The 220,202-nt window shown below is 39.7% G+C and overlaps 34 protein-coding genes and 1 long non-coding RNA gene across 56 annotated transcripts in view; 20 read left to right on the top strand and 15 right to left on the bottom strand.

Moving 5' to 3' along the window:
* The window catches only part of LOC6632478 (tetratricopeptide repeat protein 12), a 1,045-nt gene extending 335 nt beyond the window's left edge, over positions 1-710 (bottom strand). Inside the window, exons 1-3 of the mRNA XM_002056255.4 lie at positions 466-710; positions 167-406; positions 1-105 (exon numbers count right to left, since the gene is read on the bottom strand). The exon at positions 1-105 is cut by the window's left edge and continues 18 nt beyond it. Coding sequence (XP_002056291.1) covers positions 1-105; positions 167-406; positions 466-575 — 455 coding nt within the window. The 5' untranslated portion in view covers positions 576-710. The remainder of the gene's footprint in view (positions 106-166; positions 407-465) is intronic.
* Positions 711-1,880: 1,170 nt separating this feature from the next.
* LOC6632479 (tetratricopeptide repeat protein 12) lies at positions 1,881-2,849 on the bottom strand. The gene is made up of 4 exons (XM_002056256.4): positions 2,675-2,849; positions 2,384-2,620; positions 2,203-2,325; positions 1,881-2,143 (listed from the first exon to the last, which is right to left on the bottom strand). Exons 1-4 carry the CDS (start codon positions 2,782-2,784, stop codon positions 1,927-1,929), a joined length of 687 nt encoding a protein of 228 aa, XP_002056292.1. The 5' UTR covers positions 2,785-2,849; the 3' UTR covers positions 1,881-1,926.
* Positions 2,850-22,259: 19,410 nt separating this feature from the next.
* LOC6632480 (tetratricopeptide repeat protein 12) lies at positions 22,260-23,383 on the top strand. The gene is made up of 4 exons (XM_002056257.4): positions 22,260-22,510; positions 22,568-22,816; positions 22,878-23,000; positions 23,064-23,383. The coding sequence occupies exons 1-4, from the start codon at positions 22,398-22,400 to the stop codon at positions 23,275-23,277; spliced, it is 699 nt and encodes a 232-aa protein (XP_002056293.1). The 5' UTR covers positions 22,260-22,397; the 3' UTR covers positions 23,278-23,383.
* Positions 23,384-39,912: 16,529 nt separating this feature from the next.
* Positions 39,913-41,185, top strand: LOC6632481 (tabinhibitin 6). Its single transcript, XM_002056258.4, has 3 exons — positions 39,913-40,065; positions 40,127-40,527; positions 40,625-41,185. Exons 1-3 carry the CDS (start codon positions 39,931-39,933, stop codon positions 40,908-40,910), a joined length of 822 nt encoding a protein of 273 aa, XP_002056294.3. The 5' UTR covers positions 39,913-39,930; the 3' UTR covers positions 40,911-41,185.
* Positions 41,186-42,027: 842 nt separating this feature from the next.
* LOC6632482 (mitochondrial import receptor subunit TOM40 homolog) lies at positions 42,028-43,435 on the top strand. Its single transcript, XM_002056259.4, has 4 exons — positions 42,028-42,454; positions 42,519-42,844; positions 42,928-43,152; positions 43,220-43,435. Exons 1-4 carry the CDS (start codon positions 42,173-42,175, stop codon positions 43,338-43,340), a joined length of 954 nt encoding a protein of 317 aa, XP_002056295.1. The 5' UTR covers positions 42,028-42,172; the 3' UTR covers positions 43,341-43,435.
* A 27,881-nt stretch (positions 43,436-71,316) lies between these two features.
* On the top strand, positions 71,317-72,652 carry LOC116650334 (uncharacterized). The gene is made up of 3 exons (XR_004303309.2): positions 71,317-71,454; positions 71,515-71,604; positions 71,671-72,652. It is a non-coding gene; the product is annotated as an uncharacterized lncRNA (long non-coding RNA).
* Positions 72,653-72,699: 47 nt separating this feature from the next.
* Positions 72,700-74,094, bottom strand: LOC6632483 (uncharacterized). The gene is made up of 2 exons (XM_002056260.4): positions 73,907-74,094; positions 72,700-73,839 (listed from the first exon to the last, which is right to left on the bottom strand). Exons 1-2 carry the CDS (start codon positions 73,982-73,984, stop codon positions 73,099-73,101), a joined length of 819 nt encoding a protein of 272 aa, XP_002056296.1. The 5' UTR covers positions 73,985-74,094; the 3' UTR covers positions 72,700-73,098.
* Positions 74,095-83,705: 9,611 nt separating this feature from the next.
* Positions 83,706-86,596, top strand: Ttc26 (tetratricopeptide repeat domain 26). The gene is made up of 5 exons (XM_002056261.4): positions 83,706-83,784; positions 83,863-84,015; positions 84,078-84,953; positions 85,148-85,608; positions 85,663-86,596. Exons 1-5 carry the CDS (start codon positions 83,782-83,784, stop codon positions 85,859-85,861), a joined length of 1,692 nt encoding a protein of 563 aa, XP_002056297.3. The 5' UTR covers positions 83,706-83,781; the 3' UTR covers positions 85,862-86,596.
* A 2,047-nt stretch (positions 86,597-88,643) lies between these two features.
* On the top strand, positions 88,644-90,087 carry LOC26530512 (uncharacterized). The gene is made up of 2 exons (XM_015170762.3): positions 88,644-89,637; positions 89,716-90,087. Exons 1-2 carry the CDS (start codon positions 88,740-88,742, stop codon positions 89,877-89,879), a joined length of 1,062 nt encoding a protein of 353 aa, XP_015026248.1. The 5' UTR covers positions 88,644-88,739; the 3' UTR covers positions 89,880-90,087.
* A 655-nt stretch (positions 90,088-90,742) lies between these two features.
* Positions 90,743-91,960, top strand: LOC6632485 (uncharacterized). The gene has a single exon (XM_002056262.2). The coding sequence runs from the start codon at positions 90,743-90,745 to the stop codon at positions 91,958-91,960; it is 1,218 nt and encodes a 405-aa protein (XP_002056298.2).
* An 11,646-nt stretch (positions 91,961-103,606) lies between these two features.
* On the top strand, positions 103,607-105,402 carry LOC6632486 (protein FAM114A2). The gene is made up of 3 exons (XM_002056263.4): positions 103,607-104,520; positions 104,593-104,741; positions 104,853-105,402. The coding sequence occupies exons 1-3, from the start codon at positions 103,654-103,656 to the stop codon at positions 105,256-105,258; spliced, it is 1,422 nt and encodes a 473-aa protein (XP_002056299.1). The 5' UTR covers positions 103,607-103,653; the 3' UTR covers positions 105,259-105,402.
* A 911-nt stretch (positions 105,403-106,313) lies between these two features.
* On the bottom strand, positions 106,314-108,931 carry hyx (cell division cycle 73 hyrax). 2 transcript variants are annotated; one of them, XM_002056264.4, is made up of 6 exons: positions 108,791-108,931; positions 108,501-108,690; positions 107,279-108,428; positions 107,057-107,219; positions 106,664-106,805; positions 106,314-106,601 (listed from the first exon to the last, which is right to left on the bottom strand). In XM_002056264.4, exons 2-6 carry the CDS (start codon positions 108,629-108,631, stop codon positions 106,565-106,567), a joined length of 1,623 nt encoding a protein of 540 aa, XP_002056300.1. In that variant the 5' UTR covers positions 108,632-108,690; positions 108,791-108,931; the 3' UTR covers positions 106,314-106,564. The 2 variants fall into 2 exon arrangements, with proteins under 2 accessions (XP_002056300.1, XP_070062819.1); XM_070206718.1 differs by having other exon boundaries at positions 108,501-108,717; positions 108,791-108,859.
* Positions 108,932-108,971: 40 nt separating this feature from the next.
* neur (E3 ubiquitin-protein ligase neur) lies at positions 108,972-130,263 on the top strand. Of its 2 annotated transcripts, none has more exons than XM_015170605.3 (3): positions 108,972-109,234; positions 126,258-128,011; positions 128,553-130,263. In XM_015170605.3, the coding sequence occupies exons 1-3, from the start codon at positions 109,210-109,212 to the stop codon at positions 128,802-128,804; spliced, it is 2,031 nt and encodes a 676-aa protein (XP_015026091.1). In that variant the 5' UTR covers positions 108,972-109,209; the 3' UTR covers positions 128,805-130,263. The 2 variants fall into 2 exon arrangements, with proteins under 2 accessions (XP_015026091.1, XP_002056301.2); XM_002056265.4 differs by lacking the exon at positions 108,972-109,234 and adding an exon at positions 116,129-116,646.
* A 470-nt stretch (positions 130,264-130,733) lies between these two features.
* tgo (Aryl hydrocarbon receptor nuclear translocator homolog tgo) lies at positions 130,734-134,491 on the top strand. Its single transcript, XM_002056266.4, has one exon. It carries the CDS (start codon positions 131,194-131,196, stop codon positions 133,141-133,143), a length of 1,950 nt encoding a protein of 649 aa, XP_002056302.1. The 5' UTR covers positions 130,734-131,193; the 3' UTR covers positions 133,144-134,491.
* Positions 134,492-134,862: 371 nt separating this feature from the next.
* LOC6632457 (probable cytochrome P450 9f2) lies at positions 134,863-138,054 on the top strand. Its single transcript, XM_002056267.4, has 4 exons — positions 134,863-135,149; positions 136,501-137,017; positions 137,103-137,760; positions 137,828-138,054. The coding sequence occupies exons 1-4, from the start codon at positions 134,947-134,949 to the stop codon at positions 137,992-137,994; spliced, it is 1,545 nt and encodes a 514-aa protein (XP_002056303.1). The 5' UTR covers positions 134,863-134,946; the 3' UTR covers positions 137,995-138,054.
* On the bottom strand, positions 136,924-139,787 carry LOC6632458 (abasic site processing protein HMCES). Of its 2 annotated transcripts, none has more exons than XM_032433766.2 (5): positions 139,663-139,787; positions 139,422-139,598; positions 138,865-139,357; positions 138,408-138,796; positions 136,924-137,774 (listed from the first exon to the last, which is right to left on the bottom strand). In XM_032433766.2, exons 1-5 carry the CDS (start codon positions 139,680-139,682, stop codon positions 137,768-137,770), a joined length of 1,086 nt encoding a protein of 361 aa, XP_032289657.2. In that variant the 5' UTR covers positions 139,683-139,787; the 3' UTR covers positions 136,924-137,767. The 2 variants fall into 2 exon arrangements, with proteins under 2 accessions (XP_032289657.2, XP_070063507.1); XM_070207406.1 differs by having other exon boundaries at positions 139,681-139,770.
* A 55-nt stretch (positions 139,788-139,842) lies between these two features.
* On the top strand, positions 139,843-140,127 carry Sf3b5 (splicing factor 3b subunit 5). Its single transcript, XM_032433767.2, has one exon. It carries the CDS (start codon positions 139,843-139,845, stop codon positions 140,098-140,100), a length of 258 nt encoding a protein of 85 aa, XP_032289658.1. The 3' UTR covers positions 140,101-140,127.
* Positions 140,128-140,236: 109 nt separating this feature from the next.
* On the top strand, positions 140,237-145,348 carry Kcmf1 (Potassium channel modulatory factor 1). Of its 3 annotated transcripts, none has more exons than XM_032433762.2 (7): positions 140,237-140,378; positions 142,028-142,301; positions 142,388-142,812; positions 143,318-143,578; positions 143,681-143,950; positions 144,023-144,264; positions 144,333-145,348. In XM_032433762.2, exons 2-7 carry the CDS (start codon positions 142,286-142,288, stop codon positions 144,952-144,954), a joined length of 1,836 nt encoding a protein of 611 aa, XP_032289653.1. In that variant the 5' UTR covers positions 140,237-140,378; positions 142,028-142,285; the 3' UTR covers positions 144,955-145,348. The 3 variants fall into 3 exon arrangements, with proteins under 3 accessions (XP_032289653.1, XP_032289654.1, XP_002056306.2); XM_032433763.2 differs by lacking the exon at positions 140,237-140,378 and adding an exon at positions 141,540-141,682; XM_002056270.4 differs by lacking the exon at positions 140,237-140,378 and adding an exon at positions 141,568-141,760.
* Positions 145,349-145,430: 82 nt separating this feature from the next.
* On the bottom strand, positions 145,431-147,421 carry LOC6632461 (uncharacterized). Its single transcript, XM_002056271.4, has 3 exons — positions 147,215-147,421; positions 146,951-147,142; positions 145,431-146,893 (listed from the first exon to the last, which is right to left on the bottom strand). The coding sequence occupies exons 1-3, from the start codon at positions 147,260-147,262 to the stop codon at positions 145,886-145,888; spliced, it is 1,248 nt and encodes a 415-aa protein (XP_002056307.1). The 5' UTR covers positions 147,263-147,421; the 3' UTR covers positions 145,431-145,885.
* Positions 147,422-147,859: 438 nt separating this feature from the next.
* Positions 147,860-149,533, bottom strand: Iru (E3 ubiquitin-protein ligase Iruka). Of its 3 annotated transcripts, none has more exons than XM_070207405.1 (2): positions 149,327-149,533; positions 147,860-149,261 (listed from the first exon to the last, which is right to left on the bottom strand). In XM_070207405.1, the coding sequence occupies exon 2, from the start codon at positions 149,212-149,214 to the stop codon at positions 148,066-148,068; it is 1,149 nt and encodes a 382-aa protein (XP_070063506.1). In that variant the 5' UTR covers positions 149,215-149,261; positions 149,327-149,533; the 3' UTR covers positions 147,860-148,065. The 3 variants fall into 3 exon arrangements, with proteins under 3 accessions (XP_070063506.1, XP_070063505.1, XP_002056308.1); XM_070207404.1 differs by having other exon boundaries at positions 147,860-149,269; XM_002056272.4 differs by having other exon boundaries at positions 147,860-149,233; positions 149,327-149,532.
* Positions 149,534-149,991: 458 nt separating this feature from the next.
* Prosbeta3 (proteasome subunit beta type-3) lies at positions 149,992-150,776 on the top strand. The gene has a single exon (XM_002056273.4). The coding sequence runs from the start codon at positions 150,106-150,108 to the stop codon at positions 150,721-150,723; it is 618 nt and encodes a 205-aa protein (XP_002056309.1). The 5' UTR covers positions 149,992-150,105; the 3' UTR covers positions 150,724-150,776.
* On the bottom strand, positions 150,757-152,019 carry LOC6632610 (MYG1 protein C27H6.8). The gene is made up of 2 exons (XM_002056274.4): positions 151,603-152,019; positions 150,757-151,545 (listed from the first exon to the last, which is right to left on the bottom strand). Exons 1-2 carry the CDS (start codon positions 151,992-151,994, stop codon positions 150,798-150,800), a joined length of 1,140 nt encoding a protein of 379 aa, XP_002056310.2. The 5' UTR covers positions 151,995-152,019; the 3' UTR covers positions 150,757-150,797.
* Positions 152,020-152,522: 503 nt separating this feature from the next.
* On the top strand, positions 152,523-160,762 carry LOC6632611 (facilitated trehalose transporter Tret1). Of its 7 annotated transcripts, none has more exons than XM_015170608.3 (8): positions 154,760-154,843; positions 156,505-156,649; positions 156,782-156,930; positions 157,295-157,414; positions 157,468-157,553; positions 157,757-157,873; positions 158,911-160,302; positions 160,368-160,760. In XM_015170608.3, the coding sequence occupies exons 2-8, from the start codon at positions 156,609-156,611 to the stop codon at positions 160,656-160,658; spliced, it is 2,196 nt and encodes a 731-aa protein (XP_015026094.1). In that variant the 5' UTR covers positions 154,760-154,843; positions 156,505-156,608; the 3' UTR covers positions 160,659-160,760. The 7 variants fall into 7 exon arrangements, with proteins under 7 accessions (XP_070063503.1, XP_015026094.1, XP_070063504.1 ...); XM_070207403.1 differs by having other exon boundaries at positions 154,764-154,899; XM_015170607.3 differs by having other exon boundaries at positions 154,765-154,925.
* A 1,540-nt stretch (positions 160,763-162,302) lies between these two features.
* LOC6632612 (WD repeat domain phosphoinositide-interacting protein 3) lies at positions 162,303-164,434 on the bottom strand. The gene is made up of 4 exons (XM_002056276.4): positions 163,971-164,434; positions 163,768-163,854; positions 162,623-163,384; positions 162,303-162,561 (listed from the first exon to the last, which is right to left on the bottom strand). The coding sequence occupies exons 1-4, from the start codon at positions 164,035-164,037 to the stop codon at positions 162,455-162,457; spliced, it is 1,023 nt and encodes a 340-aa protein (XP_002056312.1). The 5' UTR covers positions 164,038-164,434; the 3' UTR covers positions 162,303-162,454.
* A 41-nt stretch (positions 164,435-164,475) lies between these two features.
* On the top strand, positions 164,476-166,623 carry E(var)3-9 (Enhancer of variegation 3-9). Its single transcript, XM_002056277.4, has 4 exons — positions 164,476-164,772; positions 164,826-165,657; positions 165,723-165,770; positions 165,827-166,623. The coding sequence occupies exons 1-4, from the start codon at positions 164,590-164,592 to the stop codon at positions 166,264-166,266; spliced, it is 1,503 nt and encodes a 500-aa protein (XP_002056313.1). The 5' UTR covers positions 164,476-164,589; the 3' UTR covers positions 166,267-166,623.
* LOC6632614 (nuclear factor related to kappa-B-binding protein) lies at positions 166,500-173,040 on the bottom strand. 2 transcript variants are annotated; one of them, XM_015170370.3, is made up of 5 exons: positions 172,662-173,040; positions 171,479-172,601; positions 168,301-170,815; positions 167,429-168,075; positions 166,500-167,369 (listed from the first exon to the last, which is right to left on the bottom strand). In XM_015170370.3, exons 2-5 carry the CDS (start codon positions 172,592-172,594, stop codon positions 166,818-166,820), a joined length of 4,830 nt encoding a protein of 1,609 aa, XP_015025856.1. In that variant the 5' UTR covers positions 172,595-172,601; positions 172,662-173,040; the 3' UTR covers positions 166,500-166,817. The 2 variants fall into 2 exon arrangements, with proteins under 2 accessions (XP_015025856.1, XP_002056314.1); XM_002056278.4 differs by having other exon boundaries at positions 171,479-173,040.
* A 278-nt stretch (positions 173,041-173,318) lies between these two features.
* On the top strand, positions 173,319-178,751 carry XNP (ATRX chromatin remodeler XNP). 2 transcript variants are annotated; one of them, XM_015170611.3, is made up of 4 exons: positions 173,319-173,537; positions 173,940-175,972; positions 176,209-177,096; positions 177,207-178,751. In XM_015170611.3, the coding sequence occupies exons 2-4, from the start codon at positions 173,992-173,994 to the stop codon at positions 178,283-178,285; spliced, it is 3,948 nt and encodes a 1,315-aa protein (XP_015026097.1). In that variant the 5' UTR covers positions 173,319-173,537; positions 173,940-173,991; the 3' UTR covers positions 178,286-178,751. The 2 variants fall into 2 exon arrangements, with proteins under 2 accessions (XP_015026097.1, XP_070063502.1); XM_070207401.1 differs by lacking the exon at positions 173,319-173,537 and adding an exon at positions 173,610-173,688.
* Positions 178,752-178,988: 237 nt separating this feature from the next.
* MED28 (mediator complex subunit 28) lies at positions 178,989-179,722 on the bottom strand. The gene has a single exon (XM_002056280.4). It carries the CDS (start codon positions 179,624-179,626, stop codon positions 179,063-179,065), a length of 564 nt encoding a protein of 187 aa, XP_002056316.1. The 5' UTR covers positions 179,627-179,722; the 3' UTR covers positions 178,989-179,062.
* Positions 179,723-179,810: 88 nt separating this feature from the next.
* Positions 179,811-180,964, top strand: LOC6632617 (neugrin). The gene has a single exon (XM_002056281.4). The coding sequence runs from the start codon at positions 179,888-179,890 to the stop codon at positions 180,953-180,955; it is 1,068 nt and encodes a 355-aa protein (XP_002056317.1). The 5' UTR covers positions 179,811-179,887; the 3' UTR covers positions 180,956-180,964.
* A 315-nt stretch (positions 180,965-181,279) lies between these two features.
* Positions 181,280-183,602, bottom strand: Vps33B (vacuolar protein sorting 33B). Of its 2 annotated transcripts, XM_002056282.4 has the most exons (4): positions 183,452-183,602; positions 183,292-183,392; positions 182,907-183,234; positions 181,280-182,787 (listed from the first exon to the last, which is right to left on the bottom strand). In XM_002056282.4, the coding sequence occupies exons 1-4, from the start codon at positions 183,506-183,508 to the stop codon at positions 181,348-181,350; spliced, it is 1,926 nt and encodes a 641-aa protein (XP_002056318.1). In that variant the 5' UTR covers positions 183,509-183,602; the 3' UTR covers positions 181,280-181,347. The 2 variants fall into 2 exon arrangements, with proteins under 2 accessions (XP_002056318.1, XP_032289652.1); XM_032433761.2 differs by lacking the exon at positions 183,292-183,392 and having other exon boundaries at positions 183,452-183,499.
* A 454-nt stretch (positions 183,603-184,056) lies between these two features.
* On the top strand, positions 184,057-185,280 carry Tctp (translationally controlled tumor protein). Its single transcript, XM_002056283.4, has one exon. It carries the CDS (start codon positions 184,168-184,170, stop codon positions 184,684-184,686), a length of 519 nt encoding a protein of 172 aa, XP_002056319.1. The 5' UTR covers positions 184,057-184,167; the 3' UTR covers positions 184,687-185,280.
* ZnT86D (zinc transporter 86D) lies at positions 184,901-188,368 on the bottom strand. Of its 4 annotated transcripts, none has more exons than XM_002056284.4 (4): positions 188,066-188,368; positions 187,757-187,969; positions 187,246-187,677; positions 184,901-187,191 (listed from the first exon to the last, which is right to left on the bottom strand). In XM_002056284.4, exons 2-4 carry the CDS (start codon positions 187,935-187,937, stop codon positions 186,692-186,694), a joined length of 1,113 nt encoding a protein of 370 aa, XP_002056320.1. In that variant the 5' UTR covers positions 187,938-187,969; positions 188,066-188,368; the 3' UTR covers positions 184,901-186,691. The 4 variants fall into 4 exon arrangements, with proteins under 4 accessions (XP_002056320.1, XP_032289655.1, XP_015025855.1 ...); XM_032433764.2 differs by having other exon boundaries at positions 188,032-188,368; XM_015170369.3 differs by having other exon boundaries at positions 188,028-188,368.
* Positions 188,369-188,712: 344 nt separating this feature from the next.
* On the bottom strand, positions 188,713-189,690 carry RpS25 (ribosomal protein S25). Its single transcript, XM_002056285.3, has 3 exons — positions 189,552-189,690; positions 188,985-189,261; positions 188,713-188,917 (listed from the first exon to the last, which is right to left on the bottom strand). The coding sequence occupies exons 1-3, from the start codon at positions 189,552-189,554 to the stop codon at positions 188,844-188,846; spliced, it is 354 nt and encodes a 117-aa protein (XP_002056321.1). The 5' UTR covers positions 189,555-189,690; the 3' UTR covers positions 188,713-188,843.
* LOC6632563 (ice-structuring glycoprotein) lies at positions 189,621-194,503 on the top strand. Of its 3 annotated transcripts, none has more exons than XM_032433757.2 (5): positions 189,621-189,732; positions 189,803-189,937; positions 189,994-190,188; positions 190,249-190,654; positions 190,727-194,503. In XM_032433757.2, exons 2-5 carry the CDS (start codon positions 189,855-189,857, stop codon positions 194,144-194,146), a joined length of 4,104 nt encoding a protein of 1,367 aa, XP_032289648.1. In that variant the 5' UTR covers positions 189,621-189,732; positions 189,803-189,854; the 3' UTR covers positions 194,147-194,503. The 3 variants fall into 3 exon arrangements, with proteins under 3 accessions (XP_032289648.1, XP_032289647.1, XP_032289649.1); XM_032433756.1 differs by having other exon boundaries at positions 189,650-189,732; positions 189,800-189,937; XM_032433758.1 differs by having other exon boundaries at positions 189,650-189,732; positions 189,800-189,937; positions 189,997-190,188.
* Positions 194,504-197,140: 2,637 nt separating this feature from the next.
* Positions 197,141-209,894, bottom strand: Csk (C-terminal Src kinase). Its single transcript, XM_002056287.4, has 9 exons — positions 208,989-209,894; positions 200,705-201,384; positions 199,093-199,832; positions 198,692-198,911; positions 198,354-198,622; positions 198,124-198,285; positions 197,865-198,060; positions 197,403-197,489; positions 197,141-197,338 (listed from the first exon to the last, which is right to left on the bottom strand). The coding sequence occupies exons 1-9, from the start codon at positions 209,845-209,847 to the stop codon at positions 197,162-197,164; spliced, it is 3,390 nt and encodes a 1,129-aa protein (XP_002056323.2). The 5' UTR covers positions 209,848-209,894; the 3' UTR covers positions 197,141-197,161.
* Positions 209,895-220,202: the final 10,308 nt, after the last annotated feature.

Genomic DNA, 220,202 nt, shown 5'->3' on the forward strand with positions numbered 1-220,202 from the left:
CGATTTACAAAGAGCACTGGCGAATCAGGTATATATTCCAAGCCCTTGGAATAGTGCTCAATCGCTTTCTCAAAGTTTATCTTACGATACTCCACATTGCCAAGCCTATGCTCGAAATAATACCGTCTTAGCGGATGCGCGAGATTTAAGAATTTAATAAAGCTACCTGCGATAGTTGGATGCAACGCGTATACGCTCCTCACGTGCTTTAATCCGGTCCTCACGGCTGACATCGATCTGGCGCATGAAGCTCAATTGATTCAATTGAATTGATCCTATAGAACTCTTTCTGATCGATAGCTTGTTTTTTTTAGCAAAGCGCGAGTTACGCGACAAAACCATAAAATTATCATCTGTGATAGCCGCACTATGGTTAATTTCCACTTCAGGATCGTCCTTTGCGGCGCTAGGTAGCAAGAATCAAGGTATGTACTCTATAAAATTGTCACAATCTCTAGAACTTACTCCGCTCTTTTAGCTTTGCCTATGTCGATTAAGAACTTCATGATATCGTCCACTTTTGAGGGTGTTCTTAAGAAGTTCTCCTCTAACTCTCGGTGTGTCGTGGTCGGCATTGTGTTAACGTTATTAAGTATTTTTGTTTTGGTGTTTAAGTATGTATGTTTAAGTATTTGTGATTATGTATCAGTATGATGTTGTTATTGTTACTGTATGTTTTTGTTGTTGTTTGTTTAATTCTGTTTCTAATACTAAAAGTTTACACGACTTGTTAACTACCCCACAGCCAACTTGGCTTATACAGCCATCAGCAAAAATAACAAGTAAGAGGTTCTAGCGTTTGAAGTAATAAAGATAAATTAAAACAAGTAAGAGGTTATAGTCGGTAGCTCTCGACTAGGTAAAATCCTGAACCATCTTAATCCAAAACCAAATAAATTTAAAAAAAAGTTCCCTTGGGAGGGTGCGAGCTCGCAACTGACCGCATTACTTGCTGACGACTCTACTTAACGAGGGTGTTACGAGCCAAAAAAAAAAAGATAAAACAGCTTCCCCGGTAGGGCTCGAACTTGCGACATACCGCACCACTTGCTATGCCTCTACTCAACAGCCAGACCAATATTTGAGTATTTAAAAAAAAAAAAACGAATTGAAATAGCAGCAGAAAAACAACCGCAATTGCAATGCTGTTGATAGAATGCGAAACAGGACGCGCATGAATGTGTGTGCACATGCATACATAAGTTCTTGATATTTGCGTCCCATCTAATCCAAATTAAAACACAACTTTGTTTTACATTGGTATATCTTTTTCTACCATAGAATATTTGTGTATCTTCAAAAAGTCAATTGCAATAAAATTGTGGCGTAAATTGGTGGGTTATCAACTTGATTTATAGCCCTGTGGTGGTAGCGGGGAGGTGGCGATAGGTATTACATGAAGGATATTTGATATATATATATAAAATTCTAAAATTTCAATTTACCAAAACTGCCCAAAAACAGGATATCGATTTCGATTTTTATCGATTGCTTGGAAACGGAGTAAGTTATCGATTATCGGAAACAAACTCGATCTGCGCAGGCACTAGGAGTACCTACATCTAAATTTCAAGTCTCTACCTCTTATAAGTCTGAGATCCTTGCGTTCATACATACGGACGGACGGACGGACGGACAGACGGACAGACAGACGGACATGGCTAGATCGACTCGGCTATTGATGCTGATCAAGAATATATATACTTTATGGGGTCGGAGATACTTCCTTCTGCTTGTTACATACATTTGGATTTTGCACAAAAACAATATACCCTTATACGCATTTTTAATGGGTTTAAGGTATAAAAGCTAATAAAAGTAATTAAACGTAAGTTTACAGTTGACAAGCAAAACACCAAAAACTGTAGAACATTTTTGGTTAACAGATTCCATTTATACATTTTTTCGTCATTAAATCTTGTACAATCAGAACCCGGATTTCATTTTTTCTATAAAATATTCAATATATTTGACCTGTGCTATATTCAACCGGCGCGCGTTGTCAAGGCACCTCTGATAGTCATCCTCATTGTTCATGCGCTTTAGAGCCCCGGCCCTATAGAGCCAGGCACGCAAACAGCGTCCATCCAAATGCAGTAAGACATAGTCTAGATCAATTAGGGCCCGTTGGTAATCACGTTTTCTATAAATAGTTGCGACACTTTACAATTTCTTTTAACTTGGGATTTGCCAAGAACTCACTTAATGTGGCACAAACTGCGATTGACAAAGAGAACTTTCGAATCGTCTATATATTCTAGTCCCTTGGTGTAAAAGTCAATAGCATTATCAAAGTTGGATTTCCGAAACTCGGCATTTCCAAGCCTGTGAGAGAGTAAAGGGTTAAATCGATGCGTGAGCTATGTGAGAATTACACGGCTACCTGCGATAATTAAATGCCACACGAATACGCTCCCTACGAGCCCTATCCCGTTCCGCCTGGGTGACATCTATCTGGCGCATAAATGTCATTTGATCGAGATTCGGTGCCATATCAATATCAAGGAAGCTGCGCTTACTCCTCTTTTTAACGTGCAACTGGCCGCGTTGCATAACAATAAAATTGGTGTCCGAAATGTCCGGAATGATATCAGCCGCGGACTTATCAACATTGTCTTTCCTGTAATACGCATAGATAATTAATTCTATGAATCTATCTGACTCTAGAGCTCACGCCATCTTTCCCCCCTTTGATATTTCGTTCAAGAAGTTGATAACTTCATCAACAATTGAGGGCCTGCGCAAGAAATCCTCCTCCAATTCACGGTGTCTCGTGGTATTCATTTTGAATAGTTGTGATATGTGAATGTCGAAGTTGTTCGTTTGTCTCAATTTGTAGCATTGAATTTTATGGCTGCTCCAACTTGTACCTCATCAAATGCCGCACAGCCAACTTAGCTAATCTAGCGAACAGCAATAATCATTTGCTGCAGCTGCGGTGATGCGGCTGCATCTACGCTTGCAACACCATCTAAACTCAGCACCAACCGGCCCAGCTCTACCCTGGTTGGCTGCTCTGCAGCAAATTAGCCCTGGCTGGGTATCCCTGGCTAGTAGCTGGCTCGTTAGCCACCATGTGGTTTTAAGGATTAACTCAATTAAAATTTTGCGGCATTAACATTGTCTTGCAAAAAGTGCTTAATGCAGCAGAAAGCGACGTGCTGGACAGTAGGTTTTCTAAAAAAGCAAGAATGCTCTCGCTAGAAGTGACCGACTAGGAGATACCCTGAACCTAGGCACGAGCTTCTATTAAACTGACAAACAGAATGACGTTCCCTTCTGCATGTTACAAATACTTCCAACAGGGTATTGTTTTGCAATAAGCATCGATTACGTCAACTAATGTATTGCATACATACGTATTTGGTTAATTAAATTCATAAATAAATTATTATGTTCACTAATCCATACAGACATCAATACATATAAACCTACACACATGAAGGGTTCGAGCTCGACCCAAATCTACAAAATCCAGCTTTAGAGAAAAATTGCTATAATCAAGTAAGAGGCTTTAGTCAAGAGTTAGTTTTTGGTTATGGGAAATCCTTAACACCCTTCCAACTCCAAGTACTTAACGCTCATTTGATTTAGCAGTAATTAAAATAAGTTTAATAAGAAATGGTTCCCTCGGTAGGGTTCGAACTTGCAGCAAACCGCATAAGATTTGCTTAAAAATCAGGATTCCGATAGCGATTTGTATCGATTACTTGAAAACGGAGCAAGCTATCGATTATCGAAAACAAACTTATAGGTTCTGAGATCAGTGCGTTGTGATGCTGTTCAAGAATATATATACACCTAATTCTGTTTTTACACAGTAGATAGTTCCAGAAAGAACCCGGTTAAAAACCCGTGTTAAATACGACATTGATCGTATGCAATAAAAAGATGATTGGTTCCTTATCTCTAAAACCTATTTTTAATAATAATAATTTTTAGTAAAACACGAGAAAGAAAGGATATCTTCGGCACGCCGAAGATCTTATACCCTTGCAGATCCAACCTTTTCATTTTGCTCATTGTGCTTTGCCCGTATCTAAGAAGCATAGGGAAAATAGTTAATGCCGAGTTTGGTCAAGATATCTTAATAAACTAAAAGGGGTTTAAATAAACAACTAGCTTTCGATCGCTCGTTCCTATGGCAAATATATGATGAATTGGTCCGATTCAGCTGGTTTTGACATATTCACTGCGTGCAACAGATAGAGGGATTTCTGCAGTTTCATAAAAAAAGCTTTAAAACTAGTTTATAGACTATGTCGCATAGAAACTGACAGACGGACCTGGCTATATCGACTCGGTTGTTGATACTGATCAAGAATATATATACTTTTTGCGTTCGGAGATGTCTCCGTCTATGCGTTACACATTTCAGAACAAAATTATAATATGGGTATAAAAGTATATGTATGTATGTATTCCCTTGCCTGCCTTCTGGCGGGTCGTACACATCGTTAGATGTGCCTGACAATATTTAATTGAGTTTGTTTGAAAATTTCTTTTAAATTAAGAAAGTTTTTGCACGTGACTCTTTTGTCGGCGATGGTAACTTTTATTTTAGTCGGATTTAATTTTTGCGGATTTCACACGGCGTAGAACGTGCTGCAGATGCCAAAAGGTTCAAAATCAAATTTAGCAACACTGTCGGGCAATCAAAATAAATATATTTTTTAAGCTGATTATAATCAGCCAATTACGCATACGCCAAGGTGCAACATTGACAGTTAATCGGAGATAACCATATGGAATTAAATGGTAGATAAGAAATCCAAAGAACGTCGCCTCCTTAAGATAAGGTAAAATAGTTTTGGGTGTAATTCAATCGAATAGGGATTGTCTTTTGAATTAAAACCAACTATTTCCAAGCCAGATGAGCATTTGCTCATTAATATTTGAGTTGGATCTGGAAACGCGCAACGCTTGCCACGCTTTTCTGTTGGCTGGCCATTGGCACAGAAACACTGTGGCATGCAACATGTTGGGTCGTTTTGTTGTGCGTACGTAGAAGAAGCATAAAATACTTACAGGCACTGATGCCGTCAACGCCGACATTGATGACTGCATTGACAAGTTGCCCCACCAGCGGAGTCATCGGCAACTGGACGACGTGCGGCAGTCTCCAGAGCAATGTGTCACGCGTGGCAGCTTGTGCTGCATAAGCAAGCAGTCTACGCGTGCCTGCCACTCACTCGGTTACGGGTGTGGTAGCTGCTAGCCAACTACTTTTAGCTTAAGTTTATCCATCCGGCTGCCCGTTTCTGCCAAACTGCAAAAGTCGAGCGCACGCTGTTGACAGTTTTTCACTTTTTCTTTTTATACCCTGTACTATATATATACATATACAGAATAAAGGTTCTGTGCTGACATTGCCTTTCCCTCTACACGCCTCTAACAACAAATAGGAGTCCTCTAGTGGAAAATTCCTTCTAGCTTCCTTCTCTGCAAACCTATACAAAAATTCACATAAAAAGAGCCATTTATGCTCGAAACATTACAGGGTATTCGCTCGTCGGGCACTTTTGACTTGATCAAACAATATCAATCTAAAGAGCTATGCAAAAGTTAATGTTAATGCTAAAGCGTTGACCGCCATGGGCTGCCCGATGGCTTCTTTAACATGCCTTTCACCTTTTTGCTGAAATAAAAAATAACCAGCCGCAAGTGTTATAGCCAAGGCAGCGAATTTGACATGCCCTACCGAATAAGTAACAGTACACTAAGCCGGTTCAAAAATTTAGAAACAATAAGAATAAATTCTATATAATATTATATTGTATAATTTAATATATAAGTTTTATAATAGGGTTCCTTTTATGTGATAATAAGTTTTCTAGCTTACCCCTGCCTGATTGTCATAGTTGTGACTACACTTTAAAATAAGGGTAAACTAAATTTTTGGTACCTGCCGCAAGCAGAGGAAAGGGCCAGCTGCTGTTCCTGTTCCCAAAGTGAAAGACAAGCAAAAGATTATACCTGGCCCGGCCTCGGGGCATGCTTTGTAATGGGGAAAGAGACAAGGGGAAACTGAGTTCGAGATCGAGTTGTTGTTGGGCATGTAAACGTGTTTGTGGCGTGAAGAGGGGAAGGCAGAGTGGAGTTACATGCAGAAATAAATTGCATAAGCGTTGGCGCTGCCAACAAAATAAAAAGTAAACATGTTTAAAATGTTGTTATTCACACAAACGCGCTTACTTTGGCTGAGATTCAGCCTCCACCAGAGTTGCCACCTTTTGGGACGTTGCTTATGCCTCATTCCTGCTCCTTTGTTGATTGTGTGCAACATTGTTTGTGTGCGCCTTTTGTGTCCTTGGTCGCCATTCTTTTTGCGAGTTCGCCTTTCATGCTGTCACTTTTTGCGTTATTTACCTTGTTAACCTTTTCATGTTGACAAACTGTGCGCACGCTTGTATATGTGTGTGTGTGTGTATGTGTGCGTTTGTTGAGAGCACAAAATGGCGATATGAAAAGTGGAAATCTGTTGAAATTTGTTTCAGGCCAAAGGCATTTGTTCTCTTGACTTACTGTAGCTGCGCTGGTAATGCGCTTCTATAGCTTCTAAAGCCTAAAGATTTTAAGGCAAAAAAAAAAACGGTGGAACTGCGCTAGTGTGCTATGGCGACTGGGTGATACCCCGTGTAGTCACATAGTAGTCTTTTAAATTTGTGTTGCTTATTATCTTTTAGGGTACAGAATAATAATAATACATTTCAAAATATTTATTTTTTAATTTAATTTAAAATAGTTTTAATAAGAATGCATTTTCCAATCACTTTTCTGCCCAAGCCTTTTATATTCTTTAAGATCAACATGTATTTTTTCTATGTTGTTATGAATATGTATGGAAATCAAGTTTTTTTTTTTAAATAACCATAAATACAAAACCAAACAACGTAGCAAATAACTTAACAGCTAAAATTGTTGTAGCAGATAAAAAGAATAAAAATCAAATTTTAAAGCAAAGTTGAGAAAATAAAATATAACTTCAAAAATAAAAAGCATATTAACAACAAAATTTAATATGAATCTTATGATACTTTTACGGAAAACAATAACAACAAAGGCACAAATAAAAGGCGTTTGCATATTCATTTAAAACATGAACATACAAGAAAATTGCGTTGGGAGCTTGGTGCCTTTATTACGCATACGCAATGTGTTGTGCCTACAAAAAGAAAAAAAAAATATGCACTAACAAAATTATATTTAAAATGCGAAATTAAAAAAGCCAGATCAAAAGGTTTTGTGTGTTTCGCCATTTTTATTAAATTCTCAGGCGAAATATATATTTATATATGCTCATATGCGTATCTATGTGTGTATGCGCCCAGCGTGTGTGGGGGTTAAAGTTGAGCTTTTAATATAGTGCCAGAGAATTTGCATTTAATATTTGCATGGTGCGCGCAGAGCAGGCACTTTCTGATCAGACAGTACAAAACAGGATGCGACAGGATAAGCATATTAACATGCAAGTCATATTAAGGACAACTGCAGCTCCAAGCACCAAAAACCAATAATGCGCATATTAGACTTGATGATGATAGCGATGACAATGACGTACACACCGTGCTCCCCGCTCAGCCATCCCATGCCTGTGCATGCACTTTGACTGTTGCCATTTTCCGAGAAACACAAACTGATACACACAGATGCAGGCAGGCAAAAATTCGTGTTATCCTGGCTTTTGTTTCTTTCAAACTGACCGCAGTGCAAATGGTCCCGCACCCCACACTATACCCGCCCTTCCTTCCATTAGTTGGCAATGCACACACGAACTTGTAGTTATAGCTGTGCTGCATGTTGATGCCACAACTGAGTCCGCTTTCCCCGTCGCAACGTTATGAGAGGCGGGCACTTCGTCTAAGCCAAAACGTGCGCAGTCTCTGGCAATCAACTTTAATAACATCACAGAATGTCAATAAATCCACAAAATTGCTGCCCCCATTCCCCCGAATCGCTTGTTGTTGTGGCTGTGGCTGGCATCCTTTCGATGACGATGATGATGATGATAATGTTGCTGCCCCGGCTCGGCCCAACCCCGTCGCTCTTTCTGATGTTCAGCAGGAGTATCATTAACAAAAGAAACTGCGTACTGCAGCTGTCCGACTGCCGGACCGGGAAATGTTGCCTCCTTCAAATGAATGCAAGCAACTTGAGCTGCTTAGTTGCAGTCCGGGGCCATGATCCTATATTCGGCTCCTGTCTCTGCCTTCGCTTTGTGTGCCACGACAGCAATTGATGAAAATAAAACTTTAAAATTTCACACAGCCGAACTATAGTTGTAAAAAGTTAAAGTTCAGTGCAATGCTTTAAAACTTCAATAAATTTCAGCTCGAGGACAGGCTCGACCCCCACAAAATGGATTTAGGTTTTATATATAATAACATAATAACTAAATATTAAACAGATGACATGTGAGCAATTATTAAATAAATAAACTAAAATTAATCCAGCCAAAAATATTTCAAATCAAATGAAATGCCCGTTGAGAAACAAATTATTTCATACAAATAACTTATTATTCTCCATTAATTGAGAGGATTTGAACAGGAATATTGAGAAAAAATACAAAAAAAAATCAAATGAAACTAAGTCGTTTAAACAAATGAGCTACGAAGCCTATTAAATTCATATATAAATATTAATCCAGGTGCTAACCTAATTAATTGGATTGGATTAATCCGAATTTTTCAAGTGCCAAAAATATAACTTGTCTAACTAAAAGTTTAACACCTCTCCAACCATAATTCGGAAGTACAAATTTTATAAAACTCTTTTCTAGGTATTTATAAGATATAGATTTGTTTTTTTTTTTTTCAAAAAATTATGGTTTCATCCTAAAAAATAATATATCTATCGGACAGTGTATTCTGATTTTATATTTAATATTTATTCCCATTTAATCAAACTCAGTTCTTTTTTAAATCTTTGCATACATCATTTAGAATATAACTGACTTTAACCAGCAGATAGGACATAAATGCTAAATTGAATAGAATTGCATTGTGTTAAAGTTTCCAAATGCTACATGGCCAAGAATCACACACAGAAACATACACACTCAAAATCACACAGACTGGCACTCACACGTACGTGTGCTGGTCATAAATACCGTGAATCTGTTCAACATTTATTCACACAATTGACACTCAATGCGACCCTATGTCCATTCATCATCCAATGCTCGAAGATAGCGAATAAATATACATTTCATGATTATCATTTAGCGGCAATGTATACGATGAAAATTATAATCAAATAACAGGTGACCGACTAGAAGATACCCTGCTACTACTAACTTATCTGCCTGCTGCTTATTTGTCTGTAAGTATTTTTTACTGTAAATGCTAAGCAGCTTAGGAAGCAGCTGATCCTCTTCAGCACTTACAGTACAAAATACTTACAGACAAATTAATCGGTAGATTTTATAAAAATAAAAAATTCACCCACATTCCGTTTATATACATTTGTGCATTATTACCGCGTTTTTAGCTAATTGGCAGGGTATATACAAAATTTATAAATAAGAAACTTATTTTTCAAACATAAAGAATTTCTTTACTCATGTATAGGTATAGTCTCTTCACAAGGCATTGTCTTGCGGCATTGGGTAAGCCAAAGTTCGGCGCAGCTGCTTTTTGTTATTTGCTCGTCCTCAACATATCGCTGGAAATGCTTGAGATGCTTGTTAAATATTTGCGGAATGCACAAATGCAACAAAAGGCAAGTGGCATCTGCAGAGATTTCAGTGCAAGGTGTGCGCAATTTATCATATGAGTGTGTGTTTGTGTATGTGTCTGTGCGCCAGCATTCATTTCCAATGCAGAATGTCCTTTTGGCCGCGAGCAGCTGCGGGCAGCAGGCAGAAAAGGATTTCTGCTGTTTGTTGATATAAGTGCATGTTATATATATATATATATATATATATATATTAAAAATGGAGGTCTGGGGCTGGCTGCGGCATAATGCAAATTGTATAGAAATTGATAATACGCCCCGTGTGCCCAGACAAATCTCGACAAATGCGGCTGCAATTTTTATGTGTTCATTTATAATATTTAACCTGCCATCTATGTGTATGTGTGTGTGTGTGTGGGCTGGTGTGTTTCGCAGCAACGATAATAAATTTATTGCAATGGCACTAAATATTTTATTATTGCTAAATATGCAACAATGCTCCATGGGGCAGGCATAAAACAATCGCATGTAACGACTGAATGCGCAATGCGTGAATTGGTGCAACGCCTGCAAAGAGCAAAAAGGGAGGGTGTGCTGGGAGGAGGAACAGGTTGTCGGCCAATCTGCGCTTGCTGACAATGCGTATAAATTATGAATGCGATATGCACTCAATCGCACACCCCCTCCCAGCAACTGTTGGCCATGGAGTTTTATTTGGGGGTTTGCGTGCTGTTATATCCAGGATAAATTAAATTTCGCTAATTTAAAAAACAAATGGCAGAGATTTTCTGGTTGTTTTCAGTACAATTCATTAACAATTCTATATTTTTATAGCGGCACAATTCAATTTAGTTGAAGGTTTCTAAAATTACTCGCCCTGAGCTTATAAAGCTTATAAAAAAAAAACAGCTTTAAATAATTTGTATACCCTATACCCATTTAAGACAGCAAAATAGCGAATAATCACATAGTGCAAAATTTTGTAACAGATTCTAGGGCGTAGCTTCGATCATTTTTATATATACTATGTCATTTAGATCAGCTTTAACATTCGGTTGATCGAACTCAGATGTCGCTTTCATAAACGCCTATTGCTCTTTAAAGATGAAATATTTTTAATCATCGAAAATCCAAAAATATCGATTCGCAGCCGAAGTTTTTAGTAAAACTTGCAGAAATTAACTATTATACACAATTTAGTATGGAGGTTTACGTAAAGTATATACAAATAAAGTATAGTTTACAAAGTATTGTACTTTTTAAAATTGGAGAATATTTAAAAAGAAGAACGGTTGCTTAAAGTTCTCAGCTTGCGATGCGTGTGTTTGGGTTAGAGGTATTACCTATACCAATACCACTGGATTTTCTTGAGAAAAAGTACTGAAATACATAAATATTACATAAAATATATACTCGAAAACTAAAATAAAATATTTGCTCGATTGACGCCAAAATTCTATACAAATGATTTATGAAAAGCTTTGCCTCTTCAATTCGAATCATTTTTATGAACATTTCTAAAACAGATATGTGAATAACATAAGACAAAATGTTAAACACACTTAACATGCTGTTATTTACATTTATTTTATAAATAATCCCTAGAAACACACGCGCACACACACATTCACACTTATACAAATGCGTGCACAAAACTCGAAATCTGTGCGTAATTTTCATTTTCAAAATCTGCAGCATTAACTGGTATCAACTGGGATTTAAGCAACCCTTTGTGATCGCCCCAACCCAAGGGATAAAAGCAAACCAAAAGCACTGAAAATGCATTTTACAAAAATTGCATACAAAAAGCGATTTTTGTTGTTGCTGCTGCTGAAGTGCGTGCACAAAAACGATTAAAATTTTAAATGTACACGCAATTGTGCAGTCAAATAAGAGTTGGGGCTTAGCGGGAGTATGGAATGGAAACTGGAGCTGAGGCTGTGGGACCCGTTGACCAAGCGGAAGCCTCGTTTATGATTTGGAACTAATTGCAGCGCGCTGCACGACCAGTAAATACACAACAAAAAAAAAAAATACCAGCAGGACTTTGACCAGCGGAAAGGGTAGGGTTGCTGATGAAAATTCTGTATGGGGTGAAGGTAGAGTTGTGGGCTGATAGAAGCAAAGGAAGCAGTTCGGGTAATTACAATTGCATTGCGGTTAACGGGCGAGACGCACGCTAAATCACTCAACGGGTGCGGACCACGGGAGACAGCGGGGTCTGGTGGTTGCTTTGCCAAGGGTTTTGAATAATGTAACTGCAAGTGAAGAAGTGGGGACATTCAGGTGGGCGGTCTTACCCACACTGGTTGCCAAGAAGCCAAGGCGTAATTCGCGGCGCAGGCTCGAAAGCTTTTGGCCGAATGCATAAATCACAATGCACAAATAACCTGGCGGCAATGGCTACACACACAAATCCAAGTGCTCCAGCTGCGCCAGACCAAAATTTGCTAGGTGGGCGTGAGCGTGGGCGTGGGTTGGATATGGATCAAGGTGGCTGGGTTCCAGCTTATGGCATTGGCATTATGGAAATTGTGTTGACTTACACAAATGAGCAAATGCCGAAAATGCTGCCCACCGACTCGACATGTGCAATTGCGTATAAATATTTACGCGATGTGGGCGCAAATTAATTGGCTATGTCATAGGCGTATTAAAGGGGGTGGCTGGCTCTGTTTAAAGTCAGTTCATTTCTTATTTTGCTCTTAATTTCAAATTTAGAAGTGGTCACCTTATATATATACGAATAAATAAAAATATGAATTATAAATATGAAATATAACATCAAGGATAGCTAGACATCGTGTTTATTAACTCACCGCCCATGCCCTCTCTGACCCATCCGGACTTAAGTACCCGGATAAGGAGCAGAAGCCAGAACCGTATTCGACTCTAGAGCAGCTTTGTCAGATGCTTTGATCAATGGTGGTCAAATTTTGTTTTTGTCTAGAATCAAGTGCGAGTGCATGTCTTAAATATATGTTTATGATATCTACTGTAAAGTAGGTAAATTAATTTTAAATATATACTTAACAGATAAAATAGTATTTGTAAGGTTTCGATTTAAGGTGTTCAATTTTGTAGCACCATTTTTTATTGTTTAATTATCATAAAATTATGAATCGACAAAAAATTAACTCTAGTTACTGGCAATTGGACAAGCTTTAAAGAGCACACAATAGACACAATATACAATATGTATTATTAAATATGCGAATAAGCAAATGAATAATCAGCGAAAAAATTTAATAGCAAATAAAAATAAATTAAACAAAATTATCTATAAAAAATGCGCATTAATAATTAATTAAATATGTATAGCAGAATTTCTATTAATTTATGCACAACAACAAGCAAATATGGGAAAACAGGGCTAAGTGAGCTAGTCAAGTGTGCTGAGTTGAGTGATACCCCTTGTGGAATCACTATTTCAGCCAAAAGCGTTGAAGTTCTTAACAAGAAATAAACGCAAATCGATAATGATGAGGTTCACGTTCTTAACATTCATGTTCGTGCTAAAATCTTCTTACCATGGAACCAAACGCTTTATCTATATTGTCGACTACTGAGTATTTACCAGGCAGTTTAGCTGCCTGTTAAATCCTAGCTTGGCAGTATTGTCGCCTGGATATGCTTAATTCTATCAATTCTATAAGACATTTAGATAGTCTGCGGGTTACAGGGTATCAAGTACACGCACTGGCATAATTATAAAGCATCGCTGCGCAGACATTCGGCTCATTTCAAAATCGCATAAAACAAGCATCAAATTAAATAATTTAATCAGATTAAATTTGCCATCCTGCTCTCACCGGCTCTCAGCTGCCGTATGTGTGCGAGCGAGATGGCAATTGAGGTAAATCAAATTAACAAATTGCGCACTCAATCAAAGCGAACCAGTTGAGGATGCAATGCAAAATTCAATCAAAAATTGAAATTGCAAAACTTATTGAAAATTTGCACGTGGCTGATACTGCACTTCATTAAGTTCATTTGAAACGGTCCGAAACATGTGTTAATGGATCATAGAGAGGACCTATGCATCTCTTTGATGTGTTCCAACAAACTAATTCGCATCCATTTCGCGTTGGTTGTTCTGAGATAAATCCATTTAAATTAGAGTGTGCATAAATAATGCTGGCGATGGTTTAGAAATTGTTGATCATTTATAACATTTATAACAATTAATCATAAAGAACTCTATACTTTGTTTGTTTCCAAAATACATATTATATCTACTTTCACCAATAGTTTTTCAGTATTTTTAAATAAAGGGAGTTTGCTGAAAATTAATATGAAGTTGCATTTTCTGTGGGTCTGACAGAGGAAATTTATTGCATCAGCAGACAATACAAAGGACTTAACAGATTTTCCTTTTGATATTATTTGTACAGATTTTCTCTTTAAATGCATTCAACTTTTTTTCCTTTCCTTTTTGTGTTTTGCCAGACGGCAAATCCAAACACAGACAGTTAGCCACAGACGGTCGGCTCGCATAGACAAATAAACAAATCTCGTCAAGTGCTCATATGCGGAGAATCACACACAGATACAGATACAGCGACAGTTGTAGGTACATATACATATAAAATATTTGGCGGATAGTCGGGCAAATGTGTTTGCGTTTGTCACTTGTAGCGCGTTGCGGTGACGAGTGTGTGTATGTTTTTGTGTGTGCTTGTTTGTGTGTCTGTTTGGGTGTGTGTGATTTTGGCTTAGCATGCGTCAACATTTTGGCAACACTCTCGCACTCAACCAGTTGTTGCCACTCGATCCACGCAATTAATTTCTGTATCAGAGCATCAACCGAAGTGCTTCGCGGGGGTGATGTGACACCAGGTGAGGGCGATTCTGTCCGCTAGGGTTGCTCCAGACACAAACATTAAAAATGAAACCAAAACAAACAGCAAACATCAAAAGCTGCCGGGGAAAACAAAACAAATAAAAAAGATAAGATAGCAACAAAAAAAATATGTACTGACCAAACTGGTTGGCATATGGGGGATACGGCTCTGTCTGGTTTTAAGGTTGTCTGTGGTGCGGCCGCGACAAGTGGTTAACATGTATATGACATTTGCAGGGAACGTTTGTAACCATTCAGTCAAGCACCTGAAACAATGGGGCTTACGTAAGCCCCGACAATATTGGTAAAAAGAGTAGACTACTGGCATAGGCTAGGCCTAGCCTTCCATTGAAGGCTTCTCTAGTTCCGAAATTTTAAGGATCTGTATTTTTTTGAGTCCGAATTTGTAGTTTTTAAATAATTTTTGAATATAACGGATTTAAGATATTTACGACAACATTCATAAATATTATTTTATGATTTGCACAGAATGAGTTCTATAACAGTTCTACTTATTTGGAGAGCTAACATAGGATAGAATTGACAATTAAATAATATAAATTATAATATATTTATATATAATAAGAAACCCGATAAAAATAAAACTACGAAAAATATTCAGCTGCCGTCCCTTTCGGATTGTTGTTCAATGAAGTTCATTTCAGAGATAATGAAAAATGCTAAGTCAAATATGTATACCTTACTGAACTTTCATTAGAAATATCATGAAGAAGGTATTCCTTTGCAGTTATTTGAACGCCATTCAAACGAGCAGTTTTGAAATGAATACAGAAAAAACTACAGCGCATGAAATCTAATCCGAAAAACACACTGTAGCTAACGTTAATATTGTGTTTTTTATGACTAGATTTTGGTCGGGATTCAAGGGTACAACTAGGCAGCATGGGTAATACAACAGCAACGAACGACGGACAACTTGGTGCAGAGCCGAACCAGAAACAGAGCCCGGAACAACAACAATAACAAAACTGATGTTTCACCGCGCGAGATTTACGAGTGCCGTGCATTTGGAGTAAAACGTGTGTGTGTGTGTATGTGTGTGTGTGTGTGTGCGTGTGTGTGTTTATCTTGCCTGGCCGCGAACTGGCTGCTTGGTAGGCTTTTGGCATAAGAGCGTCCAACAAAAATACGGGCAGCCGCTTCAAAAACTGGGAAAATAAAATAGCGAAATGCGCTTTGTGCCCGCTGCACACAAGTGGCAAGCGGAGGGATTTTGGTGGTCAATGGAGTGTGGTGGGAGGCAGCCATACAAAAGCTGCAAAAGCTATAAGAGCGGGAGTTGATATCAACTTTAAACCATTTAAGCAACTTTTTGGTGTACTATTAAATCCATTTAATTTTACATTTGAAGAAAACAATGCTGGTCAACCGAATAGGGCAGCCACAAGGAGTCTAAAGCGAGAGCCAGTCAACTCACGGGTAATGGGCAACATTAAAAACTTCCGTTTCCTTTACACAGACACTCACATACAGACACACGCACGCACAAGAACATACAAAAGAAATGCAACGGAAATGCCACAAAGTTCAAACAAACAACAGAGAAAAACCGCGCGCCAGGCAAACACTAACAAAATTAAAGAACAGAGAGATACTGGAAACCCACCGAACCACCACCCACCACCCACTGTGCGGCCACCCTTTTTGAACTCTGCACTCTCATTACCGAAAATTGCAATAAATTTTTAGTGCACAAAATTATTTGAAGTGCCCGCCAAACACACATAAAAACGTCCATTGCGAAATTTACGAGAAAGCATCGAAAGAACCCAAAAATGAAAGAAAGAAAAGCGAGCGTTAAAATTTACTAAAGTCTGCTAAACAAAAAGTGCAGGGAGAGAGCGACTGATATAGACAAAGAGAGAGAGAGAGAGAGAGAGAGAGAGAGAGAGAGAGAGAGATAGAGAAAGAAAAAGAGAGAGAGAGGATAGCGTCAAGTGAATGAAAAACCAACCAAGAAGCATGACAACAATATGTTTTAATTGCTTTTGTGCAAACCAAGTCGTGACTTCCTTTGATGGATGAGTTATGACTAAAAAGAAGAAGAAAGAAATTGAATTTCAGAACAGAATTTAGTTTATAGGCAATAACCAGCTTGTATTTAATGTACTCAGGGATCTGCACATGGGTTACTGACTTGGCGCTTTCAAAAGACGGAGTTTTGAATGTGTTTTAATTCTTTTTTTTTAAACTAACCCTAAAAAATGAGCATACCAAAAGAACATATTCAAAAACTCTTAAATAGCCAACATACTTTGAAGCATTCTTTTGACTGAATCTTGTCAAGTTTGAACTATTTTGAGTAGAATTATAAATATAATATAAATAATAGCTAATCAGTATTAATATTGGCCCAATATATTTTTAGAATATCTTTTAGCTAGAGTACACACCGATCCAAAATAATTCTCTTTTATAATAGTTGACTTTCTTTTCCTCAAAATTTTAAAATACGCAGCTTTGAAGGCACAGTATTGGGTTTTGATGTGGTACACATATTTGTAGGATGTATGCTTTGAAAATTTCATAAAGATCGGATAATAAATATCGAACCTTTTCAAGAGAGTATGGTAAAGCGTAGAAGCGGAAGCTTACATTTTTGCCTCAGGGTATAAACATGTCGATATCGATTTGTATCGATTGCTTGGAAACGGAATAAGTTATCGATTATCGGAAACAAATTTAATCTGCGCATGGACTAGGAGGACATACAGCTAAAATTTCAAGTCTATAGCTCAAACGGACGCACAAACATGGCTAGATTCGGCTATTTATGCTGTTCAATAATATATATACTTTATGGGGTCGGAGATGCTTCCTTTTGCCAGTTACATTTTAGCAAATACATAATACTCTTTTTACGCATTTTCAATGGGTTCAGGGTATAAAGAATAGAAAAATTCCAATATGACATAAATTTCCGATCTAGCAAGAGCTTTAAAATTACGCAAAACCAACCAATAAAATGCGTCTGCAACAATTCGAAATTGTTGCAAAACACTAAGAAATAAGTTATTAATCAGTAGTAAGGTTGGCTTATTATATGATTGTCAATTGTGAATTGGCAATTGGCATATTTTCTCTGCTCTAGAAATGAATTCAATACGTGTATTCAATGGAGCTTTTTATTTGCTTGGAAATGTTAAATAAAATGGCATGCATTGAGTTTAAAAAGTTAATTGGACTGCTGAACGCCCGAGCATAATACTCAACCACACACATGCTCACCCACACAGATACACACACTCACACACACACATACATCAATAGCATACAACTGATTCTTTTATTGGAAAAAAAAATTCCACATTGATACTCTTTGTATTTAGTTCGATTCGTTACTGGCGCAACATTTTTGTGATGATTTATTAATGATGCTTATTATTATTGCTTAATTGCGGGTATTTACACACACACACACACACAGACGGACACACACACACACACACACACACACACACAGACAGACAGACGGACACACACTCACACTCCGCAATTTGTAAAATTAAAAAATTCACAATGCGCTGAAACGCGCTCCGTTATCATGAGTGGAATTTTATACCATATATGAATTACTGACTACTTCTATAATTAAATTTAAATAAATATAGAACTTAAATCACGCCCACGTAAAGACACAATATTATTATTATTATGGGCGGCAACAAATATCAGACTTTTTTATGGTTTTTTTTTTTAAGTTGCTCGTTTAATTGTTATAAAAATTTAATTAATTCGATTAAGTCGCAAAAAAGCATTCACAACTGGTATTGTTTTTTTTTTAAATAATATCAAAAAGAGCACTGCGAGAGACCGAGAGAGAGTGAGAGAGAGAGAGAGAGTAATATGTGTGTGGCCCTAACCCTTTACGACAAAACAGAATTCTGATTCGCGGACTTAAACACTTAGTACAACGTTTGCTGTGCGTTTAATTAGTGCAATGGAAATAATTTGGTATCATTTACCAATGGATGGTTTATAAAATGACATACCTTTAGTGCTTAGGTTTAGGCTTTTGCATTCAATTTTATTCAATTCCTCTTTTTGATATATTCTTAAATGTTTTAAATGACAAAGTTAGTTTTTTTTTAACGTGAACAATACTGAACTCGTCTCTCAGCTATTTTTGTGGCTGATTTAAAAAAAAAATTGTTCAATAAAGAAAATTAAAGATTTATGAAATATTAACTATGCTCATTAAGAATGGCACATATAATATTCCTTTAAATACTTAAAAACGTACACTCTAGACAATGATTGACTTATTTCATAAAATAAAAACCTCATCATTCATAAAATTTGTGAGTGATTTTTCATGGTTTGTCTGTGCTGTCTTCTGCATTGGCCACTTCAGCCGATTGATAAAATAATATTTTAAAAATTTGCAATTAATTTTTCAGCGTTTTTAAAGCTTATTTTAATGCATGCTTAAAGCGTATAACTGGTATTAAAATCAACGCTCGCGTGACGCGAATCCAAATAAATGGCAGTCGGTCCTTAGTCGAGTTGTCTTTTGGGCTCTGGCCAGCGTTAATCAACGCACCCAAACCTATTTCCACCTTCATATCGTGCGGACTATGCTGCACAGTTTATGGGGATTGTTGGCGCATTGTCTCGCTTGATTATGCCCGACAGACTTTGATGCTGGTGCCGTTTTTTATGCGCGAGCTCATGACACGCAGACACATAAATTTCACAGACTCGACTCCATGCTGAAACAGAGGGACTGCAGCCTGAATACGCAACGATTTACATACAGAACACTCGGAAAACAATGCAATAGCCCCCTGCATTGAGATTTCCCTCCCCCTACCGCAGCACACACTCCAAAATGTTTGCTTATAATCTGCGAGCCCATCCGAACATATTTTTCGAGAACACATTCGCCTTTGGCAAGAGACTAAAGTTGGAAGCCGCACCAGTTCGGCTTTATACCGATACATAATAATGTTAATTTGAATAGTTCATAAAACACAAGGAAAATTTTAATCATTTTTGTTAACATTTGTTGTTGCGTTGCTTTTCTGTTTCTGTTTCTAACTAACTAATTAATTATATATAAATATTTCAAATTGAACCGGCGGCGTTTCGCTAGTGGGTTCGACGCAGCCACACAAACGCATGGCATCACGTTATTTGACATTATTTTTGATGTTTTCATACAAGCCACAGTGTCCCTAAACTTTCAAGCCAGTTAGAGCAAACTCCTTTATACACAGGTAGAATAAACATAAATGTTTTCCTTGTATCTTATATTATTTTTAAATTTTGTAAATTCCCTCTAGTGTTCAGATTAGATCAGAAATTTGTATATACACAAAAAGTTTCGAAAATCTTGGTCAAGTTTATATATGACCGCTTTACAGGCTCAGCTATGTTCTTATTTATTGCCTTTTTCAATCAAGTCAAATCACTTAAGGTCGCGCCAAATTTGGCGCAGTGTCTTTAATTTTTGAGCTCTAGTTCGAATCTTGGCTGTGCAAGCATCGTTAAGTGGTTATTACGGTAAAGCAAATGAGCAGCAAAAGTTCAACGGAACAATAAACAAATACACGAAATAATACACGAAAAAATGCCCAAGGAGTGTGCGTGTGTGTGTGCGTATATGTAGTTAAGTGTTAACCAACCCCAATAATTTAAGCACAATTTATGGCATTAAGCTAACGCAGCACAGACCAGAGCCAGTGTCCAGCCCCTCTTCAAAAAGTGGTCAATGGCCCAGACAAAAACGGTCAGGCAAATGTTTTCTGTTGTGTATTTTTTTGTTTTTGTCTGCTTCCTAATCCTTACAGGACACACACGCCAACGAGTGAGAGAGCCAGCGATGGCGGCCATTCTGCATTCATTTGGCATAAATCAAATGTGTGTACGTTTTTGGCCTTTGCTGGTGTTGCGTAGTGTTAATTAGTATTTAATCTATGAACCATAAATAAATCCCTGCTTGGCAAGGACACTCAATTTTCTTGCCGCCATGCTTTTGTTGCTCCTTAATAAATTGCCAATTGTGTGTCATAGAAGTTAAGTCAACTAATTGCTGAATTTACTTTGCATGTCTGTGGGCCTCTGAGTATACATGTATATGTGTGTATTGACAACCCAGCAGGACCAAATCCATAAAATACACAAATAAATTAAAATTCTATAATAATTATTTTCCTGTTCTACTTCATTGATCGTGAGATTAGTTAAGAAGTTTGTTTTAAAGAACATATGTGTATTATTTATATTATACACATTTTAATTAGATCAGTTTTGAAAAATTCTGGCAATGTCACGTTTTCTGAACGCAAGTATGAACCATATAACTGATTTTAGGCTTTTACAAGCCTTTGATAACGTAATGTATTATAAGCTCATAATGATTGCTAGATTATCTTGCATGTCCAATAAAACGTCAACGTTCCGTTGGCGGTTGAAAAAGTACCAACAAAATATTCTAATTGATTGGGTGCTAAGCTGTTGTCAAACACCCAGCATTCGATCCCCAACATCAAACACACTCCAACCCCCATTTACACTTAAATATCTCCAACATGCTATTCTTTGGCATGGCCTGGCGCCATCTGTTGGCTGTTGGCGCTAAAAACTTATGCGTACATTTGCATTGCAAATTGCGCATTTTAAAGAGCGACAATTACAGGGTAGAGCTCCCCGTTTACGTCACCCCCACTTTCATTTCAGACTGTCACCCCCAATGTCACCCCCGTGTACCCCGCTGTCAACCCGTCAGCCAGCAACAAAAGCATCCGCGAACCCAAACACTGTCTTTAAAAGCAATTAGCGATTAGCGTGTAAAACTTTTAAGCATCAGGCTTCACATACGCATCCAAATAGGGGGGAAAGTGTTTGAATGTGTATTAGTGTGTGTATGCGTGTGTGTGCATTAGCACATTAGCTTGTTGCGTCACAATTTCTTTATCTGCATTTTCTGCAAATTTCCACACTGATATTGCTGTTGTTGGTTTATCTCGGCACCGCAATTCGCAATTCGCAATTTGCAATCGCTCATTGAATTCGCTCATCTGATTTTCCCGTGGATTTTAAATGCTTTCGCAATTTCCTGACTTGCTATTTTAATTGTGTGCATTAAAATCAGCGCATTGATGCATTTTTAATTCAAATTAAAAGTCGCTTGCTCCAAAAACAATTTCGCAATAAGTGTGGCAGGCAACAGCACCTGCAGCATGATTCCAAATTGAGCAGCTAAAGAGATTTTTACATTAAAAAGAAAAACAAATAAATAAACGTTAAGCGGAATAAATTAATTGCTTCGCAAATTTAAATTCAGACAGCTAAGCGGGCAGATATATGGCTGACAAATACTTTTTAAGCCAACAATCGTAACTTGAGTGTATATCCAAACGTTTAAAAATGACGCAAAGACATTGAGAGAAAGCGAGAGATCATCTATATATCAATGAGACCATATTTTTGTAAAACGTTTAAGAATGTGGCATAAAGGAGATTGCATAAATTAAATTATGTTTAGCGACGGCAAATGCTAAAGTTTGCCTTTGTGGTAAAATTATATTATATTCAATGCACTTATTATGATTTATAAATATTAAATTCAATTACCACATTTATATGCAAAGAAGGACGAAAAATTCCTAAACGGATTGAACACTTATAGAGTTGGGATAGTAACCCTGAAAACAATAAAACAAATATGAAATTAAAAACAAGTAGCCCATACACACCAACAAAACGAAACATATCACATAAAAAAAGTACACAACTTACATAAGACACAAAAAAACCGAAATAAAATACTATAAAAATAAAAAAAAACACGTAAAATAAGTAAATAACACAGTTGATAAAAAGAACAAGCAAAAGTTCTATCAACCACACTATGGAGTACATAAACCATCCGCAATACGATGAAAAATTTCTTAAGGAACCGTCAAAAGTGGTAGATGCTGTACAATTTATTGATATTATGATAAATTCTAACAAAATGGAAGAGTAAGTGAGACCCAATTAATTCTATATTGCCTGGGTGTATATCTCCATTGTGAGTAGCACACGAGATGGCAAGAAAAAACAAGAGGTGAAGCCCGTTGTGGATATCAGTGAAGGCGTTACAGATCAGAACTTTTTCATCACTCAACGTTTGCTATCCGAACGTATGTCGGCTAAGAGATCGAAGGCAAGGATGAAGTTCACTACAAATACCAATCAATTCACATTTATGCGGCAAGTCGACCAAAGTAGTGAGGAACGCGTTGAGGCGCGCCTTGAGCGGGAACGGATAGCCAACAATTTTCGTCGGTGGGTAAAGAAAAAAAGTCGCAGGATATCGAATAATGTACATCTATTATAATTATCCTAGGCTAGGCAACTGGGCATATCGCCGAGAACAGTTCAACACAGCCATCGATTTTTACAACAAGGGCTTGGAAAATATTTGCGATACGCCGGTTCTGTATATAAATCGCGCCTGTTGCTTTCTCAAGTAAATGGACTCTTACGTTTTGGTAGCAATCCTCTACACAATAATCCATCTCTTGCCTTATAGACTACGCTTCTTCAAACGCGCCATTATTGATTGTGATTATATATTGAATAAATTGGATCCAAAATATATGCGAGCCTGGCTATATCGGGCTGCCGCCTTTAAGCGACTCAACGATGAGAAAAATTATGATGAATGCGTTTACCAGGTGAAGCGTCTGAACTCAAAAGAAATTCAGTTCATCGATAGCTTTTTGGAAAAGATGCGCACCTTGTAATCGCGTTTTTCGTGTTTACATTTTAATTGTAAATTATTGGTGTTACAAAGATTTAGAAACCTAAATTATAGTTAAAATACATGCATCAGAGCAGGTTCTTTAAGAAATCTGCAAATTTTTATTTACTCAAAGAATGACCCATAACACATTACGTCTAATTAACTGAATACCTTATTAATATTCTTTTCTCTGGCTCGATTGCTCGATTTTGTATTTCTTCTTTGCGCGAAATCCCTAATCGTTTCAATAATTAACTAATTTCTTTGTGGGACAGCTTTGCTTTGTTAAAAGGTATTTACTTATTAAATGTATTCAATAGACATGTGCAAAGTCAAAATCTAGGGCCACATCTAATTTTAAAATAGAAAACATATTTTTAACAAAATTTTATTATGGCTCGCCTCAACACATGCAACGGACCAATTGAATACTTCATACAAAGGCCGTGAGTTAATTTTCACACTTTAACACTTGGTTTAATCGATTGCCTTTTTAGCGGATATGGAGTCTAGCCAACCCTTTTCCAGAACATAAAAGCCATCAGCAGTGGCAATCATTTAGGATTATCGCCCACAATGGCAGTCCCTGCGTTTGCTTCTTTTCTGCTGCTTCTTCATCTTCTTTTTTTTCTCATTTCCGCTTCAATATGGCTTGGCTGACTTATCGACGCCATCGCCAGCTACTTGATGGCCAGACAACACCTTCGCCTTGCGAGCTGAGCTCTGTGAACAACTTTCAGTTGATTAGCCGTGCACTTTCATTCTCTAATTAACTGCAAGTAACTCGCTCATAAAAGTCGAAGAAGGATGCGTTGCAGGACAGCAATAAAAACTGAAAAGCAAGAGCCAAGCAATTGATTTTTATGACCGATCAAAGAAACGCAATCGAAAAAAAATAATTGAAAATCATTTCTTTTTTTTTTTTTTAGGCGGAGGCCTTACTGAACTATGCATAAGATGCAGTGCAAAAAAATCAGATAACTGGAACCATTGCCTGCAGGTTATTAGAAGAGGACGCAAAACACAAACTGGGCAGGCCCCATAAAATTGTGTGTGTGACTGCGGCAAATGGCTAAGTTTTGTGGCAGCTGCCCGAACTTTTTGGGTGCACTTTTTGTCAATTTGATTTTATTTTTTAATTAAATTTATTGCAGCAAATGGCATAAAATTTGATGTGGCTTAGTTCATTTCTGGGTCACATTGCTAACGACTCTGGCTTAGAGTAGGATTCTGCCCAAGAAATACAATCCTATATGACTGCTCCAGTTCCTCAGAGCTTGACACTAATCTGTTGCTAATGCCTTTTGCTTCGTCTCCGGTTCGGAGCATTGAAATTTCCTCTATTTCTAGATGTTGTTGGCTGTTTATTCAATTATTTTTTATGAAAATTGTATTTTTCATCTGGCTGCCTCTTGGTTTAATGCAATATGTGCACACTGTGTGCGTCAGTGTTGTGCAATTGGTAATTTTTGCTTTTATTTTGTCATGACTTTTAGTGTTCTTACTGTTGCATTTGCCATCAAATATTTACGTTTCACTTTTATTTGCCAAAACTAAAATTAAGAGACCACCAACTACCGGAACATGTCATAATTGAGCTAATACATTTGATATTAAATATGTTTGGTATACATTTGTACAAAAGTTACATTACAATAAAAAATGAGAATTCAATTTTGAAATAATAATAGTTACAAAACTATCAAACTCAGCCGCCGACATCTTGGAATCAAGCTGAAAACCGCCTTTCAATCAATTGACAACACATCGATTGGATGAAATTAGTTGTTTTCTTAAAATGCCAAAAGCAATATCGATTATATTAAGCTGTTAGTTATTCAAGTTTATACTTCAAGCTTAAAGTTGTTGGAGAATGCTTAAGTTTTCGTGCGAATAGACTTAATGGGTTAAGGTTGGCAGTAAGTAAATTAGCCAGGTCCTAATTACTTGACAGTAATTATAAATAAATTGAAAGATTACAAACTGTAAATGGCATAAAAAATGTCCAAAGCTTTTGTTAAAAGAAGGTAGGAAAACAAGCGGATGATCGAAAGACCTACAAACGTTCAGTTAAGGTCCAACAAGAACAGAGTTAAACATTTTAATTGATTAAATGTAATATTGTCAATTAATTACTGTATTAAAGTGTAATGCATTTAATACTTGAAACAAAATTTTCGTTTTCATGTTAACAACATTCGCAAGCCACAAAATTAATTTTAACTTTACCACAAAGCAGCAAACAAAGCGCGAGAAATTCGCAAACTTATTTTACGGTTTTAATAAATTTCCAATATGTGCGGCACACCTGATCCACCAACAGTCCACGGGGGCAATGGGATAGGAAGGAAGGAGAAGTCCACCCACATCCATGCCTCAAAATGGACATAAAATAAAATGAAAATGTAATTTATTGGGAAAACAGAGCTCTATCACAATACAGGGTCACAATGTTAATACCTCGGGTTATATCTCTTAAACAGTGTAAGGAATATACGACCACGCGCCATTTACGAGTGTCGAGTTTAGCACATTGCGTATACGCAACATGTGCGGGCCGTAAACATTTTCGTGCAGCTCTGTGTTTCGCATTAACATCAAAATGTGTTTAATTGCAAAAAATGTAATTTAGATGCGTATGAGTGCGGAAAAAGTCGGCACAGTACAAGCGGGCAGGGTGCTGGAATTATTGAGGAGTGTGGCGGGGAGGGCAATTAAAGTCCAGTTGGCAGCAGAGGCGACACTCATGCTTAAGTTTTTCCTTTGTTAGTTCAATCGCATGGAATAATTTATTAATTAACTACAATTCGAATGAATGAATGAACGATTACCGAACCTGCCAGTACCATTGTGGCGTATAGATGAGACTGCTTTGTGGGCGTGGTCGGTGGGTAAGACGGTAACAGCTGTTGGCCACAAGCTAGAGACGGACGCGTATCGATATAAAACGCAATTTTATGGAATTCACGTTTAAACAGATGTAAGCATGGTTGACAAATTATATTTTTTTAAATAATGGATGATAATACTTATTATTATCTTTAAAACAACACCAGTATACTTAAGTCAGTATATTTAATTTTTTAAGTGTTATGGAAGGTGTGACCATATGAGAGTAAAAAATATGTCCAATAATAATAATACATCTTGTTTGCATTAATTGTTTATATGAAGTTTTACCGCATAAAAGGTGTGAGCATATCTTAGCTTAAGATATCCAATTAACCTATATATATGCTATATCCTTTGGATCCTTTAATTCTGGTAAGGTCGTGTTTTCAACTTTTAATCCTTCCAAAGTGTCGATGCACTCAATCAGATATTTCTTAACACAAACACAGTGTGTTCATACGCATTCGTGACACGAATCAGCGGGCGACACGTGCTCCTCTCTAACACTGACAGGAGTAAGCTGCCGCAGGACGACAATTTGCCATTGCACGTAACGGGAAAATCAATTAAAAGCGCTTTATGTGCGCGACAGTCTTTGGTTCGGGCTGCTGGAACAAGTTTAGCGCCTTGGCAAGTGGAACTTTGTTAGTTTCTAATTAATTGTAACAGTTACAGAGCGTTTGCAGCCAGCATCCAGCAGCAGCTGTGACACTCCAGAGTGGGGTTAGATGGGAGGTCGATTGGAGGAAAGTTCTGGCAATTGTGCCATCCTTGGTTATTTATGTCAAATGCTCAACATTATTTATGCTGCATATTGGGCGCTTTGTATTCGCAGTAAATTAACTAGAAATAGTCGAACTTCAATATGTCCCACCCGCAACTGGGCAGCAGCACACAGCTGCCAATTCCATTTTTACTGTTTATTGGAAATGTCACAATACGTTTCCAGTTATGACAATTTTATATGGCTGTTCATTTGGTTTGGATTGGGAGCATCATTTGGCTCAGTTGTGCCAATTAATAAAATAAGCACTTGTGGCATCTTAATTTCTTTTGTCATTATGTCTCAGCCAGTTAAGGTGCCAGAATCAGGGTGGAGTTATTATGATAGCCGGATCAGAATAATATGTATCAACCTGTCTTTCATTGATGAAATAGCACTATCCTAAATGTCAAAAGTTTACTCATATAATCAGCATGTCCACACATTCTGCTGCCCTTCAGATATTAACACTTTAATAGAGCTTCAGTTTTATATTGTTAAGCCTCACCCATTGTCATTGCTCTTTATGGCACCATTTAATTTCGTTTTTTTTTTTATCTCACCTGCACACAAAAAGCATTCAGCCACCTATCTGTAATTACCAGAAAATTGCCAAGCTGCCAGCAATAGTCAACATTGTGGCACAACGTGATAGCTCTCTAGGCCAAAAGCTACACAAAATACGCTTTGTGCACACACTCTTAAGCATGTAGGAATAAAAAATTGAATGAAATCCCATGTTCATTTCCGTTTCGGTGGCCCGAAGCAGCATTGTGTGTGTGTGTGTGTGTGTGTGTATGTGCTGTCAATGGCTATCAATAGAAGTCGACCCTCTAGGCGCCAAGTCCAAGTAAGCCGCACACACATAAAAAAGAACAACGGAAACGGAAAAGGCTTAACAGCTGCGTTTAGACGGCTGAAAGAGCTGCCAACTGGTGGAGAGCGGGCGACAGTGGGGACAGTTGTTGCTGGACACTCATGGAGTAAGCGGCATAATCATGAAAATTGTCAGTACATAATGCCTCAAAGGCCGTCATCGAAGCCGAAAAGCCGGAAAAGGTTTTTATTCGCAACTTTACTTACTTTACACGCTTGACTCCAAGAAGCCCCTGCAAAATTTGTAGAGCGGAAAGTAATTTTCTTGCGCTTTTTTATTTGCAACGTTCCCTTTTTTATGAGTCGATTTTCGCTTAGTGTTCCGCCCCCGAAGAGTTTTGCCAAAAAAAAAAAAAAAAAAAAAACAAATCAGAAAAGAAAAGCAAAAGGAAAAGTTCACATGCCGCACTTTGATTTTGTTGTCTGGCCTTTTTTTGTGTATTCCCTAACTAAGAGTAAAAGAATTTACAGATAAAATTTGTACCAAAATAAGAAGAATCTATACGATATTATATATTGTAATTCGGCTTAGCTAGCTGATTGGAATGAAAAACTATAACGTAAACCTCTCTTAGAACGACTAGTCGATATAAAAGTTTGCTTTGTAACTTGTTTCTACCGATAAATGTTTTGTGAAGGTCCGATTATTATACTTTTACAAAAATCCTTTTAGTTTTAAAGCTATATTTTTTGTATGTCTGGTTGGTTTTTATATAGTTTTCATTGTAGAGCATTCAATAGTCGGCGAATAGAGATTTCCCATTGGTGTTTTTTTTTTTGTTTCTGCTAGCGTTGGCAAAAAACAACTTTTGCACGTTTCGATTGTGTAAAGTTTTTATGGCTTTTTGATTTTTTCACTTATTGGCCCTGTCCCCGGCCCCGGCTCCGGCTCCGGCTCCGGCCATGGCTCCAGTCTTGGTCAATGATGGGTGTTGCTGGGGCAGTTACACCCACCACTGCCACCTGCTGCCCGGAAGGCACTTAAATAATTACCAAATAATGGATGGGCCAGACCCAACCTGAAGACACTTTGTCACTAGCTACTTGGTCCAAGTGAAAAGTGGAATCGAATTGTGAATCTGCTGCAATCGCTGCTTTATCGATAACCTGTTAGTAATGCAAATCGTGCCTAAGTGCCAACCGGCACTGAAAACTCTTTCACTTTGGCCAACAACGTGACGTCAGCCGGCAATTGAGGCACTGAGGCAACGGAATGCAAATATTTGTGAAAAGCGAAATTCGGTAAAAGTGCCTGGAGGCTTCGGTTTGTCAATCTGAAGTCACTTTGATTTGTCGCCCCTTTTTGTAAATATTTAATGGACCAGAAGTAAGAGCAAAATCGAGTATGAGTGCTCGCCGAGATGTGTTTACATTTCAGTTTACTATTCAAACATAAGTGTAAGTAAGTTCACAGGCTCAATAAAAATTTCCAGTTTCAAATGGCAAAAGGCAAAATGCATGGCCTAAGAGTATGCAAGGTTTTATTTGTAAATGCGAAAAAGTGGCGAAAGTGAATTGAAAATAAAATAAATTATTAAAAAGGTTAAGCAGACAAAAGTAAGCTGTTCTATGTGAAAGATTTGACATGCGGATTTGAAATGTTATTTAAAGCAAGAGCTGTCTATATGCATCCTGGGAAAATAAATTTGATATTGTGACAAAAGTGTTTTTGATAATTAGAAGCAGAAATACAGGGAAAGGCGAAAAGCCAGTTTTTAATAGTTTTCTTTACTACTTACTATTGATGTTATGAAATTCTATATATTATTTATTTTTTAAGAAATTCTCTCCTTTTGCACAGTCAGAAGTAAAAGAAGCCTTTAATACTCACTTTCTTCCCCACGAAAAAAATTCTCAAAAAATTTAATGAAACTTTTTTCAGAGCGACCATCTCATGACTGACCAATAAAAATGATATTGGATATCTCCTTAATAAGCAATAGTTATTCATAGTGATCAATTGACGTACTTGTGGCGCAATCAGCATAAGCCTGCAAATTAGGTCAACCCAACAATTATAGCCATGGAATATTTTCAAAGTGAAATTAATATACTGACAAAAATATTTTTAACTGTATTAAAGTTTTGCTTGTCATATATTATTTACACCTATAACAAATAAATGTTTTTAATATAAATGATTTACTAGATATTAAACGATAAACGCGAATAGTGTGTTTCTCTTTTAATGCTTGTATTTTTGTTCGTCCGTTTCCCCTTTGGCTGGCCACAACGAGATTACCAGACGCGCAAATAACTTTTATCGATAACGAATTTGCAAGTGTGGCAACTGCCACGCCCCTCTACAGCCGCCTCAAATGTTTGAAAAATATACAAAAAAAAATTGATCCACGCAAATGCGGGCTATGTATAAAAAAAAGGTGTCGAAAAAATTCTATGGAATATATAAAGTATATTCCGTGTTTTTTAACGAGTAATAAATAAAATTAAATTATATGGCGAATGCATAAAAAACGATGACCAATTTAAAAAATAAACACGTTTGCAGCAAGCATTTTACACAAGCGAACAAGTTGCAAATAAATAAAATAAAATATGATACAAATAAATAAATACATTTTTGTGGATTGCAATGCGATTGAATTTGTTTTCAATTCATGTTCTTTTTTTTTTTTTTGTTCCACATTTTTTCCTTCTGATATTTCCTGCATATGAGAAATGTTTTACAATTTCCACTTCCCAGAACAGTAAATATTTTAAGCATTTTTTTTATAATGTTTTGTTTGTTGCCTGCCCTATCATTTATATTTCAATTTTAATTTATATGCATTTGAACACTCGCATTTGCGTGTGGATGCTGTGTGCGGGCGCGACATTCCCTCGCCCGTTTATCAGACTGATTGAAAAAGCTAATAAGTTAAATGTCCGTGTCTTTCTTGGGGGCGTGTCTAGGGACGTTACACGACAAATGTAAATTCAAAAATTTAAATGAAAAATATTCAATTGTTCAATTTATTTATGGGCTTTCAAATAAACTTGTATACAAGTGAATGCTGTGAATGCTAGGAAGAGCTACTATATTATGAATAATAAAGGCTGACAGTCAGCAATAAAAAATTTAAGCTATATAAAAGGAATTTAAACAAGAATAGCTCTACAGGGTCATCACAAACCACTGATAGAGGCTGGCTTCAGTGGCAAAACTGTCGCTAGTTACCATAGTTAGTATTTAGGGTGCGGAAACTAAGTTTAACTAAATTTAAAATTAAATATTTTTAGCTACAAACAATGTACTAAATAATTTGTATTGACATCCCTAGATCTTTTCCCGAAAACAAGGTATTTTCTAGCGAAAAGCCACGTGTCCATTATTAAATTACATTTAAAGACTCGGAGCATTGTCTTTGAAATTTTGCGGCTTGCTGTATTTACTTATGATTATAATGCTGACTCCTTGTCACACAGTCTATCTATATATATATATAATTAAGTTTTACACGTTAGGTTACTATAAAAAAATATATTTCAATTTATTATTTTCACTTAACGGCTACTTTTGTTGAGTACATTCAGATTTGCTTCCCGAATATGAACTGATTTATCTAACTGTTGCGGTCGCTTAGCAAACTTCGCTTTGAGAGAGTTTGAGTCAAAATTGAGTGAAGTTTGAGCTGCGTCAGCAATTATGCGTGGGATAGTACTCTGATGGGAACATTGACAGTGGCGTGATATTTAGGGTGAATTGTTTATGTCTACCAAAGGGGGACAGTTTGATCTTGACCAATGTCGATGTTATCACCAGGCTCTTTGTTTACAATATTAGAAATGTTTATAATTGTGCTTATGCTTATGTGCTAAGTTATGTTAAAGGGTGGGTGCGACTATGGATATGTCACTCCCCCAACCATTAGAAAAGTGCCTGTCCTCAGGTGTTTAAGTTTGGATATAGTGTAACATTTTCTTCTTTTACAATTGGTATATCTCCTATTATTGTAGGTGTTTCTTCTACTTTGGGTTTTTTATATTTTATAATTAATTTCTTAGGTATGCTTTTGAACTTATATGTCAAATACAGTGTTAAACTTATTAATATGATTACAAATATGGTTATTGTAATTATCTGGAATACATTGTTAAATTTTGTATGTGCATTTATAATTTGTTTCGTTTGTACAAACGAAAGTGGTTCTAATTTTATAACATCATTGCTTACGTAAATGCTTTGAGTATAATCTAACATATTGTTTGAAATTGAAATTTCATTAATTTGCAATGAACAATTAAAGATTTTTATTATATTGTTTCCTTCTATTGTTATTTCGTTATTTATACAATTATGGTTTAATATAGTTTTTGGTAAATTCCAAGTTAAAATTATATTTGGTTCTATGTAGTTGATTTGAAAATTTTGCAAAATTTTAGTATAACTACATTCTGATGTTATTTGGTTTAAAATTCCTGTTAAACATTCATTATTAATTAATTTTTTTGTTTCTCTGCTATAAACTTTTTTATCTTGGGTAAAATATTTTTCATGAGCTATTTCTGTCAAAATATTATTATTTTCATCCGGGTATGGAATTATTTCGAATACCGGGCTTTTTATTATTTCTCGAGGAATATGGGATATTATCAGTATTTCGTTTGTATCTGATTTAAACCAAGTGGAAGTTTTTGTATTCAACAATTTCTCAGAATTAACATGCAACAAATAGTCATGTTTTAGTAATTTTGGGTTAAAAATTCCTAATCTTGTGAGCTGCATTCCCATCTCAATGTCTTCTATATATTCTGTAAAGTGTTGTAAGTTAAATATAAGGATATCTAATTTCTTTCCTTTTTGTTTCTCTTGATCTAGTTCGTTCATGATTTCTATTCCTTTGTTTATAGCTTCTATTATATAATTTAATTCGTTAACCTGGACGCTGTTTTCTGCTAAGTTGCTTATTTTTTGTTCAATTTCTGCTTTGTCTTCTTGATCTAATGTTCCAAATAAGTATTTATATGCTGTTCCTACTATGTTAACTAAACCTCTTTTGCTGCGTTTGGCTATTTTTAAGCCGTTTATTTCTCTGTTTAATTTTTCTACTAGGTATTCGATTTGTATAAGGTTATTGAATTCTTTACTTTGTTCAATTAAATTGTTAAAAGTTTCTTCGGTTTTTGTTATATTAACCGTTAAACAGTGGAATTCGTAATCTGTCGGAATGTCTATGGTTCCTGTTTTAAATATGAGATATCCGTTATGGGCTTTGATAGGATTAATTTCAATACTCTGTGCATTTATATAGTTTACAGTTATTGATAGTAATATTATAATAATTAATTTAAGCTGGTGCTTGTATGTTTTGATCGCTGTCTGTTGTTGACCTGTAATTGTTATATTTGCTTTGATTAGTCTTCTTTTTCTTTTTGAATTTGGTTTTGTAATGTGTTATTTTCCTGCCTCTGTTAGTTTCCTCAAAATGTTTGTCGTCGATTTGTCTTAGTTCTCCTGTTTTCTTGAACGGGGTTGTCGTCTTTGATTTAACTAACGGTGAGTGTTTGTATCTAGTGTCAATTTCATAATTTGTTCGTTTTTTGTTGAGGTTATTTATTAGTTTTTCTTTATTAGCTTGAGTGTCATACTCTGGTGTACCTGCATATATGAATATGTCCGCTGGTGTTCTGTTAGTCGTTTTGTGCTTTGTTTTATGATTGTACGTGTAGAGTATAGTTTCAAATTTTGTAAGTTTATTTTCGACGTCTGAGTCGCTGTTAATGATTCTTAGTTTTTCGTTAACTGTCTTATGAAATCGTTCTACGTCGGATATACCATTTTTACTAGTGGTTATATTAATATTTACTGCTTCTGATTTTAGCCATAATTGTAAAGCTGTGCACATAAAAGCTGAGTCTTTGTCTGCCTTTATTTCGATGGGTTTACCCATTTGGTTGAACACTTGTAATATAGCTCGTTTGGTTTCTAGCCAGTCTCTACTTTTTATTTCTATTAATGATGCAAATTTTGAATAGATATCAATGCAAGATAAAAATTGTTTATCTCCTACTATGTAAAAATCCATTACATATTTTTCTCGGATATTAGCGATTTCCGGAGTTATTTCGAAAGTTAATTTTGTATCTCTGTGTTCTGTTTTTGCGATGTTGCAAATCTCACATTCATTTATTAGATTTTGAATTAAATTTTGATAATCTGGGAAATAGTGGGTTTCTTTGAACCAATTGATAGTTTTTTCAATTCCTGGATGTAATAATTCTTTGTGCTTTTTTAATATTAATTCTTTGAATTCTGCGTATGTTTGAAGGTCTATTAATTTTGTACTAGTTTTCATTGCCTTTGTTGAATTATTTGGACTTATTATTTCTAAGTAGGCTTCTTGAAAAATTGGAAAATCTGCTTCGTTGTGGAAGTATAGCACACTTTTCTTTGTGCATAAGTATTCTTTTATTAATTCTTTGGCATGCGTATTAGTCATGTCTTTGTACGTAATTTTTATGTTGGTTTTGTGAAAGTAATTCGTAACTTTTGTTTCGTTCTCGGTTCCTTTTTCAAATTCTATTTGTCGATTATAATAATTAAGTGGTCTTTCTGTGATTTGTAAATGGTTACTGTTGTCTTCTTGAGCACTATGTATTGTTGCTCTTGTGCTAATTGTATCTTCGCCTAAGAAGTTTTCGTTTAATTGAATTCTGGACAGAGCATCTGCCACATAATTTTCTTTTCCTGGGACGTATTTAATTTGGAAATCAAACTCATTTAGCTTGATCTTCCACCTTTGTAATTTCATGTTAGGTTCTTTCATATTATTTAACCAGACGAGTGGTCTGTGATCACTAAGGATTTGAAATTGTCGACCAAAGAGATAGGACCTAAAGTATTTAGTGGCCCAAACGATTGCTAATAATTCTTTTTCAATCGTTGAATAATTTAACTCATGCTCGTTGAGAGTTCTACTTGCATAGCATATAGGCTTATGCTCTTGCGAAAGGACGGCCCCTATTGCCATATTACTCGCGTCTGTAGTTAATGAAAATGGTTTTTCGAAGTTAGGGTATATTAAAATTGGGTCGGATGTTATGAGTACTTTTAGCTTTTCAAACGCTAGTTCGTAGTCTCTGTCTTTTATATTGATTTTTGCTCCCTTTTTTAATTTAAGTGTTAATGGTTTTACTATATTAGCGAAATTTGGTATAAATTTCCTATAGAAACCACATAATCCTAGAAATGACTTAATTTCTTTTGGGGTTTTTGGAATTGGGAATTTGACAATTGCTTGTATCTTGTTGGGATTTGGTTTTATACCCTCAGTTGTGATGATGTGACCGAGAAATTCAGTTTCTTTTCTCATAAACTCGCATTTATCCAACTGTAGTTTTAAGTTAGCTTCTCTAAGCTTCTTAAATACCTTTTGTAGCGACAAAATGTGTTCCTCCAATGAAGTGGAAAAAATAATAATGTCGTCTAAGTAGACCAGACAATCTTTAAAAATTAAATCTTCTAAGAGATTGTTCATACAACGTTGGAACGTTGCAGGTGCATTCTTAAGACCAAATGGCATGCGAGTGTACTCGTAATGGCCATGTTTAGTCGAAAATGCGGTCTTGGGAATTGAACCAGGATCCATTTGGATTTGGTGGAAGCCTTTGGCTAGATCAATGGTTGTGAAATATTGACATTTTCCAAGTTTGTCTAATATTTCATCCATGATCGGGATAGGGTATTTATCATTAATAGTTAGTTCATTGAGATTGCGGTAATCTATGACTAACCGGAACTTTTGCTTTCCAGATGCATCGTTTTTCTTTGGAACGATTATTACTGGTGAGCAGTAAGGGGATTTGGATTTACGTATGATATTTTGTTTTATCATATCGCTTATTTGTTTATTTACTTCCTCATCGTATATTTGAGGATATTTGTATGGACGCTTGTAAATTGGGTCCTCATGTTTTGTTAGAATTTTGTGTTTAATTGTACTAGTGAAAGTCAAATTGTCACCTTCATGGTACTGGATATCACGAAATTCATGTAAAACTTTTTTTATTTTTTCTTTTTCTTCTGAGTTTAGGTGCTCTAGCCTAAACTCATTGTTTTCTATTAATTCATTATTAATAGCGAAGTTAAATGGTCTGTCCTCTGTTGAGGGTGGATCAAGGCACTCTTGTGCGGTCATGTCCTCTTCGACCTCTTCGTCGTTATATCTAAAACAAAAGTTAAATTCTCCTAAGGTTACGGATCCTTGTGCATAGTCTATTTTTGCTTGACATGCCTCAAGGTATTCTCTCCCAATCAGAACATCATAATGCTCTGAGAAGTCGTGAATATAGAATTTTTGTTTGCTCGGACAAATTTTGCTTGCTCCTAAGCGTATACTTTGTTTTAATTCAATAACACCATTTATGGTGTGAACCTTTAATGTTTCGTTGTAAACTGGAAAATTTAAGCGGTTTGTTTTCATTAGATTTATGGTTGAACCTGTGTCGATGACACATTTTAGAACTTCGTCATTCATAATCAATTTTATGAATGGATTTCTTCTGTTTGTTCCGAGGCTTGCTGATGAAAATTTTCGGATGTATCCATTTTCATCTGCCCACTGTTACTATCTCTTTGACGTTTAGTCGGAGGGTTTGGTGCATTCAAGCGTGAATGGGACTGATTTTGGTAGTTTAAGGGATTTTGGTATCTACCTTGACTTAATTTCTGTTGGAACTCGTGGTGAGCTTTCTGATTGTCTTCGGACTTACTGTGCTGTTTATTTTGTGCGTGATAACTCTGATTTGTGTTGGAATAACCACTTGAAATGGTGGTTGGGTTAGCATTTTGCTGATAATTTCCCATGTTCCTACGATTGTTATTTGGATTTCCCTGAACATTATTATTTTTAGGTTTTTCAGTAACGCTATTTTCATATAATCCCTCTCTTTGAGCTACTTGCTTTAGTTTTTGTGTCGACGTAATGTCGTGTCTGGCTAACATCATGAAAAGCCTATCTGGTAATTTTTTTGTAATAACATCTTTGATTGTGTTATTCATAGCATTTGTATAAAGGGTTGTATTGCTAGGTATATTTTCTAGTGCTAACTTATTTAATATAACAAAAGATTTATTCTCGAGCTCCTCGATGAACTTACGGACGTTTCCTTGGTAATTCGTGTTGTATAAGCGTCGAAGGAGTTCTTCAAATGGTGTCTGCACTTTGTATTCTTCAATCAATGCGTTTCTCAGCTCCTGCCAAGTGTTGGCTGCTGTCCTTTGTGATATTCTCTGAGCATCTCCTGTGACTTGCAATTCGATGGCTCCGTATAAGATGCTATGTTGTCTAACATCTCGGGTTGGATACAGGTGTAGGATGTAATCTATCCTTTTAACGAAGGCGTTTAGTTGATCCGTTGATCCGTCAAAGCTTGGCACCTGTCTAAGTTGTGAAAGGGCCTGGTTGAGGTGTTGTTCTGATAATTCCATTGTCATCTTGGTGTAATACACTTTTTTTTGAATAGTTTTGAGTTTGTAGGTTTGAACTTTATTGTTCTTTGATTTTGCACTTTTATTTTAGGTTAAAGTTTGTGATGGATTATTGGTTAAATGTTTTTTTTTTTTTGTGTGTGTGTCTTAAAAAGACTCAGTAATAACGTATTGCAGGGATCAAACGATATGCAAAGCCAGTCGTTATTAACTGTAGTAGCTTTATTGCCCAAAGGGTCAATATTATTAAGCTACTAGTGACCCGAAGGTTCTTGTGCGGATACGTATTCGAGAAAATTTTTATTACACTCCGACAACACTTTCGGTCGCGATTGTGCGTTAGATCTGGGAATTAATTATCCTTTAGCGATCTTTAATTTTTCCCGACGTATCCTACCGGCTGCGCCAATTAAGTTTTACACGTTAGGTTACTATAAAAAAATATATTTCAATTTATTATTTTCACTTAACGGCTACTTTTGTTGAGTACATTCAGATTTGCTTCCCGAATATGAACTGATTTATCTAACTGTTGCGGTCGCTTAGCAAACTTCGCTTTGAGAGAGTTTGAGTCAAAATTGAGTGAAGTTTGAGCTGCGTCAGCAATTATGCGTGGGATAGTACTCTGATGGGAACATTGACAGTGGCGTGATATTTAGGGTGAATTGTTTATGTCTACCAAAGGGGGACAGTTTGATCTTGACCAATGTCGATGTTATCACCAGGCTCTTTGTTTACAATATTAGAAATGTTTATAATTGTGCTTATGCTTATGTGCTAAGTTATGTTAAAGGGTGGGTGCGACTATGGATATGTCACTATATATATATATATATAGCCATTTCCATCTCCTTCTCCTTCTCCATTCCCATTACCATTTTCAACTTCATTTCCAACTCTGTCGTTCTCTTTGCTCTGCTTGGGCTTTGCGGTTGGCAAAAGTTTTGTGGTCGCTGCGCTTTGATTTAGCGATTGCGAATGCGGCTTGCAATATTTTAGCATATTAAATTAGAGCAAATGGCGGCAAATGGAAACTGAATCCTGGGAAGCGTTGTCCAAAGTCGTTGTCTGGACAGAGGAGCAACTAGCTTGTTTGAGTGACAAATTTAAGTGCGTCGTCTAAATAACTAATGTATACGCGAACCTCTTTCCACCACCTCTCTTTCTATCTCTCTCTCTCCCTTTCTCTCTCTCTGTTTCCCCAGGCTGCTCATTCTTAAACAGACAGAATAATACTTAAGTCCAAGCCGCGACTTAGCTGTTGAATAAACAAGCTTTGCATTTGCTTTCATGAACTCAACTGGAAATCAGCTAGGAGAGCAAACAGGCAGCGTCATTGTCGTGGTATTTATGCCTTAACAAAAGGCATACTCACTAATGTATTTGGTTAGGTAGCCAGCAAAAATTTCATAGCAGATACTTTTTTTATTTGTGTCTAGTATTATCCAGTATTTTTTTATTTGTATCTAGAATTATCAAATTTTTTATATTTCTAATTTGTTATAGTCTTGCAGAGATTTTAAAACATTATTGAGAAATTCGTAACTCATTGCAGAAGTCAACTCCGATAGCATTCCGCATACTACCACACAGCTGTCCACAATTGCCTTGACGCAAATTGCACGAAAGAAAACATATTTGTTTAAATCTATCAAAAAACGTGTTTTCTAATTCGAATTGAATTTGAATCAATCGAACTATTATTCAAAAATAGATTGTATGAACAGCATTTTAACTTGACAAAACAATCAAAGCATATGAAAAATGAACCCCCCACTCTGTTTTTATTACTCTGTTGTTTTCAATTTCCCATTACTGCTCTTTTTCTTTGCAAATAACCACAAATTGTATTAGCAAATATTAAAATTGACAATTGATGCTGTTGATTAACTTTTCCTTTGTTAATCCGATGATCACGTCATGTTTGCAAGGCACAATTTCTATTTATGTTTTCTTTTTTCAATTCTTTTCATACTAAAATATAATCTTGATCGAATTAGTTTGATAAAATAGAACTTTTTGCTTCTTTATAAAAATCACGTATATATATATTTATAGATACAGATCATTCAAACAAATTCTTAACGAATAATTTTTTATTTGAAAACACCGACCTAGTTTACTACAGAAATACAAACCACATCTGATATACATGTATGTCTGCTAGGGTATTAAATCTTCGGCACTTCGAAAACAGGTCAAGAAATGTCGCTTGTAATATCTTTTGTCTATTGTCCTTGTTATAATATTTTAACAATTTAAGCTAAAAAATTAATGGAAATATTTTCAATATGACAAACATCTGCCCTTTCAGTAGGGTTTAAGTTTATATATATCGGTGTACATATATAAAAATTTCTGTCTGCTTTGTGTTGCATTCGCAAACGTTTTACTGGAATCGGTGTTGACCTAGTTATACAACTGAATCGTATCGAATTTAAGCGCAAGCTATTTATAATCAGAGAAAACCTATAAGTTAAGCTTAATTATTCTGATAAGCATTCTAAAAAAACTGATAGTATTCATTGCGTATATGTGTTGTGTTTACGCAATACAAACATCTAATGGCTAACAGCTTGCCAGCTGTTCTGAACAAATCCAAGAACAAGAAAAAATTGTATACTACCTACCCAGCAATCGCCTATAAATAGCAGAAGTGCCTAGGTTTATGGCTAGATCAATTTAGTCATACGATGAAAGTTAACCAGTTGCTGTCGCCGCTGTGCATTGTGCTTTGCTTCGGATGTCTAGGCGCAAGGAATTACGATAGTCCTTACTGTGACATTCGTCCTTGTTATTCCATGAATTTGCCCTGTAATAATAGTGGCGTGAGTTTTGAATTATACTTGGTGGAAATTGAATAACGATCTACGTTTTGATGGCATGTAGACAATGTTGGAATGCCCCGACTCTAGCAAGCTATTGAAAGAACGCGACTTCAGAGAGGATCTTGAGGAAACATTTAATACGCTGCGTAATGATGTAGCCGGTGGCAAAATATATAGAAATTTGCCGCCCGCAGCGCGCATGGGAAAAATGTCCTGGAACAATGAATTGGCACAATTCGCTAGACTCGACGTCAAGCGCTGCCGAGTCGCGCCCCGGCCCTGGATATGCTCGCAGAAATTCTATGCCATTGGCCGACTAGCCGAACTTTATGGTTTTCAAACCGATAATCTAACCTCGACCACATTCGAGACCCTACAGAGCATGGCAAGTGGCTGGATGTCTCGGGTAAGCAGCATAACGCGATACCAATCATTACACTTGCCCACCAAATATGAAGAAAGGTAAGTGCTACGCTAGATGACCAAAGAAAGTACTTTAACTCTCTCTCGCTCTTACTCTCTCTCTCTCTGTCTCTCTTTTATTTTTTGTGCCCTTCAGTATAAACATTTTGCAATCTGCCCTGCTGCTGATCGAGCATAATACCCAGTTCGGATGCGCCGTACTCCACTACACGAGCAACCTGTATACGTATTTGATGCTCAGCTGCGTCTTTGGCGCCGACACTCAGGATGGGCAACGGATGTACAACTGGGGCATAAGGCCTGGCATCAAGTGCCGACATCTGGACTCAACATATCAAAATCTCTGCTCCAGTGAAGAAAAATACAGTTACGAACATTTATATAGAAAAATGGATTCAGTTAGAATGTCGAAAACGTGGTAAGCCGTAACAACCATGGTTGAGATCAGCTACAGCTTGTACCTAGATAAATACTTATATTAAGTTGCATTTGTATATCATTCGTTTATTTTAACTTATAATTTCTCTGCTAGCCTTAAGAACATTTATCCACATCAATAGATTTTATTTCTGTACCAAGTTTTGTATGATTTATAAATTCAACCAAGCTTTCAAAATCTTCTTTCGGTTGTCATCTTTTGCAATAAATTGTTCACAAGCCCAAATCAAACAACATAATCGGCAAAGAGAAAAGCAAAAAGAAAAACTATTCAAGCGCTGCATTTGCCTTACAACATTTTCCTTAAGTAGGGGCAAGTAGCTGCTGACGTTGATCTTCAGCCAACTGGAAACTAAATCAACCGGGCTCGTGGAAAGCTTTAAATATTACATGAAATACCGAATCGCCAATGAGTCGCTGGCATGGCAAAGTAAAATTCAAGAAGATGGTTATCTAATACATTGGCATTGGTATTGAGGTTTCAATACCCTTTATTAACTGCTAAACTAACTGAACTGAAAGTACTAAAATCCAACTAATCTACATTTTATTGAAATATAAATATAATATAATTATAAATTAGATAAGAGTTTCAAATAAAGCCACAAAAATGGCTGATGTGTTTCACATATTGAAAGAAAGTAACTCAATGTTACTCAAAGAAACGAATTGCCCAGGCAAATTGTATGTCTTATAAATAATGTAAAAAGTGTGAAATGCGCCTAATGGTGTGCCACAGGACGAAAAGGATGACAGTTCAGGCAGAGAGATGAGCATACACCAAGAGAAAACGAAAGAGAACGCAAGAACGAGTGAGAAATGGAGCGAGAGAGAGAGAGAGAGAGAGAGAAAGTTCCTGTTGACAGGCATTTGGTCTGGCGTTACATGAAATGGCGCATAAAATGACAATTGGCAGCTGATGTTGGGGGTTTCATACATTTTTGATGATGCACACAAACACACACAAATACACACAAACACACACACACACCCACGCACACGCCAACTCGTACATTTACACTTGTGTAGTTCGAGTTTTTGGAGTAGAGAGAAACTGAGATCGATATAACATTTCGTTTGTTGTTTATTGAGTGTGGAAAACTTTAGTAACTACTATATACATTAACAGTTTTCCACTAAACAAAACAAAGCCCAAAATTTCTCAGGCCTAAAGCTAGTTCAATTCAGATACATTTTCACGCTGTTTCCATACATATAGTTGAATAGTTGATTTTGTTCGGGTGGCATGTCCTGCAACTCTTGTCCACCATTTGGTGGATATAAGTTTCCATCCTGTTTTCAGCGATACGGCGGCGTCTCCAACAAAAAGAATCCGGGCAATGTACAGACCCTGCACAGTCTCGCACACAATGTGATGCCCAAATTCTATGACGGCGTCGAGCTCGACTATTATCATCGATTGGCTCCAAATAAATTCATATCGGCCGCTTGGGTATTGAGTCATGTGAGAGCCGCCGGCTTTCGTTTTGGGGGTCTCTACACGTTTCGTGTACTTGATGATTTCATGGTAAGTAAATGAATGAATATGCACTTAGCATATCTAACATTCGTCAATTTTTTGCGCTTTTCAGCTAACGCCAACAATTGTTGGCGACATACATCCTACCACATTGGCAGCCAATTTGAATATTCTGTATTATCCGTTCAAACCATTGCGACTGGAGGCCGTTCTGCAAAAGCCTGGCGAGGATGTGCCGGTGGAAACGCAATATACTATTGAGTGGACGCGACCCAGCGACACATGGGCAGCAAATTTTTACAATGTTCGCAATGAGAATGGACGTTGCACTTTGTCGGTAATGCGTTCCATTACCCAGCACTGGGCAATCGGTGGCGAACTACTGCTAGAGTGGAATGAGCCAAAGAACCTCATGACTGACTTGGCTTTTGCTGCGCGGTAAGTGTTAAGATATTTTCTGAATTATATAAATCGCATCGCATATTCTCTTTATTCTGTCTTATCTTCTGTTCGACTTTCAGCTACTCGCATCATCATTATTCCTTTGCGGCAACAGCCTCCCGTCAGGGTCTGGACGTCAGCTATTGGCAGCGCATTCATCCACAAATCCAGATGGCCAATCTATTAGCCTGGAATCGCAGTACACGCAAAACAATTGCCACCATATGCTATCAATGGAATTTCTGGAACTGTGCCGTTCACGGAATGATCGATTCGGATGCGCTGGTTGGTTTCATGTGGACCAAGTACGTGTTAGCTGATATAATAGCTTATAGCCGCAGCTTATAACCGTATATTGTTGATATTCCTTAGATATCTGTCTTATATACCGATACAAATGGGTTTCAGTGTGGTGATGAGTCTGCCGACTGATCGTTTTGCTTTCGGAATGCGATTTGTGCTCGATCCGAGCGGTCTGAGACGCGGCGACTGAGATGTTTATATTAATGTTTAAATTATATTTTTTACCAAATTGTCAAATAATGTCATGTACACAGTTTAAGAAATGTTTGGTGTTTAATCAGAAAATAGGCAAAATTTGCCAGGTTTTTATTGAAAAATAAGGGCAGGAATTCGGTATATCTTTAAAAAAATGATATTAACGTTGGTAGTTCTAGCTCTGATTGCCGAGTAGTATGGTTAAAGATGTTTAGACCTTTAAAGATATCTTGTTATAAAATTAGTTGAAATGTGAACACAGCCGCAGGTCAATAACACTTTCTATAGCAGAAAATATCTACAATATTCTTGAAATCTATAGAAAAACCTAAATTTTATTTAATGCTTAGCACTTGACCAAACTAATTGCCATTTCCTGTTTTTCTTTACATTTCGACTTTTAAATACATTTGCGGTGCTTCGCAAGGAAACACCAAAGCAACCAACTGAAAACTTGACTTAAAAGCATATAAATAAAATTTATAAAATACAAACACACATCCATAAATATATATGGACACGGGCAAACACAGTCTTGCGCATTTTGGCACTTTCACAGTACTCGATGCCGCACATTACGTATACGCAACGCAGACACACATACACACACACACACACACACACACACACATACACACACACACACACGCCTGCACACACAATAAGAACTACATTATGGCTACAATTTTATTTATTTTTATATTCTTATGCCCTGTAATAGAATGGATTGAAAGGGTATTCTCGATTTACTGCAAAATAAAGTTAAGCCCACCCTCAACGACTGCATAAATTTTACTTCTTTTTTTCAAATATTAAATAAAAAATGTACAGGGAATTACTAAAATCTATAGTGTTTAATAGTCAAGCATAAAATATTTTCTAAACATTCTTAACATTCGCCTAAATTTAAATATATTCAAGCAAGTGAGCTTACAGGGTATTTCTTGGACAAACATTTACAAGTAGCACACTTTTGCTTTCTGTTTTACTTGTTTTTGTGGCCGAAAAACTGCAGTAAGACTCTCTTCGGCCAATGCATTTGATTTATGCGCAGCAAAGTCTAGACATAGTAAATATTTTTTAATGCCACGCGCTGGTAACTGAGCAGAGATTTTGCTTAAGAGCAAAAATAAATTTCTAAAATAAATCAAACATATACAATACATTTGGGGAATGCGAACAGAACTCAGCTGAGCTTCAGAATAATTTACTTTATAAAGGCTGTTAATCCTCTTAAATGCATCGAGTGGGGCCCCAGATGGCTTATCAATTTAGGGGCGATGGAAAAGCCCAAGCGCCATTGACCCACAAAAAAAAAAGGGCAAAGAGTTACAAAAACACAAACTTTCAATTGATTTTGTTTTCGGGTACAAACTTTTAGCCCATTGAATTTTCTTTGTTCAAACATTTGTGGTATACGCACATGCGAAAACTTACGGATAGACCCGAAAATATAACCAAGGCAAACTTTGCATGCCAAAGTTTTCAATAATTTTACACCCACACAATCAGATGCATCGGACTGGGAGAAAAGGCAAATATTAATATTTCAATAAATGCGGAAAATCCGTTAACACTTTTCCTACCAATCGCAACAGTTTTTCTGCCTCTTCTTGTTGTTGTCGGTTGACGCCCGCCAGAGGGCGCCTCGCGCTTATCTGCGACTTTACAAATCATTAGATTTTCATATCCGATGAATTTTACAACAATTTTTAAAACATTTACCCAACAGCAAAAAGATTTTTGCACAACTTCCATATCTCTGCCTCGGCCCCTTTATGCCAACATTTTGTTTGCATTTTCGGCATCGGCGTGCCAATTTGTTTGTTTTTCATATGTTATGCGTGGGCTTGTGTGTGTGTGTGTGAAAGGGTGTCAGAGTGTGCATGGCATAAATTGTATATATATGCTGCATATGCAGACGTACGCCCTGTTGCCTTATTCATGCGCGTATCGCCATTTTATGTTTATTTAAACTTCCTTGTAGGCACACGACAACGAATAAGAGAATGAAAATCGAGGAGAAGAGCCAAAGACGAGTACAAAAAGCAACACCAACAACAATGCCCACTGAATCGAAAGCTGGCGACACACAGCACAGCAACAAAATAATAAAGAAATTCATAATAAATTATTATCAATGGCAGCAGCGAAAGGAAGGGAATACTGAAAGGCTTTCAACAGATTTTCCCCGAACAAAACTGGAAGGACACAAAGGAAGATCATAAGAGAATATATGTTTAATAATGAAATTAATAATGAAGATGGCGTCCAGCTGATAAACGAAATGAAGAGCTGAAAATTAAATATATAATGAGATATCATTTTACACAAGTAGCCCAAATGGTGATGCATCCCTTAAGCTCGGCGGCTGACAATCGAACAGGAATGAATGAAATGCTGATTGTTTTATAAAATTTCGCAAGATACTAATTATTGCGTATTGGTATTAAAGTTTAGACTGAACAATGTCATCTAATTCTCTCTTACTCTCGAACTCTTTGTCTCTCTCTCTCTCTCTCTTTCTCTCTCTCTCTCTCTCTCTCTCTCTCTCTCTCTCTCTCTCTCTCTCTCTCTTTGTCTCTCTATGTTAATCGGTCTTCCGCGATCTCTCAATATTTTATTCTTCCTATCACCTTCAATCTTCTCTCTATCTATTTTTCTTTATCTCTGTTTCTCTCTTTCTTTCTTTCTTTTTTTCTCGTTCTCTTTCTTTCTCTCTCGATTTCTCTCTGTCTCTCTGTCTCTTTTTTTCCTGCCTATGCTATGACAATCTCTTAGCGATTCACAATTTTTTTATAATTCCATCCATCTTTCACGCCTGGTTATACAGGCTCTGAACTAATCTTCCCCAGATTGATAGAAATAATCATTAGGCCCATAAATCCTTTTAAATGGCTCTTAGACATATAGTCAAATTAATTGCTTCTGCAGCTTAGCAGCTTTTAACTTAAGGCAACAAGTACAAGCATGACTAAAATAAAGCTAGCTAAACCATGTTTAAATATGGTAAGCAGAAAACACAACCCGTAACCCGTAAAGTATTTTAGTATGGAGAAACCCGAGAGAAACCGGAAAAAACTTGTTTGCTTGCACACCAACCAACTCATTTATGTTTATGTTAAACAAAAAGAAAACCAGAAAAAATAAACACACACACACACAGCTCAGCACAGCATACTTTGTTTTGTAATTCTTGTTATTGTTTTGGTTTTTTTTTCCTTTGCGTTTGGCTTTTCCAAGTGGAAAACATATTTAATTAAAGCTATCCGCATATTAAAAACTTTTTTCGTTATTTTCTTTGCATTTGCTTAAATTTTACACTCGCCAGAGGTTTTTGCTTTGCATACTTTTCAGGGTAAAATACTTAAGCTGCCACATTACGAGGCATAAACAAGAAAATTTGGCGCAGTGGGAGCCACTTTAAAGGCCAAAAGTGCCCCAAGGCAGCACGCGGGTCACTCAAGTTTTAAAAATATGCAAAATTTTAATGAATTTTTGTTTGTTGCCTACCCGCCTACCAGACCGCCCCACACTAACTTCCAACCCACCCACTTTCAACAAAACTCTATTGGCATGTCCCGAGGGTTGACGAACACTTAAGGAGCTTTAAATGCAGGTCAGCGTAGCTGTTCATTTTCTCTAAGAAGTCCAGAAATTAAATCTGTTGTTAGCAGTAGACAGAAAAATTATTAATTATATAATGTTTCTCATACAAGTATCTCTCTTATAATAAAGTATGTTTAGCAATATAATATTAAAAGTATGAAATTAAAAATGTTATATAATCGAAATGCTAGGTCTTAAAACAATTTGAGTAAATCAAGTAAACACAAAGAGAGAAAAATGTAAAAGATTTTCAAAATGTTCAAGTTCTATTCTGTAAATTAAAGGAAAAGCCTAATAAAATCTTACTAACACTTTTTTTAAACTTATTTTTACTACTCTTTATTAGCAGCAACTCATTTGGCCTTGTCGTAACTCGTCTTTAATGATTGTTCGACTTTTTCCACTTTTAATTTCACTCCTGTTTAGCACGAGTCATAAAATTGCAATAAAATTGAAAAGTTTTAATTTAATTGCAATGTTGCCTTGCAGTGAACTTTTTAATTCAATTTGCACCCAAGTGCCATTTGACTTGACAGCGTATTAAATGGGCCACAGCATTAACATAATCGGCTCACATATGGCGAAGGACGAGACAGGGGACGCAGTTGCGGCGACGGGCTTAAGCCGCGCCCTAGAAAAGGCAACAAGTGGCAAGCAGCAGCAGCTGTTGAATTAAAACCAAAACGAACTGAATTTCAAGTAAGTAGCCAAAGAAAACGCAAAGTAAATGCGCTTAAAAGGCAGCAAAGCTTTTGACCAACTGACCAGAAGAAAAGGGCAACTGCAGGGGACTGGAGGTGGGCAGAGGAGTAACAGAAAGGATGAGAATGGAACCCAGTGGTAGGGATACCTATTACCTTAAGCTAAGTGCTGGTCTAATACGCTGCTTAGCCTCGGCCTTGACCAGTGATATGTGCTCAGGCAAAAAGCTTTATGATTAAATTGAAGTGCCAATCAGGCGCAAACTGTTTTCATATAAGTCTTCAAGTTCCCTTTTGCAGAATGAGTTTTGATTTTACTTGCAATAGGACTTAATGATTAAGCATAGCGAAAGAAAATACGAACGAAGGATTTACTTAATTTATACTCTTACTAAGTGTTTTTCAGAACACGAAATTATTTGTGAGCTTTAGTCTATAAACGCTCATAAAGCGCCTGACCATCTTAGATTTTAACGTACTTTATATACTTTCAGCACACTTACAGCTTTTTAGGCGCTGTGGAAAGTTTTTAACGAGCTTTCAAAGTTTAAAAAATGAATATGAGGTAATTTCTAAGAACAATTTATCAGAGCTAGAAGTTCGGTTCTCGAGTTAGAGTATTTGATGTATAGCATACTTTGAAGGCTGCTCAACAGGCCGACCGCAATTGGCGGCCATTTTTATTGGCTCTATCACTTTTGTGCCTTCATGAGTAACAGACCGCAGCAGCTGTTCGTCTAACAACAGGAAACGGAAATTGTCTGTGGAAGCCAAAGTGCGTTTTATGTCGGCGTAACAAAAAAAAAGAAAAAAAAAAGGAAAAGTAAAGTTTGACTTTTGTTGGGTTGTGCTATCCCATGAGCCACACACAGTTGGACAGTTTAAGTGATGTCTGTATAGGCTGTTTGTCTTATTATTATTGGCGCTGGCAGAAGTCGAGGCAGAAGTAGAGGCAGCGGTAGTGACAGGGGCAGAGGAGAAGCCGGCTATAGCATAGGCCAAGTTTTATTGTTTGCTAAAGGTTAATATTTCGATTTCAGAAGAGAAAAAGTATTTATAGATATTGACATAATAATAGTATATGCTTGCCTTATTTAATACTTATATATTTATCCAAATATATTTAAAATGTATTAAAAAGTGCATCGTTACTCAAGTTTGTAAAAACATTATTTATTCTTTAATTGGATTGAAAATCAAATTGCAACCAAGTAAAAGTTAGACAGACTCAAAACCAAATGTCATATATTTGTTTAAAATTTAGCCTTCAAAAAGCAGTGTCAAATAAAGAAATGATTTCCTTTCTGCAACTTTTGTATTCAGGAGCTTAATTCCAGTTTAATTTGAATTCATGTAGCATACATGAACTAACGTCATAAAAAATAAAATAATTATTATTGTAGCTTAAGGAAAACATCTTCTGACGGGCTGTAAACGAGTTGCGCATTCATGACAGGCCAAGACAGGGTCATGACAGCAAGTAATTTACTATATTATATTATAATATTTACACTATCAACCAGATTTAAGAATTTCACAATTCAAAAAGTTGCCACTATCAACAAATTGATAACATTATTTTTCTTTCGGAAATCTATGTATTATAAAATTGCAATCCAACCTCATCCGCTATGAATACAATACAAGGCATATAAGAATTTTTCCCAGTGTAGAGAGTGAGTGTATAATTCAAATATCTCAACCTGCCTATAGCAAAAGTAGAATGCGCGAAAAGCAATCAATTCAATTTTGATATACATGCTGAAATGATATTCTATAAAATAATTAAACTGTCATGAGGCTGTCAATTACAGGCGAAAGGCGTAACAACATGCGCATACTATTCAAAAACTGCATTTCAAATGCATTCTTTTTTATTTAAGATATTTAAATTGGAAATCAAATAGTGCTGCGGCTGTCGCAGGCGTACAACTGTGCGGCAAATGCGGCTGCCGACCTGTGTCTGATTTGTATATACGTATGCATGCAAATATATATTGGAAGATTTTAGCGTTACATTTGGCGAACACATTCAATTAAATTGAATGCAGTTTTGTGGAAAATAACGTGAGGAATTTACCTCTTTTTTTTTCTACAATGTTGGCAAATGCAATTTACCTACGCGTATACGCAATGTGGGCAGGGGCACCAGCAACAGAGGGGGCGAGAGAAAACACTTTAAACATTTTGGAACTTTTCAATTGCCCAAATGAAACCGAAGCTGAACTATACGAAATTGAGCTGAGCTGAGCTCCACCCCGTCAACTTTTGAGCACTTTACCACTTGTTTATTTAACGCTCCGGTTCGTTGCGCTCAGCTCTCGGCTCTCAGCTGCTCGGCATCTCCAATTCTCGCATCCCACCCGGCGGCTCTCGTCATCAGTTGCGGTTGCAGCTCATAAACGTTTCGCACTACATTAAATTTTATTTAGCGCACTCTACTCGTCCTCGCCCACCCACCTCAGGGAGCCCTGGGCGCATGCTACGGTCGCCTGTGCCCGCATTCATATTCATTTGTGTTAAACGCAGCGTGTCGCACATAGATACACTCGCACACATCCACAAGCACAAACTCACACACACACACACACATACGGACAAACTATCTTTTTCCCTTCGTTCTGCTGTAAGCCCAGAACTTTTTTTAGAGCACTGGAAAACTTTGTTTGGGCTTAAAGCCGGAGCACTGCGCGAACTTTAAAGTAAACTATTCAAGTTGCAACAGCGACACATCAAATCTAACTTTGATTACAGTTGTCACCAAGTGGAAAGCTTTTACTTGCATCAATTGTCTATTTTTGTGCATCATAAGTTGATTGCTATGTCAACGTTTTGGTAATTTTAAAAAGTCAGCTTGTTGTTGCTCTTGCAAAGCTTTAAGCATTTTATGAGAGGTTTAATTAATTAGAGATCACATGCCTGCTAAATGTTACTTTATTTATGTGTTGAAAGGGTCTTAATAATATAATCGTCATTTATCAGTTGGAGTCCTACGTGACAATATAACGTCAATATCCTTCAAAGCGCTTAAGCCATCAGGAAGTGGATCATTTAAGATACGATTCAAACTTCGTCTGCAATAAACAAAGATAGACTGTGATGGGTTCCTTCAATAAACGGCTCATCAGTTTCGCCTCTTGAAGCATGCACATCAAATGAACATTACGTATACGCCATATGGCATTCACCCCGAGCTACAATCGGGTTCTGACTGTGCCTGGGCAACTACCAAATGAAATACAATACACACATGCAACAAAGGTTGCCATTTAAGTCAATTGCCAAAAGCTAACGATCAACACATACACGCACACACACATACACCTATTTATTGATATGCTGCATGTGTGTGTGCGTATTAGCGTGTAGGTGTGTGTGCGGTATGCCCCATGTGCGCACTCATTATATAGATATAGTCAACAACTCATGCAATTGCGTGCAAATTACCGAATTAGCCGAAACGCTCACCACCTCAACGCTTTCGCTCTGCCGTTTAGCTTTCAATTAAAGCTCTCTATCCCTCACTCACTCTCGCGCTCTCTCGCTGTCTCGCTGTCTCGCTCTCCCTCTCTGACGTGACCTGTCAATAAAAGCGGCGAATGACAGCAACGTGCGACAGGCGACACTATAGAAAATTAACTTGACCAGAACTGGTATAGCCGCCATCATTTTTCCGCACGTATTTGCTGCGAGCTGCTTTATTGCTTATTAGCTTTCGTTCTCCCAATCGTATTCGCCACAATTCCATCAAGTTGCTGGCCAAAATGCTTTATGATAAAATGCTGAAAGTTTGGCTTGATTATTTTATAAAAAAGCGTTTGCTACGAGTCCCTTTCTAAAACGATTTGACTGCATTCGAATAAAACGCTTTTCGGTGTTTTTTAAATACACAAACATATTTTTATATTTAGAGGGTTTATATTTTGTTATGAAATGTGTAAGCATAGGAGGAGACATCTCCAACCCCATAAAGTATATTCTTAAAGCTGTCGTCTCGATCAAGCCCGGCATTTATAAGTATTACTATGCTCACTAAATATGTGCAAAATCTCATTGACATCGTACCTCTTTATTATATATATATAGTTGCAATAGAAGAGGTCGGTCGAAAAATAGATTCTGGCATGGCAAAGTATTCGGTTCTCAAAGATATTCTCATCAAACCCAGAACTTAAGAGCTTCACTATTCTTACATATCTGCTAAACGGTAAGGCACATGTCAAAAGAGTATTAAATCTTCGGCATTCTGAAGATATTCTTACTTTCTTGCTTTGTTTTTGGTTAGTTTGGTATTATAGAAACAATCCTTAAGACTTGTTTGCCAGGTTGACGATATTTGAGCAAATTTGATGAATAACTTTTATAACATTACATGTTCAATTAAAATGCCTGCTAGGGCATTAAATCTGCGACAATTCGAACCTAACTTTTTCTTACTTTATTTATTTTTTGGTTTTGTAACACACGTTTCGGGTCAAATGTCATTAAAAGCCTGCTCCTGGGTCAGGTTCAGTGCGAAGGTTGGTTTAGCATTAAGTTGTCTTTCAGCTTCCTTTTGGGCAAATCAATTTTCATAAATTTTGAAATACGCCAGTTGCATATGACTGCCACGCCCCGCGCCCACCACGCCCAGCTGGCAGCTGGGTTGTTCTTCTCACCTTTGTCACGAACTTTTCAGATTTTTTTTTTATAATTTTGTTTTTTGTTGCTCTTTTTTTTTAGAAGGTAGGTTGCGGGGGCAGCTGTGGCAAAGTTCGAGCCATTGGCAAAGTTTTTGGCAAACGTGGCGCATTTTTAAATGGTCACGTTTTGCAGTTTAAGCGCCAGGCAGGCAGCAAATACATCAAAGCGGCGAAAGCGACGCGAAAGTGTAAACAGGCGCTGCAGAAAAATGAAGGCATGGCCTCGCACAAAGTTGCACCCGGTGTGAAGGAACAAAAATGAATTTGCAGTCAGAAAATAGAAAAAAAAAATGAACATCGACAAGAACAAGAAAAAAATGAAAACACATCGGAAACTTGGCAAAGTTTGTAAACTTTTTAAACGCGCATTACACGCGCCGAGCGTGTTGAAGTCTAACGGCTTAGCAGCAAAGACTCAAACCATTTGCTAAAGGGTTGCCAACGGGGGGCGGTGGCAGGGAAGGGGTGTTTCGCAAATTGTTACAGAAATTGGCAAACGAAATGCGAAGCCATTTGCTGAATATTTGATATATGGCAGGCGAGAGCTGTGCAATAAACCTTTGGTATTTTGAACCTTGGAAATCCTGGGTTTCACGTTGTACTTAAATTAAGCAGAATTTATTTCGGCAAACTATTTTGCTAATTAGACACAAAACTCTTAAGCCGAATGAAAATATATTTATAATAATTAAATGTACTTAAGGTTAAGGTAAATGTTACAATTACAGCTAAAAATACAATCACAAAATTATATCTATTAATTAATTAATTAGGTAAAAACAACAAAAAATATAACATTTAAGAGTAAAGCTTTTCATTTCATATTTTTTATTAAGATTAACAATAATACATTCATATTATAAATAATACTATAATCAATTACCACTATAATTAATTACTTTTAAAATAATTGCTTTTGTTTGACTGGTTAAGTTTTATTCTTTTATAAAGTTGTAAATCTTATCTATGTTAGAGGGTGAAACCAAGGATAGGTAGTTCGATGGAAATATCTTAGGGAAGTGGGTTCTCTTTATCTTTTCAACTGTTCTGCATGCATTTAGAATATGGCCGGTCGATAGCTTATGATCACACAGCGAACAATTAGGTTAGCAGTCTCCGGTCTACTTTTTTTTTATGATTTAATAAGAATTCAAATTCTCATGGTCTTTTGAGTTATTAAAAGTAAATCCAGAAAAAGCGGAGCGATGAGCTTGTTTTTTTGGATTATTTTCTGCGCTTTGCTGATGAGTTTTTCTACACATTTTGTTAAGTGCACATTGTATATTGATTTTAGTTTTATTTGTAGAACTGCCTTATCACTAAATAATGTTAGCTTGAACTAAGCTAAGCTAAAAGCATAATTCCAAACAATCATGTGGATTTTGCAATAAAGGATGATAACACGAATTTCGACAGAAATCTTTGTAAAATTATTTTTAGTGACATGAAAAGGAAAATATGGCAAATGCTGTATTAAACTTGGGGAAAAAACACACGTTTCCGTTCCTGAAAAATAAGTAATCTGGCTGGGCTGATCAGTAATCTTTTAGTCAGTATGGACACAGACATTTTAATTTGTAGGCTTTCTGTACAAAAATGTCTATTTGCTACTTACATCCCTTGGCATAACAAAATGTGCTACTTTTTCACAAATATCCGAGAGCTGAGATCGTTAAAAAAAAAAGACTTACAAAATATGCAGCTTCTAAAAGCCAGAAAAGTCAAGCTAGCCGCAATTTGGCCAGCCCCTGTCACCTGTACAAAATTTAACTGGGCTGAAGGGATGAAAAATGGTATATAAAAGAGGCTGATACCCTATAGCACCGACATTGCAGCCACTTAAATGGCAACAGTAATTAGCATCATGGCCGCATGGCAGCTGCTATTAAGCACTGCACACACACGTACACACACAGGATGGTGCAAAACATAAACTGCGGCGGCCAACATGGCGCATACGCAACGCGATTGCCATCGCCTGTTGTCGTAAACTCTGCTAAACTGTTTGCCACTTTGTCGCGCAAAATGGTAAACTTTGTCGACGGCGATGAACTCAAACTCGAAACTCAAATTCTGAAAACTCGGCAAAGCGGGGCATCGACCACCAGGCACGAGGCACAGTGCGTGGAGCACGGGGCACGGGGCATAGGGCACGCAACGCTTTTGAGGCAGCCATCATCAAAAGGCTTAAGCAGCCACCAAAAAAGTGGGCGCTAGCACAACGCAAACTTTACAAAATAATTTTGCATAAATTGTGGGGCCAAATTTGCTGTTGGCTTTGCTGGTTTTTCGCCAGGCTCCTGACCTGCTGCTGCTGCTGTTGCAACTTTGAGGACAGCGGCAGCTGCGGCTTATTTACAAGTTGCCATAATATTTTGCGTGTCGAGACGCGCAACAAAGTCGTACCTTGCCCATTGCCCCCTGCCATATACGAGCGTACAGCCCCCACCCCTCCTGACCGACACCCTCATCGCCCCACCAGCATTGCCCCCGCCGAACACCATCGAGCGCCTGTTGTCGACAGCATTTTCACGCTTGAACAAATCACAAGCTGCTTAGTTTCATAATTAGAAGCGTCACATTTTCGGAACGCTCCAGACATAAAACTCGTTGTGCATTACACCAAACGGCAACAACAACAACAAATACAGGAACAGCAGCAGCAGCAGCGATTCCTAGTTAAATGTTTCCTGTAGAATGCATAAAGTAAGCTACGGTAATTTACAGAGCTGTAGCCAAAAATTGAAGACTTTTATACCGGAGGGGTGCCAGACTTTTATAGATAGAATATTCAATACTCAAATTATTTTCTTTTAAGGACAAAAGTTTATAGGTTATTATCTAAATTCTACCAAAAATTTTAAAGCTCTGCCTCTCATTATTTATATATATTTTAATTCGTTTGATAAAGTTGAACTGATTATCTAAAACTCAGTTATTCGGCTTACAATATTGTTTTAAAAAATTGAACTCTTCTGAAATAACCAACCACTCGAATCTACTCATTTTGCGGACTAGACAAAACTTATTATTATTATTATTGTTATTATATATTAATTTTTTTATTATCATTATTAATATTTTTATTATTATTACTAATATTATTATTATTATTTGTATTATTATGATCGTTATTATTATGATTATTATTATTAATATTATTATTCTAATTATTATTATCATAACAATTATTACTTTTAGGATTATTTGTTTAATTGGGCAAACATATTAATAACAATAACAAAAACTAAAAGACAATATAGAAAAACTTATAAAATCGAAAAAAAAAACACCTTATATTTAGTACTATTTACTTTAGTAAATATAGCTTGGATCAGAACACTCTGTAATTAAGTTTATTCAATATCGAAATTTAGTTTTTCCAATATTCTTTGATCAAGTTTGACTTCAGCTATGTCAAACTAACATTCTTCTATTTTAACATTTTATTATTGAGAATTTTAAATAGCTTTTATAGACCCTTTTTTTCTTTATTATTTATAAATTGTTAAAAAACCTAATGCCAAAGACTATTTGGTGAAGAGAGAGCAATTTTAAAAGGGTTAAAAAAAAACATTTTAACCAGAAACCAATTTTGTTAAAAATTAATTAACCACGAATGTTCTTGCCATATTAAGGGTTCTTTACATGTTCATTTGTCTACCTTAAGCGAACCCAATAAAACTCATTTGACTTTGTCGAAAATATTCCGCATAACAACTTAGTTAAATACATTTATAAATTATTTTGTTAAAATATCTGATATCTAAAAGCAACTCCCATTTGTTCGCTAAGACTGCGCCACTGTGCTGCAACTCAATGTCAAATACAGAACCAACAACAACCAGTTTGTCAGTTTGTCAGCCGCTTGGCAGCCGCTTCCCGCCAACCTCAACATCCACCAGGCAGCCAAGCAGCCAGTGTGGCTTGTCATTATTTTAATAAAGTTATTTACCTGAAAGTAGGCAACAACATTTGTTTGCCAGCCAAAGTAAAGCATGAAATTAGGCACAATTGTAACAGAGTTGCCAACTTGCCATAAACACAACAACAGCAAGCGCATACACACACACAAACACACACACACATACTGGGACATTGACACAAAAGACAAACTTGGTCCTTGGCAAGGTCCAGAATGGGTTCTACAGAAAAAAAGGTTGCCTACCTTCAACCTAGTAACGAAGCCGAACTCTCTGGCTGAGTCTTCGAGTAACTTTTGCTTATTTATGTTGATTTTCTAGGCACAACTTGGACTTGGTCGGAAATGGCAGACATAAATTAAAAGACTTTTTTGACAACCCTTGAAATTATGATACTTATTATTTAAGAAAGCCAAAAAAAAAAACTCCTGGCTGGCTGTGCAAAAAGTTGTTCGTTTGCTGGTTGAAAGACATTTCTTCTGTTCCGAAATGACAGTGCATAAATTGCAAGCAAAGCCCAGACACAGTCAGCTCCCTCACCCCCTTCCTCTTAGGAACTATCAGCCCGCCTGCGACATTTGCATGTCAGCCACCTAATCACAAACGGATAATGTCGAAGTAAATTCTATATATTTCTTAGATTATTTTTCTTCTTCGTTTTTGTGACGCTAACAAAATGCATTTCCCTCAGCTTTGTGCCAAATATGTTGGGCACTTGGCACTCGGTAAATCTTAAAGTAAAATTAGCTCTTGGCTTTAAGGCTTAACTTTGGCAAGGCAAACGAAATCCTTTTCAGCTGTCAGCACGCCACTTGCCAAACAAGAGACCAGCGAGCCAAAGATGCTTCTCAGTTCCAGCATCCCAGACCCCAAATCTCAGCTCTCACAGCTGCAGTAAGTAAAAGTGGTTGCCGGTCGCCCCGTCCACACCCGCCACAAGCCCCCTCTCGACAGCCAACATCTAAGTCAGCATAATGCGCTAACAAACACTTGCCGCACTGAGGGTATCTGGGTGTGTATATTGGTATGGCTGTGCACTGCAAGAAATTCACAGAGCGTTGTCTGCGAAATCTTATAATAACTGAATAAAACAACTGTAGCACAAACTTGGATTAACAACTTTATGCGGTAGTAGGATTTCTGGATTAGATTTTAAGATAACTTTTCGTTGAAACTAATTACATTTTTGGCTGCCTTACAACTGAAATATTGAAAAGTTTGCGCAAAACTTACGCTTACGATCACTTAATACGCCTAATAGAGATGGAAGGAGTTATTGATAATATGAGTTTGGGTTTCGATAGTGTACCTTACGACTAAGGATGAAAGCTGACTATCAAGCGCTGGCTGATTTAAACGTGTGAAGTAAACAAGCTGGAACAATAAATTATTTTGTTAAAATTTCTCTATTTCGTGCCGGGATCATGGATAGCATTATTCACAGTAACAATGCAAGACTATCGTTATCGGTAGTTTGTAAAAATAGAGGAGATATTAAAGTTTGAAATCAGAAATGTTTAATCTTCGGTATAAATAATGAGAAAAAAAACCATCACTTGAATTCCAAACACAGCCAAGAAATCCTGCAGTTTATATTCATTATATTTATATTTCTATTTATATTCACACAAATACAAAGTATCGAGAAATTAACTGGCTAACTATCGATTATAAATAATAGCATGCATACTTTTGGTCCTTACCTATAATCTTTGGGGAAAGTTCTTTTTGTAAGTCGAAAAATTGTAGAATTACTTAAGGCAATAGTTTCCGAGGTTAATGTTTCTTTGAGAAACATATTGAAAACAACAAAATGAGACGAATTCCAAGTTGTAAACCCTTAACAAACAATTTTTGATTATATTAAAATATTCGATATACAACACGCCGAGTCTAAATTTCTATCAATGCATACAAAGAACAAATGGTAAGTAAATAATGTTCAAAAGCCATTCATATATTTAACAATAAAATTTATTTTACACCCATGTTGAAAATTGGAATCTAAAATAGTAAAATCCATAAATGTTGTCCATATTGCCGCAATATTTGTAGCTGTGTGCATTGCTATAATACAAAGCTAAGGACACCCAAAAGTGTGCAACGAAAAATGTAAAATTTCTTTCTATTTCCTTCTGGCATTGAGCCAAAGGTGTCGAGCGCGTGTATGTTAGCTGAATTGTAAAATTGCCATCAGCTTAGCGACATAATATAATTGGGTCAATTTCTTTGGAGCTGTTGCTGTCATTGTTGTTGTCAGTTCTTTCATTTAAATATTTGGCAAAATGCTGTAGCTAATACGTAGGAACTTTCTATATCTGTCTGTGTGTGTGTGTGTGTGTGCGTATGCATGTGCGTGTGTCTGACGACCGCAAGGCGTACACAATTATTTTGCCAACAATTTTGAAGCAACAGCAGCGCCAGCGCCAAAGTTGCCAAACATCCAGCCACAAACCCAAAGTCTTTGGTCTTCGGGCCAAAGTTTTTGGTACAGTTTGTATTGAAGTTAGCAGCGGTCTTTATGCAGCTGCGCCCTCTGACGGCCAAAGCCGAAAGCACACACACAGATGGGGTTAGCCCCATTCCGTACCCAAATTCAAACTCGTACTCGTATCTAAATGTAAGCAGCTCGAGATGTTGAAACTTTGCCGAAGCATTAGAAATCTATAAAGTTGACTTTCTGGCCATGCGAAAAAAAAAAAAAACATAAAACTGACTGCAAATTTTCTCAGACCAGCCACGCCCACTAACTAGACGTATAGTATATTAGGTTAGCCATAGTTTTCCGGCAGTTGGTGTCGCTGAACCCAACCAAAAAACGTCCCCGCCCGTGAGCCTCTGCTATTGAGCGGAAGACAAAGTTTGCTGCCGTTGACAGTGACAGTGTAGGAGCAAATGGGGATAATGGGGGGTAGATAGTTTGAGTTTTCCCCAAAAGGCAGTTTACTTGTTGCCCGTTGGCTGTTTCACGACTGTTTGCTGATTAGTTTAGGTTATGGCTATTTGAGCTTGGCATTTATCTTCGGGCTGCCGTCGCAACACATAAATACATATAATGAAATAATTGATTGGCGCAAGTGATTTATCAATAAATTAGCTGTCAATTGTTTGAAAATCCAGAGTATTTTTTTTATTTTCAGCAATCGCACCACGCCTGCACTTTTCGCTTGCTTTTAATAAAAGTTTTGCCAAAATGTTTAGATAATTTCTTTTTTTTTTTTTTTTTTTTTTTTTTTGCCTAGCGCTTTCTGGCCGCAAACTTACAATCTTACGCATGAATGCGCACCATCACACAGAATTCTAGTTTAATTTTAAGCTGATTTTTTTGTACCCCCATAAAAAATGCAAAGCTAGAGGCCCAAAAATGTTGCCATGGACCAATGCATAAATGAATGCTTCAAAATTTATAACTCAATGCACATAGAAAATAGAAAAGAATTGCGGCCGAAGAGAACTCAGCGCAACAAAGAGATGCGGGCAGCATAAATGGTTTCATTTGTATACTCTGTAAAAAGCAAAATATTTAGAAAAGGTATACAGCCTCAATTGTGGAATAAATAGACTGATGATATATAATATGAGAGGTATGAGATGATTTCCAAGATCAAAAAAAATGTTGGATATTAGCATCGACAATTGGCACGGCCTGAAGCAATGGAATATTTAAGTGGTATTTCTCAGTCGTGTTAAGCTTGTTAATTTTTCTTTATAGTTTTATAAATTTTTTACAGTAAAGCCGCTGCAAGAACAACAACAACAATAGGATAGGCAAATGTGTTCAAGTGAAATAAATTACTTTGCGCAAAAATGCAACACAAAGAAACAAATAAAATAAATAAAAACGAAAAAATAAAATAAAAAGGGACGAAAATAAACAAACAAACGGTGGCTGGCAAATGAAAAACGCGTAAAATAAATAAATAAAAATGCAAACTGATTATGCATGGTGGAAAACTCCGATTTTTTACCAAAAAGGCTGCACTCAACGCCACGCCCACCATGTATGCCGACGTACAGATACGCCCACAACTAAACTGCGCGGTAGCGATCCGCACACAAATCACAGCACAACAAAAAAATTATATCAAAAAGCAGCAACACCAACAACACAACAACAACAACACGCACACAAATTTGCATTTTAATGCGCTTCACTTGTTTTGGCGCTCCCAAAAGCCGTAAAGTTTTTCCACTTTTCCTTTACGCACTGAGCGAACGTTTGCCATTGCATGTGTGTCTCTATGTGTTTTTGTGTGTGAGTTTGTGTGTATATAAATACATAGACATGGGTGTTGAAATATTTCGCTTACCGCCTAAATCCACGACACCAGCAGCTGCTGCCCACAAAAGTATGCAACAGAAATACATAAAAGTGCCACATTTCTAAAAAGAAATGAAATTTGATTGAAAACTATATCATATTGATGAAGGAGCAAGGTGAAATTAAGGCTAAATGCAATACATATGCTCTCGGATAAAATATTATAATGTTCTTTTTTTTCTATACAGCCTGCAAATTATAACAAAATGTTAAGACCAACATTTCCGAACACTTCACTTTGAAAAACTGAACCGAAGAGAAATTTGCAAGCTGCACACTGTAAATAAAAATTTCTAGAATAGAACAGCCGCATTATAAGTTTGTAGCCTCATAAAAACTTCTGCCAATCACATCCAACCACCTGCTAATTAATTGCTCTTGAGCCAAATTTAACTCTACCAACAAACTTTTCAAAACAAAAAAAAAAAACTTTCTTAGCTACGCGCTATGATATCAAATTTAATTTATAAAATGTATATTTTTCACCCTATTTATAATATACAAAAAAAAATCCACCAATTTGTGTAATATTATATTGAAGTGCAAAACTTTTCTTATACTCGTTATATGCATAAAAAGTTTTCACATGTAGTATGTGGTAAAAAAAAAATAAAATAATAATGAATTAAAGTTAGAAAAAGTTGCCTTCGTTGGAATTCGAATTCGGCTTTCATGAAGAGCCCAACTCGTTGCTCTTTTCAAGCCAATTGCTTAGCATTGTGCCCAAGCGGAGACATGGGTATGGTTAGACGAGCATACAATAATCAAAAATCATGGCAACAGACACTGAAATGACACCTGTCTATCCGCCTGCAGGTTGGTTCCCTCTGCCTGCCTGTGCCGCCTCACTTGATTTGCCATGAAAAGTTTTTAGCCCTGGCCATTGAATTTACATAATTTGGATGGGCGAAGTTTATGTCTAAAATTTCTAGTTACAAAATCAGAAAGGACACAACAAAAAAAAAGGAGATGATAATAAAAGTTGACTTCGTCTGATATTGTTTACAGCTCAGGTGCAGGTTTTGAATGGAAAAGCTGTGTCACAATGTTGCATTTAGCTAGGTAAATGAATTTTTCAGACTTTTGTGAAAATTATTTTTCTACATTTCTATGCATTTATTGATTTCTCTTTAAGAATAAAATTTGACATGCATTTGAAAGGCATCACAGTTCATGCAAAATATGCTTTTATAAAACACTGCTACAAAATGAATCATCTGTTTTAGAATAGTTCACAATTATGATGACTTGTTAAGGTTGATACCATTAGGCACTCACAAAATCTTAACTGGAGTTTCTTCCGTTTCAAAGCCAGTTGATTTTTTAAGCTCATTTGTAGCCAGTGTTGGGTATTGTAATTATGTTTGCCACTTAAAAAGGCTTAAGCATACAAAGTTATCATAAGCTCTTCTTTTTTTATTTAAATATCTCTTAGCTGGTTCTGAAGTTTGTTTCTTCCAAATATAACTAATATGCGCCATTAAAGTAAGTATATATACATAAATATACTTGAGCTATAAATATCTGAATCGAACTATCGTCAGAAACCTTAAGTCAAACTTTTAAAAAAGCTCACATATTATAAGCACAATTCAAATATTATTACAGCAAAAGCTTAACTTTAGTTATTTTTTACAAGATATTAAAACTACTCTTTCTATATTTTCTATGTTAACATTTGATGTTTCAATATTTTGTATGAAATTAATTTGTTTTATTTGAATATGAAATCCAATCAAGTTGTGAAAACCTTTTTAACGTGTATATAATCCACAAAAACTAGCCTTTGCTGCCATACACATTCCAATTGTTTGACCAGATTCACATGCCACTGATAAAGTTTTGAACAGTCAAATGAAAAGCTCATTGAATAATCTCTCAGCAAAATTCAGCAACAACAGCAACAACAACTATAAAGATAAAAAGAGGAACAACAAAACATATGCAACACTGGCATGTGTATGGGCTGTCGGGGTTGCCAGAGGGTCACACGGATGCCAAGCTATTGACGTTTAACAAATGGTGCGGGGCAGAAAATATTTTCGGGAGCTCGGTGGTGGGCAGGAAAAGCTTGAAGACTGAAACAATGCGAATGCATTGCTGAAAAGTTTTACATTTCTTTTTTTGTGCTGCCTTTATCAGCAACGAACGCTGTCATAAAAGTGTGGAAAATGTTCAGGCAACGTCATCATCAGCAGCAACAACCCTGGCAACCCACACACAGCCCTCATATCTTGTCGGTTCATTCATTTTGCCGTTGTTGTTGTTGTTGTTTCCCATTGGCATGGGCAAATGTTTAGAGTCTATAATCTTCAAATAATGGAAAAACTTTTGCTGTTAAGCAAGAGGAATGCCAAAGCTTAGATTTTTTCAGAAACCACACTTTCTTTTCTTTTTTCTTTTTTTTCTTTTTTTGGTGCAGTTGACAACCCAGGCTACTGTTTCTTGTTGCTGCTCACTCGATTTTCAATTTATTTCGCTTAGAGAGGGTTTTTTTTTTTGAAAAATTTCATCAACTGTTTGCCACTCTACCTGTGGCTTAAAGTCTGCAGCCCGCTCGGCTCCCGCAGCTGCCTTTGCTAGCCACCTGCGCAATCAGCCAACAATTTTTTTCTTTTTCCCCGCCACACAAAGCGTTTTCTTTTTTTGTTGATATTTTGCTTCAAATTAAGTTTGTGTCAGAGGGAGAGCGGAAAAAAAGCAACGTTTATGCTTTTTATGACGCCTTTGTGCAAAGTTAATTTCGATTTTATTGCCATGCGATTGAGATTTGAATGGAGTTCCCCGTGTTGCCCGCCACACTTCAAATTAATTCGCACACAAAATCGAAGTGAAAAAAAATAATTTAATATAAAAATTGTGAGGCAAGTGTCGGTAATAAGCCACTGGCATTGACATAAGCTGCGGCTTATTAATTTCACCATTTTTCTTTTTTGCAACTGAAAAGCCATCCTTACAAATGACAGCATATATTTTATATTTTCTGTTTTGCAATAGAAAAACGTACAAATTAACTAAAGGGCCATAGGTATGACAGTCAGTCCTGTCACGGGGTGCACGATGGCGGTTTTTCATGTTGCAAACAAATATTTCATTAACGCATCTTATACAAATATGTATTACTTTTTAATTTTGTCAAACTGGTGCCGCTTGTGAAACATTTCAGAATATGCCAGAAAGGAGAAAAGCAAATCAAGAGTCTCTCTCGAGAAAATCAATTTAAATCCAGTGAGAGGAGCAGAACAAAATTCATTTAAAAGTAATATGTTAATATATTCAAAAATTATAAAAATTTATAAATCATTTATTATACTTATCACAATTACTTTTTTGCACAATTTTTTTCATAAACACTACTTTTATTATACAAATACACACATTCTATGTCACGCTAACATCTCTAACATACCAATCGACTTAATAACAAGAGGTTCTAGTTGGAAGCTCCCGACTAGGGGATACCCCTCTTCTTCCCTCTTCTTCCAACATCAAATGCATATATATATATATACTATTTAAGAAGCTATATGTCAAATTTGGTAACACTAGCTCTTATTATATACCAAAATTGCCCAAATAACATATTATCGATATCGATTTTTATCGATTGCCTGGAAACGGAGCAAGTTAGCGACTATCGGAAACAAACTCGATCTGCGCAGGCACTAGGAGCACCTACATCTAAAATTTCTCTAGCTCTTATAGGTTCTGAGATCCTTGTGTTTATACGTACGGACAGACGGACGGACAGACGGACGGACAGACAGACGGACATGGCTAGATCGATTCGACTGTTGATGCTGATCAAGAATATATATACTTTATGGGGTCGGAGATACTTCCTTCTGCCTGTTACATACATTTGGATTTTGCACAAATACAATATACCCTTATAACCATTTTTAATGGGTTCAGGGTATAAAATACATCTCGGACACAATTGAAAATAGACGACACAGCCACAACCACAGCAAAAACAGCAACAACAACAAGCACAGCAACAACATCAGCAAAAGCGCCACACAATCGAATGTCAGCGAACCGAAACGGCCAAAGGCCAACTACCCCTCAGCGTCAGCTCCTCCGCCTCCCTCCATCCATTACCCAACATCAGTGATATAGCTTGCAAATAAAAATAGAATTACTAAAAAACCATTCAGCAAGGCAAAATATCTTTTATGGCCCTCGCGTTTTGGGGGTCACCTGTACAATTGTAAAAGTGTATGCCCGAGGGCGAACGAGCTGAAAGGTGATGGCGCGGGAGCTTGTCACCTGAGCAGCAGTACAATATGTTTCCACTGTCGAAGGTCAACAGGAGGCCAATTGAGTGGCGCTTTTTATCACGCTACAATTTCCAGACAACACAAAAGTGTTTTTTGACATACATTTTTAATAGGTGTTTCATTTAGAATGCGACTAGCCGTAAGTGAGGGCCCCCTTTGCTTTAAGTTTCAAGTGGAGAGTTGAGCTTTTCGCTGTAAGTGTGCTTAAGTGTAGACTAACAGAACAATTCAAATGCTTTATGAATCTTTGAAAGATCTTTAAGCTATTCGATAGAGCAGAGGACTACAACTAGCTGACACTTGTCTGATTTATGAAGCCTACAAGTCGAGAGCTTTTATTCAAAGTTCCCAGATATAAACTCTTAACGCTGTGAGACTTAGTTCGATAATACTTCGAGTTATTTTCGATCCATTATCAATATTTTTCAATCAAATTTCAATTAAGACCACAAATACTTATTAAAGCTCTCAAATGAATATATTTAATTTGCTTTACCGCAAAAATTCGCTTTGCCTTTTGCGCTGGCCAAAAACCAAAACCACAACAATTACAAAAGGCCAACAAACAATTTTGGCAACTTTTCACATTTGTTCGCGCATTAATTTCCCATTGCATGTGTCAATAAGCCAACAATATAAATATATATATATATAATAATATTGCACTCGATGCCAAAATTTGAACTGTATACTCTTTCACCGGGTGTCATAACTACGCTATTAAAAAAGAAACGATAAACGATTATCTGAACTCATGTTGCCCTGCGCCCTTAATGTTATGTAGAATTGCTATTAAACGTAAGTTAAGAACTTGCTACCTTGGTATCAATATATCATATAGCTCATCAAAAAAGAATCAATAAAAGAATCAATAACAGAATTTATAGTTTTATAAGCAAACATGCTTTTAAATGCTTTAAAAACTGCCAATCGAAACAGTTTATAATTGAAATAGATATGTTGGAGAATAAATTTAATTTTTGGATACACTACAAGACTGAAAGAGTGTTAAATCATTGGCATCCCAAGCCTAACAGTACCAGTACCGTGGTTTTTTTTTTTATTTAAAATTTTTTCCTTGTGTGGCATCTGAAAAAGCAAATTAAATACACAGCCGCACGACACAGGGAGCGATAAAAACTGCAAATGCAATTTGTGTGTGGTGCGATGGTCACCAAATCGTTCCCAGCTGCAGTTGGCTGCAATTTTATTGGCCAGACCCCGGTGGATGGCATGTCCTGGCCATGGCCTAGCCACAAGCCCTGGCTAACGTTGACATGCAGCCATTGCTGTCACTGAGTCCGGTACAGATTGCACCTGCATGCATTTCCGTTGCAGCACCTCCTCGTCGTGGTCATCATCGGTGGCATCGTTGCATATTCATATGCCACGCTGCCGCATGCAGCACGTTGAACGCGTCCCATTGTTGCTGCCAATGCGGGCGAGCTGATTTTATGTGGCTGGCCATGTCAGAACGGGTCGTTTGGCCATTTACTGTGTTTGGTTTTTATGGATGTAGTTCAAGCAAAAAAATCACGAGCAGCAACTAAACAAACAGAGTTCGTAGAATATCGAATGCTCTTTCATTCTTTCTTTAACGGCATCAATATGCATTTTACTTCCAAGTACAGTTTATTTAAACACAACGCGAACATTTCAAAGCTGTCATTGTTAATGTATTATTAACAGTTTTATTAACAGAAACAACAACAGTTTTCGCTCCCAATGTGATGCATAGAATTAGCATTATTAAAAATAACCAAATTAATAATAATAATGTTAAATATCTGCAAATATATTACGGAAAATTTATAATTACGAAAAATGTAACAAACTCGCTAAATTAATGTATGCAGCGCTTTATAATCGGTTTATTTTCATAATCAATTATCTTTTGATGGAAGAATTTAGAGATTTTTAATTTGAACTTCAAATAACTTCTAGAAACTACAACGAAATTTATATTACAATTTTAAAAAATATAACAACGAATTAATTTCCATTCTTTAAAACATTTTTCAAGTTAGCTGACATATTTTCCAGATTACCGAAGTTGTCACATATTCAACATACCTTTGATATTCGTGGAAACTCTGGGTCTATGGGCCATAAAAAAGTGCCCTTCATTTTCGAGATATCATGCCTTGTCCGCTGGTTTCGGTCTGTATGTTTGAATTGTGGGTTTGTCGTGTGTCACGTTTAAAATATGCGAATTCCTGCAAATGACATTTGAGTCGCACTGCACTATCACTAATTGATATCATATGATGGAATTTATGCACAGACACCAACATCAGCCACGGTACAAGCCCCCTTAGCTGTATTGGTAAACGCTGCTTTTCAGTTTTTGAGTACCATTTTGGCCCGTCTGTTGTCGGGACCCATTTTGCGGTTTGTCAACGAGTCCGGGCCATCATGACTGTTGTCTGTCGCCTGCTGTCTGTCGACGGCCGCCGGTTGCTGGCTGTCTGAGCCTGGTCGCCTTGCGGCATACAGTTGTGCTCCGATCATTCACTTGTCAAGGCGTCTGTGCCACAGGCTTTGAACAGTTACTGGCTCGAATTTCAAGCTAGCCTTGTTAAGCATTTCAGCCCTGACTAAATTTTCATTTGTTTTATTTTAATTCAACATTTTTCAACTATTTTTTTATTATTTATGTATTTGATTTTATTCCAAGCATGAGCTTAACAGATGGCAATCATTCGGAATATCGATCACTTTCGGAATACTTAAGATTTTGGATTCAACAAGATGGCGAAAGGCCCGATGACCTAGACCGCATCTTAGCCTTTACGCTGAGCATTGCAATTACCTGCTATTTGATGGTTTTTTTGGGACGCATTGTGGTGGCAATGGCTTCGCCTTTGTTTATAGTTCTGCTGGTATTGTTATTTATCCGATTATTTAGCTGGGATGTCTGCGGTGTGACGTCTTGCTTGCTTGAGGAGATTTTGGACAACATAACAAAGTCAATCGAACAGTACAATGCCACGAGACAACTTTAGCCACGAACGATGCGATAAATGTGCAATACCTGTTTGCTGGTCCATATTTTTTATTATAACTTAAATATTTAATAAACGTTTAGTTCCACATATACAAAGCTACCTGCTAACATAAGCATAAATTACTATCCAAATTGAGGCTGACGCCTTTAAAGTGTGAGGTCAAGAGCGAAAGTCGGGCATCAAAACAGGCTAGTTTTATCTTTGAACCCTTGTGTAACGCATAGTAGGAGACGTCTCCGATCTCATTTAGTATATTGTTCTGATCAGCATCAACAGCCAAGTTGATATATCCATGTCCGTCCTGTTTCTATGCGATCTACTCTCAGTTTTAAAGCTGTCCGTCTTTTTGTTAGAGGCAGGATAAATGTGGGAAATGGGTTTCTGCTTTGTAAAATATATTCATCATCTAAGCTCTTCAGCATGCCAAATATATCGTCTCTTTCTTATACTTTTTAGTGCAGATACATAATAAGTTGTCAATATCTTCACGGCAAGAGTGTAATAAAAGTGCCAAGGCCGTCAGCTCTGAAATTTTTGCCTAGTAATAAAACTCCTCAAGGTAATTACAAAAATACTTTTTTAAAAGAACAACAAACCCCAAACCAATTCTCAAAATGTTTAGACCGTGTTACTGATATTTACTAATATTTAGCCTCAAACCAATCAACTTAAAATTTTAGTTTAAAACCTTTTCATCTTTTCATTGCTAATAATTCTGAGGTGGTTATAGCTTCCTTCCAAATCTGGAGCTCTAGGCAAAATAAGCTGACCATAGAACGGGAGGTGCTTCAAAGAGCTTTACAGAAAACGTAATCTAGTTGATGTAGAACGATTTGACCAATATTGATCACAACCCGGCTAACTTCACATGTAAATTTTTTGTTTGTAATTTTTTTTTGAAGCAAATTGTTGACTTTGCCATCTCCAATGGACACGCAACAGGAAATCACAAATCTCGCCCAACTGTTTATGAATCTGCTGTAAGCTGCATTCTATCGCATGATTTAGAATGATTATCAAATCATACGTTGACACACGCTCGTACACATAGTACACACACACACACACACATACACAAGGCTCAAATACCCGCATCAACATTTCGGGTGGATATTTAAGGCCTAAACGAGCAGCCAGACACACATTCGCGCTCATTCGCACAGCAGACGGCCATATTTATGTTCTGACAGCAACAAAAATGGCAACTGTAACCTTCGACCCCTGCCCCGCCCACCACATCATCCCATCCTGCCACGAGCAATGCTGTTGCTTGGCCGCTGACCGTGACGCAAGGCTTACTGTCGCGAATGCGAACCCTGTTGCAGGTTGAATGTTGCACGTTGCCGGCTGCCGGCTGCCGGCTACCGGCTGCAAGTTGTTGTTTGTGTTAGCCCAATGGCATTTTTGGGCTACGTGCCGCTGTCTGCCGATGTTGTTGCTGGTTATGCTGCTACCTTACGCTTGACTTTCTTTCTCTAATGAAATGCGGTTACAAATGCAATTTTACATTTTTCAAAAAAGCATTTTATCTGTCGACGACAGGCCCGAACGCAGACACAGACACAACTCCGACCAGACCAAACCAGAGCAGCAGCACGTGACATGCCATTGTGTGAATGTGTGTGTGTAAGTGTGTTGTGTCTATTTTGTGTGTGTGAGTGTGTGTGTGTTTTCCTGTTACCCATTCGCAGCTCACATCCCCAGACTCGGGAAACGTCAGCTTGTTTGCACCTTGTCGAAATTAGTGTTTGTACCAAAATGAACACGATTTGTTTGACCAGCAGGTGTTGAAAATACACTGCGCTTCCACAGGGGGCTTTACTGTACCGCAAGCGCCTCTGTTTCCGATTCTTCACTCGCACATCTGCACTCACTCTCTCCCCTTCTCGGTTTTTGGTTTTTCCGGTGTCTTGCTGCAATGTTTTGTGTGTTGCACATGGCGTATGGGTAATGTTTTTCAAATTGTTGCGGTCGCTTGTGTATTTGCCTCGTATTGTTCTTGTATTTGAACAGTGGCTTTGAATTGATTGCCAGATGTTGTTACTGTTGCTCTTTGTTGCTCTTTTTCCATTTGTTGTGAATGTTGCATGTTTTCCTGGGCCAAATGTTGTCAGTTGCGATTTGGGTTTCATATAGCACCGAGACGAGTCCAATTAGATATTTTGGCTTTTTGCAACAGTACGATTTCTATACTCTGATCAGTCAAACGTTTTGTTAAGTCAAATAGCTGGCTTTTATATTATAGTTTTATTTTTGCCAGAATAAACAATTGTTAAAAAATGTTTTTTTGGTTTTGCAAAACCAAGCGTGTACTCAAACCCTTTTACGAGCACGCTTTTATGAACATAACTCAAAACTAAGTCTGCATTTAACGGTTAAGTTTATTTTTCTTCTTGGTACTCAAAGCCTTTACTTTAAGTTAGCTTAAGTTAGGACAGGCACACTTCAATTTCGAAAGAGCCAACAGCTAACACTGCATTTAAACAACCACAGCATCAATAACAACAACAACAACAAGCATCACATACATCAACTGCTTACAACAAGAACGTCAGCCGTTGACAAGTGTCCGTTGCGGTTGTTCATGTTGTGTTGCTGTTGCATTTGTTGGCCCAGAGAGGCCGCGCGGTGTCTGGCAGTTGCCGCCGCAATATGGCTACCAAAAACTGCGGCATAGGCCACCATTTGCTCCAGTTCTGGCCACGGCGTTTCAGTACTGCAAGTCACGGACGTAACATTTTCAAAGCATTCAGCCAAAAAATAAACAAAATAAAACGTGAAAATAGAAATGAAAACAACAAATCGAACGGAAATCTGTGGCTTTGACTGAGCCGCGACATGGTCGAAAATTTTCAAGTTCGACAGCTTAATAGAATTACGGCCGCAGGCGGTCATCGTGTTTGGCAAGTGGGCGTGGCAGCGCCGCCAACGCCAGACATAAATAACAATTTATAGCCAAATGCCAGACGGCCAGGCAAACAAATAAACAGCTGCGTTAAGCTTTTTCACAGTCCACTCATAAAATATTTAATTGCAAGCGTTTTGACAAACGTTTTCGCTACGAATTCGTCCAGAATTTGTCTAGATTAGGAGAGTCTTGTATTAAAAGAAAAATACTTTAATTATTTATTACCAAGTAATACAATGAGATATGTTAAGATATAAGATCAGAAACAAAGAGATAGAATATTAATAGATTTGTATAGTAATGATTCTACTTTATACGAGATATGATCCGATCTAAGATCGGATATACAATTTGGATGAGATATTATTAGACTCTTTAGTGAACAATTTCTTAAAAACATTTTAACCTATTATTGTTTGGTATACTGTAGTCCTGCTATTAACCTTTAAAACAATACTGGAATTCAGTATTCCCATTCAGCTGAAGTGCTATGCTTTAATAATCAAACAACAGCTGAAATGAGATTTATTTCAAATATGTATAATAAAATATCAGAGTATTATAATTAATATCAGAGAATAATATAAGAAACCTCATCTGATATTCCGGCCACATGAAATTAATATATTATAGTCCCAATGGAAATTTGTGGTTTAACTGACTTAAAACTTAAAGTATATTAATATCAGATCCCATTCAATTGTTTTCTCAATCAAATCACTTACTTTATTAAGGTTAAATCCTATGCTAGTTATTAAGCTGTGTAAATATCTGATACGATTCAACTTTTCATACTAAGCTGGATGACTAAATCGTATATAAATGTAAGTATCTAAAGTGAACGTTTTTTTTACTTAAGCATAATCTGTTTTTCCACTTTAATCTTTTAGCTGGTGAAAGCGTTTTTCGAAACACTTGCAAACTTGGTTTTTACTTTTTGCTTTTTGCTTTCTGTTTTTTTTTTTTTTTGCATTTATAACCGGGAAAACTATAAAATGGCAGCAGACGCTGCTGAAGCACAGCCAAAATCTGTCAAACTCAAATCACAAATGCAGACAAAACTGACAAATGCGAATGGGCAGACAGTCATACGACAAATTGACAGACATCCAGACAGACATCCAGACAGAATTTCAGACAGACAGCTAGTTGTCAAACAGTGCAACAACATTTGCTTTTCATTGCCAAAAACTGTTGAAGGTTTGAAGATTGCAGTTGCCCTTAGGCCTGACATATAGTAGCATCTCGAAGATTGGGCTCTCTTCCGTTCTTGAAGGCAAACTCATTAACAAGTTGGCTCACAAAATGCCAAAAACTCGACGGTGGCCCAAGCTGTCGATGACTGGCGACAAGCTGCCGCATCAGCATCAGCAACAGCAACAGCAGCCGCAACTAATGGCTGGCTGCCAGTTTAATCGTTGCCTTTTGGTAGGAAGAGCTAACCAACTGCTGCAGCGAATGCTCGCACTCCGCAGCAGCGAGCCCTGTGTAGAGTTTTATTAAAAGCCAAACAGTCTGCGACATATGTATGTGTACCAGGCAGCTGAGACTGTCAAGACGGAAGGCGCAGACACGGGCTGATAAATACAGACAAATTACAGTCGTAGAGGCCAAGTACAGTGATGTCCATCAATGAAGGCCAAACTATCACTATTATATATAGTCAAAGCCAGGACAACTGTCAAAGCGGAAAGCGCAGCCACTGGCCATCAGTGAAAGCCAAATAACGAGCATTTAATATAATCAAAACAAAGAACTAAGCTTTCTAATGCAAAAGACATTTACTATCAAATAAACTTAATAAAATGTAATCAAAAAAAGTTAAGCTTTTCAAATTATCAACAGTTCAATGATAAAGAAAAATTCTATGTAAAGCGCGATTTTGCCATATTTTCTTGTATATAAATATTTTTAATAAATTCGCATTTCAATTATGTTTTATTTTCATGTGCATGTTAGTTAAATTATATTGTCCAATGTTAACTTGACAGCCGCTATATTTTCCAAAAGCCCATTCCATAAGAATGAACCGACATAATATACTTAAAATTTATTGATCACTTGATGTAACCTACAACCAAAATTCTTAAATTAACAATACTAGTTCAACGTATAGAGTCTCTACTGTAATGCCAATTGGAAGCCAACAACCGCGAAAATTATGTGGCACATGTGTTGTCAGTAAAATTGCCAGCTAGAAACTGGAAATTTCTTAAGTTCACAGTCGGATTTTTATTTTAGTTTAGGTTTTCTGACTGCCGGCTGGGTTGAAAGATGTGCGCAAATGTTCCAAAAACCCAACAACAGCTCGATACCATTCATTCACAGCAAATGCCGTGAGTGATGTTGCAAGTGCATTGACCCTGCGGACAGCAGCAGTGTCTCACAAAGGTGGTCGTATAGGGAAAGACGATTATACGCCAAATATCACCCAGTTCCAGGGTCTCATAGTGATAGCCATTCTGCAGCAGAGCGCGCGCCTGCCTCATGCCATAGAATGGCAGAATGGGCATCATGCAGACTTCGATACAGTTCACATAGAACTGAACGCAACTGACACGCGACGCGAGTGCATAAACGCTCGTGATGCTCTCATCGAATACGTGCACTGCATCAAACTGGGGCTGTTCGTGGACAAAGATATCGGCTGCTCTTCGTATGGTATCGAAACTCTTCAATGTGACAACACCTGTGGGACAGCTGCTAAAGAACAGATGCGTCACATTGTCCGTGACAATAATCGGACTGGCAATGAGCGGCGCATTTTCCTCGGGCGCAGCCACATATTTCACGCCGCCATACTCCAGTTCCTTTAGGGTACGCTCAAAGTTCGGATGCGTGGCCACGTGTGGCTTCACCTGATGGAAGCGATTCCGTACGCTCTCAATAAAATCATCGCGCACCGACTGGTGCACGGCCACACTGGCTATGGGAAAGGGCTCGAAGGGTTCGTGCATACGCTCCGCCAGGCAGTGCGCTGCCGTATTGAGATCCCCATTCTCGAACACGAACATGAAACGTGGACGCGTCCAGGTTTTCTTCAGTTGTAGCTGCGGTTTCTGCGCAAGTAATAAGAGTTGAGAGACCCCGTTTTTGATTTTTGATTCTGTACTGCTGCTTACTTACCCACTCAAATTTGGGCTTGTCGCCTCGCAAATGATGCACCAGATCGGAGGTTAAAAAGTTCGCAGGTATTTCGCACATTTTATTATCGATAGCTATCGATAATAGCAATAATTTAGAACGATAATTGGTTTAATACACAAACGTATTTTTAAATAAATAAGCTTCAATACAAAAGAGTATTGGTTGGTTGCTATGTGTATAAAATTAAAATACTCTCAATAGCTGAGTGTATTCATCTGGAGTTTTAAGCACAAAAACTATCGATTTTTCTTACTATCTAACAAGTTATCAATAGCCGTGCCCTTACTATAGGAGAGAGTATTAATTATCAAGCATTAACCAATCATTGAATCTCTTTAAAATCAACAACCCTAATCCGAACGACAATTGCTATTAGATAAGGCTAATACTATTGACTCTTTGTCAGCTATCTAACAAGCTGCTCTGTTCACACCAAAGCATCATCAGTGTTTTCTTAGACAACCACAAGTACAACAGCAAAAACAAGCAAATAACTACATGCAAGAGATATGTAATTTTCACAGCATGCTCCGAGGCGCATAAACAAGACGCAAGACAAACTCCCCGCCGCACACTTGAGGCGCACAAATCAAGCGGAGCGGCCCGCCAAGTGGCAAACCAAGGAAAACATTTCATCTACTTCGGGGCCTGTGGCCATGATAAGGAAGTATCTCAAGCTTACAAGACGGCAGCAGCAACAAGAACAACAACAAGAACGACAACAACAATAATGACAACCACCCAAGCACGGAGAGAGAAGACAATGCTAATGCCATTTGCTCAAGTGCCATCAGCTCGAGTGTTATATAAAGTCTAAACAAAGGTAATAAATAAGTTTTTTTAGGGCGCCCAAGTGATGTTGCTTCAAAATGGGCGTGGCACTGCTTAGCTCTTAAGCTGATAAAGCGGCGAGAGATGATGACCCCAGGCGTTGCCAAACTGAGACTTTGGCACTTGCCATACAAACAGTTGTAAAAAAAAGATTTTAAATAAAAATTTTTAGAATTTAAAGGATAAAGATGTGCATGCATAATAAAATTAAATCCTGACAAAAGCTATTAACATATTTTTACCTGTTTAAAATTGTTTTCAATTCAAATTCAATTTGAAAATTGTTCGCGGTTGTTTTGTGTGTGGTTGTGTGACAGGCAGACAGACAAAATAATTAAAAACCATTACAAATAATAAGCGGATAAATTTTTCAATAAATACAATATTGAGACAATTACATTTTTAAAAATGTTAAAGTGACGCTGGCAATGTTAAGGTTTAGTTGTATCTTTCAGTCTCAAAACTTGGCTCTTTAATTGGCCTTCACGCTAACCGCAATATTTTTTTTAAAATAGGTTTTCAAACAATTTACATACATGCTGGCCACTAAAGGCGAGGCAATGCACAATGAAACCGCAAACCAATAAAATATTTGTTTTGTAATTGCAGACATGTTAACAGTGTTAACAGCGTTGGCGTCTTTACAGGTATTTAACATATCATAAGCTTTTACAGCGTACATTATTTACATAATAATTATTTTCAACTCAAATTGACATAGAATTAAATTGTAATTGAAATCTATATAAAAATCTTCAAATAACACACAAATGTAACAGCAATGACATTCATGTTTTATTTTAAATATTAAGTATTTCCGCTGTTAAAATGAAAAATCACTCCATAGCTTTTTAAATATTCGATTCAATTATTTGTTTAAATAAATAATGCACTTGCATATATAAACTTAAATTCAAAATTTTGTTAAATATACATTTGTTGTAATTTGATTATTTTGACTGTCAGTTCAAATTGACCGACAACAAAACAACAAACATTTGAATTTTGTTAACAGAAGCTGACAAAAATTAAGAAAAAAAAGCATTCAAACTGGTTTCAACTAGTCGTGTTGCATTCAATTATTCATTTTGCATGCAATTTGAAATTTGAATTTGAAATTTCGCTCATGAAACATTTTAATTAAATTTCTGACCACATTCAAAACACACACAAGTACACACAAACACACACACAACTACCGCTTAAAGCCGCAAAAATTACGTATACGCTGCGTATTTGATATTAAATTAAAAAAGTTGACAGCGCGAAAAGTTAGCTTCAGCTCTTTTTCGGTCAGTTAGTTTGGCGCATGTATGCACAGAGTTTATATTTAAATGGGCTTTTTATTTTTATAAAACTCAATTTTTGAGTGTTCTAATGTCAGCTGCGTGTGTGTATGAGTGTGCAAATTAATGTTGTGGGAAACAGATCTCTGCTAAAAAATGACAAAACTCTGTAATTTTTATCACATTGCCAGCCAGTGCGCCAAATGCAATTCATATTTAATTGTTGGCCATGGGTCGACTATAATAACAGCGTGTAAGCAGTAACTGAGCAACATGCAACCTCTCTGAGCACCAACGCCGACGTCCCCGTCTCCCTCCCCCTCCATCTGCCACACACACACACACACAGCAGCCGGCAGCAGCCATAATGCACTTGAAAGATATGCAATAGCACTTATCGGAAGCGAATTGTGCGCGTATTTGACTGGCGAAAAGCAAATAAAATATGAAAATGCTTGGTGGCAAGCGTTAAATACATGCAAATGCTACCAGCCAAGGGTGCGTCTGCGTGTGCGTGTGTGTGTGTGTGTGTGTGTAGCTGTGCAGGCGCAGCGGGAGGCAATAGCATTGGATATTTGGGCGTGGCAAGCGCCGGAAGTGCAAATAACTGTTGCCAAACATTTTCGACGAAAAATGTGCGCATTGCATACGTTTCAGCAGGGAGTCAATGTAGTGGCAAGGCGCGGGTGAGGTGGGGTTAGTTATGGGGGCAACTGAGATTCTATGAGAGGGCTAAGGGGCAACGGATAGGGAGGGGGAGATACATAGTTATGTGCTCCTCCTGGCTGCTGGACCACTCGAGATCTGGCGTCGCTTGGTTCAACACGCCGCATGTTGCAATGCATGCAAACAAGATTTAACGATAAAATTTTAATTAGTGCATAAATGGGCGCTTGATTGTGTGGGCGTGTACAAGACTTGCAACCCAAACTCACTCACGCACACACACACACTTACACTCGCACTCACACTCACACACTTACTGCGGCTTTGGCGCATTTTGCTTTTATTTGTTTGCGCTTGCAGGCAACGCACATGCAGCGAGGCATATGAGTTGAACGGCAGCGGGACGACAGGAGGTTGTTAGAGGACTTGCAACAACTGGGATGTGCATGAAATTAAGCAATTTTGTGTGTTTGTGTGTGTGTGTGTGTGTGTGTGTGTGCGCATGAGATTGTGCAATATTTGGCTACAAAACCATTTGGACACGTTGCGTACTTTATTTAAGAATCCCTTGCTAATAAAAGTTGCTCGTCATTTAAGTTCTAGAAATTATTTACCAACTACTTTAGTTAATAATTCGGAAATTCGATATTAAATCAACAATTCCACAAGCTCTATGGAATTATCTAAGAAATGATGGCTCAAAAAATAAGTTGTGCGTTAATTTTTACTATTTATAACAGTAAAAGTTATTTAAGTGTTTTAAATATTTTAAAAGATTCCCTTATCGAATACTTTCTGCCAACCCACCGAGATCTTTGCAGCTGTATTTCCAAGTCCTCTTATTTTTTTTCCGTTAGTGCCAAGCCGTGAAAAGACGTGGTGAAATGTTCACAGCACAATGTTTGCATATTTGCGTTTATATTAGAAATCAGACACACACACACACACACACACACACATACCTGCACACTATTTCATGCATGATTCTATGGGTGCTTTGGGTGTGAATCCCATTGACTGCTTTGCACCGCTGGCCCTGGCAAAATACTCGCAGTAAAAATGTGAGTAAAAATACAGGTACGAGTATATATAACATGCAGCATACGATGGAACACAACAGCTCGACAGGTACTAACTTTATTCAATATTGTTGCATTTTTTCCTGCCCTTATTTTACCCTGTAGCAATTAAATGGTTAAATGGGGTATGTTGAATGATAGAAAGGCGCATGTAACCGAAAATTGTTGGGAGAGTTGTTACGAAATGTAGCAACGATTTCACAAAATGTTAGAGCTAGAGTCAGATGGTTTCTCTTGAACCTGCTACAAATCGAATTCATTTACAAGTATTATATTTCTATGCCCAAACTTTTTATGCAGAATTTTAAAAATATTATCTTAAAATTCTTTATCTTATATTCAATAATTATTATAATTATTTGTATTAAAAGTATTTTATTATATGGATAGAAATGTGAAATTAACAGGATATATTCTAGTCGATCAGTCACTCGCATTTTGACTTGTGCCTGGCCTGTTTGCTGCTGCCTCTGCTCGATGTCTACTTTTATTTATTTTAATTTTCCAGCTCGTGCTCTACGTATTTCTTCTTTACAGCTCGTCTCGATTGCTGCTCGACATGCACTTTGCATACATTTTGCTTTTACGATCTGATGCTGCGTTTAAATATTTAGAAGATAGTAAACTATGTCTGCCTGTTAGTGTGTGCGTGTGTGTTTGTGTGTGTTGCTATTGCTGTTGAAATATTTATTAGAATAACCAAAGGCCCGCCAGCATGTCAAAAAAGTCAAAAGTTGAGAGTCGAATGTGTTATAATTTGAATTTCTTTAAATATAAGCTTAAAGTCAATTTTTGACATGCACAAAACATTTTTTAATTGGAACAATTACAAAGTACTTTTCTCCTAAATAAAAAACAGCTACCTACTAAAAAAACGCATCAATTAAATACCCTGTAAAAAAGAGAGCATGCCTTTGCTCCGAACTTTCTTTTGTTAAATAGTTTTTGTGAATCAGCCTTGTAACTGATCAGCTTGCAATTTCCAGGCTTAATTGATAGGGTATGCGAAAATCGATCTGTCAAAATTTGGTTCAAACAGTTGAAGTCGCAGAACTTCAAGGTTCGATTGACTCTTTTTCCAACTTATGCCTGGTGTGTATAAAAATCTCGCTAAATACCTAAATACCTTTGACAAAGTTGTTGCACTCGTTTTGCATTAGTGCAGGGTAAACAGATACCGCACAAATCACAAAAAGCCACAGTCAGAACTGACATCCATGGATAAAATTGCACTTGAATTTGATTTAGATTTCGAACTTTGCCCTCGTCCTGGCTTAAAAGGCAAAATTTGTGTTTTAATTAAAATATGTAAATGCGCCAAATCGTACAAAATACACAAATTAGAGGGCAGAGCGCAGCCTGCAAAAACCCACAAAAATATTTCACACATTTACCAAAAACATTTTGCCAATAATGCAATCGCCACATCCACAGAGGCCACTCCACACACTTGAGTGTGTGTGTGTGTGTGTGTGTGTGCCTGCCCGTGTTGCGTTTTTGTGTGGATGTGTGTGTGTGTAAGTGTGTATGTGTGTGATTGGTTCTCACAGCTGCGTGTGTGTGTGTGTGTGTGTGTGTGTGTGTGTGTGTGTGTGTGTGTTTGTTAAACAAATTTTGGAAAATGGCTCGCATTAGGCGAAAATACCCAAACCACGAAACAATTTAGTTTATTTGCGCCTAATTGCAAACAACAGTTGCCTGATCGAAATTTAGGGCCCTCTGCCCCTCTACAGGGTCTCCGATTACCCCCACTTGCCCTTGCGCACAGTTATCAGTTGATTTTTGAAGGCTCTTTCCAATAGTGAAAGTGCTGAATCGAACATGCGCTGCTTTGAAGTATTATGTGTATTTAAGGGTAAACATTTCGCTGCTGGAATTAAAGGTCATATTGTTTGATAAGAAGTACATATGAAATAATTGAAGGTCATTTTACGAAAGGAAAATATTTCAACTCTGATACTCTAGGTCTTTAGCTTTATAACTCCGCTTTAAGTTCGTTGAAAAGCTTTGACAGATTGTTAACAAATATAAGTTCTCTCTAAGAAATAACTAATCTGCTTTGAGGTTTTATGACGTCATATTACGAAAGTATTTCAACTATAATACTCTAGGCTTTTAAACGTATGACTCAGCTCGTTGCCAAGATCTAATGTGCTTCCACAGCTATTTAAGAACCCAACAGATTGTAAAAAGTTATCGGCTTTAATATCAATATACTATATATCTCTAGGACTACCATATCTTGTCTGGTTAAAAACCCTTTATACAATTTAAAAATGAGTATTCTCTATAGAAAATAAATAATTATATAAAAAATTTTAGTTCCTAATAAATCCTATATAAATAATTATATAAGAGTCTAATTTGTGATTTGTAATGTACATTATTTGCAAAGCTTTAAATTAAACTTTATTGTGGTTGCATTGCTATTGAATAGTTTCAAGAAATGTTCAAAATTTTTGTTTTTGCATATTGCAGTTGTTTTTGTAGAGCAGTTTACTGTGCAGTTATTATGCATGCTTCAGTGGCATGCAACATTTGAGCTTCAGTAAAGGCAAAGCAATAACAACAACAGTAAGAACATCATCATGATCAAGAATAAATCGCCAAGATGTCCATTCTTATTTATTTTCGCATTTCGAGTGTTTAGTTTTCGCTTGAGAAAATCGCCATTTTCCTCAACTTTGTGTCAGAGCGAAAAGACACTATGCAAGCTGCAGGCTAGTGGGCATGGAACATGTGCCCAAGATACGAATTGAGGCAGGAAAGGCACTAAGTAAAAGGAGAAATACAAAGTGAGAGAAAAGCGGCTACAGAGACAGAGCGTGAGAGTACGCTAGAAAGAACTGAGCTCTGTCCTTGCCATTTCAATTTCCGTTTGAATTTTGCACTTCATTTCGCAAGTTCGCAATTTTCATGTGATTTTTTCTTCTACAAAAAATAAATAAAAAAAGAAAAAAGAAAAACTTAAGCAGGAGGAAAACAAGTTTGCCCAAGTGCTAGATGAGAACGGAAAGAGGCAATGCAAATACTCGAATATAAAAACAAAACAAAACAGAAATAAAACAAGCGTGAATCAAGCGAAGCCAACGAAGAGATGACAATAAATTGTCACTAGGTGCCTGCTTGAAGACCGGCTCCCGAGCCCCCCCTCCATCAACGTCCATGTCCATGTATTGAGGATTTGGTATATGGAAGCTGCTCTAAAAATGTAAACACGAACACAATGATAATGATGGAAAATCAAGGCCGAGCGAGACAATTGCACGTAGAGCAGCGCGTCGGCTGTCACGCCTTCGCAGTGAGGAATCTTCAACAGCATCCCCTCTCGAACCATCCTCCTATAGTCCGCCACGGCCCCTTGGTGCTGCTGTTTATTTGTTTGACAAATAACGAGCGCCATAATGAAGGAGGTGCAAATGATGTTGGCATTGTTTATTCGACTGCGAAATGTAATAGGCGCGCGGTGTCACGGGGCACCGACTTGCTTTTTATGGCTGATTTGACAGGAAACGGAAACGCGAAATTGCAAAAGCGCAATCAAGTGTAGCATAAACAAAGGCGCACTCTGAATACACAAAACGCACACACACACACACAAGAACTCTAGCACTGTGGGGCAGGCAACTAAAATGATTCAAGTACTCGTTACCGTTGCACAGCACTTGAAAATAAATTTGTTTCCACAATATCCCGCATTTGTATAACAAACATGGCTTTTGTTGTTGCTGCTGCTTATCATATTATTATATTGTAGGCAGAAGCAAACAGATTGCTTTCATTTTTATCTAGAGTTTTATATTCAATTCTCGTTGACATGTCGCGGTCGAAAGTAAATATGAGAATCTATTTTAGATTGTATATGAAACAAGTAAGAGGTTCTAGTCGGGAGCTCACGACTAGGGGATACCCTGAGCCCTCTTCTTCCAACACCAAATGCAAATATATACTATTCTAGAAGCTTCCTGTCTACTTTGGTCACTCTAGCTCTTATTATTTACTAAAATTTCCCAAAAACCAGGATGTCGATATCAATTCTTATCGATTACTTGGAATCGGGGCAAGTTATCGATTATCGGAAACAAACTCGATCTGCGCAGGCACTAGGAGGACCTACATTTAAAATATCAAGTCTCTAGCTCTTTGGGTTCTGATATCCTTGCATTCATACATACGGACAGACGGACGGACGCAAGAACAGACGGACGGACAGACAGACGGACATGGCTAGATCAATTCGACTGTTGATGCTGATCAAAAATATATATATACTTTATGGGGTCGGAGATGCTTCTTCTGCCTGTTATATACATTTGGATTTTCCACAAATACAATATACCCTTTTTATCCATTTTTAATGAGTTTAGTAAGGCAGTTATTATCCAAGTTTCAAACCCGCATACCTTGGGTAAAATTAAATTAATTGAGGGATGGTTTTTTGGTCTCGCTTATCCGCTGGTTTAATTTGTCAGTTGAATTCAACTCATTTATAAAACAAATATTTCGACTACTTTTTTGCACAAGTCATTTTTTCCTCATGCCTTACATATTCGTTTATTCACTTATTTTCTCAAGATTTATTTGCTTGAATGGACTTTATTTCTAAGTAGTATGACTTTATGTTTAAGCCCCTCGAAGCAGATAGTTGTAAAGTAGTTCTTCGAAGTTTGTTCGATTTTGCACATCTTTGCAATAATATGGAAAAAGCTGCCACAAAGGTGTCTATCGTTAGATGTGAAATACATTTAGCATTCTGCAATGTCAGCAGATAAAATCCAGCAGAAAAAATATAAATACAAAAAAAATGTGAACATTTTAAAAGCATTGCATGCGGCACTGCAAAGATGTGAGTGACGCACGCATTTTTCTTCAGGCTGACTGCATATTTATGAGTTTGTATGCCTTATAAATAAAGCAAGTGTGTCAACAATGCATTCCACTGACATACCTAAAGCCTTATTCTTGTTGGCTGAACTCACCTTAAGTGGAATACAAGTGAAATCTCGTAACGGAATACGAGAAATGGAATCTATTTTCCAAGTACCCATGTAATTGCATACCCTTTCAAATACCCAAAGTGTTTATGCTTTTAGCTTAAATTGAGACTAAGCAGAAGCTAAAAAACATTAACATATGTCAACTGTGGCATAACATCTGTAGATAAAAATGTTTCTGTTGGTAACATATGTTCTGTTAAAATTAACATGTGGCAAATAGTTTCGAGTAGTTAGATGTTAAATGTTAAAGAGCAGCGTAGAATCAGATATTAAATACATATACATATACATACCTATTTTTTAATTTGTTTATTTTCCATTAGCATTAACATTAACGATTAAATTAACATAAACATTAATATTTATAAAAAAAACATTTAACTATAAATAATTATATTAATAAGTTTTATATTAGCATTAAAATATATATTTTAACATTTAATATTTACTTTTATTCCATTAACACATATGATTACCTCGATTTGAATTTGTAAATTTAATAATCATCTATTAAGATTCACAGATGTCCCTGTAAAATTTGCTATTACATTAACAGTTGCAGATCATGCTGTTGATATAATAAAACTATAAAAATAAAAATAAAATTTTAAAAATTTGATTAACTATTTGGCTGCGTCGCAAACTACCTAACATAGTTAAGTGAAGTATTTGGTCATAGTGTACACGCATAACGCATTTGACGCCTCAGCAAGAAAATAACTGAAAAAGCAAAAATAAAAACAAGAAACAGGACACAGGCAAGAAATGAAAATAAGACCAAGAATTGCGTATAGCATTTGCATGGGCTGTTAGGGCAGCAACAGTTGGCTCCGGGTGCAGTCGAGCATGGGATCTGCTTTATCGACGCTATGTTGGTTGCCAAGCAACCATAAACGCAATCGTAACGGTAACCAAGCGCCCAAGCGAGGACAACAGAAAAGAAAAATAAAAACCAGAGAACGCAATAGACAACAAAGTTCGGTCTAAGAAAAAAAATGGTAAGAAATGCAGCTGCAAATAGTAAAAGATACTAGAAATGCATGAGATACTTGAGTTCCTTGAGTTACATACTTCAGATACTTTCGCGTGGCAAAACGGATTCGGCCAGCTCACGGCATGTGGCCAGTGGAGGTGGCATGCCACAGCAACAGCGAAAAACACCAGCGCCGGCAACACTGGAGGATTTCATCATCAGGCGTGACTATACGGGCGCTCGCGCCTTTCTGGAGGTAAATGGAAATACAGCTTTTCTCTAAGTATCTCAATTGGTTATATTTCCGCTCACTGCCAGTACGCCAATGATGAGCACGAGGAGGGCGAGGAAGCGGCTATGAAAAATGAACAGCAGCAGCAGCAAATCGATCAATGGATTGCCTATTGCAATTTTCATTTGGGTGATTATCAACAGGCTCTAAACCAATACCAGGCACTCAAGGATCCTCAATTGTCGCTCAATGTGGCCGTCTGCATGTTCTATTTGGGCCTCTATGAGGAGGCGCAACAGCTAATGGAGGGCACTGCGAATACGCCACTGAAGCAGCGTCTCCTCTTTCATCTCGCCCACAAGCTGGGCGATGATCAGCAGTGGGCGGAACTGTTGGATGTGCTGCTCAGCACACCCAGCGTGGAGCAGCAGCTGAGCCTGGCCTCGATGCATTACATGCGCGACCATTACCAGGAGGCCATCGATGTGTACAAGCGGGTGCTGGTCGACAACAAAAACTATTTGGCCATCAACGTTTACCTGGCCTTGTGCTTCTATAAGCTGGACTACTATGACATGTCCCAGGAGGTGCTCGATGTGTATCTCAGCCAGCACAGCGACAGCACCATTGCCATCAATCTGAAGGCCTGCAATCGCTTTCGCCTTTTCAGCGGACGTGTCGCCGAGCAAGAGATCAAAAATATTGCCGATAATGGAACATTTGGTGCGGATTTAATACGCCACAATTTGGTGGTTTTTCGCAACGGTGAGGGTGCTCTAAGGGTGCTGCCTGGTCTCCTCAATATTGTGCCCGAAGCGCGCCTCAATCTGGCCATATACTATCTGAAGCAGGGCGAAGTGCAGGAGGCGCATGCCTTAATGAAGCAACTGCAGCCAACATCGCCGCATGAGTACATACTCAAGGGTGTGGTCCATGCGGCATTGGGACAGCAATTGGGTTCGGTAAGTTCTAGTATAAAATACCCCTCTCCAAGAAGTAACTTTTTGCTAATAAGTAATATTGCCCCCATATAGTATTTTCCACTTCTTTAATTTTATTTTTCGATTATTTTCCTAGCAAAAAATATTATAGCCCACAGTAAAGTCCACTTAAGCCCCTAAAATGCAGCGCACACTAATTATACTCGTATTTGCAGAAGGAGCACATTAAGACGGCCCAGCAAAATCTACATCTTGTGGGCAGCTCAGCCACCGAATGCGATACGATACCAGGTCGTCAGAGCATGGCCTCGGCATTTTTCCTATACGAACAGTTTGAGGAAGTGCTTGTGTATATGAACTCCATACGCAGCTACTTTGTGAACGATGATGTGTTCAACTATAACTTTGCCCAGGCCAAATGTGCAACGGGCTACTACAAGGAAGCAGAGGAGCTGCTGATACAGATCAGCGATATGGATATAAAGAATCAGCACACCTATTGCATGATCCTGTCCAAGTGTCACATACACTGCGCGCAGCCAGAGCTGGCCTGGAATGTGTTCATTACACGGGACACAAATGCAGAGGCTTTTCTTTTGCTTCAGCTAATTGCGAATGAGTGCTACAGATGCGAAGAGTTTTGGGTGGCTGCCAAAGCATTCGATATGCTGGAAAAGTGAGTATTAAAACTATCTGTATTTATAAATGTAACAAAATGTTTCTCGAACAGACTTGATCCCAGTCCAGAGAACTGGGAGGGCAAACGTGGCGCTTGCGCTGGTGTCCTCTATGCAATGGCAACCAAGTCACTTCGTGGACGACCGCCAGGTGGCATTTCTGAAGTGATTGGGTTGCTGCGTGAATCATCTAATTCGCAGGCAGACTCCATGATTAAGACGATTCGAAAGCACATAGGTAGTTTTAAGTAAATGCAACAAAACAGGTAATTGTAATGAGGAGCATACTTTACTACAGATAAACTAATTTAATCAGAAAACTTGTATTTTATTTCTAATGTCTTATACAAATACAAATGTTAACAGAGCAGACCACTTATTAATGCAGCGCAGTCCACTTAACAGTTCTTTTTGAAAGACCAAAACCTACAAATGTTAAGAGCAGCACATAATTTTCTAACAGCTGTTAATTCTCTCCTTCATACGCCCATCGGTTAAACATAGCAAAGAATTGTTTTAATTCGTGCTACATTTTATTGCATATGTTGGCAAGACTATCTTACTAACAGCGCATCATATAAAAAGTGACTTTTATATTAATATAAAAATATCAATACTTGCGCGTGAATATCGCACAAACACCCACAACTACTAAGAAGAAATGCAAATGTTATTAACAGCGTGTTTTAACCTGATGGCCCCACAAGTAACATGGAACTGTCATTAACATCTCGTAGTAAATGTAAAGCTGTAAAGCTTAACAGACTAATATTATAAGCTGATACATTAAATTTGACTTTAAAAAAGAGCCCTGATTTGAATCCCAACCACTTAAAATGTATTTACTTAATAAGTATTTTCCAAGTTTCCAAAGCAATATGTCGTATGTAATTTCACACAAACACACTTCACTTGATTAAGTGCAGCTGGTAATTAATACAATAGAAATTTGTCAAAAGTTAGTTAAGGATGGACCAAAAGTTTGCATGCCCTACCACTTAATAAATCTCTCATAATTATTTTCAAAAACTAATTGATTATTAATGAAATAGAATGCCATCTTCTGTTCGTTTACGGCATTGCTGTTGCTGCGTTCAATTCCCCAGTGAGGTAATTAAGCCTAGGCTCTGTCTCCCTCTGTACTATCTATCTCCTGCACTCTTGCGTATCTACGCCTGCATTTGCCTTTGTCTAATTTGTTGGCCATTTGCCTGCAGGACGAAAGGGCCAGCAGCAACTGAAAGCAACGCATAATTAATGCGATTAGCAAATGCGAAAGTATGTCGGTAATAACAACAAGCACAATGCTCAATACGCGACAGCAAAGCCAACTTAAATGGTAAACTATTGACAATGCATGACTACCTAAATACACTTCCCATCGACTAAAGGCGATAAATTGTTATCGAAAAGAAAGCTAAATCTCGGTTCACAGCCTAAAGAATCAACGAAGAAGTTAAAAACTATGTTATTTGTTGCAAAAGCCCAGAGCAAAAATGATTATAAATGCGGCACGAAGAAGAATCAATAAAACACAAGGAAAATAAATAAATAAATAGGTAACAGTCTATTGACTGCAAGAACGCATGTTGCCAGGACTTTATGTAAAATTTCTCAACAAATATTATCGAATATTGTCTGCCTACTTATAATATAATATAGTTAATATTGGAATAATCGGAGAAACTATGTATTCAAGTATACGTGCACTGTGCGTTACAACCTTCACAGCATGTTGATATGCTCCTAGAAAGGACGCTTCTAAGGCAAACGCATGATGCTCACTGTAGAGGGCCAACCAGCGGAAATGTGTCGCAGCCATTTTGTCTAATTGGCTTTGGTACAAAGTAGAGATAAACCGGAAATGGCGCAGCATTTTCTGAGCAATAGTCGAATTTTTTTTTTTGGCAACACTTTTGCTAATTAGTTGAACAAATATTTAAAGAGCAGTTGCATTAAACTTAAAGGCAGATGTGGCTGCCATTTTTTCAGTGTTTTGTTCTTTTTTAATCCTTGCTTAAAAAACTTTGACCTAGCCATAAATCAACCAGCTGCAGCTCTTAACAATTCCATTAGAGAATTAAAAGCAAAGGGAACTATTCACACAAAAAACGAAAATAGTTATTAAATATTTCCTTGGCCCGATTGTTGAGAAAACTCGTATAGCCGCACCTACAAACCGTTTCCCCGCACACTGACACAAAGTTTTTCCAATGCTCTTTCACTGGTTTGCTTAATTTTCTTAACTTTTTTTTTACTTGTGTCCAAAAGTTTTGTATATTTTACTGTGCGATGCGTGTGAAAAAAATCAAATACTGTTTTTAGCCCTTGCGAAACTATTAATTTGCATGATTATCGCTTAAGCATAAATTCATTTAAACGGCATTGTCGTTAGCAGGCACACACACACACACACACACACACACACACACGGCGGCAAAATGGCGGGTTTTACCTTGGCTTTCAACTTGCTCCAAGTAAACAAACTTTTAAATTCCATTAAGTGCAATAAATTTTGCAACTGATACAAGGCAAAAGGCAACGGTAAAGGTAAAGGCAATGCCAACACTGGCAAAATCCAGCTCGCACAGCGCACTCTGTCGGCCATTATCGGCAACTTCTTTGGTGCCAGTCACCATCGTTGGGCGCCTTTAACCGTTGTGTGTACAAAGTTTAATTAGGCGCAGCATCTCATTAAGTTACTCCTAAATGTGCATTTTCCAGCACTGAAAAGCGGGCGCTGCGTTTCCACAATAGATTTGCTAGAGAAGCTTTGCGAAAAGTATGGCTCTTGATTATTATAAATTTACAAATATTTAAATTTTAGATAAGGCATTCACTACTACAAGTCCGAACCGATTTAGAATATGGGTACATGTATATAATATGCTCACGCATTTACCTTGACTGTCATTCATTTTTTAAATTGAATTAACAAATACAAAAATTGACAATTGCTGCGGAGTTTGAACCAGCCACCTCGCTCTAATTTTGTAATCGAGCAAGCCTTTTACCAAATATCACAAAACATTCACAAGGTTATTCCACACAAACTGAAACGCATTCACTTTCAGATCGTACTGTCTTAAATACAATTAAATTCCAAGTCATTTTACAAATTTCTAGCCTAATGGAAGAAATCTCATATTCGGAACTCATTAAGGATAGCATAAGGTTACATTTTGAGCAAAATGAAGATCTGAATAGAATGAGAAGCGGCCTGCATGTGCAGGCAATGAAGATGCTGCACGAGCTGACAAGAATGGAGAAGGATGAACCGCCATGTGCCAGCAATTTGGAACAGCGTGGAATGCTGCAGCTACTCAATTATCTGATTGTCGACTATTTTAATTGGCATGGCTTTCGGAATACTCTCGAAACATTTGCGCTGGAAACGGGCGAAAAATCGCGGCCAAAACCACGCGAAAAACTTCAGCGGGAACTAAACGGCAAATTCGACCACTTGAATCTACCCATCTTGTTACAAATGCTGCTGAAGGAAACAAATAAAGAAGATAACAGGATGCTCAACGAGAGTAAATGGGAGCATATTTCAAAGAAGGCATCTTCTATCCCAAAGAAATTAAAAAAATCACATGGACGCCGACGTGCTGTAAAAGATGTCTCGGGTCAAGCAGAACAGCCACGCAAACAGGTGGAAAAAGATGCCATATGCCCTGCTCCAGCTGAGGAAAACACTAGCAACAAGGAAATACAAAATAACGCCAGCGTCGTAAAGAGCAATAGTTCAGATATGGAAAGCCCAAGCAAAGTGAAGAACCTGAATAAGCCAGGGGACAAAGATACTCTACCCAAGGATTCTTCGGGCACAGTGGAGATCTTACAAGATTCCAGGCAAGTGGTTGAAGATATTCCAGCCAAGCAAATTTTGAGTCAATTCACCATGATAAATGTTACGCCGGCTAAGGAAATCCAAGGGGAAGCAAACAACTTACGGCAATCTAAGGAAATCCCAAAGAAAATGAAAAACTCACTTGGAATTCATCAATTGATAAAGAAAATTCATAGTAAGGACAGCCCCATAAATGTGGACAAATTGCAAAATTATAATTACAATTATGACCCTGTTATGAAATCCATTTCAGTTAAGAAGCCGTCAAAGAATATTACAAATGTGAATGTGAAAAACTTGAATGGAACTGAAACAAGTGCTTCCTTAAATGTTATCAATAAGCGAAAAAACAAATTTAATGTACGGCAAAGAATGATTGAGCCCGAGGTCCAAAGTCAATGTTTCAGGGCCCCCTAAAATCTCATTAATAATTTTTGATTAAGCACCTTTTACCATTGTCTGTACAACTAGGCATTGATACTCGGAAATTACTCTCTTTCCGAAAGTTGGAGAAGTTGGGAGAAAACTTTTTGAAACATGTTTGGAAAATATTGTTTGCATTTTATGAAGTAAAACAAAATATATATTAATCTAATGTTGCCATATTAAAAAAACCTTATTTTGAATATCCTGGCAGATCTAAATCGAAGTGGGCATTATTGTTAATCTATAGATACACTTGCTGCCTGTTGTTAAAGTTAGATTCCTACTAACTATTTTAAGCAAATAGTTGTGTTCTTATAAATCATGAAGCTTAACAGTTACATGAGAACGGTATGAGTTATCGATAACAATTTCATTTGTATATTTATGCAACATAATATCGGAGAAGCCTTTTTCCAATAAACGCTGCGTATAAAAACGGCCTCTCCATGCACTTCTCACAGCATCGGGCTAACCCTTAAAGCGGTCACTAAACTACTTCAGCCCGTCGTTTAATGCACTTTGACACCAAGACTCTTCAGACATATCCGAAAACTTGGCAGCGATGTGCAAAAGTTTAGCTAATGGCTAATGTATGCAGCCTCCAGCTCAAGGTTATCTGCATGATTAACGAGCTACAGCCTTTAGCCGTTAAACTTTGTAGACGAAAAGAACAAAAAAATTGAGAATCTAACTAACTGAGTAAACCTTTTTTCAAGATTCATAACATAATGGGCCCAAACTGGTTTCCATACGGTCAAATAGCAATTTGAGTTCAGACTGTTAGCTCGTAAAATACAAATAAATCAAATTCGTGGTCGCCATACAAATTTTCATTGGTGTATTTTATTTCAATAATGGAAAACAGCTCATATTCACAGATTATTGAGGATAGCATAAGATTGCATTTCGAACGAAATGGAATCTTGGACGAGATGCGCAGCGGACTGCATGTGAAGGTCCTTAAAATGATGCGTGGAGAAATGGATCTGGGAAGGGACGAACCGCTCTGTGGTGGCGATATGCAGCAACGGGGCTTGCTGCAGCTGCTCAACTACCTGGTGGTGGACTATTTCGCCTGGTATGGCTACAAGCATACCCTGGAGACATTCGCACTGGAAACGGGCGACAATGGCCAAGAGAAGCCGCGTGAAAAGCTGCAGCGCGAATTCGGTGACGACTTTGACAACAAGGATCTGCCCATCCTCCTGCAAATGCTGATGAAGCAGACCAACAAGACGAATGATAATAAATTGCCCAAGGACAAGGTGGAACGTATCGAAACTAAGCCACAGGCAAGCCCGACAAAGAAATTACCGGTAGCCAGAACTGTGGTAAAGGATATTCCACCTGAGGGCAATACAAGCATAATAAAGAAATTCCTTACACAAAATCAACCCGAGAATAATTCAAGTAAACAAATAAAACTCCACACGACCAGTCCACTTAAAAAGGCTATAAGAACTCCACTTGCCAAGGTGAATGTGCGGCAAAGTATGGTCGAGTCTGTGAAGCGAGCACAAAGTCCTAAATATGCGAAACGCAAGATAAATACAACGGCAGGCTCAAGAAAAACCGACTATGAATCAAGTTCTCAAGCATCCGAAGAAGAGTCTGGCTCGGATGATGGTGATACATCCTATGATAGCGATGCTTTTGCCGAAATACCCAATAGGTATTACTATCGCGAGCAAGAACCACCCGAGAAGATATATCCAGATGGCTTTGGCGAGGAGGGTCCTTACGAGGGTCCCAGTCAGTCGAAAGTGCACAATCAGCTGAATTCACGAAACATTGTGAAACGAAAGCCCTTAAGGATCTATGAAATGCAGAATGACATTGACAAGGAGAAGCCACATTGCAGCAACAGGGATAATGGCAAGCCCAAGGCCAAGTCTTCGGGTCAAAATACACCAAAGCGTAACAAATGCTTGTTTCAATCGCAAAAACATATTATTTCCTCCAACAATGACCTGCATATGCCAGTTAGTAAGCCGAAATGCCCCGAAACTATGGTTGGCAACATGCAGGAGAGCACCGACGACAGCGATGAGGATAGCGATGAGTACCTATAACTAAATTTATTGTTTGATACTACCAATTCAACAAAATCTAGCTGTTTTTCTAAGTCTTTTTAGAGAGACAAATAAATCTTTATACGAAATGACATATAATAAAAGCTCACGAGGGACTCTAGTTCATACAATTGATCCGAGTTCAAATCTTAAGTTTGTAAAAGGTCATGCGGCTTAGACCATGTCACCTACAGATATTATTTGATATAAGGAACTTGTACTAAAACTAATTGTTAGATAAACAAGAAAAAAAGACTAACTACGGCACGCCGAAGATCTAATACCCATACAGACCCAACCTTTTCATACTGCTTATAGTGCTTTGCCCGTATCTAAGAAGCAGAGGGAAAATAGTTGATGCCCAGTTTGAGCAAGATATCTTGATATCTGACAAAAAAGGTTTTTAATCAAAAACCTAGTTTACGACCGATCGTTTCTATGGCAGCTATATGATATAGTCGTCCGATCCAGCTGGTTTTATGTGGACATATGTCCTGCGTGCCACAGAAAGAGGGACTTCTGCAAAGTTTCATTACGATAGCTTCAAAACTTTGAGAGACTAGTTCGCATAGAAACAGACAGACGTGCAGACGGACTTGGCTATATCGACTCGGCTGTTGATGCTGATCAGGAATACATATACTTTATGGGGTCGGAGATGTCTCCATTCATTTCAAGACAAAATTATAATACCCTCTGCAAGGGTATGCAAATAGCTATATGATACCATTAAACTCTCTACCACGAAAAAATCTATCGAATTAAACTTGTTCTGCAAGTGCATTCAATGGCACTTATATAAATATATTTTACCCTTTTATTTAACATTGCATCGCTCAAGTAAGCAATTAGTGAATTAAATATGAAAACGCAAACGTTTTCATGTTCATTTTTGCATGCATAAACATAAATACACTTTATAGCCTTTTTACCTTTTATTGGGCCGAGATGTACATACATTTTAACGAGATGTACATACAAAATTAATGTATGTGTGCAAATTAATGTATTGTATTGATGCTGAGGAAGAATAAATATATACTTAATGGGATCGAAGATGCTTCATTCGACTTATTGAATATTAAATATATATTCGGGTTAAGGCAATAACTAAGTTTTCATTCATTCATAAGGGAATTGTATGTTAAACCCAAAAGGAGGAGGCATAGTAAAATACTGTGAATTGAACTATAGAAAATTTGTTTTTAAGATTCCTAATTTACCTTCGTGCTTGAACTTGCCACAGCTTAACGAGGCAGCACACTCTTAAGCAAAAAGAAAAATAAAACAACCATATCTGGATATGGGAATGATTGGTACAACTGCGCTTTTTGCTTTTCTTTTACGCGACCAGAGCTATTAAATATGCGCAGCACAAGCCGGACCAAAGTGACAGCAATTAGTGAATGCCTCGTGGCTAGGTAGCAGTTGGAGAAAGGGGTTGGAGATTTTGGGTTGGTTTGGTTTCCATTATAATTGAAATCAATATTCGAGTACACACAACTGTCTGAGCGGAGAGTGCAGCAAATGGCAAATGAAACGGATGCTGTGTATCAATTGAATTGCATTAATATGTCGTGCGAGTCTTGACACCATTAATTACATGACCAATGAGTCAATATTATGACAGTTTGCAACTGAGACCATTGAATACAACAATGGCGATGACGATGACGTTGCCAAAGCCGCAGCCACAAGAACAACAAGGCGAACAACGTCCTCAATCAATTAATTAGGCGCCTTGCTTGGGTCAGCTTTTGGTGGCAGAGCCTTTTGGGCCTACTTGGCTATTTGATTAATTTAATGCAAATGTGCAGCACAAGAGACACAGAACGCATATAATTGCTTATAAAGGACTAATAATTAGATAATGGTACGAAGAATGCATACAAAGATGGTACAAGTACCACACTCTCCTCTCTCCACACACCAAAGCTCACCCATCTCAATTATCTATCTGAGAGATCTGTTGGAAGATCATATGCTGAATTTCAGTGTTTATCTTTTATAACAGTTATCATCTAAATTTGCAACAAACTTGAGTAAGAGTAAGGTGTATAAAGACCCTAGTTCTCCAAACTAAATATTCAAACTCAGTCAACGAGGCCAAAAGGTGCCTCCTGTCTGCCGAAAAATATGCGTATGAGAAATCGTGGTTTTAAATCATCTATTAATTACACGTTAACAATGTGAATATTCACACAAGTAAAAGATATCAGATATCTACGGCCCAAACGAGTTCCTTCATCTTACGACAGCCTGGAAAAGCCTGCGAAAAACTGATGCACAATAACCCTTCGGCGTGTGAACGCTTCGTAATCATCATTTGGCGTATCCGAATAAGAAATCACGTTCGCTGTGCTCACATGTCAACAGCACGATGACCACCCAATGTCATTTCTGTACTTTTCACCATTTTCCATTTCCCAGTGCCACATTGCCACGCATGCCACTAATGAGGCTCGTTAGCGTGGTCGGTTTGTCCAGCGCGAGAGTTGTGGATCTGCTTCTGCCGCCTCGTAATGTATGCAATTCGCCAAATTGTACAAACGTACTGGGCAAATCGATAAAGTCATTTGGGCATTGCAAAACAAACGACTGGCAGCGGATAAACCCGAAGCTGGCAGCAGTTGTTGTTGTCCCAACGGCCCCGATCTCTCTTTCCAGCAGCAGCTGCCCGCGAAATGTGCCACCACCAAATGTTGGCCACATAATTTTGTTTGGCCGCAGCAGCACGTACCAGCAGCACATTGCATTGACTGTCGGACTGACTGACTGGCAGAGTGACTGACTGTCTGGCTTGCCAGCAGTGGAAATTGTTCGAGCTTGTCCAGTCCAGCCCATCGCCAGTTGCCTAATTGCAGCACCATCTTGCGGTTATGCGTTCTACGTGCGTTTGTCGCACGTTCGGCTAATTAAAATTGCATTTTTGCTACCCTCGGTTATTGATATAGCCGATGTACCATATGATATCATACGTGCCGAACGGGTTGCCATACTCGATGGTTTCTGGTCACAATTTGTGGCCAATTATGATCAGTAAGTGGCTAAATTAAGAGCTGGGGGTTTTTTAATTAAATATAATCCAGTTAATTGTTTAGCATGAGAATCGCAAAGAAAGGCATTCATTTAAATTGCGGACTAAGACAGATAAATTTGTAAAGAATGTATTCAGAATGTAAATGGAGTAAAAATGTTTTCCATGCATGTAACAAACGGCTTAAATTGAATTCTACTTTTAAATGATCCTTAATTAAATAATATAGAACGTATTTTAATATTCATAGTTAATAATTATAAACGTAATCCAGTTAAATGTTTAGCATGAGAATCGCAAAGAAAGGCATTCATTGAAATTGCGGGCTAAGACAGATAAATTTGTAAAGAATGAATTCAGAATGTAAATGGAGTAAAACTGTTTTCCATGCATTTAACAAACGCCTTAAATTGAATTCTACTTTTAAATGATCCTTAATTAAATAAAATAGAACGTATTTTAATATTCATAAATAATAATTATAAACGTAATCCAGTTAATTGTTTAGCATGAGAATCGCAAAGAAAGGCATTCATTGAAATTGCGGGCTAAGACTTATTATTTTCAACGATTTTGTATGTAACAGAGAAATTTGTAAAGAATTAATTCCGAATGTAAATGGAGTAAAAATGTTTTCAATGCATGTAACAAACGCCTTAAACTGAATTCTACTTTTAAATGATCCTTAATTAAATAATATAGAACGTATTTTAACATTCATAATTAATAATTATAAACGTAAACCAGTTAATTGTTTAGCATGAGAATCGCAAAGAAAGGCATTCATTGAAATTGCGGGCTAGGTCTTATTATTTTCAACGATTTTGAATGTAACAGAGAAATTTGCAAAGAATGAATTCAGAATGTAAATGGAGTAAAAATGTTTTCAATGCATGTAACAAACGCCTTAAATTGAATTCTACTTTTAAATGATCCTTAATTAAATAATATAGCACGTATTTAATCCAGTTAATTGTTTAGCATGAGAATCGCAAAGAAAGGCATTCATTTAAATTGCGGACTAAGACAGATAAATTTGTAAAGAATGAATTCAGAATGTAAATGGAGTAAAAATGTTTTCAATGCATGTAACAAACGCCTTAAACTGAATTCTACATTTAAATGCTCCTAAATTAAATAATATAGCACGTATTTTAATATTCACACATTTTTTTTCATTTTGAGCAAAAAACTTTACAATTCTTTTATTTAAACAACTACCCATGAAGCAATTATGCCACATGTCGAATTTCAACTTTTAATAAAATGCAAACAAGCAACAACTTTTTGCTTGACCCACACAAGTCCCACATGGCGTATGTGTAGTAATAATTTGTATGTGGCCCCTCTTGACCGAAACACAGAATGGGTTGAGTCAATGATTTGTGGTTTTTCTCGAGCTTACAGTCAGCTTTTAGAATTGTTTTGCTCAGTTTTCATATTGTTTACAGCAATTTTACTGTGGTCAACTTTGTTTGATGTGTTCGATGCTCATTTGTGGCTTTACTCGGATAAGAGAAGAGTGAACTTTTATCCAATCAGCTGCTTAATAAAAGTTTTTAACATAATTCGTGTGATGCAAGGCCAAAGCAAAGGGTATATACATATAGATATATAAATGCGACAAGTAGAAGCAAAGCAATGCAAGAATAATATACGAAGAAACCTGCTGCTGAACTCTTTGACTCAATATTTAATTTTAACAGGATAATCAAAATGATGAATCTACGAATAATTGAAATTAACAAAAATGACTTGCACTCCAATCCAAAAAAATTTTGGTTGGCTAAGAAATAAAACAAAAAATCTTTTTAAATTCCAAGTTAATTCGAAAAGTCTCCCAGTTATTGCCTTGAAAGTTTATGTTCTATGTTTTAAATTATATCATTTTTTTTTTAATAAGATACTTGAATCGTGATAAAAAATGTTTAATTTCAAAAAGGATATTGTAAACTCGATCATTAATCTTTTATGAAGGAACTTCGAACTTTTTAATTAAGTCAGTACTAGCTACAGGGTATTCTCATGGCGAGCATTAGACAGTATTTATTGCCATCTTAGATGTTTAATTTATGTTTTTGATATGCTTAACTTTTCGCAACAGCAAACGACGCTGATGAGTTGACAAAAGCTTAATGACACTTAACGTAAGCAAACAGGCAAAATACACTAACACACACACAGACACACACACACACACGCGCGCACACATACAAGGACGCCCGCACACATAACAACGCCATTTTGTAAGCAGCGATGCGCAAAACGTATTTTAGTGATTTTTAATGCGAAAGCAATTTGAAAAGTTTGTTTGCCAAAAGTTGAAAAGATAGAGACATGTAGAGGGTGGTGCTTGGCATGGTTTCGGGTGGCCCGTGCCGGCTCGGCAGTTCGCAGCTGTGGGTGGCAGATTAGGCAGCCACTGTACACACATTTTTGAGGCTGTCTGTGACACTCGCGACACACAGTTGATTGAAAAAATTGCGGGTGCTTACCTAGATTTTTGCGTGTTTGTGCTTGTGTGTGTGTTTGCGTATGGGCATGCTGGCAGCCTTAAAGTAGACATGTAAATTGCCAAATGTGTAAATTAGTAGAGAAAGTAATGGCTACACACAAGTTGCTGACAGCTAAAAGAACAAATAACAGCAACAAAAGCTAATTGGAGGAACTGCGGCTGTGAAAATGACACAAAAAAATTAATAAAATGAACAAGGAAACAAACAGTGCGTGTGACTGGCAAAGTACATGATAAAGCAATGCTACTCATGTTTATTTATCACGTGCTGCTACTGTTGATAGTAAACACTGTTAAATGTTAATGTTAATTGAGCTTGTGTTATTGATGAATTTACAGTGAGTAAAATCGAAGCTTGATACTGACATGGCAAAAATAAACTTCAGCTAAACCAAGTAAATGCATAAAAAATATTATTAATAGACCCGACAATCAACTTAGCTCCCTTTTGCTGCTGAACGAGAAACGCGACTTTAAGACTCATGTGCATAACAGAGTCGTCTCTTTATGGTTAACAGCTGTCAAATACATACTATTAGCTGCTGGAAGTTGACTTATGATCAAAAAAAAATGGTAAAAACAACTGAAACTGGATTGGAAATTGGTAAAAACAAAAAAAGATTTCTGCGTCACACGCGCTTATGAAAAGCAAGTTTAATTAAAGCGACTACTTCAGAGTACCCCTCAGTAACAGTGTATTAACATTATTGTATTAACAGAAAGTCGTGAACAGCTGTAGTTACCGCTAACACAGTGCTTAAGCTCAATGAGCCTCTTGCCAAGACAGGTCTAATTTTACCTTGTTTTGTGGATCGATTTCACTGTCATAGGATTAAAATATTGAATTATAGAATAGCCTACGTATATGCAATTTATTTGTGAACGATTAGAGCCAACTTTATGCGCCAGCTTATGCTTAAAGAGGCTAAAAAAGCAAGTTATCTAAAGAAGCTCGATTATTACGAAACATTTGTAGAAAATTTGATATTGGCTGCTTGTTGGGACACAGTGTTGTCTAGTCTATTAAGTTTTCCATTATAGATGATAGCGATCAATGCCTTGGTGCTAAGCTCATGAAAACTCATACACACAACACACACACGCACACACACTAAACAAATTTGAGCAAGTTGAAACGTAAATCGAATAAAAGGCCCAAAGTAAAAGCAGTTACCAATATGTATAAAGCCTGCAGATGCTGCTGCTTTAGTGTCGACAAGGACCCAGCCGCGCTAAGAGTGCCCCACTGGGTAATGGGGAGAGTGGGGAGAAGTTGGGGGCAAGTGCAAGGTCTGTGTGCGAGCGTGTGAGTATGTGTGCGAGTGTATGTGGGCGTCATGACAACAATGGCATTTTGATACTTTTGTATGAGATTTAATGAAATTTGAATCCTTTTGTTGAGTGGAATGACAGCGTGCGAGATAGAAAGAGAGGCAGAGAGAGTAAAAGTGTGTGGGAGAAAGATAGAGAATGGAAGTAAAGACAGAGTGAGATAGTGGCATAAGAGAAGGAAACAAACAGAGCTGCAGGCGACGAAGCTGTCTTCTTGTCTGCCAATGTGATGTCATGTAGTTAAGGTATTTTTCACTGCTGTGTGTGTGTGTGTGTGTGGGATGCCTGTGATGTGCGTGTGTGTGTATCACAACAATAGTAAAACAATCTTCTTAATGCACACTTTGGCCTAAAGGAATTTTTCACTTGTAAGACGAAACTTGTAAACACAGACACACAGAAATGCCGTCACTTGCCTATCAACGTCAGTTAGGCTTGCGGGTGTGTGTTTGTATGTGTGTGTGTGTGTGTGTTTATTTATATAAGATATATGTGTGTGCATATATTCACAAAGAAACATGTTAATAAACAGCTGGAAGTATGCTTTATTGCCATCAGCTCAAAAGCAAGCAGGGCTCTACGCAAAAAGGAAGTAAAAGCCAGTCTGAAGACTTTCGGGAATTGCCCCAAAAAGGGTTCCCTTGTCTGTCACAGTGTGTATGTGCGGGCGTGTCTGTGTGCTTAAAGGAAGTCTGAGGTATCAATAACAATGTACAACAAACAGGCAGGCAATATGCAACAACAATGATGAGCTCCTTTATTAGTTGCTTGTGGGTAAAAATGACAAAGATGTCCTTTGCATGTAAAAAACACACGCGCATATTTAGACCCTCGCTAGGATCTTTGTCTAAAAGTGAGCGTGGGTATGCGAATGTGTGTGTGTGTGTGTGAAGGATTTTGTGTGTTGTGTATGCTACTTTTAGTCGCCCTTGACCCCCTAAATGTCGGCTGCGGTCTTATCGTCTATTTGTGTGCACAGTTAAAACAATTTTGATTGTGCATAATCGGGAGAATCAATTCAAGAAACACTGGGTACAATAATATGCGCCCTTATGATTCCAATGCCCTTACAATGTTCACTGCTTACTTTAACGTGACGAATGTTGCCCAAGAAATTATCGATAATTTAATTAAATATCGATTAAATTAAGAGAAGTCTTAGGCACGAAAGACAATTATAAAACCTTTATCGATAGTAAAACGGTTATCGATAACGATTTATAAATCACAATGTTCATGAGCACAATCGTTACAAGTAATAGCCTCTGTCCACTGGTTTAAGAAATGTCACATTTTCAAATTTCACATATTGGTGTTCCACCGTTTGTCGGTATCGTGTGAGTGACAAAAAGTAGCGCTTCTTTAAAAAACAGCCGATCGAGTTTCTTTAATTTACATAGGCGCCGTTAAATTTTTTCTTTCAAAACTCAAAAATTGCGCTCTCGAAGTAAGGGCTCCATTTTGGGTACCCTTTTTGAAATTTCGCCATGTTTAAATTCTAAAAACTGTGGAATTATTCTATTTTTGAATTTCTTATTCAATGTTGCCGCTTGCCTTCGTTGATTTATCAGCTGTTATGGTTATGATACTTTACCATTTTTCACAAAATCGACAGAAATCTCGATTAATCATCGCAAAGAACACGAAAAGTTCAGGGCGAATTTACACATTTCTGAAAAATGTGCCTTTTTCGAAAGATTACACACATCTGTCAAAAATGTGACATTTTCTGAAATGTGTGAGAAATGTGTTCAGTGGACAGAGGCTATAACAGGACAAATACATAAGATGATCAAAAGAAAGGTAATCGATAACAGCCCATAACAGACCGTTAATTCGATTATCAATTAAAAAGCCGAGTGAGCTAAATGAGCTGCCGCTGTACTTGATACATTTAATAAATATCTGCAATAGATTTGTTCTAATTTATGACATGATATGCGTGTGTGTGAGTGTTAAAATGTCAGGCAACTAAACTTAGCAAGAAATTAACTTTGGTTTTGGTGGTGATAATGTTGCCTGAATGCTGATAATATTTAATATTTGGATTCAATATTTGGAAAGTATACAATGCAATTATTTTCGCATTCATTCTATCTCGCTCGCGTTTTCTAGGTGTACCTCTTGCTCTCTCTCTCTCTCTCTCTCTCTCTCTCTCTCTTTCTCTCTCACTCTGTGTCGCTCCAGCAATTGTCACTTGAAGGTAAATTTGCATATAAGGAAATTGCGTCAAGCGCCTGAAATTGACGTTGCCAAAATCGCTGGCATTGAATGCCAAAGTAACCATATGCCTGCACATACTCACGCAGGAGAATATTATACAGGGTGTATACTTAATAAAAATACAAGTGACTTTTTTCTCGGTTGAGGTAGACGCTAAAATGCAAAGGTTTTTGCAACGTTGAGGCTGCCACTCGATGCTATGCTTACAATTTTTAATTAAAAAATTAATCACACGGCAAAAGGAAACGCAAAAGGGGGGAGAAGAGCGACGAATGTTAAAAGCAGGCAACAACAAATGTGCGACTAGTTGCGTTTTGTTGCTTTTATTTTCTAGTCTCGAAGATAAATTTTGGTTGTGCGCATTTTATGGCAGCCTCCGTGACGAAATATAGCGTGTGGTTGTCTCGCTCCCTCCTCCCATACATGTGTCTGTTTGTGTATGTGTGTGTGTGTTGCCAAAAAGTATGCAGCAAGTTTATGAAAATTCTTCGCTTATGGCAAGTTGTGTGTGCGTTTGTGTGTGCCAGGTAAATTGTCTTGGTTTGTTAATTTTGCGTTCCTGTCAAATTTATATGCTGGTTAGCACCGAGCAAACTTTCAGCTGACAACCGAATTTTGTTTGTGTTCGTTTCTAATTTATGAGCACAATTAGATATGTGGCACACTGTGCAGGCACAGTTAAAACTTGAACGAGCGTTGTTTTTGTGTGGGCTTAAAAGCAATCGAAGGGCATTCGCTTTGAAGTGCTTATAAAAAATTAAGAGCGTATATTTACTCAAAATTTGAAAACTTAATCAACTCGCATACAATTAACATTTAGATCAAAAGCAAGTGCAAAATCAAGAGCAACAGTAGTTAAGTTTAAGAGAACTTACAGATCGAAGAGAACTTCGGATTCTGTTAACACGTTGTAACACGTGTGCATCTGCAGTGCTTAACAGTTTCTGTTAACAGACATGAATACCGGCAAGCTGCCTTGCCTTACTTTTTTGATTTGATGTAAATCATATTTTTCATGCGAAAACTTTTCCCGACAAATTTTCCAACAGAAAAAGTTAACGATCACTCAACTCTAAGCTAACAACCAACAATTTAAAATGTTGTTTAAAAAGTTTCATTCATTTTAATTCACCAGAATTATACTTGGCAACTGTGTTAGAATTAGGTAATGTTTATTATATCTATGTTATTATTCCTAACATACATACCTTCTAAGCAAAATGATAACCGAGATATATATGTATATAAATGTTTTGTGTAATCTAACTTTTCTGCAAGCGTTCACAGTACATACGTATGTCCATGTTTTTGTCTTACAATTTCTCTTAAATTTGCCCAACTGTGTATATAATATTGCCAAAGCAACTCTGTAAATCTAATGAAAAACCACAGAACAAAACAAAACTGCAAAAAAAAACTGTTTGCATTCTTTGGCAGTACAAATAAATAGAAATACATCGGCCATCTCTTTCGCACTAGCACACAGGCAAAACGAAAGATTTGCAAGATAACAGTTTTACAGAAAAAGACACCAAAGGTAACTGGGACAGCACAATACCAATGCAAACATCAACACACGCACACACACACACGCAGCTGTTTGCTATTTTAATGCCTAAATATTTTACAAACTAATATCAATTCAATTTGTATGCATTGAGTAGAAAATAGTTTGCGTGCGTGTGCGTGAATGCCAAGGCATGGATGTGGCAGCTCCACAGGGGCATTCCAACGCACACGGGTGACACGAGGTGCTCCAATAATTTATGTATTTCTAATAAGAGCAACAGTTGCCTGTTGTTATTGTTGTTGTTGCTGTAGGCTGACTACACAATTTGAGGCTTTATGTCTGTGCGCACAGCGGGCTTGGTCAGTTTTCTTTTTACACTTACCGTTCTTTATTCCCCTTTCCACTTTTTAGCAGTGAAACCATGTGCTTAATTTAACTGTAACTGTATTTCGTCTTTTGTTGTTTTTATGTTCTTAATAACAATTATAATGATAGTCTATGATAAGCGGTAGTTGGTTAACACAATTTTAAACACATTTTTAATTAAACACAATTATTATCACATGAGTTATTCGCGCCAATGTAAAAGCGATAACTTCACTGTTAACTAACAGTGGAAGTCAAATCTGCAAACTAGAGATCCACGCATATCGATTAATTCGTACGAATTACATATGTACATATGTACGCCACACATGTAGTTTACACATGTATTTAATAATTTATTCAACACAAGTTAGTTTAGCTCACATTTAGAATTAAAACAAGTATTTTAACTCTATCGTAAGACATACATAATTCCCGATATTGTCGAAAGCCCTCAGTCAGTGGGCTTGAACGAGTCAGTGCCATTATATTTTTTAAGTTGGAGTTAGTTTTTCTTAGCTTTAGAAAACATAATAAGCACATCTAAAATTACAAAAAGTTCGCGCCAAAGTTACACTGAAAATACCTCTGCTAACTAACAGGTTCGTTTTTTAGGCACACATGCAACAGTGGTATTAAATTATCGATAGATTGCCAGCTATCGATAATTGTCAGAGATTCATGAAACTACGTGGTAAACGCACGGAATAATGGCAAATAAACCAAACAAAGAGGATGAGAACTTAAATGATTGGAATCAGAGCGATGAGGACGACAACTGGGACGATTGGGGCGATGGCGATGATGGCGACGATGATGACAAATTTGTGCACGTAGAAAAGGAGCTGCAGCCGCAAAACAACAAAGCTGCAGAAGAGCAATCAAACGCCATGGGCAAAGCTTCAGCAGAGTCACCAGCAGCACCGCCTGCATCAGCCTCCTCCTCTGGCTGGGGCTTATGGGGCGGCAAGTTGAGCTCTGTGCTGAGCACCGCCACGGAGGGTCTGGGCAACATAACAACCCAGGTGAATCAAGGACTAAATCAGATAATAGGCGTGCCCGATCCCGAGGAACTGGCGCGAATCAATGCAGCCGAGGGGCCGGCCAGGCCCACACGCACAGAGCAACAGACGACAACAGAAGCTGCTGCAGCTATAGAAAAGCCCGAAGCTGGCGGCGCCCCAGCATTTAATCTGGGCATTGTGACAACGCTGGGCTCCAAGGTGCTCAACACGGGTCTGGATACGCTAGAGGGGATTGGCAAGAAGACCATGAACATACTGCAGGAAAACGATCCCAAATTAATGAACAAACGCAAATTACTGGGACTCGATGCGAACAAGCCCAACCTGAGCGCTGTGCTGCTCGAAGCCAAAAAGGATGCGGATCAAATGGAGGAATCGCTGCAGCAGCTGCAGCTCGAGAAACGAAAGGCGCAACTTCGCTTCGATGTGCTCTTCGAGAACTACTGCGGCCTGGTGCACTACGAAGCGCTGGAAATACTGTCCAAGGAGTCGCGCCTCAAGCTGGAAACGCTGCTGGACGCGGTCAGCGGACATGCTCTAACTGAACTGCAGGCAAATAAACACAACTTATTTTTATTAATAATAATAATAATAGTAATAATCATACGATATTTGCGCATGCAGGAAACCATTGGGCAGGTTCAGGAGCTGCTGGAGCTGGAGGATGTGGAATCCAACAGCGAGGGCGACTACACAGGCTCAGAGCTCAACGAGCGTTTGCTGGCCACCATTACTGATGCGGAGCTGGGCATTAAATTTGATGATGTGGCCAGGTGAGCAGGATCAATCGGAATTAAGGCTGCCTTATTAGTCAGAACCACCCGAATCTCAATTTTCCATCCATCATCACATGTAAATTTTATTAACACACTCTCACATTGCAGTCATTGGACGCAGTCTCTCAGCTGGCTAAGCTCCGAGGAGGCCACCTCGGCAGATCTGGAACAGGCCTATGCGAAGAGCATCAACGCGCTCAGTGAAGCCTGCGCCCTGGAAATGTGCAAGCTGCACAAAATCGCTGAGCTGATGCTGGTAAAGTCGCACCACAGCACCGCCAACGAGGTGGACGGCATTGTGCATCTGTGCAAGCAATTCAATGGACATCTCCAGGGTCTAAGCCAACGCTATGCGGCTGTGCTGAGCAGCAAAAGCGACGGATCAGGCGCTGTGGACCAGGAAGAGTGCAAAGCGAGAGTCAACACCTATTTTGGCGAAATGTATTCCGCTATCGAGTACATCAAAAAGGCCTATAAACTCTTTACACCCATTCTACAAATGGGCGCGGTTTAGTCTTACACCTTACGCTAGCTTTATCCTTGTGGTAATACTATATTAATCGCTTCAGTTTTCCTTTTGAGCTGGTTTTATACGAGTTAATGTTTTTTTCTATAAATATATAATAAATTCTCTTCGATATGTGATACATTATTCAAATTGTTATTGTTTTAAATTCTGAATAATTCAATTTTTTGCTGGAATTTGAATTTTGTCGCATGTTTAAATTTTAAGCTTGTATGGCGCGCTGTTACTTACAATTTTCTTTAAAATGTTAATTATATGTTTTAAGTCCTATGCTCAAGCTTTGAAAATAAGAATAGCTTTCGATTAATAAAGCTTATGAATGTTATAAATTGCGCGAAGCCAAAGTATGGCTTGCTGTTAATTTTAACAGCGAAAAAGAACTTCTGTAATATTTAACAGATTAAATGTTTTTAGGAAGAACAAATGCTTAACAGCTGTAAAGATGATCTAATATAACGCTTGTTCGCATTGTGATTGACATTTGTTACATTCAGCTATGATTGTACTGTTAAAAAGCTGTTACGACACCATCACGTATTAGTAAGTATCTGAGGTGTTTATCTATTGGGCAGGTACAAATCGTTCTTTTATATTACATTTAACAGCTTAAGTATGTTATTCTGTTACCCTTAACGGGTATGCAAGGCTGTAAAGTCAGCATCAAGAATGTCATATTTTGTTGAACAGTTATTATAAGGCCCGTCTTCCGTCTTCGCACCCGATTTCTTGAGACACTCTTCGACGTTATTTGTATTATTTTTACTCAATGTTCTGTTTATTTCCATCCGTATAGACGCCCGTGTTAACAACTACAAATATGTCTTCTGTTAGTATGGCTACTAATGGCCATAAGGATGCCACCCAGTTCTTAGAGCTTAGAGTTCTAAGTTGCCCTGTTATAATTATTAGTACAGTAATTCCTACTGTTATTACCGTTCTGTCAATAGCTTGCATGTTAACACAGTTAACAGATAATTAACATTAGGGCCATGAAACGTCGCTGTACATAATTAATATTTATATTTCTTAAAAAAAAATAATGATTCGTCTTATATATTTTTATTAAAACTAATTATACAAATTATATATTGTTTCTTAGCTCAGTTTCATAGATTACATTGTACAAGTTGAACAAACTTTTAGCATAATTAGAACCGCCCGCTGCCTACAACAAAGTGGGTAGTAAAAGTGTTAACTTTCTGGGTCATAAGCATTGGCATGTTTTTCCAATTTTTCTTTATTTCTTTGTTTCGTTGTTTAGTGTAATGCGCGCTCAACGTTAACGTCCCAGTATCTAAAACCGTAAATCTGGCTTGTACTTAAGCATGTATCTGCAAGAGAGGAGAGCATTAAGTAACTAACAAAAATTTCTTGAATGTTAATGAGTATATACTTGTCTAGCGTCTCCCAAAATTTGCTGAGCACGGCGCGATCCAAATGCCTTTTGTTTTGGGATAGACGCAACAGCGTCACAGACCAACGCTCCACATTCGCATCCAATTTCAGCTCGCTGAAGCATAAATGAAAGGCGCAAACTGAAAGAGAAGAGCAACAAATTAAGTATATAGAAAATAACATATAAAAAACTATATATATATGCCTAGCTACTGATTTCTGCGTTTCATAAAGACAGGTATTGATTGTTTCTATGGAAACTATCCGAATGCGAAAATATTTTCTGTCTTGTACTGAAAACGGGCTTAACCCACGTTTCATGTCTACAGGAGCTGTCTCCTTCGACCAGATTACAAGGTAGTTATATCTATAGCCCTTTTTGTGAACATACTTTTTGAGAAAATTTCAACAGGATTCCCATCCCAGGGCCAGCCTTTGAATTGCCATTGTGGTCCCATGACGAATACAGCGACAACGCGCTGCCAATCCTGTTGGCTGAGCTTGATGGGATTGTCAACAACGCGATACGAGACGGTCTGATTATTGCGTTTGCGCTAGAAGGAAAGTCGGGATTAAAATTATTAATTAAGAATTGTGTTAAGTGGCAGCTCACCTGCAGCAGCACCTCGCTTTCGCGCTGACAGCCCTGTAGCTTCTTGTCCGACGTGGACATGAAGCGTAAATCCTGCAGTATATCCTTAACATTCAGCATAGTTATAAGGCTCGTGTTGGCAGACGGTATTATAATTATAGGCGTGCGCGATGGCCTCTTTTGAGGCCCATTAGCGGGCAGCTGTCGCGCCTGTGCCGTGGGCAGCAGCTCCTTGGGCGCTGCACGGGAGACAGCTGTGGGCGTCGCAGCCGCTGCGCCATGTGGCATGTTTGCCTGCGCCTTGCGCTGCGCCAGAGAGCCCTCCGTCACGGACTTAAGCGACATGCCGTGATATGTACCCAACGTGTCGATTTTGAAGCCTTCGGTCTCCTCCTTTTGGCGATTGAAACGCTCCTGATCGTAACGATTGTATTGAGAGAGCTGTGGCTGTGGCTTCGTAATGCGCGCCGGCTCGGGCATCTTAATGGGATTTGGCACCTGGGGACGATTGCGTCCCTCCTCGCGTGCCTTAATACCCTGCAGCATGGCGAAAATGTTCTTGGCAAAAAGTTTGCCCGTGCTCTGAAGCACTGAGGTGCGTGTGCGCCATTGTCGTTCGCGGCTAATGATATCCTTTGTGGAGTCCACATCGTAGTCGAGTATGGCTCGTAGATCTGTGCCCATGGCCTCTTCATTATCCGTGCGCTTAATTGTGGTACGTTTGTTGGCCAAACGTTTCGCCTTGATGGCTGCAATCTTCTCCACGGACATCGTCTCCGACAGCGACTTAATGTTGTCCATATTGACGGCAGTTTCCTTTTGATTGACATCCCAGCGCGCCGCAAGCTGTTCGCGTACCTTCTGCACTTGCGTCTCCTCGAAGCGTGACTTCTTGGCGGCCGTCTCGCCGCTTGTGGCCGCATCCCCATCCGCTGTACGCTTCACTTGTGTGGGTATCTCCAGCGGCGCGCTCTTGTCGATGCTGGCACATGTGGGCGTCTCCCCATTGAGGTAGGCGAGCAGCTCCTTACGATCGGGTCGATTTACGGCGGGTATGTCCTCCGCCGCGCACTGACGCACATACACCGAATGCTGGAGCATAACATTCTTGAGCAAGTACAGCAGGCACTCCAGCGTATAATATTCACGTGGAGCGCCCTTTTTACCAGAGCTGCAAAAACAAATTACGTTGTCAAAAAAAACGAAGAGGCACTTTTAAGACGTGGCTTGGCCAGCTAGTTACCCATATTTGAGATAGTTGGTCTTGACACTTTTAGGCCAGGAGAATTCACCAAATATAATTTGATTATCACGCTCGATTATTTCCTTTTTGTTTATGTTGTATTGCCGCAAGAGACTCAGTGGATCCGCCATTTTTGCGCTGCCTTCGGTTTACGCTCCACGAGTTGTCGTCCTTGTCGTGTTGCCGCTCTCTGTTATTGTAACAATTTATTAGGCAACTGGCAAACACTTAAATACTATGGTAACACAATTGCAATTTGCTTTTATTTTAGCATATTTTTCATTTCTCACATCGCGTATTATGGTTTGCTGCTGCTTCTTCTTCAACCATCAAGCTGTCAGACGACACAACTACTCGATACCCAAACGCTTCAGCGTTGCCACACTGCAATCGGCTGCTCCAATCGATAAGCAATTCAACTATTGTGAACTGGCCATATGAGTTATATCGAATTGGCCTGCCGGCAGCCAACCAAAATAAAATAAAAATGTGGCCACTAAAAATAAAAAACCAATCAACTAATTGTTTTGCATTGCATGCATATAATATGTAACAGAACGCCTCAGTATACGGTATACTTTCTTAATATGCGTACGGCAATCTAAGTGCGTGCAAAATTTGGAATGTTAGTGAAAGCTTCAAGGAAATTTATACCAAAATAATCTAATCATTAGCTACTAATGAGTAAGCTGCATTAAATGCAGTAAGCATGGGTCAGTCGGCAGGTAAAATCGGTAAGTCAAATAAATTTCTAACGTGTTTGTATAGTGCATTATTAATACTGGGCCCACAGTGAGTTATGAGCTATGCCTGTTTTTCAACATGTAAACTGAATGTAGGCTGCTAAGTTTGCAGGTTTGCGAAGAATGGTAAAATTCCTATAATGTATTCGCTAGATACTCTATGTCACAATTGGCAATAGTTAAAAGTTGCCTGCCGCATTCCAATGGGGTTTGTGACCTTCCCTCGCCCCATGCACGCGTGCAGAAACAGCTGTTTGCCTTAGCGATGACACTACGAGGGCTCGCGATAGTTTTCAAAACTACTCGTTCGAAAGGCGTTAAAATTTAAAAATAATTGAAAAAGGTGGCAGCGCTAATGACAAACTGCAGACTCTTGTGCTCTAAGGATCTATCATATTTTGCTGAAAGGCTGTGTACTAATTTAAGTAAATGCCATGGAATTCTTTGTGCTATACAATTTAGACCAGTTGGCTTTAAGGTGCCGACGCTTTAATACCCTTTATATGTTCTTTCTCCTACGATATATTATCTTAGACAAGATCGATGCGTTTCCTCGTTTGGAAATTTTTTTTCACAATTCGTTTCTTTCCTTCTTGTCCAACTTTTGATTTTCTTTAAATAGTATCAAAAAAGATTATAAAAAGGTATAATAAATAAGCAGAAATAAAGTAAAAGTATGTATGTAATACTTCGTTAAAGGCACTTGGAAAACTTAGACAAAGGACCATGGCTTCATCAAATACGCCCTGAGAAGGGCTTGGTTAATACCTTAACCTAAATTAATGACGATTTTAAATGTGCTTACCTTACCTTTTAAAGAAACTAGAGCAAACCATGGAATATCCTTAAAAAAGGACTTGCTTTATAATAGCTATAACGCTTAGAAATGATCTGAATTAAATTGGGTACTTATGTATGTTCTTTATCGACATAGACAGCATTTTACCTAACAAAGCGCTCACAAAACACCTGTACAATGCGTACGAGTACCCCATTTATGCCTTGGCCAAGGGTAACATGTCTCTATGCAATAGGGATATCAAATCCTTAAGCAGCTTAGAGCTGAAGAAAGTCAAAAATTGTGAAGTGCTCGACGCCAAGGAGTGAGAGAAACTCTCACGCGGCTATAAAAACAGTTTAGGCACCGGGATTTCAATCAATAGATGGGCGCGAACTTTGACGTAATGCAAGTACTGCGGGCTACAGGTGCCCGTCCAGTTACCTGTCCTGTCCGTTCTACCACACAGCAAATCAGTGTATATATATATACCCGATTTCAATGATGATTTCTATGCAGCTGGTAGACAATAAATTATAGAGTTTATGGCCATGATTTCTTGCAAAGGTAAGGAAAGGACAACGAAGGATAATGGAAAACCCAATAAGTGAAAATGCAGCGCACACATTTGCCAGCACACGGGCCAGGTAGAAAAAAACACACAACATTTTGACCATGAGCGAAACAAAGGCCCAGACAATGGGTGAGAACAGCTACGCATCGGTCTATGTGACTCGCTAAATGCGCGAGTTTTCCCAATATTTAAACTTTCCGCAAACAGCTTCTAACGGACTGCACAAGGCTGCATCCATAAGATACATTTCCCGTTTATTCCCGCTCTCCACATATGTTGATTTTTGGCGGGTATTTTTCGGGGCAACGCGCAGGCGTCGCGTCCCTGATATTTGATTAGCGTATGCGGATGCGACTGCCAAAGGAAGTGACGGCGTGCAAACCCAAAAAAAAAAACGCTAGATTTTGATCAGTTTCACCCTCGCCCACGTCCCGTCTCGCCGTGCTGCACAACTGCCGCTGTCCCAGCCGCAGGTATGCGGCACCCGAGAGGTTCGTCTCTATATATATAGACTGTTTCCTATACATCAAATATACACATGTGTACACTGTAAACAATTTGGACTTGCTTACAAAAAGAAAAAAGAAAAAAAAAATGTTGGTTAATATTTCGACTTTACGATCTTCATCTATTTTCAAAATTAGTAAAGAAATTTCTTATATTTTGATTACTTTCAATAACGTATAACAAAATTGGCGGAGATATCTGTCATTTCCTGAACAGCCTTAAATTAGCAGCTCTCAAGTTTAGTTCCCGTCGTGCTTAGAGCATGAATAGATCGGCGAAAGGGCATTCTATATATATGTACGATAACATATCATATTGCAGAGTTAATCAGCAATTGTATTTAAATTTTCTTAGTTAATTTGCTGACACTTTAAGACTAACCAGGACTGCATTCAATACACATTCCTTTAGTCCAAGAAAATGATTTGAAAAGTAATCAATAATTTTTTACTGTGCATGGAGTAATGCCTGCTGCTGTCGATCTCAAGTGCTTGCGTAATTTTCTTTCTTTCTTTTTCATTTCCTTGTCTTCAGCCAGGATTAGTTTTCTATATTTATGTACAATGCACACAACTGTTGTTGTAGACTCTCTCGCTCTCCCTCATATGTGATCCTCGGGATCCTTTGCATATGTCGTTTTCTAATTAAACATGCTTTGGGCAACATTTTCCTTTGGATATTTGTTACACTTTTCGTCTCTGGGCTCTGAGCTCATTTTATTGATCCGAGTCCAAAGATATTCGAATGAGTTTTTCTATAGCCGGTTTCAGCTGCTCTGCCGAAACGTTATCCAGGTGTTTGCGATAAGAATATCAAATATTTAAATTGCTGGAATCTAAATTTGACTTCTCCGCACGCTTCTCTCTTGCCTTTTAGCCATATGCGAAAAGTGTTTATTGGAAATCAATAACAAAACTCGTTTAGCTTCTGATAATATATTCATATATTTCCTATACTCATTTCAGCATTTAGTTTTATGTAAAAAAAAATTACCTTTAACTTATCTAAAAACCACTTGAACCCTTTTTCGTAATATATTCAATTAAAAACGAACTACTTTTCCGTCCTTATATTGTCATAGGCGACAATTTAATCAAGAACTTGGTTAACATTTTTTTGTTTTTTTTTTATCTATTTCACGCTCGAGTTTAAACTTGTCTGTCAAGGTTGAGCCATTTACATTTACCTGATTATGCTGAAATTGAAAAATAATAGCGAAATTGTGATTAGAAATTATATCGAGTTATTGATGTAATATATCATATGAAGATATACTTAGACACTTCATTATTAATTTATCATTTACTTTGATATCTGAAATAATGAAAGCAACTACAAAGTTTAAGATAAAAATATTGTTGATGTGATTAAACAAAGTTATTTATTTGAAATAGATCTAGTCAATTAATTTTTTAGAAAAAATATATTTTTCGTGGTTTTTATAATATAATCAATCAATAAAATATTTATTAAAAGAAGATGTCTTAAAGCTTTTGAGCCGAGCCGAAACTCTAACTGAATGCATGCGTTTTGATCTTTCAAAGCTTTAAAGCTCAGTCCGCATAAGGGTGTGGGATAGACCAAATAACAGTTTACAGCTTTTAAGCTCTGATTAAGAAACAAAATTTGTTTAGTCGGAGAAAGCTCGAGGTGTGAATCGAACCATTTTAAAAAGCTCTAATCGAACGGTTCAATTCATTAGGTTCGATCCAGATTCAAGTCGACTAAACAAGCTTTAAAGTATTAAGAGTACAGCCATTGCAAGCTTTTAAGCTCTGTCTAGCTGCAGCTTTTTACTTTACTTTAAGGACATATGCTTTAAGAAACGCTGACCACAGGACGCGTGATCTTGTGGTTTTCTTTCTTTTCAATTTTTTGTTGTACTTTTTACTTTTTATATAAAGTATGTGGACAACTGTTGTCCGAACTGCGAGCACTCTTGATGAAGGATAATAATTGCTTTGATGGCCAGACCGATGTCTGGTGGATGCCTTTACATACGTTGACAGCAGATGCAATTTGCCAGATCGGCAAAGGATCAACAGAGGCGACGGCCAAAACGGACACACAGACCGGACAGAAAAGCATTTAAATTTTTGATATTAAAGTGGAAATGCATATTCAGCATCCTGGCTGGCAGCAGCAGGCGCGCGTACCGCGTCCTAAATGCAAGGAAATACAGCTGCTGTCGCTGAGCCTGGACAAAATACAAATAATACCAAAAATAATATGAAATAAAAAGGACATGCTGGCGAAACAGGAACCACAAAGGAGACCAATGCTAAATTTGCAAAACCTACCCCCAACAAATACGTGTAGATCAGTCGCATCTGTGGCTGCATTTCGCATTTTGAAAGGGTTTTTACAGTCTCTTGTTTTGTTTGTTTGCTGGCCAAAACCAGGTGTAAATTTTACCTCTTCCACTCTGTTTTCCCCTCGTCTGCATAGCGAAGAATTGGGTTTCCGAAGCGTTTGTTCGGCTTGGCAAACACGTGGCGGACGTGCGCCAGTTGTCTGTCTTTGATAAGACGCCTCCCTACTTTATATTTATATATTAAATCATATGCGCAAAGTATATTTTTTTTTTTTCATTCTTCAATACACTCAGCGAAATGCAGCTGCTTGAAGTTCCAGCTTAATTAAGCTGAAGTTGAGCTCGTTTTACTTTAAAACTTTTTCCAAGTAGCTAAAAATTATATTTCTAGAAACTGAAGAAACTAAGAGCAAAAAGAATAACAACTAGACTTAAAAAACAAGTTTACTTATTTTAAGAATTTGCTTAATTTAAGTATTTAAAGTCTTGTTTTTAGGCATGTCAGAAATATACGAAAAAAAAACAATTTGTCGAAGTTCTGCTTAAAGTAAGCTTAAATTTTACTGAGGTTTCACTTCTAAAAACCGAATTCTTATTCTAAGTAAAAGTTTACTTATTTTAATCATTTTCATATTTGAAATGAGGCCGTTAAGTGTCGCATTTTAAGTATTTGGAGTTTTGTTTTTTGTCCTGCCGGAAACAACAGTAAAAGTCTTTACTTAAAAGTGAATTCTCATCTTAAGAAATTTTAAACTTCTTCAAATTTAAAGCGATTTTCGCCAAGTGTAGGCCCCCATGGCTAGCAGCTCCGTCGCTCTGCCTGGCTGTCTGCCCGGGGGAGATAATTCTGCCTTTTTCGCCTGTTTTCGTGCAGTATTCAAATTATTTTTAACTTTAGAATTTTTATGGCACATGTGTGTGTGTCCCCATTTGCAGAAATATACTCTAGAGTCGCGCTCTATAGGGTCGCTCGCTCGTTCGATCTCTCCCACAAACATTTGGAAACATCTGCTGCTTGGTTTAAGGTTCCTTATCTTCCTTCTACTTCTACTTCGTCTTCTTCTTCTTCCCCTGCTGCCTCTACTTCTATGTATTTGCCATTTGTCTTTGCCTTGACAATTGTCGACGTTCGGTTCTATGGCCTTTGGGTTCAAGGCTCTATTGTACTCCGATGTCACATGGTTTTGCGTAGTTCTATAGTTATTCTAACCGTACCATGCCATGGCTATTTAAATCAATATCTGTAGAAAATTGTCTTAAGCCAGCATTTAATGCAAATGCCAAACGAAAATTTGTATGCCCTTCTATAAGATTCCCAATTTTGATGATGATCTCATGTGCCTCATGTACCCCATTTTTGCAACATTTATTCTTAGACAAATATATAAAAGATATGTTATTTGGTTTGTAATTTCATCAAGCATTCCCGTGAATCATTATTAACTAAGTTTATCAAAATCATTATCAAACTGATTTATGGCAATCGAGTGCTGTACGATACGAATTTTCCTCAATAATCGCTTTTACAACACTTCAAGGGGGGAACTTCACAAATGAAGGTACTCATAAATGCGAAAACCCCGAAGAAACCCCCTGGATTTTATTATATATATAAAATCTGGTGAAATACTTGTATATATTTTCTCAGTTGACTTGGTCAGAAACCTTATCTGGCCAAAAATAAGATTGATAATAACATATTAGAGTAAAAATGTGAATAGAAAGTAATTCTCAATTGTGGAGGAACTCGCATGATCTAAGTTTTCTCGACACGTTGCAAACCCTACTTTCCCCAGATGAACTCTCCCAAGTTCAGAAATTCGCGTATTAACACTCAACTCTCGGCAGCCAACAGACCTTATATCGCCCCGTGATGCCTAATAAAAAAGTGTTTTGAACTTTACTGAACTTTGGCCAAAAGTGCCGCAAGACAGTTAGCGGCGTCTTCGCAGCGCAAAAGAGCAACAGCAGCTTGGTCAAAATGCAGGCGGCTAACAAACCTGGCCTAGAACAGCCGCCGTCAGCAACAACAACAACTACAACAACAACAACAGGCAGCGATCAAGGTGCACAACGATCAGGCAGCAGCAACAACAACTGCGTTGAGGAAATTATAAGGGAGGTTCAATACACGCGAAAGGCAGGCACAAAAGCGAAACCATAGTAAATAAGAAACAGCTGCAAGCAGCGCTGCGTCGGTGTGTTGCCTGCTGCGCTCTCTCTCTCTTGCGCTCTCTCACATACTCTTTTTTTTTTTTTGAACATCCTCTAAGCTAGAGATGTGCGCTTGAGTTGGGGGCTCGAGTCACGCGGCTCACTACTAGAAAAAAAAACAGAAGAAACAAAACTCTTCTGATCTCTTAGTTTTCACACAGAACCGTGTGGTGCAATCAATTACGGTTTGTTTAAGAGCGCGCTGCACTTGCTTCAAATGTTTGAGAAAGTTTCCTTTCACTCAAATATGCAACGTGCGTAGATAGAAGACAGCATAGCCATCATTTAAAAGGAGCTTATGCTCAAAGCTTTTGAGTCAAGGAATCCAAGCTTTGACCCTGATGGCCGCTCGGCAAATGCAGTCAAACGACACGAAACGCACTCGTGCCTGTTTTGCGCTCACGCGCTCACCGCTGCTCAGCTGACGCTGGCGCTGACGCTGTCGCTGGCGGCGCAGCCTTTTTACTTTGCCCGTTGCTGGCGCTGCAAAGAAGTTTCAGTTATAAAATAAACGTCGAAGTGTTTGGTACGCAGCTGGCACTGACGCTCGTTCGTTTCGTTTTCGTTTCGTTTTGTCCGTGTTTGGTTCTCGTTCGCGTTTGTTTGTACCGTTGCAAACAATAAATATATATGCAAATACCAAAATGTTTTAAATGTATAACAAACTCTATTTATGCCAAAAAAAAAAAAGATTTGCCAAACAGCAAAGTTTTTTAGTTTTTGCCAAGCGCTTTTTCTCAGTTAGTTATTTTAAATTAATTTAACCGTTAACATGGGTCTATCGGATATACCAGCCAACTATATGCAACAAACCGGCCACAATCTGCAGCAACAACAACTTCATCATCATCATCATCACAATCATAATCATAATCATAATGCAGCAGCGGCTGCAGCGGCCGCCGCTCACGTTTTGGCCATGGAGAACAGCGAGCTCTTGATGAGTCCCAAGGACAAAATGTCCAGCAAAAAGAAAATGCACTTGCTGAAGAAAATCAAGAAACGCTTTGGACTCGGTTAGTACAAAACAAAATGCAAATAAACAAACAATTCAAACTTCCATTCCATTGCATTATTTCAACGTAATTACAGCGTGCGAAAATTCGTCTTGAACTATATAAATAATTCATGGCAAAGCAACTTGAATTCATTTTTGCATATCTTGAAAATAATTCCCACATACTATTAACCCAGACGCGCGTTTATCATGTGTGTGTGTGTGTGTGTGTGTGCTGTTAATGAATGCGGCAAAGATAAATAAATACATTTAAACGCAAAGCAACAACAAACAGTATTTAAATACATTAGCATTTTTTCCCTTCCCTTTAAATCATTCATAAAACTCTCAGCAAAAACCACTTGAGATTGTTTAAACAAAAGCGATTCGCGTGTGTCCAAGATTATGGCTCTAAAGTTCGCTTGAGATTTTTTTTGTTAAAGCCTGCGTAGTTCTTCACGAATCTGCAAACTTCCCTATTCAGGTCTTATATGAAACTAAGCTAAGCGAAAACAGTTAAGTTAGATAATCTCATGAAACTAGCTTTAACAGTAAATCGGGCCCTATTTCATTAAGTAACATACATATATTCTGTGTGTTTTAGTTTAGACCTTATTTAAGAGCATAAAAGCCGCTAAAACATTTTAAAAGATAATATTTCCAAGAATTTCTGAACAATTTCCAACACTGGCACATTCACCGGAACTCCTCTCGATCTCTCATCAACGAAAAAAGAAAAACAGAAACAATTTGCAAAGTCTCCATACGTTGAATGAACCAAAAAATCAAAACATTTATACACATACAAATACATATAGCCCATATACCAAAACCAGGGCGATTATGTTTATCATAGCGATTTGACATTTTGTTTTGATTTCATGCAGCTGGAAAAGCCTCTCTTGGCACGCTCGCGCTCTTCGCTCTTCGCTCTTTGCTCTTCGCTCTTGTTCTGCAGACGGAGCAGCAGAAGGTAAACTACGGGAGAGAAAAAAAACCTTACCAAGCCTCAAGCCAATGACGCATACATTACGACCTGCCACCGCAACCCCCTCTACCCCTGGACAGGCCCTACAAGTCTGGCCAAATGCCCCATTCAGCAGTCGCTTGTTGTTGTAGTAGTTGGATTTGTACGCGAAGCGCCGTTGCCGCCGTCGGCAACTGGGCAAAGCAGCAGCCAAAGCAAAGCAACAAAAAAAAAAAAAAACCAGGCAGAAGACAAGCTTTAAAGAGCGTCTAGAGGGGGGGGCGTTGGCTTAAGGCGAGTTGTTGTAGCTGCGTTTTTAGGCTTACCCGTTGCCCCTTCCAATTTCATTCCAGTTCGTTTTGAACGTGCGGCATTTGCGCTGCGTATCGGTAATCAATGAAATTACTTTGTTGTTGTTGTTGCTGCCTGGAATCAGCTGCTTGTTGCTGTATTTGTTGTTTTTGTTTTTCTCTATTACACTTTGTTAGCAGTTATTGTTGTTGTCATGTCCTCTGCTTCTTGCCCGTCCGTTGGCATGCCATAGACACAGCCGTCGCTTTTGACTTTGGCTTTGGTTTATCTGCTTTTACTTGAGCTTCTCACGGTTTACTTTTGCTGCCGCTGCTGCTGCTGCTGCTGTTGTTGTTATTGTTGCTGGCGCTGCCAACTTCACTCAAATTTCAAATGCATTCTGCAGGCTTCATTTGTTACGCGCCGACAAATATTTGCTCAACAGCGCATCTCACACTCCCCCGAAGCACACACACACACACACACACTTATGTAAATGTTTATGTATGTGCGATAAATAAAAATCGCACAACTTTCAATTGCTTCTCTCATTTTTGTTTTGCTTTGCCTATGAGCTCATGAGTGCCGCTTCTGATGCGTCATCCTTCAAAACGTTTGAACACTGCAAATACACACACACATACACACACACACACACACACACACACACACACACACACAATATTTTTATTTTGGTCAAGCTGATATTTACTAAGATAACAGCGTATTGGCGATCGCAATTTCTGTAGAGTATAAATACATACACACTTTCCAGGAAGAGCGCATTTAATTGTCACATAAAGAGAGTCTGTCTAACCCCTAACGCCTCTTGGACGCACATTTAAAAGTATCATGTAACTTCGTGCAGATCAGGGATTGAGGGCTTTAGAGCTATACGAAAACTGTTTTTAGCTATTATAAAGTACATTTTACAGTTTGCTACAATAAAGTAACTGCGCTTTTGCACTCAAGCATAAGTTTTTATCACAGTGACCCACATACTCTTCTCCCGAGTTTATCAGTTAATGAACCAGCCTGACAGCTGAGCACATGCAATGCTCGGGCATATCTACTGAGAAATATTGTTAACAGTTTGCCAGGCGAATAGATAATAGTCGTCGTACACCCTATAGATACACGATAAAACCGTCTTGGGTGTCGCAACAACGGGCAGGTAGCAACAGGTAAGGCCAAGATGCGGGTCTGGACAAACAGCTGCCTTCCAACAGGCTCTCGGCAATTAACTCACGCAAAAGGTGGCCCAAGAGGCAACTCGCACCAATTATGCACGCGCTCCGTTCGACAATCGACTGGCCATATAAATCAAACGCTAGATGCCTGCATATCTACGGGCCGTATCGGCCAAGTCCAAAAAAAAGAAAAAAAAAAAAACAAATTCAGCTGTTCATCGATTGGCTTTTTATTTCGGGCTTGTGTTCTTGTTTCGCTGTCATGTTTAATTTTTTATTTTTTTTTTGTGGCGCTGCGTTCGCATTATATTAAAGGTTGGCTGTGCGTTAATGTGTCGGGAACTAGATTTTTCGCCTATGTTGCGCATAAGTTACGCTACTTTTTCGCAGCTGTGCATGATTATGCAGAGAATATCAAAATTTACATGATGCGCCTATTAGCTGAGCTAATTTTAGCTCAATGGAACAGCTGGAAGGAAATTGACAATTAAGAGAACAAACTCATGCAAATTTGGAAGAGCTTGAGCCAGACTAAATAGAGACAGAGACAGCGTTAGAGAGTAAACGCTGGCACGTACAGTTATTTAGCTTTTCCAAGTAATAAATACGTGATAAAACAATAAAAATCCACTTGCATTATTATCTACTCAAATGCATTGTTATAATGTTATAATGATGTGTAAGCTCTTCAGCTGTCTAGGTCTATTAAGCGCGTGCTTGTGTTGCGCTCACTCGCTCTCTCTCGCTCTCTCTCTCTCTTGCTCGCTATGCCTGAGTGATTTAATTACAAAGAGGCAGAAGCTGAAGTGGTCTAAGAGCTGGGCAGAGGAACTGCGACGCTGCTGTGCAGTCAAGTGCGCCGGCTTTTCACATACGTGTGTATGTGTGAGGAAATGCACTGTGTAGATGTATGTGTATGTCTGCATATGTATGTAACTCTTCACTAGCCCTTTCTCATCAAACGTAGAAACAATTGCAACGCTTCGATAAACAACAACACAACGAAACGGAAGAGCGTCAAGTCCGCCATCTTATCTTTATACAGTATACATAGCTTATGTTATTTTCATACTTTATGAATATCTACATATACATATATGCATGTATGTTCAATTCTTCAACTGAAACGGGCTCCAATTCCTATTTTGAGCACTGCGCTAGCTTCTTGCCAGGGGTCGCATGCTTCGCTGCGCATATGGAAAACAACCAAAAGCCCCGCCCCGCTGCTCCCTCCCTCCTTCTCTTCAGATACCCATATAGACAGACAAGACTCATAAACAGCGCAACTTGTAAAAATAAACCATGTAAAATTTGATTTGGCCACCCTCGCGGCAGCTAATTATACACATGTACATAAATATGTTGCATGCGTGTGTGTGTGTGTGTGTTTGATAGATTGAGACAATATTGTGACGCTGGCAGTCATTGAACCCTTGAGGTGTGATCAGTATTTTTTTTAAGCTAAAGCTCTACAGGAAATTGCAGCGAGTGCAACTCAAACTTTCAATGAATTGTGACTCACTATGGCAAGGGAAATTCAGCTGCAGGGAAATTTAACAGTTGTTGCTCTCACATTAAAACAATATCACAATTGTTGCCATTACTTTTACTCTTCAACAAGCACACACACGCACATCAAATTGTCATGCATCCCATGGCAGTGTCATCAGATTTCGCTTAATCGCATAAAAAAGTGCATTGTACGACTGCAGCAAAAGCAGCAACAAAAACATCATTCCATAGTTTTGACCTCTTGCCGGCCCTCGGCCAGCGTCGGCCGTTTATTGTGCAATTATTTCTTGTTCTTTTTTATATATATACATGTGTGTGTGTGTGTGTGTGTTCTATGGACAATTTGCTCATTTGTGCTTTTACGGCTTCTATAGTTGCATTGTGTTAGAGCGGGCGGCAGACAGTGTGCGGCGGCGGCGGCGGCGGAGTGTGAGTATGTGTAATTGGCCTGATGCTTTTGTGGTTTCCGCTGCGGCAGAGCGGAAGCGGTTTTGCATGCACCAGAAGAAAACAGCAACAAGTTGCAGAGCGGGCAGCTATGTCAAGTGCCGTCTCTCTTTCACATACTCTCTTAGAAAGCACAAATTTGTTTTTGAAATGTACGTCAGCGCTTCTGGCCTACGCACCGGTTTTTTGTTGTTTTGTCATAGGTTATAGGTCACGTGTCGCCCAACATTGTCATTGTTGCCCACGTGCGTAGGCAATTCGGAACGTGTGGCAACAATTAACGCGAAGGCCTCTTTAATTATTGCCGGAAATGCTTGACAATTCAAGTAAAGGCGTGCAGGCGGCGGCGGCGGCGGCGGTGGCGGTGGCGGCGGTGCCTGTGTAGATCGATTACAAAGTGTATCAATTGATGCGGCCCACGTTGCCACTGCGTTTGTTTGCGTTTGGTCAATTGACAAATGAGCACGACTTTGAGTGGGTGCTCTCTTCGATGGCGTGTGCTTTCGCTTAAGCTTCAACTTGTAGGCTTGTCCAACTAAAAGCCCACATATTAACTCTCATTTAAGACGCCCCAGCCCACACATACCACCACACGATCACAGGGAAATTTGGTTAGAAAAAAATGCCGATTGCGTGGGCAGCGCATAACTCAATTTGTGGGCAGACTTGTCTGGCCAGTGTTGCCACTTGTCGGGCAATTCTCATACCCATAAAACCCGCACCATGAACTCTATGCGAAATTCTTGTGTACGCAACAAATCAGCGTTAATTTATGTTAATTAATTGCACACAATATGACGCCATTTATGAGGGGCAGCAAGTCAACATACAATAAAAAAATACATGTACATATGTGTAATAATAAAAAAGAAATTGTTGATAAAGAGACTACTATGCTGTTGATATGGAAAGCTCTATGTGAATTGCTTTCAAAATTCTTCAACACATTCGCAGCTCTATTAAAGCTTTGACAAATTGAGAGCTTTTCTTAATAAACATATTGATGCTTGAATTAATAACTATCTAAAACTTTGAAACCGTTTCCAACTTATATTTTTATTATTTACTGATTAAAGGCGTTAACAAACGATTTTTTTAGTATAAGCGCTTAAAGCTCTTCTCCTTGTTACTCTTCAAAGACTTTTAACTTAAAGCTTTGCATGCCTAATCGTTAAGCTATTGTTAATTAAAACAAGACATTTTAGCCACGCTTAAAAATCACATGACTTTGTTTAATATTTGCCTTGGCCCAAGCTCAATCATAATGATAATCAATCCTTAAAAATTGGTACACTTAAAGCTTCGAGTCGATGTTCTTCAAATATCAAACTAATGATCAGTCGGCCCCAAATGATTTCTAACGATCAATTTACAGCCAGTCGCTGTTTTGTGCTTTGTGATCTTCATCGTTGATCTGTTACATGAAGCGGCTAACAATGGCCCAACTGGGCAATTTGAGTGCTACTTCAGCCATTTTTATGACACCTGCATGATTTTCACATTTCTGTGTTTTGTTTTTTTCTTTTTTTTTCTTTCGGTTTTCGATTTTCCACCCGCTAACTGCAAAGGCAGCTGCGGCTGCCCCTTTAAGAGTTTACTCATCGCTGCAGTTGCAATTATTGTAGCTTGTTACAGGTTTTTCAGCCGAAAATAGTCAAGCATCCACAATATATATGTATATGTATATGTATATATCTATTCGCCTATATATACAAATTTGGAGTCGTGGGAATTTTTTTATTTTTTGCTCACGGCCAGCGTGGGAAATGTTTGAGACGCGTCTGCACTCAACGGTAAATCAGGTTTTTCCTTTGGCCAAAAACAACAACGAAAATTTGCCTGCGATCGTTTGGCAGATCGTTCGCTTCGTTTCCAGCTCGGCTCAGCTCGGACACGTTTGCCAATTTGATGATGTCGAATGTCGATTGTCGGCAAAACTCCAAAAAAAGCTCTGAACTCTGCAGCCGAACTTGCGCAGTCCCTGAATGATTGTAATGTGTGCCTCAGATTGGCCAATTTGTGTATAGCTGATCCTGAGAGTAACAAGCTAATTGCAATGAAAATAAATATTCAATTTGCACTGATATCTATTCTCCACAGATATCCTCATTGCAGATCGCTGTCTCACTGAGATCAACTCCACTCTGCTGCTCTCTACAGATCGATCTCGATCGATAAACATACGATCGCAACTATTAGAGATACAGAAGCACAGTATGATCATCAATTCTTCCATGCTATATTCTAAATGAACTCTCCACTCCTTTCTGCTAACGATCAGTTTGAGCTTTATTGGCATTTGACATTTGCTACAGAGATCTATATTTATTTGATCTGGCAAAGACATTGCTACACAGATCCAATTTCATTGGGCATTTCTACTTCAGTTGTTCTACTTGACTTTGTTCTACTCCAGTTCAACTGATCAGTAGATAATTTATATATGTTTAGCCGCGATCGTTTGCTGATCAACAAATGTTCACTTGCTCATATTTGTAGATATCTCTACTATGATCTTTTCAGCTGATCTTTAACACATGTTGACTTAAACTCGAATCCTTGTAGAACTGATCTATATATAATTATAAATAACTATGAGATGAAACTTTGTGATCTTTTCTGTCTCTCCCTCTGCCTCCCTTCCTCTACTACCGATCTACACATTGATGATCTCTAAACCCTTTAATCCTTGTCCCCCACGTTCATTAATGATCTTCAGTGCAATCATTAGCCAGCCGGCAGTGCTCATCATGATCCCATACGCATTTTCCAATTGTGCGCCTAGCTGCGGGCCCAGCTAATTAATTGACCGTGTTGCGGCCAAAGTTGCCAGCTAATTGATATGATCGTCGCGTAGCGCGTTAACCGTTTGATTTAAGCGTTGGATCGCAGAGAATAAAATGAAGAAAACATGATATTACGAGTATTTCATTCATTCGTGTCGACAATGTCTGGACTATTGAGGTCTGGGCCTCTGTCTCTGTCTGCGTCTGTGTCTGTGTCTGTGGCAAAAAGTAGGCGTCGCCGTTGCCGCCAGGCGACATCCTGCAGCTAATAAGCCCCAATACACGTAGACGACAACAAAGAAGCAGCAGCAGCAAAAGTGGAGCCGGCCCAAACGTGATTTCCGACTTCCTCGTTGCGGCCAATATCATAAATATTGATGCAATGCATTCTGCGCCAATGTACTCGGTCGGTCTAGCTGCAGATCTTTGGTATTATTTTAACTGGTCTGCTGCTGCTCTCGGCCAAGCGGAAGTCGGGCTGCTGCTGCTGCTGCTGCTTCCTTTGGCCCAGACTTCCGGGCTGTGCCGGAAGCGCGCTTAGCATATGAGTTCTGCTTTCTGCCGCGTTCTACTTGAATTGCAACCACACAGATTTTTCTGCTCACATGCAGTTCCCTCTCTCTCTCTCTCTCTTTCTCTTTCTCTTTCTCTTTGCACCCCTATATCATGGTCGGGGCAACGAACGCATTGAGTTTCAACCCTCGATGGAGATACTTTGCCTTGTCTCTAGCTTAGTTTCAAATTTTTTCTTTTAAGTGCTTTTCGTAATTTGAACATCTGTCGTTTTTTTTTGTTTTTTCTCTATCTCTCCCTTTTGCATTTGTTCGTCGCCAGCAACCCCTGTTGATCGCCTTGCTACCCTTAGCCATATACGGGGTTGTTTTACCTGTCTCGCTGCAGCTGCCTCGCAAAGGCAACGCCTTGGCGCACGGGCAGCTGCCACATGCCGCCTGATCAAATAATGCACAAAAGGATCCTTCAAGACGCTTGCCACCGCCTGTTGTGCCTGCGTGTGTGTGTGACCCATTCCTGAGACGCTGCCACGCGCCGCATATCAACATGGTAATCGGCGCGCCGTCTGTCTGACATTGTCCTGCTGTCGCAGTGCCCGTTTGATCTGTCTCTCGGCCCATTTTGTTCGGGCATCTTTTGCAACTGTTGCCTGGCATGCCGCCGCATTCCATATGCCATGCCCCAATGCCGAAAACCTGTCGCCAATGCCCCGATACCTTGATCATTATTAATATTGCAGCTAACTGGAGCTTACTCTTGGTCTTGCGTGTGGTAATTGTCAGGCAGCTGCTGTTACACTCAAGGGCTCGCAAGGTGCAATAATTGTAATGATCAGTCGAAAAGTTATTCGAATAAACATTTACTTTGGATCTGGCGAGCATCGGTTATTTGCAAGATATCGTTTCGACTTGAGATATCGAAAATTTATCCTCAAGCTATACTATTTGACATGAACATTTATACGATCTGGCATCTTCTTATAATTGCTTACAATTTACAGCTACGCACAACAAAAGAAACGTCTTAGTTTTGAATTACGCAATGTTAAATTGTTATACCTAGTCGTTCAGTTATTTGAGCAAACATTCAAATGTGATCTGGCAACTCTTGTTGCCCAACCTTAACATCAGTTACAATTACCAGCTACATTTTATAGCAAATAGGCAGCACCGTCTCGAGTTATGTTCAGTCAAAGGAAATACTTTTTCACGCAGGTAGTCTCCATATTTGACTGCGCACACACACACTCTGAAGAAATCCAACGAAGCGTACGGATTCCTAAGCCATGTGCTAGTTCTCATATTACAAACTCTTAACAGTAGCCCCTGGCAAGAGGCATTAACCCCTTCGGCAAGTACCCTTAAAAGTTAGATGGCGCAGCACGTGACTTTGATGTGCTGGGCAGATTCTTGAACTCTTTTCTTGTAAAAATCATAAATTGACAATTCTTTTAAAATTTCATTTCGATCAACGTTCGATATGCCTGCTACAATGCATAGCAGCTGTTGCTATACGAAGTTCTCGGAAGAGTTCAAGTGTAATGTGCATAGAGTTCCATAGAAAGGTATGTGGAGTATATGTGACGAAATGCTCAAGTGTTGGGTACAGCTCTTAGCAGAGGAATAGATGGAAAGCTATGACAGTGTTGTATTTAATTCCACTTTAAATCGTTTACTCACACTGAAATTGGCAATACACAGCTTTAAGCTCAAATAGAGCTTTAAGCAAGCTTAACTAACCTACGCTAACTACAAGAATTGTATTGAAAAACGATTAAAATGCGTTGAAAATCGTCAAAAAGCTTTAAAGCTAAAAGCGCATGCTAAATGTGCTTTAAAAGCTTTAAGCTTTGCAATTTTCCGCGCTCCTTGTCAGCTTTGTGATTCTCTTTTACTCATATGCTCTGTCTCTCTCTTTTTTATAGTTCGCCGTTCTCCCTCCTCCTGCCCGGGCCCCAACAATTTGCCGCCCCTGCAATTCCATACGGTGCACGGCGACAATATACGCATCTCCAGGGATGGAACGCTGGCGCGTCGCTTCGAGAGCTTCTGCCGTGCGATCACGTTCTCGGCACGTCCGGTGCGCATCAATGAACGGATTTGCGTCAAGTTTGCCGAGATCTCGAACAACTGGAACGGCGGCATACGCTTCGGTTTCACCAGCAACGACCCGGCCTCGCTGGAGGGCGCCCTGCCCAAATATGCCTGCCCCGATCTGACCAATCGGCCGGGCTTCTGGGCCAAGGCGCTGCATGAGCAATACTGCGAGAAGGACAACATTTTGTACTATTATGTGAACAATGCCGGCGATGTCATCTATGGCATCAACAACGAGGAGAAGGGCGTCATACTATCTGGGATTGATACGCGCGGCCTGCTCTGGACTGTGATTGACATCTATGGCAACTGCACGGGCATCGAGTTTCTCGATGCACGCATTTACATGTACCAACAGCAGCAGCAGCAGCAGCAGCAGCAACAGCAACAGCTACAGCAGCAACAGTTGCCCCAGCAGCAGTTGCCCCAGCAACAGCAGCAGCTGCCCCAACAACAGCTCACGGCGCATCATCCTCTGCAGCAATCGCGTCGCTCGCTGCCCGGCGGCACTGGCGTCGTTGTGGATCACGAGCTGGAGCGTCATGTGATGCCGTCGCTGCAGTCGCTCCATTTGGCCGGCACGGCTGCCGGCATTATTGAGCACGATCTGGCGAACGGCTTGCCGCCGTTGCGCTACAATGCCAATGGACGGCTGATACCCGTGCCCTTTCACATCACAAAGGGACGCAATGTGCGGCTGTCGCACGATCGCTTTGTCGCCTCACGCACCGAGTCGGACTTCTGCCAGGGCTATGTGTTCACGGCGCGGCCGATACGCATTGGCGAGAAGCTGATTGTCCAGGTGCTCAAGACGGAGCAGATGTATGTGGGCGCACTGGCCCTGGGGCTGACCTCGTGCAATCCGGCCTTGTTGCAGCCAAATGACTTGCCCAACGATTCGGATTTCCTGCTCGATCGTCCCGAATATTGGGTCGTTAGCAAGGACATTGCTGCGGCGCCGCAGCGCGGCGATGAGATCGCCTTCTTTGTGGCGCCCAACGGCGAGGTGAGCATCAGCAAGAACAATGGCCCAGCCGTCGTCGTCATGCATGTGGATCAGTCGCTCCAGCTGTGGGCATTCTTGGATGTCTACGGCTCGACCCAATCGCTGCGCATGTTCCGCCAGCAGCTGCCCAACATGGTGGCATACCCATCTCAGCCGCAGATAAACGCCGCTGCTGCAGCTGCAGCTGCAGCTGCTTCGACAACTGCCGCCAGCTCACGCATGCTGCCCATGGCCGAGTCGCTGAACAGCCTGAATGCCGGCCAGATGCTGGCCGCATCCAAAATGCAACTGAACGTTACCCAGTCGAGCAGCACGTTGGCCTCCACTGCCGGCAATGGCAGCCGCATGATCAGCATGCCCTCCAACGGGGACATCCTGCAGATACAGCCAAATGGCGGCGGCACAGTGCTCGTTGTTAATCTGCCGCCGGCCAGCAGCTCGCATGATCTCAACGGACAGCTGGCCGGGCGGCAGGCGGCAAGCGCCGCGGCCACCGTGACCAGCAGCGGCATTTTGGCCGGCGCCTGCTCCAGCGGCACATTGATCAGCACCACCAGCAGTCAGCAATATATTGAGGTGAGTTGAATGAATAACAATTATCAGCAAAGCGATTTATAGAAGAGATTCATTTTGAATAATGTCCATCAATATAGCTGGCACTTTAACTATCTGGCAGCACCAATAAATTGCAAGCCTGTTGTTAAGTTGGCTGCGCTAGCTCTAAGCCTAGTAACATTCATAGAATATTAATAACATTATTTATTCAATTATGCGTTACTTTTCCATAAACAATTTGACCTCTAATCGATCAAAACTAACTTATTGTCATTAAATGGACTGACATGGCTAACATATTGCTTGTGCTTGAGAAATTTAAAGATTATTTCCTTGTTTTTTTATTCCTTCTAAATCTTCAGTTTTCTCATTTTTATTTTGAATGGATATACTTCAAGCTTCAACTATCTGGCAACACCACACATATGTGTGCTGTTGTTAAGTTGGCTGCGCTTGTGAAATAAAATCGAATTCCTAATTGAATCTATGTTATGAAATAATTTCAATTACTCTTATCCAAATACAATATTAATTTATTCTCTTCTCTTTGATAACCATGCAGCCGGTGGCCCAAAGCACCAGCACACTAAACGGCACCAAATGGAAGGACAGTCTCAGCGACCAGCAGAGCACCGATTCCAGCGCCGAATGCACCATCTGCTATGAGAATCCCATTGATTCGGTGCTCTACATGTGCGGGCATATGTGCATGTGCTACGATTGCGCCATCGAGCAGTGGCGCGGCGTTGGCGGCGGTCAGTGTCCGCTCTGCCGAGCAGTCATACGCGATGTAATACGCACCTACACGACGTAGGCAGTCAAAGCAGTTACCCAAAAAAACAAAATACACACAAAGAAAACCCTCGTCTATTAGCACACACACACACACACACACTCAACGCATTTTCTTCGAAAGACGCAGCAATTTCCTAACTTTGAACTCGCAATCGACTTAAGCAAGAAGTATAAATTTAATGTTTAGCAAGAGATTTGCAACAAGCGCAAAGAAAATATTTATAACAACACAAATTCGTCAATGAATTTTTTAAAGCAACTAGTATTAGCAACTAGTTTTGATAGCAAAAAAAAAAAAAGAAAAGAAAATAAGAAATATAGAACCTGAAAATAAACTGATATTTTTGCAATTAACTGAAAGAAAGGCAAACTTCAAAAAAGGAAACTAGTTGTAGAAAAAACAAAAGGAACACTGACTTTATTTATGCTTAATCTTAGCTCTAGACGTATGCTTAGTATAAATATTTAATTTTTTGTGATTTTAATGCTAAGTGCTGCGGCGACAAGCCAAAAGATTTGTTCAATTTAATTCAATTGATTTAAAGATATATATATATTTAATTTTTTTTTAAGAATTCAATTGCGATGTATTAGCATGTTATATAAATATATAAAAAACCAAAGTATTTTTGTATAGCTCTTAATTTGTTGTTGCAAATTTATATAAAGACAAAATTTTTAAAAACCTGTGCAAAAGAATTGAAACACAAAATCAACTTAATATATTGTATTTGTTTATTTGGCGTATTTTTAAATCATTTTGGTGCTAAATGTTTGGATTGTAGCATAAAATTGTTAAGGCATGTACGAAACATTTTCTTTAGGTTTGCAGCAACAAAAATTTAAAGAACAAACAAAGTATATATATAGAAGAACCAAAACTCTGCCGTCAACTTAAAATTTCTTAAATAAAAATGCATACACTAATAAACTTATAAAATGGAAAAACAAAAAAAAAAAAAACAAAAACAAGACACCAAAAGTAAAACAAAAAAAGACTAGTTTAAGCACGAAATGTTAAGAAAAATGTTGTTCAGCCAATTAATTTTGCACCAAAATAGACAAAAATATAATATATAAGTTAAATCTTAAGTACTTAAGTTAATTTCTAGTCAACGAATTATGCTGAAGTTTACTATAAAAGACGATTTCATTCGAAAGTAAATTATAAAAATAAACACTGCACGCTATGCAACTTTAAAGAGACGCATTTTATGATAACTACAATTAAGTAGCGCACAGTTATAAACAAAAAAACAAAAAACAAAAACTACATAGAACAAAAGACTTCGCTTGAAACAAATATTGAAATAAAATGGATATGAACTTAAACCATTTGAATGAAAGTGAAAACATGCAGTTAGAGTATTGCCAATAATTAATTAACTCAAGCAAACAAAAAGAAGAATGAAAAAAAATGAGACAAACAAACAACCAGAACAAATATATACTTTACCTAAGATTGTATTAAAAACAACTTATTGATGCAAAAACAAAGGAGTATGCTAAATGTAGCGCAAGCTACTTAACTATTTTGTTATAAGAATTGAAATTGACAATTGAGTTTTAGAGCGGATAAAACAAACTACTGATAATTAATTTTAATTTTTTTAAAACCAAGTACTAAATGCTACAATGCCTAGTTATGAATAAATGTAAATGAATTTATGATACTATATATGATATATGTAAGACAATGCAATGCTGTAATACCATTAAATACTTATCAAGAACATTTAAATTCATGAGCAGTTTTAATAAATAATAGAACATTACTTGCTGCTAAAGTATTTTTAAATTAACGTCGCGTTTCAGGGTTATCGATATTTTGTGGTATTTTCTGCAAGTCGAAATTCATCGATATCACCATTAAACAATCTGGCAGCGCCACAGGGCTGCATTTTCGCATCGATAAGTCTGTTAGATTTTGGTATTTTATGTCTAGCACGGTCACACTGTGCACAGTAAACAGTTTCAGATTTTATCGTGTGTGTGCAATTCGTGGAAGAAAATTTGGTAATTTGCCATAAAATAGTTAAAAACTCTCGTTAACAGCGCTAAAATGTGTTAAACTTCAGACATGTGTTAATAGTGTACAATTAACAATGTAAAAACTGTTGCCTAGATTTGCTGTGTGTTGTTACAAAAACTGGCCATATATACACTTGCATACACACACATGCACACACACAGTGGCAAACGTAGACAAAATACTAAACCCTCCCTCGACACACGAATCACTTTTCAGAACCGTGCGCTGGGCCGTCGCGGCAAAGCGACCCACATAAAGAAAGCGAACAGCAGAGCAAAGCAAAACTAAGAGAAGTACTCATAAATACACAAACACACAATCACACACACATAAATATACAGCGAGTGAAAGAGTGGGCTAATTAAGTATTCGGATCATGGACGATGCCAACATACAGGACAAGGAGCGCTTCGCTAGCCGCGAGAATCATTGTGAAATCGAACGACGCCGTCGCAACAAAATGACCGCCTACATAACGGAACTCTCGGACATGGTGCCCACCTGCAGCGCCCTGGCACGCAAGCCCGACAAGCTGACCATCCTGCGCATGGCCGTGGCCCACATGAAGGCGCTGCGTGGCACAGGCAATACGAGCAGCGATGGCACCTACAAGCCCTCCTTTCTCACAGACCAGGAACTGAAGCATTTAATCCTGGAGGCAGCCGATGGCTTTCTATTCGTCGTATCCTGTGATTCGGGCCGTGTGATCTATGTGTCCGACTCGGTGACTCCGGTGCTCAACTATACACAAAGCGATTGGTATGGCACCAGCTTGTATGAGCACATCCATCCGGATGATAGGGACAAGATACGCGAACAGCTGTCCACGCAGGAGTCACAGAATGCGGGCCGCATCCTCGATCTGAAGTCGGGCACAGTCAAAAAGGAGGGTCATCAGTCGAGCATGCGCCTCAGCATGGGCGCCCGCCGTGGTTTCATATGTCGCATGCGCGTGGGCAATGTCAATCCGGACGCCATGGTCTCTGGCCATTTGAATCGCCTAAAGCAGCGCAATTCCTTGGGCCCCTCCCGGGATGGCTCCAATTATGCTGTGGTCCATTGCACAGGCTACATAAAAAACTGGCCGCCCACGGACATGTTTCCCAATGTGCACATGGAACGCGATGTGGATGACATGGCCTCCCACTGTTGCCTGGTAGCCATTGGCCGGCTGCAGGTCACCTCAACGGCTGCCAACGACATGACCGGCAGCAATAATCAGAGCGAGTTCATCACACGCCACGCCTTGGATGGCAAATTCACGTTTGTGGATCAGCGTGTGCTGCACATTCTGGGCTATACGCCCACCGAGCTGCTGGGCAAGATATGCTATGATTTCTTTCATCCCGAGGACCAGAGCCACATGAAGGAGAGCTTCGATCAGGTGCTCAAGCAGAAGGGACAAATGTTCTCGCTGCTCTATCGCGCCCGCGCCAAGAGCTCCGAGTTCGTATGGCTGCGCACGCAGGCCTATGCCTTCCTCAATCCCTACACGGATGAGGTGGAGTACATTGTGTGCACGAACAGCTCCGGCAAGACGCTGCATGGCGCCACGCCCGAGCAGCAGCAGCAACAACAGCAGCAACAGCAGCAGGCGGAGCAACAACATGTTTATGTGCAGGCGCCGGGCGTCGATTATACGCTGCAGCCGCCGCGACGTGAGATTACACCCACTGGCGGCGATGGTGGCATCTACCAGATGCACATGCAGGCGCCGCCGCCACGTCCTGCCTCGGCGCAGAATACGCCCGTCGCCTATAGCTATGATGCCACGCACTCGCCATATGGCGCCGCAGCGGGCGGCGGACCCTCTCCGCTGGCCAAGCTGCCCAAGTCGGGCACCTCGCCCACACCCAATGCCTGGGGCGCGCGTGGCATGCCCGGGCAGCAGCCGCAGCCAACTTCTACTGAGGCATATCCAGCGTATCAGCAGAGCAGCCCGGCGCGCTCGCCTAGCGGCCCCACCTACACGCAGCTCAGTGCTGGCAATGGCCAGCAGCAGCAGCAACAACAACAACAACAACAGCAGCAGCAGCAACAACAACGTCAGCAACAGCAGCAACAGGCGGCTGCATATCAGGCGGGGCCAGCGGCAACGCCTTGGGATTGGCAAAATGCGGCCACACACCCGGCACATCCGCATCCACATCCGCATCCGCATGCCCATCATCCACATGCGCATGCACATCCAGGCGCTGCAGTCGTTCCAGGCGCACAGCAGCCGCAAGGTCAGGAGTTCTCAGATATGCTGCAAATGCTCGATCACACCAACACAACCACATTCGAGGATCTGAATATTAATATGTTTAGTACTCAATTCGAGTAAATGCACTCTCTCTCCCTCTCCCTCTCTCTCTCTCTCTCTCCTTCTCTCGCACACACACACACACACACACACGTCCACTTGTAACTCTGTTAGGGATGAGCGCGTGCTAAGCTAGCTAAGCACGACATGAATATTGTTCTTGCAAGCAACAGTTTTTAATTAACTTGTACAGCTTACAGATAGTATTTGATCTGTTTATGATTCTACAAATTGCAATATTAGACTCTTATAATTACCAATAGTTGAGTTGCTATTTTCACTATTGAAAATATACATTATTTCTCATGCACTTCCAGACACGCGCTCATCTTTACTCGGTGCAAAACTCAGTTTTACTTATTTTTCAAGTGCAATCTACAAAAGAAAAAAAGAATCATGCTAAAAAATTGTTGAAATATTTTAGCCAGCATACATACATATATGGCATATATACATATATCAAGTCGGATATAAAGCAAAACAAATAAATTGTAGACTCGTAAATAGGCACTTAGGCACATAACGGTAGTCACGTACCGTATACGCTCTCGATATCGATATCATTGCTCGCTTCCACACGAAAAGCCGCCAATCCGCACACTCACACACGCAGAGAGAACACATATGTATGCTGTGTCTGTGTCTCTGCCAAGCAGTGCAAAGTATTCGAAATAGCTGTAAGGCAATCACTCATGCAAATTGCAAAGTTCATTAACGAACAAAAGAATACAACTTTTATATGTGTATACATAATAATATAATTACATGTGTAATTCCTAGACTAATAAACAACAATTCTACTTGTAAGCACTTGCACACACTCACACACACACACACACACACACACACACACACACACACCCATATGCAGAAATCATGGGTTGCGCTCTTTCTCTCACCCGCCCGCTACAATTTGCTCCCTGCACTGCAACATTGACACCAATTTGTTGTTGTTTTGCTCATTTTTTGCTTTTATTTGTTTTTGCATGCGGAAAAAACAGTTCAAGTGCAAATACTGAAAACAGTTATTGCTTAATTTTCTTTTTTGTCAAATTTGTGAAAATTGCAAGCTCTACTTTTAACGGGTTTGCCAACAGACGCGGCTCAAATAACGTTGACTACGCATTATATAAATATTATTTACATAAAACATTCATAGTTTTTAACATACAAATTAGCAAATAAAGCGTATGGCATAACAAATAAAAAATAAGAGAATGAAATTTAAATCAATTTTTATACGTTAAGTCTTTGTATTTAAGCAACAAAAAAAAAACAACAACGCTATATACATACTTATATCATAGAATTGGGTAATGAGAACAAATCTTTTGGTTTTTAATGCAAATAAATTTTAAATACTATACAAAGCTTTAAATTTTAAGCTGAGCTTAGAAGTCTTTTGAAAATACCTCCAATATAACTGTTCATTTTACAGTGGCCTCCGATTTAACCTTTACATCAGAGCTCAGCATTGATTAACTCACAGCGCGGTAGCTTGGCAGAGCTTTGCAGAGCATGAGTTAAAGTTGGGCTACGTCATTTATAATAATTCATTCATTGAAAAATGCATTCATTTACTGTACGCAACGATCATACACAAAAAGCCTTGGGCTGTGACGTCATATGCGCAAGCGAACTTTGCAAGCTTCCTTAATTCCTATTCTTCCCTTGGCTTGGCAGAAAAATAACTTTTGATCCAAAAGCCTCCTCTGCAAACAAAAGCTCGGAACAAAAGCTTCCGTTCATAGAAGCGAAGCACTGACTCGTTTAGTTTGAATTCGATGTTTGCCGTACGGGTTGGCTAGCCGGTGAACTTTCAATATGCTATTAGAGTTATTTGCGATTTCTGTCGTCGCCTTGCTGCTGGCCTATCGCTGGGCCACAGCCAACTATAATTTCTTCAAGGAGCGAGGAATTGATTATGAAAAGCCGTTTCCCTTTGTGGGAAACATGCATAAAATATTATTGCGTCAACAATCTATATTTGATCTGATCGTCGATTTGTACAATAAAGGCAATGGCAAGTGAGTATATCATATCATATTCATAATTTTGACTAGATAGCAAACAGGCTATTGCGCAAAGCACATTCTTTACATAATTAAATCAATAGATATATACTGCGCATTTATGTATGCACATACACAACTGGGTACATACATATATCAGTTGTGTAGTAGGATAGTGACGTCACATTAGCAATAGCTTATATTAACAGAAGTGCACACGGTCACTCTGGCAGCAGGTCCCATGTAGTTAACAGAGTATGTTAAGCATTCAAAATATCTGTTATTTGTCACTTGGGCCAGATATCAACTTCAATATAATATATTCCATTCTTCTTAATCTTTCTTAATATTTTCACCAGATAGTCTATATTGCAAGCTTTATATATAATACCCCTGTAGAAGTTATTATTATTTTGTCATGAAATGTGTAACGCAAACAAGGAGACATCTCCTAGCCCATAAATCATATATATTCTTGATCAGTACCAACAGCCGAGTAGACATACTAGACATATTGCCATGTCCGTGGTGTTTTTTTTTATAAGCAAAGTAGGCTCTCTTTTTTATTAGATAATATATCTTGATTTTTTTTTTTTTTAATAATAAACATTCCATTATGAACCCATTGAAAGTGGGTTAAAAGGGTATTATGTATTTGTGCAAATGTATGTAACAGGCAGAGGAAAGCATCTCCGACCCAATAAAGTATATATTCGATTACTTGGCCCGTTTCCAAATAATCGATAAATATGGTTACCAAAATCATGTTTTTTGAGCAATTTTGGTAAATAATAATGTTGATTCTAGACTAGTATATATATATATCAAGTATCCTTCATTTTATAGATATTACTAACTCCCCGCTACTACCTCATAGCTATAAATCAAATTAATAAACCAATTTATACTGCCCACCAATATAAGTCACAATTTAAAGGCAATTGAATTTTTGAGAATACACATATATTCTATGGTACAGTAAGATATGCTGTAGTAAATTTCATTAAGATCTGTATACATGTACACACACTCATTCATGCGCGTCTGCTGCGAATCGCAAGTGCGATTGTTTTCTGTGCTGCTATTCAAATTCGTTTTTGAGTAGAGGCATAGCATAGCGCGTTGCGCGAACTGCATTTGTTTTTCCCTGGCGCAAGACCGCTGATGTTGTTGCCCAGCTCATTATATTATTACTCAATTATGGAGTAAATACAACAATTAAGTTTCAGAAGTTATTTTTACTTCGATCATGATAAGTTTAGTTAGTATATAAGTACGAGTTTTTACTCGAATGATAAATGCGAGTCTTTAGGTATTTCTAAGTATAACCAATGTCGCCTAAAATTTAAATATTGCATGCTTATAGGGTTTACGGCATCTTTGAGCAACGTACGCCGCTGCTGATGATACGCGATCCGGAACTGATCAAGCAGATAACAATAAAGGACTTCGATCACTTTATCAACCATCGAAATTTCTTTGGCACTGATGATGACGATCCGCATGACATGAACAATATCTTCAATAGTTCCTTGTTCTTAATGCGCGATGCGCGTTGGAAGGACATGCGCAGCACGCTGAGTCCTGCCTTTACGGGCAGCAAAATGCGTCAGATGTTCCAGCTGATAGACATCGTGGCCAAAGAGGCAGTAGACTGCCTGAAACGAGATCATGTACCAGAAAGCGGAATTGAGCTGGACACGAAAGACTACTGCTCGCGATTCACCAACGATGTGATTGCCTCAACAGCATTTGGATTGCAGGTGAACTCTTTCAAAGATCGGGACAATACATTCTACATTATGGGCAAGAGGATGACCAGCTTCAGTGCGCTGCAGAACTTAAAATTTTTAATGTTTACTACTGCCAAACGACTCTTTAAGGTAATATGGGCATTAACTGCTGATTGACTATCCGAACCATAATATATACCCTATCTATTTGTATATATTTTCCAACTAAATGTAGCTACTTAAAATACCGCTGTTTGACAGGAAAAGCGTAGATTATTTAGTGCGCCTGGTGTTGGATGCCATGAAGTATCGTCAGGAGCACAACATTGTGCGCTCCGACATGATCAACATGCTGATGGAGGCACGCGGCATGTTCCACACGGATAAGCCAAAATTGGGCAACGCTCGCAATTGGAGCGATCGTGACATAGTTGCTCAATGCTTTGTATTTTTCCTTGCCGGCTTTGAGACGTCGGCGTCGTTCATGTGCTTCACAGCACAAGAGCTCATGGAGAATGGGGATGTGCAGGAGAGACTGTACGAGGAGGTGGCACAGCTCGACAGCGAACTAGACGGCGGCCAACTGACATACGAGGCTCTAACAGGCATGAAGTACATGGACCAGGTGGTGTCGGAGGTGCTGCGCAAGTGGCCGCCGACAAGCGCAATTGATCGCGAGTGCAACAAGGACATTACCTATGTGGTCGATGGCAAAAACATTGAGATCAAGAAAGGCGACGCCATTTGGCTGCCCACCTGTGGCTTCCATCTCGATCCCAAGTACTTCGAAAATCCGACCAAGTTTGATCCAGATCGTTTTAGCGATCAAAACAAGCACAAAATTCAGCCATTCACATACTTTCCCTTCGGCACAGGCCAGCGCAGTTGTATAGGTGAGTGTTATGTTCTGTAATCGGAAAAAATGACATTATTGTTGCTAAACATATGTATTTTGTTTAGGTTCACGATTCGCACTACTCGAGACAAAAGCTTTGATATACTATTTGCTGCGAGAGTTCCGTATTGCCCCAGCTAAGAAGAGCTGTATTCCTCTAGTTCTCAGCTCCGCCGGTTTTCAATTAAAGCCTAAAAATGGTTTTTGGGTTAAACTCATTCCGCGTAAATAAATCGATCAAATTGTAATCTTATTTTAATATCAAAAAGCTATCAAATAAAAAATACTTTATACATATATATAATTGAGCTCTTATAGGTTCTGAGATCCTTGCGATCATACATACGAACGGGCGGACAGGCAGACAGATGGATATGGCTAGATATGATCAAGAATATATATACTTAATGGGGTCAGAGATGCTTCCTTCTGTCTGTTACATACATTTTACCCATTTTCAATGAGTACAGGGTATAAAAACATCAACGCTATATACATACTTTTATCATAGAATTGATTAATTTGAACAAAGCTTTCGGTTTTTAATGTAAAAAAAAATTTTAAATACTATACAAAGCTTTAAATATTCATTAAGAGAAGAGCTTATAATTTTTTTGTAAATACCTATATAACTGTTCATTTTACCTGGCCTCCGATTTAACCTGCACATCAGAGCTCTCCTGTTGCTCTATATTGATTAACTCACAGCGCGGTCGCTTGGCAGAGCTTTGCAGAGCATTAGGTGAAGTTGGGTTTCGTTTTGGGGCTTCCTTAGTTGCCGTTTCCTGCAGTTGCTCGACCTCGCCGGACTTGGATTTGTTTTGCTGCTGTCGTGTCTTGTTTCCAGTTAGCCAGGCCAACATGCCCTTCGGCTTTTCAGGCTTGGCCGCCAATTCAAATGGTTTATTGCATTCTTCACTTTTGTTGCGGGAATTGTTGACCAACTTGGCAACACGATGCCACTGCAGGGCCGTTGCCGGACGCAGTGCAGCTAAAGCTTGAGCGTCGCTCACATGCTTGAAGTCCAGCCAATCCTATAAATTAATATATATTAACATTATTTTGTTTATATATTATGCAAATGAAATGTCTATTCACACACATTCATTTGTTGTTCCGTTTCAAGTATCGCTGGCATGCGATAGTGCATCCAGGACATTATTTGGCTGGACTCGAAGGTAATGATGCTGTAGCTGTACATCTTGTCGCCGCTCTCATCCTGCCATACATCGAACAGGCCAGCCATTCGGAGCAGTTTCACATTCGCCGGCGACCAGGTGCTTTTGTCATAGATCTTAACCTCCGACTCCTGTGGCACATAGACCAAATAGGCCTCACGCTCAGATGCCTTGGCTTGCTTTGTGGTTTGCCATTCGTAGAAGCCTTCGCATACGACCACACACCGTTGGCCGCGCTTGAAGGGTCCACGATACAATTTGGAATCCATCAAATGCTCCAGCCGGCAGTTGTTCGTGGTGAGACCATGTTTGCGATAGTCGCCTTTATGCCATGCAGGAATCATGCCCCACATCATGGGCATGACAGTACGCGCATATTGCTGATCCTTAGCCTCGCTGAAGTGCGCTGCTGAGACACTAAAGGGGTGTACAAAAGAATCTAAGTCCCAGTTACTATAATTGGAACTTAAGATCAACCTACATGACGGGTGTTATGTCTGTAGGGGCTATATTATAGGAGGCTTGATAACGCCGTCCTAAATTGAACTCTGCGCGCCATTCGGGCTTTTCATATTCCTGCTTGATGTCCTCTTCGTCTTTGAGCTTATTGCTCTTTGGGTATTTGCACGCACACAGCACCTGGTCGGGATCAAGCGTTCTATATAATAAACATTTAAATACAATTATTGACGCTAGCTATTAAATCAAAGCAAATTAATTACAAACAAGTTCGGCCGCACATTTTGTATGTTTACAGTGAGTTAACAGTGGCCTAGCACGGCATTAACAGTCGGTTCTTTTTTGGGTTCACTTTCACAGAACTAGTTCAGTACTGCACCAAACATCACTAAAAACAAACGCAACATTTAGCCTGAAACGAAAAATTAATATTTTTTCACAAAATGGGCGAACGTTATAACATACACAGTCAATTGGAGCATCTACAAAGCAAATATATTGGCACAGGACATGCGGATACCACCAAATTTGAGTGGTTGACCAATCAACACCGCGACTCATTGGCCAGTTATATGGGGCACTACGATATGCTCAATTATTTTGCCATCGCCGAAAACGAATCCAAGGCGCGTGTGCGGTTTAATTTAATGGAACGCATGCTGCAGCCGTGTGGACCGCCGCCGGAAAAACTAGAAGATTGAACAGTAATAAATTAAAATCTAAATAAATGTAAGAACCAAGCGGTGTATATTCAATGCAATAGGGTTGGGGAAACGTGGACTATGCCTTTATGGGCAGTCAATTTAGTATTTTTTTTTACTTATCGATGTATGGTCGCACTGCAGCTGCAGTCGGGGAAAAGCTTTCAACTCGATATAACTTATTTTCGTTTCAATTACATATTAATTTGAGTGCTAGTGTTTAATTTAAATAGTAAATAATAATTAATTAGTCAATGTTGCAGCACAATAATTTACATGTACGTGTTTCATCAAATTAGTGTTAAAATTGTGCTAGCGCAACAACCAATAAAAAAAAGGGAACGTGTATAAAAAGAATATATACATACATACATACATGCATAAGTACTTGCATGCGTCAGTATGTAATGCGAATTTGCCAAACAAAGTGCAATAGAAACAACAAAAAAAAGTCTACAGCGACAAAGCAACTTATTTTTATTTGAGTACAATGAAAATTTGCGGCGAACAAAGATTTCAGTGAAATCATTTTCAATTGCGTAGATTGTATATATTATACAAATACATACATACATATATGCACACGAAAAAACATACACATGCACATGTGTATAAAGATGAATGTACCATATTTACCCGCCGTTGAATTCAGAAAACGCAAAAAGCTTAAATATAGTGTCATATAAATTTTTAATGTAATTTCCCACAACAAACGATACAAGTAAACCTATAAGCGCTACCGCTTGCATGTATTTCTGTGTCACCGTGTAAATGTCATAGTTATTTAACAAGCTACAGTGTACTAGAAGAAGATAAAAGTATAACAGTTCTTTGACATCTGGATAGGTAGTTTCATCAAAGAGTGCACATGCTCAAACAATCAAATAAGACCCGCATCCCTGGCCACAATTGCAATATATCGCAGAAATGTGCACTACAATTCATTTAAATAGCTGAAGTGAGTTTATCAGCTGCCAATCAGCTTGATGGGTCATGCGCTTTAAGCGCATGGTTTCTATTCATATGTCGAGCATTGTATGGTGTGACGGGCAATTGCGAAAAGCTTACGCATTTCGACCTAGCGTTGCCACTTACTCGGTTTAGTATGGTAACGCCAATGTGAAAAGCTGATTCGTCAGTAAATATTAGAGGAACTACACTTTGTTTAAACGAAAAGGTGTGCTAATTGTTTATAAACAATTTGTTTATACTATCTGCAAATAGCAGGCACTGTTACTTGGTATATTCAAGTTTACTCATTGCACTACGTTTTTGGCAAATGTGGCAGCCCTCGAAACACAGCAGGAGGTGGAAGGGGGGCGAGCAGCACAGAGACACACAAAAGCACACGACGACGAAGACGGACGGGTCGAATGAGTTGAAAATTTTCGCGAAACGAAAAAGTTAAAAATAAATGTTTACTGTGCATGGTTTAAAATATAGTATATATATAATACTTAAATATTATTGTGCACGGGTTTATGGTTTTTCTTAGTGCACTACCCTTCAACCTCCGATTTCGCTATTGTATTGAAAAATTTCATTGCTCTCAAGCTTGTGGTAGTGCGTGCTAATGCAAGACGTAAGAGGGGGAAGTGTGTGCAATTTATACCTTTTGCTTGTTTCTATTCATTTCATTTTCGGGCGACAAACGCGAAAGGTAACACCAAAGAGAAAGAACCGTAATCGTCTTCTGTGAGCTTTGCAAAGAAAGGCGAAAAGAAAATCAAAAAGAATAAAAAAACGTTGCATCTGTGAGGGCGGGCTGCGTTTGTGAATAAATGAGTGTATGTGTGTGTGTGTGTGTGTATGTATAGACTCGTGTGCGTGTTAGCCTTGTTACTTAATTTGCCGTTTTTCCTTTGTTGTCATCTGTTTACATTCGATGACTGACAAGCTCCTTTTTACTGTTCATTTCGCCTTGCAGCTCCTTTGCATTCTACACATATGTACATAGGAATCTCCAACATAAAACATAGTGCGAAAAAGAAAAGAAACGAAAAAGTGCTGAAAGCTCATCCGAAAGTTCATTGAAATAAAATCAAATCGAAATCACTGGCAGAACGGTAGAGTGCGCCCAAAAGGAAACGGCGCCCATCGAGTGGACGTGAAGACGTCGCTGCTGCTGCTGCCGCCGCTGCTGCTGCTGGTGGTGACACTACCGCTGCTCTGCTGCTGCTAAATAATGAGTCGTCATGAAGGTAACAGTGCCCTTCTCTCTGAATTCAATTCAATTCACAATTCGTCAATTATATATTATATTGATTTATGTACATGTGTGCATTAGGTGTGAGCTGCGATTCATGTCTAAAAAGTAACTTCACTGGACGTCGCTACAAGTGTTTAATCTGTTATGATTATGATCTGTGCGCCGATTGCTATGAGGATGGCGTCACCTCCACTCGCCATCTGGTTGAGCATCCCATGCAGTGCATACTTACCCGTTCCGATATTGAATTATATTTTGGCGGCGAAATGCTAACAACGGATCAGCCGCAATCGTTTACGTGTCCTTATTGCAAGAAGATGGGCTTCAGTGATGCCACCCTGTTGGAGCATGTCTCCGCCGAGCATACGGAGACCAGTTTGGAGGTCGTCTGTCCCGTTTGTGCCGGATTGCCAGGCGGTGAGCCGAATCTAGTCACAGATGATTTTGCTGGTCATCTAACATTGGAGCATCGGCAAGGACCGCGAGAGTTAATATCCTTTTTGATATCCTTTTTCACAAAACAACATAATTCACGAAAAACTTTTGTGTTGAAGAATCAACAAACGAATTGCCCCAAAAATAATTGTATTGAATGAAGCGAAGTATTAAGAATAGGAAAAAGTTAAGAATGTAGATAGCATTAGTTATCACAGATAAATTATATTTGTCTATAGATGGTATCACGCGAACCAAAACTTTGTGTTCCGTCACGTTTTAGTAAATTTGTAAAACAATCGGGTAAAATAGCTAAAGTTCCATTTAATTCGAGTAAATAGTTTCCCAAAGGACCTTTAGTGTATAATATATGCAGCCATTCATTTGATTAATAATTTATTCGAAAAGTCTATATATTACTGTTCCTCATCAAAATCTTGGCAAAATTACAACTTGGCAATAGGTCGTCAGCATTCAAATGCAAACAGGGCAATTCCTTAATAGCATATATCAGGCATTATAAGTTAAGACGGATTTAATTTTGTTTTGGTTGCCTTAACCTTTAGACAATACGACGAGCCCTCGGCCATACGCCATGGCGGTGGGGTGCGTCGCATACCTGGACGCACTTTGGGCGGGCCCCGTACGCGCCGCTCCAATATGCACTTTAGCTCATCGAGTGGACTGTCGGCATTGTCGCCATCGGGTCGGGAATCTGTCGATCCCATCGCAGAGCTGCTCTCACAGCTATCCGGCGTCAGACGTGGCGTTCCACCAACATCGCAGTTGCAACAATTGCAGATGCAAATGCAAATGGATCGGCAACAGTTGACGGTAAGCAGCGTATTTGTTTTGTTGTTGTTTTTATGATCTTGTGTGTATATCAGAAAAGAAAAAGCTTGTGAATGTTTGCATTTAACGCTTTCGTTATTTTAGGCATCGCGCCAAATCGATCGGCTGCCAAGACGCACGCATCCCATAGTCTCAACATCGAATTCGAATGCCACCATGGCTGAGGTGATCGGCGGCGGCGGCGGCGGCAGCAGCACTGCAGTTGGCAGCGGTGGCATGAGTGCCAGTAGTGCAAATGCACCGCCCAATCTGCGCACCTCAGAATGGCCGGTGGGCGCAAGCTTCTCATCGGCCAGCAGCCATCAGCAAACGCAGTCGAGCAGCCTGGCCGCTAATACACTCAACGCCAGAGAAGTAGCCTCATGCAATTTATAAACAATTCCCAATTACCAATACTAATATAAAAACATATCTGTATCCTTGCAGGCGGTCGGCAACAGTTGCATTAGCAGCGGCAGTGGCACTGGCAATGCGCTGGGCATTAGCGTCGGCATTGGTGGTGCACCAACGGCCAATGGCGGCGGCAACACTAACGCCATGTCTGGGCAATCTGGCGGGCAAGCTGCGGCTGGCGATACACCGCAATCGCAGTACTTGCTGGCCAAATTTATGCAGCCCACACTAACGGATGCCGAGTGGGCGGATGTAGAGCGCAAGCGGGCCGATCGGTAGGAGTTACAACTATATGCACATATCGGTCTGAAGTATAGTTATCAATGTTTATTTTGCTTGACAGCTCCATGTTTGTGCAGTCGCTGTGGCTATCGTTGCTCTGCACAGAGGAGCTAGACTTGAATGCGTCCAATGAGGATGGCGACTGTTTGGCCAAGAGTGATAATGTAAATAAGGAGCAAGGTGGCGGGGACAGCCAGCAGCAGCAGCAACAACAGCAGCAGCAGCAGCAGGAAGAACAGGAAACGCTGCTCAATAACAATGCGGATGAACAGCAGCAGCAACAGCAACAGCAGCGTGCTGTGGTACGACAGGTGAATCAAATGCAACAGACCTCGCCGGAGGATTTTGTATGCGATGAATATCGCTACAAAAACAAAAAAGCCAACACAACAGCAACAACACAAACGAGTGGCACATCTACAACAGGTGGATGTGTAGGAGGAGGTGGAGGAACAGGCGGCGTAGGTGCTGGCGGTGGCATTGCAGCAGCAGCAGCAGCAGCAGCCAGTGCAACTGGCGTCAGGCCAACAGCAGTTGATCGAGGTGGCATCGAAAGACGCGGTCGGCCACTGCCAGCAGAGACTGCCACGGGCTCACAGCAGCAACTGCAGCAGCAGCAACAAAAATACAAACAAAATGCAAATGCGGCGGCAAACACAAATCAAATACCCGATACTAGGTAGTGTCTCTTAACCATAACAACAACAACATAACAGCAAAAACAACCACATGTTGTAGCTGCTGCAGACTAAGTAACAACAGCAATATGCAAACAACAAATGGAACGCAATAGCCAACCACAACAGCAACAACAACAACAAAAATAACACATCAATCAACAACACAGCAGCAACAACAATAACAACATACACAGCCGTAAGAGTAACAACAACAACAACAAAAGTAGCCGCAGCCGCCGTCGCAGCAGCAGCCGCAATTTCGTCAAACACTATATTATATGTATCGTTTATTAAATATATTAAAATTTATATAATTATAAAAAAAACAATTGAACAGAGATGTGCAGAAAGAAAAATTATTGTAATCATTGAATTAATTATAATTTAAAAAACAAAATGATACAAATATTTATTAGTGTGATTTTGGTTTAGTTAAACTAAATGTGAATCTTAGAAAACGGATTGATTCGTTATGATATTCGGTTATATACATACAAACTGCTTTCAAAAGTTCCATTGATAATCAACAATTTTGATTTTCAAGTCTTTATCTTAATTCTAATAATCATGGCAAAACTTTGGTTATAGGCCTTACGGTTCTACAAATTGACTTTCGTTTTCTTCTTCTTTCTTTTACCTAAAAAGCACTAATGAAATGAACTTTTCAGTTGAAATAAGTGTACTTTTAAATAATCTGCCAATGTTTTTCAATTATCTCTATATTAGTGAGATTTAATGGCTTTAATGTTGAAACATATTTTGCTTATCATAAGTTCCAAACAATCAAAAATACCTTCAACTAGGAACACTAATTACTTGTACATGTAATAGGAAGAATGTTATACTGAAAGTAAACATTTTGCCTGCGTAGAATTGTCTGAAACAACCATTTTTGAGCATAATTTAATTTTAGAAAATGGTTTTAACGTTCTGCCTAACTTTCAAATCTTTCGACGAACACTGGCGGCAACGATTCCAGATCAAGCGCGCTTTGAACACCTCTGGGTTGGATGCAAAACATGTGCTCAACGGCCTGTCTAACTTGCCGTTCGCTGGCGTATGGATTGATCAGCACAATGTTGTTGGCAAGCATCTTGGCTACCTTTTTGAAGAGAAAACGATTGGCAATAAGGCCTTCCTGCAGTGGACGCATCAAATGCCGCACAATCCAGGGACGTATGCGCAATATGCAGCTGGCCAGCAGAACTTCATCGACTAGATCGATGCTAGGACTAGTTATATGCGTGGCAAACTCATCGTCACTGTCCTCGCCAAATAGCATATGGAATTTATATCTTAATGCATCCTCGCAGCGCCAGTCTGCATCCAGCAGACGCACCAAGCATGCGTTGAGGCGGCGCCGTTGTGCATACAATTCGCAGGGCCAGGGACTGTTTCTTAGATCCGTAAAGCTTTGGTCATACGGCACAGTCGACGGCGTGGCAGGCGATGGCAGGGCCTTCCGCTGAGCTGCTACAGCAGGGGGCTTTTGTAGCTGGTCTGTCGCCCCTGTGGTGTCAATCTCAAGACCAAATATGGCATTTAGATCGGTTGGTTCATCGTCAAATAGCTTGGCCAGCTCCTGCGCTACTTCATCTTCTGTGCTGGACATGGGTGTTGCGGGCCGCTCATTGCCATTGACTTTAGCTGGCGGCTGGTCTTTGCATTCCAGCTCTGCGAGCTGTGACTGAAACAAATCGATTTTCTGTGACAGCGTGTAGCTTGTATAATTGTCGTTCTGCTCATCATTCGGCACGCTTGTCGTTTGTGTTGCCTTATCGACTAGCTGCTTGCACGATGGGGCATATGCGATGCTGGGATTCGCCTTTGGAGCGTTCGCTGACACGGTATCCTCGACGATTTGCTGCTGCTGCATTTGCATTTGGTTGAAAAGGGCATCCGCTAGGCGACATTCCTGTGTGTTGCGCCGCACCGCGGCGATCTAAAAAGAAGTGTATTTAGACAATTTGGAACACATGGCCTATTCAAAACAGTTTACCATCTTGACCATGGCACGCTGATACAGTTGTGCCGCCTGGCAGGCTTTAATTGCATGTGTCTCCAATGCCTTGACGCTGTGCGCAATGCATGCCCAGGCTGTGGGCTTATGATGATTCCTGGAAGCTCCTGCCCAAACGCACACGTTCTCCTGTAGCTGGCGCTCCAAATAGCGTACATATTGTTCACGCACCTGCGTAATTGTTATTTAAAACAAAATATACATATGTACCTGCGAGTAGGAATACGCTTTTCTGTGTCTTACCACTTCTGTGAGTATAACAATTTCGCTACTGCCACTTGCTGTTGCCATGCTCTAATAGTGTTATATTGCATCCGCTCCGATTGGCTAGAGCATTCTATTAGTTGTTAGTTTAAACAAATTGGCTCAAAAAATGCGCCCTTGTCCAGCAACAACAAACACATGCACAAACAAAACAAATTCGGCGCTGGGCGTTGCCACCCTGTTGCGTTTCTTGACAGCTGACTAATTATAATTTGATTCGAATTTGTTGATTTTAGTGCGCAGCTGCAAAATGAATAACAAATTTCTTGCATTGTTTTTATTATTAAATAATTTGCTGTGATTTATAAACTTCACAATTAGCTTGAGGTGATTTAGATATTAGTTTTTTAACTAGTAGCTAGTTACAGTTTATTTGTATATAAAAACTGTTGTATTTTAGAATATAGCGCAGAAACATTTTTTTTTTTTTTTTTATGTTATTAGTACAATAAATATAATTGAAGTTATTTATACATAATTTGTATAACATCCTATAAAAATTGGTAATCGCCTCACTACGCTTACAAAATTTTATTGCATTAGCCAAATGTGAAATGATAACAAATTTGCAAATATTGTTTACCAGCCCGTACTTTGAATAACAACAAAAGTAAAGCGTGTGTGTAATTGATTTTGTTAAGACATTCTTTTTTTTCTTTGTTTTTTTTTTTTTTTTTTTTTTTATAAATATATGCAACTGTTTAGATTTTGTGTACTAACGCTTGAGCTGCATAGGCTTCAATTTTGAATATCAGGTTTAGCATCCCATCCCATCCCATCCACTTCCCAGATTCGATCGTCCCGATTAATTCATAATATGCATTCACGAATTAGTCCAAAAACATATTGTCATCATCAAAGGTGAACACGTTGTTGCGTTGTGAGGCTGCTGCTGTTGGCTCCGGCTGGGAGGCCACCGTTTGACTAGATGCATTTGTGGATGTTGCGGCTCTTGCAACGTTGCTGTTGCTGTTGCTATTGGCGCCGCTGCGACCGCTGCCATTCTCATCGACAAGGCTGTTCAGAAGCACATAATCCTCATCAATGTCCGCGTCGTCGTTGTCATCATCGTTGGCCAATGACTTGCGGCAAATGGGACAGGTGCTGTGCAGATTCAGCCATGGCACAATACAGTTTTCATGGTACAGATGCGAGCAGGGCAGCTTGCGCACCGATTCATCCAGCTTGAAATCATCCCAACAAACGGAGCATTGCATTTTGCGTTCCACTTCCTCGGCACTGATTTTCACATTTGGTATTTCGTTAATGCGTTGCGACGACAACGGCGGCGGCCCCGATGTCTCCATTTGATTAAGCATCTGCGTAACGATCGTATCGAGACCCTCACGTCCCCACGCATAATCACCTGGATTGCCCATGAAGAACATATGGGAATGACCGGTGCCGCCACCGCTGTTGCCACCGCCTGGACCGGTTACAATTTCGGCCGTAGCGCCTGCCAATGGCAAGCTCTGCAGAAAATCATACAGTACATTGTCCAAGCGATCCAAATTGGCAGGTCTCACACGACCACCAGCAATGCTGGACGCTGCACTTGACGGACCGCTTGACACATTGCCGCCGCCCGAATTACCCACGTGCATTACGCTGGCGTGACGTCGATTCGGCTCAATCGTTATTTCCAAATTGGGCACATTCCGCATGCTGAGCAGCGATACAATGTCATTCCGCAGCGATTCAACGTTGATCAATCCGCTGCCACCGGCGCCGCTGCCAAGGGTATTACTGCTGGAGCTGGTGCCAGCATTGGCTGTATCGTTATTGGTGGCGCTGCTGCTGGTGCTGCTAGTAGAAGCTGACAATTCGGGCGCATTAGCTGGCAGCTCCTCAACGAATCCGTTTGAGCAGAGTGGGCAAGTGTAATCGGTATTCGGAATGTTAATCTCCACATTGCACATGTGACAGAAAAAACGTTTCGGTACCGAGGGGCGCTCTTCCACGACCATTGCCTCGGCCATTTTGATTGCTGGCTAATATCTGTGTGTGTATTTACAATATTTGTTTGCTGTTGCACTTGCAATATTTCACCAATAATTAATATTGTTGTTGTGCAAGCTGCAGTCGGCTTACCTATCGCCCTTGCTGATTGTTGTTGTTATTGTTTATAGGGATTCGGTTGCAGTAAAACTGGGCGCGAGCAATGGAACAACGTGTGCACAACAGTCGCCACTTCAAACATTTAGTGTTGTTTTTTATGTAAAATTTTATACAATTTTAGGAGGACATCGTGCTGCTGTATGCTATTGCTACTCGATAGTTTTGACAGCGGTCGATAGGCGTCTATCGATTTCGTTTAATATGCTCAGAATAGTTCCAACAACTACAGCGCATGCAAATCAAATTTATTTGAATGTCATTAATTTTGTGTTTGAAAACGAATTCAATCAGATTCGGATTGACTTAATCCTTGACGTGCGTTTTTGGTAAGAGCTATCGATACTAAATCAGCTGCACCGTTTTTAGTTGTAATTATTCCGCGCTCTTTTAAGCTTTGATGCAAAATTTAATCTAACTAGCAGTATTTTCCAGCAGCGTTTGTACACACATTTAAAAACTACATCACGCTTATTGGTTCGTTTTTAATGCATCATATTTATTTGCTGGACTCCCCTTAGTATTTCGTATATTTATTTGTAAATTATCTACGTCAGTTCGATAACACTTTCACATCAAAAAGTACTGGCAGCCTGGCCATAAATTTGCAGTTTTATTTAGTACATTTCTTTTGAACGCAGTCTGGCAGCGCTGAGCATACGGCCAGAAACAAAAAGTCATCTTCGAAGCGGCGTTTAGCATTTTGCGAATCTAATTTACGCCCATCTTTATTACAGTGTCAAATATAACTAATAATGTCTATTCTGGCCTATAACGGAGGTTGCGTGGTCGCAATGCGTGGTAAGGACTGCGTGGCTATTGCAACGGATCATCGCTTTGGCGTGCAGGCACAAACCATCTCCACAGACTTTAAAAAGGTGTTCCACATTGCACCGCGGATGTTCCTCGGACTGACTGGCCTGCAGACGGACATATTGACAGTACGCGATCGTCTGATGTTCCGCAAAAACATATACGAAACAAAGGAGAATCGGGAGATGGCACCCAAACCATTTTCGGCTATGCTGTCTAGTTTCCTGTACGAGCATCGCTTTGGACCCTACTTCATCGAGCCGGTGGTGGCAGGTCTGGATCCAAAGACCATGAAGCCCTTCATCTGCAACATGGACCTTATTGGATGCCCCAACGAGCCTGATGACTTTGTGGTAGCTGGCACCTGTGCTGAGCAATTGTATGGCATGTGCGAGACACTATGGCGACCGGACTTGGAGCCGGATCAGCTGTTCGAGGTCATCGCTCAGTCGATGGTGAATGCTTTCGATCGTGATGCCATGAGCGGTTGGGGCGCCACTGTCTACATTATCGAGAAGGACAAGATAACGGAGCGCACGCTGAAGACTCGCATGGATTAGGCATTTTTTTTTTTCGTAAAACATGATTGCAAATAAAATTTGTAAGGAAATGACCTAGTTTATTGTATATTGATTTAAGCCGTGTCCTCGTTGACAAACTCTATGCTTTTCTGTGCCATGGCCAGCGCAGCCTCTTTTGTCTTGGCACCACCAACGAAGCCTGTGTGATGCACAAATATAAGATCGTTAGTCCCAGCCTTCTGGCACAGCTCCTCATCGTGAAGACCCCGCCAAGGTGAGGGCAGGAATTTGCGACCAAGAAAACTGCTAGGCGTAACAGGCACGCCTGCGACACGCCAGTTGGCACCCTCATTAAAGATGACCAACTTGGGCACACCTTCCACGCTATATTCCTTTTCCAAATCGCTCAAATGCACTTTCCATGGACAGAATCTTTCTAGTAGAAGTATTTCACCGCTTGCATGCACCGATTTGGCCTGCTCCAATGCCTGACGAACATATTCCCGCGCCGCAATCCAAGAGCATGCCACTTCTAGCACGTTATCAACAAATTCCTTGCCAGCTACAGCCATGGCCGTGTAGAAGCGCTGGTCGATATCAACGTCTGTTTCCTGCCACGAGGGATTCAATTTGTTAATGCGTGCCGACAGATGTGTCGATATCTTATAGCGTGGCTCGCCACCCTCAAACATGGGCACGCCATTGTCGATGGCATCCAGTTCGCTGATAAAATTTCGATAAATTTGCAAAAATGCAAGTTTTAAATTTTTCGTGGATAATTGCACATTTCTCTCGCGCTGTAAAATACTTTGTATTACACGCTCGCCATAGAAGCAGTAAATTAGGCCCGCGCTGCTCAGTCTACAAATAAACAGGTTGGATAGGTTCAAAATTTATCGGATTACTAATGTTTCTAACCTTATGTCAAATTCGTCGGCCAGCTCCGGGAGCACCGTGCTGAAGGTTTCCTTAAAAGTCAGCTGATGATGATCGTACCATTTCTTCTCGTGGTCAAAGATGCTGCCCACATCTACAATGATATCGCATTTCTCACGCAATGCCTTTTCGTCGCGACTGCGAAATATTTCAGCATTCTCATATTCGGGCAATTGTTTTAGCATAAAACAGGCAACAACCTCGTCACAGTGAAACGTTCCGTTATGAGTGCCTATAGTTAGGGGCGTGGGGCGTTTAGCCGGCTTGGGTTCTCCATTAGCAGAGCTCATATTCTTTTTGTAATTAGCCTGACCAAAAGCGTTAACAGGTATACGGACGTTGCATAAAACACGCGGTAAAAATCGTGTTACCATTGGCACAATATACAGTGTGTACACACTCAACGTTTTTAAATTCGATTACTTATTTGTCGTTTCCAATTGGTTCAGTGTGTGCACACTTCAAATACTAAAACCATTGTGAATGGGCTTTGGTGTATGCAAGCACAGGGTGTTCATACAAATGGCGCCAAATACAAAAGGCCTACGTTGCTATCAGCAAATGTAGAAGCATCTCGAGCACAGTGTATTTATTTTTCCATTTATGTAAATTTGTTGAATTAATTCCTATTAATTTGCTTTTGCTTTACCTATAAAGCAATGTGGGCAAACACGTCACAAAACACCCGCTTCTGGCATGTACATATGTGCGTTTGTATTGGCTTGTGCAATTAACAGTTTGCAGCTAATTTCTTAACCAAAAACTTTATTGGGTCGCTTAAACCCCTTTTTTGGCCAGTATTTGAAATTTACAATGCTTAAGCGCAGAAAAGTTTGAGGATTCATCAGTGCGCCGTCGGAGTTCAAGAGCATCGAATGGACACATAAATCCCCGAGCTATTAGAAATAAAAAATAAAATGGCGGAGGCTCGCTTGCGCAGAAACATAAGTCGTCAAACGCCCATGATGTACGTAAATATGCGTGTACGAATGTCTGTATGTACATACATACATATGTAAGGGCATCCACTATAAACTGAAAGTCATTCCAAAATTATGTTCGCTGCCAATTAAGTACTTACTACGCTCTCGCACAAAATCAAATTACGCGCGTGTCTGTGTGCGTTGCTTATATAATCGACTGATGCTTTAAAAATTTAAATTTCGAGTTTCCGTTAATTGTTCGGTGAGAGAATTTATCATTTGAGAAGTAATGCTGTCAGTGCATGGCAATTAAAAAAAAAGCAACTGGTCACTTGTGTAAAACAAACATAAATCACTGTCAATGATCACGTGTGCGGAGCATCCAAAATCGTTTATTTCAAATTGTTCGTACGATTCTATACAATATTGTTGTTGTCTATTGTGACCTTCGTTTGCATGCGAGTTCGGAAATTGACAGCGATCCGAAATGTTGTAACGGAAATGCAAGTGTATTGTGTATGTGTGTGTGTGTGTGTGTGTTTGAGTTGCAGCCAAGAGAAATGAACACGACAAATCATTAAGCACCTGGCCTGCAACAAAATCGTCTCAATCAATTTTTTCTTATTGGAAACGCAACGCGATGCCCAATCACAATTAGATTGTGCCCAATTTTTGATGTAACAGAGCTTCTGAACCTGGCTTCAGCACTTTGCGTCTGCTTTTCGACACAGTCAAATCCGCTTTGAAACAATTAACTTTATGAGCGATAATTGATTTTTAACACCAAACACTTTGCAGCTAAGTTTATATATGTTTTCATATTAGCGTAATAGGTGTAAAGCGAATTGTTTAATTACTATAACTACTTGAACAAATGTGTTAGTCCAGGTGCGCTTCAGACACCGTAAACAATGTGTATGGACCGGAATGTTGGCATTGTTATTATTTTCTATTTCAGTTTAGTTTAGGTTCAAAGCGTACCGTTTTCGATTTTAATTTGGCGATTTTTTGGTTATTTTTATTAAAACCTGTTTCCATTTCTCGCATTCACTTACTCAATTTAATTCTCAAAATGCCGTTTTATTTGCAGTTAATTGCCAATGTGTAAATTCTCGCTAAGTCTCCGTCAGCCTGGTCGCATTATGTGCTCTGTCGTTCTAACGGGCGCTGTCCGTGCTCTGTCGCTAGAAAAAAAATTGCAATGCTTTGTTAAACGACAATACCAGTTGTGTGCATGCTACGTATGTATGTATGTATGTACGTGTGTGAAAGTGTAAGTGTGTGTACTGTAAGCGCAGCTTTGATTGATTTTATTTTCGATACAAAGTATAAATAGGATAACGTTAGATACCGGTTTCTGTTCGCTTGCACCGGTAAATAGAACGAACCGTGCTGACATTTCATACCTATGTATTATGTTTTTTATAGATTTCAATTCCATATATACATATGTGTGTATGTTTGTATAACTTGGCATAAAAAACAAAGTGCAAATCATTTCAAAGGCTTAAAGCAAGATTGGTTACGAAGCTTACGTTTAGCTTTTATATGTATGTATGTTTGTATGTAAATATGCATGTGTATTTAAATATAATCGCCTTCTCTACATTCGTTAAGATTTTGATCAAATTTAATCGAGTTAGATTAATAGAGGCGGAATTGCTATTCAAAATACTCCCCACTTTTTTCGCACTGCGTCGTTTTCTAAAGCCAAAATAGTCCGTGTTTAGGTTGGATTCGCTTACATTATTAGAGTGACCAAGTTTCTTTTTTAGTAATCGGATTAAAAAAACACTGTATTTTTTGGTTATAGTCTTATGACAATAATTTACTTAAAATTAATATTTTTAAGCGAAGTTTCAATCAAATAATAAAAAATAATAAAAATATTTGGAATACCCAGTATTATATGGGACACCTATTTAAAACAAACTTTTTGAATTTTTCAAGCTATTTACAATTAAAGCGACGCAATCAACTCTGTCGGCAGCAGGGTCGGTTGTGGCGACTGTGGAGAGAGAGAGAGAGAGAGAGAGAGAGAGAGAGAGAGAGAGAGAGCCGAGGGTTTGTTTTGTAAGCTGCGTTTGCAGCAAACATGTGTATTTGTTTTTATATTGTTGTTGTTGTTTTTTTTATTGCTATTTTGCTTTTGCTGTAAGTGACGACCTGAGCTGAGTTGAGCTGAGCTGAGCTTCGGGCCTGTTTCATTTTAGATTTCAGTTTGTTTTGACCGCGCGACGCGCAATGTTGTTGGCCTAAAGTGAATCGCACAAAATACAATATAGCGTCAAATTTTCAATGTAACGGCATATTAAGTGCAAATAAAGCGTTAAATCTGTTAAACTAATTGGAAACTGTATACACAATTTAATCAATAATTATGTAAATCGCAATTATATATAAGCTAAAAGGGTTCGTCTGTGCGCCGTTTCCCGTTCACGTTTTGGCTAAAGCACACGATTTCAAGGTTTCTTTTATGGCCAGAATTCTGCGGTTCCGTTTGTGGCTTACGGCATTTGCATTAACAATTGGTATTCGGATTGTGCAAGCGCTTGCATGTGATACGAAATTCCAAAAATACGAATTGTTTGGCTAACAGAATGTCTGCCAATGTTCCAGATGATTAATTATTAGCAGCTATATGTTGAATAAAAGATGTTGGCTAATGTGTGCCATTAGCCAAATTAATTTATTTTGCAGCTTATGCAAATTTCACACCTCAAATTCTTGGTACATGATTACAAACCAGTTTCCAAAAGACAGTAAAAACAGTAAAACTACAAAATATATATTTTTTTTATAAGCTCTTCACGCCACCAACTGAGATAGCGCCAACACCTGAGTGCGTACCAGCTGGCGCAAAGTACCAGAAATAGCTATCAAAATAAACAACAGCACACCCTAGAAAAGCAAAAAGCAACAATTTCAATTTCTAGCCTGCGGTTATGTGAAGATGCGAAAAAAAAAACAAAATGATGTTGTAGGTGAAAGGTAACCTTACAGAGCCGCTCAAATTGCTAACTGGTTTATGCGTCTGCTTAACAGATGCCGCTCTGAAGGTCTGACCCGGCTCTGACCTGGCTCTGACCTATAAATAAGTAGCTGAAATTAGCAGGAAAGGTAAACAGCTTGAGCCTTTGGGCATTTACAGGAAAAGCTTGTTTCCAAACTTGCTTTTGTTTGTATCAGTACGCTGAACCTGCGAACTTAACTGGTTTAAGCTGTTGACTGTTTTTTACGAGAATATATAATGCTGCCTCAGGTGTCAGCTATTTTATTGTTTATGCAAATTGCGTTGACTTCTCGTAAAACTTATACGATCAATAATAATTAATAAATGCTCGTCACTTAAGCATAAGCAATATTTTGTGTGTGTGTTTTTCTTTTTCTTTGGAGTAGCTCAATATTTTTCCCCAAATCAATAAAAATATGTTAATTAGTTAACTGATAAATATCTTAATGAGCGCCTTCGAAGCTATAATCATAATAAAAATGCTCAAAAGAAATTAAAGCAATTTGCACATATTAACACGTAACAAACATTTGGGTTAAAATATGCGACATTCCCAGGCGCATAATAATTATTCGTGCTGAGTGTAACAAAAATATGTCAAAGAAAGCCGAAAACAACAACAACAACAACAACAAGAAAAAACAACTGCAGTGACGCGCTACGTTTTGAATTTTGAGCAATTATACGTTGTCAATTAAGAAATTCGATAATTCGAGAGTTCACAATAAACGGCACCGCGAAAAGTTGCGTTAAGTTAAGATAGCGTTAGGTTTATTGCGCAAGCGAAGCTGCGTTAAGTGGAATTTATTAAGTTGGCAGCGTTAAGTATAACGCGTTAAGATTAATGCGTTAAGTTTAATGCGTTAAGCTTATACGATTCGTTAAATTGGTCGCAGCCAATGCGCTGTCATTAATTTGAACGCTTCTCCATTGATGTGTATTGTTTAGTTAGCTATGCAAAACACTTAAGAAAATATAAGCACCAGCTGTGAAACGCATGACCAAAGCACAATTTAAAAAGTCATCAGCAGACAAATCAAGTATACGCCAGCATGTTCAATGGCAAGGGAGCTGTGTTGGCCGAGAAAAATGGGTAATAAAAGAGAGAAAAATAAAAAACAACAAATTAAATCGACGCTGCTTAAATTACTATTAAAAGTGACTTAACAACAATATGTTAAAAAACCTGTTTTTTTTTGTTATTTATTTTTATTATCATTAACAGCGCGCTAAATGATCGTCCTTTATTTATGCAAAATGGTAACAACAACAACAATCGCCGCATTTCCGGTGTCCTCGATGTGGAAGTCAGCAACTTTCGACAGGCCCTGCCACAGTTTCTAGCTGTTAGTATTAAGAACACATTGCTATTCGGTAAATAACTTGTGATACTCGAATTTGTAATTATATGTGCATATTTGATGCAAAATTAAGCGCAATCAGGGAATGAAAAGCTGGAGAATTTCGTTGGAGCTAATCAATATACTTGCAGGCATACAAACAAACAATGAACAATGGAAAATTCGTTTATTCAAATAATGTCAGTTCTCTGAGAACTAATCTTCCTAGAAAATGAGTTTCTTTGCAATTTTTAACGTTGTATCTTTCAATTGCAATTAATACCGATAAATATTAAGAAATGGCTTCATTCCCTGATTTTGAAAACACAAATTGATCTTCGTTAAAATGTAACATAGTAAATTTAAAAAAAAAAATCTATATGCACATCCTAATGCAGGCTATGGCATGACTCTGGGATTTCCCACAATTGTTATACCAGCCATACAGGGCGGCGAGGGGCGCAGCGAGGGCCAGAGCAGCGATATCGTGCTTAACAAAGAGGAAATATCGTGGTTCAGTAAGTCGGGATACAACAGATTAGAGTGCTCATGCTCATAATTATTTCCGCAGGTTCCATTAATTTAATCTGTGTGCCGCTGGGTTGTCTCTTCTCGGGCCTGTTAACGCAGCCTCTGGGCAAGCGTAGGGCTATGCAGGTGCGTATCCAAAGCAATTATATATACATAGCGATAAATCTGAGCTATCAGCAAAGCAAAACATTGACACACTGAACTGGAAATTGAAATGAACCGCCTGGTTTTATTGTGCAATTATGCTGATGCTCCAAGCCTCGTGATCTCTTGTCATTGTATTGTATCTTTGTGTGCCAATCTGTATCTGTATCTGATTACGCTTTCAGTTTGTCAACCTGCCCATACTGGCTGCTTGGCTTTTGTTTCACTTTGCCACGCGCACGGAGCATCTGTATGCGGCTTTATGCTTGGCTGGTCTCGGCGGCGGCCTGATGGAAGCACCAGTAAGTGATCATTACCATTCACAACGAGCTCACTAACCAACTAACCAATTAATTGCATTTTTCTGTAACCAAGTTTTGTAAGATTGACCTTGCGTCAAAAACAATGCACCCGATTTGCACGTTTATTATTATGCCAACTACCAGTCTCCCCCTGCCCATAATGCGACTAATAAATCTTGGCGCCCAACGTGACTCTTAAATATTTACTATTTGTAATATTTTTCCAGCATATTTGGGGCTTTTAATTGTGTCGAATTCGTATAGTTTCACATGTTTTAACAAATACAAGTAAGAGGTTCTAGTCGGAAGCTACCGAATAGGAAATACCCCGAACCCTCTTATTGAAATGAAAGATACTAGATATATATATATATATATATATATAATATTCTAGAAGCAACATATCAAGTTTGGTGACTCATGCTTTTAATATTAACCCAATTTGTGAAAAAAAAACATCAGAAGCAAACTCGATCTCCGCAGGCACTAGGAGGACTTACAGCTATATTTTAAGTCTCTAGCTCTTATAGGTTCTAAGATCGGTATAGCTTTGATTGTTTGTGCTATCACGATTAGAATTGCTTAACTGCCAAGATAATCAAAGTAATCATCTTTAATTAAGTTTTTGTTTTCGGAACAAGATGATTCTCAATAATAGCGTGCAAATAGCAGAAAGACTGCACGTTATAAAAATGCCAAATTTTTGAATGCCAAATCGCACCTGGTAACACTTAAAGCTGTCAGGGCGGCACTTGTTTAATTCTCAATTATACATTTTGCATTTAAGTCTGGTTAAGAGGCTCTTTATGACATTGCTTACGACATGTACACATAGAGAATACTTTTGCATAAGCACACATGCATACATACATACATACACACACACATATGAGCTTATGCACATACATAAATACGTAGTCGCATGGGCAGAAGTGTATTGTCATTGCGAGATGGCCTCGAAGGTCGCCGTAAGATGCCACTTATTGTTGCAAACAATAGTTAATGTCAAAATACTAAATGATCTTCACCTTTTGCAGGTGCTGACATATGTGGCTGAGATTACGGAGCCGAAGTATCGAGGCATTTTGTCAGCGCTGGGCACCACCTGCGTCATCACAGGCGTCTTTGTGCAATTCATACTTGGCTCCCTGATGGACTGGCGGAGCGTGGCGGCGGTGAGTTCCGCTTTTCCAGTGATTACAATTTTAATGCTGTGCTTTGTGCCCGAGAGCCCCATCTGGCTGATACGGGAGCAGCGATTCCGCGAGGCGGTCAAATCCCTGCAATGGCTACGCGGCTGGGTGCCGGAGCACCAAGTTGAGGCGGAATTTAATCAGCTGTACGATGAGCTCATCACACAGAAGGCCATCGAGGAGGCTGCCGAGAATAGCGGCGTTGCGCCAAGTGCGTGTCGCTCATTGAAGAGGCGTCTGCGGATGTGGCGAAAACGCACTTTCCTGGCGCCTTTCCTGCTCGTCTCGTTCACCTTCTTTACGGGTCACTTTTCCGGGAAAACGCCTCTACAAACATATGCCGTGCAGATATTTCATACACTGAAAGCACCCATGAATAAATATCATGCCACGATCCTGTTAGGCGTCGCCGAGATGCTGTCCACCATATTGGGCGTAATTCTGATACATTTTACGGGCAAACGGCCGTTAGTGCTTGTCTCGACAGTGGGCACAGGCTTGTGCTTCTTTGGCACAGCGACCTATGCGTACTTCCTCAACGATGTCCCCGGATTTGCGGTGAACAATGTCGTGGTTAATGCCTCAGCGATTGTGCCCAAAGAGAGTATTATTTCGCAAGCGAATATATCAAGAATATTTGAGAATCAATACCAGGATGAGCAGCTGCAGCAGCAGCAGCAATTGACTACTCTGCTGCCAGAGCTGGAGCAGGACACGACCACGATGGCAATGTTTGACACAACGATGGACTTATGGAATCGTAGCAAACGGGAGCTGGATACAACATTAAGTCCAGATCAGGTACAGGAATTCGAGACCACCACGCTGCCCCCTGAAGCAGCAGTTTCGCCTGTCAGCGTCAGTATCAGTACGTCGCCATCAAAGCCACCCATTGCAGAGGATCTGCTGCTGACTGTGCCCAAGCAGGAGCACAACTATTTGGTGTGGGTGCCGCTCATTCTATTGCTACTCTCCGCTTTCTTTTCACATCTGGGCATACGCATGATACCCTGGGTACTCATTGGCGAAGTCTTCCCCGCAGATATACGCAACAGTGCGTCTGGATTTGCAGGCGGTGTGGGCTACGTTTTTGGATTTCTGGCCAATAAGCTCTTCCTGGTCATGCTTAGTGCACTGACGTTACCGGGCACGTTTGCGTTTTATGCTACTGTTGCCTTCATTGGCACCGTTGTGCTCTATTACACGCTGCCGGAGACAGAGGGACGCACGCTGGCCGTAAGTCAACTTTGTCGTAAGCAATGCTATATCATTTTGTTCAACACTTGTCCAATCGATTTCAGGAAATTGAGGCACATTTCTCCAAGAAATCGGACATGAATCTGCTGCGCAAGCAGCCGCCACAGAAGGCAAGCGAAAAACAACCAAATCAATCCATGAACCCACCAAATGCCATACAACTGGACAACTTACAGAACCTGCATGTGCCGATCAGCCCGCAGCAGCAGGCAAAGATTATTCATCTGCAGCAGAGTGACTTTACGCCACGGACCACCCTGGAAGGGTCAGCCAGTTCACTTGGAGGCGCCACCAATCTTGCCTTTGAGGAGAGCAGCAATACCACGCATCTCTGAGCGCGGTTAATACATGTTTGTTACGTTTTTGACACTCCAGTGATATTTATAAGCAATAAAGTAATACCATATTTAGTTTAAATAACACTTGTTACACAATATATTTAAGTTTGAATTTAATCTTAATCATATATGATATATGCTTATATATTGTATATACGGATCGGATATTTTAGACTATTTTGGATGCATCCAAAGTTATGAGAAAACCAGAGCACTCGAGTTAGTGCTGTTTTATTTGGATTTGCGAATTGTATTAGTTCTGGTGTTCACGCAGATTCTGTACTTTATAATAAGCATGTGTGCCACTCATTAATCGAGAATCCCTGCCTGTCATTGCAGAATCCATTTAAGTCAGAAGACGATTGCCAAAAAGGACTCTTCACGAAAGCTGTATGTCACATTGCCTGCAATAACACGTATATATGCTTCAGATTAGCTACAGTGGAAAACGTTAAGCATATCCAATTGCAATTATTTGATGTAAGTTGGCCGACAACTGGCGAGTTGATGTGAACGTGGAAAATCACGGGAATATCATTTTGGACGATGGCAATAAGCAACGAAGCTAAAAATTCCCTTGATATCATAAAGGATGATAGCAAGCTTTTGTATATGGTTATGGCTACGCCAACTAGGTGCATGACAAATCGGTGAAATATTTAAAACAGTTTAACAGCCACCAAATTAAAGGACTTCCAATGAGCTTCTGCTAAGATTGATTTAAAAATGCTTTGCCTATAATACTGGCGCATTCCAAATCGGAATACACGATATCGTATTATTCATTTCCCCAAAAAATTTTATAATACTCCAGTTTAGAGGCAGAGTCATTCGCATTGGAAATTGCATACCTTTCTGTGTCATATTTAAGACCTAAAAAATCAAAATCACCAACTCATTTTCCACAGTGAGCGGGAGAAGCACATCCACAGCTGGCGAGCGTTCCTGGGTTTTTCTGTATGTATTGAATAAAAGGAAGCAGGATCGCTTGTAACGGTGGCTCGATGCTGGGTTAAGGGTATTTCCTAGTCGGGCGCTGCCGACTAGAGCACCCTTACTAGTTATTCTTGCACAGATCCTTGCCAGTACTTCGTCTTACGGTCAGGGGGCTGATGGCAAAAGATCCAAAAACCAAGATGATATTCATGAGCTTTTCCGCGTTCACATCTGGGAAAATTATCGCACACACTTACATAAAATAATGGCAATTTAAATATATACTAATCGGGTTCTGTTGTAGCTAATCGAAAACTTACAAGCATGCTATTACAGGTTAGGTGACGTATTAATTTCGGGCGGAATCCTTTTTAGCAACCGTTTTCCGATCTAAGTCACCACTTAAAAGGGTACTTTAGTCCTCTATCAAACGTTTTTATCGTAACATGCCATTCGATCCATGTTCCAGATACTTAAAAATTTGAGCATCGCTAAGTAAGAGTGTTATGTGGCCATCATAACACGTCCCGTAATAAGATATTGGATAACAAATACGAAAATCTCAAACGTTTTACGAACTGTATTCAGTATTGCAATTCTCAAGTCTATAAGATATAGAATGCAATTCTAGCGACATTCCGCAAATTTAACTTTTAGAGCAGCTCTAAATACAAACGATCCCAGCTAGAAGAACGGCGAGTCAAATTAGTTGTGTAACATTTACAATTGTTAACTACAGTTTTATGTGAACTTGTAAGGTAGGTTTAAAGCATGCTTAAATATAATATTGTGTAACACGAATTTCATGTATATATATTAATATGCTTATATAGGTGCCACACAGTAATTGTTCGACTTTATGTTTCGTCATCCTGCAGCTCTAGGAACTGCGTGCAAACATCCCGACTGCATTCGCCCTTGTTATTGAATAGGAATTTGTAGTAGTGTCCATCCGCACAAATAGCTTAAAGAGGTAAAGAGGTGTTTAATAGTAAGCAGTGTTTTTTTAATTTTAATGGACTTACCCACAACCGAATTGGATTCGGCACCAAAGGCACAAATGCAGCGAGGTCCCTGCGGTATGGAAAATTTAACAAAACTCCATTGACTTGAGAAATACTTGGGTATGATCGGAAGCGATGATTCGCGCGCCTTGTTGTCCTCCAAATTAAAGACGTGTATGGTTCCATGGTCGGAGGCCACAACAATCATTGTGGACTGATGATTGAAATTGATGCAAAATATGTTTGCATGATTACTGCCGCGCCGCAGCTCTGATACCTTTTTGCCATTCTCCGTATCGAAAATGCGTATTAGTGTACCTTTTTCGCCGGCGGTGGCCAAACGAGTGCCCTGCAAGTTTAATGCAATGCAACTGATGGCCGCCTCATGCGCAATCACCTCCAATGGGGCACGCTCTGTATTGGCAAGATCAACGATTTGTACATGACCGGTACGTCGGCCCGGGAATGCGAGTAGGCTTTTATTGCTGTGCGGGCACAAGACGCACAGGCCATTGGGATTGGAGCTTGTTTCAAACACATGCAGCTGCTGTGGCTGCTGTGTAAATGTATACACTTTAATGATGCCCTCCAGCACAACGACAATCCGATCCCGTCTCAGGCGTACAGCGCGCACAGGTTGATTGAAATCCAGAGTTATGGCCGGTGATTTCTTGAGATCATCCCAGACAATCACCTTGTTGGGCGGATACAAAGGCCGAATACCGCCACCAACAAGCGCCAGATAATTGCAGCGAAAGAGCATTTCAACATGGCTTAGGCCACCTGCAATGAAAATTGTTTATCAACTATCGAAGAGTCTCACACAACAATCCATGAAACTAGATGTTGTTATAGACGAAGCTTGTTGTTATCTAAATGTGACATTGTTGTTTACTATTTAAGCCCATTAAAATCAGAATGGAAAATAATTCAAAAACTGTTTTCAATTGTAAAGTAAAATATTCATTGAAACAAGTTAGCGAAAACCAAGAGCCGAACATATTGCTCATTTACTTGGTGGATGCATTTACAACTAGAAAATCAAGATTATGCAGATATTTAAAGATTTCGATACAGTACCAACTTGTAGGTAAAGGAAAAAGTAAGCAATTTACAAACTATTTTAGTCCATTTGACTAAAGCCCTACACACACACACAGACTCACCTTCAGGAAAGTATTGGCGTTCCTTCTCTTTAAGCGGGTCACAGTTGTACACCCTGAACCCGGTGTCCGTGGCACAAGCAAAACATCCTGCGGCGTAATAAGATTAGTAGATCGTTGCATACATTCATATATAGTATGTTTATTGCACGTTGAAGATTCGTGCTCATGAATATGTAAACAACAAACAAAGTAGATATACATACCTTGGTCCTGGTTAAAGCCAGCATAGAGCAGGCCATTGCCATACGGATTCTGCTCCGTTAAATTCATAATGAGGTCGCTGCACTCGCAAGCCCAATGGTTTGCAAATTGTTTGTTCGGCTTTAACACCCCAAAATTGTTAACTGCGTGATGATTCCTATTTATTTTCTTTCATGCATTTAGCTAGGGCTGCCAACATGTATATGGTGTTGCGCTGTTGAGCTGCCAACTCAATTCTACTCAAAATGGTCCAAGCAAAGTCATTGTGCGGTATTTTAATACAAATGTGCGACTTGATTAATTTTGATAATTTTGTGTGTGCATATAAATAATTATGTATTGTATTTAGTTAATAATTTTATAATTTTATGTTAAACCATTTAGTAAATCAAGAATGCACATATTTTGTTTTATTATACTTTTTGACCATTTCAATAAATTGTAGTATATCTTAAAATTGGTATTATTTTATGGATATGAATTTGTGATATTTTTGAGCATACAGCAAACTGTCATATTATATACAATAAACGAAGCTTTGTGCATTTACTTTGGTAGATTTTGTGGACTCGTATTAATGACCTAACTGGATGCAATTGACCAAAAAACAACTGAATCGGCATGGATTGCACAGATCTAAATACTTTCGGGGATGATGACGTTATTGAGCCGTGCCGAACATGCGGCATTTATTTCATTTCTAACCATGCAATCATACAGCCGATATTTACAAACGGCGCCGGCGACATTTTCAATGGCACCATGCAGGAAATAGTGGAGCAAATGAAAGCCTGGAAACTTGAAGTAGCTATAAACGTAGTTTGTTAGGCGACAATTAAAATGAACTCCTATTACAGGTGGACAGAAACGACGGGCGGCCTCAGTACATGTGCATTGCGTGCATTGGAGAGTTCAAAAAGGTGCTGAACTTTAAGCGCAGCTGCCTGGAGACACAGGAACAGTTTGATGAGCTCGATTGTAAGCGTGCGCACAATGGGGTTGTGATTAAAAAGGAAATAGATCCGCCAAGTGAGACAGAGAAATATTGTGGCTTCATTTATCTCGACACGGACGAAGAAGAGGGCGAAGAGGATGGCAGCAGACGCGTCTGTGCTCCCCTCGATATACCACATGTACCTATCAAAGAGGAGCACACGGCTCGTGTGCCACCAGAGACACAATATCAGCCAGCAACGCCTTTGGCTAATCATCTGCACGAGGAGGCCACCTTTGCACAAGTAAAGCCTGAGGAGCTAGCCGCGGCAAATGGTTTTAGCTCCACCCTGTTCGAGCGATCGCCTCAGCCGAATGAAAGTCAAGATGACGATGATGATATTATTAAGTTCACCTATGAAGATGATGATAACGGCGAAGCATTGGTCACGCTACCAGCGCCAATCGAGGAGCCTGGCGTCTACTGCAAGCTATGCGGACATGCTTCAGTCAGCAAGGAACAGCACAACGAGCACATGAGTCGCATACATATGCTCAAGGATTGCGAGTGCCATATATGTGGCAAGAAGTTTGCCAATGCACACGAATCACGTCTGAGGTTTCACATGAAATGGCACAAACTACAAAAGCATCTCAAATGTCCCATCTGTGGCTTCTTCTGTAACTCCAAAGATACGCTTAAAGAGCACAAGCTAGCGGTGCATACGCGCTCCAAATGTGATTTTTGTGGCAAGAGTAAGTTGTATGCAATTAACTATTTCGCTTCCTATTAGTGTCATATGTTGTTTTTCAACCACCAGCTATGAAGCACCGGCAGCTGCAAGCTCATCTCAATCGACATATTGAGGGTAAGTGTATTCAATTATTTTCGTGGCTAATAATATTAAAAAGTTTGTCACCGAAGAACATGAGGAGGAATTGGCGCGCAAGCTGGGATCAATGCAAACAATAGAAACGCCTACCACGGCACAAACTGATTTGATACAGTGCGCCTTCTGCGAGCACACATTTGACGATGCCAATGAGCTGCAAATGCATGTGCTGACCACACACCGAACGCCACCCGAAGAACAACCAACGGTAGCGGAATCGGCAGTCGAACTGGAACAGCTACTGCCAATTGTGTCAAGCATCGGTCAATCAAACTTTTTGGAACTAAGTTCTAACAACGAGACTACTGCAAGCACAACAAATACAATACAAGATGATACCAATAGGAGCCAACATTCCAGCAATCCGAGCCACACCAAGTCACTGTGCGAATGTAGTATTTGCGGCAAAAAATTCGATTTAAAAATTAAACTTAACCGACATCTAAAACAGCACACTAAGGCGCCATTCTGATGGATAAGCGATGTTCGTAATGCTCCTCAAGCAGCTGAAAGAACGGCCATAACTGGATAGTAAATACACACGCACACTCACACATAGCCATTGTCATGTCATTGTTTATATACAATAGTTCATTTAGTTTTTCTTAAATTTGTATACATTAGCAGATAATTTCCTAGGAAACATAGGCTTCATCATTTTGTGTTGCGGCTGCGTCGTTGATGCGATACAGTGTTCGAGGAAAGTATGTTGCTAAATTAAAGCAGCTGCTGAACTTTTATTATAAATATTTTTTGTCTGTCTGTTATTATATTAATGTACAGCTGTGTAGGTCTTTTTCTTCAAAATAAACATAATAGGTTTAATGAAGCTGTGCATTGCCCAACTTTTCAATTCTCATATTATACGAAGCAAAATTTGTGTTCAACTTTTTGCTTAAAAATCGTAAATTACATGTGTAAACTACTATATATAGATATATATAAATGATAAAAGTTAAATCCAAACAACTGAATATGAAAACAACATAGTTTTAACAAGCCTCTGCCATATGTGTGCTCCACTTAATTTCCCTGCCCCCCGCTCGCCGTCTTTAGCACAGCTGCGGGTAACAGTTTGGTGTTTAATGTTTTGCCAGCCACCGCATCAACAGTTGCCGTCGTCACATTACTCAGTTTGACGCCGCTGCCGGCGCCAACGGCTGTTGTCGCCGTGCCCATGGGTATCACTTTCAAGCTGGACAACGGCTTTAGATTGACGCCTTGCAGTCCGGGCGTAAAGAACAACTGGCCTCCGTTGTTTTGAACAGCAAATACGAGATTGTTGGCGGGTGTTGCATTAGTTGTTGCCATTGTTGTTGTGGTGTTCACATTGCCACTCCCACTGCTGGCAGCGAGCAGCACATTTTTGCCCAGACGCAGCGTTTGTCCCGCACCAGCGCCAATAAGCAACGTTTTAGGCGCACTCGCAATGCCGCTGGACGTGCTGGCCAGGCTATTGCTGCTGGTCACGGTGTTGTTCACGCTGGCACTGCTGCTAGTGGCGAGGCGCAACAATTGGTTGCCCATGATGACCGTCTGCATGGGTGCGCCGGACGCATTGCGCGATGGAATGGTCTGCAATGGGTATATGGTTTTATAGATGCTTCTTGACGATTACAATTCCACGTGCTTACCGCTCCCTGTAGCTTCACCGTCTGCCCGCCAATTACAATGTTTTGCGCCGTCTTCATGGCGCCGCTCGTCAGCGTTGTGGCTGTGGGTGTTTGTGTACTGACTCCTGTATTGCCGCCCAATTTAAGAGTCTTGGCATGCAGCAGCAGCGGTTTGCCGGGCACAACAGTTGTCTTGCCAATAATCTTCGGCACCATAGATCCGGCCGTCACAATGCGCGCCGTTGTCGGAAGCTGCTTGGTCGTGGTCACTTGCTGCTGCTGCTGTTGGGCTTGACCGGTGGGTGCCAGTGTAATGACATTGCCACCGGCTGTGCTTGTAGCCAGCTGTATGAGCTTTCCAGCGTTCTGTTTTTGCAGCAGGCTCTCCAAAGTCAATATGTGACTGCCTTGTGTTGCTGTGGCCGTGCCACCGGATGTTGTTGCTGCCGCAGCGGTCGTGCGTATGATTCGCGTTGTTGTCTGCGATGCCCCAGCTGCTGACGCCACCGGCTGCTTAAAGCTCTGCAATACAATGCGCTGCTGCTGCGGCGAGAGATTCGCGGTGGCCAGCGGCTTGGCCTGCCCAGCCATGGTACTGAGTATTTTGGGTGCCGCCTTTGGCAGCGCCTGGAACACAATGTTTTTGTTCGACGAAATTGCCGTGTTACCTGCATATAAAAAAAAAAACAGAGCGGAAAATATGAGCATAATTTTATGAAAAATACAAAGCTGATACTTTAAATGCATTCGCACATAAAACCAACATGATGGTTTTGTGAGGACATAAAGTAACTTCAGTAGAAGGTTCAGTCTGCATATATATATTTCCCCCATAGCGCATTACATTTTAAGTATCAGGTGTTTTTAGAAATGGGCATAAGTTATGCACTTACCCACGAGTATTCGCTGCTGTGGTTGCGGCTGTTGCTGTTGCTGCTGATGCTGCTGTTGAGTTTGTGCAGCAATTGCGGCCTTCTGCTTCAGCTGCTGCTGCTGCAGCGTGGCAAATGCCTGGGGAGACATCTTGACAATGGTACCCGTGCCGCTGGCTGTGGCATTGGCAATCGGACTGGCGCTGCCCGTGATCGTCGGCTTATTGCTGACAATGGAGACAGCGCCAATCTTTTGCTGCAAAGGACGCACTGTGGTCTGTGCAAGCATTCGAGGTCCAAGTATTTGGACAGGCGCCGTGGGTTTGGCTGCAGCCGGACTAGCTGGCAGCTGTACAACTGACGGCTTGCTGCCAACTGAGCCTGCTCCACCGGCGGGCATCAGGCGTATAATATTCTTAGGCATTTGCGGGCGTGCGGGCGATGCTTTGTTCGGCTGGTGCTGCTGCTGTTTCTGCTGTTCCAATGGTACAATAAAGCTACCAGCTGCTGCTGCGCCCGGTGCTGGCGTCTGTGCGGGCGTATTGATGACAATCGTTTTTTTGATGGCCAGCTTTTTGCTGGGCGTGGCAGCCACATGCACTGTTTGCAGGCCGCTCGGCGTGGACACCAGTATGGGCGTAGTATTGCGCGTGGGACTGCAGTTGAGCCCCGCTTGCTGCTGCTGCTGCTGCGGCATTTTGGGCGGTGTTTTCAGTAGCTGCACGGTGCCAGCGCCTGTCGCTGTGGGCGATCTTTCAAGTAGAGTCACAACGCCGCTACGCTGCGTGGCCTTAAGCAGAGATTTTTGTGCAGTCGCTAGCTGCTGGGTCGGCACGGCTCCGGTCGTTCCAGTAACGTGTCCGGCGGGCGTGCCACCCGGCGGTATATGATACTTGAGGGGCGGCACCGGCGGACATTTCGCCTGCATTGGCAGCGTTGATTGCTGATGCTGCTTTTTGATCAACACAGCACCTACGGCTGGTGATTGAGCACTTGTTGAGCCCGTTGCTGGTGCTGGTGTTGTTGCAGTAGCTGTCACCAATGCGGGCAGCTCCTGTGCCGTGTCCATTGCGTCATCCTTCTTTGGCTTAGGGTGCTTGCGCTGCTGCTGTTTCTGCTTGACCATAGTTTGGTTCTGGCGATGCATACGCTCAAAGTCCGCCTCGCTGCGATTGCGATGCAAATAGATCCAGATCTTACGGCGCGCATCATAGCGGACACATGGATCCAGGCCGCCATGCATGCGATCTAGTGCACCGCTCACAATCGTTTGCAACACGTTCTCCGCCGCCTGGCGATTAATAAACTGCGAGCATTTCAACAGCTCGGATATCTCTGAGCGAGTTCCCTCGCCGTTCGGAAGCCGTGCGGTGGCATCACGCACCAGCGTCAATATGGTCACATACGGCGGCCTGTCGTCCACCATGACGGCATGTCCGCGTGCCTTATTCAAGGCCAAACTCTGCGTATAGATGCCCTTGACCGGACCCACAACGCTCTCATAGCCGTGCATGCGATATGTGAAAGGACGATGCGGCTGCTCGAAGCGCAGACGCTCCTGCCGCTGAAATTCCATCATCTCCGCTTGCGTGGCCACACGTACCGCCCAACTGGTGGGACAGCGTGGCGGCGGTGTGGGCGTCACATCTAGCACCGCAACGGGACTTAATTGTTGCGGTGCCTGCATCTGTTGCAGCGGCAACTGTTGCACAGTTGTGTCTTCCTTGCGTCGCTGCAGCCAAAATTGGCAAATCGTTTGCAGACGCGCATCCGAGTCTCGTCCAGCGCCAATCCACTGATAAATGTTTAGCTGGGTCTTATGCTCTATGTAGGGCACATATTCTGCCGGCAGCGTGACAAAGTCACCGGACAAGAAGTTAACAGCCGATTGCAGCAGCTGCGTCCAATCGTTGGGCAGCTGGCGTAGCCAGTCCGGTGCTCCACCAGTACAGCTTTCCGTGCGCCACTTGTGCAGTTGCGACTGCAGCTCCTGATAGGTCAAACGATGCTGTGGCGTGGACACGAACAAGTCGCGCAACAGTGAAAAATAACAAGTGTGTGCACGTGGCGTGCCAGTTGTTGCTGCATCCCTTGTGGGGCTGCCGGTGATATGAGCGCCAGCTTTGACCAATGCCCGGGGTGAGCTGCTAAACAAAGTACGCGACGCAATGGGCTCTAGTTTGGGCAACTGTTGTGCGAGGCCAACTGCAGCTGCAGTCGCAAATGTCTTCGACATTTGTTGCATTGACTGATCCGTCTGCTCCTCCTGCAATTCCTGCTGTAGCTCCTCCTCGTCGGGTTCCAGAGCAGCGCGGCCGTACAGATGTTGCGGATCATCGGTGAGCAATTCGGCGGCCTGCTCCGTTTGTTTGGCCTTGCCACCAATGGGCACCAGCGCTGGCGGCTCATTGACCTGCTGATTGAAACGCGCTGTTAGTGCCTTCGGCTTGCGTCCTGGCTTAAAGCTGCCCACAAACTGGGCGCGTGTGCAAATATCACGCAGTCGTATGTCAGCGGTGTCAAAGTCCGGCAATTGCTGAAACCAAATAGATTTGTTTTACTCTCATGATATTTTCTGTTGATTCTAGTAATTATGAACGGAAATATATCATATTTTATGTAAACAAAAGGCTCTTCTGCAGGGGCTCAGGGTTGTACAATATATCGTTTTCGGAAGGCAAAAAGCCAGGATTGAATATCCTGCCGATATATTTGATTAATATCTCATTTATCGATAACAGTTGAGTGCGGAAAAATTCAAGAATTTCAACCGATGTCTAAAAGACTTAGATTATATAAGACGATTGCGTTCAAACAGCTTCATAAAATAATAATGATTATTACATTAAGTTAATTTTTTTTGCAGAATAAGTAAAGCGCTAACAGTTATTTGAAACCGTTTAAAATCGTAGAAATGCTGGGAATCGAATTCGAATTTCGAATTAGCAATATTATATATTATTATAAAACAAATACAAAAAACGCATCGCTTAAAGTAGGCATTGATTCTTATTTGAATACAATCACACTAAAGAAAACAATTGCAATTTTTTGACCATCGTTTCAATATCTCATATATCTCTTGTTTGCTGCATTTGCAGTTAAGTCGTGCCTCTTCTTGGATAACGCTACTCGCATTTGAAAATCGTGACACGCACCCATATCTAATTCGCGACAGCTGGTAAAATGCTTTACTCACCGGTTGCTGCAGTTTCCGTCGCTTGTAGTCGCGTAGGTATTTCTTAAAGTTTTTCTCGTTGAGCGGCTGTATCTTATCTGACTGCATCCTCCGCAGCACCTGTTCATCATCCAGGCCTGGGCGGCGCTTGAAGAAGGTACTGTAAATGCATTTCTTGTCCGCCGCATTTGATGGACGCGAAATTGTTTCCGTTTTCAACTGTCGCTCCTCGTCAATTATGGCGATCTGTGCAGCCTCCTCATCCTGCTCGTCGGCACTGATGTCGCCGGGCTGTAGCTGCAGATCGCGTGCCAGCTGCACGAGCTCCAGGCAGTAGCGTTTGCGTGCACGATCCACACAGAATTTGTTCTCTCTGTGAAGTGTCGGCGTTTTCCGTTTACGTGGGCAGGGCTGCGCCTTGAATGTGTCACCATCTGGCGGCGGCGCCATTGTATATACCTGCTGCAGCATTTGCTCGCGGGAAAGAAACAGCTCCTTGGCCAAGCGACTAAGACGTTCGGCTTGTTGGAAGCGACGCTCACGTCGCTGCGAACGCTCAATGCTCAGACGCAGCTGCAAAACATCAGGCCGCAGACTGCCCTCCTCCAACTGGCGCTGTAATCGCAGCAGTGGCGACTGCCCAAAGCGCTGCAGTCCGCCATTGAAGAGTTGCAGCAGCGTGCGCTGCTGTTCCGCTGCCGCCTGAGAAGGCCCTAGCAGAGCCGCATAGCTAGGCAGCAACGGCTGCAGTTGCGCCTGCATATTGTTGGGCAGCATTTGCCAGGTCTCCACGGAAAAGAATTCATGAAAGACGCTCGCATTCTCGCAGAGGCCGCGGGGCAATCGAAATATGTGCCGCTCGCTGAGCTGAGCTAGTTCGAGCTCATCGGATTGCGTGGTGGTGCCATCATCCGATTCTGAATCGGTACGCGTGTCCTGGTCCGTAGCGTCCTCTTCATCGTCGTCGTCATCGTCCTCATCGCTGGAGTTGCTGCTAGAGCTGCTTGCCGTTTTTCCACTGCTACTGGTAGCGCTGCTGTTGCTGCTACTGCAATCGCTTAACTGGCCCCCATTGTCATTGATGTTGTAAGACCCGCTGAGCTCCTCCTCCTCTTCCTCGGATTCCGGGTATGGCATGCTGCTGCTGCTGATATTGTTGCTGTTGTTATTGCTCATAGATACTTGAGGTTTTTGTCGTTTTTACTCAATTAATGAATGCAGCTTTGCTTCTCTTCGCACACTGGGCAAATTTTTTCTCTACACTAATTTATAATTTTTGTCTCTTCCGCTGCCTCGTTATATCAAACATATTTGCTGCTTGTTTTCCTCTTTTTTATTGCTTTTGCTTCTTCGGCTGGTAGCATGTTTTCTCTGCGTTTTTTGGTGTTTTTCTTTGCTTCGTATTTTCGGCACGTGTTGGCAGCGCCTAACATTTAAACTGAGGTATGGCAACGCTATACGAAAAACAGCTGACTACGTGTAAATTCAATTAAGTAAATTAAAGCAAAATTTTAAATTAAGCAACATTCGTTGCGACTTAAACTTCTAGTTGTAATGTAAACCTTATTAGTAGCTTATAATTTACGTATGCATGTCCGCAAAAACGATCGAAATGAAGGAAATATAAGCAATATTATAGTTTTAAATTATAATGACAACAATGTGACTGGTAAACTACATTATATGTTACATTGGGCTAGCCCATATTTTAATTTGTAAAATAATTCGCTTAAATAATAATTCGTTTCTTCCCAATCAGCCGCTTAATTAATGTAAACTGTGATCCCTCAGCTATCATGTCACAGGGTGAATAAATAATAGTTACACGAGTATTACTCACCTCTAGTGTCGGCGCTAGAGTTGCCCTTGCCATTATCAACATCTGTGTGCTTGTGTGCTGTGTATACCAGCAAATAAAATTTTTAGCGGCGGCGTTGGCAGTACGCTGCTGTTGCATTACTTTAAATATATGTAATTCATTTTGATTTAATAAATTTATTTATAAATAATTTATAAATGTGCAGTGAGTACACTGCAAGAGCAGTGCGAAATGCAAAAAGCAAGTGAAAAATCGCAATAGGTGAGTGGCGCATTTGCATGTGTGTGTGTGTGTATACATGTGTGTGTGTGCGGTACTGTGCGCGTCTGTGCCAAAAAGCGCGGCGGTGGAATGTTGAAAAATTAACCATTTAAAATTGTTTAAATGTCGATCGCTTATAATTAAACATTATGTGTGTATTTTCATTTTGCAAACAAATAGTTTTCTTAAAGTCCGCAACCAATCGAGCCACATAAAGGCACAACTAGAGCATTTGCAAAAAAAAAAGCATAATTGTGAAAGAAGAAGCAGGGCGCAACAAAAACGCCGAAAGCGAACGCGCGTCGAACAGCAGATCAGCAAATTAAACTAAAATGATGAAAATTGCAACAAACTAAATGTACTAAATTTTGTGTGTTTACTTTTTTTTGTTTAATGTTTTAGCTTTGTTTGAAATTGAGACGCGGCGCAAAGAAGCTCCTACACGCTGTTACCTATGGGAGAGGAAAAGTCGGACCCTCGGGAGACATTTGTTGCAACTTTGATCAATCCACTGGACGGCGACGACAGCAACAATAGCAGCAACAAAAGCGGCAACAGCGGCGAGCAAAATGTCAAAAGTATAAAAACGGAGCAACCAGACACAAGCAACAATGACAACGAGAACTCAACAAAAACAACTATTGAAGCGAACAAAACAGGCAGCAAAAGTAATGGCATTAACGGAAACGCAACAGCTACAACTGCAGCAATCAATTCACTAAACGAAGCGGTCGGCTCGGACGATCAAACTGTTACAGACGACAAGCCAGCATTCAAAATAAGTATTGTGCCTCTGGAGAAACTGCTGGCACAGCCAAACAACAAGAGCAATAACAGCAGCCCCGGCACCAGGTCCACAAGAAACGCCGCCAACGTTAAGGCAAAAACAAATTTAAGGCCAGCCTCTGTACTGCCACCGCGCAAAAGTCGCAACAAAAACGTTTCCATTATTGAACTCAGCGACGACGAGGAGTCAACTGACGAAGAAGAGATTGTTGTGCAAAAAAAATCCAAACGCGATTCACGCATAAACTCCTCATCGTCGGAGCAAAGCAAAGGACGCCCCAAGAAGCAGCCAACTAAACAGAGCTTACTCTCAAAGCTGCTAATTGACAGCGACAGCGCAACAAACGAGGAGCCCACACACAAGCTACGTCGTTGCGTAGTGCGCCTAAAGCGTCTAAAGCTGCCCACAGCATCGGCAGCAGAAGCAGGACGCGAAGTAGCTGCCAAGCAAGTGCAGTCAAAGCGCAAGATGAGCACTGATTCGGAATTGGAGCAGGCGAGCACCTCGAAGCGCAATCGGCGCGATAAAACTGGCAGCGATAACGACTCCGATTACAAGGAAGCTGATGAGCCAGCGGAATCGGAACAGGAAAAGCAAGAGAACTCTGATTCCGACGCTGAGGATGGTGAGGATGCTCAGAGCAGTGCCAGTGAGGTGATGCCACAACGGAAGCGTCGCAATTTTGGAAGCAAGAAGGATGCCGGCTCTGCACAGGACTCATCTGATTTTGAGCCCGAGGACAAAAAGAAAAAGAAACGACGACGCATCAAAAAGAATTCCAGTGGCGATAGCGATGACGGTGACGACGAGAAGAACAAGAACAAGCGCAAGCATATACGCAAAATAATCAAGACTAAAGATTTGGATATGACCACCAAGGAGGCAGCCAAAGAGGAGGAGGATCGCCGCAAACGTATCGAGGAGCGTCAAAAGCTCTACAATCGCATATTTGAGAAGTCGGAAAGCATTGAAATTAGTGAATTGATACTAGACTTTGACGAGGATTCAAAGAAGGCACTGCTCCAGGTAGACAAGGGTCTGCTTAAGAAGCTAAAGCCTCATCAGGTGGCGGGCGTTAAATTCATGTGGGATGCATGCTTCGAGACGCTCAAGGAAAGCGAACAAAAGCCCGGCTCTGGCTGTATACTGGCCCATTGCATGGGCCTGGGCAAAACGCTGCAAGTGGTTACACTCTCTCACACGCTGCTCACAAACACTCGGCGCACCGGCGTGGAGCGTGTGCTGGTCATCTCGCCACTGAGCACCGTAAATAACTGGGCTCGCGAGTTTGTTCACTGGATGGCATTTGCCCATCGTCGCGACATTGAGGTCTATGACATTTCACGCTACAAGGACAAACCAACGCGCATCTTCAAGCTTAACGAATGGTACGAAGAGGGCGGCGTCTGCATACTGGGCTACGATATGTATCGCATTTTGGCCAATGAAAAGGCTAAGGGCTTGCGTAAGAAGCAGCGTGAGCAGCTGCAGCATGCGCTTGTCGAGCCAGGCCCAGATCTGGTTGTCTGCGATGAGGGTCATCTGCTGAAGAACGAGAAGACATCCATTAGCAAGGCGGTCACACGTATGCGCACCAAGCGTCGCATTGTACTCACTGGCACGCCGCTCCAAAATAATCTCAAAGAATGTAAGTAAATGCACAATGACACTTGATTTTATCCAAGCTTGAAGAAAGGCGGAGATAATATTGCCTTTAGCTTTAAAAATCAGATCGTAAAGACCTTGGCTAAATTAAATCTCAAGCTGTTTGCAATCAGTTATTGCTCATTGCAATTGCGTCTGAGGGATGCCTTAACCAAATATCGTCATGGTTAAATCAACAACATAATTAAATATTAATCTATTTTTATGTTTTTTTCTTAGACTATTGTATGATTCAGTTTGTGAAGCCAAATTTATTGGGCACATATAAAGAGTATATGAATCGCTTTGTTAATCCGATTAGCAATGGTCAATACACGGACTCTACGGAGCGTGATTTGCGTCTGATGAAGCATCGCTCGCACATTCTTCACAAGCTGCTCGAGGGCTGTATACAGCGTCGGGATTACTCAGTGCTGGCGCCGTATTTGCCTCCAAAGCATGAGTATGTCGTTTATACGACACTTTCTGAGCTACAGCAGCAGCTATATGGTTATTATATGACCACGCATCGGGACCAGGGCAGCTCTGATATTTGCGGCAAGGGTGCACGACTTTTTCAAGACTTTCAGGACTTGCGTCGCATCTGGACACATCCGATGAATCTGCGCGTGAACAGCGACAATGTTATTGCAAAACGTTTGCTGAGCAACGATGATTCCGATGAAATGGAGGGTTTTATATGTGATGATTCCGAGGAGGAGGAAGCTGTTTCCAATTCATCGGACAGTGCTGAATCGTTTAAATCGGACGCCAGTTTGACCCTTGTCAATACAGATGCCGCAGGCGGCAGTAAAGGAAAGAGTCGCAAGACGCGCAACGGTGTACGGTCTGGATTGGTGGACAGCGATTCGGATGTGGAGCTAATGGGAGGCGGTGCATCTGCGCAGAAGGATGATCCCTCTGAATGGTGGAAGCCCTTCGTTGAGGAGAGAGAGCTGAACAATGTTAATCATTCCCCCAAGCTGCTAATCCTGCTCCGCTTACTGCAACAGTGCGAGGCCATTGGTGACAAATTGCTTGTCTTCTCGCAATCCCTACAGTCCTTGGATGTCATAGAGCATTTTCTGTCTTTGGTGGATAGCAATACCAAGGGATATGAATTTGAAGGTGAGTCGCACTGTGCTTTATCCAAATGGTATAAATTACTATTTCCATTAAATAATGTTCATATATGTTATGTATTTTCATAATGTTTTCTTTTTTGTCCTACGGTATAGGTGACGTGGGCAACTTCAAGGGCTGCTGGACACCCGGCGAGGATTACTTTCGCTTGGATGGCTCCTGCAGCGTGGAGCAGCGTGAATCCATGTGCAAGAAATTCAATAACGCCAGTAATTTACGGGCCCGACTCTTTCTAATCTCGACACGCGCTGGTGGCTTGGGCATAAATCTTGTGGCCGCTAATCGTGTGGTCATCTTTGATGTGTCGTGGAATCCCTCGCACGATACGCAGAGCATCTTTCGTGTTTATCGGTTTGGTCAGGTGAAACCATGTTACATCTATCGACTCATTGCCATGGGCACCATGGAGCAGAAGGTTTATGAGCGTCAGGTGGCCAAGCAGGCAACGGCCAAGCGTGTTATTGATGAGCAACAGATCTCTAGGCATTATAATCAAACTGATCTAATGGAACTGTACACATATGAGCTCAAGCCGACCGTTGAGCGCGAGATGCCGCTGCTGCCCAAGGATCGGCTGTTTGCCGAACTGTTGACGGAGCATGAAAAGCTGATATTCAAATATCACGAGCATGATTCGCTGCTGGAGCAGGAGGAGCACGAGAATCTAACTGAGGAGGAGCGCAAATCTGCCTGGGCCGAATACGAGGCAGAGAAGACGCGCGCTGTGCAGGCGTCTCAGTACATGAGTTATGATCGCAACGCCTTCGGGGCACAGATGGCCAGTCAATTTGGCAATGCCTCTGGCAGCGTTACGTCTAACAAGATCTTTGGTTTCCGTTCGGATATTCTGTTGCAGTTGCTCAACATGAAAATATCGAAAGATCATCCGGAGTTAACACAGAACCAGGTCATACAACTGGTGCCCAGCTATCTACAGCAATTATACAATGAAATGAACAACGGGGATCCCACCATGTACAAGGATCTGTTGCAGCTGCACACGCACATTGTGCATCCCAGCGGCTTGTACATGAATCCCTTGCTTTATGCCAATCAAAACCCATCAGCGGCGGGCTACAATCAAGGCACTGGACAGGCACCTGGTGGCGCTGTTCCGCCCCCCAATGCCAATCCGCCCGGCTTTGAGGCGGACAAGGTATACGAGATTGACTAGATCGGATCTATTTATGTATAAGAAGATGAACTTATGCGCACATAGCGACTCACGCTAGAGAGAGGCAGAATTGGGATTGCGATTACTTGGCATGTTGCCTCATTCAACATTACATATGTGTTTTATTTTTTTTTCAATTGAATGTTAGTTAATTGACGCTTTTATTTTCATTGGAAACAAAACAAATAGCTTTGTTTTCATACATTCATGAAAATAGCCCAAGCATAAGTTTATATAGTTTCTATCTCTGAATTAAGTTTAAAACTGTCCTAATACATTTAGAATTATATTAGATATTGATACCAATACACACTCACACAAACACACATTAGCGTGCAAACATATAATGAGTTATATATACATAGATATAATAGCTATTAAACGCGATCTTTACTAAGGTCTACAAAATTTAACTACACACGCAGCAAAATAACAAACAATAAATGGCACAGAATACGAATACGAATACGACACATACGTATTTTTGTTATGATATAAACAAAAGAAACCTTACATGGGGCACTTGTTCTATATTTAACCCGAAAAGACATCTACCACTCTGTTCCCGTGTTACAGTACAAACAGCCTACTGTCACTATGCAAACTTGCCTCAATTGTAAAAAAATTCTTGATATAACTGCAAATCTTCAACATATAGATTTATTACATGCGATGAACGCAGTGTAGTCAAAAGACAACTTCCTTGCTTATATATAAGGGTTTCGTTTATTAAAAGTTGTACAACTTATGCTTTATTTTACATGCTATAATAGATAATCACTTGGGCGGCAGTTTGCCCATCATGCGCAGCTGCTGCATTTGCTGCGCCTGCAGTAAATGCTGTTGTCCTGCAGGCAGTTGACCTACGGACGGCATTCCGCCCGGTGGCATGCCGCTCATTAAGCCGGGTCTCGGTCCGGGGCCGCCCATAGGCTGCATGCCCGTAGGGCATGGCCCTGGCATCATGGGCGGCGTGGGACGATTGTGCCCTTGCTGTATGTCCGATAAACAGGCCTTCCACTCTTCCAGACGATTATAGTGTTTTTGCAGCAACGCTTCTTTGCGCTGTATTTCAATGCTGAGATCTTGATTCTCATCCTTTATGAGCATATAGGGTTTCAGCGTGGAAACAAGAAATCGTTTTTGCAGAAAGAATGCTTCCATTTGGCGTGCCACATCAATAAAACGATTTGTTGTTTTTTGCACATCCAGCTCGATTTCCTCCTTATTGGTGCCGGAGTTGGGTTCCTGTTTTGTTAGCGACAGCAAACAGGCCTGAAAAGCTTCCTCAAATTCGTCCATTAAATTGCCCGCGCCGGCTTCGTTATTCGGTGTAGACATGCTCCTTTTTGTTTATTTTTCAGATTTTAAACGTACTTAAGCGATTGTCAACAACTCTTTCGCAAAATAACGCGCTGTTCGACGAAGCATTAAAAAATACCTAAAATACGAAACCGGCTATCGGTCAATCGGGTAGAAAAATAGCAGCTGTTAATCGATAACTTTAGGTAAATCGTAACTATTTCAATTGCAGGAATGCCGCTGTTCTTTCTGTCTATCCACAATAGCTTGCGGTAACAACGAAACTATAATAACGTTAAAATGAGTGCACGCCTCATCATAAGAAGCCTGCACACGGCACATTGGGGACTTCTGGGTCGAGTTCCCCGCCGTGCCAATCCTGGCATTGGCTATCAACTGCAGGATTTGCAGCAAAAGAGTGCCGACGCGAGTGAAGATTATGCCGACATGGAAGCGGATTTTATGTTCATTCATCAAACACATCGCCAACACGAGGCCCAACAGCAACAGCAACGCGATCGTGTACGCCAGTTCATGATCAAGCACAAATATTTTCGCGATGCCAAATTGCCAAATTTGTTGCTGTACGCGGAAAAGGAGCAAATGCGTCTGCTGCACGAACGAGATCCGGACGAATGGAGCGTTGAGCGACTGGCTGAGAGTTTTCCGGCAACACCGGCAATTGTACAGAAGGTGTTACGTTCCAAGTGGCGGCCACATAGTGTGGAACGCATACGCTCCCACGATGCCAGCGTCATGCAAAACTGGACCGAATTGCACGCTGGAAAATGTGCGGGTGTACCTCCACAGTTTTTGCATCACCTGCAAAAGTTCGCACAGCGTCAGCGGCAAGACCTGCAACAGTCCACGCCAGAGCAGTGGCCAACGCGACCAGAGCTACCCGTACCCCAAAGAACCGAGTTTCGTGCCTTACTGGGCAATGAAGGCAACAAGCAGCTGACAACAGAAATGCCTGCCCAGCGACCAGAAGAGCGGAGCATGGTTCCTTCGGCGACTGAGGATGAAACCTATTTACTGGACAAGGTTAAAAACAAGCGAAAAATGCGCTTGCAGGAGTTAAAAGAGTCCCAGCTAGTGCCCCAGCAACAGCAACATCTGGAACAACAGTTGCCCAATCCAAGCGGTACGGGCGTGTTGCCTAGTTTTGTGCAAAAATTCGAACACACAGAAATTGTGATGAGCGTTGCGGACCAGCGTAAATATGAGATGAGCAAAGTGAAGGATCGTATTGTTATACCACGCAAATTATACCGTCAAGGAGCCACATATCGCGTAGAGGATGCCTATTACGATGATGATGGCGAGTTTCTGTATCGTGTGCCCGGCATGACGGGAGGCAATCGTTAGAGCATTAAATCGAAATAAATAAATCTAAGCACCGTTATATATAAAAGTTCGTTAACTGAAATACAAAATATCCTATCCACTGGAAACAAAAAATGGTCACACTTTTGTTTAACCTATTTGCACTTTGTACCAATAACTGCAAAAAATATACCAAATATGGAGGAAAAACGTTATGTAGGAATAAATCCTCCACAATGAAAATATTTGAAGCCGATTATAAAACTAAAACAGATCCAGTTTCCAGACTATTGAACAAATGTGATCAGCCCGTAGTAAATCTATAGACTTGCCTATTGGCATTCCAAATAATTTCATACAGGGAAATTAGTGCAATTTTAAAATTAACGTTTTATTACAAAAATATAAACTTGTCAATTTTGATTGATGTATACTCAGCTATTAAAGGCAGCAGCGATAAGATCGCTTCCAGCTAGTAGTGTATCTGAGGCAACAGTTATTTTGGCACCCGTCAGTTTTGCCACAAAATCACAGGCTGCAATCTCTGCATAATTGGCGCCGCCCACCACAAACACAAACAAGTTGCGCAGTCGCAGCGGAAAAACATCGGTTGTCTCTGTTGACGCCATTTTTAACTGCGCCGCATAGGCTTTGGGCGTATTAGACTCTGCGCCCACATGCAGCTGCAGACCCTCGATCATTGCCAATTTGGCGGCCAACTGCTCGGCGCTGTTGACATTGAGAAGCATGGAGCAAAGCTGCGCCGCCAGCGGTATGTACATACCATTGAACACAAAGCTGGGGCAAGATTTTATCGCAGGATGGCCACTAGAGCTGCCACAAGCAGGTTGCTCCACATCTGCGCAGGATGTCAACAACTTGAGGCGGTTAGCATTGGCCTGAAATTCGGTTTGCTGGAATTTGGGCAGCGGCAAATTGGATAACAGCTTGGCCGATGATTTGCGCTCTGGAACGAGCACCGGCAACAAGCCGGCCTGCGCGAGCTGCTGAAACACGCACAGCTCCCGATGCCCAAACATGTTGCAATAATTGCGGGCAAAGCTCTGCAGTTCCTCAGGCGCAACGCCTGCGCACAAGTGCAGCAAGCAGAGCAGGCGTAGCGTATTATAACGTTGTCCGTCCGTGGTCAGGAGCTCATCGATCTCGGTGAGTAGACGCTTGCGTGATACGTTGTTAAGAATGTCCTCTTCAAGAGTTTGAAGCCGGCGAAAATTGCCCAGCATTTGTATGACAATCTCGGAAGCATTTAGATGGCGCAACACTTTGGCCTTCAGCTCCGTGAGTTTGGGCAGCTTGCGTGCCACGTAATCATGCATTTCCTCTAGCTGCATGTCGTTAAGTTTCTGCAGCTCCAGACCCAAAGCTTTCACCTGAGCGCGTACCAAGCTGCTTGCCTGCGCGAAATGTTTATAACGATTATCGCCATAAATCTCATCACAATCTGAGTTCAGGCGTATACAACTGGGCTTGACTGCGTTTGGAGGAGGGCTAGTTTTGCCTTGGAGAAGTTGCACCTTTTGATTGCGTATCTTGTTATTGGCATTGTCTATGATAATTTCGCCAGCCCGCAGCTGAAACACCTCCAACAGCAGACCGGCATAAATTGCGGGTGTTAGCAATGTCGAGGTATAGTCCTTGTCTCTGTCAATAATTAGCCAGGCACCAAAGTCTGGTGGATTTTGGGGCTGCGGTACCTTTCCGAGAGCCTTCATCAACTGCAGCAGTTGCGCCGAGTGGTTGCCGAATGTGATCGTCACAGTAGGCTTCCCGCAAATCATTTGCAGCAGCCGAAGGCTCGTTGCCACAGCAGGCAGCACAGAGCTATTGCCTTGCAGATAGAGACCTTCGTAGAGCTGTGTCAACGAGCGATAGGGGAAGAGAGCGGTGCTGAGAATTAATATGCTGCTAGTCAGAATTTAGAATTTATGGTAGGTGCATTATGTTACTTATGTTCTTGCTACCTCGTACTCACATTAGGTAACTCTAGACTGAGCACACCTTGATCTAGGTATATGAAATCCCAGTTATAATGGTGCAGCTGTACCACACCCCACAGTCCCGCCTGTTCTAGCAGCGCATGAAAATATGCATAGCAGTTGGGCACGCAAATAATATGAAACATACGCAATGCCAAGTCCGTTGACTCACTGGGCTCGTTTGTGGCCACCGGCTGCAACTGACGCAGCAGCGTTTGATATGGGCCCAGTAGACTTCGTATCATGTAAATATGCACCAGATCGGCGGCGCGGGGCAGACGTTGTTTCGCATCATGCTTGTAAATGCGCTGGATGCCTTTCAACCTAGTAGAGATGTTCCGTTAATCACAGCTGTTAAATACTCCTCAGGAATTCACTCACTTGAGCCAGGAGGCTGTGCACACATGTTCCAGCGGCTTAATCAGTTCTGGCTCCAAGATGAGCTCCTTTTTTCCCGGTATGGAACATAGTATGGCCTGCAACTACAGCGGCCACACAACAATTTCTACTTCTTAGCTATTGAATTAGTTGTTGCACACACCTTTTCCTGCGCTACCAATTGAAATCCTTGCAGTTTCTTCTCCAACGTCACTTCCATTTGAGGGAATCGCCTGCGATACTCTCCGCCTAAGGCTTATCGATTAATGTTTCCTACCTATGGCAGTTTACGATGAATCGATTTAATTTCTTTTGTTTTATTATTTATCTTTTCTAAAAGGAAACTCGCTTATTGTTTATATTAGGTGGCGCGAATAAAAAAGAAGCAATCGAGTCGGTTTCTTGTATCAGTTGATTTAAACATACACCTGAAAAGGTTTAATAGGTAGTTAAGAACTATCATATCCAAATTTGGTGGGGAAATATTTCCACAAATATCGCTCATCTCGAAGAATTTACTCGTTTGGTACTGTCAGGCAAGTTTTAATTTCTAATTAATTAATTTTTATGCAGAATATCCAACTAATTATATTTAGAAAGTGTCGTGACTCATTTGAACCTTTTTTGTTTTCGTGAACTGTATTAAATAGGAGACCGAACTAAACAATACAATTTAACTGTTTTTCGATAGAGAATATTGGTGCTCACTGTTATTAACAGATGAGCAAAATGTTAAGTTAACACAATTCGCCATTTTTTTTTTCTCGTTCCTTCTTTTTCTGTTGCAGCGCGTGGCAGTTGTGGTCCCGGTTCGGTGCATTGTTAATTGCAATATTGCAAGATATTTTAGCTCGCATCTATTAAAAAACAAACGCCAAAATGAAAATCTACAAGGATATCATTACCGGTGACGAGATGTTCGCAGACACCTACAAAATGAAGCTGGTCGACGAGGTTATCTACGAAGTCTATGGAAAATTAGTCAGCCGCTCCCAGGGTGATATTTCTATTGAGGGTTTTAACCCATCGGCCGAAGAACAGGACGAGGGCACAGACGCCTGTGTTGAAACTGGTGTCGATGTGGTTTTGAATCATCGTCTGCAGGAATCGTTCGCCTTTGGAGACAAGAAATCCTACACTCTCTACCTGAAGGATTACATGAAGAAGGTGCTGGAAAAGCTACAGGAGAAGTCACCCGACCAGGTCGACGTGTTCAAGACCAACATGAACAAAGCCATGAAAGACATTCTGGGCCGTTTCAAGGAACTGCAATTCTTCACGGGCGAGTCCATGGACGTCGATGGCATGGTAGCCATGTGTGAATATCGTGATATCAATGGCGAGAGCGTTCCAGTTTTTATGTTCTTCAAGCATGGTCTTGAGGAGGAGAAGTGCTAAGATCAAACTTCGCCTCTGTGTATGTCTCGATTTGCTGACTTGCGGCAACAGTAACAATAAGCATAGCCTAATGCAGGAACAGCAGCAAAGCCACCACTGTACATACACACACCCAAATATGCAGACAGATAGCAGACACACATACTCACGCATACCTATTACATATTTCTAACGGATTTTATTAGTTACAGTTTTTCCTAATTTTTGGCAACAGTTCGACGAAATTTATGTTTATGTTTAGACAAGGTCCAAATTTGCAATTTGATTTCGCAATATTATTTAGTATCAATGAATATAACTGTTAATTGTATGAGCAAAATTTGTAGTTGTAGCATGAGACGAACCGGGAAGAACAAGTCCACCAGGAGCCACACTCACAAAGTAGCTAAAAATAACTAAATTATGGTAAAAACTATTGTAATTGAAAACAGCGTAATTTAATATTTTTATAGCAACAACGCAATTTTGTATGCTTTCGTTAACGTTTTGAATACGGATTGTCAAAAGAACATGATATTCTGAAAAAAAAGTAAGAACATTTGTATGTAATAAAAAAAAAAAACATTAAACGGAAACCATATACACAAACTGCAATTTCAAAAGATGTTTATTGTAACAACCTTTTTTCCCAGATGCTTCAGGTAGGCGCAATTAAGATATTGCAGCTGCCGACTTACGAAGGTTTGCTTTCACCGGTATTTTTTTTTGCAGCCCCTCTCTCCTTGAGCCATGACTCAGCCAAGGTCTGGAGATTTTCGACAAGCGAAATGTTATTGACCTTTGACAATGATATATACGAATGGTTGTCTACAATTTCTGTCATGCGCAATACACGCATGTACGTCAATCCTACTCTTTTAGCATTTATGCACCACTGTGAATAAAATTGTCCTACATTTTGTACGGTTTGTTGCATTCAATATAACCTCAATTAGCTGTATACCGTTTGTCTGCTATACATAAACCTATTTAAGCAGATATCTGTGAATGTGTGTATAAGTGTGCCCTGTCTTCCGAGGTGTCGCACACATTCGCACTCGCAAATAGAATATTTACATGCGCACACATACATACAGAGGCACGTGCATAACTGTTAGATCGCGTGTACGCTTGTGTACAGTGTGCGCTGCCTATGAACCGCTTTACAATGCGTAGGTGTGAACGACGGCAAAGGAAATTCAAATATAGGACGGTAACGCTTGTGAATAAGATGTCCATTTGAAAATTTGGTAGTTTTTGATATTCAATTGCGATTATCAACTTCAACCAATTTGTTAATAGATATAACAACAAATTAGCTTTAATATAATAACAACATCTAAAATACCTTCTGTTGGCATTTTGAAAATAGAGCTAACCAATCATTTAAATATACCATTAATTTTTTTTGTGTGTATAAAAACGCGATTAACAAATTCTATTTTATTTCGTTTAGATATTTATGCAGCAAAAACTGGCTCTTGCAAGCGTATCCATTTAAATGGAAATTGTGTTTTCAGTCAAATTTCATCAAATGTTTATGGTATGTGGGTTTGTTTCTGGGTTTGATCTTTCGAATTTAAAAAGAAGAAGACTAATTAATTGCATATACTATTTTGAATGCATAAGTTTGGTACTTATATATTACAATTATACTAAGTTTATATATAAACAGCAGTTGCTGCATTGTTGCACTACGTTCACTTTGTTTCGCTTCTGATAAGATTGGAATGAGTCGATTCAACATGTTAAAAAAATAAATTAACAAAGTTTCCGAAATTATTCGTACAACTTTCGTTTACACTTTACAGCTCTGGGTTGTTTGTTTTTGTTTTTATAGCGCACTCAGACTAAGAAACTAAAATTTAGGTAAAAAAAGCACATAATTATCATCGTACTACAATACATACACACACAACACACGCTGCTCAATATACATAGTAATCATTCATATATACACACACATATATATATATATATATATATATATGTATATATAGATAATCGACAGGTGGAGCGCCGCTCATCACACATAGTCGAGCTGTATATATATCTGTTTCACGCCCACCGCCTCAAAGATCATGCGCGTATGCGTTACCACATACGTGGGATCGACATTCTTAGACACTTCCAGCTTGATGGCACCCACATATACATCCGAGCAGAGCGTCCAAAAGTGCGGCTCCTGCACCGAATAGACGCCGGCCAGGCCGGTCACCTTTTGATAGCACTGCAGCAGGGAACGATCCAAGGCCGAGGGCTGGCGCTGCATCAGTATCAGTATGGACTCTTTAATCAAACTAAGCACGCTGAGCGCAATTAGTAGCGCTATGAATATGGAGCAAATTGGATCCGCTATCATCCAGCCAAACATTTGCATGAGCACAGCCGAAATAATGACGCCCACCGAGCCCAATGTATCGGCCAGTATGTGAAGAAAGACGCCACGCATGATCTGGGAGTTGCTGCCACTGCCAAGATCATGCGAGTGCCCGTGGCTGCCGTGATCATGCGAGTGCCCGTGACCTGTAACCAGCAGGAAAATAAGAACCTTGTTAACATGATGCCAATACAACTTACCATTGTCTAAGGAGATGGCCTGATGATTAAGATTGTTGTGATCGTTGTGGCTGTGGGAATGACCATGACTGGAGCCACCGTGGGAGTGTCCATGTCCGCCGCCGCCGCCGCCCCCGTGCGAGTGTCCATGACCGCCATGATTAAAGGCATAAATGCCCACGAGGTTCACAAGCAGGCCCAACACAGATACCACAAATAAACGCTCGTGCTTAACCTCTGGCGGCTCTATTAGGCGCTCCACTCCCTCGGAGAGTATGAAGAAAGCAATAAAGAGCAGAAACAAGCTGTTCACAAAGCCCGCGAGCACCTCAGCGCGCACATAACCATAGGAGAACTTATCATTGGCCTTCCATTTCGTAATGACGGAGGCAGCAAGGCCAGCTAACAGACCCGTGCAGTCGAAGAACATGTGGAAGGAGTCCGAGATCAAACCTGCAAATAAGTAAATTTAAGTTATTGTCTCAGATTTGGAGAAGATAGATAATGTGCACATGCTGTGCGTTAAGCTCACCCAAGCTGTTTGTCAAGATGCCATAGAAGAGCTCGACGAAGGCGAAACTCAGATTGAGCAGCAAAAATAGAAACAAGTTGCGCGAGTTGCGATCGGAGAAGATGAGGCGCTTCCAGCTGTTCAGTTTCTCCTTCAGGCGATAGCCAAAGTTGCTGCGATCCTTGTGCGTTAACGGTATCATTGTAGCGGCAAATGTCAATAACGTGCGTTGGCCTAAAAAACCGAAACAATAAAAAAACGGCACACATTCTAGTTGTTATCACACACATACGCACACACACTAAGTTTTTGTAGTAATTGTTTGCATACGTGGTATTATCGTTGGGCTAAGCTCTGGCCCCACTCCAGCTGGCTCTGTTGCTAAACGCTTAAAGAATTTCTCTGCAGCGTCGGCGGCAACTTTTCGTGCAAATGACCCGCACGTACCGCTTCCTGCTACGTTAACGTGCCGCACGGACGGTCGCTTAGTTACACAGGTGTTTGCGGTGCCGTTTTTGTTTTTGGTTTTTTGTATTGTCTTATTGAGAACTTGCAATTTAATTCATTTTCATTAAATCAGTCGAAAAATACAACCTGCAACCAATCTGCCGTGTTGTCATTAAATGTATGTGAATGTTACCCAGTAAACATTCGTTACGTTATAACGGCGATAGGGTTGCACAACTAACAAAAATGACATTCACACAAAACTATCGAGCGTGACTCGAAAGCAAATTGCTTCAACATCAATAGTTTTTAAAAGTTTATAATTTTAATAATTTATATATTTCGCTACGTTTTTTAAATTTTAGGTTTTTTTCGCTTGAAAAAATAATTGCATTAGAAAAGTCAACAAACAGATCGAGTCACGGACACAGCCAATTCTAGTCGGAACATCTGTGCCATTCGCAACAATACACAAACTAGTTGTATTGCAAATTACAATAACAAAATATAAATAAAATGTGACACCCATGTTCCTTACATCAAAAAGCAAGTTTATTCAACATTCTACTACACATAGCAGAGCCTTGGTACTTTCCATACAAATCAATTGCAATATTGTAAATGAAGGTGCGACACTCTAGATGTGCGGTAAAACAAAAATTTACGCCTCATCACCCTTGGTGGCACGTGTGTAGATGACCTGGGAATGATGTTGCACGACCTGCTTAATCAGACCTAAAAAAAAACATGAAATTGATTAAAAACATGGTTTTGCTTGGATTTCAGAGTGTGGTTAACTTACCCTTTTCGCGCAGCTCAATCAGAGCACGCTTGGCCAAAGAGCCGCGGATCTTCAAGCGCTCAGAGACAACCGAGGGGGTGATCAGCTTGTAGGCAGGCACTTCCTTGTACAATTTCTCGTAGGTGGCCTTATCGAACAGCACTTGATTGTTCAGCTTATCCCTGACTTTGCCTTTGGACCACTTCTTCTTCTTGGCTTTGCCGCCACCGGAGCCCTCCTTCTTCTTTTGTGTCTTTTGCGGCTGCTTGGCCGACGACTTTGCGTCCTTCTTAGGCGGCTGTTAAGAATGAGAAACAGAGAAATGTCCAGTTAATATTTAATTGCAATAATTCGACGTGTTTTGGAATGCACATATGATTGTAGACGTTCGCTTTCGAGGTTATGGCGCTCTCATGTTTGTTTGCTGCACGCACCCCGCATTAACGACATTTTTAACTTAGCACATGTATGTGCCTTTATAGCGCAACACTTTGGCAGCGGTTGGTTACTGTATATCCGTCACTCCAGGGCCATTTCCGTATTGAAAACCATTTATTTTTCGCAAAAAACTATAGCAGCCGAACTCACCATCGTGAAAACCCAATGCAGAAAGATGGAGGACGGAAACTGACAGAGTTACCATGCATTGGTAAAATTAGCAGAGTTGCATGTTAGTTCTATCGCAACTTGACGCTATTGTCTATCGATAGCCGATACAACGGCGGCAACCCATTTGGCTTGCTCGGCGTGTGTTTTGTCATTTCACCTGGTAATTTAATAAAGTTTTTTCTTACACATTTGTGACTCTCGAATTTGTCAAACGTACTTATATTTAGCAGATAAAGGCTAGAACACACTGCGCTGTACGAAGTATATTAAAACAATAAAACAATGGAGCGTCGTTATAGTTTGAGCAACTCGCCGCGCTTATCAAAACCCATGGCGGATTCCACATGGATTGATGGCATGCCCGCGTAAGTAGCTTCAATGTAATACTTTTATATTCATTAAATCACTAAATCACTATTAGCAGACAGCGAACGGCGGCGCAGCAACTTCACACAAATTTAGGTTCAAGGGAGCGCAGTAATTCGAGCATTTGTTTAAGTAATAGCTACACAAATGGTTCACCGCAGCACAGAAGCCTGCATCAGCTATCAAGGACATCTACGAGCGTGTCCAAAATGACTCGTCAAAGGCTTAATCTCAGCCAGTTGGATCCCAAGTGAGTAACTACGGTTAAATGTCTGAAATTGAATATAAATATTATTAATCCCGCACATAGAACCTTTGCGGACGTGCATAGCAGCGGCCTAGCCTCGCGCATTGTTGAATACCAGCGGGAGAGTGGCCGTGGCTTGCAGCGCAGCATATCCTTTAACAATGTTTACAATCCGTTTACACAGCCGCGACGTTCCAGCATTGCAGTGTCACCACTCTGCCATAAGCCCAGCTTGCCGTCGGTGTCCATGACACGCATAGCGCCGCCCGAGCGCAGCTTTTACTGTGGCAACACATTGCCCAGCCTTTTACGTTCCAATTCGCTGCTGGGCGTGGAGAAGGTCAGCGATCAGTTGTCGCGCGAAAATCGCCCCATCATGCATCCGCCGCCGTTGCAGCACGAAAGCGAACCGACGCGTAGCGTCTTGGAGGAGCTGAAGGAGATTTCGCGCAAGCGCATCAACAGCGGCGTAAGTCAAAGTCTATCCATTGCAGGCTTTGGTGGCAATTGGTTTGGCTTAACTAACAAGAAATGTTTGCAGGAAATTCAACCCAACGAATATAATAGCAAAAAGAGCTGCAATCGCATGGCTGATTACGTGGATCATCATCATCAACAGCAGCAGCAGCATCATCGGCAACATCATCAGCAACATCATCAGCAACAGCATCACCAGCAGCATCACCAGCAGTTTCATCCTCATCATCAGATGTCCATGTTGCAGCCACAGTCTGGTTTTAAGCGACAGCGTGAACTGACCGTTTCGGTGCCTCTACGTTTGCATCATCCGCCTATAGCTCTGCCACAGCATCAGCATCCACATCAGGCCTTACACATGCCGGCACATCATTTTGCCGCCAGCGTTTCGCCACAGCAGTCACCGGAACAGCTAGCCAAGCGTCGCAATTGCAGCTATAGCAATGACATTGCCAGCTCCCTTAGCTCTAGCAAGCTACACAGCAACAAGCGCAAGCTGTACGATAAGCGCGCAACCAGCAACACGTCCACAAACAATGCCAATGCCAGCAGTGGCAGCAACAGCAGCGGCTCATCGGAAACTTCGCCCCGCCAACAGGCGGCCAAAATACAGCGCAATCAGCAACCTTCCACAGTTGATTTGCGTCTAGAGCATTTGTCTAGGACACAGAGCACGCCCATAACCGCGCTGCCGGTGACAGCAGCCCAGCGCACAGTCTCGGCTCCCGTAGTGCAGACCCGGCACGAGCCAGCCAAACCCAAACTGACGCTGTTCAATGCACAACAACGACAACAGCAGCAACAGGAACGGCAGTTAGAACAGGATCTGGATAGTCCTGATGTGGACGCCAACGAATATGCGGGCATACAGTTTGTCAAGCCCAAGCAGCAGCATACGTTGGGCGCAAGCAAAAACTCTCATCTGGAGCGCACACAAAAGACAAAACTGGCTTTAATGTTGAGTAGCCTGCGCGGTGAAATCTATCAGGATGAAACGGCGGCGGATGAGGCAGATGCAATGCCAGTGAAGGCAACTGTGGCAGCAGCACCAGCAACAACAACAGCCACAGTAACAGGTGTAACAACAACCACAACAACGACAAAGCCAACTATACTTGCGACGACTGCTCCGGCGTTAACGCCAATAACAGCTTCTCCTAAAGCAGCCGAGACAAAAACAACAGCAGTTGAAACAACAACAGCAACAACAACAGAATCAGAAACAGCAACAACTGTAGCAACAAATGTCAGCAACAGCACGTTGCCTTTGCTGTCATTTAACAACGCGACACCTAATGTCAGCCAAGACTTAACAGCTGTAGGAGTTTCTATTCCTGGCCTTACACTACCGACATCAACAGGCAAACCAATAACAACTGTAGCAGCTACAACAGCAACATCAACTCCTACAATTATGAGTTCGGCGGCAACAACAACAACAGCAGGAGCAGCAACTGTTGCGCCTGTTCTGACGTTTGGCAAGTCTGTAACTGCAGAGGCAGGAGCTGCGACTGTGCTGCCTGCTTTTACATTTGGCAAGCCAGCAGCGGCAGCAGCAGTAGCAGAGGGAGCACCACCAACAACAACAGCAGCACCAGCAACAACCATGTTTGCCTTTGGCAACCCAGCAATCGCTACAACTGCAAGCAGTGCACCTGCAACGGCAGCAGCACCAGCAGCAACAGTACTAGCAGCAGCATCATCGGGAGCAGCAGAAGCAGTAAAAAGCACACCTATGTTTAGTTTTGGTAAGCCCGCAGCTACTGCAACAGCAAACAGCACGCCATTTGCAATAGCTGCAGCCACAACCACGACCACTACAGTCGCAAGCGCTCCAGTATTTAGTTTTGGAAAAGCTGCAACCACTGCGGCAACAACAGAACCAGCAGCGGAAGCAGCGACAGCAACAACCAGTAAACCATTCACATTTGGCAACAGCAGCAGCAGCAATAATACTGCAGCAGCAACTGTTGCAACAGCTGCGCCTGGTGTCAAGCTTGATAACTGGCCGTCTCAGCCCGTGGAACCGAACGCCCTTAGCAGCAGCTTTGGCAATGCTTTCCAGCCAGCTGCAACAACGGCATCTGCAGCCACACCAGCAGCAGCAGCGGCAGCAACATCTTCCGAGCCGTCTAAGATATTTAGTTTTGGCAACAACACAACAACACCAGCAGCTACGCCAATATTTGGTAGTGCATCAGCCTCAGCAGCTACGCCAATATTTGGCAGTGGACCAGCTGCAACAACTACGCCAATATTTGGTAGTGCCGCAGCCTCAACAGCTACGCCCGTATTTGGCAGTGCAACAGCAACAACGGCACAGCCCGCTTTCAGTTTTGGCGGTGCAGCAACTCCAGCAGCAGCAGCGGAGACAGCTGCCCCGTCCGCAGCAAACAGCTCGAATCTATTTGCATTTGGTGGTGCTAACAAGCCCGTGGCAAAGGCAACGCCCTTTACACTGCCCAACAAAGCCAGCAGCAACGGCGGCAGCAGCGTGTTCAGCTTTGGCGGCGGCAACGGTGATGGACCCAAAATGGGAGCAACAGCAACAACAGCCGGATCAGCGCCTTCAGCAGCGAACAGTTTCAGTTTTAATAGCACAACTGCAACTGCCGCTGCACCAGCAGCGGCCACAAACACGTTCAGTTTCAATGCAACTGCCAAGCAGACGCCCATATTCGGCAGCAACAATGCAACAGAATCCAAGCCGTTTGCATTTGGGGGAAATGCTGGCGCTCAACAGCAGGATCAGCAGCCGCAACAGACGACATCAGCAACAGCAGCAGCTGGAGCACAAACACAGCAACAGCAACAAGCGGGCGGCTTTTCCTTTGCCGCGGTGGCTCAAAAGAGCGAAACCACAAATTTATTCAGCTCACCGGCGGCCAGCACCGGCGTTGTTAAGCCTAGTTTTAATTTTGGCGGCAACACAGGGCCATCAACGGCTTCTGGAGCAGCAGGAACAGCATCTGCGCCAGCCAATGGCCTTGGTGCATTTGCGGCACCAGCACAACCAGCCAACAGCCCTCCAAATTTGTTTACATTTGGCGGCAACGCTACGACCAATAATGCTCCAACGGCTGGCGGCAATCTTTTTGCCAACGCTGTGGCCGCCGCACAGAATCATCAGCAACAGGCCAAGCCGGGCGGTTTCTCCTTCAGCGCGAACAACAGCAACAATGCTGCTGCCCCAGCAGGCAATGCAAATACACCGTTTGCCTTTGGCGGCATCACGTCCACGCCGCAGAGCAGCAATGTGGCCAAACCATTTACCTTTGGCAATCCAACAGCCTCAAATATCTTTGGCAGCCCATCGACGACGGCGGCAGCTACTAACGGCGGGGCCAACAATTTTGGCGGTGCCGCCACACCGACTTCAGCACCTGGCATGCCTGGTACGCCGCAGCAGATGAATCCATTCGCACCGCCCAGCACGCCCGAGAGTCGACCCATACGACGTGCCACACGACGCCTGAAAAAGTAGTGCTCGAAGAACCTAAATAGACCGTGTTTAAATCATAGCCTTAATTTATAAAAAAAAAAAAGAACAACAGGACTCTATATGAATGAATTTAAGCTCTAATCTCCATTTATATTTTAGGTCAACAATTAGTTTTTTTTGGAAGAATGTTAACTGAAAATAAAAATGTTCACGAAATTTGTAAATAAATGCTAAATGCATGCTTAAAGGAGAAGGCTGAAGAATATGACGCTGTTTACAGGGTATCTGCTAGTCGGACTCTTTTGAACAGCAATCATAATTGTATATTGTGGCGCATACATATGTTATAAACGGCACATTTTGTTAAATGCATTAAAATGTACGCTCTTGCAATCGAAATCAGTTATAAGTTTTATTATTCACATTCAATCTGGTGACTAAACCAAACGAATTTCTGAGAGATCTTAACAACAAAAACGAAACAAGCCTCCACCTCGTCGGTAATACAGGTAATTATTTTGTTGAAACTTTTCGACAGAACTTCTGGTATTTCATACCCATTTGGGCACACAATTAACGTATCTTAAATTTGCATTGCTCCACAAATTTGTATATAACATTTTTTATAGAACAAATTGTTATAGTATTTATCTAAAAAATCGTCAAATTGGTGAGGCAACGGTGTATAGTCGTTCTCGCCGAATATGGCAGATTCGCCATGTGCCATCCGTTTCGACAAAATGCGCTTACGAGTGTGGAAAAATCGCGAAAAACTTTTGTTTGAGTGGCCTCAAACTTAGTATTAAATATTTTTGTTCAAATTCATTTAAGGGATGTTTCACACTTTTCCAAAAATCCATTCCTCCTCGGTGGAAATGGGGTTCGAAGATTTGGTGGGTGGCGTTTCGCCCTCAAATTCTTTTCCAAGGATCCATATGAAAAATCACTTGGAAACTGCGTTTCAAATATTTTTTGAAGTTTTAAGTTTTGTCCGATTTGCTTTAAGCTTTTTTCTCGTTATTACATAAGAACCTACTGAATAAGTGTTAGTGATTTGGCAAATTCCACCCACAACAGTGGTATATTGGTGTAATACGGTTGCTTGAAAGTTTTTTGTTTTACCACGGGCAAGGCCGGGTTATAACCGCTAGTCCAATATAAAATCTCCAAAGAATACAAGAAAGCAAAATCCACGTTTTAAAGTTTCATTGTTAGCTATCATGAACTATGGAATTGACATGACCCTAAAAGGTCATTAGCATTGGCATTTATAACGAGTTCGCATAATCCTCAGCCTAAAAACCAACTTTAAAATCAAAAGGATTTATAATTTGTCACTTTTATTAAAAGTTTTATATCCTTCTCAATCTCCAACTCCATTCCATTTAAGTATTTCGTGTTCGTGCGATTTTTTGTGTAAAATGTTGCATTTTTTTTTTTAACTTAGAGTTTGACAAAAATGTTGTGAATTATTTTTAGGATTTGTTGTTTTTAAAAAAGTAATAACTTTAAATTAAATGTAAGTTAATGTGGACGTGTACGTGTGTTTGTGTGTTTAAAATAAATGTAAATGTTAAAGCAAAATTGTACAAGTTTCTTATGGAACAAGAAACGTATAAAACCATAAAAAGTTAAGTAAATTATATGTATAAATTGTTAATATGCATAAATAAATTACAAATTCTCTTATGCTGCAGGGTATTTCATTTGCTGGGTTTTAAAGCGACATTCTGATATATCAACTATATGTATTGCATATACCATATATATATATATATATATATAAAAGATTGCAAGAGATTCCACAATAATAATAAACAAATAAGTAGACAGGACACATTTGGATTGATTTGGGGGGATTTCACATAGTAGATGAAACTTGCGCGTAATAATTTATATTCTTATTATGATTATTAAACATTAAACATGCCACATATGCTAAGTATTTAGGGTTTAATGGTTTTTTTTTGTAATATGTAGTAGTATTAATGTAATGCATATTTTCACAAGTGGTTTTTTTGTTGTTTTTCGCTTGTTGTAGTTTTTAAGGACACGCAGCCCAAGCTGCCTTTTTTTTCGTTTTTGATAGGTTGAAGTCAAATTTTTAATTTACTTGGTTTTTGTTTTTATAATTTTCGCTCATTTTTGATTAGATATACAAATATAAATGTAACTAAATTTAACTAATTTGCGATTTTATTTTTATTTATATTATAATTAATGTTGTTGTTTTTGTTCAGCAACTTGTTGTACAAGTTTTTGTTGCTGGTCGTTTGTGCTACAAATAGAAAGTGTTTAACAGAAATTGTACAAACTCGCCCGGAATTGGGATTTACAAATAAGCTGTAGAGAAAAACAATATATAAACAAAAGCTGTTTGTTAACGCCCCACCAAAAAGACAGTTAAGCTCCGCCGGGGCACTCATATGTTTGCGTATTCTATAACATAAAACGTACAGATTTGTATACATAAATATATATAGAGAGAGAAAGGAGTAGAGAAAGTAGTGTATACAATTGGTTGAGTTGGGGGCGCCAAACAATATAAATATCGAGCCTACAGTTAACACAAATATATATATATAATTTTGTAATAGTAATAGTAAACTACACAACGCTGCATATGTGTTTATATGTTTATGTAATGTACGTATGTATGTATGTAATTATGTATATATATGTATATGTATATATCGTTATATTGTAGTTATAGATCGTTAGCTGGGGCGCAACTCACTAACATTGCTTGATTGTGTTGGGTTTTCTTCGCTTAAGCTTACAAAAAACTTATCGCATAAATTATGTATGTAAATAAATTGTTGTAAATTAGTTATATACGTCTATATATATATAAATATATATATATATATATATATATATATATATATATTATTGGTACGAAAAATTGTTGCGTTCAGTGTCAGTGTGTAAATGAAGCTTTCGTTCTGCCATTGGCGGTTCTCCTTTCCTTTATCCAGCCCTCAAACTAAAGACGTTCTAAACATAAATTTCCATTAGCTATTGGAATTGTTTTCAGTTGTTGTTGGCGTGAACTTCTCACGCCGTGGCATTATTTAGCTGCTGCAGCTTCACTTTCAGCTCCGCAAATGTTGGCCGCTTCGCTGGATTCAAATCCCACGCCTGACGCATCATTTCATAGATTTCCGGTGGGCAACCCTCTGGCGCTTCCATTTTGTAGCCAACCTCTACGTGTTTTACCACATCCGCAAGTGGCTAAAAAGTGGGTCGGAAGAGTTTTTTACCAGTTAAATTGATATATGTATCTTAAAGTACTTACAATTCGGGGATAGGGCACACGTCCAAAGGAGTAGATTTCCCACAGTAGTATGCCAAAACTCCACATATCCGATTTGTTAGAGAAGCGCTGGAGAAGAAATAATTACGAAATATTAGTTTACATTTTTTGAAAAATAATTAAATAAAATGAATCAACATATTTCCATATATTTCTAGCGTTTATGCGGTCTTCTGTAAATTCCACGCTTAACAGCTGCTAAGTCTTAACATATAACTGTAATTTAAAGCAACACCCGCTTTTCAAACACAGAAGTTTGCTTTAATAAAAGCTACATTATAAAGCTAACATTACACACAAATGTTAGAGCTTGCCACAGCTAACAGCTGTTAAGTATGTAATAGACATCTTAATAAATGCGCGACAAAGCCAATTAAAAATGTGGGGCTTAATGGAAAAAAAACCCAAAATGTTTTTTTAAATAAAGTATTGAAGTTAACTTACGCCATTCTTGAGTGCCTCGGGCGCTGTCCATTTGATGGGCAGCTTGCCAACATCGAGATTGTAGCATTCTTCGCGTGCCAGACCAAAGTCAGATACTTTGGCCACACAGTCCTCCGAGATGAGCACATTACGTGCAGCTAAATCGCGATGCACAACTTTTTTGGCCTCCAGATACTCCATGCCAGAGGCGGTGTCGCTGCAAGCGCCAAAAATAGAGAATATAAAAAGGAGATCAATGACAATATATGTGGGAGCTTACAAGGCGAAATTGATTTGATCCTTTTTGGTTATGTGCTGTCGTCCACGCGAACGCAAATAATCAACCAGCGATCCTTTGCTCATGTATTCCGTAACTAAGTAGAGATGCTTGCTGGTAAAAACGAGGCCAATGAACTTGACCAGATTCTCATGCTCCAGCGTGCTGGAAACACCAAAGCAAGCATAGATTAATTGAAAGTGCTTCTCTTGGAGTTTTTTTTTGTCACTTACGTCATGACCGACGCCTCAGCGAGAAACTTTTGCACAGCTCCCTCATCTTTGAGCATCTTGACGGCGACCTTCTCGTTGCGCAATATGCCCAGCATGACGTCGCCAAACTCGCCCTTGCCAATGCTCTCCCGCAGCTGCAGCTCCGCTTCGGGTATTACCCAGCCCTTGTCGACAAACTCTTTGGAGTTGATGCAAAACTCTTGTTTACCCAACTTGGGCAAACATTTAATGAGCTGCGTGCATAGACCATCCGCATCCGCTTCATAGTGCTAAAGGAGCATACAAAAAAAAATTGGATATAAATGAAGTTTTCGATTGCAAAATTTGCCCGAACTTACTGCTACAAGTTGTCCCAGATTCTCAAAGTATTCCTCGTCGTCGATGGTTAACTTATTCTCCAGATATTTGACACGATAATGCTCCACCTTGCCCTGAAAGCAAACGCACAGCGTATAATCACCGGGAAAATTAGTCGATTCGCGCACTAGGAACAGGCCATCCTCGCGCGGCTGCAGCAAATGCTCCGCCTCGTCGCGCGTTATGCTGCCATGAAACCAGCTGTGGAGCAGAAGAACAAACAAAAGGAAATGAGAGCTGGTGGCAATTGGAAGTTGAGAGGATCTTTTGAAGGTAAGATATATCATTTATTTAGCACACAATCAAATCGATTTCTATAGATTTAATAAATAAATTCGTTTTTCATATCTGAAATGTTGCTCAACTTCGGCTTTCAACTTACGGCATTGCATTCAGCTTAACTTCACATTTGCGCAACTGATGTTGCTGCGGTGCACCTGTGGGCGATAGCGATGCATGATTCATGGCCGTTGTGGAGCCACTTGTCCACTTGTCCAAGCTGCCGCCGTTTAAATCGAAGCTGTGCAGTGATGTGGACATGCCTGTGGTGTTGCTGCTGCTAGTGTTGCTGCTGGTGTTGTTGTTGCCGCTGCTGCTGCCGCTGTTGGCAACTGTTGGCTGTGTGGACTGCAGCAACATGTTGTTGCTGCCGCTGTTGCTGCCATTGCCGCCGGTGAGGGCTAAGCTTTTTGGCGGCAATGCGCCCACCGGCGCATGCAGTGTTAGCGAGGAGGACATTAGATTATTGCTGGAAGCGCAGTTCGCCAGCAGCTGCATATGCTGCTGCTGCTGTTGCTGTGTGACGGCGGCAACAGCTGCTGCGGTTACGGACGCTGCTGCTGCTGCTGCCTGCTCAACCTGGGCATGTGTTCCTGTTGCTATTGGCGCGGGCGCAAATGTTGACAATATGTTGTGCTGTTGTTGTTGTTGTTGCTGCTGCTGCTGCTGCTGCTGCTGGTGTATTGTCGTCGTCTGCTGCTGCTGTTGCGTCTGGTTGGGCGATTTTGGCGAATGATTGTTGATTAAATTATGACTATTTAATGCATGCGATGACAGATGCAATGACGCCGCCGCCGACGCTGCTGATGCTGCCGCTGATGCTGCTGCTGCTGGTGTTGGGTGCTGCAACAAAATGAGGTAAGTTTTTTTTCGGTCGCGTAATTTTTATCTGCTTGGAAATGGTTTATGAGCCTGTTTAATAATGATTTTATTGGAGCTCAGTTACTAAATTAATTAGTTCATTTTTATCTCTTTGATGAGCTATCATTATTTATTATCTACTTATAAATTAGATAAGATTGCGCACATGACGTGGGCCGAAAACTTACATAGAAACTAATGAGCATTATTTTAAAAAATTAGCGCAAAGTTGTGTAAAATGTTTTTTTGTTAGTAGAGCTTTAAAGGTAAGCACAGTCAGTTGGTTGACCTTTAATTTATCTAGAGCTAGATTGCATTTTAAATTCTTAAAGTCTGAGCAGTTGTCGGAGCTTTAAGCTTTACGTGAAGTTAATGGAAGAGCTTTGAGTAACATTGTACGGCGACGCTAGGATTTAGCCTGCTTTTAAATATAATTGTTTCGTGCTTTACTTGCTGCTACTTGTTCGAACTTTGAGTAATTGAGGCTTTAATATTTGTGTTAGTACTCACAATAGTGTTGCTTAAATTATAACTTGCTTCAGAGTGAGAGGACAAGTTTAACAAATTGGTAGATCTTTAGTTTATGGACACTTAGACTGCATCCTAAAGCCTCCACTTAGTAATTGTCGCAGCATTAAGCATTAAATTTAGTTAATGGAAGATCTTCAAGAGCTTCAAGCTTTGAGTAATTCAAACTTTAATGTTTTCGTTACTATTCACAATTAAGTTGATTAAATTATTACTTGTTTTAAAGTGAGAGAACAAGAGTATCTGATTGCAAAAGTAACTCAATTCAAGAGCAACTGCCTGTGGGGCTTAACAACGATTTGTTTCAACTTCATGATAAAACATACCACATTGTTTTCGCGATGATGATGATGATGCGGTGGTATGCTCGGCGGCATAATATGTGGCTGGGATTGGCTCAACTGTTGCTGATGTAGCAGCGTTGTGGCACCAACGCCCACACCGACGCCGACGCCGACACCAACACCGACCCCGACACCGACAACACCCATGGAATTGGGCTGTGGAGCGGGTCGTTTATTGTGGCGAAGCGGTGCAGTTGGCGGCATTTGATGCCCGGTAGCCTGCAGATACCATGGATCGCCAGCTGTGCCGCCGGTTGCAGCTGACGCGTTGACCGATGGCTGCGAGAAGCCGCGATGATGACCAACGACCGTTGTTTGTCCGTTTTGTGTGGCGGTCGCGTGGCTGTTCATATCCTCGACCTTGCAGCTGGTGACGCTCCTGTCACCTGCTGTTGGCGTTACGTTTCCGGTTTGTGCTCTTGCAGTTGCTGTTTTTGTTGATATTGGCGGCTTTGCAGCCGCAGCTGATGTTGTTGTCTGTGTTTTTTGCGGCTGTTGCGGCTGTTGGTGCTGCTGTTTGTGCCTCAACTGACCCTGTTTGATTTCCACGGTTATCAGCTCACCCTCCCCGGCTGCTTTGGTCGTCGTCCTTGGCTTTGCTATCTTTGACTGGCTATTGCGTGTTTGTATGTCCTTAGTCTTTGTTTCGCTTGCTTCTTCGTCTGCGTAAAAAGTAAATGTTATTTAGTCAATTGTTAAACTCTTGGCACACTCGCCTTAATCTAATCACAACAAAACACACACACACACACATACACTCGCAGCACATGCTGTTAGTTAACTGCCATTGTAAACTAATCTTTGACCGAGTATGGCACACACAAAGGCAAATATTCTCGCGGAATATGAATTGTTTGCTCAGCTCATTAAATATTCATATATCACATTAAATATTCAACTGCTCGGGCATTACTCATAGATTCGCTAATAGGATTTCAAGTTCAAATTCATATTTAAATGCAAACCCAGTTGAAATTTCGAGGCATTCAAATGCAATTAACATGGGCAACTGCTTTACCCCTGTCTGGCAACGCCCTGTCAGCCTGTGTATCTAATTTCACAGATCTGGCTAAGTACATATTATTTTTGCTACTGTTTTCGGAAAGTTCCATTGTTTCGTGTAGCTGTCAAATGATTGTTAGTTGACAAGCGTTTGCTCCAGCTGCTTAAAGCTAATGTTAATACAGCCTGTCAACGTCTGATCGATGCCAGGTGGCAACACTGCAGTTCAATATACTAAACAAATATCTCACAGATTTGCAAATACAAGAACAATTTGTTGTCCCAAAAGAAAATTTACCAGTTGGATAAGCTGCCTATTAATTAAAAAAAAGACTGAATTGGCAAATAAAAGTGAGAGCGTTTGGCTGGTAAAGTGGCTGGTAAAATTAAGAGAAATATTTAGATACATTTTAACTTAACAAGCTTTTAGGTTTTATACGATTTTTTCTTAAAGGTTATTTGTCTTTACTTTTAGGCACGCATTAAATGTTTTGCTATAAATGCTTCCAATCTGTTTTACGGCATGTTATCAATGCTGCAACAACTTTACAAGTGTTTATCAGTGAATGCACGGAACAAGTTATAACAATTTGAATGGCAATCGTATTGCATATTTAGCTAATCCCATGCACGTTTATTTAATCAGCGAACTTAACTTAAAAAGTCAGCAACAATTACGCAAAACCATGTTGATATAGCGCAAACAAATACTTATATCTGTGCATATGTATTTCACATGTATTTCTTATATATTATGTACAATGGTAAATGTTGATTGTTGGTCAACGTAAATGACGGAACTTTAACCGCATGTTAATCAAGTGAGCGCTAAAAAATAAAAGGAATACACGACGCAGTGGCAACGCCCACGCAATGACAAGACAAGAGAGAGAAAGAGAGAACGAGAGAGAGAGAGATGGTGAGTTTTTGGCAAATGTAAAACATTGACATGTGACATGCATAATTAAAACTTTTACTGCGCAATTCCAGGAGTAGTTTCGGCTACTGTAATTTTATTTGTAATACCCTAGAGTCACAGGTAGTTGCAATAGAGTTACTTTGGCTGTGCATAAAAGTTAAAAAATGGAATTGTGAGCTTATAGCTTAAAGCTTTATGAAAATTTATATTAATATCTTTAGTTTAGTTTATTTAGTTTGATACTTAGTTAAAGTTTGGGACAAGTTTAACAGGCTCAAAGGAAATTTAGTTTGTCAACAAGTTAAAGCTATGGAACATTTAAAGGGAACAACAATATTTAGTTTGACAAGTTAAAATTGGGCATAACTTTGACAGGCAGATTGGAAATTTAGTTCGACAACACGTTAAAGCCAGGAAAAATATTGGCAGGTACCAGAAAAATGTAATAAGGTAAAGTTAGGGAAACAATATCGAAAGTCGTCAGATTTGGAGTTTGTAGATCTTAATTTAAAACCGGTTCGATCCGCAGTAAATGTGACTTCACTTCCTCAATTATTTTCCAAAATATTTCAGTCAAAAACAAGCAGTAAGCATATATTAACATTTTACATGAGGAATACCCTTTCGACAGAATCACATAAGCTACACAATCGATACTTGTCTTTTTAGAGAGCATCCCACTGTCAAGCATGGCAATCATTGAACCTACAATTTTTATTTCTTACCGTAAAATGCTACAAATTTAATTATGCAATGAATCAGCAGGGGTTTGTCATTAAAATTCTCAAGGCATTTAAAACTGAATTGGCGCTACAAATTCCCAGCAAGACGCAACTTGCTCACTTTTAGTTTCTGTCTCAGAACTTTATGTTGTTTTTGGTGCTAGTTCTCTGGATTCATTTGGCTCGTAATTGAGTTTTAAATTAATTTGGGTGTGTTGGCTTATTTTGTTTGGAATTGCTTAATTTTCAGATTTTATGTAAATTTCATGCGGAAACGCTTTTTGCATATTTAATGTTTGATTCAAGTCATGGTGCGAGACAGCGATTTATCGTGGGAGAATCCATCTTCAACGTGGGCTACGTTTCAATTGTGTGAAAGGTGGCAAAACAGCGACTGCTGCAGCTCCAATTGCGGGTAAAAGCCTATCAAATTAGCCGTGTGGAGTTTTGACCTTGCCCAATTCAACAACAATTCTGAACCACATCCGTTAACAACCACTAGACACATTGTACAGACAATCATGCAATTGCAATTATGCACAGTTTTATGTTTAATTTAACACGTTTATTTCAGCTGTTTCCTTTTTTTTCTTCTCTGTTTTGTAAATTAGTTTGAACATGACTTCCCAAAATTGACTGCATGCAATTCGTCATTCTTCGTCATCGTCATCGTCGGTTTCCTGATTCAAAGTCACGCCAATCGATCGATCCAATTGGCTTGTCTATAAAGCTTAATGTGAACACACTATGTTATTGACAAGAGCACGACAAATAATGTAAGCGATAAGTCGAGATCATGTTATTATTACGATAGTAATTTCCTATCGATATGTTAACATTCAAAATTTCAACTATTGGAAGTGAGATCTTTTTTTTAAGAGAGAAAAGAGAACTTCCCCAAAGCTGTTACAAAAACATTAACGTTGTGAATAAGCTCTGAGCAGGCGTATAAAAATACACTAAATAAACTTTTCACGTTTTATTTTTACTCGCTGATACCAATTTTGATATGTCAGTTCAGTTAAGCCCCTGACAATAACAATATCTGATGCGAACTTTATACTTCTTATGCCCTGCAATTAATGTCTTTATGAGGTATATTAATTTAATTAGCTTTTAGTTGACTTTTATCGTTTATCGATATCTATATGCACAGCATTTATCGATTAACAATATAAGAAGTATTTATTTTTACAATTCGCTACCCATAATATAATAATTTAGATCTTATGAAGTATCATATATAACAAGCTGTGATCAGATTTAATTGAGATAACTAATTAATTATCTAGTTGAATATTTTAATACAACGATAACTAAATATCGAATTTAGCATTCAACTCAATTAGGTTTAGAGTTTAAGCTTTCAAGTTAAGACTCGTAGGTTAATACCTAGTTGATCATTGCCTTATTTTTAAGCTTTGTTTGATTCGAGTCTTACTGTCATCCAGGCTTAAAACTAATTGATGCTTGACCTTCGGCGCCAGTCAGACTGTAGGATCTGAGTGCCCGTTGCAGTCGCTCTTTGTAATTTTACGCATTTTGATGACATGTGTGGCATGAGTCAGTCGGATATACGAACACATACATAAACAGATGCCTTACGATTCAACATTTACAAGCCACGATTCATACCAAGCAAACAAAAGTCGAGTCATTGCATGAGGCAAGTGTTGAATGTAATTACATATTTACATATGACACACGCAGCCCAGACGCACGATAACGGACGGGGGCTCTTAGACCCCACAATATCCGCTAGACATGATGACATATTTTGTGTACATATATATATAAACATGACTTCGGGTTCTCACTTTGACTTTGAAAACTAAATTTTCTATTTGCCAATCTGCACTTCACTTTTATGCAAATGTTACTCAGTTTAGCTGCCAGTTAAATGACCATTGCGTGTTATCGATTTATCGAAGCTTGCTGGCAAAGGCATTAAGTTGGCTGCGCTGCCGAAAGCACGCACGAAACGTAAACATTTATGATGATATATTGTGAGAGGCTGAAAGCTAAGAGATTGTGAAAAGCAAAGAAATACAGATCAAAACAAAAGATGATTGCCAAACAAAATAGTATTTATAATCTTTATGTTAGGCAAGCGTGTAAACAAGGTGTTAAACAAACAACAAGAATTGCCATTTATAACCTCAAAATCGAACAAAAAACGCGAGAGGTTTTTAAAACGCAATTAAATTGCCTGAAAAATGATCTTAAATATATTTATTAGCTGAACTGTCGCCTGTCAAAGCGCAAGCATCATTTAAATGCAGCTTGTGTTATTATTATTATTATTATTATTATACTTATATCTGAATTGTAAATTTTGAGCGCACAAAATAATCATTAATTTTGTCAGAGCAAAAAAAAAAAGGGTGTTTAAAAATAAAAACAATAATCTGCCGGACATAAGTGCAAACGCATCCATAAACTTGAATGATTCATTGACAATTGTTTTCTTTATTTCACTTTATTTTTTTGTCCTCTGTATAGACACACACTTTTGTAATGCACTGTTGGAAGCGTGTTGTGGGTGTTTGTAAACAGGCATGTGTATATGTGTGTATGAAATGCGCAGTATGCCAATAGGCGATTGCTTATATGGTTATATTATTGGCTTAGCTGGCGCTGTGGATGAGGTAATCCTCATTAGCTTGCGCAAATTGCCAGCCGAGCAAAGAGCTAATTAAAAACGACGTCTAAAATTTTAATTGTGCCTAAGTAATTCACGTAAACTATATGAGGAAGAGCACATTAGCGGTAAGTAATAACTAAAGAGGAGGCTTTACCATGTAGTCTTTAGAAATTATCGATGGTAATGAAGCTGTTATCGAAATTGTTGTGTTATCGATAGGCCTCAGGATTTAAGATTGAGGAACAGGGAAAGAAGGAAAGAAAGACAAAGTGGGTAAAAGAAGATAACGAAAAAGGGGAAAAGAGTTATAAAGAAAAAGGAGTAGAGTGAAGAGGGAAGGGATAGAGAAAGAGTACGTGAGAAGTAGGTGTGAGAGGAATCGAAGGTAGGTTTTTGAGAGTAAGAAATAAGCGAACATTGCAAGAGTCGAGAACTCAACATATTATAAGCGTATAGAGTTGAAAGAGGGGTGTACATAAAAAGTAAGATATATACCATAACAATAAAAGCAATAATATTTTGAGTAAGTGCCGTATAAAATAGCCATCAATGAGGACATTAAAAGCACCCTCGAGCACTTCGCAAACGTTGCTGCCAAAAAAAAAAAAAAAACCCTTAAATTATTCCACTCGAATGCCTTAACTGCACACATGTAGCTGTCCTGTCTGCCAGGCACGGGGTCAATAACAGCTAAACCAGCAAAAACAAGAAACAATTCCTATAAACGGAATGCCGACGATTAAATACCCTTGCAGACACTTAGCAGAGGGCGGTCTGTTGATATACATAGCCATAACATTATGTTAATAGAATCTTCGATAAGTGAGTGTGAGTGAGTATGTTAATCATTTATTCCTTAGATTAGGAGTATATATTTCATAAGCTTAATAGGTTCCCAGATGTGTGGCTTTATAATGCTTTTCATAGACGTAAAATATACCCTTTGCACAGAATTTCCCAAAAAAATAAACTCTAACCACAAACCGTCTCTCTCTGTCTCTTGCTCACAGTCGCTGCTGCCCACCTGTGACACAGCTAGCCATTGTAATTAGTACTTATATGGGAGTACGTATGTGTGTGTGTGTGGGTAAAGGTAGGTTTGCATGTTGCCTATAAGTTGGCTTCCTTCTTCCTGTTGTCTGCTTGCGGTTTTTGCCGCGTCCCGCTTTGCATGCAATATGTAAATTGCTGGCCAAAAAGCCAGCGGAGCAAGTCCGTCCATCCGTCAGGCATAGCCTGTCTCATCTATGTGACTGTGGCACGCCATTCATGCCATCAACACATGGGATGTGGACGCCTCTCTTGCCTCCGCTCCATTCATGTCTTTTGTTATGCCTCTCACTCAGGCACTGACAGACTAAAGTTACCTCTTTCTTTCTTTCTTTTCATTATTATTTTACACTTTCCAGCTCGAAACTGCACGAAATGATTGTCTGGTTCCCCTCCTACGGCCGATTCTCCTCCAGTAGTTGGGTTCCTTCCTTAACTCACACACAATGAGGAAGCAATACAAAAGATTCTCACGTACTTGTTACCTCTATAGGCGTTGAACTGCATATGTATGTATATAAGTACATATATATTTTCTTTCTGTTTTGTTTTTCCAAGCTCTTCCTACTAACTGTAGCATATACAATTTCCAACCCTCCCATTTGCTGTTGCCGCCGCAAGACGAGAGCTCCCTCTGGGGCATTCTGTCAGTTAGTCAGTTAGTTAGTTGGCTCAAGAAGAACATTTAATAGAATTAGCAGTTGGTCTAAAGATTAAGCTATCCCTGCTGAGCTTTAGGTTAACGATTGCCAAATTTGTAGTTCCAAGGAATAAGGAATATTTCAGCTCTAATTCTAAATACTTATTCCAAGCTGACTTTGTTATTTATATTGCGAATTTCATGTGTTTCTTTCAAGCTTTAACTGTTTTCTTGATTGCTGCAATTAGTAGGTTCTGCTTGCAATTGCTTTAACTCTTTTATTCGCCACTAAAAAAAATTATGCGTCAGCCCATGAGAAATGCATTTCCAGCTTGTTGCCATTCACTTTTGAAAAATCTCAATGAACTGCACATTTTATTTCACGCAAATGGAACGCCTTTATTATTGCCCCATTGGCGGGACAATTCTCGTACCCCCCTCGAAAGGTAACATCTTGCAATTGGACACTAACTGTTATGGTTTTGTTAAACCCAAAACCCAAGACCCAACATCAATGTCAACCGAAACAAGGCGCTGAATGTGTTGGCTCTTGTCGGGTTTCGATGTTTGTCCGATGTTAGCTGATTTACCAAGCGCAACGTTGGTAACTTTATATGCAGCACAGCACTTGCGACATTGGGCACAGGGCTGCTTGGGGTTTACATTTTGTATTTTGGTATGATATAGATATTGCTTGCGGTCCGAAATAATTTGAGTGCAAAACGCATTGCGAAAATGACAAAGGAACTGCAGAGAGGAAGACGCAAACCGCAAAGTTTAAGCAAAGCTTAAAAATATAGAAGAGCATCTTTGGAAGAAAAGTTGATTTATTCTTAAAGGTTCATGTTAAAGTTCATGTTAGTTGACTGACAGTCAGGCTGCATATCTTCTGGCAAGTTTAGGATGGATAAAACTTTAAATGATATGTTTATGCAGTTTATATGTCTAGATTTCTGCTACTATAAGTTATGTTAAATCTAATTTATAAAACTTAGATCTCCCCTCAAGCGCCGTTAACAGTTTTAAGTTAGCATATGTTAATCATCTGTTAAGTACTGATTTTATGATCATAATCTATTCAAACAGCTATAATTAGATTTGAACTTCTTTCAAATATGCCTCAATCAAAGCAATTGATTCTGTTTCAGTTTGAACATATTTCTCGCTTTTTTGGTTTTGGTCTTAATTTTGACTGTTTTTTTTTTTTGTTTCACTAATGTATTAGTTCAAATATCTATGTCATCTATGGAACTGATTGTTAAAAGATCTTTGAATTAAAGCATACTAACCAAACCAATCATCGGTGCTGATGATAGGCGGCAGGGAGCTGCTGCTGCTGTTGTTGATTTTGTTTTTATTGTGGTTGCTTCTGCTCCTGGCTGAAGCACGTTCTTTGGTGTTGCTTCTGCTGCTGCTTTCAGACTTTGGTTTATTTGCTGCTGTTGTTGTGGTTGTTGTTGTTGTTGCTGCTGCTGATTGAAATCTGCGCTGTGCATTACGCAGAAAGTTCAGCAAACGCACATCAATGGGCTGCACAGCTGTGTGCTTGCCTCTGCTGTTGGAGTTGGAGCCCGTGGCACTGCCACTGCCAGTGCTGTTGCTGCCACCACCTGTGGCCGCATATTTATCACAAAAATAAAACTCCTTGCGCTTTGGCGGCGCATAGGCAGCACTCAGGCTGCTGCACAGCTGCAGGGGTCGACGACGCGCTTTGGAAATGATTTGACCAGCAGTTGCGTGGCCGTTGATGGCGCTGCTGCAGTTATTCGATTCGCGCTGGCTCAGGCTGCTGGCGCTGCGCGTCAGGCTCTGCTTGCACCAATAGACGTCCTTGCTGCCAAAATAATAGTAACGCCTGCGCGTATCCTGCGAGCCCGCGCCAGCCGCTGCTCGATGCCTGCTGCAATTGGAGCGTGTCGATGATTTCTTGCTGCTGTTCTGGCTGCTGCCTGCGTTCTGGCTGCCGCTGCTCGTCTGCGAGTTGTCGCTCTCGTTGCTCAAACTGTTGCCAGTTGATGCTGATTGTGCTGCAGTTGTGGCTGCTACTGCTGCAGTTGCTGCTGTCGTCGCATTCGTTTGCGTGGGCGTGAGATACGAGTTGGATTGGATGAAAACGCCATCGCAGGTAATTTTGATTGTTGTCACCATGTTCCATGCGGCATTTCGTTTGCCTTTAATCACTTACTACACACATATATGTATATATATATATATATATATATATATTTTTTTTTATATACCGCATCGAACTTTAAACAAATTTGTTTGATGCGAATTTATATTTAGTTTTCGGTGGCGCAACATGTTATTAAACACTAGCCAAAATGCTGTAAAATGCCTCGAAAGCTTCCCCTGAACACTTCTCAACACTGTCTTATCACAATATGTTTTTAATTTTAAGAACTGTCCCAGAACTGCGATAAATTATCTGCATCCAGTACACTTTATGTAGCTTAAAGCTTTTAAATATATTATTTTTTTAAATCTTTTATAAAATGTGTGTTATTTTTGCTAAAATTTAAATTCAGTGTTGTGCAATTGCTGTGATAGAGTTTTAAATCCCCCTACAGAACTGTTTAACGGTATTAGAGGTCATAGCAAGCGGTTTTATTGGACAATATACAACACTGCCTTGCAAGTATTAAGCTAAAAGTTCGATTTGTTGAATACGCTAAGTAGTAACTAGTTTTGTAGGATTGTTAAAAATGCACAGGTAACTGGCTTTGCAGCATTGTTGTCACCGTCATTAATTGGCCAACAAATTAAGCTTAATCCTATAACTTAGTCCACGTCAATCGATAATTATTTATTCGATAATTAACACTGAACGCTTGTTTTTATCGATTTTATTAGCTTGGAGCGCAACAATAGACTCATGTTAAGTTAAACATTGGCAATTCAATAGCAGCACTCATTGAACTCATCATCAACATCAGCCACAATGGAGAATCTACGCTCTATACGTGCCCAAACGGCAATCGGACCTGCCTTTTGCTGAATCGAGGCTAATGCTGTGGCAAACAATGTGCACTGAAAAAATTGTTTTCTTTTGTAATAGTACTAATTAAAGTTGGTTTTTTTTTTTATAAAGCGCTTCGATTTGGTTCCGACAGCAAAAGCGGGGTTAAAAAAAAATCAATGGAGCATCGAAGCAATAAAGGAACTACAAATAATGATAATACCAGAGACAGACAACAGAAAAAGGCCAGCAAAAAAAAACAGCGCAAATGAAAAATATCTATGGAGAAAATCCAAGCGCAAAAAGAAAAAAAAATATACAGAAATAAAGTGAAACAAAAACCAGCAGCGGAAAGTGTCTTAAAGTCGAGAGCATGCTCCATATTTGTCAACTAGTCAAGACCCAAAGAGGGGCACAAGCAGGAGGCTGAGATCTATACAGCGCAGTAATAATAGTAATTGTGCTGTTGTTTGTTTGTTTGTTTGTTTTTCTTCTTTTTCCTTTTGGCAGTCAATTTGCCACTTTAACTGCAAAAAAAAAAATGTTCGGCATATAAATAAATGCCAGAAATAGCAATAGTTGCAATAGCGCTCAGTAAAGCTCTTAAAATTGCTTTTTTGTTTGTCTAGCCTTTCTTCTATTTTAGGTATTTCTTGTTGTTTTTTTTTTTTTTTTAGGTTTTTTTGGGTTGGGAAAACACGAACCAAGTCAGTTGCTTGAATTGAATTGGAATTTACGGGAATTGTGTGTAAGTAAGTAGCAATACTTTATACTATAGGTACATATATTTTGACGTGGGAATTCAGACAACGCCCATTGTTTTAGTTTCTGCTTATATATATTATTCAAGGCAGGCAGATATACCTTGGGAAAGTCCGCGAATAACCAGGTGAAATGTTACAGTTGTTCAGATGTCGACACAATGTGCAGCTAAAGTGTTTTAAAAAAAAAGTTGTACGAATTGTGATGCCTACTTCATGATGGTCTTATATGGGCGTTAATTGGTTGGGAATTATTGCAAGTGCAAGAAAGAAGTACAAATGTAGAGCTAAGAGTTACAGTAAAACGCTTTGAACAAAAAGAAAACGATGAACGATGAATAAGTTGAAGTATTCTTAGATTCATGAAACATTAAATTTCAGTTCGAATGTGTCCAAACCCCGTCGAATCCCCATTTTTACTAGTTCCAGTTAACTTATTCTCAAATTCATAAAACATCAAACTTTAGTTGGAATGTGCAAAAGTAAGTCAGTAGCTAGATATGGAAGATATAAAACTACACGACTTCAAATGAACTAGTTAACATACTCTTTAATTCCATAAACTAGTTTATTTTCAATCTCAAATGAACTAGTAAACTAAATATCTAACTACAAAAATTCAAATGAACTAGTTAAATTAACATTTAATGTAAGTACAAATGAACTAGTAAACATGATATCTAACTACAGATATTCAAATGAACTAGTTAACTTATTCTTTAATTCAATAAACTAGTTCATTTTCAAGTACAAATGAACTAGTAAACTACCGTAGTATAACTACACAAATTCAAATGAACTAGTTAATTTGAACTTAGATGCAATAAACATTAAAGTTCATTTTGAAACCAGGCTAAAAACACTAGTTCCTCTTAAGCTCAGTTGATCTGCAGATGTTTTATTTGCATTTCATGATGAACTTGATCTTCTAGTTCTACACAAGACCCACGAAAGGCAAGTTCATGACCACCCATCGTTTTAATTAGAGTTTTCACAATATACCATTTCGCTTAAAGAGCTTTTCACTTTTTACACTTCGTAGCTTAAGAACTTTGCCGTACAAATGTCAGCTCCCAACCGGTGGGGGAACTACAACTATGTCAGCTAATGAACAACCGAATATGGAAATGAGTTGGTAGCCACAGAATTGGGCACGTGGAAAGTGATTGCTTATCGGGAGACCCAAATTTAGAATTCTTACCGTGCGGGAAACAGCAAATAGAAAAACGTGTGCTCTTGAGGTAGCGTCAAAGTTGAAGAAGCGACAACGAAAGGAAAAATAAAAAAACTAATTAAAAAACAGAAAGACAACAACAAAAATTGAAATATGACACAACAAGTTTTTGTGTTGTCGCTTGGACAAAATGCAAATGAAAAGCGAAATCAAAATAAAAGCAAACTATGCAAAAATATCAAAAACCAGCTCTTGAGTAAAAACAAAGTGGGCAATAATATAATAACAAAAAGAGACTATAAAAACAAAAACTAATAAAAAGAGGCGAAAAAAAAAAACAATGGGCCGCAAGCAGAAAATGCGTGAAACGCCGCGGCGGATATCCTCAGGCGCGACTCGAAACAGTTTTTTTTTTATTATTTTTTTTTTTTGTTGGTAACCCGCAGCGTTACCTGTTGCATGATATGCATAGGTACATATATACTTATATATATATATATATATTCGGTATATATCTGGTGTTTAGTTTTTTGGCGAGTGCGCAGTGAAAGTTGCGCTTTTCTTTAACGCTCAGTGTACGTTTTGTAGGGCGCTGCAGTTAAGTTAAATTATTAATTGAAAATTGTAAAATTAATTTGTAATCAGGCACGCATAAATAAATAAAACGCGGCGCCATTTGAAATTGTGGAAAGCAAAGTTTGTAACGTGCTAAACACACTATAAACATTAGCATGATTTAAATTTGTGTAAAGAAAATCTGAACAAAAATGTGTTAATTTATTTATAATAAATGGTAAATAGTTAAAAAATATTTAATGCATTAACTATTTAGAAAGAGATCTAAATTCCTTGAAAAAGATGTTAACGAAAAATTTAAAATATATTTTTTTAATAGCGCGTATTCCCCGGCCTTGCCCGTGCGATCTCGAGTAAAGCACCAAAAGTTGGTATAGACTCGAAGGTTTCCGGACCTTGTTTTCCAAAAAGTGTGAAACACAACTCAATGAATTTGAACAATGATCTTTGAAAATGAGTAAAAGGCCAATCAAGAATCAGTGATTCAGTCAGTCAGTCGTTCAGTCATTCAATAGAAAAAGAATAGTTTTGTGTTACGTAACGTTAAATTGTCGTGTTTGTCGTCTATAAAAATCAATTAATTTTGAAAAGGTTTTCCATTATTAATTAAAATCCTGTTGTTATTTATATTTCTTTTAAAACATCTTTTTGCTTTTCCATGCTCCTTGATAATAAAGTATAAGTAAACTAAACTTTTGAGAAGCGCAACAAACGGCATTAAAAATTCAAAATACCCTATTTATCACGCACACTTGAAGAGTGTAAAAAAAGAAAGAAAGAAGCGAAAAAAAAAAAAAACATTAAAATGAGGGGAAAAAATAAAATGAAATGCAATTGAAAAATGAAATGCGCCATTGGCTGATGATGATTGTTGGGGCTACGGGCTACGTTTGGCTATTTGTTGGGATCGGTTCGGTGTTTTATTTTACTTCTTTCTATTTATTTATCTCTTAGCATTTAGCGTCGTGTGCAGTGAATGGCAAATTACCCAAGTAGATGGAAAATATGTGCATACGAAAATAAAAAAAAAAAAACAACAGCCAAACCGAACACAAAAGCGTTAAGAAAACATTAAAAATTAATTCACGCGTCTGCAGTTGTTGTTGCTGTTGTTGCTTTTGTTGTAGTTGTTGTTTTGTCCACTTTCACTTGGCCAAGAGGCAACTCTCTCAGGATGATGACGTTTCATGTGGATTAGCCGCCAGAAAATTGGCGAGATGTGGCCCGAAGCGGGACGGAGCAGGGCAGGGCAGGGCAGGCCAGGCCAGGAGAAGCGGACAGGCAGGCGCGCGCGTGAAAACTAGTTACAGTTTAAGGCCCAAAGTCAGCGCGGCGGTGACTAATGCGCTGGAAAATTGAAAATGACTTTTCGCCGTTCGACGAGCTTCAAGCCCACGAGCTTTTTGTCAAAGTCGCTTGTCTGGAGTGCCAGCACGTCGCCAAAATTAGCGTGGAAATCAATTGCGAAAATCTAATGATTCATGCAATTCGAATAAGTTATGCCCTGATGGGATAGACCCGGGCTTGGTTAACTAGAGGGGGAGCCTATAAACAAATTACTAGCCAAGAAACAGAAAGAGAGAGCAAATCAAAGTAAACGAAGGGTAAAAAGCCGTTTATTAGCTTTAAACTGGGACAAAACAGATAAAATTTAAGTATATGCAACGATTAGCTAGAAGAAGAGATCTGTGAATGTTAATATAAGCGTTTAGTTGAACTAAAAGTAAATAGCTTTAAAATATGTTTCAAGTTTTCAGTAAGCTTCCGTCCAGGCCGTCGTAAAATCAAAAATCGCTTGTTCTGGCCGGGAAATGCGTGAAAAACCAATCGTAAATATATGTCCTTCTGTTACCAAATAGTTATTTCATATAAATTAAGCACTAAGACGGGGTTTTCATATGTTTAACAATAGAGGCGTGAATTGGCAGAAAACAAGTTGCGTTCAACTTTTTGACTTTTCACTTTGAATTCACTTTGGGAGATTGGCAATTCACGTTGCTGTGCGAAATGCCAATGGAGACCCGGCCGAAACCTCTCAAATTTTTTATATAAAACGTAATTATATAATTATTAATGTGACACTCAATCTATGTAAACATTTTCTGATGATCTGCCCCACACAAGCGTATCCAAAACCCATAATTAAATCGAAAGCTCTCTACAAAAAGGTCGTTGCGCCACCAAAAATAAATTCGACTTGAAATTCATACGAAAAACACAAACTCGGAACATATATTATATTTTAATAAGCACAACAACTAAGTTGTTTTTATTTTTTGTTTGCCAATAATTTGTATGTTGATTTGGCATGGAATTTGCATATGTAAAGAGCTTGAGCTTCCTTCAGGGCAAACAAAAATAAAATAAGACGAAAATTTCGCATGCATCTAATTAATTATTACAAATTTTTTAAATATATTTGTTACACAATCGTTGTATGCATTATCAGCTATTTGCACACACTGCCGTTAGCTTTAATTAAATGTTGTCAGTTATTGCAAAAAACAAAAAACAAGGCAATTGCAATTCGATTATTGGCAACAACAAATTATGAACACGCGACGTCGCGAAAGTTCGTTGCGCCTGAGCACGTACGACGTGAGCTGCGTGAACCGCGCGGCTTGCTTGCAAGTCTCAAACTGACTCGAGCTCTGCGACCGGCATCGTGTCGAGGCGGATCAAGCAGAAGAGCGAGCCCAACGCAGCGAGCGACTGTTAAGTCTAGCTTGGCTGTGTGTGTGTGTGTGTGCGAGAGCGTTAACGTCTTAACAGCGCTCTGCTGATCTAGCATGCAGTATGCACTTTACTCCCAAGACACACACAAGCTCTCTTATAGCAGAGGGAACTCAAGTAAAGCTCTCTTGCGTGATTGCGCTCTCGTCTAGCATGCAGTATGCACTTTACTCTCCAGACATACACACACACACTCACACACAGCAATTTCAGCTGGAGTTCAAGTAAACCTCTCTTGGTCGCTGTGCTCTCATGCAATTTAAATGCATTAGTTTCTCGCATGAGAGATACACCTATGCAGCCATGGATATATATGCGTACACACACATTTATCGCATGCGATAGAAACTTGTAAGCGCCGCTCTCTGCGATCGGTAGCAATTTTTGGCTTTTAAATTAATTGCTAAAGCATAATTAACAATAACAAATGTTGCTCAATTTTCAACGATTCTTTTTGACGTTTTGACCATATTTGTTTGCCGACAAAATAAGTAAGTCACCAAATATTTTATTTTCGTTTTCAATTTGTTGTCAAATGACATTTAACCAAAAAAGCCAACGTTGACTTTGCGAAAGCTTCACTGTGCGAGCGAGACAGCTGCTGTGCTTTTCAAATGCGTTGAAATAAATACTTTAATTAATTTGAATGGGCAAAGAGATTGCGAAAAATTCAATTAAGTAATTCAATGAATTTGCACAGTGTTATTAGAATGGCGTTATTTATTATATTATATTGCAGATCGACTACAAATACCCTGTAAAATACAGTTTATTCTATTAATCACATAGTTTAATTTTTGATAAATTTATATCTGAATCAATTCAATATTTGTTTCCTTCAATTCATTTATCAATTTGCCTTCGCTTAGTGTATCGTTTTCTTCCTGTATTTTCTTTTTTATTTTAATTTACTTTTGTCTCGCTTCTTATTTGCTTTTGTTTTGCATACGTTCTAATTGTTTTTGCCCGCTGTTGCGGCTGGCAATTTTAATTAATTTTGTCGTTTGTGTTGTTGCATTTGTTGTTGTTGTTGTTGTTGGGTCTGTCATGTCTCATATGTCAATTTGTGTTCCTTTTGTTTACGTTTCGCAGGCAAGCTGTTGTTCATGTTGTTGTTGCATAGGGAATACAAAAAAAAAAAAACAATAAAAACTGCAGACATGCATAAAAAACAAATGCGCTGTTTATTTGTTTCTGTTTGTGTTGTTGTTGTTGCAACGCAGTTCGTGATATTTTGCCAATTTTCACTACTTCGCATTTTATGTGCATATTTCCAGCGCATAAACTGTTAGCACTCGACGACCGCGCCCCCTTCGCCCACACCAAACTCTAACTGTGCAAGTTTAGCAGTCAGATGTGAATAGAGAAACTGCATACGAAAAAAAGGAAGGGAGACGACAACCACAAAGAGAGAGCGAGCTGGGGCGAGAGAGCCGATGCTGACGTCATCAACAGTTGCAGGCTGCTTGCATTGGAATTCGCAATGGAATTCGAACAACAACTGCAACAAGCTAGCCCTCTACACGCACACGCACCAGTGTTGCCCATTTTCGAGCAGATAAAAAAGCTAATTGTGAGCAAAAAAGCTGAAAAAGGCTAAATTCAATAAAATGAAACGAAAAGACACTTGCTCTTTTAATATATTTAACTAAATATTGATATATTTTAATATATCACATCTATTCTACAATCTATGCAAATAACTACGAGCTTTTAATCCATAAATTGATATTTTCCTCTTTGTTTTCAATATCTGCCGGAATCTCACTTAAGCCAGATCTGACAAAAAATTGCGGAACGGACAACACTGGAGCACACACACACACAGACACACACACACACACACACAAACTGGCAGCAGCCGAAGTGTGCTAAAAATGTGCAAATTCACGTAAAACACAAACAAAAGCCGCATACAAAGTAAAGAAAGAAAGAAGCGCAGGCAAACAAAAAACAATCGAAAAGCTCAGGTCAAATATGCAGCGAGAGCAAAATGCAAACAAATGCGAAAAATGAGCACAACGAAAATACATATTGAATTAAAAGAACAACAACAAAGTTACTTTAACTCTGCTGCGTTTCTTGGCGGTAATCAATTTGCACGACGATAACGATAATAACTATAACGACAGGTGCTGCAATGTAATTCCATGAAAACCCACGCGCCGGACGACTGATAACATAATATAAATGTATATGTATTTGTATTTGTATATGTATATATGAATATGTGAAGAGATAAGCTTTTACTTTTACTTTAGTTATGTAAACAATGTTAAATATTGTGCAGAAATAATGTCACATTGCCATATGTGATAAGAGTCGAAAAGTCAAAGAAAATTACAAATATATCACGCTAATCGGAGATATGCAGTTAGCATCTTTTAATATTAATGCCGCAAGTTCGCTCATCGTTATATGCTCGGCATAGACAACCATTTCCAATTGGACAGTACCAGCGAGCCAATCAGATAATAAATTAGAACACGCTGTAAGATCAGCGTAGCAAATCCACTAACACTAATGCAGCAAAAGTTCACGCAATTCTGACATTTACATTCCCACACACCTACATACACACACACACACACACACACAAACCAGAGACAGAGGCAGGCGCCTGTGTATAACGCCCACGCGCATTGCAATATACAAACAAAGCAAAAGCTTGGGCGCAACAACAACTACAAATGTGTGACGTCAGCGACTCGAACAATTTTGCCGACTGACCAGCAAGAGCACCTACAACAACAAGGCTACGCATATACATACATATACTACAACGGAAACTACGATGCGCTACGCTTCGGTTATTGCCGTTAATTATTGTTGTCTGTTGTTGTTGCTGTTGTAGCTATATTGAATTTGGTCATTCATGGAGCCGCTTGTTTTGCATGCGTGCATATGTGTGTGTTTGCCTGCGTGTATGTGAATGTGAAGCCTCGCTTGCTATTCACAATAAGCCGAAAAGGCAACAACAGCAACAAAATTGCGCGCCATTGGAGCGCAGAGTTGTAAAACGTGTTTTTGTTTTGCTGATGTAGATATTGTTGTTGTTGCTGAACAAAAATGCGTAGTTTGTTGTTGTTTTTTGCTTTCGTTTTTTGCTGCGTCAAATAAGGCAAAAACAAATATATGTGCACATACATATGCACATACACATATATATATATATATATATATACATATTTGTATGTATGTATGTATGCTGTCAAAAGATTTCTCAAAGCGTTTACATATAACTATAGTTTGACCTCAGACAACTAACATAAAAAAGCTTGTTTTGATTTTTAATCAAATCTTTTGTTTGCATTTTTATGGTTTTTATCACTGCAACAAAACATGTGTGAGGTTTTATGCAATTTTATCAACATTGCCAAAAATATATTAACCAATTTTGAACAGCTAAATATTAGGCAAACACAGACAAAAGCTGCTCTCAATCACACAAACATAGACAGACAGAGACAGCTGCCAAGGCGTGCCCATGTGCGTGGAATGCGGGAAGATGGCAGATAGAAAAAAAGAGAGCACCAAATTACGTTAGTTCTTATTGGCACAGCAGCCAGGCTGATTGCCTTATCCTTTTTGCGCCAGCTTTCGTCACTTTCACCCACACGCACATACGCACACATACGCAATGATATCAAGCAGACAGCACGACGCGCAAAAAGGGCGTTGGGTAGTCCTTATGTCAAAACAACACCAAAATCTCACATACATATGCACATTTACATTCACATTTTACACCTTACCTGCTTCCTATTGCTCTGCTACTGCGGCTGCTGCTGTCTGGCATTCCACTACGCCTTCAATGCTGCTGCTGCTGCTGCTGCTGACGACGACGTCGACGCTGGTCGCCCATCAAGCAGTGATCGTACACATGCACATTTTAATTTTGAATATTATAAATTATTTATAAACATTTGCACGCACACACACACCGACGCCCGCACACCGATAGATATATATATACATATATATGTATATAAATATATAAATGGCCCAACTTGCTGCTGGTTTTTTGTGTGGAATTTTCTACACTTTTCCTGCTACCTGCCACACATTTGTTATGCTGTTTTCTTTTTTACTCCTGTGCCCGCGCAGTTTTCATCGTTTAAGTAGTAGTAGTAACACGTATGCACACAACAATGTTTTAACGCACAGAACGTACTAATTTTACAGCAACAAAAAATTCCATGAAAAATAAAGCAGCCATCTTTGCCCAGTATTAGGATTGTTGATATTATATCGGTATATCGATATCAAGTGTGCGATAAATGATATATCTGTGTTTTCT

This window comes from Drosophila virilis, chromosome 2, assembly GCF_030788295.1.
Source record: "Drosophila virilis strain 15010-1051.87 chromosome 2, Dvir_AGI_RSII-ME, whole genome shotgun sequence".
In the NCBI taxonomy this organism is placed as follows: domain Eukaryota; kingdom Metazoa; phylum Arthropoda; class Insecta; order Diptera; family Drosophilidae; genus Drosophila; species Drosophila virilis.

Coding starts and splice junctions, on each gene's coding strand:
- LOC6632479 (XM_002056256.4), bottom strand. CDS start 2,784: ATGAATACCACGAGACACCGTGAATTGGAGGAGGATTTCTTGCGCAGG. Junction 2,621..2,674: donor TCAAAGGGGGGAAAGATGGC/GTGAGCTCTAGA, acceptor TGCGTATTACAG/GAAAGACAATGTTGATAAGT. Junction 2,326..2,383: donor GTGGCATTTAATTATCGCAG/GTAGCCGTGTAA, acceptor ACTCTCTCACAG/GCTTGGAAATGCCGAGTTTC.
- LOC6632480 (XM_002056257.4), top strand. CDS start 22,398: ATGGAGTACATAAACCATCCGCAATACGATGAAAAATTTCTTAAGGAA. Junction 22,511..22,567: donor AATTCTAACAAAATGGAAGA/GTAAGTGAGACC, acceptor CATTGTGAGTAG/CACACGAGATGGCAAGAAAA. Junction 23,001..23,063: donor CGCGCCTGTTGCTTTCTCAA/GTAAATGGACTC, acceptor CTTGCCTTATAG/ACTACGCTTCTTCAAACGCG.
- LOC6632481 (XM_002056258.4), top strand. CDS start 39,931: ATGAAAGTTAACCAGTTGCTGTCGCCGCTGTGCATTGTGCTTTGCTTC. Junction 40,066..40,126: donor TGCCCTGTAATAATAGTGGC/GTGAGTTTTGAA, acceptor GATGGCATGTAG/ACAATGTTGGAATGCCCCGA. Junction 40,528..40,624: donor CCCACCAAATATGAAGAAAG/GTAAGTGCTACG, acceptor TGTGCCCTTCAG/TATAAACATTTTGCAATCTG.
- LOC6632482 (XM_002056259.4), top strand. CDS start 42,173: ATGTCCTGCAACTCTTGTCCACCATTTGGTGGATATAAGTTTCCATCC. Junction 42,455..42,518: donor GTGTACTTGATGATTTCATG/GTAAGTAAATGA, acceptor TGCGCTTTTCAG/CTAACGCCAACAATTGTTGG. Junction 42,845..42,927: donor GACTTGGCTTTTGCTGCGCG/GTAAGTGTTAAG, acceptor TTCGACTTTCAG/CTACTCGCATCATCATTATT.
- LOC6632483 (XM_002056260.4), bottom strand. CDS start 73,984: ATGTGCGAAATACCTGCGAACTTTTTAACCTCCGATCTGGTGCATCAT. Junction 73,840..73,906: donor ACAAGCCCAAATTTGAGTGG/GTAAGTAAGCAG, acceptor TTACTTGCGCAG/AAACCGCAGCTACAACTGAA.
- Ttc26 (XM_002056261.4), top strand. Junction 84,016..84,077: donor GCGCTCGCGCCTTTCTGGAG/GTAAATGGAAAT, acceptor GCTCACTGCCAG/TACGCCAATGATGAGCACGA. Junction 84,954..85,147: donor TGGGACAGCAATTGGGTTCG/GTAAGTTCTAGT, acceptor TCGTATTTGCAG/AAGGAGCACATTAAGACGGC.
- LOC26530512 (XM_015170762.3), top strand. CDS start 88,740: ATGGAAGAAATCTCATATTCGGAACTCATTAAGGATAGCATAAGGTTA. Junction 89,638..89,715: donor ATTGATAAAGAAAATTCATA/GTAAGGACAGCC, acceptor AATCCATTTCAG/TTAAGAAGCCGTCAAAGAAT.
- LOC6632485 (XM_002056262.2), top strand. CDS start 90,743: ATGGAAAACAGCTCATATTCACAGATTATTGAGGATAGCATAAGATTG.
- LOC6632486 (XM_002056263.4), top strand. CDS start 103,654: ATGGCAAATAAACCAAACAAAGAGGATGAGAACTTAAATGATTGGAAT. Junction 104,521..104,592: donor ATGCTCTAACTGAACTGCAG/GCAAATAAACAC, acceptor TTGCGCATGCAG/GAAACCATTGGGCAGGTTCA. Junction 104,742..104,852: donor AAATTTGATGATGTGGCCAG/GTGAGCAGGATC, acceptor CTCACATTGCAG/TCATTGGACGCAGTCTCTCA.
- hyx (XM_002056264.4), bottom strand. CDS start 108,631: ATGGCGGATCCACTGAGTCTCTTGCGGCAATACAACATAAACAAAAAG. Junction 107,220..107,278: donor AAAGCGAGGTGCTGCTGCAG/GTGAGCTGCCAC, acceptor CTTTCCTTCTAG/CGCAAACGCAATAATCAGAC. Junction 106,602..106,663: donor TTTTGGGAGACGCTAGACAA/GTATATACTCAT, acceptor CCTCTCTTGCAG/ATACATGCTTAAGTACAAGC.
- neur (XM_002056265.4), top strand. CDS start 116,403: ATGGGTCTATCGGATATACCAGCCAACTATATGCAACAAACCGGCCAC. Junction 116,647..126,257: donor CAAGAAACGCTTTGGACTCG/GTTAGTACAAAA, acceptor TCTTTTTTATAG/TTCGCCGTTCTCCCTCCTCC. Junction 128,012..128,552: donor GCAGTCAGCAATATATTGAG/GTGAGTTGAATG, acceptor ATAACCATGCAG/CCGGTGGCCCAAAGCACCAG.
- tgo (XM_002056266.4), top strand. CDS start 131,194: ATGGACGATGCCAACATACAGGACAAGGAGCGCTTCGCTAGCCGCGAG.
- LOC6632457 (XM_002056267.4), top strand. CDS start 134,947: ATGCTATTAGAGTTATTTGCGATTTCTGTCGTCGCCTTGCTGCTGGCC. Junction 135,150..136,500: donor TACAATAAAGGCAATGGCAA/GTGAGTATATCA, acceptor GCATGCTTATAG/GGTTTACGGCATCTTTGAGC. Junction 137,018..137,102: donor CTGCCAAACGACTCTTTAAG/GTAATATGGGCA, acceptor AACTAAATGTAG/CTACTTAAAATACCGCTGTT.
- LOC6632458 (XM_032433766.2), bottom strand. CDS start 139,682: ATGTGCGGCCGAACTTGTTT. Junction 139,599..139,662: donor ATGTGCGGCCGAACTTGTTT/GTAATTAATTTG, acceptor TTTATTATATAG/AACGCTTGATCCCGACCAGG. Junction 138,797..138,864: donor AAACGGAACAACAAATGAAT/GTGTGTGAATAG, acceptor ATTAATTTATAG/GATTGGCTGGACTTCAAGCA.
- Sf3b5 (XM_032433767.2), top strand. CDS start 139,843: ATGGGCGAACGTTATAACATACACAGTCAATTGGAGCATCTACAAAGC.
- Kcmf1 (XM_032433762.2), top strand. Junction 143,579..143,680: donor TGGATCGGCAACAGTTGACG/GTAAGCAGCGTA, acceptor TCGTTATTTTAG/GCATCGCGCCAAATCGATCG. Junction 143,951..144,022: donor ATACACTCAACGCCAGAGAA/GTAGCCTCATGC, acceptor GTATCCTTGCAG/GCGGTCGGCAACAGTTGCAT.
- LOC6632461 (XM_002056271.4), bottom strand. CDS start 147,262: ATGGCAACAGCAAGTGGCAGTAGCGAAATTGTTATACTCACAGAAGTG. Junction 147,143..147,214: donor TTGTTATACTCACAGAAGTG/GTAAGACACAGA, acceptor ACAATTACGCAG/GTGCGTGAACAATATGTACG. Junction 146,894..146,950: donor AGCGTGCCATGGTCAAGATG/GTAAACTGTTTT, acceptor ACTTCTTTTTAG/ATCGCCGCGGTGCGGCGCAA.
- Iru (XM_070207405.1), bottom strand. CDS start 149,214: ATGGCCGAGGCAATGGTCGTGGAAGAGCGCCCCTCGGTACCGAAACGT.
- Prosbeta3 (XM_002056273.4), top strand. CDS start 150,106: ATGTCTATTCTGGCCTATAACGGAGGTTGCGTGGTCGCAATGCGTGGT.
- LOC6632610 (XM_002056274.4), bottom strand. CDS start 151,994: ATGGTAACACGATTTTTACCGCGTGTTTTATGCAACGTCCGTATACCT. Junction 151,546..151,602: donor GCCGACGAATTTGACATAAG/GTTAGAAACATT, acceptor GTTTATTTGTAG/ACTGAGCAGCGCGGGCCTAA.
- LOC6632611 (XM_070207402.1), top strand. CDS start 152,538: ATGGCGGAGGCTCGCTTGCGCAGAAACATAAGTCGTCAAACGCCCATG. Junction 157,415..157,467: donor AGAGGAAATATCGTGGTTCA/GTAAGTCGGGAT, acceptor TTATTTCCGCAG/GTTCCATTAATTTAATCTGT. Junction 157,874..158,910: donor GCGGCCTGATGGAAGCACCA/GTAAGTGATCAT, acceptor CACCTTTTGCAG/GTGCTGACATATGTGGCTGA.
- LOC6632612 (XM_002056276.4), bottom strand. CDS start 164,037: ATGAATTTAACGGAGCAGAATCCGTATGGCAATGGCCTGCTCTATGCT. Junction 163,385..163,767: donor ACGCCAATACTTTCCTGAAG/GTGAGTCTGTGT, acceptor TTTTCATTGCAG/GTGGCCTAAGCCATGTTGAA. Junction 162,562..162,622: donor CGAATCCAATTCGGTTGTGG/GTAAGTCCATTA, acceptor TACCTCTTTAAG/CTATTTGTGCGGATGGACAC.
- LOC6632614 (XM_002056278.4), bottom strand. CDS start 172,633: ATGAGCAATAACAACAGCAACAATATCAGCAGCAGCAGCATGCCATAC. Junction 170,816..171,478: donor GACGGAAACTGCAGCAACCG/GTGAGTAAAGCA, acceptor ATTTGGTTTCAG/CAATTGCCGGACTTTGACAC. Junction 168,076..168,300: donor ACAGCAGCGAATACTCGTGG/GTAAGTGCATAA, acceptor TTTTATATGCAG/GTAACACGGCAATTTCGTCG.
- XNP (XM_015170611.3), top strand. CDS start 173,992: ATGGGAGAGGAAAAGTCGGACCCTCGGGAGACATTTGTTGCAACTTTG. Junction 175,973..176,208: donor CCAAAATAATCTCAAAGAAT/GTAAGTAAATGC, acceptor TTTTTTTCTTAG/ACTATTGTATGATTCAGTTT. Junction 177,097..177,206: donor CAAGGGATATGAATTTGAAG/GTGAGTCGCACT, acceptor CCTACGGTATAG/GTGACGTGGGCAACTTCAAG.
- MED28 (XM_002056280.4), bottom strand. CDS start 179,626: ATGTCTACACCGAATAACGAAGCCGGCGCGGGCAATTTAATGGACGAA.
- LOC6632617 (XM_002056281.4), top strand. CDS start 179,888: ATGAGTGCACGCCTCATCATAAGAAGCCTGCACACGGCACATTGGGGA.
- Vps33B (XM_002056282.4), bottom strand. CDS start 183,508: ATGGAAGTGACGTTGGAGAAGAAACTGCAAGGATTTCAATTGGTAGCG. Junction 183,393..183,451: donor AATTGGTAGCGCAGGAAAAG/GTGTGTGCAACA, acceptor TGGCCGCTGTAG/TTGCAGGCCATACTATGTTC. Junction 182,788..182,906: donor TCAGTCTAGAGTTACCTAAT/GTGAGTACGAGG, acceptor TCGTTGACACAG/CTCTACGAAGGTCTCTATCT.
- Tctp (XM_002056283.4), top strand. CDS start 184,168: ATGAAAATCTACAAGGATATCATTACCGGTGACGAGATGTTCGCAGAC.
- ZnT86D (XM_002056284.4), bottom strand. CDS start 187,937: ATGATACCGTTAACGCACAAGGATCGCAGCAACTTTGGCTATCGCCTG. Junction 187,678..187,756: donor CATCTTGACAAACAGCTTGG/GTGAGCTTAACG, acceptor ACTTATTTGCAG/GTTTGATCTCGGACTCCTTC. Junction 187,192..187,245: donor GGCCATCTCCTTAGACAATG/GTAAGTTGTATT, acceptor TGCTGGTTACAG/GTCACGGGCACTCGCATGAT.
- RpS25 (XM_002056285.3), bottom strand. Junction 188,918..188,984: donor GATTGAGCTGCGCGAAAAGG/GTAAGTTAACCA, acceptor GTTTTTTTTTAG/GTCTGATTAAGCAGGTCGTG.
- LOC6632563 (XM_032433757.2), top strand. CDS start 189,855: ATGGAGCGTCGTTATAGTTTGAGCAACTCGCCGCGCTTATCAAAACCC. Junction 189,938..189,993: donor TGGATTGATGGCATGCCCGC/GTAAGTAGCTTC, acceptor AATCACTATTAG/CAGACAGCGAACGGCGGCGC. Junction 190,655..190,726: donor GCAAGCGCATCAACAGCGGC/GTAAGTCAAAGT, acceptor AAATGTTTGCAG/GAAATTCAACCCAACGAATA.
- Csk (XM_002056287.4), bottom strand. CDS start 209,847: ATGGTGACAACAATCAAAATTACCTGCGATGGCGTTTTCATCCAATCC. Junction 198,912..199,092: donor GTTAAGCTGAATGCAATGCC/GTAAGTTGAAAG, acceptor TCTGCTCCACAG/CTGGTTTCATGGCAGCATAA. Junction 198,623..198,691: donor ATCTGGGACAACTTGTAGCA/GTAAGTTCGGGC, acceptor ATGCTCCTTTAG/CACTATGAAGCGGATGCGGA.